The 288,358-nt window shown below is 41.9% G+C and overlaps 1 protein-coding gene and 1 long non-coding RNA gene across 6 annotated transcripts in view; both read right to left on the bottom strand.

Annotated features, from left to right (window-relative positions):
- The window catches only part of Mkln1 (muskelin 1), a 123,203-nt gene extending 19,031 nt beyond the window's left edge, over nucleotides 1-104,172 (bottom strand). Inside the window, exons 1-13 of one of the 2 annotated variants that reach the window (XM_041675437.1) lie at nucleotides 103,934-104,172; nucleotides 70,212-70,281; nucleotides 59,972-60,114; nucleotides 58,610-58,698; nucleotides 56,160-56,269; nucleotides 54,605-54,797; nucleotides 37,277-37,354; nucleotides 36,449-36,514; nucleotides 27,731-27,843; nucleotides 19,775-19,987; nucleotides 13,422-13,643; nucleotides 10,300-10,429; nucleotides 604-751 (exon numbers count right to left, since the gene is read on the bottom strand). In XM_041675437.1, coding sequence (XP_041531371.1) covers nucleotides 604-751; nucleotides 10,300-10,429; nucleotides 13,422-13,643; nucleotides 19,775-19,987; nucleotides 27,731-27,843; nucleotides 36,449-36,514; nucleotides 37,277-37,354; nucleotides 54,605-54,797; nucleotides 56,160-56,269; nucleotides 58,610-58,698; nucleotides 59,972-60,114; nucleotides 70,212-70,281; nucleotides 103,934-104,031 — 1,673 coding nt within the window. In that variant the 5' untranslated portion in view covers nucleotides 104,032-104,172. Of the gene's footprint in view, nucleotides 1-603; nucleotides 752-10,299; nucleotides 10,430-13,421; nucleotides 13,644-19,774; nucleotides 19,988-27,730; nucleotides 27,844-36,448; nucleotides 36,515-37,276; nucleotides 37,355-54,604; nucleotides 54,798-56,159; nucleotides 56,270-58,609; nucleotides 58,699-59,971; nucleotides 60,115-70,211; nucleotides 70,282-88,825; nucleotides 88,932-103,933 lie in introns of those variants that run through there. The other variant, XM_041675438.1, reaches the window with a different exon arrangement.
- A 10,568-nt stretch (nucleotides 104,173-114,740) lies between these two features.
- Nucleotides 114,741-286,988, bottom strand: LOC121463313. Of its 4 annotated transcripts, none has more exons than XR_005976425.1 (14): nucleotides 286,844-286,988; nucleotides 278,226-278,307; nucleotides 221,762-221,869; nucleotides 177,079-177,150; nucleotides 172,230-172,366; nucleotides 169,255-169,392; nucleotides 168,439-168,581; nucleotides 159,750-159,848; nucleotides 141,420-141,530; nucleotides 129,970-130,103; nucleotides 129,709-129,860; nucleotides 127,562-127,719; nucleotides 126,087-126,205; nucleotides 114,741-114,911 (listed from the first exon to the last, which is right to left on the bottom strand). It is a non-coding gene; the product is annotated as an uncharacterized LOC121463313 (long non-coding RNA). The 4 variants fall into 4 exon arrangements; XR_005976427.1 differs by lacking the exon at nucleotides 114,741-114,911 and adding an exon at nucleotides 127,339-127,428 and having other exon boundaries at nucleotides 126,118-126,205; XR_005976428.1 differs by lacking the exons at nucleotides 114,741-114,911; nucleotides 126,087-126,205; nucleotides 127,562-127,719; ... (6 more) ...; nucleotides 172,230-172,366; nucleotides 177,079-177,150 and adding exons at nucleotides 212,760-214,067; nucleotides 219,115-219,279.
- Between the last annotated feature and the right edge of the window lie 1,370 nt (nucleotides 286,989-288,358).

The raw sequence follows: 288,358 nt of genomic DNA, 5'->3' as shown, positions 1-288,358 counted from the left end.
ATATTGTCATAGAAAATGGAGCTGGTTCTTGGAAGTGTTTCTGTTGTCACTGAGTACGAGAGCTGGATCTTCTGCAACTGTTTCCCAAGCAGAACAGGCAGCATCTGCTCTGCCAGATGCTCTGAGACAAGCCTTGGCTTAGGAATACTAAGTCAAACCTACCCTTCAGCAGCACTAGCACATGGAGATGTTAGCAGAACATAAGTTTCAACTTTACCTAGCTACTTGGTGGTAACTTACAGCAAAATACAACTCTTTAAAGCCCCAGGACAGGAAGTATAAAGTGAACAACAGAGTAAATCCCACTCATTTAATGTTACTGTATACACAAGTACTGATCTTATCAACGACACTGATTTCTTTACATTACTGATATTTTAGGCCAGGTGGGGTGGCTCACAACTATAATCCCAAGCATAAGCAAGGAAACCATGTGTCCAAGGCCAGCTGAGACTATATAGTAAGTTTGTCTCAAAATATGTCACAAAACTTAATATTCTTTCAATATCATGAATTAATACATTGCTCCCATTCTGCTCATATTTAAATAAACCAACTTCATCTACATATTACTGGAATTTCAGCACAGACAGGAGTCCTTACCAGCTATTCCTCACAATGTCATAAATCCAGAATGAATTTCTGACATTCTCTTCCCTTTTTTCTTTGTCTTTGCTAAGTCCGGATAAGACATGTATTTCATTCAGTTCTGGATCAATAGTTGCTCTCTGTGTGAATCCTGTCATTGGTACTAAAAATGGAAGGAATACATAAATTTTTACAATATTTACAATAAACAGCAGATCTTCATTTTGTTCTATATACCCACTGCATTTATTTTTTAACATACCCCCACAGCCTTTTGTATTAAACAACATGTGTACAGCCTCCTTTCTGCTCTAGAATGTGAGTGACATAAAGGTAGAGGTTGCTTTGTTCAGTACTTGATTCTTGGTGTCTAAAGTAGAACATATATATAACACACACACAAATAGGAAGTGGTGGGGGGAGAAGGAATGAGGAGGGGGAGAGAGGGATGGAGAAAGAGAACATGCAAGTGTGAATATGTGCACAAGAGCAAGCACCAGAACGAGAGTTGCAAACAACTTTAAAAATAAAAAGACAACTTACATAGTGTGAGCAAAGAATTGTACGTCATACATCTAAAAGACTTGTGTACAAGGTAAATAATTTATAACTCTTTCTTAATTTTAAAACAGGTAAAACATTTCCAAGAATACACAGAATTGGTCAATAAGCACAGTAAATAGTACTCAATATCATTAGTCCTTAAGAAGTATAAATCGAAACCATGATACAACACATTTTATGCAGGCAAGGTAACATACACCCCTATAATCCTAGCACTCGGGAATTAAAGATCAAGACTAGGGTTGAGGCGAGGTAGAGGGCTGTTGCCAGGACTGGCTTTTAAAGTACTTAATACACTCACTACACACATTATTTCTCCTTGCAGAATCTTGCCCTCATTGATTACAAGGTCAACAAAATGTTTGTAGTCTCTCAGTTTTGCTGTGGTCATATTTGTGGTTATGTTATTTATCACCTCCCCTAATATTTACACTATCACTTTTCTTCTAAAGTTACATGTTTAAAGACAATAAAACAATTCCATGCATGTTTTCTAAAAGACCTATACAACATTTAATAGATGCTTCTGATTGTGCTCTTCATTTGGGAAAATTACTGAATGTGGAAGTTCTGACCATGTTTTCTTTAGACTCATGGTTCATATACTTTAGTTTTGATTACATATGTTGTGAATTTATTGATTTCTTTTGAGACAGCAATAGTCCTCTAGTGTCTATTCATGTTGGTCTGTGAGGAGATACTGTTTTTCAGAGAATGAGCAATATATTCTTTTGGATAAGATAAAGTCAGAGGCCATAACTGAACCAGTATCAGTGAGTTTATGGAAAACAAGAGAAGAGCCATAAAGGAGTGATGGTGTAGGAGGTTCTTCTGTTCATGTGTTGCTTTAATGAATAAAGAAACTGCTTTGGGCCTGATAGAGAAGACAGAACTGAATGCTGGTAAGAAGGGCAGAGTGAGAGACTCCATGGATTTTCTGTCTGAAAAGGACACTGGTTGGAATCTTTCCGGTAAGCCACAGCCATGTGGCAATACATAGATTAATAGAAATGAGTTAAATTAAGATGTAAGAGTTAGCCAATAAGAAGTTAGAGCTAATGGCCAAGCAGTGTTTTAATGAATACAGTTTCTGTGTGGTTATTTTGGGTGTAAGCTAACCGGGACAAACAAGGGGCCCAGCTCCATGTAACAGAGTGAAGTCTATCCACAAAAAAAACGTCAACCACTTCTGTGTACTAACAAATTCCTACATGAGGATTCAACATTTTTTCAACCTTTTGGGGGAATAAAACAGGAGCCAGTCACTGAAAGAGACAAAGTAGAAGAAATGACCCGCGTTCCTGCTGTGGTCATCTGAATGAGAATGCTTCATTCTAGTTGGTAGAATTTTTTGGGAAGGACTGGGAGGTGTGAACTTGTTGGAAGAAGAGTGTTTCTGGGGGTCACCCAGTATCTCTGTCCCTGCTTCCCGTTTATGGTCCAGATGTAAGCTCTCAGCTACTGCTCTAGTGCCATTCTTAGCTGCCTAATGCTAGGTTCCCTGCCATAATGGTCATGGGGTCTAATCTTCTGGAAATATGAATCCCAAATTAAACTCTTTTGTAAGTTGCCTTGGTCATGGTATCTTGCCAAGGCAACAGAACAGTAGCAAAGTCACCTGCACTGCACAATGATGCTCTTTGGATTCTGACAATGAATGGGCTACTGCTATGTGCTTCTATAAGGAGGGGACAAGAATTAATAATTCAAAGCAATTCGGAGAGAGATACTTTGGATCACTTAGACTACATTTTTAGACTCCACTTGCCTCTCCTGCGTTTTTACTCCTCGGTTGAATTTGGGTAAAGAAATTAGCAGATTATGCTAGCTACTCTGGCAATAATGCTTTGTACCAAAACATCCTACATTCTTTGAACCCTCCTTTATTAATTAATGCACCATTTTTATAACAATAAAACTAAAAACTGGACTGAATAAAAATCAAAACTCCAAAAGAACCAAAGGTTAAAAAAAAAGAGTATTTTATCCTAACATTCCATAACTATTAATCTGGTCTTCTGTATTATTTCTTCCCAAGAAGAAAACAAGGCTGTATTTTTACTTTAATAGTTTTTAAGAGGTGGCAGGGGCAGTGTGTGGGGGATATAAGAGATTTGTAATACATGTGATTGATTGATTGATTGATTGATTGATTTTTGGTTTTTCGAGACAGGGTTTCTCTGTGGTTTTGGAGCCTGTCCTGGAACTAGCTCTTGTAGACCAGGCTGGTCTCGAACTCACAGAGATCCGCCTGCCTCTGCCTCCCAAGTGCTGGGATTAAAGGCGTGCGCCACCACCGCCCGGCAATACATGTGATTTAAAATGCTCTTCATTTCAACTGCTTTTAAAAAGCTTGACCAAATGCCAGAAACTTTCACCAGTCTCTACACCCTGACTCACAGAAAGAAATGAATCAAGCAGATAAGTAAATGAGATCACAATACTGAATGCACGCTTGTCTGAGATCACAATACTGCACACATTCTGAATGTACACTTGCCTGAGATCACAAATTAATTCCACACACTTTCTGAACACACACTTGTCTGAAAACAGGAATTATACAGCAAATATGTGCCAGTCTGTTATTTTTGGTCTGTCTAAAAATTACAATAATGCTTCAAATTTCCTGCTGTGGGATAACGCTTTTGTACACTGTAAAGACTTGTCACTCGTATTGGCTTAATAAAACACTGATTGGCCAACAGCCAGGCAGGAAGTATAGATGGGACAATCAGACTAAGAGAATTCTGAGAAGAGGAAAGGCAGAGATAGTCACCAGCCAGATGCTGAGAAAGCAAAATGAAACTGCCTCATTGAAAGTAGGTACCAAGTCATGTGCTAAATGTGAACAAGAATTATGGGTTAAATTAGGTTGAAAGAGCTAATTAATAACAAGCCTGAGCTAATAGACCAAACAGTTTATAATTAATATAAGCTTCTGTGTGTTTCTTTGGGACTGAACAGCTGAAAGACCTGGCAGGACAGAAACTTCCGTCCATATTTTTCTTTTAATCCCAGCACTCGGGAGGCAGAGGCAGGCGGATCTCTGTGAGTTTGAGACCAGCCTGGTCTACAGAGCTAGTTCCAGGACAGGCTCCAAAGCCACAGAGAAACCCTGTCTCGAAAAATCAAAAAACAAACAAACAAGCATCTTTAAACTTAAAACAGGACTAATAAAAGAAGTCAAAAGTAGTGAGAGTCTGAATGTTATTTGTTTCTCCTTCCTTGGTTTGACCAGAAGATAAGCAGGGATGCCAGAATTTTCTACTTACAAGACAACAGGGGATGGGGGGAAGTGAAAGAAAATATTTTTGAAGTTCTTTCATTTTCTGAAGAAATTTATGCTATTAATTAATGAACTAGTATCACCTTTATTTTGCTTCATGGTCCAAAGAACATACTCATTACTAATTTCTTTAGCTAAAACATAGGCAAAGAACAATTTCACAACTGAAGAAACATGAAACAAGACAGCTCTCTATGGTTTCTCTGTTAGAAACCCAAGTAACCTGTGCCAACTCCAGGACTGTCCTAACACATCAACTAACTTATAATGTTAAATTCACACCTCTGCAATGTTCTTGGTCTGCCCATCTTTCCTCAAAGTTGCTAGCTCCAGCTCTAAGTGTCACATACTTACAAAGAGCATTTAAGAGATGGAGTGGACTCCTTCAGCACCTCTCTATTGTCATTAGAAAGGACATTTTCTAAATACCATACAACACTGCCATGGGTGGCTAGCCAGAACTGACACAGTAAAGTGACATAATCTGTGAAAGGCTAATGATGGCAGGTTGTGACTACGATTCATCCCTGGTACTGATACTGTGCCATTAAAGAAAACAATAAAAAGGAAAAGGGACAATGGCTTCTAAATAGGCAATAACAGTGTGAATTATTATTTTTTTCACAAAGACATTTTTATTTTATCTGTATGAGTGTTTTGCATGCATCTATGTTTGTATGTGTGCCATGTGGTCAATCCCCAGTACTCCATAAACTAGGTATTGTAGTGTAATTCTAACACTTGGGAGGTTAGGTAAAAGGATCAAAATTCTCCACTACATGGCCAGTTAGAGGCCAGTCTGGGCTACATAAGACCCTGTCTCAAAAATGGAACAAGAAAAATTATCATTCCAGCTTAGTAATTAATATTAAGAATAACAGGTCATTAGCTGGGAGTCTCTGTACTGCCAAACTTGGTCCTGCTGATTGGAATAATGTGAAAGGGGCAAATCCAAAGCACCTTCTTTCATCTTTTTACTTTCTTTAATGTCAATAAGCATAATAAACACAGTCCCATGGGGAAAATTAAAGGATAATTTTGCTTTTAAGGTTTCCATGAAAGTAAACTGATAGAAAACCAAGACATTGCAGACATTATTCATACCACCCTGGTATAATAGAAAAAAAGGGTGAAATCTAATACTTTCAGGGATGGATGAAACTCTGAGCTCAGGTGGGTCAACCCTCTCATTTTCAGATGGATAATAAGGTCCAGAGAAGTTATACAATTTTGCTAATGGTGAAGACCTAGATGAAGAGAGACCAAGTCTTTTGATTCAATTTACTGTATCAAATACATCAATTTGCTACAATAGCTAGAACACATGGAATAAAGAGTGGCAAGTATGGGAAGGCAGAAGAGACATAATTTAAAAACTAAAACAAGTAAACAGGAATCTACTACATTAGCGGGATGAGACCCTAGGAGCTCTGCATCAACAATGCATCTGCAACATCGGGAAGGCTTCACATACAATGCTGGCCTCAACCAAACAGAAGCGCTCTAACACAGATGCTCTACAGCAATTTATAAAGCTAAGCAGGTGACAAATTATCTTCTAAACATAATTCTCAAATGCTGGTAAACACAGAACTTACATGTGAGAAGTATGCTAAACTGCTTGTGCTCACAGCACTAATGCCAAAGGCAACATAGAAAGAGACCAACTTTTAGCATACTGAATTTTGATGTTAAAAACACAAAGCTAAAAAATCTCCTTCTTTCTAAGCAACTACCATCCGCTAATTTAAATTATAATTTTCTTCTAAGGGAAGAGCAAAACTGTTATACACAAGTTAGAAAATAAAAAACTGAGCCAAGTTAGAAAATAAAAAGATTTGTCTTTCTAGATGTTGATGTTAAATCTAAGATAATATATTTAAATAATTATAAAGAGCAATGGCTGGAGATCTTACAGTGCTTGACACATGAAAAACATCAACAGAAAGCAGCAATTTTGCTATAAGAGATAAACTATCTCTAAATGGGGATCTCAACTGATAAAAATTCTGCTCTGTGATTTCAAACAATATAATGTAAAACTCACATTGTAAATGTAGTCTTAATCAAATAACCCACATGAGTGAAATACAAACTTATAATTATATATTAAGTCTATTTCAAATTACAGTAATTAACTGAAATATAAAAACTTCAAAAAAAAAAACCCAGCTAATAAGCACTGGAATGGTTTAATACATTACCAAATATCTAAATAATGGGTATTTTCTAGGAACATTTAATAATGTGAGAAATTCAATAGTGTTCCACTTCATTACTAAAAAATTTTTAGTGCCTTAAAAGATAAGTAGTGCCCTAGTAAGATAAAATAAAATTTAAGTGTACACTGATTAAAGTAAGGTAAAAATAATTCTATGCAAACACAATACTTCCTGATGTGAGCTTTTCTGAATAACTTTGTGCAGGATATTTTAAAAGGAGATTTATGGATGTGTCCTTCCCCCAGAGTTTCGTAATACCTCTGAAATGCAGAGTCAAGATTGCATCTGTAATAGTGTTAGCAATTAAGGTCAGAACCACATGCTTTAGTCCCTAAACTATCTTGAGATGTTAGGAAAGAATTTCAAGAGACCAAAATCTACAAGGTAAAATATGAGAGGTGACCAAAATTAGATTTTAGAGGTAAGATAGAAAAACCGGGGAAATAGCATGGTAGAAGTTCAAACACAAGAAAACGCATGTTATCTCTAAAGGTACTACTTAGTCCTGATGAAACAAGCAGTACAGGGCTGCGGGGCCAAGCTTCAGCCCATCATGCAGGCAGGCTGTTTATAAAGATTCTTCTTATCAGAATTAGCTCTAATCAAAAAGTCAGATCAACTTACTTGTCTTTTCCATGAACAAAAAGGGCGTATAAAGACAAAGCCCATACTCATACTTGTATTCCTAGTGCCTAGTTTGTCGTTTGGTACCTGGTAAATGATAAAAAATCATCTACAAATTAAACGTTAGGCCTATGGTTCTGTCCTTCATGAGTCATGCAGTAGAGAATGGGCTGGGAAGAGGAAGGCAGATGGGGAGAAGAAGACAAAGGGCAAATGGGTGAGACATCTCAGATTAGTACAGAATAAAGTGACAACGGGCAGAGACATGCTACAAAACTGAGGTTACTGGTTGAATCAATGCCACCTGAGGGTGGTGAGGACACCTTCTGGAGAAAACTGAGATACTCAACAGTACCAGCCAAGTAGAGAGTCAGTCCGCCTCTACTCAGAGAGGCTGTGAGTAGGCCACCACTTTTCTTCAAATTAATCCTGGCAATTTACAAGTGTATATGCACAGTCTGAGGTACTAGGTAAGCCTACCTGATAAGAACTGAAATAGGACCTGAGCACTAGACTGAGGCTCTCAATCCCTGCCAGGTACTCAAACCCTCTAAGAGAGAAAGAGGGAAAGCAGAAAGGGAAAGAATGAGAAAGGGAACAGGAAGGAAGGAAAAGGAAAGGAGAGGTATAGATGAGGGCAGACAAAAAAAAAAAAGCAAAAACGTAATTTCAGTTGAACTCTGATAGGTCAATTGAGCCATTATATTCTTCAATTCAAGTATAACTCTGTAAGAGTTTTAGTAGCATTTTCCAGCTTGTACAAAGCAGATGTTCAACACTGCCAGAAAACTTCTCAGTAAACAATGTAAACATGTGCACACATTGGAGCTTTTTGAGCAATGAAACTCCTAGGATTACTGTAAAAATCAGCCACTTGGAAATATATTATTAAACAAGACTGATATCTTCAAAAGACATCAAATCTAGACCCAGAAAATAAACACTTCAATAACTTGATTTAGGGGGAAAACCTTTGTATGGGTGGTTCTTCCTAATTCTCTATCATCTCCAGTCCTTTGTATGGGTGGTTCTTCCTAACTCTCTATCATCTCCAGTCCCTCTGCAGAGATGGTTCCCAAACTCCTTTATCTAAATGACACTCTCATGCTTCTCATTACAACAGCCTCCAACTTCTCTCCGCAGTGCTCAGAATGCGACTGTAGGTCACCTTCACTGGAGTATGAGCTTTTTGAATTAGCTTAATCCCCAGAGTCTACATATGGATCCTTAGTGCCTAGAAAAATCCTTGGTAAATAGAAGACAAGAGAATATTTGAGGAGAGAGGGTCTATATACCTTAAATGCTAGTAAATAATCAATAAATATTATTAAATTAATCAATGGATTTGTTTGTTTTGTGTGGTTAATTCCCTATAAACCAATTATAAACTCAAACAATGCACAGCAGAACTGTAGCTCTGATTTTGGAAGAATTGGCTGGGGCAGTGACTAATGAATGAGGTAACTGGCCTTTCTGTTACTTTTAGTTCAGCAAGAAAACTATGATAAAGAAAAAAATACCACAAAAATGAAATATAAAATTTAAAATATCTGAAATAAAATTTGATACAAATACCCTCTTAAAGGAGTCTGAGATGCATCAAATGTCAATATTATCTCTGGATGATTAAGATTTTTTTGGTATCATTCTGGCTTGTTTTTGGTGTTGTTTTAGATTCTCTACCATAAGATCATTACTTTTCTAATTATGACAACAACAAAAAGAACTGCCACAACTTTGCCAGTCATAACTGTGACTAAGGATAACAAAGTTGTAAATAACTACTTTAATTAAAAGAAGAGGCTTACTCAAAATACTGCTTATAAATAAATGATACCTACAACATATGTATTTGTGGCTATATGTGTGTTGGGGGTGGTGAGTGGTGGACGTCTGTTTTAGTGCCCGTGGAGGCCAGAGCTCAACACTGTGCCTTTTCTTCTACTGTTCTCTAACTTACTAGTTTTCTGATGCAGCTGGACTGGCTGATCAGCAAGCCCCAATGACCTGCGTGTTCTATTCCCCAGCACTGGGCTTACAGACACACACAACCATGTCTGGCTTTTGAATGGGTGCTGGGGATCTGAACTGGGCTCCTCACGCTTGTGCAACAGCACTTTACTGACACAGTTACCTCCGCTGCTCTGACACAAGTATTTAAAAATGTATTTTGTAAAAGCACCATTGATAAAAGGATCTTTTTTATAAATGGCAGCTAAAATGAAAAGCAAGCTGATCTAATTTCTAACCCCAGTGCCAAACTGGGCCTTAATCAAATCGACTCTTCTATATAGTATTCACTGGTAAAGCAATTACTGTGTTGGCTCATTGAAAAGGATCAAAATAAGACTTTTAAAAACAGTAAGTACGGTGTCTTACTAGCCATGCCAGGGCAATGTGCATGAGCTTAGTAAAGAGCCACCTTAGTAGCAGGAGATCAGCTACTTAGATGACCATCTTGTAAGCTTGCAGGTATAATGGACTGCATGAAAACTCCCTCAGAACAGCAGACTCCACTATGCTGATGCTTCATCTATAGCTCGCTGCAGTGAAAACAAGTAGACAGCATCAGCAAACGCAGAATACTTCTTAAGATTGATCTCTCTCTCTCTTTCTGACTCTCTCTCTCTTTCACACACACACGCGTTAACTTCAGAAACTTGTATTTCTGCTTAAAAGAAATAGTAAATCCCATATTTTTAAACAAATGAAATTAGAGAGTTTTATTCCTCTTATTCAGAATTATTTCAATTAAAGAAGTAAAGAAAGTATGAAGGACGGTTAGAAAGAGAAGAAAATGGACATCACTTTTCTATAAAAAGTAGTTAGAGTACCAGGCAGTGGTGGCGCACGCCTTTAATTCCAACACTTGGGAAGCAGAGATCTCTGTAAGTTTGAGGCCAGCCTGGTCTATAGAGCTAGTTTCAGGACAGGCTCCAAAGCTACACAGAAACCCTGTTAAGAAAAAAAAAAAAGCATTTAGAGCACGAGAGAGATATTCTATATTCTTACCCATTCCAGAGTCTTTCTTGGTGCCGTCTGAAATTATGTCTACATGATCAGAGTCCACATCATAACTAAAGAAATCATTCAAATAGGTCTTAGATCGCTGGCCACCAAAGACATATAGGCAACGATTTTTCTACAAAAACAAAACAAAAAAAAAAAAAAAAAGGAAAAAGGGGAGTTGTCATTCCAATGAAGAATTCAGAATGATCTTTCCAACTTTCCAGCTCTCTTAACAGTAGTTCCTAAGAGATCCCACATAACCTTCCCTTGCTTGGATGAGGAGAGGCAGCTCTCTTCATGCCACAACTGGCACTGCAGAGGCCCTGCACACCACCTATTAGGACAGACAGCAAGTAGGACTGTCAGAGAGCAAAAGGGAGCATAAGCAAGCAAGCAAGAAATTTCATTGGATAAATCAAAACATAATGAAGGACAAGCCTTCTTGTGCTTGAAATAAAACACAGAGCTATCTATAAAAGTACCTTGACTTAGTTATATTTTATAACCATATATATTTTTTTAGAATACTGAATTTAAAAACAAGCAAAAATGAAAAAAACTATCTATATATAAAGCTATGACTTTATGTATAAACAGAATTCTCACCACAATCAGAAGTATAATACTAATTTTTAGTTCAGTTTTTTGATAATATATCCTTATAGCCTAAGTACTAAATTAAAAATTAAACTGAAAGCAATTTTAATTTTGCAAATACTAGTGATTTTGCTGTTAGCTTTGACAACCGAAAAACTTTCACAGATGAAACAAGTAATGTAATACAAATAAGACTTCGGCCTTAAAAGATAAACAAGTACAAAAACCAAAGTGAGTAAGAAAAAAAAAACAAACTTAATTTGAATTAGATTTACCAGTGAGAGCTCATGATTTGTCCTTTGTTTTAGCAAAAAACAAATGTGTGTGTGTGTGTGTGTGTGTGTGTGTGTGTGTGTGTAGAAGACCCTAAAAATGACAGCACGGAATTTAAAGTGTGATGTATATAAAAATTCATGAGCTCATAATTACAATGCTTTTTACTACCTCATTGGTTAACTTTGGAAACTGAATTCATTAACATGCAAATCAACAAAACAATCAGATATCTATTTGAGATAGAGTCTCACTACAAAGCTCTGGCTGACCTGGGTGGCCTCAAAATCACAGAGGTTACCACTGCCTCTGTTCATATTAAAGGCATGTACAACCACACCCAACAATTCATTTAGTTTTTTTAAGACAAGGTTTTTCTATGTGTTTCTGGCCTTGAACTTGCTGTGCATAGCCCAGGTTGATCTCAAACTCATGGTCTGCCTGTCTTAGTCTCCAAGGTGCTGGGATCACAAGTGTGCATCATTAGACCTGGCCCAAGAATCATATGGTTTCATTTTAGAATAACCAAACAAGTCATGACATAAAGAGGATGTTTTGTTGTTCTTTAAAAAAAAACAAAACAAAACACAAAAATAGCCACATACCTTTAAGCCCAGCACTGAGGAGGCAGAGGCAGGTAGATCTCTGTGAGTTCAAGGATAGCCTGGTCTACAAGAACTAGTTCTAGGAGAGCTAGGGCTGTCCACAGAGAAACCCTGTCTCAAAAAACCAAAAATCAAAATAATCAACCCCCCCCCCAAAATTACAGTTAAATCAGAAAAATCACCATTTTGCGATAACTAATGAAATCTAGACAATGAATACCCATTGAATATCAATAGGTAAAGGTTACAGGAAATTTCGTAATTGATCACTCAAACTAATAATTCCTAAACTCATTAATATATACAAGAAACATGACATCATTAGATGCCTCCTGACACCCTACGATCAGCCAGAGTAGTGGTAAAGTGTCTCTTCCTGGCTTCCCCGAAAGGATAGCGACTATAAATCAAGCCTCCATATAGAAATGACTAGTTTATAAAAAATATGATAGAGAACCACACCAAATAATGCAATCAGAGAAGTTAGAATAGAAAACATTGCAGATGTTTAAAAACTCAGAGTGAGGAGAGTGTGGAGCAAAGAAGGGCACACTGCAGTGTACAGGTGTACCCTGGTCTGGATCTGAACAAGCCAGTTCTGAAAAGGAGAACAATATGAATGCAGACCAGCATTATATAATATTAATAAACTGCTCGACTATGATGAGTATGATAATAGTAACACCATTTTTAAAAGTTTGTATCTGTCTGTCATACACTCTAGTATCATTTATAGGTGCAATTGTCCCTCAGTATCAGCACAGGTCCTCATACTGATTCACAAATTGGGTGACCCCAAAATCCCTTAGGATTTGTACATAACATATACATATCCTTTTAATGTACTTTAAATCATATCTACATTACTTTTAATACCTAGTATAGACTGTAGGACATGAGAGCAGTTTTTAGTAAATAAAGGGTTTTTTAAAAAGTCTATACACGTTCAGTGGAGACAAAAAAATTTAAAAAATATTTTTAGTTCATGGTTGCTTGAATATGTGGATGCATAGCTCAAAGATATGAAAGATCTGCTAAATAACGACATCTTAGCTGAGGTCTTCCTGCATAATAAAATGTAATAAGCTCTAAAAATAATAGGGAATATAATTAAAGGAGATATATTAAAAATACAGACAGTTTACTGATCAAACTGACAGATATGTACACTGAAATTCACTATTATCTCCTTTGTACTTCATATAAAGAACATTTTAAAACACGCAAGTTATATAACATGTGTTCTAATACTTTGTTCACAGAAAGAAGGATCACCTACTTCAAAAAGCTAAGGAAGATTTTTTTTTGTTTTTGTCAGTAAACTCTTGTTCTAATTCTATATAATCAGTATGTAATTAATTGAGAGTAGCAACAGAAAAAAGTAATTTCAAAATTATCTACCTAATTGCTAAGAAAAGTTTGCAAATGGTTAAGTCTTAAAAAAGAGAGCTAACTACCCAACAGCTAGGTAGCCAGTAAAGTAGGGAATAGAGTGTCTACCTTTATCTAAGGTCACAATCACTTAGGAGTTCCTAGGTTGATGGAAATGACTAGATGACAGCTCACTGCTAATGTTCATTTCTAGTGGAAAACTTTGCTTTCTTACTGATGTCTTCCTATAAAGGTACACAAGACACAGAATAGTCTTACTGAGTGGAAGAGCATGCAATGTCCAATTCGAGACTGGATGTCCTCAGGGCCAGCGTTACAGGAGTCCTCCCGAAGAAGTTTCCAGGTTTGACACTGGCAGCTGAACGCAAACAAACCACTGAATTGTGGTTCACTAGCTCTGCTGTCATCTACGCTGCCATTACATGTCAAAATTCTACCACCAAAGGTGTAGATCATATGTTTTTCTGAGTCCATGCACATCTATGAGAACAAAGCAACAGATTAAACAGTTTTAGTTTGTTCCTGTCATATGTGCCAAAATGAAATCAGTATGTATGTTTTCACATCCTCAAAGAAATCCTGAACTTTCCTCTTAATGATACTAAATACATCTCTTAATTATTATACACACATATTATGATATTGTTCAGAAACTGAGGATAGGTTTCTAAATACCTTTTCAATTTTCATTTATCCTAATAAAAATGAATATACTGAGTTAAGTAACTTTGTTTTCTTGATGCTATGGTACATGATTTTTACCACAGCCAACGATGAATCATGATATACTGAGTTTTACTAACAGTGCACACTGATTATAACTCTAATATAATATAAGGATAAACTGTCATCATACACTCCTCTCCATCTTCCTTAGAGGGAAGTATCTTACTTGTTACTTGTTTGGCAAGAGAGCAGATACCCAACCTGCAAACTAGAATGATTCAGCTAAACAAACCTCTACAATTATTTTATAAAACTCTTCATATTGTAAAATAATGCAACAAGCCGGGAAGTGGTGTCACACAACTTTAAGCCCAGCAAGTGGATCTCAGAATTCAAGGTCAGCCTTGTCTGCAGAATAAGTTCCAGGGCAGTCAGCTTTGTCTGCAGAATGAGTTCCAGAACAGCCAGAGAAAAACACAGAAACCCTGTCTCAAAACCAAAAAAACAAAAAACAAAAAAAAAACAAAACAACCCACAAAAACAAAAAGACATTTGCAAACTTGCCTCCAGACTGACTTCCATACCATAGGGTGAAGAACTGTCTCTTTTTACTCTATTAATTTAATTTTCACTGAATTAAGCTATGCAATGCAAGCCAACCTTGATTTTTACACTCCTTAAAGTAAAAATATAGCCTTCCACAAAACAACATATAAGGAAACAACTGTCAGAAAATAGTAACAATCAAATTCTATCTCAAAGTCAAGTTGGAGCTCAGATATCAAAGCAAGGAGTACTTAAAATTGAAGAATCTGGTAGGTACACAGAACAGCTGTGCTCTCGGTGAAGCACAGTACTAGCTGCTACAAGTCTGAGTCTCTTCTTCCACCAAACTGCTTTTGTCATAGAATCACTCTTTAATTTTTAAAAGCCAATTAAAAAAAAATAAAGCACTTCAAAAAATAAAAAAAAGAAAGAAAGATTCTAGCAAAGAGAGAGAGAGAATTTGAAACAGGTCTCTACATAGCCTGGTGTTGCTCTTTCCTTTTGGTGGTTTTTGGTGTGGCATTCATAACTGTCATCAGGGCTACATATAAACATTTTTTTTTATTTTGCTAATTCATAAAAAACAGGAGGAGCAGAGTATCAGCATGAAGATTCTTCTACACACTTCCAGCACACAGGACATGAAACAGAGATAACTTTATTTGTACTAAGGGACATAGTTTTTTATTTGTTTGTTTTTCCGAGACAGGATTTCTCTGAGTAGCAGTCTTGGCTATCCTGGAACTCATTTTGTAGACCAGGCTGGCCTTGAATTCACAGGTATCAGCCTGTCTCTGACTCCTGGGTGCTGAGATTAAAGGTGTGTGCCACCACCTCTTGGTCTGTTTATTTCTTAATAAGGGTAAATTATCAACAAATTTTAATCACTCTCGGCATCTTAATGCTGTTTACCCAGTTTAAAGTTCTTCATTTTTTATTTTTAATTTTTTATTCTATACTTTAAGCATTTACTTTATTTTAAATCATGCATATGTGTGCCTGTCTATGCATGCGCATCTGCACATGTACACAAGGTGCCCCAGCAGCTCAAAAGAAGGTGTCAGATCCCCTGGAGGTTATAGATAGTTGTGAGACATTGGGCATGGGGCTCGAAACTGAACGTGGATCCTCTGCAACAGTAGCACATGCTCTTAACTGTTCAGCCATTTCCAGGCTCTGTTTTATAGTTTTTAATGTCTAAAAAATGGTCATAAAAACTTTTGACAAATGGTGATTTTCATAAAAATTTGGACATCGATTTGAAAGACTAGTGGGTGTAATGGTACATGCCTTTAACGTCAGCACTCAGGAGGCTAAGACAAATGTCTTTGAGTTTGCTGGTCTTCACAGTGAGTTTCAGGACAGTTAGGGCTACAAAATGAGAACCTGTCTCAAAAAAACACAAATAAACAAACAAAAAACCCTAACTGATTTAAAAACTGGAAAACTATTTATCTACTCTACTCTTTCAGGTTACATAATTCCTAAAGACCAATAAACAGTAGATGGCCTAATTTTCTTTTTCTACATTTTACAAATTATACTTTATTGAACTAGAGGATCCCCTGTTACTTAGTACCTAATGCATAACTTAATATTTGTTCAGGGCATAAAGTCTTCTGGGCTTTTACATCTCAGGCTTTGCAATATTAAGCCAAATCCTGATTTCTCCTGGTGGGAGCTGATCCACCTTCAGGAAAGCAAATCTCCCTACACTGCTGCTGCTGCTCAGCACCGTGTCTAATGTGCTCTCCTCCCTGCAGATCCTTGTGAGGAGGTCACTGAAAGTATGTTTTTGCCCTGTCAATTATTTGGTCCAGGAGGCCAAGACACTGAGATCTTCAATTTTTTGTCTCGTTTTTCAAGACAGGGTTTCTCTGTGTAGCCCTGGCTGTCCTGGAACTCACTATTTGGACCAGGTTGGCCTTGAACTCACAGAGATCAGCCTGCCTCTGTCTCCTGAATACTGGGATTAAAGGCATGCGCCAGCAACTCCTGGCCCTAGTAATTTCTAAAAGAGTTTATATTTAAAGGGCAGTTTGGTCAGATCTTGAAAATCTGGTTCACACTATCTTTCCTTCAACATCTTTTAGCATGCTGCTCTCTTGTCTCCTGGCACTTGCTGCAGTCTCACAAAGGTGAATGTGGTCATAGGGTGGCACCATGGTGGCACTACTGACAGATGCTGGAGACTTTCAGCGGTGTGGCCTCTGGAAGATCATTAAACCATTAAGACTGTGAATGCAAAGACTGTGAGACTCAGCCTGCCCTTCTCTTCTGTGCACCTGTTCACATAAGTAGTCTGGTTCTGACACATGACTGTACTAATGTATGCCCTTACCATATTCCCAAAGCAATAGTGCCACCTGACCTTAGACTCTTTACAACTATGAACCAAAATACGATTTTCTTTTTCTTTATTTTTGTTTTGTTTTGTTTTTGTTGTGTGTGCTTATTTTTCGAGACAGGGTTTTTCTGTAGCTTTGGAGTCTATCCTGGAACTAGCTCCGGTAGACCAGGTTGACCTTGAACTCACAAAGATCCGCCTGAGTCTGCCTCCCAAGTGCTGGGATTAAAAAGACATACACCACCACCTCCCGGCTGGTCTTTTCTCTTTATAAGTGCCTCAGATATTTTATCACAGTGATAGAAAGCCAAAACAACAGCAAATGTAGATATACAAACAGTCTCCTTTTAGTTCTAAGTGGATTAATAACTCTGACTAAAAATAATGTTTTAAATTTAGTTTTATTCATATGCCTTAGAGGCAGCTGGCTGGCAAGCTTGAGCCACAAGCCCATTTACCCACTGAGCTATTTCATCAGCCCTCATTTCTTTCCTAAGTTAGTTTCTTTCACCTACTCTTACCATTTAGTGATCACGTCTGTATTGTTCAATTTATACTTTATAGTTCTCTTCAGTGTCAAGCTTCAGTATATCGTTAAACTGTTAGAATGCTGAAAAGCAATTCTTATCCACTTTTGTATGAAGGAAAATACTTTCCCCTCTACTATTTCCTTTAAAATAGTTTTCTAAAGATCTGGTGTTGGTTGGTTACTGTTTATAATTTTTCACATATGAGTGAGTTGGTTTTCCTTGAACCCAATAGTTTGCAGAGAGTTCTATGGAAGAGGAACAGTAGTGTTTAAGGGCCCTGGTGCAACTGAACAGAGGTGTGTTTCTGTAAAGCCATGTCTTGTCTAATTTTAAGATCTCATCTGGTTTAGCGAAGGTCTATCCCAAGGTGTCTTTTTAAAATTACAGTTGTCTATTTTGATTCTGTATGCACATGCTATATACCTGGATGTGGGCATGCATGTTCCAGTGTGCATATAGATGTCAGAGAATAACTTGCAGGAGTCAGTTTTTTCCTTTCATGCTGTGGATGCTAGAGACCAAACTTGACAACAAGCACCTTTACCCAACAAACTATCTCACTGACTGGTTCTCAAGATTTGAATTTCCCTAGCTCACTGACTACTGCAAAGGAAGCTAGTGTCCCCACCTATCAAAGTATGTTTTCTTTTTAGAACACACTGCTCTCTTAAACCTGTTGGGCTTTCTGACACTGCTACAGGTTAATGCTCTGCCTCCCCTGTTACTGCTCTGTTCTTGCCACTTAGGATTCTGCTGCACCACTGCAGGATTTCCCCCCCATATCTCAAGTGTCTTTACTACACAGTATGGGCTTTAGCACATGTACCAGGTTTTTCTGTTTTTTAAAATTAACTTAGGGGTATTACGACCTTTCTCTGGCTCCCAGTTTTTCTGGACATGTGATTTACATATGGCTTTTAAAAACCTTTCTGTTGGAATTCTTGCTGTTCTTGAAAACTAAGCAAAACAACAACATGGGAAGTCTGAGAGCTAACCTGCCATATGCTCAGGTCTTTTAATTTCAATTCCTTTAAGGTTAATATTCAAAATGGAAAAAATAATTTTTAAATGTGTCTTTATCTTGCCCTCATTCTTCTACATTTTGAATGTTAAGTATGAAACCCTAAAACATCATGGCACTACAAATAATGTTTGGAGTGTCATGAACATGAGTTAATAAGTTCTAACTTGCAGCTTTATTTACATGAAATCAAATGTACACTGGAGGCTTAGACAGGTGCTGCCTGCTCAGCATCATAAAAGTATAATTGTTTGGCTGACTTAGGACCAAATTCTGGTTTCTCCATCTCCCTGGTTCTCTTATACCAAGTGACCAGTTGAAAACTTAGCACTATTTATTTAATAGTAGCCAACATCCAAGGAGCATCCTGTTTTCGCAAACTCAAGACAAACAGATGCTATACACAACTGTAAGCTATGGCCAGACTATGCCATAGCTCTCCTATTTTCAAACCCATACAAGTAATTTTTTGCAAAATTCAGTATTTTTTGGTAAAATATTAACATTTTTGATCAAAAGAATAAACTGTTCCCTAACAATATCATGTGCTGGCATTCTGTTCTTAGATGATCAGAATCAGCCTAACTTCTTGAACTTCTTTTTCCCAGAACACAGGATGCCAGGAAGAATGGCTTTGGAAACTCAGCCATAAAGACCCTGTACAAGTTCCAAACTCAACCAGAGGATCCTAACATTTTTATTTTTCACCTACGGTACTTGATGGATATAGTTCATCATTCTTTTATACCAGTCATGTATTAACAAAAACATAAAAATAGGATCATTTCAAAGCAAAGCAAAACATTCTATAAAGAAACAATACGTAAAGGCCTGGGCCTCAGCTGCAATGTAAGACTTTAGGCCAAAGCTGGAAAGCAGCACAGCTCTATCACAATGCCAGCTGATAAAGTGAAACAGATCTTATCTCTCCCACAGGCTGAAAACTGTTGTAAACAGGTCAAATGAGTAAAACTTCCTACGTGAACAACAAAGCAGTTACTGTTGTCTTTGACTATGATAGGGATGATGAAGAAACAATTGTCTTGTCCATAACACCATTACATGCTGAGTTTCAACTTAATCTAGAATGTGTCAAATTTTACATAGCTTCGTATTAAATTTCTGATTACAAGTAAGACAAAGTATATTTTAGTCTAACTCTAGATTTTAAACTTATTAGCAAATGATTTTAAATTTCAGGGAAACAGAATAAAAAATATTAACAGGGTAAATTGTAACTGTTATAGTTTATATATATTTTAAACCTCTAAACTTGTTTTTCCTGACATTACTAAAGTTTTAAATAGGTTAACAATTCTATAAATATCCTATACCAAAAATAAAAAATGTAATAATAACCTTACACTTCCTGAAATAATTATCTTTTTACCGACCAATAGTGTCATCAGTTAGCTAACACCATAAAAACTCTAAAGTAGACCTCTAAGAGCAAAAATTACTCAGCACTAGTTAATTCTACTATCATTTAACTGCATCCAACCTGATGGTCAAACACCAGTTTTGGTCCACCATCAGCAGCAGTGTCTTCACTTAGCAACATCCAGGTATTGGTGTCAATGTCATAACGGTAGAAGTCACTTTTCAGAGACTTGCTGTTCCTCACAGAGGAATCCAAGTAACGGCCCAACGTGTAGATTTGCCTCCGTTGAATGTCAATGCACATTTTATGACACGACCTGGCACTGGGACCATTCTGGAGAAAGAAGGGTGGAAAGAAAAAGGAGTGTCAAAAGCAAAGAGCAGAAATGTTCTCTTCTGTTATATTTCATTAAAACTCATAAGCAATTGATACGGGTCTATCATTAAACTTATAATAAATCTCTAAAGAAAAGCAAAAGAAGCAGTAGGAGACACAAACTTTACCTAGACATGCTTTAAATCTGCCAGGAAAAAAATATGAACTATTTTATACTCTCTGGCACTTGTTATAACATCATATACATATCCTTGTATGGTCCACTGTATCATATACATGAACACAGTCCAATTCCCTATCAAAAATCTTCTTTAAGGCGTACTGGATCTTTAAAAGTATTGTGAACAAAAAAAAAAAAAGAAGTTTAAAAGATGTGCATGTATGGTCTATGTATGTATAAGGTGTGTGCATGTGCGTGTAGGCCTGAGGCTAACATCACCTGCCTTGGTTTGACTGTTATTCACCAAATGACTATAGCTTGTTTCAAGCTGATATAAAACTTGCCAGCACATTTTCTCAGTTAAGATCTCCTCTTGCCAGATGTCTACGTTTGTGTCAAGTTGACAAAAACCAACCTATACACTTGCTAAATCCTGTTTACATTACTGTGGATAGATGTGTTTCACTGAATCCTTACAAAAACTCTCTATATAAGGAACTCATTATCACTACTTCACAGTCTAAACTACTTGTCTAGAGTTAGAAAACGAAGAAGTGATAATGACAGCTAAGCCCCACTGTAACCAGATTTTAAAACACTATAAAAACCCTGTTCTTTTCACTTCAACAGGCAATTGGCTTTTTTCCTCAGAAGAGAGAAATAAGCAAAAATCTAACTGCTAATAAAATTTATATGCTCATGACTGAGATGACGAGAAATAGGAAGCCTGCTGAATGGCTACCAGGAGACTGGGTGTAATCTGCAGGAAATAAAAAAAAAAAAAACCCACTATAAGGTCCTGGAGCAAAACAGAACACAAAATAGCAATATCATACAGGGAGCAACATAATATAAATAATTTGATTAATTGTGGGAATATTACACAGGAAAAAGGCCTGACATTAGTAATAGCAATAAAGAAAATAAGCTGAGTGCAATCTGTGCTTTCATATTCACACAAATTATTCTAATACTTAAATTTTAAGGTTTTTTTATAAGATTTCATAGATAAGGTAGAAATATTATTTACGGAAAGGTTTATTCCATTATTAGGTAATCTCAAAAAAACGATGGAGTTATATACAGTAAGCCCATGCCATATTCCCATTAGTATGAAATTTAATTTTTAAATTAGAGACAGCACCTCTTGCTTCAGTCAAAGCACTAATACCATTAAAATGACAAGTAAATTATACCCTAGAGAGAACAAAAATTAAAAATGAAGATAACAGATAATAGAAAACGAGAACTAGAATATGTTAGTTTTTTTATAAAGGAAGAGAAAATTCGACGAACATCAGAAATAAACTCAGAGATATCACTGAAGAATAACAGGAATTACAAGGAAAATAATGTTTATTAAGAAAAACATGTATAATTTGACAACAGTTAAAAGTGTACGTAAAAATTTGGCAAATGAAATATGCAGATAAAATGGCCACAGTCTTTTAAGAAAATATAACCTATCAAATGTCATGAGACATGACACAAAAATGCAAAGTCCTTCCATCTAAAAAGTGAATTTATCATTCAAAATCTTCCTATAACAACAGACTCAGATATCTGCCCTGGTAAATTTTTATCAAGCATCCATATAAAAAATATTACTAATTTTAGACAAAAATTTCATAAGAAATTTCATAAGAACTCATAAAGAAAAACTCCAATTTGAACTCTGTTCTATTCCACTTCTAATAGCAATACAGAAGGAAGTTCTGACATGGTTCAATACATGTTCATGATAAAAAAAAAATCAAAGCAAAGCAGGAATAGAAAAAAATGCTTCAATCTGATAAAAGATGACAACAATACGAAGCTACATTAGTGAGATTCTGTCTCATAAAACAACAAATATCCAAATAGTACATTTATTCAATAGCAATATATAAATGTTCTACATCTAAGTTCTGAGTCAAGAATGTTTATTCTCACCAACTCTATTTACCAGTGCTCCACCAGGTCCACCTGGTGAAATGGAAAGACATTAGAAAACAACAGAGGTCATGAGGAAACGAAGAGAAAGAGTAAATGAGTTCTCTAGCCACACACATCCACTTCACCATAGTAAGTGGATTTAGTAAAATGGCATAGCACAAATGAATGCCTCTCTCTGGGGTACTTCAGACAGTCTATAAGGTCAAAGTTCTTTCCATGAAAATACTTAAACATTTCTCTCTTCATTCTCAAAGTTCCCAGGGGCCACATGACTTTCTGATACTAAAAGTCTGAACGCAGAACTAGATGTGACTCAACTATTCCCACTACTTTCTATTACATCAAACACCGTGACTTTAAAAGTATAAAACAAGGCCATTTTATGTAGAATGGTTGTCTCAAAAAGCATTGAGTGTAGTTTTTGGAGTTCCAAGTTCATACAGAGGTTTTTTTCTCATGGTCTATATTAGAACAATTATAACTAATCAAAGTATCTTATTCAGTTGGGCATAGTAGCATATGCCATTAATCCCAGCACTGGAGGAAGCAGATGCAAGCAGATTTCTTTGAGTTTGAGGCCAGATGGGTCTACATAGTGAGTTCCAGGACAGCCACAGCTACATTAGTGAGACCCTGTCTCAGAAAAGAACAACAAATATTCATTCAAATAGTATACTTATTCAGAAATTATGATTAAGAAAGACATTTTCTCAAAGTAAGAGAAGCATATGAAAACTGAAGTAAAATGGAATAAAAAAAATCTGTTGCCAATGATATAATACACCTTTTAAAGAAATAATCAGAATTGTGGAAAACTGCCATTGATCTTGACATCTTCTCAATGTTCAAAGACCTTTCTATGGAAACTGATCATGATATGAACAAATGTATTTTGGGATAGCATATAATAAAATATGCCAACATTTATTTAGAAGTGACTCAATATTTTTCAAATAACCAAAACGTAAGTGAAAAAGCATATACAGGCTTTAAAAAATCCATTCAATGAGCAAACAGGCCAATGAATTTTAGTACAGCAGGTACAAAGAACATGTAATATGGTCCACATGACAAGCTACCATAAAAAAACAAAAAAAAACATGGCTATTTGGGACATGAGCTCAAATAAAGCAATACGCAGTTGCCTGGAATTGGTGCTATCTATCCTCTTGCCCTAGGTACATCTATAAGTGGTCCAATTTTCTTCATTTTTTCATGTAAAACATGTCCTAAGAGAGTAAATATATAAATAAGAATCTAGCTGTCCGTGACTAACCCAGTCATTACATGTATCTCTAAAAATCTAAAAAAATGCTATTTTTAAAAAGTTATCTTAACAAAAATATGTACAACTGTTTTTGTAAATTAATTGATAGATATTAAAAAATATTTCTAAAGTGACTTTCAATAAGCATAACCCAAACAAATTAAGAAAACACTAGCAAGTTTTTTTTTTACATACACAAAGGAATCCTACTACTCTAAGATTTGAAAATCACTAATATAAGTAAAATCCAGTAAGAAGAGCCCTGCCTAATTTCTTATTGCTCAATAATCCTAGGAATGAAGTCAGAGACATTTACTAAAACAAAAGGCACAATTTAAATGTGTGTGTGTGTGTGTGTGTGTGTGTGTGAGAGAGAGAGAGAGAGAGAGAGAGAGAGAGAGAAAGAGACAGAGAGACAGACAGACAGAGAGAGAGAGAGAGAGAGAGAGAGAAAGAGAGAGGGGCAGAGACAGAGAGTCACTGAGACTGATTCTGGGCATAACAGGGGCTTTGAGGTTTCAAAGCCCACCTCCAGAGACACACTTCCTCCAACAAGGCCATGCCTCCTAATCCTTCTAATCCTTCCCAAATAGTGCTACACTCTGACGACTAAACATTTTTATTCAAACCACCACAGGCAGGAACAAACCATAATAAACCCGAGCTCCAGTACTGAAACATTTTATTACCTACAAAATAAGAGAAAAGTTATCAAAATAATCACTGTTCAACTTCATTTTTCATGTTACCGTGTGTGTGTGTGTGTGTGTGTGTGTGTGTGTGTATGTGTGTGTGGGTGGGTGTGGGTGTGGGTGTGTGTGTGTGTGTGTGTATAGTATAAAAATAATAAAATGAGCTGGGCACAATGACACATGCCTGTATTCCCAGCACAGAATATGTAAAGCCAGGAGGAGAAGAAGCTCAAGCACAGCCTTGAATTCGAGGCTAGTTTACCTTATCTAGTGAGACCATGTATGTGTCAAAAACACGTAACATCTGTACTACTCATAAAGCCTCACCCCAGGACACCCTATCCTGAATTTTACATTCATAATTCCTTTGCTTTACTCCAATACCTGCTTTTTATTTAATTGACATTATCTGATTATTTACAAAAGCATATCTATTATTTCTTTAATTTAATTTAATTTCTACATAATATGCTTTATGCCTATCAGGAATTCAGGTGGGAAAGCAAGAATACAAACCAGTTTCAGGTAAATGTGAGCGCACCAAAGGTGGTTTAAATTCTGCTTAGAGAGCTTCAAAACAGGCTATATTGAAGAAGGGAAGTCTAAATTGAGTGTTAAAGAGCATACAGGCTGGAGATGGGCGATCTCACTGAGAACACGGGGACAACGCTGGCAAATGAGACAAGTGAGGACATTGTAAAATGGCAGAAATGGTTTGTGCAGTCATCACACACAGTTAGGGTATATGGCTGGCAAGTTGGTGGAGGTCAAATCTGCATGAGAACTGGAAGCTGTCACTAAATTAAAGAAATTGGGATAGGTACAATGGTTTTTATTTTGGGGGTTTATTACCCCCCCATACTTTCTTGTACTTTTAACAACCCACTATACATGGACTTAGCTATCTGACTCTTTTTGACAAATGAGACAAAAGCAAACTTGGTTTTGGTGGAGTGTTCATGGCTATTTCATCCCCTGGCAGCCCTGCCTATAATTAAACTTTCCTTTGGGCCAGCAGCTCACAAATAATGACACAGAGACTTACTAATTATCAAAGCTCAGCCTTAGTTTAGGCTTGTCCACTAGCTATTTTTCTTCTATCTCTCCCTCCCTTTTCTTTCCTTTCCTTTCTCTTTTTTCTTTTTTTCTTTCTTTCTTTCTTTCTTTCTTTCTTGTTGTTTGTTTTGTTTTTGTTTTTCAATACAGGGTTTCTTTGTGTATCAGTCCTGGCTATCCTGGAACTATCTCTGCAGACCAGGCTGGCCTCGAACTCACAGAGATCAGCCTGCCTCTGCCTCCTGAGTGCTGGGATTAAAGGCATTAACACCACCACCCGGCTCCTACTAGCTCTTATAACCTAAATTAACCCCTATTTTTGTTAATCTACATTTTACCATGTGGCTTTTACCTCTCCCATTTTGTGTGTCACATTCTGTATCTTTCTTGATGGTGTCCTCAATACATCTCCTACTTCCTTTTTCTCTTTACCTCAAAGTCACCTCTATACCTCCTGCCTAGCTATTGACTGTTCAGTTCTTTATTAAACCAATCACAGCAAAGTATCTTCACAGTATACAAATATCCCACAACACCCGCCCTTGTCACAAGAACAAGTCCCAATTAGCCTACAAATAGGCAGATGATTAAGTAAACACAGTCATGTAGTCTCAGCTGAAGTAACCTTAGACTAGCCAACAGCTGTCTCCCAAATGAGGGCACCTACCAACAGAATGACCCAGATAACCCACTGCCTCAAAAGCAAATAAATGCTTACTACTATATGTCATTAGAGTTCTATGAATGACTGATGTTAAAGAAAACTCAACAAGGATCAAAACTAAGGTTTCTAAAAGATTATTCATTTACTAGTTTTGTTTCTTTAAAGGCAGGATCTGGGTGTGTGGCACAGGTTAACTTGGAACTTTCCTATGTAGACACAGCTGGACTCAAACTTAAGGCAACTCTTAAGATGGTCATGTATTCCTGTAATTCCGGGAAGAAGTATCACAAATCAAGGTCAGTCTAGGCAATTTCATAAGTTGGGTAGAGTAGTGAAGAGAAGAGAGGGAAAGTGAGAAGAACACAGACAAAGGACATTGAATGCAGCATTGACATCAGTGGACCTGTGGCATAAACTTGACACAATCAAATAGGGAAGATTTGAAGATGAGCTCTATGCTTACTGGAAGAATAGTTACAGATGTAATTAACTTAATCCAAAAAGGCTGAGAATAAATAAAGAGATTTTAGATATGTCTTTTATTTTTGCTGAGGACAGAAATAACCATTTCAAAACATGATGCTTCAACACTGAAAATGGAAGACCATTTTTATGTACCTGGGATTAGAAAAAGAAATCAGAATTTCAAGGTTTTATGGAAAAATAATTATTAGCCAAATGATTAATCCTTGGAACAGACTGAGTAAGAAAGAACTCCATTTTCAAAGACTGAAGGCACACCACCAGATCTTTTGAAATCAGTCTTCCTAAACAAAAATCAGTGGGTTTGACTTAGGTCTTTTTCTCCGTTGCTTTTTTTTCTTATAGTTTATTTTCCAGTCTACAATCTGAACTACCTTAGATGAAGATTACGGTAAAAGGTTTACAACAATTTTGGGGGAAAGATGAGTGATATTTGCTTTTCCCCTGCATATAATCATGTAAGTATTTAATTCAAAGCCATAAAACAAAGCTATTTTCATTAGAGAAATGTTTCATTTATACATACATAGACACAAAAACAAATACATGTATAGATACCATTTCAATTAAAATAAATATCACTTATAAAAACTGACAGGTATAGCTTAACGATGAGGATTAAACCTGAGAAATGCATTGTTAGGCAATTTCATCATGTGCCAATATTCTATACAACATCCATATAAACAAGTATGCCTGTGATAGCCTAAACAATATCTTATGATCCCACCACCATGTACATGGGCTATCAATGGCTAAATACTGTTATGTAGCACATGAATGTACAGTGAAATAGTGAATGGTCAAAGTAGAGACAAAATGGACAAAATGAGACAAGGGGCTGGAGAGACGCATAACAGTTAAGAATATTGGCTGCTCTTGCAGAGGACCTGGATTCATTTCCTAGAACTCACACGGTAACTCACAACCATTCATAACTCCAGTTTCTAGGGATCCAATGACCTCTGCAGGCCCCAGACATGCATGTGATGCACATATGTGCATGCTGGCAAAACAAACAAGCATATATTTCTAAAAAGCTAGACAGCGTAGAACTAAAATATCAATAGCACACTTCCCAGAGGAAATACAAACAAGATGGTAGGGCTAGACTACTCCAGTGATACTGCACTTTGAGGCTTAGGTTCCATCCTCACCAGTGCAATAAAAAAATTAAAAAAAAAAACAAGATGAATGTTGGAAACAAGAATAAAGTGCTAAGGCACGAAAAGAAATTATATGATTATATTTCTAAGGTAAAGTAGCTTAAAATTAAAAAAAAAACTATTGCTATTTAATGCTACAAAGTAGACTTGGCTACACCAGTAATTGGTGAACCAGGGATAGAAATTCAAATGCAAGATATCTTACATCCAATTTATTTTCTTCAAAATTCTTTTGCACTACCACTGCTGGGAAGCATCAGAGAAGAAAACAAGCATGCAGCAGTGTATACCCATGAATGAAAAGACTAGGAACTTGCCTCTTTCTCAGTGTCTCTAGAGATACATGTCCACTGGTTCTCCTTCACACTGTATGCCCAGAAGTCAGCAAGATCTTGTGTTCCATCCCAGCCACCAAACAAATAAACAGTCTCTATGAAAATCAAAAAGGTATGTATTAAAAAAAGCCACAGGGACAAGGGTTAAGGACCAGACTCACTCAATTGTTTCAAAGAATATTTAAGAAGGTACTTTTCATTGTTTTCACAGTATTATTGTTAAACTTGTAGCTTTCAAAATGTGCTCTAGCCGTTCTTAAACCTAAGTATATGGAAAGACTGCTGCAGAAACATGTTTTGCAAATTTATTTAAAAAATCAGATCACTAGGCCATGTCCCCTAAGATTCTGATTCCAAAGTTCTTTAGTGGCTAAAAAGTCTGAATTTTTAAAGTATCCCAGATGAATCTGGTACAGCCAGTTTAAGAACTGGTCTATTGAACCGTATACAATTTATATTTACCAGCTTCTTAACAATGCAGCCAAATTTTAGCTACTAAAGGCTGACAGAGTTACTCAAAACTGTAAAAGCCTCAAAATTTAAAGAAATGCAAAATTCAAGAGTAACACGAGGACACGTAGCTGTTACTGGGGGTGGGGGGTGGGAGGTATGAGAAAGGATCACATTAAAGGTGATGTCTCCCTAATGCCAAAGCAATGGTTAAAACTAGCTGGAAGTTAAAAATAAACTGATAGATAACAATGGTAAACCCATGAAAATTGGGCTAATATTTCCCCAAATATATTGTAGTAGTCTTCCTTTTCAAAGATTAATATTTTGAGAAATCAATTTCTTGTCACTCTGAAGTGTCTGTTGCACTTATAGACAAAATTTTTCTCAGTGAATCTTTACACCTGATACCATATCACAGATCCCTCCCTATACAATGCCTCTCTGTTTTTGTTAAATAATTCCCCCTCTGTAAAAATGTTATACCTTCACAGAGAAACCAAAAAAAAAAAATTAAAAATGTTATACCTACTGATTACAAACTGTCAAGCCACTGACCCTTTGAAGTGTGTGTTTTAAGACTATATATACTCACGGCAGCTATCATCTAACCATAAAGATAAACAATTCAAAACTACATGTGGACTCCACTTAGAGTTGGGTTGTCATCTAAGATTCTGTCATGTTTTCATATAACTTAAAAATTTAAGTAAATTTTCCAAGTGAAGCATTCACAAATGCTTCAGTGCTGTCAGTGTAAGAACAACCCTCTAGAGGAAGACTCAGTTCTAGTTGCTCACTGGACACTATGGTCTGAAAATGAAATGCCCCCCAAAGGCTATTCTTGAAGGTTTGGTCCTAGCTGGTGGTACTATTCTGGAGATTTCTGGAAATCTCAGAAGGAGGCCTTAGCTATAAGAGGCAGGTCACAAGGAGTGAGTCCTGTGAGACAATATGCTGTCCTGGCACTCTTGCCCTCTCTCTTTCCTGGCTACAATGCTATGCGTTCTCCTAAACTCTTCATAGACTGGTAGATAAAAATTCCCTAAAAACCGTAAGCCTAAACTGTTTGTCACAGTCACAAAAAGTTTTGATAATATAGAAATTTGATGCTAGAGAAGGAGGGTTGTTGCTGGTGAGTAACCAAGACCATATGGTTCTTTGGAATTGGTTTGCAGAAAGTTTGTAGACGATACTTAGGATGCTAGAGATAGAGCTTAGTCGGCAATTCCAGCAGAAGCTCAGAAGGTGAGAAGACATGGTCACTGCTAGCTGCTTTTAGTTTACAGAGAAAACTGAGAACAAAAGGCAGACAGAAAGATTTGAAAAACGTTGTTTAGAAAAACTGTATACACATTTGTAACTAAGAAGGACATGGTTTCTGAACTGTTTCGAATCATTAAAGAAGCTAGTTTCTTCTCAATGAGACAATAGGAAAGATGACATGGAAGCACCTTAGGAATTGGCCAGATGAACACCCATAGCAAAGAGTAAATAAATTAGAAGACTTTTCATTGAGAAATCAGTGCTTCTAGGGCACTCTGACCTCACCTATGAAGTTATTTCCGAAAGATTATTTAACTAACCATGCTAGCTAGGTTACCCAGGCATTGAGCCCACTTTAGCTAACAACAGACTTCAGTGTAGTTTACCTGATGTTGGTTTCACAGATATACAGAGTCATGAAGGTTTCTACTTAGATTTCCAAGTTAGACTGAGAAGTGAGACAATATGTGCATAGAGTTCCTGAAAGGGAAATGCATGAAGCTGCAAGAATGAAGACAAAGACACAAATGAACACCTAGGAAGTTAAGAGATTTCAGGAACACAGAACGTATACTGAGGAATGCTGCATGTCAAGAAAAGCTAGCCTTAAAGAGAGGCCATGAGGGTTGGAATCATCAAATGGTTAGAAGCAACCCCTTTTAGAGCTGGACTGTCAACGCTGTTTCTGAACTGCATGTCTTTTTCTCATTTCACACCATCACATACACCAGATGCTGGATATGAGCTACACATACATTTCTATGCCTCCATCTCTCCACTCCAGAATGGAAATGTCTATCCTGTCATTTTATGGTAGAACTATATCTAACTTATTTTAAAGAGGCTTACTTTTAAGAGCTTGTCTTGTGTCTTAGCAGAGATTTTGGATTTGAACTTCTGTCCCCTACAGGCTCATTATTAAAGGCTCAGTCACAGCCAGAAGCATTACTTTGGACCTTTTTTTCTTCTCTCTCTCTCTCTCTCTCTCTCTCTCTCTTTGTTTTGGTTTTGTTTTTTAGACAGGGTATCTCTGTGTAACCTCTGGTTGTCCTGGGACTCGTTTTGTTCTGCCTGCCTCTGCCTCTCAAGTGCTGGGATTGAAGGTGTGCACTGCCTGGCTAGAACAATGGGCAATATTTTCTCTTAGGTCCTTGACCTCCCTCCCTCTACCCCCCCTTTATTCCTTCCTTCCTTTCCTTTCTTCCTTCCTTCCTTCCTTCCTTCCTCCCTCCCTCCCTCCCTCGCTTCTTTTCTCTCTCTGTTTCCTAGCCACCATGATGCCTACAACAATGGACTAAAACCATGAACCAAAATACTTTCTTCCCCCAAGTTATTTTTCAGAGGTATCTAGTAACAGTGGCAAGAAATTAATACAGTGATCAAGCACAAGCCACTTTATCTTCCTCAGTCTTAAGTTTTTTTTTTATTTACAAAATTCTGTTCAGAGGTTCCTCAGATTTAAGTTATACAAGTTGTCAAAAATGAACATTTCTATTTAAAAAGAAGGAAAACACACAAACTTCCAGCTACCTTTCAGTCCTAACTACCCCCAGACACTGTAACAACAATATTACTGTACTAGATTTCAAACCAACCAAGACCTGGAATCCCTTTGGCACTGTAAAAATATGAAACAATGGTAATTATTTAAAATACTAGAAGTCTATCTTATTTGATAACTATAAAACAATCCATTATCATTAGTTAAAATAACACTGCTTCCCAGATGACATACAATAATGTCCAGACACATAATTTTACAGGAAAAAGAATAAAGAATTTTCATATGGCTTAAGAATATTTTCCAAGACCTCACTATAACAGCAGTTAACCCTGTTAATTTCTGAAGCTTGTAGAGGGAGGCCCATATAACTAAAATAGCAGTAGCAATCGACCTTTTGTTTTATAGTACTTCTGGGCACTCTCTGGATAAGGTTACCCTGGTTCATTAACTTTAATAACCCTTTCTCTTGGGCTCTGAGTTCTCAATGTTCTTTCTGAAAAGCAGGTCTCTTTGTACGCATAAACTCTCACAGCAAAGAAAACCCACATTTCCACAACAGCCTCATTGATAGCTGAGCAAAATAAAATCTGGCACAGGGCAAGCATCCCAAAAGAACTAGGCAAAGATGTTATCCCTGCTCATGGATGCTCCGTGGTCCGACTGGAGCAATAGTACAGCTAAGTGAATCTTGTAGAAACTTAGTATTTTGATTGACCTGAATAAAAAAGGTGCAACAAAAATTTTAATTAAATCACCTCATCACTTAAATCTCACAAAGATAAGCCATATAGAAATAAATACCAGAAGGTGTCATTACTCCACCAAAGACAAAAAGGATTAACCTCTACAACTGTCTAGAGAGAATTATGGTAAGAGGAAGGTGTAGAAAAGAAGAGGAAAAGCTGGAATCTTAGCAGGAAAGCTGGCTTACTGGAAACCCATGCCCTCCCACACAAGTCCTGTAAACATGTCATGATAGCCTAGGAACCTAATCTTCTTCACGCAGCAAACTTGTCTTTCCATTTCCATTTGCATTGTCCTAGCCCTTCAGCATATCTATTTGGTAAGTTTAAAGTACTGATTTGAACTCACAAACCACTGTAGGAAATGGAAAGAGATGGAATAGTCCCTTGTCCTTGAAGAACTTACCGTCTAGCCATAACTATAAGGGTACATAAACCACTACAACACAGAATAGAGCAAGTGCCACACGACGGCAAAAGCACAAGTGTTCTAAAGGGAAAGAGGACATGTGGCTGAGAACTCGGCAGATTTGTGGTAAGAGAAGTCTCTGTCCTGGAGTCAGAATGTGGCTTTGTCTTCTGGTCAGTAGAATGTGGGACAGAAGAAAAAGCCTTTTAAGCAAAGTAAAATAACAAAGAAACATAAACAGAACAACACAACAAAAATGTTTGAAAAGCCATAAACTCCAAAGTCAGACAGATTGTAGTCCCAATCTTGACTCTATAACTACAGCTGTATGACACTAAAATTCCCTAACCACTAGTTTCCTAATGTTTCAATTGTTTATCTTTTATAAAAATACAGTGAAAACTAAAATCATACAAAGCATGCAAAGAAGTTGTATGATGAATAACTAAATTACAGAAAATGTACAGAAAATCTGGACACAAAGGTAGTAGGCAGACAGGAAGTTTAAAAAGACAGTGACTAGATCATGGTCAAGATCCAATTATTATGGCCTAAACTTAATTTCATAGACACTGGAGGAACTAAAAACAATCTTAAGCAGAGCAGTTAGAGTCTGAACTTGCTGCAGAACGACTGAAAAGGAAGACACAGGAAACAAGAGAGAATGGTGGTAATATTGTTAGCAGTAGCCTATTTTCAAAATTTCAAGTCAATCTCATTTAAGAGACCACATCAGGTAATCATCAATCAATCCATCAATTATTATTCCATAAATCTTATAATTATTCTTTGGTACAAGAATATATCATTTGTTACCAGAACCTCATAAATCATGGCTCTACTTACTTCTGGTAGTACAATTTACATATTGTTCGTGAATAAAAAATAAGGAATGTTAACATAAAGTAAAGAATTTGGCCTTCTATACACCATTTGCACACCTTTTGTAAAATAAAATGGGCTATTTTTACTTCAAGTGCTCAACAGTAATATCTATCACTCTACTCTGAGTAAATCAGACTGCTGATTGTATAAACCTCCACAAGATGGCACACTATTCATGATTAAATGAGTTTGTCCATTTTGAAACTACAGACTAGATCAAATATGTGTTAACAGAGAAAGCCAAACGTCATACACAAATCAAGTGTCAACAAGGAGACAGTGAGATGGCTCAGTGGGTAATGCCTGAAGACCTGAGTTCACCTGACCACAGAGATGTCCCCTGACTTTCATATGCATATCTTGACACTCATACCCTAACAGGAATCATACACACAATAAAAAGAAGTACAAATATAACCACCTGAAAGTTTGATGATGATTAACAACCCCAAGTCCTCTTTACTCACTTCATTAAAAACTTCAAGAAAAATTGAGACATATGTCTTTTGTTTGCTTCAAAGCACTTTAATGTAAGTAGTTTAAGGTTCAGGAGGATAGAGGAGAGCTTCTAAATGACAAATCCCCAGTAACTTCTTCTGCAGGCATCAAATGATGGGTATGTGTTGTCTGAGCTTTTCCCCTAAATTCAGTAATAATTACATAGGAAGAATAACCTAACACAAGACAATCCATACTGAAACAAAATCTCTCCACACAAACTGTTTTACCTAGACCACAGATGAAACCCAAGACACAATTAAAGACTATTAAAAGGAGAGGTGTTAGATTCAGGGACTATAATCAATAAAACTGACATACATACAGTAGGCCAAAGTAGAATATCCATCCGCTACCATGGTAAGTACACCATATATACATGTATATGTACAAATATGAAGAAATAATGAAAAGAACCAGAGACATATATCCTAGATGAATACACATGTAAAAGCCCTTAATAGAAGTCTTGGAAACCAAGTTCATCAATACACTGAGAGACTATATTCTACAATCATGCCAGTTTCATTCCACGGATACAAGGATGTATCAACACATGCAAATTAGCAAATTTTTTATTTTATATTATTATTATATAATATTTATAAAATAAAAATATATTTTTTAATATTTATAAATAAATATATATTATTATTATATGTTTATAAATACTATCAAGGGGGCAAAAGTCACAGGATTATCCTAACAGAGACAGAGAAGGCATCTAAGAAAATTCAACAGACCTTCATGATAAAAGTCCCAAAGAAACCAGAAATACAAGAATCATACCTCAGAATAATAAAGTATGTGTATAACAAACTAATAGCAGATATCATGCTGAATGGGGAAAAACTGAAGGTGTCTCCTCTAAAATTGCCATTATTATTTAATGCAGAATTTTAAATTTTCACCAAGTAATGAGCAGGGAGGTTGAGATTGAGATGAAAGGGTTACAAGTACAGAAGCCACCATGAAGAAATTAAAAGCAGGGTCTGGGAGACGGCTCAGCCAGTAGAGTGCTTGTCACATAAACACAAGGACCTGAGTTTGATCCCAACACCCACTTAAATAAGCCAGATTATCTACATAGATTGTAATCCCAGCACAGGGGGAGAGAGATTGACAACATTCAATGTCAACTTGTCTCCACATACACATGCATAAATGTGCAAAAATTTATGTATGGGTGCACACACACAAACATGGGACACACAGGTGTGTGTGTGTGTGTGTAAAATATATGCACACAAAATTAAAATCACATGACTGTAATAGTGATTCCCACTATACTTTTTTGTTTGTTTTTTGTTTTGTTTTTGTTTTTTAAGACAGGGCTTCTCTGTGTAAGAGCCCTAGCTGTCCTGGAACTAGATCTTTAGATCAGGCTGGCCTCGAAATCACAGAGATCCACCTGCCTCTTCCTCCCGAGTGCTGGGATTAAAGGTGTCCACCATCACCACTTGGCTGTCCCACTATACTTCTTAAAACTACAATTTCTACTTTAGACAAACAGGAATGGCAATACGGCCATTGGCCTCTTAGAACCTGCTGAAATTCCGTCCCTACTGTATAAAACAGTGTAACAGATATCTATACCTTCATTGTTTGAGCTTCACAATAACTTCAATCTTCAGTCACATTGTTCATACTAAGTTCTTTCATGACATTTGTTTATCACTTGAATCTTTGTTTCCACCTTCAAATCCCATACATTATCTTTAAATTATCTTTTTTTCTCACATATGTTCTTTCCCTGTCATGTATGGTCTCTTTCCCACAGGTATCACAGTAATAAACTGTAATGGCATTTCAACTGTGTTTTAATAAATAGAAATTGCCTAAAGATCAGAAAGTAAAACAGACCCACTGGTCACCTTTAATCCCAGTAACCACACTAGTTGCCATAGAAACCAGGTGGTTGCATGTCTTTAATCCCAGTGATGCATGCCTTTAATCCCAGCCCTAGAGAGGATTACAGAAACAGCCTCATTCTGAGATTCCTGGAGGCAGGATCACCATTTTGGACTCAGATTGAGGTAAGAGCCAGTGGCTGGTTGTTTTGCTTTTCTGACCTTCAGGCTGAACCCCAATTTCTCTGAGTTTTTATTAATTGTTCTCCAATAAGCACCCTGAAACTCCTGCCTGTTGAAAGTGGGCTTTAAGTATCATGATCACCTCACTGTTGGATAAAGAGCATTTTGCTGAGAAAATTAAAGAGTCTTTTTCAGATAGTTTCCTTCAGTGTATTATTAGCAAGAATTTGCCTCTTTAATAAACAATAGGCACGTTTGTTGCTCTGACACTGAAAAACAAAAGCCTAAAAGGCTACATCATATTCAAGCCTACTTCTGTATGGTAGGCTAGTATCTGCAAGAAGGAGCACAGATTAGGAAACAAAATTCTATACTTTGAAAGAAAACTTTTCCAAAGAGACTCTAATAAGAGTCTCAAGTTCTAAAAGCCACTGTATGTATTTAATATGTAGTTTAAGGTGAAATCGTCAATCTTATTACTAACATTTTTGAAAATAGTCAAGATTTTGTATCCATACTGTATTTTTTCTAATCAGTCACAAAATAATCTCAATCTATAAAAGAAGTATTTTTATTCCCGAGGTACTGGTCAGCACACCAGAGTAACAAAATGGTATAAATACTCTTAGAAGAGTAAACTGCTTGAGTGAGTACTGGCTTTGTACTAAGTGGAGCTATGTGAAGGATGCATCTCTGTTAGGGTATTTAAGGTCAGCTGGGCAGCAGCCTCCTCTCTGTCAACTTTCAGACATGCATGCAATTAATGTTATTCCCTTCGCCATCTGGTTTAACGAGTAACATTTAACTTATTTCATAAATGGAAAGAGAAGTGTATCCACTCTCATAAAGCATCTGAAATGCAGACCAACCCATACTCTAGAACTCTGTTGGCACACTGCTAGTGTGACTCACCTGTCTGAACATCGATAACCATCTGATGGCCCCCTCTCATTCCTGGTCGGTTATCTTCTCCATCACCTGGAGAAGAAAAAGTATTTTCTATAAAGAAATAATAAAACTTTCAATTTTGGAGGAGTAACTTCACTTGTAAGTATATAAAGGGTAGTAACAAACACTTTGCATGTACTCCTTCAAAATAGTATAAATAAGTGAAAGGAAGAATAAAGGAAGAAATATCTTTGTTTCAACTATTCAAAAAGTTATAGGACTCTAGGAAATGGTGTATGTACACGTGTGTTGAGGATAAAACCCAGGTTCCCATAAAAGATAAGCAAGAATTCAAACACCAAATTATATTCTCAGCCCTAAGATAACAGGATTCTAATATCACATTTGATATAAACAAGGAAGTCTAAGGTTTTCATCATAAATCTCCCATCAGTTGAATTTATTAGTTTGGCAAATGAACTTCCCTGATTTTTGTATGTAAAATTGACATCATCTAACTCTGTACACAGGATTTTCACAGGAGTACTATAAAATAACTGAAATGTGTAAAAAGCACATTTTGTCATAGTGATAAAAAAAGATTTAAAAGATAATTTAAATACAATAAACTAGGGTTGGGACTATAGTTCACTGGTAAGAGTGCTTACCTAGCTTGTACAAGGCCCTTAGTTCAATCCATAGCTTCAGGAGAAAAAAACGATGTATAATAATCCACTCTGCCTCCTAGTTAAGAAACCCATGTTCTACAGAAAACACGTGCTCTTCATTAACAGAGTGGGAGAACTTTGGGGTAAACCAATAACAACGGCCAGGAAGGACAGTGCAGCTTACCTTTGGTGCTCTTAGGAATGATCTGACTCCACCGTGGCTTATATTCCTGCTGACTGATATACTGATTAAATAGGCCATCTGCAAGTATTAAAAATAAGAATTATAGCTCAGCTGATTCTCCAACCTCCCAATATACTACCAAATATAAACAGTAAATGATTAGTTGACACAACAGAAACAAATTGCATTAGCAGCAGCCCATATTAAATGTATGTTTCCACAATTACTATATTCATTGCTATAAAGTTACTGCTGCATTCATGAATAAGCATGTGACCTCCATAAAACCCTGAAAGAAGGAAAACACTAAGAGGAAAAAAGTCAAGATGACAATTTAAGGTTGAAAACCAGAAGCAACAGAAAATAGTTAATAAATAATCTGAATATATGTTTTATTTCAATGAAACACAGTCATATATACCTTAAAATCATTTTGGGCATCAAATACAAATGGGAAAAGAAAGAATAATCAAAGTCAGGAAGAATATTTGCATTCTGGTGATTTTCCACTACCATTCTTTATTTTATTTACTACTTTTAAAATCTTTACCCCTTATAATAAATGGACTCTTAAATTCCGATGTCTTCCCCATGAAAAGTACTTAAGAGTTCATAAATTTTGTTACCAGATTACAAAATAAAACAAAAAACAAAAACAAAAAGAAACCGAACAAGCCCTAAATAAGAAGATATAAATTCAACAGCTTTGGCGTAGGCACTTTATAGTACAACCTCAGAGAAAGAAAAAAACTCTTTAAAACACAAATTCTAGTTTTCTGTGGGTACAAAGTAACAGATTAAAGTACCACCAGCAGAAACTGTATTTATTGATGCTGCCAAATGTTAAAATCCATTTTGTCTTAGTTCATTTAATTCTAAAAACAACCCTAGAAGGATTTGCATCTCCTCTTCTAAGATGGGGAAGTACCTATTTAGAGAATTGAGGAACTTTATCAAACTCACACATATGCTAAGTAGTGGTGCTGGGACTCAGATTCCACTTTGTTTTTCTTCTCAATCTTTGCTCGGTAAACTTTTCATCTACTTCCTAGAGGAGTTATCACTATACTATAGTGATTATATATGATATTATATCTATATATAAGTATTATATATATTATATATTACATTTATCACTAGTTACTATGGAGAGTACCCTTCCCCAACTCACCTCTCTACTCCAAATAATTTTCATCCTACACCCATGTCTGTCACAAGTTCATAAATGATATATAAAATCAAATTCTAGATAACCATACAGGAGCAATCTTCTAAAGGACTTGTAAGCAATGTTTCATTGCTTCTAAACAGACATACTTGATCAAGAAAAAAGACTTTTGTTCTCTGGACACGCATACACACACATGCAATATATAATGCATGCAACTACTAAATTCTATTTGTAGAGCTAGGAAAAGAATCAATTCTATAGTAATGACAGAGCAGAGAAAGATAAAGACACTACTAGATCACTGAATCAACCAACCAGGAAAGCTACCTCCCGCTTTGGTCTTCCTGTTAAGTCATCCAGAGACTTTTCCGTACCAAGTTCGAGGTTTCTTTTACGCGTATCCAAAGAGATAACTAACAATGTGCTCATTCTCTCAACAATTCTATCCCTTGACCCTGATTTCTATCTAAATGAGGATTTCCTGTGTCATTGAAAACAAAAACTTGTTCAAAAAATGTCTCTTTTTCATAACTTGCCTACTTGGAATTTAAACAACCTCCCCAATCTCTTTCTTTTCTGGATTAAGAAGCTGTCATAAACAACCCTATATAATCATCTAATTTCTTTCTTCTTTGCCTTTGTAACCTTATCAAATCAACAGAAAAACTTTTTAAGTCAGTACAAGCTAGATGTGGTTATGCCTTAGTCCTTGTACTCTGGAGGCCAAAGCAGAAGTCTTAGGTGTGACTAGTATAGCCAGCTGGGGCTATCTAGTAAGTTCCAGGCCTTCCGGGGCTACAGTTCAAGAATCTGTCTCACTTCTAAGTTCTTACACACTTAGAAGGTGGCATTTACATTTTCATTATTATAGGAAGGAGAAGTATATGTAGTACAATTTAATTTAGTGAATGTGTCTATTACATAATTTCATAATTTTAGAACCTTGCTTTATTCAGCATTCCTGACTAAATCCTCCTTTATTATAGGATTTGGGAATCTTCCCCCTCCTGGAAGTGTAAGGTGAAATAAACCCTTTCCTGCTTGTGATGGCTTTCCTTGGTTGTCAACTACATATGCAATTAACTAAAACTCAAATGACTAGGCACACCTGTGAGGGATTTTTTTTTCTTAAGTAATTTGAAGTGGGAAGGCTCACTTCTAATCTGGGTCTTTCAGATGGGAAGATCCACCTTTAATCTAGGCCACACTTTCTGCGGGCAGCCTTCATAAAGGACATGGAAGAAAAAACTGTCTCTCTTTGCCTGCTTGCTCTTGCTAACAAGTCCATTCCTTCGCTGGCAGTAGAGCCTACTTCACTGGGATTCTGTTGTATACTGAAGGCAACTGAGACATCCAGCCTTGTGTACTAAACCACTGGATTCATTATTGGGTTAGCTGAACCACACAGCCTGTAAACCATTCTAATAGAGCCCATATATATATATATATATATATATATATATATATATATATATATGGAGAGAGAGATTCATTCTATAACTTCTGTTCCTCTAGAGAACCCAGACTAATATACTGCTTTTGGTTGTGGTGTTTTATCACAGCAATAGAAATTTTAAGACAGCAGAGGGTATGGAAACTGTAGGAAGTGAAGCCTTGTCAGAGGAAGTAGACCACCAGAAATGTGCCTCTGAAAGTTATATCTAGTTCCCTCCCTCCTTCCTGTCAAGCCATGAGGTAAGTAGCTTTAACCACATATTCCCATCACCATGATAGTCTGCATCACTATAGGCCCAGAGTCCACACAGTCAAGGGCTGTAAACTAAAATGTCTTGACACAGAGAGCCCAAGTAATTAATTCTACACTCTAAGTTATATTTTGGTAACAGAAATACATAAAGTAGCTATCTTACAGAAAGCTAACTAACTAGCACATTGTACTAGTTAAAATTTACAGCAGTAACGCACAACTATTAAAAGTATAGAGAATGGTATCAGACTATGGGAGCCCAAAAATTAGCTCTGTCACTGATTAGTTATGCTGTCATAGCAAATTAATCATTCTCCTTCATGTAACAGAGTCATCGATAACACTACACATACCCCCAGAAAGCAGTTATAACAATTACAAAGATCATAAAAGAACTTAAAAAAAAAAGGTTCATTGTAAAACTTCAAACACAAGTGATGGTGGTGGTGACAGCAACAACAACAACGGTGATGACGTAGTGTTTGGAATTATACTTGTTAGAAAACTATTCATCTTTTTTGTGCACCAAATGAGAAATACGGCACCCAATCAAACAGGAATTAGAGAGAAAGAATACCAGGTAAAGAATAAAAGAAGCTACCTGGAAAGAACTAGTCTTGGAGAATAAATTGGAAGTGGAAAATAAAAACAAAAGTAAACAGCAAAGAGAATACAACAGAAACAAAGGCATGAAGGCATAGTCAGAGAGAATTATGGGAAGAAGTTATGTTTCAGGAAGCAGACTGGTGGTTATGTGGGAAGAGAATGCAGCTTTGCATTACTGAGCACTGCTGAGAAAAAACAGAATTACAAGGGAAGACGAGTACAGAAACTTACTATTCAGAATAGCTCTACCTTCTGACTCATAAAATTAGCCAGGAGAAAGCTGCTCTAACACTAGTTTGCTTTGTTCTCTGCCTCCTGAGTGCTGGGATTAAAAGCAGGTGCCACCCACTGCACCTAGCACGTCTGAAGATTACTAAAAACCATCCAGATTACTAAGAACCAACATAGATTTACGCTAAGATATGGAAAAGGAAAGGGGGATGTCAGGAGCCATTTCAGGCTTCTCCTTTCTCACAGGGCCTTGAAGTAAAAACCTTGAGACAGAACAGTTAAAGTTAACCAAAACATTAAGTGCTAACCTTGGAGACTCAAGCTCTGGAAAGCACCACAGAGCGTCTTCAGAGCTTGCTGCTTATCACTAACAGCAGGTGTTCTAGCCACTGATCTTGCAACTGCCCCACTTAGCTGTTGAGCTGCCAAATCCCTTCCCCCTTCCCCAACAGTTCCCCCTGCCCGAGTTTCTCACTGAGGAGTATTTAAAACTAAAGCTTGCTTCAATAAACGGAGACCTTGACAAATTGAGAACAGAATCCTGTTTGGCTTGTTTGGTCTCCATTTCTCTCTCTGTCTCTCTCTCTCCCTCCCTCTCCCTCTCCCTCTCCCTCTCCCTCTCCCTCTCCCTCTCCCTCTCCCTCTTCTCTCTCTCTCTCTCTCTCTCTCTCTCTCTCTCTCTCTCTCTCGCCCATGTTCTTTCAGGTAGCGCCTCTTCAGACCCTGGAATAACTGGACCTGCTGGGTGGGTACAGGGGATGCAGCACAACAGATGAAGCAGCTAAACAAACCCATGAAAGTAAGAAAGTCTTGGTCTAAGACCTCAGTACCAAAGAGACATGAATGTTGAAAAGTAGTCTTGATAGCAGATGGAAACAGTACGACAGCCAAAGACATAAAACGCCAATTGTCAAAGCTGAGAGAGAGAGAGAGAGAGAGAGAGAGAGAGAGAGAGAGAGAGAGAGAGAGAAACAAAACAACAACAAAAAAGCCCTGAAGCATTACAGAAATAAAGATCAAAGTGTTAGGAGGAGACACTAGTGATGATAACTGAAATGAGATAAAGAATTCAAAGCATAAAATTAAACAAAAATGTCAAACTTAATAGTATAAGTAAAACACTGAGATAAATGAAACTAAGAGTAAAACCAATCACATAATTAACAGGCTGCCAAGTGCAGCACTGTAACTGAAGACAACTCTACAAAACAAGCTAAAGTGAAGATGGACTATTTAAACAAATTTAAAAAACAATAGATTTCTTTCAAAGAAACAAGTAGAAAAATAACAACAACAATCGGTGCCAGTTAACAGCAGAATAATAAATAAATATGCTTGAAAGTATTAATTGTGCGGTGGTGGATGTGGTGGCACACGCCTTTCATCAGCACTCACACTCCGGAGGCAGAGGCAGGTGGATCTGTTCAAGGCCAGCCTGGTCTCAGAGTCCAGGACAGCCAGGGCTATGCAGAAAAACCCATCTCAAAAAAGCAAAAGAAGAAAAATTGCTAGTCAAAAATTCTACATCCAACAAAAACCGCACATCTTTAGAAGACAAATGTTTCAGATGAACAAAAAGAATTACCCTTATTATTATAAGAATTTCTAAAGGCTGCTTTAAGGCAAGGGAAATAAAATCTTAGATGTAAGATCAAAAACATACACAGCAATAAAGAGAAAAGAAACCAGTAAAGATGAGTGGAAACTCATGAACTCTGTATAAAATGAAGCAAGATTATAGGGCCTCAACTATGCCATCATAAGTGACAATGAACGTATGAGTTGTAAATAAATTAAAATAGAAACTCCATTTATATATTAGAAAACAAAAAGCTACTGACAAATTTTGTTAACTGTATATTTGCTATAATTTTTATCCGAAATATAATGTGGAATGCATTAGAGCCAAGTAAACAAAGAGTAAACTGAAAATATTAAAGGCAAGAGATGACAAGCACGAAGAAGAAATAAAGAGCATAACAAACCATAAAAAGTAAAATGGTAAGCTGGGCCTGACTGAGTGCCTATAACCCCCACGGTAGGGGGAAGAGACAGGAAGAACTCAGGAGGGGACGGAGCAACTGGGCAGCCTAGTCGAAAAGTGAGCTTCAGGTACGGTGAGAGACTCTGTCTCAAGAACAAGGTAAGAGAACGACAGAGTAACACACTCATCATCATCCTCTGGTCTCTGCATGTGGACACACAGGTACACGCATCTGCACTCACATGTGTTCATACACCATACACACAAAAAATAATAACAAAAATAAATAACATTTATAAGAGTTACATCTTTAAAACAGGTTATAGAAAGGTTGAAATTAGGGCTGGAGAGATGGCTCAGAGGTTAAGAGCAGTGGCTGCTCTTCCAGAGGTCCTGAATTCAATTTCCAACATGGTGTCTCATAACCATCTGTAATGAGATCTGGTGCCCTCTTCTGGCATCCAAGCATACATGCAAGGCAGAACAGTGTACACATAATAAATAAATCTCTTTAAAAGGGGCTGAAACTAAAGACTGAAAAGAGCCTAAAGACTGTAGTTCAACAAATACTTGCATAACATGTACAAAGTTGTAGCTTCAACCTCCAGAACCACATAAAACTGAACAAGTTAGCAACTATCTGTAATCCTAACACTCGGAAGATGAGGCAAGATCAGAATTTCAAGTCAACCTCAACTATAAAGCAGCCTGGGCTACATGAGACCATGTTTAACAATAAATACTACTGGTTTTATTAAAATAATGGAATTAAAATAATTGAAAAGGTATGCCGTATAAACACTATATGAAAGTAGGTAAGCAACACAGAGTAAAATTTAATTAAAGTAAAAAAAAATTAAGAAGTGTAACTAAAAACATGGCAACAAAATAGAGGAAGAAAATCAGAACCTTTAGACAGAAGTTTCTGTCTTGTCTGGTCCTGTAGCTGTCAGTCCCCAAAAAAAACCACAAAGAGGCTTATATTAATAATAAACTTTTGGCCTATTAGCTCAGATTTATTATTAACTAGCTCTTACAATTTAATTTAACCCATAATTCATGTCTATGTTCAGCCATGTGGCTTGGTAACTTTTCTCAGTAAGGCATTCTCATCTTGCTTCCTCTGCATCTGGTTAGTGATTGATTTTCTGCCTTTCCTCTTCCCAGAATTCTCTTAGTCTGGTCACCTCACCTATACTTCCTGCCTGGCTACTAGTCAATCAGTGCTTTATTAAACTAATATGAGTGACAAATCTTTACAGTGTACAAGACACAGCAAAAACCATAAAGAGATATACAACCCAAACTTCCACGGAAGCATGTTAAGATACATTCTTCTCAGTAACTGAGTCAAAGAGAAATTACTGATAAAGATTTGTGCAATGTGATTAACAAACCTGAGCTACTAGATATATATATAGAACACTGCCCCCCAACACCTGCCAAACTCACAGGCAGCTCAAGTATGGATATTTCCAAAAGCTGATCAAATCTGGCCATATCTCAAGTATAAGTTTGAAAGGACTGGTAATACATGCACCTGACCACTATTCAATTCCATTAGAAGTCAGTAACAAAGACAATAACCAAAAAAAGGGATACATTTGGAAATTAAAAAATAATATCTATAAAATTATGACTCAGAAAAAAGCCATTTCATTACATAAAGAAAATAGTGAACCAGACAAAAATTTTAGTAAATATAATTTTATATCTTTAATAAATGTGAGAAAAATTTAAAATCTGATGATTAGCTAGGCATTCATCTAAAGATGTTATAAAAAAGATACAAAGAGTAAGCATGGTGGTACATGCCTTCAATCCCAGTACTCAGGAGATAGAGCAGCCTGGTCTACAGAGCTAGTTCCAGAACAGCCAAGGCTGTTAACACAAAGAAACCCTGTCGAGGATAAAAAAAAAAGAAGAAGAAGAAGAAGAAGAAGAAGAAGAAGAAGAAGAAGAAGAAGAAAGAAGAAAAAGGAGGAGGAAGAGGAAGAAGAAGAAGAAGAACAGAAAGAATAAAAAAAACCCCACAAGTTAGTTATCTCTAAATGACTTTTCTGATGACAGTGATGGGACTAAAAAAAGAACAATTTATTACTAATATAAATAACAAAAAGAAATATCCTAGGAAATCCTGCAAACATTACGTAGTTAATAAGATATTAAATAAACCTTTATCTCCTAATTTTTAAATTTAGCATGTTAATAGACAATTCCTAACAATAGTGTAACTGATTAAAGCTGAAGCAAAAACCCTGATGAGTCGTCCTTCACTGCGCATACAAACTGAACAGGTACGCAGAGTGCTGCCATCAGGCCATTTCATGAACAGATAGGCAGAGTGCTCCCACCTGGTCATTTCATTAACAGATAGGCAGAGTGCTCCCACCTAGCCATTTCATGAACACATAAGAGTGCTCCCACCTGGCCATTTCATTAACAAATAGGCAGAGTGCTCCCACCTGGCCATTTCATGGACAGGCAGAGTGCTCCCACCTGGCCATTTCATTAACAGATAGGCAGAGTGCTCCCACCTGGCCATTTCATGAACACATAAGAATGCTCCCACCTGGCCATTTCATGAAGAGACAGGCAGAGTGCTCCCACCTGGCCATTTTATTAACAGATAGGCAGAGTGCTCCCACCTGGCCATTTCATGAAGAGACAGGCAGAGTGCTCCCACCTGGCCATTTCATGAACAGATAAGAATGTTCCCACCTGGCCATTTCATGAACAGATAAGAATGCTCCCACCTGGCCATTTCAAGGCAGATTATATAACTCTAAGCTCTTCCATGTAAAAAAGTAAGAAAGAGTTCAAATTTTAACACAAAAGAGATTAACTTTTGAGTTCACTAGGTGAAATTAGAATCTAAATCTGAAAGAAATATAAAGAAAAAAACATTATTCAGTCTTCTTGCTATTAAAAACAACTGGAAGAAATCAATATAAACATTAACCAATCTAAATCTATGACAGACCCAAGAAATACATGATGACCAAGTTTAGTATATATGAGAAATAAAAAGTCATCTTAAAATTAGAAAAATCAGTAACTGATTTCCCACATTAATAAGTTAAGACAAGAAAAATTCATTATCACAAGTGGTAGAAAAAAATAACAAAATTCAGTATTTGTTAATATAAATTCTTAAGACATCTGGAAATCTGATGCAAGGCCCTCTAAAATGCCACATGAAATATAATGTGCAAGAACCATATGTATGATTTGATCATTAAATTTCAGTAGACATTTTTCAGACTGAGGGAATTTCTATCTCTAGTTTGCCATACTTGATCAAGAACAGATGTTGTATTCAGCAAAGTTTCTCCTGTGTTTTCTGAAGTGATGATAAACAGATTTGCTTTTGAAGATACGAACTACACCAGAATATATATGTTCCCATTACATCTTCAACTTTATTTTAGATACCTTAGCTCAAAAAATTGAATAAAAAGAGAAAAGGAAAGAGGCTAGAAAGAACCAAACCCCTTTATACCTAAGTATAAACTGAGCAAACATGAACATAGCATGGTGGAGGAAGATCCTCTTTCTATGTGTTGCTTTCATTGGTTGAATAAAGAAAACTGCCTTGGCCTTTTGATAGGGCAGCCCTTAGGTGGGTGTAGTAGACAGAATAGAATTCTGGGAGGAAGAAGGCAGTGTGGCAGATGCCATGGTTCTCCTCTCCGCACAGTCAAGTGGCGATACAGATTATTAGAAATGGGTTAACCAAGATGTGAGTTAGCCAAGAAGAGGCTAGATATAATGGGCCAGGCAGTGTTTAAATGAATACAGTTTCTGTGCTGTTTTTTGGGGGGTTAAGCTAGCCGGGTGGCGGGACACAACCCGCTGCTCCTCTTTACAACAACAGCATAACAACATGAGAGTTACAACTACACCAGCACTAAAAAGGGAAAATTTAACCAGTGGCTTCAACATTAATGATAAGAATCTAGAAAAAAGGGGGAGCTGGAGGTACAAAATTAGAATTTCAGTATTATGAAAGCAGAGGCAGGTGGATTGCCCCAAGTTCAAGGCCAGCCTAGACTATAAAACAAGTCATAGAAAGACCCTGTCTCAGGAAATGAAGAAAAATGGAGAAGAAAAACAATGAAGAGTAGGTCATGACATAAAGACTCAAAAATAAAAATGTAAAAACCTATGAATAACTTTATACTGATAAATTTAGCAACTTAAATGAGGTGTGCATATTCCTCAAAACCCATAAATTACCAAAATTCCCTCAAGAATACAGAATACAGGTAACAGTAATAACTGTGAAGTTTAAAAGTCTCCACAAAACTAACTTCAGGCCCACTTTCTACCATTCATCCTTTTTAAAGTCCACCATGGTACTATTAATTCTATATAAACATTTTCAGAAAATTAAAAAGAGACTAATTCTCACCTCATTCTTTCTGTGAAGGCCAAAAGTATCCACACACAAGAACAAGGTATATACTTAAAACAAAACTTCAAGTCAGTATCCAAACTGTGACTCAACTGTGTTTAAGAATACTCAATAAAATTTCATAAATCAAAAGTAACAAGATTTAAAATGAGTATTAAACAGGATTTTCATAGTATTGCAAAGCTGAATTTAAAAATGAAAACTAATATAACTTAAGATCTGAGCAGCTGAAAATAGCACATCCTTTCACCATCTCAAAGTCACAGGAAACATAGTTGATAAATTGCAGTATCTATTTCTGACAACAATATAACAACTAGATTTCCTCAATCTGATAAGATGCCTATAAAGTTATAACTAACATTTTGCTTAATGATTGCTTTACAAAGCAAAGATATCTACTGTCTCCACACAGCTTACTATTCTATGGAAAGTCTGAGTGACTACAGTAAGAAAAATCAAAAATACCAAGACTAGATAAAACATGAAAGATATTACTTATTTATTATGTATACAGTGTTCTGACTGTATGTCTGTCTGCATTCCAGAAGAGGGCACCAGACCTCACTATGGATGGTTGTGAGACATCACACAGTTGCCGGGAATTGAACTCAGGACCTCTGGAAGAGCAGCCAGTGTTCTTAACTGCTGAGTCATCTCTCCAGGCCAGAAAAGTCTTCTAAAAGTGATGACAAGACTAAAAACTCTACTGAATCTCTCAAGCAGCTACCAAGAGAAGTAAGTAAATTAAGCAAGGCTGCAGAGTAGAAAACCAACATAAAAACAACTAATTTATTCATATACACTAACAATTAACAATCAGAAGCTAAATTTTAAAAATATTATTTGTAATAGGAATATAAAACATACTATGGGACAGCCAACATATATCTAAGACCCAGCTACTAAAAATTAAAGACAATGAAATAAATGATAAAAGAACTGTAAAAACGAGCCGGGTGGTGGTGGCGCACGCCTTTAATCCCAGCACTCAGGAGGCAGAGGCAGGCGGATCTCTGTGAGTTCAAGGCCTGCCTGACCTACAAAGGGAGTTCCAGGACAGGCTCCAAAGCTACAGAGAAACCTTGTCTCGAAAAACCAAAAAAAAAAAAAAAAAAGTACTTGGGGCTGGAGAGATGGCTCAGAGGTTAAGAGCATTGCCTGCTCTTCCAAAGGTCCTGAGTTCAATTCCCAGCAACCACATGGTGGCTCACAACCATCTGTAATGGGGTCTGGTGCCCTCTTCTGGCCTGCAGGCATACACACAGACAGAATATTGTATACATAATAAATAAATAAAATAAACATTTAAAAAAAAAAGAACTGTAAAAACGAGAGTATACTCGTTTATTACCATGTTTGAAATAAACACTGAACATAAAGATTACAATTCTTGCCAAATTGACCAATACTATACTATAAACAAAACCATAGTAGACATTGTTTTTTAGACATGAACAAGCAGATTCTAAAATTCTCATGAGCAGTCAGACCACCCAGAATAGTCAAAATAGTCTCAAAATAGAACAACACTGGAAGACTTAAGACTACTTGATCTGAAGACTTACTATTAAGCTGAGTAATCAAGATGATGTGATACTGATTCCTATCTGGTACCATACATAAAAATTAATTCAAAATCAATCATAACAATAAATGTAAACCTTAACCATAACACTCTTGGAAGAAAACAAGGAGAAGGTCTGCCTTGCTTGAATTTAACGTCAAGCACATAGTAACAGTCAAGCAGACAGAAGGACTCTTACCACAAGTTAAAGCTTCTGATGGTCAAATACATAAGAAGATGAAAACCTAAGTCACAGACTACTGATTATATATATTTTTTTATTTTTCTGGTGCTGTTTATCTTTGCTTGTTTTGAGACAAAGTCTCATGTTTCTCAAACGGGCCTCTAACTTGCTCTATGTCTGTCCTGCCTCCATCCACTAAGAACAGAGATTACAGGCATAGTGTACCACCAGATACTGTGAAAATGTAGCTTCTTATTTTCTGTTTTTTTATTAGCATATATTATTGCACAAAATAGTGGGTTTCATTATGACTTTTTTTTTATCATACACCAGTAGAATCTTGTTTCCCCCATACTGAAACAATATATTTTCAAATCCTTTATGTATCTCCAATAAGGCTGGAGATATGACTCAGCTGTTAACAGCTACACTCAAAACCAAAAATCTCTCTCTAATAAACAACTTGTCTCCAGATCGAAAAAAATCCTCAAATGCAGACTTAGGAAAACAATTCACTACAAGAATGGGTAAAAGATACAAACAAATGCTTCAACAATGAAGATACAAAGATAAAAATGTCTATGAAAATATGCTAAGTATCATCAATTACTACAAAATACAAATTAAAAACAGAAAACATATACATACACACACATGTATATATGTATTTCAGAATAGTCAATATTCAATATTATTGACAGATGTTACAATATATGGGCAACTGGTCAATTGTGTTTTTTTATATTTATCATTTTATTTCATTTATTTTTAGAATCTCAATCATGAGTACTACACTGACATCATTTCCACCAACAACTTTTCCCCTCTAACTCTTTCCATGCTCTTCTTATTCGCTCTCAATTTCATGACCTCATCTTATTATTGTCACACAACTGGAATTTTTACACAACTACTGTGTGAATATAAAACAGCAATATTGAGGTAACCCAGACCCAAAAAGATGAACATGGGATGTACTCACTCATAATTGGTTTCTAGCCATAAATAAGCATCACGGAGTCTACAATTGGTGAACCTAAAGAAGCTAAATAAGAAGGTGAACCCAAGGAAAAACATATAGTTATCCTCTTGCCTATGGGAAGTAGACAAAATTGCCGGGGAGAAAAGTGGGATCTTGGGGGTGGGGTGGGTTGGGGGTAAGGGGAGATGGGGAGAGAAAAGTGAGAAGGGGAGGATGGGGGAACTTGGGGAAACAGGATAATTGGGATAAAGGAAGGCTGGATAGGGGAGCACGGAAGCACAATTCTTAGTTAAGGGAGCCACCTTAGGGCTGGCAAGAGACTTGACCCTAGAGTGGCTCCCAGGAGCCCAAGGCGATGTCCCCAGTTAGTTCCTTGGGCAGATGAGGATAGGGAACCTGAAACGACCCTATCCTATAGCAATACTGACGAATATCTTGCATATCACCATAGAACCTTCATCTGGTGATGGATGGAGATAGAGACAGAGACCCACACTGGAGCACCGGACTGAGCTCCCAAGGTCTCAATGAGGAGCGGAAGGAGGGAGAAGATGAGCAAGGAAGTCAGGACCACGAGGGGTGCACCCATCCACTGAGATGGGCTGATCTATTGGGAGCTCACCAAGGCCAGCTGGACTATGACTGAAAAAGCATGGGATAAAACCGGACTCTCTGAACATGGCGAACAATGAAGGCTGATGAGAAGCCAAGGACAATGGCACGGGGTTTTGATCCAAATTCATGTTCTGGCTTTGTGGGAGCCTAGCCAGTTTGGATGTTCATCTTCCTAGACATGGACGGAGGGGGTAGGACCTTGGACTTTCCACAGGGCAGGGAACCCTGACTGCTCTTTGGACTGGAGAGGGAGGGGGAGAGGAGTGGGGGGAGGGGGAGAAGGGTGGGAGGAGGAAGAGGGAAATGGGAGGCTGGGAGGAGGGGGAAACTTTTTTTTTCCTTTTCTCAAAAAAAAAAAAACCAGCAATATTGAGGAACTGAGATTTTAAAAAGTTAAAATACACATACACACATAACTTTTAAAAAGTTAGAATAACATGACACACGGTAATTCTATTCCTAAGCAGAAAAAAAATAAAGAAACCTTGAATTTTGCAGGCAAATGAATGGAGCTAGAGAACATCATTTTGAGTGAGGTAACCCAGACCCAGAAAGACAATTATTACATGTACTCACTCATAAGTGGTTTTTAAACATAAAGCAAAGAAAACCAGCCTACAAATCACAATCCTAGAGAACCTAGACAACAACGAGGACCCTAAGAGAGACATACATAGATATAATCTACACAGGAAGTAGAAAAAGACAAGATCTCCTGAGTAAATTAGGACCTTGGGAGAGGGTTGAAGAGGAGGGGAGAGGGAGGGAGCGGAGCAGAGAAAAATGCAGAGCTCAATAAAAATCAATAAAGATAAAAAAATTTTAAATAAAAAAACAAAACGTGAAAGTGTGTTTCCACACAAAGACTTACATACAAATGTTCATAGTAATGGTAACTTGCAACAGCCCACAAGTGCTGGTAATCCAAATATCCATCAACAGATGAATGTAGAAGAAAACTAATTTTTAATTAAAAATAAATAAATAAAAAAATTACAAATAAAAAGTTGATGTTTCACTACATATTTATATACATTTCTTTATATATTTCTTTATATATTATGGAATAAATATACAGAAGAACCATTTATTTTAATAAAAACATTTTTGGATGCTGGAAAAAAAAGAAAACTAATATATCTATATCATGTACTGCTTAGCAGTAAGAAAACAAATATAGATGGGTGTAACAATCTAGATGAAATTCCAAATAGTTAAGCCAACTAAAAGAAGTCCAAGAGTATAATCTGTTTACATAAAGTTATAGAAATGCAAACTCACTATAGTGACAGAAAGTAAATACGTAGTTGCCTAAGAATGGATGAAACAATTCAGGAAGGCTAGATTACAAAACAATATGAGAAAAATTTAGGGACTGTCCATGTTTGTTACTATAACAGTGGCGGTGGTCTCAGGCAGGTGAGCATATACACATCTACGTCAACACATATCAAAGTAACCATTCCAAGTATGTATACCTTATAATGTCGTGTGTGTGTGTGTGTGTGTGTGTGACAAAATAACCTTTCTGGTTTTTATAAAATTTAGTCTTATTAACGCATGAAAATTTTAGACAGGTGTTAGAAAAAAGGAAGAAGAAATATTCAAATGAAGATCACACTTGAGAACATATTAATGAGAACATTAAATGCCCTGAAAGAAGTTTCTATTTGCTCCATTGTAAGGAGCCTGATAAAAGATGCTTCAGTGTCCTACTTTCCTATTCAGTGAGCAAAAACTTCTTGGCCTCATCTATGTTTTCAGTGGAAGAGAAGCCAAAAAATTCTGCACTGTTCTTTTCCTTATTTGTTCAACAAATCATCATCAGTGAAGTCAGCAGCAAAGTGAACAACCCTGAAAGGAATAGTTACTAACCTAGTGTTCCAAAGCAAAGAAGATGATGTAGCTCTAAGTTTCAGTTACAACTGCTTTGCTAAACCAGGCTCCCTGTCTAGAGTCAGAAGCACAAGTAACTATAGTGAACAGATCTGCATGTGCTTTGAACAGCTTCTCCTAACCAACGGGGCACACAACTGAAGAGATAGTTGTAAATAGCAAATATCATTAGCCTAACAAGCAGTGAAATTACACATGGTGCTTGCTGTTACTTTATATCACCAACACAACAAAATTAGATGCCTTAGTGATAAAGATGTCAAACGAGCCAAAGCCAAAATCATAAAATTATCTATATGCTTCTCTAATACTGATTAGAAAAATATATAAACTAACTTTTAGAAATAGAGACAAACTTATGTATTTTCATTGGTAGCAATTTAGTTGTTTGATATGGAATTATTATAAGTGTTTTAAAGTATACTCCATTTCAAAGCTATCACTTCTTTATTTGTAAGCATAAATCATCATCAATTAAACAAATAACAACAATGTACAAGGCTTGGAGGTATCTTCGCTAACGTATCTTACAATTGAGCTGGAAGCAACTGATTTTAGGAGTTTTTTTTTTTGTTTTGTTTTGTTTTTTGTTTTTTTTGTTTTTCGAGACAGGGTTTCTCTGTAGCTTTGGTGCCTGTCCTGGAACTAGCTCTTGTAGACCAGGCTGGCCTCAAACTCCCAGAGATCCGCCTGCCTCTGCCTCCCGAGTGCTGGGATTAAAGCGCGTACGCCACCACCGCCCAGCAGGAGTTTATAAAATAAAGTAGCAAAGTATGACTTCTGATTTCCTTATTTATAAAATACCCAATACAATATCTGAATAATGCAAGCACCTAGTAAGAATGGATAATACAGCAGGAGAGTAAGATATATGAAAGGGTAGGATTAAAATACATAATTATTCCTTATTCTTTATATAAAAAATATGCTGAATTCAACTCTACAAATTTGTTTGTTGAGACAGAGTTTCACATAACTTAGGCTAGCCTGAAACTTGCTACGTAGCTGAAGATGACTCTCAACTACTGATCCTCCTGCCTCAACTCTCCCCGTTGATGGGTTACCAGGCCCAGTTTATGCAATGCTGAAGTTCCATGGTTCTGAGTATGCAATGCTAAGCAAGCATTCTACCAATGAGTCATACTCCAGTCCTCCACAAGCTTTATACTGAGGATCTATAATGTTCCTTGTTACTATGAAAATCACTGCGGAAGAACAAAAAGGAGAAAAAGATAAAAGAAAGCTCTCATTCACTAAGGGATAACAGAGTCCTCTTTTTACTTCAAATAACTATGAGACCTTAAATATTAAAATCTAAAGCATCTCATCATCATATTATATATATTTGTTGAAGCCAGATTATAGGCCACTTATGAAAGTCAGAAATTCTATGAGAAAATCAAAGATTATGTATGTATTCATAATATAAAGGAAAACATTTTAATGTAAATTTCCTTGCCTGTTACATTTACTAATACTTATTGAACATAAATACAAACCTGCAGAGGTAGGCAGATCTTGAGTTTGAGGTCAGCCTGGTCTACAAAATGAGTTTTAGAATAGTCAGGGCTACTCAGAAACCCTGTCTTGAAAAACAAAAATGAGAGAATATTGACCACTAAAAAAAATTACTTAAAGGAACAAATCATTGATAATAGAACACAACATCAAAAAAATTGTTTCTCACTTGATTTATTATTAGTTAAGTGCTTAGTTTCCCAGAAAGACAATTCAATATAGGTAAATGAGTTCAAATCTGTTTCTATTACTTTTTTAAACCCCTGTGATAGTATAAACTTATCTTACATAAAAGAATTGCCTACTCCAAGGAGCTAATGAACTTAACAGGATAAAAACGCAGGAAAAATAGAAAAGAGTAATAGCGGAGTAAGCAGCATACATCCTTTTTGAAAGTTTCCTGTAAATACTGAAATTATCCTAATAATCCAAGTTTCTAAGTTTCTTACCATTTACAGCTTTTTCAATCAACTCTTCGCAAGCATCAAAGTCACCCTTCAAGACCAATTTGTCGTGCATATCTGTCAACATTGGATGTTCCAGTGCAATCTTGGTTTTCTTTTGCAGGGATTCAAAAGCCTCTGTATAGTTGTGTTGTCTGAAGTGTTTTAAGCAAAGACGAATGGCTTCTTGTTCGCGGTACTACTAGAACACAAGAAAAGTAGGGAAGAAAGGAAATCTGCTTAGTTGCCACTGTAGGAAACAGTAACAATAAAAATAACTCAACTGAGCATTTACTATTTACCAAGAACTATATTTAATCTTTTCATTAGTTACCATTATTTTCACCGGTCAAGTAGTAAAACTGAAGCTTAATGATACTGTAACAATTTGCCCAAGATTATAAGTATGTTACTAAAGGAGATCAAACCAGACATAATCCAAAAGCCTAAAATTTTTTGGGGGGGTGGGGTGGTCAAAGACAACATATTCTACATTAAAAACCCTTAAGGCTATAAATTTTGCAATTCCCAGGACAGCAACTAATAGCATCACAATGCAGATGCTAAGAGAAGGACAACATGAATTTGAAAGTGAGTACTCAATTTACAAACCATTTTCTTTAATAGGGTTAATACCAGAAATAAAGATAAATTCAGAAAAATAATTTAAAAACAAACAGTAATTTTAAAAAGACCCAAAAATATGTGCTGGGATTACCTCAAATTTTCTAAGCATATTGCTTTATAATAAGAAGAAAACAAAATTATATAGAAACACTGTATGACAATTTAAAAAAATGAAAAACAATTATTTACCTATAAGTATTACCCTGGAATAAAAAAAAAATAAAATCCCAAAAGACTTGAAGAATAGCCAGTTCATAGTTACCTCACTTCTCAACTAATAAAAGGTTATCAAATCAAATCCCTATTGCTTATACAATATAATTATCAGTATGTAACCTCATCAAATAACCAGAGTGATTCTGTAACCCCACTAATTTCACCTGCCCTTCCCTCCTCTCCCGCTTTGGGCATCACAAACAGATTTAATATTAAATATCTATATAAGAGCAGTTCTATTAAAGAACAATATTTAGCTATCCTGCTGACTTTAGGCATTTCAATCATGTTCAAATATTAACGTTTGTATCAGGTTGTAAAAGTAACCCAGCAAAAATTGTATTCAAAATATTCGTATCATTTTATATCAAAAATCAAATTGAGGGCTAAATAAATATAATAAAATAACAGCAAACTGTAGAGCCCTGCTGCCTGAGTCCAAATTCTGGCTCAAGCACTTTCCAACTCTGTGAGCCTCTCTCTCTGCCCCATTTCCTCATCTATGAAATGATAAGGATTGATAATTACATCTCGTAAAATGATAACAATTTAAATGAGTTAGGAATGCTGAGCAGATGACAACTATAATGCTTTAAAATGTTAACTGATTAATCTTAATTTTTACTATTATTCCCAACATTTCATATTGGTCACAACAAAGAAATTGGCACATTTCTTCTTCACTAGGAATCAAAATCTAATTGTAAAGCAGTCCTACCTTGCTGTACCAGTTCAGACAGGGCTGCACTATATCGGGGTCATCAATGCCACTAAGCTCAACATACCAGATGCTAAAATTAAAGCTGGGCCCCCAGGAAAGAAGTGGAACTTTAGGAGGAAAAGCAAAAAGAGGGAAAAAATTAATATAATTCAAATAAAATTTCAAAGAAGTAAAATTACTAATGTTTAAGTCTATATGGATTTATTCATCAAAATCTCTGCACACACCCGCCATACCTGCATTTTCAGTCTTCAGGAGGCTATGGCAAGAGGAACAAGAGTTTCTAGCCTACACAGTGAAACTCTGACTCAAAAGAGCAACAACAAAAACATGCATTTAGAAACTAGTGTTTAATTTCTAAAAGATGGTTCATGATATTAAAAAACAAATCTGACTAAAGCTACATTTTTTAAGTTAACAAAAACTGTAATTAACTTCAAAGCCATCATACATCTACTCCTAAATAAATAAAATCCAAACTAGATAATATAACAGACGTTACTGATCCTACATGCAGCAGATAATACATATATTTTAAAAATTTTTGTGGTTTATTTAACTTTATTTTATGTGCAATCGTGTGAAGGTGTCAGATCCCCTGCAACTGGATCTTCAGACAGTTGTGAGCCACCATGTGGGTGCTGGAAATTGAACCCAGGTCCTCTGGAAGAGTAGTCAGTACTCTTAACCACTGAGCCATTTCTCCAGTCCCCAGCAGATAATATTTTAAAATTGTATCCCAGTATAGATTAAAGCTTCAACTATTTATCAATATATAATCCTAAAAACAAATCCAAAGAAAAAACACTCAATCTCAAATATGAAAAAGTCAATCTCAACTATTCTTAATACATAAATAATAGCAAAAAGAAGCAACAATAAAAAATATCTCGTAGATCTTCTTTATAAAAAAAAACTTCCTTCAAAGACTACAAGATGATCTGATAAAAAAAAGATATAGTGATGCAATTTACCACCTTAAGAAAAGCCAAAAGGAAAAAATATGTTAAATTACTTTTAAAAATCACCTTACGTCTTAAACATTAAACCTGAGAAAATATTAAATACTATTGTTCAAGTCAGAACAAGACAAGAAACCATTTACTCCGCTAATCAATACTACACTAGATGTCTTAACCCGAACAGTAGGGGTGGAGTTTGGGGTGGAAAATGATCCAGCAGTTAAGAACAGTTGCTGCTCTTCCAAAGGACCCAGGTTTAGTCCCCAGTACAAACATCCATAATTATAGTTCAAGAGGATCAGATGCCCTCTTCTGAGCTTCTCATGCACTAGACACATGGTACATGGTGCATATACATGAAGGCAAAACATATGCATAAAGTAAAAATGAAATCTAATTTAAAAAGCTGACAGTAAGAAAAAAATAGTCACTTGAGGATGGCATGGCTGTCTATCTGAAAGACTTGACTGGCTGTCCGATATTACTGTTCAACCAGGTATACAGAAGAAATTTAACTGTAACACAAGTACTTAAAAAGGACTTTAATAAATCAATGCTTTGTTGGGACTTGAATAAATACAGTAATTACTACCACAGTCTTGAGGGTCTCCATGATTCCCTTTGAGTCTACTCTTGAACACTATTATTACCAAAAAATTTTTTCAAAAATAAAAATGTGGGATTCTAGAATTAACCATTGTTCTTCAATAATAAATATGATTTCTTTGATTCCAATTTTAATTAAAAAAAACTTCTAAAGGCGTGAGGTAGAGATAGAAATCCAAAGGCTCAGTCCTTAACATCCCTGCCCTCTAAATACCAAATCTAGAGGAACACAGAATTTAACAAGCCTAGCCTTAAGGATGTATTGCAAGCCCTTTCATAAGCTTAAAACACTTGTTAATAAGCATATGCCTTAAGACAGTATTTCTGAACTGTAGTTTGCATATAATTGTTGAAACATGAGATTGACAAGTTTAACCAGAATGTCATGTAAAAGGTGAAATAGACAAGAACAAAGCAATGATCACACTACAGTACCTTGGAAAACTCATCAGTATTTGTGCTCAGCTGACAACTCTAGAATAAATGACAAACCTCCATGCATGATTAAAAGGCAATCAGATCACAACAATCCTATAAAATCTTGTAAGAACCCTTTCAAAAGAGAAAACACTTTGAAAAAACATCCTCACTATATTACTGTCATTTAATAATGGATTCATAAAGCAATGGTCAGCAAACATTTCTGTAAAGGGCCAACAGAAATCTTTTCAGTTTGGTAGGCTATGCGATTCTTTAAACTATCCACCTCTACCTTGGAGCACAAAAGCAGTCGAAACCAATGCACAAACTAACCAGTGCAGCAACACTCCAATTAAAGAAACTACAACAGACAGACCTAGAGAATCTGGTCCATACACTAGAATCTATGAACGAAAGGCACTAAAAAACTGTTTTAATTCCAAAACACTAAAACCTTACCAATTTTAATGAATCGACAAGGGAACATCTGTTCATCAATTTTATGTTTCAAGGTAAATGTCTCTTTGTTATAATCATTCTTCAAGCCACTGTTGGGTGGGGGAGGAAAAAAACTATATCAAATATGATTTCACAATTTAGTAAACACACTAAGACATTCTGCTCTTACACTGAGATGTTAAGCTTTAAATCAGTGTTCACACTGCATATACAATATGATATAAACAAATAACAGAACATGAAAACATAAGTCAAAATGTGTATATCAAAACTAACTGCATACTGTTGTGCTTTTCAAAACTATACAAAAGCTAATGAAAAAATGGTCTACATTAACTAAAGAATGGGGCTAGCTGCATGGAAATTTAGTGTATAATTAATTTAACCTGAAAAATTTTCAAGTAGTAGGAAAGGAATTAAAAACCATTCATATCTAACAAGTTCAACAAGGCCAAATATTAGAATTTATCAAATAATTTGTTTATTAATTATCTTTTTATCATTCACAAATTTTCAAAGGCAATCTTGGTCTGCTAAATTGATTTAATAGCATTTCCTTGAACCTAAGTAAACACTAACCCAGATCACCTCGTTTAACCAAGACTGATACAAGTGTTTACAGGAAAATCCCTTATCATCAGACTACCTTACTCCCTAAAATACTTCTATGACTTAAAATAGAGCACACAACCAGTATTTAGTTCAGTATTTTCTTAATGGGATTGCCATGTCACAAATACATTCTAATATTCACGGCTCTCTTTCCACTGCTGTCTGACTTCTCATCACGCTGGGATGTAGCTGCTTTAGAACTCCAATTTTCTGAGCTCTTCCCAAACGGCAAACAATGTGTTACAAGCTGCCACATTATGTTTTGCTTTCATTTACTGAAACTTCTCCTTTTTCATCTCAAACAGTAAAATCTTAGACTACTATTTTGGATTAGACAATTCTTATTTTGTGTAAGGTTTATATTTTCCAATAGTCATGGTTTTTATCCTTCCACCACAAATGGGTGGTTTGCTCTGGAAGTGATAAAGACTGAGCCCAGAGATTTTCATTAGAGTAGAAAGCATTTCTAAGATTATTGTGAGATCAAAATTATGAATAGGAAAAAAGAAAGAAACATTTGATTCTTTCTCCTTTAATAATTTTAGCTAGTATCTGGTAGTTTAAAAAAATGAAACAAATAACCTCCATCAATTTAGGTCACAGTGTTAACAAAGACACTAGGAATAAAGCCAGAGAAATGTTCTTTCTTTCCTTCCTTGGAAAGGGCACACAGGTTCAGCTATAAACAAAGTAGACTAAATCTGCAGTGTGCTTCAAAGACAGTCCTTTCTTCCCCACAACCAAGCCTACCTAGACAGCAGTTCTGTCATATTTTCTTCATTCATTCCACCAAAGACTTTGAATTTCTTCAAATTGCAGACATGGGTTTTCTCATACTTTCCAAATGTAATATTCTGAACTATAGCAGGCCTTTCAAGCTTCAGAATCAAGTACTGGGGAAGAAAAAAAGAAGAAACAACAAAACTATACCCTCTGATTAAAACATATACCAAACTTTAAATATTATAACTTTTGACAGTTAACAGAATAATAAGTTCCATCTTAGGATGAAAGGCGGGAAGATTTTATTTTGTTTTGTTTAAAAGCTAAAGAATAATTAATAACACCCTTATAATGATTGTTACCATTCTTCACTCAACAGAGGCCACCAGCTACATTCTTCTGAATGTTGAAAACAGACTGAAAGAAGCCAAAGTAATGTAAATTCTAATCAGTGAATGATAAATATAAAGACATAACCAGACTAGAAAAACCAAATAAATGAGATTACAATACAAAATTAGCAATCACCCACTCCCATGAAATGAAGTTGGCAGATCAAAATCTCATTATATACATTATATATATATATATATATATATTATACACTTAAAATTAATCAAAACTTATCAAAATTTATTTCTTAGAATAAAGTATTTAGCAGTCCTTTATATTAAAACTTTGAAGCACTCCACAAAAACCCGAGTAAATCTTTATGGCATTAGCTTTGGCTGGGTATTCTCAGGTGTATATACCATAAAGTTTCTCGTGCAGATAGCCAATTTCCTAACACCATTTGTTAGAGTCTATCTTTTCTCCAATGACTAGTTCTAACATTTTTGTCAAAAAACAGGTGGCTGTAGCTGCATGGATTTATAACTAGATGTTCTAGTCTGTTCCACTGATCTATATTTCTGATTGTGCTAATACCGTGCTTAGTTTTAGCTCTGTAATACCTTGAAACAAGGTGTGGTGATGTCTCTGCTTGTTTTCTTTCCCTTCCTCTGTCTCTCCTTCCTTCCTTTATTCCTTCCTTCCTCCCTCCCTCCCTCCCTCCCTTTCTTTCTTTATTGGGGGTGGGGAGGACAGAATTGATTTGGATATCTGAAGACCTTTTTTTGTTTCCAAATAAATTTTAAGATTGCTCTTTATATTTCCAAGAAGTATGGTGTTGGCCTCCTGATTAGGATTTCATTCAATCTTGTAGACTACTTTTGTTAAGACAGCCATTTGCACAATTCTTCCAGTTCATGAGCTCAGGTGTCTTTTCATCTTCTAGGTCTTTCACATCCTTGGTTAGATTTAGTTCAAGATCATGGGTGTGAATTGTAAATAGAACTGTTTCCTTAATGTCTTTCTCAATGTGTACTGGTCTAAAAGAAGACTACTGATTTTGCAGACTGCCACTTTGCTCAAAATGTTTGTCAGTACTAAGAGTTTTCTGGTACAGCCTATAGGATCTTATATATAGAATCTTTCATCTTCAAATCTTTCCTATTTGTATGCCTTTTGTTTCTCTTGTCTAGCTAAGAATTCCAATACTATATTGAGTAAGCAATGAAAATGGACACCCTTAGTTTGTTCTTTGATATTAGTGGAAATATTTTGAGTTCTGCCCCATTTAGTTTAATGTTGACTATAAGTTTGTTGTACAGCCTTTAAATACTGAGACATGTTCCTTCTGTTCCCAGTTTCTCTTTAACTGAAATTTCAGAAGGCTGTGAATTGCCACATGGATCTGGGAATTGAACCCAGATCCTCTGTAAGTGCAGTTAATACTCTTAATAGTAGATCCATCTATCTATCCAGCTCCCACTTCAGGATTTTTATCAGGAAAAGATAAGACGATCATATGAGTTTTGTCTTTGAGTCCATTCATGTAACATGCTACATGCACTGATCTCTGTATGTGGAACCCTCCCAGCATCTCTGGACTAAAGCCAACCTCATCATCATGATGGTCTTTCTTATGAGCATCTATACTCAGTGAGCACTTTACTAAGAAATTTTGCAGTGCTTTAAGGAAACTGATCTAATTATGTGTGTTTATATGATTTTGTTAGCAGTTATCAGAGTAATATAATACTGCCTTTAATAAAGAGTTTTGTAGTGTTTCTTCATTTCCTACTTTATGAAAGAGTTTCAGAAGAATTACTTTTAGTTTTTTGGAGGTCTGGTAAAACTCACCAGTGAATCCAACTTGGACTGCACTTTTCTAGTCAGATTTATTTTTATTACTACTTTAATCTCACTGCTTGTAACAGAAGTGGTTAAATTATTTCATCATAGTTCAGCTTTGGTAGCTCAATTTTGATGAACATAGAAATGTATCATTCTTTTTAGATTTTTCCAATTTAGTAGAACACACACGTACATACATATGTACGTTGGTTTTGAGATGGGATCTCACTATGTAGACCAGGCTGGCCTGCCTCTGCCTCCCTCACAGTGCTACAAGCGTGTGTCAACATAGCCAGTGAGCATACACTCCTAAAGCATTCCTTTCCCATCTCTAATTTTATTAAGTTGGGATACCTTTTTTGGTCATTTAATCTGAGTTTATAGATCTTGTTTATCCTTTCAAAGAACCAACTCTGTTTCAGTGATTTTTTTTGTACTATTTTTGGTTTTTTGTTTCTCATTAATCTCTGCCTTTAACTTTTTGCTTATTTTTATGTGTATGGGGAGGTGGTGTAGAGAGCCTAGAAGATGTCAGGTGACCTCCTCTATTAATTTCCACCTTACTCCTTTGAGGCAAGGCCAATCACTTCTTAAACCTGAAGCTCAATTTTTTTTCAACCAGGCTTAGCAGCCAACAAACCATAGTGGTCCTCTTGTCCATGGTCCCCCAGACCTGTAATTAATGTGCACATAGGAACGTAAGTGAGTGCAGAGATCCGAACTCCGGGCTTCATGCCTGCACAGCAAGAGCTCTTCGCTCCTAAGCCATGTCTCCATATTCTCAAGCATTTCTTTTTATCTACTGATTTTGGAGTTTTGTGTTTTTGGAGTTTTGATACAAGCTAGAGTTATTAGAGATGAAAAAGCCTTATTTGAGGAAATGCCTCAATGAGATCCAGCTAAGGCATTTTCTCAATTAGTGATGATCAATGTAGGAGAGCCCAGTCCACGGTGAGTGGTGCCATCCCTGGGAGGGCAGTCCCAGCCAGAAAGCAGAGTGGGCAAGCCATGGAGAGCAAGCCAGCCAGCAGCACAACTCTGCGGCTTCTGCATCAGGCCCCGCCTGAGTTGCTGCTCTGACTTCCTCCAATAATGGACTAGGATCTAGAAGTGTAAGGCTAATAAACCCTTTCCTCCCCAACTTGTTTTTTGGTCATGGTGTTTTGTCACAGCAGCAGAAATGCTAACTAAGATCGGGAGGGGGGGAGGGAGCAGTTAGTTTGTTCTTATTTCTCCAACCCTAAGATGTAGCATTAAATTATGAGGTCTTTCTAATTTCTTAATGTAGGCACTAAGAGTTCCAATATTCTTTCTTAGGACTACTTTCATTCTATTCCATAGACTTTGGTACATTGTGCTTCATTTTCACTTGATTTGTTTGTTTGTTTGTTTTGAAACAGGGTTTCTCTGTGTAGCTTTGGAGCATATCCTGGAACTCGCTCTGTAGACCAAGCTATCCTCAAACTCAAGAGATCTGCCTGCCTCTGGTTCCAGGGTGCTGGGATTAAAAGCATGTACCGCCACCACTCGGCTCACTCGATTTTTAAAATAGTTTTATTTCTTTTTGATAGCATGTTGTTAGACCTCATAAGTTTGTATATGTTCTACAGTCATTTTAACTGTTGTTTTGTAATTTTTCATTGTCATCAGATAGAATACAAAGAATTATTTCTATTCTCCATAACTGTTCAGATTTCTTCTATTTTCTAATATAAAATTTTGGACAAAGTTCAATGGACTGCTGAGAAGAATTTGTATTCTGCAGTTTTAAGAGAGAATGTTCTGTCAATATTTGTTAAGTCCTTTTAATCATGATCCAGATGCTTCAATTTACTTTTTGACATGAACTCAAAATTGACAGAGAGGCCAGGCAGTAGTGTCACACACTTTTAATCCCAGCACTCCGGAGGCAGAGACAGGCCAATCTCTGTTAGTTCAAGGCCAGCCTGGTCTACAGTGAGTTCCAGGACAACCAGAGCTCACAGAAAAAACCCTGTCTTGAAAAACAAAACAAACATGGAGTCAAACTGTGTCTTTGAACCTAGCAAAGTATGTCTTATGAAAACGAGTGCACTTGTACTCAGCACATGTATCAATGTTTAAAACTGCAATGTCTCCTTGTTGGATAAATCTCTCTTTTGTGTTTTCAGGTTTTCTCATTTTTATTAGTTTTCTGAGAATTTTGTACAATGCATTTTTATTATAGCTACATACCCCTACTTCTCCCAGATCCATCCTTACCCACCCAACTTGTATCCTCTTTTTCAAAATTCATCAAGTACAGTTTATGCTGCATATATACTCTAGGATGTGTGGCCTTTACTAGAGGATGGTCCACCTACCAAGGTCCATACCTTAAAGAAAAATAACTGTTCCTCTCCTAGCATCAGCTTTCAACTACCAACAGCTCCTTAGTCAGAGGTGGGACTTAATGCCCACCTCTCCTCTCCATGTTATAACTGGGCTTGCCTAGCCTACACAGGTCTTTTGAAGCTGTTCTAACCACTGTGAATTCACATGTGCAACTTCCCTGCTGTGTTCAGAAAATTCTGCTTCCATTTAGTCATCTACTGACTCTGGCTCTTACAATCTTCCTGTCCCCTCTTCCCAAATGATTCCTAAGCCTTGGGAGAAGGGGTTGCTATATGAATGTCTCAATCTCTTCTCTCTGCACCATGACCATTGTGGATCTCGGGTTTATCACTGTTGAGTACAAAAAGCATCTTCTCTGATAAGAGTTGACAGATGTACTAATTTATGGGTATAACAAGTCATCAGGAGTCAACTTAATACTATGTCCATTAGCAGAGTAGTAGTAATAGATTCTCTCCTAGGGTCTGTACCCTATCTAACCAAAGGTTCCTGTTCCTGATGATGATGCCATACCTGTGGAGCAGGCCTTAAATCCAATCAGGAATCTTTCTTTCTAAGGTTCACTTCATGACATTTCTGCGGCTACTGTACCAACAGGCATGTCTTGGCAGGTAGATCATCATTGTAGAACATGAAGTGAGCTTTATCTCTTCAGATTAGGCTATTCTTTCTCACTGGTGGCCATTACGCTGGGATTGTAACTTGGGAAGGTGCAAATTATATTGGTTTTTCATGTTACCTATTGTTTTTTAGTTGAAACTTAAATTAGAAACTTAGTTGTTCCTGCTGATTGAAGGTTACCTTTCATTTTTCAATGGTACTGTCTACAATTTAGGGGAAGGACTAGGCGGCAGCATGGTTGAGGTATCACTTTCCTTTGTTAAAAGACTGTTCAAGGTAGCCAGGCAGTAGTGGCGCACGCCTTTATTCCCAGCACCAGGGAGGCAGAGGCAGGTGGATCTCTGTGAGTTTCAGGCCAACCTGGTCTACAGAGTGAGTTCCAAGACAGCCAAGATTACAAAGAGAAACCCCATGTCGAAAAACAAAGATTTTTCAAGGCATCAAACTCTACAAACTACAAAAATAGACACTACCCAGGGGTAGACTTGCCCTGACTGTTGAGCTCATCAAGCATCTCCCACATTTCTTTTCTAGTTCCCAGAAGGCGGTCTTGTGCTAGCAGTTTATCTGAGTCTCCATCCTATGTGCTCTGTATCTGAGGACTCTAGATCAGTACCTGGGTCCGAATCTTGTTTTGGCTCTGACTCTGGCTTTGGTATGATATCCAGAAATCTCTGCAAGTGAGTGCCTAACTTTTGGAATGCGTTTCTAGCATTCCTACACTGAATAAATATTTGGTTTGCTGTTAGGTGTTCCCTGCCTTAGCTAGTCTTGGTTCAGTTAGGAGTATATAAATTTAGTCATGAAGATAATAAGTAGAGACAATTTATGGATGAAGTAGCTGAGTTAACCCGAATTCCAGTAGGTATCATACAGTTTCTGACCTGAGAGGTGTGTTTCCAAGATTAATCTTAAAATAATTATTTTGACAAATAAGTCAAACAAAAACACACATTATGTCATTTATATGACATTCTGGTATGTTGATTCATGTCTGTAATTCTAGCACTCAGGTGACTGAAGTAGCAGCATCACCATGAAGTTGTGGCCTAACAGCAAAGGTTTGATGGGCTCCAGTGGAGGCATCTGTATCCTGTGGCGGCTATATGGCTTCTCCCTGACTGTGCCTACTCTCTCTCTACATCTCTGTTCAGATTTTCCACCTGCCTTTTCTCTGTTAAGCCACTGGCCAAAAGCAGCTTTATTCATTAACAAATAAAAATAACACATATATAAGAGAACTTCCCACACCATTTCCCCTTTTCTGTTTAAATAAAAAGGAAGGTTTTAATTTTAATATAGTAAAATTGCATATAACAAAACAGGTATCAAGCAAGAATTATAGTTACAATATTTATATCTACTTTACCTTTTATCCTAACTAAAGAAAACTATAACTATAAATAGCTAGTCTTCAACTCCATCAAAGACCCCAGAAGGATATAATATTACCTAAGTTAACAGGAAGTGCATTGTAAGCAACTTGCAAAACTCTAGAATTGAAACATCTCGCTGCCTGGACAGTCACCCAAAGTTCTTCTACAACACTGGCGCATCCGATTTTCAGCCTACAGGCCCATAATATCCATCAGACTTTTCCATGAAGCAGGAAATTTCAGAGTCAGTTCCGCCTATATTGGCTGTTTGTCAGTCACTCTCTTCTTTGTCTTGAATGTCTGGCAGACTCTCTCATGAAGCCGGAACCCAAAGAACGATCTCACCTTTAGGTAAGTTCAGCAGTCATTTTTCTGTGGGTCCTGCATGTCCAGTTCATACACACAACATCAAGCAGTCCAAGCAAGAGCAGTTTCTTGCCCAAATGGCTAGCAAATCCCTAATGCCTATCTTTCTCTTGAACTAGATTTGTGCTGCAAGGAGCAGGTGTATCTCATTGTCATGAAAAGTCTTAAATTCTTAAAACATAAAATACCATATTCCATGGGTCTTTGAAAGGTTTGAAAATTATCTAACTAAAATATCTTTATATATCTAGAAAACCTAACTAATATTGACTACAAACTTGACTATTACAGATGACTATCTATTAACCTGTATTTATTAATTATACATTACATTTTTAAATGAGCTACACAAACATAATACCTTAATCAAGAACAGAAATATACATGTAACAAAAATGACCTTAAATTTGTATCAATAGACCAAGATCCATACCAAAGAAAAGTATTCATCTCTATAGCATATCCCCCTTTAAATGTAAAAAGAAAAAAATTATAAACAATATTTGAGAATTTGGGTGTAGTTCTCTCCAAACTGCTTCCTGTTTTTTGTTGGGCAAAGTAATTTCTGGGGGTGTTCATGGTGATCTTTCAAGGGTGGAGTCTTGCTCCATCAAAGCACAATAGTCTGGAAGGAATCCACAGGTTTTCATCTTCTGTGAAAACAAAAGTAGAACCTCCTTTTCCAAAGCAACATATCCTTAGAACCATATTTTGAAGTTAAGATACCTTTAAAATATATATGTTGGTTTACCGTAAAAGCCCATACAATGAAATGTCTCTGACTTAGCTCCTTCACAGTCAAAAAATTTAAAGAAAACATAATAGTTACACATAATCCAGACTCTGTGTATACGCCATCTGTACGTGGCTTACTTTTCTTAACTCGTTTAATCTAAGACTGCTTGTACTCTTTTATATTACTTTTACTGTCTCTTTTAATGACTTTACTTCTTTTTATATAACTGTCTATATTCTTTTCCTCTCTCTCCCAAGCCTACATACATTTTTAAACACATTCTATCTCGTTTAGAGGTCTTTTATGTCTGAATCTGTCCTATTGTGTATCTGAAATCCTTTTCTGACCAGGACCGCTTCTTAAACTGCTAAGCAGCATGCCTAGGACTAATGCTGCTTTGCCTTTTGGCTCTGTCCAGTCCAAAATAGCAGAGGTCTGTTTACTACCTCTGCAAGCCGCACACAGCACCCAGCTCCAGGGACTTGGTGGTTCTATGTTGCGCCACTAAACAATTTGTAACATGCTACTGACAGACCCCATTTAAGTGCAGGACCTCCCAAAAGAGCTAGAGTTCATTCTGCCAGCACAAACCAGGAAACCGTTTTTTAAAGAGGCTGTGCAGTGTTTGCTACTAAAGCTGAGTCAGGAAACCTTGTAAAATAGCCATGTCTCTGCTTGCCACCTGCAAACAGAGCCTATATGAAAAACAATGTGGCTAAACTTTGTTTTTTGTGTCTAGAATTCCTTTCCAAGTTCTCTCAGGTTTTATGTGGGTTTAGCTGGCACACGTTGGCATGCCAATCTGTAGACTCAAAAAAAGGGGGGGGGGGGATGGAAAGGAAAGGAAGGAAAGAAAACTGAGCAAGAACAGGATGAGAATTATCAAAACTAAAAATTGTAACAGACAGTAAAAGAGGACACCAATCAGTGGATACCTAGAAACAGACAAGGTTGATGGACTAGAAATGGTATAAGGAAAATTTCTAGAGGTAACAGCTATGTTTATATCTTAAGTATAGTAGTATTATACACCAGTAACTGTTAAAAAACAAATAAAAGACAATGTTAAGGAAATGAACTGTCAAGCTACACACAAAAAGAAACCCAAAAAAGGATTTATGCACAAGATATATAAGCAACCTCCAAAGCTCAATACTCAAAGAGAAGCAATGTTGTTTTTTTAAAAATGGGTAAAATAATTCATTAAAAAAATTAAACAAGGCTGAGGAGGGGTGTGACTCAGTGTTAGAAGACTTGCCTAGCATATGTGAGGCCCTCAATTCCGTCTCTAGGACCCTCCCTGACCATCCCCCAAAAAGTCTTAAATGAACAGCTAATAAGTGAGCAGAGGGGGAATGCTTAATATCATTAGTCACCCATGAATTATAAATTAAAAATACTTCATACTAACAATAATTAATAAATTTAAATGTGTGTCAGGACATTGTATAAGGCTGTAAAGCAACAACTTTTATAATTTCATATAAAGTATCCCTGACTTAAAGTACAACTATATATTTAAATATTTATCCAAAATAAATGAAAATATGAATTATCCTTTAATCTTAGAGGACTATTATATAAGATTTATTCATAATTACACAAACTGAAAAAGAAAAACCACATGTACATAAAAAGAATAAACAAATTGTTATATACACGTAACAATAAAGCAGCATCTCAAAATACAGAGAAATACTAAAGCACATGAAAACACAGAAAACTAGTAAAAACTTTCCAAGCATAAAGGTATATTAAGTACAGAAACTAGGCTCCTATGAATTCTACTGCATTGTTTACCCACCTACTTTATCACACCTTCAAGGACATAGACATTATAAATGTACCTATTACACCCTAAGCATATACACTGAAAGTGTATAATGAAAGAATGATCCTTTTTAATGATAGTAATACTTACCAATGAAAAAGAGTACTGCTCTGGCCATAACACCTTCTACATAGACTATTTTAACATAGCAAACCAAGCCAGCGCAGCTTAGCCAGTAAAGGCACTTGCAAAATTCAGGTGTTAGAAGGAGAGACCTGACTCCCATAATTCACCATCACATCTCCACATGCACACATGCACTCACATTCTACATTCACATTCCACACACACATACACAAACAAACAAGAAACATAATTTTTAAACGACTAAAAGGACAATACTGTAACAAACTATGTTGACTTTTCTCAAAGGGCCCTCAGTCAAAGTTCAACTTACTAATATTCCTAAATACTTTCAGAATGATTTGAGTATAACATAACTTTGGGTCAGACCAGGACAAGTACAAGCACTCCAGTCAGTTCTTGTCTAACATTTTCCTCATGAGTTTTTTTAAAGAACAAAACAAAACTTAATTTTGCATCCTTATTAATATATAAAAATAAATTAGAATTTAAATTTTCAATAGGAAGAAGTAAAAATGTCTCATCAAATCCCACATTGTTTTAATCTATAAAATAAAAATTTAATAGACCACAAAGAAAATGTAGCTCACAATCCCGAAGACAAAATCCTCAACGGGTTCTAGCTAGATAACTGATACCAACTGAGTAAGTGCCCATCTATTCTGACTTTTAAACAGTCTCAGATGCTACATGTAATCTTACCTGGGGAGGATAGTTGCTCTCTGAAGACCATCTGGAAGACTGGTCATTTGGTTTATCCACTAAAATGTTCCTGGAATAAAGAAAAGAAAAAGAAGCAATTAGTTAAAATAGTAAGTGAAAATCAATGGGCAAAAAAGGAATAACCCACTATTATCAAACTATTGAAACTAGCACAAAGTTATTCAGTGTTTGCAGTTTGAATGAGAACAGCATAGAAACCATAAAAAGAAACACAAATGGGCTGCAGAGATGGCTCATCTTAGGTTAAGAGCACTGGCTCCTCTTCCAAGGGTCCTGAGTCCAATTTCCAGCAATCACATGGTAAACCACAACCATCTATAGCGGAATCTGTTGCCTTCTTCTGGCATAAAGTTGACAGAGCACTCACATATATAAAATGAATAAATATTTTTTTTTAAAAAAGTAGTACACAAAGCCTCTAGTAAATTCAAGATTAAAAAAAAAAACAAAACAAAAAACAAAACAAAACAAAACCATTGAAAAGAATACTTGGCCAAGAAGGAGCCAACCAAGAAGTATGAAAGAAGCTAGAGGACTGGAGAGATGGCTCAGAGGTTAAGAGCACTGATTGCTCCTCCAGAGGTCCTGAGTTCAATTCCCAGCAACCACATGGTGGCTCACAACCATCTATAATGAGATCTGGTGCCCTCTTCTGGACTGCTGGCCAGAATGTTGTATATATAATAAATAAATAAATCTAAAAAATTTAAAAAAAAAGAAGGTTGAAAAGAATAGGAACAAAATAAAGGCGGTAGTATGCAGTTATAACAGAAGTATAAAATAATACCCAGAATCCATACCACTACAAATAACCCTAATATAACTATAAGAAAAACATCACACAAACTCAAACTGAAAAACTTTGAGTAAAATACATGACTAGGATTCTTCCAAACACTGTTAAGTGGGGGAAAAAAAAAAAAAGAAGGGATGGAGAGATGGCTCAGTGATTAAAAGAACTTGTTCTTGCAGAGGATTCAATTGTTTGTCAGCACTCACACACAGAGGATTACAACCATCTATGACCCCAGCTCAGGGGACCTCAGGTGCTCTTCTGACCTCCACAGGCACTGGACACACATGTAGTACATATATGTGACCAAAACACTCATATACATAAAATTTTTAAATACATATTTTTAAAAATTTAGAAAACAACAAACAAAATAACACCAACAAAAAAGGAAGACTGGAAACATTGTCATGTATCAAGAAGTGAAAGGAAACAAGGCAACCAAATGGCAATGCTGTGTCTTGAATGCGACCCTACATGAATAAGAAACATTTCTGGGGAAAGTAGTGAGATTGCCTGCATGTTTGCATGCACACAATGTGCATGTCTGGTGCTCACAGAGAACAGACCACAGAACTAGAGTTACAGATGGTTGTTAGTCATGATGTGGGTGCTAAGAACTGAACTCAGGTCCATCGTAAAATAAACAAGTGCTTTTTAACCACTGAGCCATTTCTCTAGCCCCATGTGAAGAAATTTTTAAAAGAAGACCATAAAAAAGAACTATTTTCATTTACATATTCCACAAAGATTAAGGCAAATATAGAATTCAAAATTAATTAAAAAGAAATCAATGAGAACAAACAAAATATAAAAATATAAAACAAAATACAAAAGGTAAATAAAAATCTAAACATTTAAATTACTTAAATCTAAAAAATCACATAATAACAGGCAAAATATCAAACACATAAAGCCAGTATTAATCCAAACACTGGGGATTCAAAACATACATCTGCCCTTAACAACTGGGGCCATATCATCAAAGACAAATATTTCTGAATTAAAACATCAACTGCTAGCTAAAGCTAGCAAACTGTTACTCTGTTTTGCTGGTAGGTATGTAAATTAATTTTCAGGAAACAATTCTAACATACTCTACAACAAAAACAATAAAAATATGCATAGTTGTAAAATGAAAATGATGAAAACAGCCATGATAATATGGGTCTAAAAATCTGGCTTGTATAAACTATCCTCTTTTAAAGTATATATTTAGAAACTGAACACAGAAAAAAGGATCTGCCTAAATATAGACACCTAAATAAGGATTTGAAGTCATGGAATCTAACTACTTCTTAGAACTTAACCTACAAAATTATCTAGAAGGTATTAATCATTCACAATAATCATAACACAATTTAAAGCAATTTGTAAGAAGCCTAACAATTGAGATTAGGTAAAATATGAAATGTTTATGTTACACAACACCAAGTAAAATTATATACAAAAAACTTATTTTAATTAATCATCGAAAAAGGTTCACTACATAGTAGTAAGTAAAGGGCAAACATTATTTATACATGTAAGAAATCAAGTATTATAAGAAAACAGCATTCATATATGAAGCTGTCACATCTTTCATTCAGGGTAGCATGCATCATCTTCATCCTATACAACAGCACACAGGAAACAAGTTAATCTCAAGAAAGAGGAAGACAGTAGTTACCAGGGCCTATGGGAACTGTGGAGAAAGGAAGGATGGAGAGAGCATAGTTAACAGGTACAGGGATGTAGTTTGTTAGGAAGAATACCTTCTAATGTTCAATAAAGCAGAGTAGAACAACTACCGATTACAACATTTAATATTGAAAGTCATTAGAAATTTGGATGTTTCCAACAACAAAAAAATGACAGCTGCCAGGCAAGGCAATTCCTATGATCTAAGCATTACACAGTGCATACTTGTACTGAAGCACACTGAGTTCCACAAATACGGACCGTGACTGTTAGTTGGCTGGTTTTGAGAGCAGAAAACTCAAGCTCTGTAGCCTAGGTTGAGCTTTAATTCCTAGGAATTTTTCTACATAAGCCTTCCAACTGCTACGATCACAGCCATGAGCCACTATGCCCCCAAAATATATTTTCAACACAAGCAGTGAAATAACCATACTCACAAAGACAGATATGCACATTTTCTCACATATGCAGAATTTAGAATTTTAAAAGGGATGATAGTAGAAAAGGATAATTTGGCGAGGACGAAAGGATGGACACAGTGTCCCCTTCTCATTCAAATGATAACAAGATATACAAGTAGGGCTCTAAATAAGATAATCGTACACTGCTGCAAGTTGTTGTGGAATAATCTCTTTGCATACCGTGAAGATATGTCTTTTCAAGGCACCCTCTGAGTGGTTTAATAAAAGTTAAAAGGCCATTAGCTAGGCAGGAGGTATAGGCAGGAGAGCCAGACAGGCGAACACTCTGGGAAGAAAAAAAGGGCAGATGAGACAGAACAGACATGCAAGAAGAAAAGTAAAACTCACAAGTCACGTGGCAACACATACATGATTAGAAATGGGTTCATTTAAGTTATAAGAGCTGGTTAGAAACAAGTCTAAGCCATCGGCAGAGCTTTCATAATTAATAAGAAGTCTCCGTGCATGTATTTGGGAGCAGGCTGGCGGGACAGAAATAACTGCCTGCAGCAAATGTTAAAAAAAATTAGAGTTCTCAAATGGAGTTTAAAACTTAACATACACACACTCCTCTGGAAAAATGCTAATTACATTAATTAGAAAAAGCTACTTATGTAAAAAGAAAAGAAAAGTCTATTCTTTACAAAGGAATGAATAAAATCAAATCCTGGCAACAGCAAACATGGGCTCCAAGATGTAGATAAACACAGGAAATTTCTAAGGGAACTGGACCATATTCACATGCTGATCCTGGGTGTCTAATAGTCTCTAACTCTGTGAAAGACAGACCCAGAAAAGGACATGCAGGGAACGGGGGAAAGGGGGCTCTGCAAAGCAAACAAAATGAGAACTCAGTGGGCAGAGGTCTGAGTGACACAGCCTTCAAATCACATAACTGTAGATACTAATAGAGTCCTCTTCAGAAAACACAGAAAGACAAAGAAAGGGGAAGGGGGAAAATGTTGTACTATCTCCATAAAAGTAAAAGTGATAGTCTGTAAAAATACCTTGTGTCTTAAAGGCGGGGCCTTGAATGCCAGAGCTCAAAGCTACACTTACCCATCCCTTCCTCCTCCAGTTCTTCCTTTTCTACCAGGAAAAAACAAAGAACGAAGGAAAGCCTACCAGAAAATACTGGAGGAAAAATAATATTCTAACATAATAAAAACTTCAGAGCAATCAAGCAAATCAAAGATGAAAAATGTTCCTCAGTATTTTGAAATAACCTAAAAGAAATTAAGAAAACGGCAGCAAACCTGGGGCTGGAGGGGTTGCTCAACCATCAACAGCAGGCTTCTCTCGAGGACCTGGGCCAATTCCACCCACATAAGCAGCTCATGACCATATCTAAACTCCAATCCTCTTCTAGCTTCCACAAGCACTACACAACAGTAGTGCACCAACATACATGCAGGCAAAACACCCATATACACAAAATAAAAAATAAATTTTAAAAAGGAAGTAAAAATTGGAACAAAAGGTATAGCTAGACATCAGAAACAGTCAGTAAAATAAGAGTCCCAAATAAGGGAGAAAACTTGTTTCTTGGTTTTATTTTTAGAAGAAAAAAAGCAAACAAAACTAAATTATAAAAATGTATCCCCAAAAGTATCCCTTCAGAAAAAAAAAAAAAAAGGCCCAGAAAAGTCAGGTGATGGTGGTGCATGCCTTTAATCCCAGCATTTAGGAAGCAGGGACAGAACAATCTCTGTGAGTTTCCAGTCAGTCTAGTTTACAAAGCAAGTTCCAGAGCTCTTACACAGCGAAACCCCGTCTCAAACAAACAAAACAAAAAGTCTAGAAAAAGCATGTTAGAAAGTAAATGAAAATGATCAAAGATATCCAAAAAAGCAAAGCAGTAAATAGGTCAAGTCATGCTTCAAGCAAATCTTTCTAAATTAATCTTCAATCCACAGTAAGAGAATAAACAACATGCTAGAGAAACATACCAAGAAACGCAGGTTTTTGGTTTATTTGTTTGTAGCTCTGGCTACATGAAAATCACAATGTAGACCAGGCTACCCTAAAAATAAGAAATCCACCTGCCTCTGCCTCCCAAGCCCAGGGAATAAAGGAATAAACGAATGCACAAACCATGCTCAGCTTGTCTTTGTTGTTTCTTTTAATGTCCTTGAGCATTCAAATAAAAATATCAAGACATTTATAAGAAACAGAACTAAACCAACCATGAGGATTTGGCATAACAGAATGCAAATGTACACTGCAAAAATGTAGACAGCACACCTTTAATCCCAGCACTAGGGAGGCAGGGGCAGGTGGATCTCTGTGAGCTCGAGGACAGCCTGGTCTACAAGAGCTAGTTCCAGGACAGACTCCAAAGCAACACAGAGAAACCCTATCTTGAAAAACAAAAGTAAACAAAAAAATTTAGACAGGATTGTATCTTGGTGTCACAGGCCTTTAATTCTACCTAGCACTTGGGAGGAAGAGGCAGGCCAACCTCTGTGAATTCTAGGCCAGCATGATCTACAAGTTCCAGGATAGCCAAAGCTACAAAGAGAGGAAATAGACTCTGTTTCAAAACAAACAAATGCAGGCAGCAGAGTTCTAGCTAAATTAAAAAAAAAATACAAAATGAAAAAAGAAAAGAAAAAAGGAAATGGGAGGTGGAAAGGAAAAGGTGGATGCTAGATATTCTTGTTGAGTATCTCAAATATTAGCTGGAAGTTAAGTTGATCACTTAAAATTAGCTATCAGGTGGGAAAAATTTGTAGAGGTTCTTTGTTAACTCCTTAGGACGGTCTGTTTTAGAAAAGGAACTGGACTGAACGTAACCAATGAACACACAATTAGAAAGCATGCTAGTACTGAACAGAGTACCAAACACACACCTGTACTCCTAATATTTAAGAAGAGGCCAACACTGGAAGATTACAAACTTGGGGCCAGCCTGGGCTGCACAAGGAGATCATGACTGGAAGGAGAGAAGATGAGAGGAGAGAAGAGAAGAGAGAAAAATAAGGGAGTAGAGGGGAGGAAGAGCCCTAAAAAAAACTTTTAAGTTTGAATACACAGCATATTAGAATCAGATTAAGGTAATACAGATTTTATAATTATCAGCTAAGAAATGTTTTTAAATAATTATAGTTATAGTTACTTAAGAGTTCTAAAGGAATAGGTAAATAATAAATAGGATAGGTGGGTAGCATTAAAGAAAGAATCTGAGCTTGAAAATCTCCTAATAAAAAACCCCAAACTGAAAAGAAGAAAAAGGAGTGAAGGTGTCCAAAGGTGGTAAGACGTCAAAGGGCTATGACTTATCAATAGCTGCAATAAAAGACAGGAACAGGAAGAGTAGAAATATTTAAGGCAATACAGTGACAGAGAAATTTCAGAAGTCATAACAGACATCAAACCACTAATCCAGGAAGATGAGACAAAACCAATGGAAAGAAAAAGAATCTAAATCTAGGCTATACTGGTTAGATTTTGTTAATGCTGTGATAAGCATCATAACTAAAAACAAATGGCGGGGGGAGGTGGACAGAAGGATGACATAGTTCAACTTTAAGAAAAGTCAGATCAAGGACTCAAGCAGGGACAGAGAGCAAGAACCACTGATGTGGGATGTTCCTCAGTATGTTGTGAATATGTTTTATTACCAATGATTTAAAAAGAAGTTGCTTTGGCCTATGGCAGGGCAGAAAATAGCTAAGCGGGAAATCTAAGCAGAGAGAGGAAGAAAAAAGGCAGAGTCTAAGAGACACCAGCAGCTGCTGGGGAAGCAAGATGTGAGGTAACCAGTCACCAACCTCGTGGTAAAATATAACCTAATTGAAACGGGTTAATTTCAGTTATAAAAGCTTGTTAATAATAAGCCTGAACTAATAAGCCAAACAGTTTGTAATTAATATTAATCCTCTTGAGTGATTATTCAGGAACTGGTGAATGGGAGAGAAACTTCCAGTTACAAACCATGGAGGATATCCACATACTGACTTGTTCTCCATCACTTGCAAAGCTACTTTGCTTTTTCATACAACCCAGGATCACTTGCCTGTTGTGGCAATTAATCATTTATCAAGAAAATACCTGATAGACATGTCCCTAGATCAATCAGATGGAAGCAATTTCTCAACTGGGGTTCCCTCTTCTCAGGGCGGGGGGGGGGGTGTCCTAGGTTTGTGCAAACTGATAAAAACTAGCACATATGCATATCATATTCCAATAGCAGAAAACCAAGAACACAGAGAAGTTATGAAAAAATGTCAGAGAATGGAGAGAACTCATCTACAGAGAAACAATAATAAAGCTACATTACACTTCTCATCAAAAACTCCACAGGCAAGTAAAGAAACTATGTCAATTATTAAATGGGGTGTAGTAATAGGAGCGGCGGGGCTGCGTCCCCAGCACCCCGGCCGCCTGGCTAGCTTATGCTCCCAAATAACAACACACAAACTGTATTCTTTTAAACACTGCTTGGCCCATTTCTATCTAGCCTCTTCTAGGCTAATTCTCGCACCTGGACTAGCCCATTTCTAATTATCTGTGTAGCCCACGAGGTGGCTTGCCAGGGAGATTCTAGCCTACGTCCATCCTGGGTCGGAGCTAAATCGCGTCTGCCTCAGAGAGCAGAGCTATGCGTCTGAGGCGTCTTACCTCACTTCCTCTTCCTCCCAGCATTCTGTTCTGTTTACTCCTCCCATCTATGTTCTAAGCTATGAGGCCAAGCAGTTTATTACTTAACCAATGAAATCAACAGATTGATATATGACACTCCCACATCAATGGGGAAAGAGGACCAATCTTTTGATAGGTTATTTGAAAGTAGAGTGAATAATCAAGAGTTAAAGGTCTAAGTGCAATGGACATAGTGGATGGATGAGGAAGAAACGGGCTTAACTAAAACTAAGGATGTATTAAATATCCTCCCCTTAAATTAACTATAAAGGGCCGGGCAGTGGTGGCGCACACCTTTAATCCCAGCACTCGGGAGGCAGAGGCAGGCGGATCTCTGTGAGTTCGAGACCAGCCTGGTCTACAGAGCTAGTTCCAGGACAGGTTCCAAAGCCACAGAGAAACCCTGTCTCGAAAAACCAAAAAAAAAAAAAAAAAATTAACTATAAAGGGATTTGAACACAGGTTCCCTGCATGGGTGGGTAATCTTTCCCCAGACAACAGTGTTATTAAATGAAAATCTTAGTGCCATGAGTGGGATAGTTCCTTATGAGTTATTCATAAAGGTCTTATAGGTGATACCTCCACCAACACAATACAGTCTACTGCCACTGCTCTTGACTGCCTACAAGAACTAGATTTTAAATACCCTTGTGCTGAAGACACAATACATTCTAATTGTAGGACATACAGAAATCAAACTGGAATTGACCTGAAAACTTCCTCACAGATGGCCTAATTTTCATAATACTGGAAGGTGCCATGCAGGCAGGTAGGAGAGTCAAGTCATCAATGATATTACACAACAGTGAATATCCTGCACGCTACAATACTGACTTACCAGGCAATAATGGCATGAAGATCATGGGGGTAACCAATCACTTTCTGGTTGGATCTAAGGCCTGTTCCATAGAAGGGAACCCATGTCTGGTCAAAAGTCTATAATTCTGGAAGTCATAGGCCCTGGGGTGCAACCCATTACTGTTGTTCTACTAATGGATAAGCAATGAAATTGCCTTCTAGATATTTGTTTATGCCCACAGATGAGTGCTGCTCTCAACCCTGATGAGAGAAGTTGCTTTTACAGTGAGCAGCAATTTAATGCAAAGACTCATAACTAGGTCAAAGTATTTTTTAAAAAGTGGCTATTAAGTACTCAACCCTAAATAGAACATCCATATCAATTTGGTTCTCCTAAGCTCCAGCAACACAGTGAAGAGATGATAGAAAGAAACATAATCTTCTGGGCATGACCAGCATGAGTGCTGCTCTCACTGTAATTATGATCAAATGCACAGGATCAAGCCAACAAAGTCAGTCTGTATTCTAGTAGGTAGCACTAACTAGACTCAGTGGGTTTAAACAAAAGGAGAAAGCATGAAGATGGGAAGGAAACATTGGGAGCATGTTGGCATGCTGAGGGGTTGGGAAGGATAAGATAAATGTATACATGTATGAAATTGTCAAAGAATAAAAAGATTTTTTTATTTTTTAAAAACGTCCAGAGATTGGTAGTCATAAAAACAGACACCTGACTTAATCTCATTGCACATTTTGTATATCAAGATTGGGCTCATTTAGAAAGGATAAAGTAGGGGGCTGGAGAGATGGCTCAGAGGTTAAGAGCACTGGCTGTTCTTCCAGAGGTCCTGAGTTCAATTCCCAGCAACCACATGGTGGCTCACAACCATCTGTACTGAGATCTGGCGCCCTCCTCTGGCGTGCGGGCATACATCGAGGCAGAATGTTGTATACATAATAAATAAATAAATCTTTAAAAAAAAAAGATAAAGTAGAGTGTCCTTTTGTTACCTGCCTCCCTCTCTCTGCCATGAGATGTTCAGACAGAAGACCTTTTGTCAGGTGGTGGCTACTGAATCTTAGATGGGTCAGCTTCTACAACTGTAAGCCAATAAATTTCTATCTATTACAAACCAGCCAATCTATGACACTCTGATATAATCATACAAGACAGAAATAAAATATATTCTGAAAATCAGCTATTTATACCACTCATAAGCAGTATTGTTTAAAGCTGGAGTTAGATTAGTCACAAACAAACTTTGCAAACTCTAGTATAAGCACTGTGATGGTCCCAGTTGCTGGGACTATTTGGGGAGGTTTAGGTGGTGTAGCCTTGCTGGAGGAGAGTAAGATGCTTTGCCTACTTCTAGTTGTTGCCTCGCATTCATGCTTACAGTTCAAGATGAGAACTTTCACCTTCCTGTTCCTGCCACCTATTTCCATGCTGTGCCAGCTGCTATGGACTCTAACCCTCTAGAACTGTAAGCCAAAATATACTCTTCTATTAACACAAGAACTAAAAATTTAAATGAATATAATTAATAGGCAAAAGAAAGTAAAGTCACATTGGAGGCTAATTTCAAATCAGAGACAGAGAAAGAAAAGATGCAAGAAACACATGCATGAATAGAAAAAAGTTGCAAATATGGTAGATATGAACCCAATTGTATCAGTAATCAATTTATATGTGAATGATTTAACTAAAACAACTAAAAGAGAATGCTGGAATGAGTGAGAAAAAAACTGTTCAAATACATCATTTATAAAAAAAAACCCACATAAATAACATGGATGAATATAATGAAACAGATAAAGGTGCATCATGTTTTAAGCAGAAGGTGAAATAGCCGTATCGATATCAGGCTTACTTAAGTAGAGGGGAAATCATCAGGGATAGAGGGGCATTAATGAAAATGTGTCAATTCTTCAAGAAGACACAAAAATCCTTAATGTGACTGCACCAAACAAAGTGTCAAAATACTCGAGGGAAAAACTGTCAGAACTGCAAGAAGCACTATTATAATTTGGAAGTATCAACCTCCTTCTTTTCAGCAATTGACAGATTCAGCAGGCAAAAATTCAGAATACCACTGAACTGAAAAGCAACATCAACCAACTGGATCTGACATCTCCAGAACACCTCACCACCAACAAAGTGCATTCTCCCCAAGCTCGCACAGGAACGCTCACTAAGGCGGGAAAATACATTTTAGTAACAAAAGAACAGAACCTTATACACAGCATGTTCACAGATCTCAGTGGAATTAAATTAGAATCATTCATAGAAGATAACTACAAAATCTTAAATTATTTGGCATAAACAACACAGTTCCGAATAATACGCAAATCAAAGAAATCTCGGGATAAACACAGAGATATTTTGAAATAGATAAAATGGGGAAAAAAACCTTACAAGTGTTAAATATACATTAGCAAATCAGAAAAATTTTTAAATGAATCACCTAAGCTTCTACCCTAAGAAACTAGGAGAGAAAAGAAATGAAAGCATGAATATGACAATAATAACAAGTAAAACAAAAATTACAGTAAAAATCAAACCGAAATTGAGAGAACTAGAGAAAAGAATGAAGCGGAGTCTGGCTACCTTATAAAAAGAAAAAAAGAAAAAAAACATAGACCTCTAGAGGCTTAGAGACTTTTTTTTTTGTGGCGGGGGAGTGGAGGGGATTAGAGTGTGCGTGTGTGTATGTGTGTGTGTGTGTGTGTGTGTAAGTGCCCAAGAGACCAAAGACATTAGATCCTCTGCAAATGGAGTTACAGGCAACTGTGCATCATCAGACATGAGTGTTGGAAATAGACACAGTCCTCTGAGAACAGCAAGTGCTCTTCTTAACCACTGCACTGAGCCATCTTTCCAGCTCCAGAGTTTCCATTTTTTCATTTAACATATAGTATTTATACTGACTTATGTGAGCACAACTTTATAAATCAAGTCCATATACAAATACAATGTATAACGATCACCAGAGTACTCAGCCCTTCTGTCCCCTCAAATACTATCATGCATATGATCCTGGGAACCCAATTCTTCCTCTCCAGTTATTTTGAAATATACAGTTAATTGCTTTGGGTTAGTTCCCCAATTTTGTAACAGAAGAGAACTACAGCAACTACTCCTGGGTACTGATTATCCTACCCTCTGTGTTTTCTTCCTAGCCTCTACTAATTGCTATACCATCATCTACTACTATGTGATTAATGTCTTTAGCTTCTGCAATATTTGTTTCTGTAACTAATTTATTTTACTTAACATAACACTCTCCGGTTTCAGTCATGCTGCTGCAATGATAGGATTTCATCCTTTTTATGGTTAAACAGTATTCTCCCCACCCCCACTCCACACACCTTAAAAAAAAAATCGGTGTGTACAGGTATATACAAATATATCTGTGTGTGAATGCCATTGTGTGGGCCAGAAGAGGGCACCAGAACCCCTGAGACTGAAGTTATAGATGATTGTGAGTCATGTGGGTGCTAGGAATAAAACTCTCTGCAAGAGTATCAAGTGTTCTTAACCAGTGAGCCATCTCAGTCCTCATATACCTCTTTTAAAAGTCCATTCATCCGCTGATGAACGTCTTGGCTAACTCTATAATTCTGGTTCCTGTGAATAGTGCTGTGATAAACACTTACGTGGCTATCTCTTTGATGTAATGACTTTTATATACCCAGGAATGGGGCTGCTGGGTTGTAAAGTTTTTTTGAGAGACCTCTGTACTGTTTTCCAAAACAGCTATACACTAATTATATTACTATCCACAATATACAATTCTCCTGTCTCTATATCCCAGTTAAGTTCTTACACATACACACATACACATAAAACCACAAATCTATAAAAGCAAAAATCAGGCCACAAAAAGATTAAAGTTTTGCTCTGAGAAGAACTGTGTTAAAAGGATAAAATGATAAATACAGTCTATATATTTTTTAAAAAGGACTTATATTTAGAACATACAAGTGATCACAACAATTTAAAAAAGAAGAGAAAGAAAGAAAACAATTCAATTAGAAAAAAGGCAAGACATGAATAACATTTAATTGGGTGCATACAGGAGACAGAAAAACACATGAAAACATGTGATCACCATTAGCCATTATAAACATCCACGTTCAGTTATCATTACTTGCCTATCAGAACAGCTAAAATTAAAAACCAGTGACAGCAGCAAAGTCCATTACAAATTCAGAGAAACAATGGATGGCTGACATGGCTCATGAATTCAATCCCCAAGACCCACATGGTAGGAGAGAACTGATTCTTGCATGTTGCCACATATACATATGTGTACACACACACACACTAACAATAATAAATAAAAAATACAACAAGAAAAAAAAAGAACTCAAGAGAAACTGGAACACCTGCACACTCATGTGAGTGTGGAATGGTCCAGTCATTCTAGGTGCCTACTACAGTTTCTTACAAAAGTACCTTTCATATAATTCAATAACTAGACTCTTGAAAACTGATGCAGTAGAAATAAAAATTTATTTCCAAATAAAATCTACATCAAGTATTCAAAGCAGCTTTACGTCTACTAATCCCACAATGGAAACAAGATGTCCTTCAGTTGATAAAGATCAAATACAGTACATTTAAATGAACAGATATATATGCAGTTGCTCATATCTGCATGAATCCAAAACTAATAAAAATGGCTATTCAAACTAGAATGAATAAAAAGTGCTGAAGGGACAGAAATGAAGACGTACAGTTTAAAATTTGAAACCATAGGGGATGGGCAGATGGCTTCTAGAATAAAAGTCCATATTGTTCTTGGAGAGGACCCAGGTTGGGTCCCCAAGCCCCAACGTGGTGTCTCAAAACAATCCCTAACTTCAATTCCAAGGGATCCAACACCCTCATCCCCTCTTCACAAGTAAGTGCATGGTATATACAAATACATACAGGCAAGATGCTCATATATGTAAAAATAAAATAGATCTAATTTTTTCTTAATTTGAAACCATGGAAATATTTTTTACATTTATAAACAAAGAAGAAAAAAACAAGAGAATCTCTAAAAACTGAAACTAAAACAACTATCTCCAAATGAAAAAAAACCTGACAACAAATAGAAATAAATTAATACAACTGGGTATCAAGTTAATGATATAACCATAAAATTTTTGTTTTCTGCCGGGCGGTGGTGGCGCACGCCTTTAATCCCAGCACTCGGGAGGCAGAGGCAGGTGGATCTCTGTGAGTTCGAGGCCAGCCTGGTCTACAGAGCTAGTTCCAGGACAGGAACCAAAAGCTACGGAGAAACCCTGTCTTGAAAAATCCAAAAAAAACAAAACAAAACAAAATTTTTGTTTTCTTTCTTTTTTTATTTTATTTTTTTATTTTTCAAGACAGTTTCTCTGTAGCTTTGGAGCCTGTCCTGGAACTAGCTCTTGTAGACCAGGCTGGTCTGGAACTCACAGGAGATCCACCTGCCTCTGCCTCCCAAGTGCTGAGATTAAAGGCGTGCGCCACTACTGCCCAGCATGAAATTATTAGTAAAAACATGTATTTAACTGACATTAGAAGCAATGCTTTTTAATCACCCTCAGTTGAATACTCTGGGAGGGGACTTGCAAAAAAATGTTAAACTTTACCTAATAATACTATTACTCTTTGGAAATTATATTTGAGGACACATTTGTGTGTACCAAACAGCGAAATGACTAAGTGGTAACTCTACTAATGCTATTAGGAAAATATTACCAACATTAAAAAGTAAAAACTGCCAGGCGGTGATGGCGCATGCCTTTAATCCCAGCACTCAGGTGGCAGAGGCAGGCGGATCTCTGAGTTCGAGGCCAACCTGGTTTACAGAGTGAGTGAGTTCCAGGACAGGCTCCAAAAGCTACAGAGAAACCTTGTCTCGAAAAACCAAAACAACAACAACAAAAACAAAAAAACAAAACCAAAAAAACTCAAAAAAAACGTAAAAACTGTGGAACCAGAGAGATAAGAGAGCTTTTTATTCTTTCAGAGGACCCAGGTTTGGTTCCCAGCACCACACAATGGCTAACAACCTATTCCAAGAGATCAATTACTCTTCTAACCTCTGTACCAGCATGAACTTGGTGCATAAAACCATACAGGCATACATACATGCACAAAAAAGTATTAAATTCTTTAAAATATTTTTAAAGTAGCAAATATAAAATGAAAGAAATTACAATCTGGCAAATCAAATCCAAAATTAAAATAGTCTAAGATGAGCATTATTTTCTCTTTAAAAGTTACTTCCTGGCTATATATCCTAGGGAGGTTTAAGAAAAAGACAATCTGGTAGCAACAAATTTTCCTAGTTTCCAATAATACATTCTAAATATCATCCTCTTACTAATGTATATAAAGGACAGACTCCCTATATAAAAAATATTTGAAATAATAATGGGGCCAAGTCAAGGAACATAGGAACAAGACTGGAGAGGCTCCTACTATTCAAAAATGCTAACAATCTGGTATCAAATGTAATGACTACTAAAGTTGTTTGAAATATAGTGGAGGGGCTGGAGAGACGGCTCAGTAGTTAAGAGCACTGGTTGCTCTTCCAGAGGACCTGGTTCTGGTTCCCAGTACCACATGGCAGCTCATAACTGCCTGCAACTGTAGTACCAGGGGACCTGACACCCGCTTCTGGTCTCCCCAAGCACTAGGTATGAATTTGGAGCATAGATATACTTGTAGGCAAAATATCCTTACACATAAAAATAATTTAAAAAAAATAAGATAAAAGGATACTGTAGAAATAGTCTAGTGAGCAAAGGTTTTCTTTAAAAACAAAATCAACTATATACCTAGAGAAATACCCAACTTAATTCATTATTCTGTAATTAGTCATTAAAAGGAAAGAATTAAACACTTATCTTACTTTCCAGTTGGCTGTATTTCAGTAACTAAAAGCTCTTATCATTGAGGGTAATTTCAATGCGTAAAAGTCAACTGGCATGCGTGGTGAAGGCCTGGGTTTGATGACCAGTAAATATGAGGGGAAGAGGAAATTGCAACAAACAAATCGAAAATAATATAAAAATTACATATAACCAATTTCCATGCCTTGTTAAACATTTTTTATTCTGACAATGATTATCACTAAATATTAATACCATTAATAAAAGGCTAATAGGAAATCTTACCAGAAATTACCACTAGACTATGCAGCCTGAAGTACTAACAATACAAAGTACATTATACCACCTAGAGAGTCTTTTAAAAAAAGATTCGAAATATAATTCCCAGTATTCTTTAGAACTAGAGGAAGTAATTTAATACTACTATGAAAAAGCATCTAGACTTAGTTAAATATGGAAGCTTATTCAGAGCAAATGACACAGTTTCCTCAAAAATATCAGTTGGTGAGCCGGGCGGTGGTGGCGCACGCCTTTAATCCCAGCACTCGGGAGGCGGAGGCAGGCGGATCTCTGTGAGTTCGAGGCCAGCCTGGTCTACAAGAGCTAGTTCCAGGACAGGAACCAAAAGCTACGAAGAAACCCTGTCTCGAAAAATCAAAAAAAAAAAAAAATATATCAGTTGGTAAAAATGGGGATAGCTCAAGTTGGCAAAGTGCTTGTCTAGCTAGCAGCACAAAGCCTCAAGTTCAATTCTTTTTTGTTCGTTTGTTTTTTGAGACAGAGTTTCTCTCTGTAGCTTTAGAGTCTGTCCTGGAACTCGCTCTTGTAGACCAGGCTAGCCTCGAACTCACGGAGATCTGCCTGCCTCCTCCCAAGTGCTGGGATTAAAGGTATGCACCACTACCACCCAGTCCAAGTTCAATTTTTAACACCCAATAAACCAGAAATGGTAGCATACACCTGTGTTCCCAGCATTATGAAGGTGAGAGCAAAAGAATCAGAAGTTCCAGGTCACCCTTGATAGATAATGAGTCTGGGACATCATTGGATACATGAGACCCTGTCTTAAAAATAAATTCTAAAAAAATCAGCGGGTTGAAGAAAAATGGCAAAAAGATGGGAAAACTCTTCTTGATAAAAGAATTTTAAAGGGACATAACAACAGAATGAGTATTTAGATTCTGATTCAAACAACAAAAACAGAAAGCTGTACATGGAAACATCAGTTGTTATTAAAACATCACTGTTAAATCTATTAAGTAACATCAAAGAAATTATAAGAAGTAAACATCTCTAGACCAGCAATTCAGAGAAGGCTCCAAAGGATTTCTACTTGTTGATAATCCTACCTTAATGTAATCGGTCTCTAGTGTAGGAATGGCCTAGCGACTTATTTCAAACCAACAGAACAGAGTAACAGTGATGTAGTGTCATTTCTAAACCTCAGATACATAAATGTGATTTAGATCTTACTAACAGGCTCTCTCTTGCTGGCTTTGGTGAAGCAGAACATGTTAGAGGGCTAGCTGGCAGCCTCTGCCCAACAATATTAACTATCATTTTTAAAAAGATTTGTTTGTTTGCTTGTTTACTATATTCAGTATGCCTGCATGCCAGAAGAGGTCACCAGATCTCATAATAGATGGTTGTAAGCCCCCATGTGGTTGCTGGGGCTTGAACTCAGAACCTTTGTAAGAGCAGCCAGTGCTCTTAACTATTGAACTATCTCTCCAACCCATTTATTGACTATTCTTATCTTAAAACCATTAAAATTTCAAAACCATATACTAAACCTTACCACCGGGGAGACAACCAACCATAAAATCTTTTTGTCTGAATTTTGTGATAGCTTTCAAGTAAAATTTCAAGAGCTAGATTTATCTGCTGTCTTGTAAAACATTTTTACTTATGTACATACATACATGCATAACTAACTGTAGATGGAGCAGTGGGCAGACCTGCTTTTCGTCCCGCTGGGCTCCCACACAGCTAGGTTAGCCCCAGAAATAAAAATACACAGATTGTATTCATTTAAATACTGCCTGGCCCATTAGTTTCAGCCTCTTATTGGCTAATTCTCACATCTTGATTAACCCATTTCTAATAATCTGTGTAGCACCACGAGGTGGTGGCTTACCGGGAAAGATTCAGCATGTCTGACCTGGTGGCTGGCTCCATTGCGTCTGACCCAGAGAGGAGAGGCATGGCAATTGCCTCACTTCCCTCTTCCTCCCAGCATTCTGTTCTGTCTACTCCACCAACCTAAGGGCTGCCTATCAAATGGTCAAGGCAGTTTCTTTATTAACCAATGAAATCAACACAAAACAGAAGACCATCCCACATCACATAACAGTGGGACATGAATGGGCTACATCCTGTGTGTGGAGGTAATAGGACAACTGTGGAGTCAGTTTTGTCCTTCATGGGTTCTCAAGCTATCAGGCTGGTACAGCAAGTGCCTTTGCCCACTGAGCCATCTGTGCCACCCACCCCTATCTCCAATAGCTTCATAGACTTTTCCTAAATGTGTCAATGAGTAATAGGCTCTTTTAAAAGCCATTCTACAGGTCTGCTCATATCAAATTAAATAGATCCATAACTAGATCACTGAAGACTGGGCAGAGCTTGTTAACTGTGTAGGAGCTGAGAAATGCCTGGGACTTTAACAGGCCGAAAAGCTAAAGAACATATCTCAGAGTCAAGATCCCTCTGACTTTGTTTTACCCTTCCCAGTACACAGAGAGGCTTTCTGCCACATCCACCAGCTTCCCAGCCTGACTGGATCTGCAAAAGGGAACACAACTGCCTTCAGTCTCTTACTGAAATCCCACTAATTAGGGGACACTAAATTCTTATCACAGAGACAAAGACTGAACTCTGTCCACATATCTAGGCATTCAAATACAACTTGTCCTGTATTTCAAGCCCATAAAGAATTATTTACAAACCTCTGTCTGTTCTGTAGGCCCTGCAAACTTTGTCACAGGACATAGTATGTTCTCCAGGTCCACTGAGTTCCATTAAAAATCATTAGCATTTTCCTAAAATGATTGACACTCCCCATTTCCTCCTTCTCTATAGAAAAGGAAGTACATATATTATGCTGGGGTAGTAAATAATCACAATGGTTTTCTCCAAGAGTTGACTTTTCCCTTTTGCATATTAATAAAATAGTAGGCCTTTTTCCTATTAGTTTATTGCAACAAGCCTTCAAAAAACAAGGGATTAATTTCCTAAGGCATATAAAATGTTCATGCTTTCTTCATCAACCACTTAGAGGGTCATATGGCAGGCACATCATGTTATAAATAGAGTATATAAATTCAGAGTGCTTTACTTACCTTCAAATTATATAGAAGTGAGCAATTCAGTGAGATAGATGACTTTGAAGTCAAGATTATTATAGGTGAATAACCAACATCCTTGCTCAACTTTTAGACAAGGGAGCCATCAATCTTTCCACCAGCAAATATAGTTTAAGGGCTAGAGAGATGAATCTGTGGTTAAAAAGTGCTTGCTGCTTTTCCAGAAGACCCAAGTTCGGTTTCCTGTACCCACGTCTGGTGACATACAACTGTTTTGTAACTCCAGCTCCAGATCTGAGGCCCTCTTCTGTTTTATAATAGCACTAGCACCAGCACAAGTGTGTCACACATTCACAAACACACAGACATAGATAAAAATAAATCTTTAAAATAAGACTAGTTCAAGGCATATGTGCTAGGATAGTCCTAACAAGCCAGCCAATATGTTGAGACAGACAAGTTTAAGGACAGCCCAGTGACCTAGAGCACCTCTAGGTCACAAAAAAAAAAAAATAGTTTTGTCTGCCCCTTTTCTATAAGGCAACACCCGGCACCGCCTCTCCAGTGGGTGATTTATGGTCAGGCACATCCTGGTAGAAAGAAATAAAAAGGTTAGCTTAGACTGGCACTGGTGCAAGTGCAGCCAACGCCATCCTGTACTTGTGATGACCTGTCAGGAAAAATTCTTGTTTACCATAAAGCATCCATAAGCTTAAAATCATGAGATATACAACACATTTACATGCAGATCTCCCAAACTTATACAGCAGCCCATTTATCAGTCATGGGTTCCCACTTCCCTCCACTAGATTCATAAAAAGGACTCAAACAAACAAACAAACAAACCACTCCAGGCATGTTTGAAAGAAAATTGACCCCCTGAACCCCCAAAGGGAATGGCACTATTAGGAGATGTGGCTTTGCAGGAGTGGTAAAGCATAAAATGATAGAAATTTGTTAATTTAAGATGTAAGAGTTAGTTAATAAGAAGCCTAAGCTAATAATAGACCAAACAGCATGTAATAAATATTAGGCACCAGAGTGGCTTCAATAACAGATGTGTGAAAAAAATCCAGTCCAGGGGGACCAGCAAGGATGGAGAACACTTCTAGCTACATCTGGCACCCAACATCTGGGGCTAACCTGTGTGGCCCGCCACCCACTTCAGGTCTGATGCTTGTATACCTGCCCACTCTGGGTTAGGAGGAAAGTAGCTAAGAGTGTGCCTGCAGCTCAGCACTCCCTGCCTAGGCAAGCGGGTGGATCAGGGCTGCTAGGCAGGCACAGACAGGAGAGCCCACCATCATACACAGAGACATTTCCAGGCTGCGTAGCACGCTGAGTGGCAGATTAGGGCTTGTGTGCTGCATGATGATTTTATTTTGAATTTTACCATGAGGCTCGTGGTTTGTTACCTCACATCTTGCTTTTTGGGTGGCTACAAGGCATCTGCCTGACTCCGCCTTCTTTGTCCCTATATTCAGTTTAGTTTTCCCACCCAGCTACATCCTGCCCTTCCATAAGTAAAAGCAGCTTTTTTATTAACTAATGGTAAGAAAACATTCACAGCACACAGAGGGAATCCCATATCAACCCTGTGTTCAAGGAGATAAATAAAGAAATCGAATAAAGGGAGTGGTGACCTCAGGGCAAGATCCCACCTGGCTAAACTTCTAACTTGTGGAAACAAACTAAAGAAAAGCTTAGAGCCAGTGTAAGGGGCGCCAATGTAGGGGGCACACCTTTAATCCCAGCACTGGGAGGCAGAGGCTGTCAGAGTTTGAGGCCAGCCTGTTCTACAGAACAAGTTTCAGGACAACCAACCTTAGGCTGTGAAGGACAGAAAGCTGGTGAAGATGTAACTGAATGATGGGGTCATGTTCCAGGCCCAGTAAGCCATGGAATTTGGCATCTTTGGCCAGGTTGTTCTGGCTTTAGAGTTAAGGATAGAAGAAAGGAGTTATAAAATAAAGCTGCTGAGGGCAGGCATGTGTCGGGGCGTCCCTGAAACGGATACCTAATAGAGAGGTCATTGCATGAAGCCATGAAGTTGAAGCCTGGATTGCCTTTAGAGAACCCAAGATGTTAGAGATACCAAAGGCGAGCTGCTAACAGAGAGTGGAACCAGTCCAAGAGAAAGAAGTATGTTACAGTCAAACCTGAACTGAGTTGGGGATCTGAAGAGTGTTCTGACATCAGACATGGAGATGCAAAGTTCAGAGTTTGCCCAGCTGGTTTTTGGTCTTCCTTTGGTCTAATATTTTCTCACTATGCTCCCTTCCCTATGTTTTGAAATGGTATCCTGTGCCATTGTATGTTGAAAATAAGTGATCTGCTTTTTGATTTTAATTTTACAGAAGGCTGCAGTTAAAAGATTGCTTAAGTCTCAGAAGACTTTGGACTTTACTAAGAGGGACTTTTGAAGTTGGACTGAATGCATTATTTTGCACTATGATATGGCTATAAGTCTTTGGGGGCCAGGGGGAATGTGGTAGTTCGAAAGGAAATGGCCCCCAAAGGGAGTGGGACTTGTTGGAGTAGTGTGGCCTTGTCAGAGGAAGTGTGTCATTGTGGGGTAGGCTTTGAGGATTCCTATGCTCAGGATAAGACCTAGTGTCTCAGTTGACTTACTGCTGCCTGCAAGATGTAGGACTCTTAGTTCCAGCACAACTTCTGCCTACACACACCCATGTTCCCAGGCATGATAATGGACTAAACCTCTGAAACTGTAAGCAAGCCATCCCAATTAAATGTCTTCATTATAAGAGTTGTTGTGGTCATGGTGTCTCTTCACAGCAATAAAAACTCTTAAGACATGGAGCGTGAGACACATGCTTGCTTGAGCCTGCTTCCATTCTATAGTGTGCACTCTATGCTTTTACTCTCACTTTTAATAAATTTATATTTTCATCTCTCCCTTGTACCCTGTTCAATTCTCTGTCCAAGATGTAAAGTCCTCAAAAACACCTAGTAACAATTTTATTTTCTACAGACTGCCTGCCATCTTTATAGTTCAGTGCTCATTTTTGCAATTTTACTTTATTTGTTATTTCACTCCCTGTATTATATAAGAATGTATGGAAAATATAATTATAAAAGCCTGCCAATATTAATCCAACTGAAACTCTAAACATAGCCTTTACTACTTTCAACTACGTCACTCTACTGAAAAACAATGGCTACAGCATAATCAGATATTCTTACCTCTTTAAGTATTACCCAGAAGTCAGTAAAGTACCCTATACTTTGTGGTAAAGATAGCCAAAAATCTCAAAAGCTCTAATTGTAACTCATAATATAGCAATAAAAATATTTTTCAAAATCTGTGTTTAATCTATCATCCAGAGTATCACAGCCTGCTGAAAATCAAGACTTCAACAAATGCCAAAGTCATAGATATATGAATTTTCAACTATCCAAAATTCTGAGCTGAGAGAAATTAGAAGTTATTTTCAGCACTTTAAAAATCTATGCTTCAGTTTATATGAGGAGAGTTAATAAACATGTTTCATACCTTTCAAAAATAGCTTATTCATATTTATATATAAATAATATAATTTTTGTTTGAGACAGGGTTTCTCTATGTAGCTTTGGTTGGCTACTATATAGACCTGAAAGTAATTATATAGAGCAAGCTGGCCTCAGACTCACACAGATCTATCTTTGGCTCACAAGTGCTGGGATTAAAGGTGTGTGTCACCATGCCCAGCCTTAAATAATATAATTCTAAAAGTCAATTTTCTAAGCACAAATCAAGTGTGTTATGTATATATGTGTACATGTAAAGTATGCACAATAATAGATAGGAGCAAATATATCGAAGGATGAAAGTACAGAGTAAATATGTAGACATATACATTCACAACAAAAATAAAGGAAGATAAAAGACTATCCTACCACAAAAATTAGTAAAACTGAGTTTAACAGCAAATTAATCTAAGCCCATGTGGTCATTTTCAATACAGGGTTTTCATTTATTGAGTTATTTTAATCGATTTAAATAAATTATTTTAAAATAACTAATAGTTTTTTAGGCACTTCTTCAATAAGAAAGGGGGAAGAAAAAGAACTGATAAAAAAATCTGACCATTCCCCAAATAGTTAACGCCAGAAATTCTACTCCTAGGCACATGTGGAAAAAATGAAAACATTAAGTTCATGTAAAAAATCTTCACATTAAACAATGTTTATTGAAACCTTGTTCATAATGTCTAAGAAGTATATATAATCCAAACACCCATCAAGTAATGAATGCACATTCATATTACTTTCACATCTTTACACATTCATATTAGCAGACAGGAAATAGATATGGCACAGACACATGATATAGTATGCATGAACTTTAAAAGCAGCACTGTAAGTAGAAGAAGCTAGTCACAAAAAAAAATGCATTTCATCATCCCATCTATATGAAAGACCTGGAATAAAAAAATCTGCAGGGACAAAGAGTACTTAGTACCTGCTTATGGACAGAAGGTCAGTGGAAGGGGACTATTCTTCATAGCAACTACAAAAACATGGTAAAATAACTACAATAATAGTTGCATTTATCTCTGAATATATTAAAACCCACTGATTTGGTTATTTTATGTAGCTAAAATATATTGTATATAAATTATACATTAACAACAATATTATATTAAAAAAACTAAAAATACTTATAATCAAGAAACTAGAAGAAACCATATCTTAAAATCAATCAAGGGGCTGGAGAGATGGCTCAGTGGTTAAGAGCATTGCCTGCTCTTCCAAAGGTCCTGAGTTCAATTCCCAGCAACCACATGGTGGCTCACAACCATCTGTAATAAGGTCTGGTGCCCTCTTCTGGCCTGCAGGCACACACACAGACAGAATATTGTATACATAATAAATAAATAAATATAAAAAAAAATCAATCAAAACATTGGTAGTATTCTTGAAACTATTATTAGGCAAATCAAATTTTTGCATTAAACTGAACTAAAATTTTAAGATCTTATTAGAAATATTGTCTTTAAAAATTTTAGTAACTTCATAATAAAAGTCTCAAAGACACAGATAAGAAACACTCCATTCCAAGTTCTTCCAATTAAATTCCTGACCATTTCATTTAAGATACTCTCAGACTTTGCTGAAAACCATTTAAGACATTTAAAATAAATTATTTTCTGTTTTGAACATGTCAACATGATGTTCCAGTGCCAAACCAAAATTACCCTTAGAAAGAAAAATGTAATTAAAAATGTCTTAATTCACTCATCTATTCGAATAGTAATAAACATTATGCTTAGATACAATGGTGGGGGAGCATACCTTACTCCCTATGAAGCTCACGGTCCAGTTGAAGGGGATAACTATTAAGCAAGTAACCAGACAAATAAGTACATGGCTGAAAAATATAATACATGATCTATCAAATAGGCACATATTGTTATCAAGTACTCAACCATAAAGGTGGGGGACAGCTACCAGAATTATAGAGAAGAGGGGGGTAGACAATGTCCTAGTAAAAAAAAGCATTTTAAGTGACATTTGAAGAATAGGAGTTAAGTCTTATGATTCTTCTGATGAAAGCTACGTAAATGAAAATGGCAAATGGGGGAAGTGGACAATGAAAAGTAAGGGTATCACACCTAAAGGTGTTAAAAAATATTCAGTTTTCTTTACATAAGTCCATTTCTTTTACAACAAACACAAGGTGATAATACTAAATGCCTGTCTTTGTTACTCTTCTGCTGTGAAGAGACACCATAACCAAGGCAACTTGTAGTACTCGGGGGTGAGAGCTGAGAGATCAGAAAAGCAAAGCAGCCAGCCATAGAGAGCTCTCACCTCTACCAATACTCAGACCGAAAGGATGATCCTATCCTCAGGCTGCCTCTGTCTCCAGCAAACCTCAGACCACGCTGAGCTCTTCTCTCCTCCTGCCTCATCTACTCAGCCCCATCACTTCTCTCTCCACTTCCCTAGTGCTGGGATTAAAGGGGCGGTATCTGAAGCGCAGGGATCACTTTTGTCTGCGCTCTGTTTCTCTTTCAGACAGATTTGGTCTTGTGAAGCCCAGGGTGGCCTTGAACTAACAGAGATCCCTTTGTCTCTGGACTACTGGGATTAAAGGTGTGTACCACCACCTATAGCACTCTGATCTTCAGGCAAGCTTTATTTGTTAAAATATAAATAAAATACCACTGCAACAACTTATAAAGGAAAGTATTTAACTGGGGAATGGCTTACACTTTCAGAGGAGTCCAAGACCATCATTAACAAGGAGCATGGCAGTGGGTAGGCAAGCATGGTGCTGGAACAGTAAAGTTGGAGGGAGGGAGGCAGAGAGAGAGGCCTGCCATGGAAGCTCCAGTGACACACTTCCTCCAACAAAGACACACCTCCCAATCGTTCCTAAACAGTTCACCAACTGGGAAACAAACATTCAACTATGTGAGCCTTGGAGGGTCATTCTCACCACCACAGTCACAACCTTAATAAGATATACTAGTCACAGTAAAGGAATGTAAGGATATTCTTAAAGTATTAAATACTAATAGTCATAAGCCAAAAGACTGACACTAAACCCAATTGTCTCCCCTCTAAACATGACTTAACATAGTTGCCACAAATGTTTAAATTAAATGTACAATTAACATGAAATCATGTTACAGGAATGGAAAAATAACACATATTTATAAAAAAGATTAAATTTCAATTCTAGACCTTACAAAAAACAAGTCTCAAAAAAGATTTATAGATCAACAAAACCAAAAGCAAAACACAACTAAGTAATTGTTAGTAAGCAGATGCTGAGACAATGCTAAGATGAGCACACAGACCTGCAATCACAGAAAGAGGCCTGAAACATAATATTCTCAATATGCAGGAGGAAAGAGAAATCTGAGCTAGCTCTAATTTAACAGTAAGATAAAATACTCAAATCTTGGGACAGTAAGATGGCTCGGTGGGTAAAGGTACTTGCCACCAAGACCGATGACTTGATTTTAATTCGTGAATCTACACAGTGGATGAAAAGAACCAACTCCTGAAATTTGTCCTCTGATGTCCACATATATGCCATGGTATGTGTACACAAATAAATACACTCACACTCTCTCATTCATTTAAATTCTCTTTCTAAATAAATGATGAACAATCTTAATTTTGAAAAATCTGTGTGTTGTTAAAAAGAAATAGACCTCAAATATGAAAACACAAAACATGCACAGTAAGAGGAGGGCTGGACAAGTAGCTATCTAGCACGCATGAAGTCTTGGGTTCCAATCACCGGCATCACCAAGGAAAACCTAAGTAAAGCTTACATCCAACAAACAGCAACCCAAATGATGCAGATGAAACCACACTAAGTAGATTTCAAAAGCAGGAAACACAAAGTATTATTAGGGATAAAAAGTGGCATGTTATACCCATTCAAAGGCCCAATATGCTAGAGAGATAAAGCTATGTTTGTATGCATCTAGTCACATGACTTCAAAACATACAGTACTTGAAGAAATAAAAGGAAAAATGCAGATTCATAATCACAGAATCACCCTGAGGTAATGAAAAGGAGAAAAAATTAAAAATCAGTAAAGCTGGAATGTAGTGTAGTGAAAGAGTATGTACCTAGCACACACGGGGCTTGGGTTCAATCACCTATGCTCTAAGGGGAAAAAGAAAAAAAAGAAAAAGAAGCAAGGCTGCAAAACGGCTAACATTTAAAGTCATCTACAGCTCCTGCCTAGTGACCCAAGATTGAGGTCAGAAACCCAGGTGAAGGTCAAGGAGGAAATAGACTCCACAGTTGTCCTCTGACCTCCCTGCAGGCCATGGCACACACATCATACAGACACACAAAATAATAAAACTTAATTTAAAAAAACACAATAGATTACAGAACATTTGAACAATAAAATCCACAAATTTGACTTTTGAAACATACAAGAAAGACAGTCTGTAACAGAATAAAGTCTTTTCAAGGGTACATAAATTTATCAAAATACTGAGCCATAAAACTAGTCTCAGCAAAGGTATGAGGTTATTTAGAGTATGTTCTTAGCAAAGCTAATAATTCAACGTAAAAAAGATAGCCACAGAGCCTGGTGTGGTGATGCACCTTTAATCCAGCACTCAGGAGCCAGAGGTAGGTGGATTTGAGTTCAAGGCCAGCCTGGTCTACATAATGCATTCCAGGTCAGCCAGCCAAAGCTAAAATAGTGAGACCTTGTCTCCAAAAAGAAAAAAAAGAAAAAAGAAAGATACGACAAGACAGACAGAAAACAAAATATTAAAAAGTAAATTCAATTTTAAACAAGAAAACCAGGCATAGTGGCACAAATAGGACACTGAGGCAGGGAACTTGCTTGAACACAGGTGTTGAAGAGAGACCAGCCTGGTCAATATAAACATAACCCATTAGGGGGAACAGAAAATGAAAAGACAAAATTCTAGCCAAAGGATAAATGAAAGTAAAATCTGGATAATGTTATGGTTAAATGGTTAAAAAAAATTAAACTTAAGGGGCTGCTAATCCATACAAACAGAAAATCCTAGTCTTCAACATATATATTAGAACTAAACAGCCTCATTTTCCAGTTCTCATTACCTGTCATCCAAAGTATATTAGGCTAGGGCATCTCACTTAGTTGCTACTTTGCAACTTTATAGGGGCAGATTTCAGGTCACTCAAATCAATTCCATATGAAGGTAAAAGTGACTTTCCTTCTGTATATCTTAAAAGATGGATAATTCTTAGTGGGTAACATTTATTTTATCATAAACAAAAGACTATTTAAATAAACTGCATTCTTTTTACCTGTAACACATATACACATGTATATGAATGTATATATACATATGCATATATAAACAACCACTATTTTTATTTGAAGGATTTTTGTAAGTCATGGGGCTTATAAACAAATGATCTTTCTGAGAAGTATTATCCTAAAGTCTGCTGATGAGAAAACTGCTTTCCCAAAGAATGCCAATGTTAAAGGCAAAACAAAAACTATTACATTCGTGGGCTACAATGCAATACCAAAGAAAGACATAAGTATGGGAAAGGGATTTGTTGGAGAAGGGTGATAAGAAAAAACAAAAATATCCTATGCATATGTGAAATTGCCAAAGAATTTCATAAAAAAATTTTAATTTTTTTCATTATGTCTATATATGTTTGTATGTATGTTATCTGAGAGTAAGTGACCACAGGTGCCAGAAGAAGATGTAGTATACAGGTGGTTATGAGCTATACGTGGGTATTGGGGATTGAACTTGGGTCCTCTGGAAGAACAATGAGTGGTTTTAACCACTGAGCCATCCCTCCAGCCCCTAATCAATTTTTTAAAAGAAAATAATTCTATTTATAATACCATTAAAAAGAAAATAACAATAAAACTGACAAAAGAAAACTTATAAAAACTCTAAAACATTCAAATAAAGAAAGCATAAATAAATGGCAAAACAAAGCAAAAAGGAACAGAAAACACCTACCACATTAAAAAATGGTAAGACGGCTCACTGGCAGACTGTTACTACACAGTGTGAGGAAGCTCTGAAGTTCAGATCCCCGCACATGCACACACATGGAAAGCAGAGGTGGCAGCGCTGAGGGGCAGAGAGGTAGATCCACCCCAGCAGTTCACTAGCCTAGCCTAAGAAGACAGACCCTGTCTCCAAAAAGACTGTGAAGGTGTGAGGGTAGAGTGCTCAGCAGGTCAAGGTGCTTGCCAACAAGCCTGACCATCTCAAGATCCACGGGGTATGCCCTCAAAGGTAATTCAGACAATATATCAATAGTCTATATTCAGCCTATAGAGATCAATCATTCTATAAATTTTCTTCTCTAAAATAATTTTACAGACTTTAATAGCTAGTATTATAAATAAGTAATAATCAGAGATCTTAACTGGTCATTTTTTTGAAACATTCTATAAATCTCTCATTTCTAAACCATCAGGATAGCTCAGCAGTAAAAGCCAGTGAACCTATGACCTGCCTTTAATCCCAAGACCCACATAAGACGGAAAGAACTAACTCCCAAATTGTCCTGATTGTCACAAGCACATTGTGACACACATGTGCACATGCACACACACAAACCATAAATAAAAATGTGACTTAAGTAAAATCAGAAAATCTCTCATTTCTAAAGGCAATTCCTGAATGACCGAAATGTAGCAGAATTGAATAGTTATAAAGCATTGAAATACATATTATCTGCATATGAAACATCAAGAACTTCCTGTATCATGCCCAAAAAGTTAATGCAAATATTAGAGCCATTTGTTTCTCTACATTTTTTTTCATAGACAGGATCTCATCTAGCTGGCTTCAGACTTACAGAGATCTACCTGCCCCTGCTTCCCAAGAGTTAAAGGCTAAGGCAAGAATGTTGGCTCAAATAGAAGGTCAGCCTGGATTATATAGTAAATTCTATGCCAGCCTGGGTTAGAGAGTGAGACCTTGTTTCAGAAAACAAATGAAGCTGGGCATGTTGATGTTCACCTTTAGTACTAACACTAGGGAGGAAGAGGCAGGACGATCTCTATGGGTTGGAGGCCAGCCTGGTCTACATAGTGAGTTCCACAACAGCCAGAGCTACATAGTGAGACCCTGCCTCAAAACAAAATAAAACAAAAACAAACAAAATTAAAAACAGAAACAATGTGATTCTAAATTGCCAAGAATGTTTATGACCTAGCCCAGGTACCCAGAATTCAACAGTCTACAGAGATCAGCAAATAGTCTTGCTTAAAGTGCCTTTAATCTAGCTGTTCAACACCTAGGAACTCAGAACTAAGGAGTTTCCTTTTTTTCTGCCTCATCAGTGCCAGGTGTGGTGGTGCATCTTGTAAGCCCAGCAACTGGGAGTAAAAGGCAGGAGGTTCAAAGACAAACAGTTACACAGCAAGTTCAAGGTTGACTGGGCTATGAAACAAGCTCAGCTAAAATGCAAGCTGAAAGACTGACTAAGCTACATAAGGCTCTATCTTTAAAAAAAATTATCAGACAAAGAATCTCACTATTCATAGTGACCAAAGAATAGCAAAAGCAAAAATAAAATAAAAGTAAAAAAAAGGTTAAATGCCCCAATAATAGGAAACCAATTAAATATCATTGTCTAGAATATAAATGTATCCATGCAAGTGAAAAAAAGAATATTCAATCTCATAGGAAAATGTCTGTTATATAAAATGAGCATCCCTTAACCAAAATGACTGGAACAGAATATCTCTCTCTGATTTTAGAGTTCTTTAAATTTTGGACTTTGATGACTAAGAATCTCTAATACAGAAATTAAAAATCCAAATTGTCCCCAAATCGATATGCTCTAAAATCCAAAATATAGATGCTCAAAAGTTTCAGATTTCAGGGTTTTCAATTAGAAATACTCAGCTATACTTACTTAAGTATACTAAAGAGCAAACAAAGGACATTAAATACTAAGCTGAAAAGATAAGCAGGCATGACAGACCTGGAATCATGTATCTGAAGGATGGGCAGGAATCTCTGCATGGGGGGGATTAGGGTAATTTACATTTGTTTCTGTGGATATTTAAAAACTATTCTAACTACAAACCTTTTCCATTTCTGCAATGAGAACAAAACACCTATTTATTTTTAAATGTGAAAATTTTTAATTAGTTGAGCTGAAATAAATTCGTCTATCCTAACCAAATGTTACTATTAAAATTATTTAATTCATTCAAATAAAATAAAATTGAGAATTATTCCCCATCAATGGAATTATCGAAGATGTAAAGTCAGCTTTAAAGACTCAGTTTTCATAGCAAAACCATAAATACCAATATAAAATACCCCTTGCTGTTCTAACGTAAGAGCAAGTTTTGTCTGCAGGCACAGAACAATCGCATTGCATACTGAAGCAGCTAAAGGAACTTGTTAGGGAAGTCGAGAGAGCCCAGGACAAGAGTCCTCCTCAGAGCTGAGCAGGGTAACCTCCATATCTCAGGTTCCCTAGCTGTAACACACGTATCACATTCATCTTGGTGTTTGGGTGGAGATTAAGTCTAGGAACTCATCTAACTGCTTGGGAGAGAACGGAAGACAATAACTGCTTGTTATTGGTAGAGCCAGTGAATAGTGGGCTTGAAGAAGAGCTTGCCAAGCCTCTGTAAAGCTGTATGGTGTGGGCTTACATACTGTCTCAGCTTTGTCATCTGCAAAACACAGGAAACTCGTTGCAGGTTTGTGCTTAAGATTAAACAAAACTATATGAAAAAAAGCATCTCAGGGACAGTGAGTAACTATAGCCAACATTATCACAACCTACAACAATAAACATATAAGAATAGGGATCACTATAAAATGTTTTTACATGTAGTATGTTCAATTCTACCAATGATCACTTACATGTACCTCCTTTAGTTCTCAAATTAGGTATAAATTTTAGAAACAGGTAAAATACAAGCAAATTAAACACACTGGAAAATAAAAGGCCAATATTAGTTTCCAAGTTTTTTTTTTAAAAAAAGTGCTATCTTTAACTAGACTTGTTTTAACATTTTAAGGTTCAAATCAACCTTAAGAGTTAAAGGAGAAATGGCTTTCTAGAAAGAAACCTGAGATTGGAATTCTTCCGTGACTTCACGGTGTGGGGGGTGGGGCAGTCCTATGCACGTGGTATATATGCACAGAAAAGTGTGTGTGCCAGAGAGGCCAGGTGGACATAAAGTACCCTACCCTATCACACTCCACCCTGTTCCTTAAAGTCAGAGTCTCTCACTGAACCTAGAACTAGAAGTAGGTTGGGACTCAGCCTCAGGGTTCTTCCAGTCTCTACCCTACCAAGAGCAATAGGGTGACAGACTTGCCATACGAATCTGTCCATGCTATGATTTGAACTTGGGTCCTCAAGCCTGTACAGAAAACACTCTCTAGACCTTTACATGTCTTTAAACAACTAACTAAAATACAAATGCCTTTACTTGAAGAATTCTTTCTATGATTCCTCATACAAACATCTGTATAAAAGCAGTAAAGAAGCAGTGGTTAGGGTCTAGCCTCACGTAGGTGAATGGCCTTTCCATGTCTATTTCCACATCTGGAAAATGGAGATCTGGGGGGGGCGGGGGGGGAGATAGGGACAACACAGGTCTCACACACAGACAGCCCAGGTTGACCTTAACTTTACTATGTAACTGAGGATGACGGTAAACTTCTGATTCTCCTGCTTCTGCTTCCTAAGAGCTTGCATTACAACCATCTCCTACACGGCTCAGCTTTTTGAGAGTCTTTAAAAAACTGTTAAGGATTAAATGAGTTTAAACACTTGAAGTATTCATAATACAGACTGGCATATGAAAGACATAAGATCTCACCACCCCCAAAATGCCTAGATTTCTGTCAATAAATATTTGCTGTTTTGCGAACAATTTCAACAAATGGTTGGCTACACTTAAAAAAAAAATTTGCACCTGCTTAAGACATCACGTAATACCTTTTACTGTCTCACCCCATTGGAGGTCATTTAGACCCCATCTCAAAAAAGTCAATTCCTTTCTTAAACTTCTCATCATACAAAGTTTTAACAGTCATGCTTACTAACATAAATTCAGAACCAATAATTTTATAATTAAAGTAGGCACACACCAACTAGCCTGACAAAATTCTCAATCTCAAGCCGCCTAACACTCAACCACTCTCCTTCAAAACAAAGTTTTCAGATTACTAAACTCTACGGTGCTTTAAAATAAGAAACTATACTACATTTTTAAAATGTCACTAAAATTAAACAAGATACACTAAACGAGAGTACAAGTTATATATGCATACTATTTTCCCAACGGCCTTAAGAAACCTATAGCGATGGATTTCTCCCAGTTACATTTTAACTGCAACAGCAGGTTCCGTCCACTCCAAATCAACATCTGATTAAAGTCACTATCCCACCAGATCAACTCTAAAGAAATGCTTTCTTCCTTAACGTGCCCATACGAAACACGTAACTCAAATGGGATTTGGGATTTCCAAGGCTCGTGCCTACACCAGAAGTTTAAAGGAAGGGCAGCCAACCAATCTGTAGGTAGTCTCCCTCAAGATCAGAAAAAGAAAAACGCCATTCGAGGTAGTGGAACGCCACCAACTCTTTAACCTAGACCCAGAAAAATGTGAAGTAGCTTCGGAGTCAAAGAAGACTTAGCCAAAACAAAAAGCAAACCAAAACAGAGGTTCTGGTACCTACGGCCACATGGCAACTTCAACTGAAGGTTAGTGTTGATCTAGCTCACCCTCAAATTAAAAGCTGGGTTCCAACATCAATCGGGGATGTGGCCATGTAGCAGGCATCACCAGGCCACAACCGGCCAGATGAGACCACAGGTCAGCAGCCTGCGCTGGGCCATGGCTACAATGTCTCATTGGCAACCCTTGACCTGGTGAGTAGGAGAGCAGGCTGGCAGTCTAGGAAGATTCTTCTACTGGCAGCTTCGCTTTGAGAGTTCTGCCTGAGACGCTACCTCTGGACAAATGTGAGGGATTGTAAAATATAAATGGGGGAGGGGGTCATTGTTCAGTGCACTCCCGAGATGCAGTCATTTTATTTGTACAGCAACAGAAAAATACATAGGTTCCCTGTTTTGCTCGTGAAGCCCTTTCTGCTGAGAGGGTAGTTCCCCAAGGCGAGCAGCACGCCCCCAGACCTGCCCTCCTTCCTTAGCTTCCCCCGAACTTCCAGCCCCCACAGCAAAGACACCCCTCTGCCAGCCCTCCAAGTTCCTGCCAGGATGCAGATGGACTCCCTAACTTCTCCCACCGCCCGGGCAGAGCTAAGCACTTTTAATGCGGGCTCCGGAACTCCGCGGCTGCACGGGCCGAGGCGCCCTGGAAGGGCCCGGCCCCCGACGCCCCGGCCACCTCTGACGGCGGGGGCGGCTCGCACGCCCGCACGCCCGCTGGATCCCGAGCCCCGCTCCATCTCAACTCCCTCGCCGCCGCCCCGAGCTCGCTCCCCGGGCCCTCATCCCAGCCTCGGCCCGCCAGGCCGGAGCTCTCGGCCGCCGCGCAGAGACGCTCTGCTCCGGAGGCCGCGCGTCCCCCTCACAGGCCCCGCCTGGGCCTCTGGGCTCCGCTGCCCTCCACCGCACGCTCGGCCCGACCGCGCTCCCGCCGAGCAGCGCCGACAGCTCGAGCGCGGGGCCCCGCACTTACTCGGGAAGGTAGGTGGAGGAGAAGGAGCTCCACTTGTGCAGCGCGTAGGGCAGAAGCCGGCACTCGGGCGCCGCAGGAACAGCTCCGCCAGCCGCCATCTTGTCAGCACCGTAGCGGCCGCCACCGACCGCCGGCCCCGCCAGGAGGAGGGCGGGGACGTGGCCTGCTCTTAAAGGGGCCGCACCGCTAACCCAAACGCGCTGGGCGGGGACTGGCTGGTCGGCGGCTGCTTCCTCCGGTTTCCCACGCTGTCCTTTCCTAGCTGACCCTCCCGAGAAAGCTTTCCCGCGAGGCTGGAAGAGGAGTGGCAATGAGGACTTTTCTTACAAGCCGCAGGTAAAGACAAAGACAAGAACATTTTTTTGGGGAAAAAAATCTTAGTTATAGAACAGGAAGGGAAAATGAGATCCGCTTTGGAAAGAGAATACCTTTCCTACTTTGGAAACCACTGCCCTAGCCTGATTATAAATCCTTTAAGGAAACAGTGGTGAAGAGAATTGAAATGCAATAATAATGTATCGTCTTTGTCTCTGGACTTGGCCTGAGGTTAAAAAAAAAAAAATGTCCTTGTCACCGTGTTCCAGGGTCAGATGGAAGCAAGAAAAGGAAAAGCTAGTGCGTTCTGCTTACAGTCTCTAACGCAATGTCTACATTGTAAACATTTCTTGTGAGCCCTCTCCTACTAATAACATTCTTGTGGCATCGTTTTTTGTTTTTCCAGAAACGACATTAAATCACATACCAGGAGAACGTTCTTAGAGTTGGAAAGCTGTGCATCATCAATTGTCTCAGTTGGTAGGTCTGCTTGCTTTTGATTTTAACATAAATTTAGCCCAAACATTTGGCAAGAGAGAAATGCTTGAGAAAAGACCGTTGTCCTCTTCAGAAGCAATAGTATGTACACTGCCGCCCCGGCTTCCCCCCAATACACACCCTGTCCAGAAAGCCAGAAGGGCATCATCCCAGCTTCTTATCACAAAAGGAACACCTGGTCTAAATATGTGGCAAAGATAGATAATGCTCCCATCTGGACCGCGAATTCTAATCAGTATTAATAATAAAAACCTAGAGTCAGATACCGGGGTTAATGCTGAAGATCGGAGAAGCAGAGCAATCAGTCACTAAAGAGTTCTTACCTCTACCAATGCTCAGACCCAATCGGTGATCCTGTCTCTGCTAACCCTCAGGCTGCATCCGTCTCTATGAATCCTCAGACTGCTCTGAGCTCCTGTCTCCTCCCGCCTTATAATCCTCTCTCTGCCCAGCCATATCCCTTCCTGTCTCCACCTCTCTAGTGCTGGGATTAAAGGCATGTGACACCCCCCTCCCCCCTTCCCCCGCCAAGTACTGGGATTAAAGGTATGAACCTCCACCACCCCACTCTTTCTCTTTTAGACTGGATCAATTTTGTGCAGCCCAGGCTGGGCCTTGAACTCACAGAGAATCCATCTGCCCCTGTTTCCCAGGTGCTGGGATTAAAGATGTGTCCACCTCTTTGGCTAACTAGTAATTTAGGTCTGCACTCTGATGTTCAGGTAAGCTTTATTTGTGAAATTACAAACAAAATATCACCACACTCATGTAGTAACTGTTTGTCAGGGTATAAATATTTATTTCCTTGCTTTAGCCATTGGCATTACCAAAAAAGTGTGTCACTCCTTGCCTAAGAGGTTGGACTCTGGAAAGCTTGGATGGTGTCATTATGTCAAGCTGAGAGGGAAAAAACTCAAGCAAAGAGTTTCTCAGTAAATGATCAAGTGAACCAATGCTCTCTTTGTTTATGATCGTTAGCCCACCCATGAGCCCTCTCCACTTCTTTGTTGGATTCATTTCACTTTTGTGGGGCAAAAGGGCCAGTTAAAGAAACCCACCCTGGCCCTGGAACCAGAGTCAGTGAAAGAAACCCACCCTGGCTCTGAGACCCAAGTCAGTGAAAGGAAAACTTTAGCCCTGAACCCAGAACCAAGGAAATGCACCCTGACTCTGAAACCAGAGCCAAAGAAACACACTTGGACCCTAGAATCAGAGCCAGTGAAAGAAATATGCCCTGACCCTGAAACACTCAGTATTCCTGGGCCCCTAATTTCCAGAATACTCTTCCATCTGAGCTGTAACATTTAGTATTCCTTGGTTCTCTACTGCCAGGGTCCATTTCCCGCTGAGCTGCAATGCTTACAATTTCTATAGTGGTCTTTACTGTTGAAATAAGAGTGGCGGGCTGGGCTGTGTCCCGCCACCCGGCTAGCTTTACCCGAAATAATTACACGGAAACTGTATTCTTTTAAACACTGCTTGGCCCCTTAGTTTCAGCCTCTTAACCCATTTCTATTAATCTATGTAGCACCACGAGGTGCGCTTACCAGGGAGATTCTAGCCTACGTCTGTCTGGAGTGGGAGAATCATGGCGACTAACTCACTCAGCTTCTTTCTCCCAGCCTTCTGTTCTGTTTACTCCTCCCACCTATGTTTTAACCTATGAGGGCTAAGCAGTTTGTTTATTGCTTAACCAATGAAATCAACAGATTGATATATGACACTCCCACATCACTTCCCCTTTTTCTGTTTAAACAAAAAAGAAAGGCTTTACTTTAACATAGTAAAATTACATATAGCAAAACAGTTATTAAGCAAGAATCACAGTTACAATATTTATATCTATTTTATCTTTTATCATAACTAAGGAAAACTATAACTATCTATTCTTCAACTCCATCAAAGACTCCAGAAGGATATAATAATACCTAAGTAAACAAGAAGTCCAAAACTCTAGAAATGACAGAGACATCTCGCTGCCTGGACAGTCACCCAAAGTTCCTCTGTACCATTGGGGCATCCATCTTCAGCCTTCAGGCCCATAGTATCCAGCAGACATTTTCATCAAGCAGGAAATTCCAAAGACAGTTCAGTCACTTTCTGCTGTGTCCTGCAGAATGCCTCACAGACTCTTTCATGAGTCAGGAACCCCGAAAGACCATCTCACCTTTAGGCAAGTTCAGCAGTCCTCTCTCTGCGGGTTCTTTGTGTCCAGTTTATGCAACAGTCCAGGCAAGAACAGTTTCTTGCCCAAATGGCTATCAAACTCCATAAGGAGCCTCTTCAATGCCCATCTTCCTCTCGAAGTAGATTGGTGCCGCCAGGAGCAGACATGTCTCATTGTCATGAAAAGCCCTAAGTTATTAAAATATTTTAAATGCCATATTCTGCAGCCTTTGAGAGATATGAAGAATGCCTATCTGAAATATATCTCTATATATCTAGAAAATCTAACTAACATGACTACAAGCTTTACTATTATAGATGATTATCCATTAACAACCTATATTTCTTAATTATACAGTACATTTTTAAATGAACTACACAATCACAATACCTTAATCAATATCAGAAATACATATACATATAACAAAATTGACCTTAAAATCCATACCAATGCAAATTATTCATACCTATATCACTTTACTAGGAAAGCATTAGAAATGTCAGCTAGGCCCCAAGTATAATCAGTCTTTAAGATTCCTGTGCTTTAAGGGTGAGACTTTGTTGGGAAAGGGTACAATCCCAGAGGTATTAGTTAGAGAAATGCCTGGGATGGAGGGAACCAGCTACAAAGAGATTATCATGATGGGAAAGGTTGTCTCTAAAAGGAAGATGAGATAGGGATTCACTCCAGTTATTTTGAGGCCCCACAGTTTGCTAATGCCTTTCCTTACCTCAATCTTAATAACTCCTTTCTTGTTTTTCCAGGCATAGAATTGTAAAGTTACTGATCAAACTTTATGAAAAAAACAGGTCTAAACCAATTCTTTTTTTTTAATCAAGATTGTAATTTAATTGTTTCTCCCTTCCCTTTCCTCCCTTCAAGCTTCCATTGGAACCATTTGCTCGCCTTCAAATCCATGGCCTCTCTTTTCATTACTTGTTATTACATGCATGTATGTACTTGTATATAAATATTTATTCCTAACTATAGCCTGTTGAGTCTATATAATCTTACCTGTATATATTATGTCCTCAGGGCTGACGATTTCTCACTGGACAACCAATTGGTGTGCTCTTCCCTAGGGAGGGCCACCTCTCCGGCTTCCAGCTTGACTTGGCTGCTCCTTGTTCTTCCTAAACTTTGAGGCCCCTTGGGCTTCCTTCCCCCCTTCCCCCACCCTCAGGCAGTTTTAAATCAATTCTTCTTAAGTGTTAAACTTTCCTGTAACTTGGGGGTGGGGAGGGGCATGAAGTGGAAGTTGTTACACTTGTTGCTTTCACAGCAGAATCTGACTACCTTGACCTGACCGGATTTGACTCTGCAGAGGATCTCTTGCCTCTGCTTCTCTTGAGGACTGAGATTGCCATGCCCAGCTCTTCTGTGACTTTGTTATCCCCTTCTGCTGTCAAGGGCTTAACAAGGGGCCCTTCATTATGCCTCCAGCATGTGCTCAGGCTCTCTCTTTTTCTGCTTTCCTTCACCCCCCTCCTCTGCACTCTATTACGGTCATACTAGTCAGGCATTCCAAATTGCTGCTTGCATGGCAGGCATCCTCTCTATCTCCAAGACGCAGTCTATTCCTGGCCTCCCCATCCCTTATATTTTATCTGGCTGACCCTGCTTGCTCTTCAGATCATTTGATCTTGGAAAATCTTTCCTCATTACCTATTTTAAGATTACTTGACATTTTCTACATTTCCCTTAACATCCTGAGTTCCCCCTCCTTAGCTTACCAATCATCACAATATGTTTCTGTTTCTTTTGTATTTCTCTGTCCTGTCGAAGATAACTCCCATTGCGGTAGGAGCCATAGATGCGGTAGCTATGAACTGTAGTCTCCATGTATTGTAGTCTCATAAATAGTAGATGCTCAGTAAGTGTTACTGGAGAATGAATCAATGGTGCTGAAAGAGAGTTTCGATCAGAGGCAAATGGAAGGCAAAGGAAACAGAGTGTCAAAACACTGCAAATATGTGTCCCTTAGCTAGGACTGCCAAGCACAGTATAAAGAACTAGGGGATAACAGATTTCACAAATGATGGAAAATTTAAAGGAGCCCTATGCTAATAGAAATACAAACAGATGTATTGACACAAAACTTGTAGAAATGTGAAAATTGGAGATGCCAGAAATTTCAGACTCTGCAGAGGATCCCTAGAAACTAGACTTCTAGGGGTTCATCTTTACCTCCTTTTGCCTCTGAGGCATGAGTTTAGGTGTGGGGGTTGTTTGCAGAGATGCACATGGAAGGCCTGGGTATTGACAGCAGCCAGCCAGTTACCCTGTCTCATTGTATCTTAGAGATGGGGCCTGTCACACCGTCATGGAGCATGAGGATCATCGGGTTTTGGAGGTCAGCAGTGCTATGGTAACACACAGTGTTAGTGTCCCAGTCTTCTTAGCCCCCAGAGGCCTCTGCAGTATGTTTCTCAAATCCCAAATCCTTCTTCCTGGGGGCAGCTGATTATGGTATTAAGATTTTGCCAGCCACTCTCTCTTTCTCTCTCACTGCAAGAAAGACTTATTGGGGGAAGCTATGATACCCTACATGGTGATCAGAGGAGCCAGACAAGGCCCGACTTCATGAAACTAGCATTCTCTGTGTTTGGCCAACACGTATACGTCATCTGGATAATTTTTAGTATCTGCTAAATACTTAAAAGAGAATAATCTGGAGAAATTATTAGATTGGCCAGATTCCCTAAGAAGATAATATTTGAGCTGATGTCTATATAATGAGGAAGAGCCAACCACTATAAAAGGCTGGATTGAACCAGGCAGTAGTGATATATGCCTTTAATACTAGCACTCAAGAGGCAGAGGCAGGTCAATCTCTGTGAATTCCAGGCCAACCTATGAATTGAGTTACAGGGCAGCCAGAGCTGTTATATAGAAATTCCCTGACATGAAAAACAAACAAAGTCCAGGCAAAGCATGGATCGGTGACTGCAGCAATGCTTTGTTCCAGGAGACCAGCTGCTCAGTGAAACATGCAGACCCTCTGTGGGTCAAAAGCCCATCCTGTTGACCATACCACAATTCTTCCCAAATGAGTTGATAATCGGGAATAATTTCAATAAACTATGAAGTACTTTCAAATATCAAATGTTGCCAAGTAGTAGTAATATAGGCCACAAGAGAGGCAAAGCAAACCAAACACGGCTGAACCTGTTTTCCTGCAAAGGAACATCCCACCTGGCTGAGGGAAAAGACATTTGCTTATAGTCCAGGATGGGATTTCACAGTTATGCTTGGTAAGTTATACACTGCCATGACAAAATACTTGAGATAGGGTAATTTAAAAAGGAAAGAAATTTATTGCTCATAGTTCCAGAGGCTGGCAGTTCAAGATCAAAAGGCCAACAGGTTCAGTGTCTGCTGAGGGCTGTCTTTCTGCTCCTAAGATGGCTTATGTCCTCGAGGGGAGATGTATTATGGCAGGACATACAGTGATAGACGAGAATTAAGGAGCCTATTTTTTTCTTTCTCACCTTTTTATAAGAGGACTGAGCCCTTTATTTTATTTTTTGAGACAAGGTTTCTCTGTAGCTTTGGAACCTGTCCCAGAACATGTGGCCTTACCTCTCTTCCATCTTTTTTTTTAATATTTATTTATTTATTTATTTACTTATTTACTTATTTATTTATTATGTATACAATGTTCTGTCTGTATGCCTGCAGGCCAGAAGAGGGCGCCAGACCTCATTACAGATGGTTGCTAGCCACCATGTGGTTGCCGGGAATTGAACTCAGGACCTTTGGAAGACCAGGCAATGCTCTTAACCACTGAGCCATCTCTCCAGCCCCCTCTCTTCCATCTTGCACCTCCATGTCTGGCTAGTGAGTCCATCTTTCTTTTTCTCAGAGTCCTCTCTGTTGCCAGAAGTCCCACCTAACCTCTTCCTACCTAGTTATTGGCCATTCAGCTCTTTATTAAACCAATTACCATGACACATCTCCACTCAATGTATAAATATCCTACAACACAATAATTCATTAGTTAAGGAAAACAATCTTGACAGAGGGGCCCATGAGGTTCTTGCTTTAGCTCACCAAGGACACTCGGAGTTCATGGTCTCTAACAGACTTTGATAATTAGAACAGGTGACACATGACAAATTATTCAATTTGCTGTCTTCTAAGCAAGCTCTGACGTAAATGGAGAATGTCCTTTTACAGTGGTATTCAACATATGAGAACACTAATCCCGAAGTATGTTAGCTGCTGTGGCACCTAAGACACTTATACAACTGAGCTGTGTGCAGATGTGCATCTAGAACCCAACCCCTGATTTTTCTTCTGCATTTCATGAGAAATGTGTGTCATATATACATGACATATATATATATATATATATACACACACACTTATCAATTTATGTTATTATTCTTCAAATTCTCTAGGATAGGCATATGCTAGATACTCAAGAAACATGTCTCAGTCAGGCAGTGGTGGCACACACCTTTAATCCCAGCACTCGGGAGTCAGAGGCAGGCCTGTGAGTTCGAGGCCAGCCTGGTCTACAAGAGCTAGTTCCAGGACAGGCTCCAAAGCTACAGAGAAACCCTGTCATGGAGAAAGAAAGAAAGAAAGAAAGAAAGAAAGAAAGAAAGAAAGAGGAGAAACATGTCTCTTGGTTCCTTCTGAATTTCTTCTTGACAATATACAATTATGTTTCCACAAACTTCAAAACTAGATAGAATTACAGGCATAAGGTCGTCAGTCCCCACTTGGCCGGATTCAGCATCACTGAGGAGTCAAGCCTCCAGGTGCACCCGTGAGCTATCATCTAGACTAAGGTTAGCTTCTAGGAATGTCTGAAAGAAATTATTTTGATTAGGCTGATTGATATGGGAAGACTATTCCCTAGGAGGGGGATTCTAAATTATAGAAAATGAATAGAGCAGGCGGAGTGCTCACATTCCTGGTTCTCTGCTTTCTAACTGGACGCAGTATGAGCAGCTACCTCAGGATCATGCTGTCTTCCATACCTATGATCTATGGGATAGAATAAGCCTTTCTCCTGAACTGCTTTTGTCAGTATGCTATTTTATCATAGCATCAGGAAAAGAAACTAAGATAGAAAATTGGTATCAGGAATGGGGTAATTGCTACGATAAACCTGACCACATGGCTCTTAAGCCTTTGGAATTGATTTACGGGAAGAATGTCGAAGAGTTTGGCACTCGGGACTAGAAAAGCCCTGGAAGGCTAGAAACAGAGCTTAAAGGGGTTTTGAAATACAAGAGTGTGGAAAAAATACAACAAGTGGAGACCCAGCTCGTGAGTTATCAGAGGGAAACAAAGACTACGCCAGGAATTGAGCTAAGGACCATTTGTGTGATATTTTGGCTAAGACTCTAGCTTTGTTTTGTCTTTATCCTGAGAACTTGAATGAAGTTGAATTTAAAGCTAATAGACTAATTGTTTAGCAGAGGAAACTTTAAGTTAGGAGAGCATTCAGGCTAGTGGTAAGGAAACTGCAGTTTATTAAGTAGAACAGCACCACCGAAGAGAGACCTCCTGCATTGCCTTGGGGGGATTGGAAAGGCACACCCAGAGCGAGATCCCGCCCATCAGTGGCTCCATAGCATGAGGGTCTAAATGTGTTTGAAAGGAGAGCCTAGACGTAAGTGTTCTCTGCTCAGACACAATCACCTAAGGACGTGTTCCATCAAGGTCAGCCCAGAAAGCATATGAACACTGCTATGGCTGCATCACGAGCTGGCAACAGAATCTGGCAGCATCATCCACATGGCACTGGTCTGGAAGTCATTAAAAACGAAAACTTAGAAGCAGCCATGGAGTCCTGACCTGGGGTATCAGAGAGCCACTGAGGCCAGGAAATATGTGGCAGAGTCACAGTCCCTACAAGGAGGCCATGAAAGGCCAGTGCGTGAAGCTGTAAAGGTGACACCCAGCTTGCTGGGGTGACTGGGGAGGGGAGCATTAGAGATGCGAGAACCATGGGGTGTTTGCCAAGAACTGACAGCTCAGTGGAGCCAGCCTAGGAGAGAGGCTATGTGTGCCACCGGCAGCAGAGCTGGAGCGGGGCCATCCGGGCCATTTGGAGCCCAGATGATTCTATTACCAGCCTCAGATGCTACACACAAAGATGTGGGATTTGGTGTTTGCCCTCCTGGATTTTGGTCTCACTTTGATCCAATCATTCCTATGCCCCTAATTGTCCTTTTTGGAATGGAAATGTTTACTCTGTGCCATTTTACATTGGAAGTATGTAACTTGTTTTTTATTTTATAGGAACTCAGTTAAGAGACTCGCAACTGTTATTGGCAGTTCTCAACCTGTGAGGGGGATCAAACAACTCTTTACCTAGCAGATATCCTGCATATCCGATATTTACATCATAATTCATAATAGTAGCAAAATTACAATTATGAAGTAGCAGTGGATTAATTTTATGAGAAACTATATTAAAGGGTTGCAGCTTTAGGAAGGTTGAGAACCACTGGGTTTTTGTTTTTATTTTTGTTTTTTTTGATGTTGAGATGCATGCACTTTGCTTTATAAGATGGTTATGAGGCTGTGGGGATAAGGGAGTCAGGTCCTACAGAACAGGGATTACAGATGATTGTAAGGCACTGTATGGATTCTGGGAACTGAATCTGGGTTCTCTGCAAAAGCGACAAGTGTTTTTATGAGCTATCTCTCTGGCTGCAGAAGACCCTTTTCAACTGTAAGCGAGACCATTCCCCGGGTAGGAATTCTGAAGTGGATAAAGTAGATAAAGTGAACTGAGAGCCAACATTCATCATCGTCTTTTGCTTTCTGACTCTGAGTCTAGTGTGTCCAGCTGCCTCAGATCCTCTGCCACGGATGGACCCTTTCAGTATGAGCTGAAATAAACCCCTTTTCTCTTGTGTTGCTTTTGTTATGGTTTTGTGTTTTGTTGTTGTTCTTTAGTTGGTTGGTTGGTTTTGTTTGTTTTTAACCACAGCAACAGTAAAAGTAACTAAGCTATTAAAGAAAGTCCCCAAGGAGACTGAAACCATGAACTCACCCCATTGAACATTTCTTGAATACTAGGAGCTTCTTTTACTATCACAGCTCTCACAACAGCCCAGCGAGTACTGAGATACTTGGATATCAAGAATCACCAAACTCAGCCGGGCGGTGGTGGCGCACGCCTTTAATCTCAGCACTCAGGAGGCAGAGGCAGGTGGATCTCTGTGAGTTTGAGGCCAGCCTGGTCTATAAGAGCTAGTTCCAGGACAGACTTCAAAGCTACAGAGAAGCCCTGTCTTGAAAAACAAATACAAAAAAAAAAAAAACAAACAAACAAAAAAAGGCACCAAGCTCCTATTATGTACCCTCTCTGTTGTAAAAAAAATCCCATGTGTATGCATCCTCACCATCGCTCCAGGATTCACAGAGCTAAGAGGAGGAATCTCTGATATATTCCTAAGACTAACAATTATGATGCCAGGCTGTGGTGGCTCATGCCTGTGATCCCAGCACTCTGAAGGCCGGGGCAGGTGTTCAAGGCCAGCCTGGTCTACAGTGTGAGTTCCAGGACAGCCAGAGCTGTTCACGGAGGAACCCTGTCTTGAACCACCACACACACACACACCCGCAAGAAAGAAAGAAACAAAAAAAAATCTAACAGTTATGAAGTCTTTATTTTTCTTTCCAGTGCTGGGGAGGGGCATACTAGACAAGCCTTTTCTACCACAGCTGCACTCCCTAGCCCTTAAATCATGTCTTTAAGCCAAATGCTGTCAAAAAAAAAAAAAAAAAAGAAAAAAGAACAAAAGAAATGCAAAAAAGACAAATGTGATTTTCTTGTTGTTGTTGAGTAAAGTGGGTAGTTAGTTTGGGGTTACTTGTTTCTCAAGTCAAAGGTATTTCAGTTCTTTGCCCAGCAGTGCCTTTGGCCAAGTCTCTAGTGAACCAAGTCGTGGGCTTCAGGTGTGAAGTTCAGGTCTGTCTTCTCCCAGGAGGTGGCAGCAGCAGCAGCCGCGGCCCCGGTAGTGTCAGCTGCTGGGGAGATAGGGCAGAATGCATCTGCTCTCCCATTGGCATTCAAGCCTAGAAACTCTTGGTTCCAGAGACCACTTTATCCCTTCCTTGGTTTGCTGAGTTTGTTTGGGGCCTGGCACTGGAAGTGCAGGAGCTGGCAGAGAGTCCTCTTTCTAAGTGCCTAGCTTTCTCTGTAAACATTTTGGTCTAGGCTGTGACCTTGAAGCATGTGGGAAGGAGGCTGAGAAAGTCTCTAGCCAACAGGAAAAGGGCTTCAAAAAGAAACAACCGGTAACTGAAACTCACAGCCCCGACAAGCATAACCCTGGAGGGCACCATCCAAAGAATAAAGTAGATTCCTGACCTGGGCTGGCAGCCACCAGCCTGCTGACCTTGACCTTGAACCTGCCGGAGCTGCTCTTCTTACCAACCCTTTGTGGACTACCGTGATCTTCTAGCTCCTGCTGATTTTGAACTGGCAGGGGGTGAGCCTGTGTGACTGTGCCCCTGTAGCTGACTGCTAGAGGCCCACCTCACACGTCGTTCACTCTGTGTCTTTGGACAGGTTCTCTCAGTGACATGGAGCTCACTGCAACCCATAGGGTCCTGCCTGTCCCCACCTTTCCAGTGCTTGGGTTGAAAGTGCACAGTGCCACTCTGGGCTTTTTTTCCATGGCCACTGGAATTGAATTCAGTTCCTCATGCTCCAGCAGCCAGCACTTCTACCCAACCAAGCCATAGCCTCGGTCCTCATTTTTAAATTTCACTTTTTTAGTATTTGGATGAAGTAGGACTGCCCTTCACCCTTGCAGCATTTAAACACATCTTAGACACAACAAAGCACTGCTTGGTTCCAAGTTAATCCCAGCTGAGCACATATCCTGGTTTGGCAGACAGTGCCAGCTGCATAGGAGGTGGGCAGAAGTCCCAGGAAATGTCTGGATACCACACAGCTATGGAGGGACTGTCAAGTGCTGGAGATTGCTTTGCAAATTACCACATCCAAATGAAGCCGACAAAACGATATTTCAAAAAAGCAATTAACGCTGATTCCTAGTGTATTTGGAACCAAATGGCCTCGGGGCCTGGGGGGCAGGGTGAGACTGCCTCAGAAAAACTGTAGCCCCAGCCTTCCTGGTTGACATGTCCAAGGGTAAGGAGCTTTGAAGTCAGACTTTTTCTGTGCTCTCCTCCCCCCACCCATACCTGGTTTGTGAAAATCAGGCATAACTAGTTCCTCTCATTTCCTCTCTTTCGTCCAGTTGACTCTAATTCCCTTGTTTTATTAAACTTCCATCTATTCATTGAAGTAAGCATTTACTCATCCTCTCCTGTGTACCAGGTACAGAGAGTATATCCGGCTTATAGAAGAGTCTGTTCAGAAATGGTTGGTATAAAAAAAATACAGTAGGAGTGGTAATATTGGAGATGGCAACCGTCTTGTTTCTGTAATGTCATAGACCAAATGTCATATTTCCTGATGATAGGTATCGACAGAATAGAGCAGAACCATCTAGAAATAAGCCCATAGTTCCATAGAAGTTGGCCCCAAGAGTCTGTCACGACAACTCTTTTTATACAAAAGGCGTCATATTGAAATCCCTTCTCCGTTTGGAGCATTGACTCCAGAAAGCCAGTGTCGGCGTCAGTGGGGACACATACGTGGAAACAGAAGCTGGGCGTGGCTGTGACAGGAACACTGCTTGTCACAATAACTGCAGACAGCTAGCTCTGTGTTAGAGAGGAGAACCCAGAGGGCAACTCAGAGGGCAAGGGGACCCAGAGATGTCCGGGACGACACAGAATGTCCTAGACAGTGGCACACAGCAAAGGGGAAGTAACCTGTGTCTCCTGGTTCTATGACATCCCAGATCAATTGGAATTAAATTGACATCCACGGTCAAAAAGTAGTAGATGTCCTTGGAATCAAGTTGAATCATCTCACGCCTTAGGGTAGCTTACGGGAGTTTGTTCTCTCCTACTCTGTGGGTCCTGAGGATTGAACACAGGTCACCAAGCTTGCCAGCAAGCACCTTCACTCAATGAGTCCTCTCGCCAGCCCTCAAATGCAAAGTTTTGTAGAAGACTTTATCGTGTTGATAATTTTTTAAATTATTATTTTGTGGGTTCATGTGTTCATGTGCTCTTGAGTGCTGAGGGGAGGGGATGGGGCAGTGCTTGTTGGTAAGTTCCTTTACCTGCTAAGCCATCTTGCTAGTCCCTGAAAATTATGATTCATATTCTTGCATATTTATGGATAATTCTCTAATCTTCTTCCTAGGTCTATAACCAACCTAAAGCAATGCCATATACTAAATATACAAGACAAAGGTTCAGAACCTCTACCTCTGGCTTCATTTTCTCCAACTTGAGTTGGGGTGTACTGACTTCTTAAGACACATGCTTTGCTTTGGTTTCTTTCTTTTTATTATTATTATTTACACAGAGTCTTACTATGTAGTTTTGGATGGTTTGGAACTTACTGACCAGGCAGCTCTGCCTGCCTCTGTCTCCAGAGTGCTGAGCTGAAAGCTTCTGCCCCCACGCCTTACCTGTCTATTTCTCTCACCGTTGCTGTGATAAAATATTCTGACCAAAGCAACTTGAGGAAAAAAGGGTTTATTTTAGCCCCCAGTTCAAGGCCCTGTCTCTCACATTAGGGAACTCACAGAAGCAGGAGCTGAAAGCAGCTGATCATGGGATATCCATAGTCAGGAGAGAGCAGCGAAGGCCTGCCTGCTAGTGTTCAGCTCCCCTAGTCCAGGATTCAGTTAGGGGACAGCACCACTCACAGTGAAGGGTCTTCCTACTGAATGACAGTCCCTGCCAGGCTTGCTCAGAGGCCATCTCCCAGGTGATTCTAGAGTTTTCTCAATTTAACGACACTAACCATCACATGCTTTAAAAAAAAAAAAATCAATCTAAGGCTTTTTGTAGGGAGATGGGTTTGAGGCAGGGTAGTAGTCTCTGTGTAGTCTTGGCTGTCCTGGAACTCACTTTGTAGACCAGACTGGCCTCGAACTCACAGAGATCCACCTGCCTCTCCCTCCTGAGTGCTGGGATGTGCGCTACCACCACCTAGCTCTAATCTAAATCTTGGGCTTTTGTCTGACTTCATTTGTTTAATTTCCCTGTTTACTGATTTATATATTTTCTTATTTTATTTTTGATAGTTGCTCACTATGTAGCGCAGAGAGGCCTGGAACTCAAGTTCTTCCTGCCTTAGCTTTGCAAGCACTAGGACAGGCATGCCCCACCAGGCCTGACCTTATTTCTTTGTCTCTGTATGTGCAAGCTGGAAAGGAGAGAGAGACAGATGCAGAGACAGAGAGAGACAAAGAGAACCTGTGTAGGCCAAGCTAGCTTCCAACTGTCAATCTTCCCTCAGTCTCCCCTGAACCTTTCCCTCTTTGTCCGGTATTCTCTTCCCTGTCTTCTCTCTTCCTGTCGGTTCTGTCCATCACTGCCATTCTGTCTTAACTTCTCTTACCCCTAATCTGTCCCTGATTACTGTCTGGTTCTCTAGCTTTTCTGCAGCTCCCATCTCCCGTCTCTGTCCTTTTCTCTGACCCACAGGACATACCTCTTTGCTCTGGTTCATCATCTTTCCACCCTGAAGCTCCTTAATTAGAAAATACAAAGGAATAAAGCAGTCAGACATTAATAATTTTATTATTCAACAAGATACTTTATTTTTAAGAGCAGATATGTACTAAAAATAGATTTTTTTTCCTCCAAAGACCCTAAAAAAAGAAGGGGGGAAAGAACCCTTGCTCACAGTTAGTGTGTTCCTTAAATACTAACTGTAATAATTATTATTTTAGTGATTTCCTGGATCAGCCACAGATGACTTTGTTCATGTAGCTCATTGACCCTTGGTTAGAAAGTCCTTCTCAATTCTTCATAATCCAAGACAGCAGCTGACATCAATGTAAAAAGAGAAAGAAGCTAAAAACAGTTGCGTGTGTACGCCCTGAATTGCATATTCAGTTGCAAAATCATCATCATTATTATTGTAATTACAGAGGGGAGGCATTTCAATAATTGTTCAAAGTGTCTTCTTGAGGAAATAAGTAAATCAGGGCCAGCTGTCACAAGCCAATCTACAATAATGATCCCCGTATGTGCGTCTTCGGGATTCATAACAATCTACAATAACAAATTTGTGCGTTCGTCTACTGTCCCTGAACAGCCTAAAAAAATAACAAGCCTATGATCCGCTCTGATGTCTCGCTTGGTAGTTCACTTGGATTTTTAAATAGCATCCTTGAATAACCTTAGAGTCAAAAACTGCCAAACAAAAATTGCATCACCAATTTAATAACAAACAACGGTGGGTAGCCTGGCATCCGTCCACCTGTGACAGGATGGCCACAGACCGAGGTTTCTGAGCCAAAGGGGAAGCCAGGTAGACAGATCTGCAGACAAAGGAGACTGTTTGGAAAGACGCATCCACCGAGGCAGATGAGCTCTTTTGGCTTGAAAATTACAAACAAACTGTGAAGGCCTTGTTTTCAGCCTACTTGTGAAATCGGCCCCAAGTATTTCAGACTTTGCTCTTCCCAAGATCCAGCTGTGAAATGACTAACAGAAATGAAGTGACAATGTACCAGGAACTGAATGTGCCACTTCACTGAAGGGAAAAGTTCCCGACAGAGGCCATCCGCGTAGATTTATACCTATGAGAGACGGCACAGAGAAAGTACTGGACTGCACCACCCCAAAGGCCGAAAGGCGGATTTATTGGGGATCAAGGCAGAGAGAAAAGCAAAATGGTGGGGAAACAAGCAGATTTTATATGACACTCAGTAGAGGGATCTGAGCTGACACAGACGGTTGGATTGACCCGGAACTAGATGCCCTTGCCTGACGTGGCTGGCATTTGGGGGAAGGGTAAGGGGGAAGATTCCTGGTAAACAGAAACCTCCAGAAGAGAGCTGCTTTTCTGGTGAACACAAACCTTCAGGCTTGCTCAAAATCCTTCTGTTTACCCAGCCAAAGTCCTCCTGTTTAGGGCAATGCCACCTGCGCTGCCATTTTGGAGGAAGGAGGGTTTTGGACCTGACAATACCCTGGATGCTCTAAAGAGGACCAGCCACGCACAAACACAGAGCAATTACAAAGAATGAGAATCATCTAAGAGCCTTCTCAAAATGTCCTCATATCTCGGTAGCTTTGAATTGTGGTTATATCTCCTAATTTCATATTCTCGAAGAACCTCCAGAGACAGGGAAAGAAAGAGGAGAAGGAAAATTGCTTATCACATTGCTTTTCTCTCGCTGGGCCACTTAGGCTTTTCCAACCAAGTTTTGCTGAAGGCTGGGCCTGAGCCAGGAGAGAAGGGTGAATGACCTCAAGCTGCTGTAGGAGCTTGCCAGCTGCTCTGCGGCAGCCTTCTTAGGTGCTAAGAATCATCTTCCTCATCACAATGCTCAGTACATTTCCATGTTTGCACTCCCAGCTAAAAGCAATGTAAGCAGCGTGCAACCTTATCTCGCTTCAGTGGTTCAGAGATTTCCTTCAAAAGCATCAGAAGGGGCATTGAGAGACATTTGGGAAGTGGTGTTGAGGCATATATATTTTTTATATATATATATTTTATATATATATATATATATTTTTTTTTTTTTTGTTTTGTTTTTCAAGACAGGGTTTCTCTGTAGCTTTGGTTCCTGTCCTGGCACTAGCTCTTGTAGACCAGGCTGGCCTCGAACTCACAGAGATCCGCCTGCCTCTGCCTCCCGAGTGCTGGGATTAAAGGCGAGCACCACCACCGCCCGGCTGAGGTATATTTTGCATATTTTTAATTGTAAAAGTAAGACGTGACAATGATGAAAATAAATGAAAACTTCAAAGTTGTTTTGTATAAAAAGACAAAGATGGCCTTGCTTTTATCACAAGTTAAAACTCTGAGAACTATTTCTCAGCCTATATTTTCCATATAAGGATATAGAATGCCTACAATATTTCTATGCAGAGTGATTATGTAAATATACAGTATCTTATATGCTGTATCTAATAATATGTCAGCACATGGAGATCGTGTAATATGTGCCATGAAGCCGACCACTGCCTAATTAATGGACATTTAAATTCTTTGCATTTTATACGATTATTATTACAAATAATGCTCTCGCGAATAACCTTATATTTAGAAACTTCTGTTGTGACTTTATCCGTAGAATAAATTACTTCAAAGAAATTTCTGGATCATAATATATGTACATTTAACATTTATACTCAATGATAACTCTTCCTGGCCCAGCATGTGCAAGGTCCTAGGTTCAAACACACACAATTAAATGCTTCCAAATTGCAACCTTCCCACATTGTCCTGATTCAGCTTCCATAGCAGGGTACATCCACTGAAATTTGCTAAAAACCACATTTTATTGAACTTAAACATCTGTCACTCAGAAGCATGGGTATGTTCTCACGGCTTGCATTTTTCTAAGCACTCGTGAAGCTGAGCATGTTTTCCAAGGGATTTTGACCACACCTACTTTTTTTCCTTTTCTTTTTTTTAAAGATTTATTTACTTTTTTTAATTATGCATACAATGTTCAGTTAACATGTACTCACCAGAAGAGGGCACCAGATCTCATTATTGATGGTTGTGAGCCACCATGTGGTTGCTGGGAATTGAACTCAAGACCTCTGGATGAGCTTCTGGTGCTCTTAACCTCTGAGCCATCTCTCCAGCCCCCCACACCTACTTTTTGTTTGTTTGCTGTTGTAAGACAAGTCCTCCTTCTGTAGCCCTGGCTAGCCTGGCACTCAGAGCGATCTGCAGCCTGCCTCAACTTCCCCTCAGGACTGGGATAGAAGGTATGTTCCAGCACATCGACACCATTCTTATTTTTAGGATGTGAAGTATTTGTTCACATTCTTTGCCCATTTCTCTGCTCATTTTGTTTTTTGGTGGAATTGTGAAACTAAGATCTCCTTGCATACTGCATAAGCACCTTTTGTCGGACCGCAGAGAACCTCTCCCCTCTCCATTTGTCTTTGGCTCTCTCTGTTTACAGTGTTTTTCTGCTGCTGCTCTTGTCATTATCCTCATTTTCATCTTGTTAAGGTTGTAAATGTTTGACATAAATTCATTTATCAGCACTTTTCTCTTTGGCTTCTGAATTTGCTTGTGTTTTATTGAACTTAAAACAAGTTGTCTTGCAGTTGGGCCTCTTTGTAGTATAGTTTGGTTAGAATTCTATTGTGTCACATGGTACAAACTAAGACATTCTTCTGGGTATAGTGGCATACATCACTGATTCCAGAATCTAGGAGGCAAAGGCAGGAGAACTGCTGTGAACTCAAGGCTAACGCAGGCTACGTAACAGGACCTAAGCTCCGTAAACATGGGGCTGGGGAGATGGCTCAGTTGGTAAAGTGCCTACCAAAAGCATGAGGACTGCAGTTTGGATCCCCAGAAGTCACATAAAAAGCTCGGAGAGGTTGTATACCTCTGTAACTTGAGCACTAGGAGGATGGAGACAGGGAGGTCCCTGTAGCTCTTAGCTAGCCAAGCTAGCCAGTGAGCACCAGGTTTGGTGAGAGACCCTGCCTCAAAAGTTAAGAGGAAGCCATCAAAGAAGACATCAACCTCTGGGCTCCCTGCTCACACATGCAATCTCTCTCTCTCTCTCTCTCTCTCTCTCTCTCTCTCTCTCGCACACGCACACACACGCACAAGAAATTAGGTTTTATTGTGGAAAGAAAAAAATTGACAAAGCCAGTATCATTAAAAGAAGATACAGAGACTCCATGGTTCATTGTTGCTTGGGTGTCCGGTCAGAGAATGGTTTATATCCCATTTAAAGGACCCCCATCTCTCTCTTTTATATGCATAGGAATGAGATCTACCTCCTTAGGGAAAGGGATAAGGGAAAGGGACTATGTTGGCCCTGGACAGCCTGAATTTTGGTGCCTGTTTACCAGAGTTGCCTGGAAAACCCACATACCTTGCCCAGTGTTGGATTCCAGAGGCAGCAGAGAGGCTGAAAGCAGGAAGAGACTAGGGTCTGACCTAAACAGATGAGGCAAGACTGTTTATTAACACGCATAGCAAGGGACAACCCCTCTCCCTTAGGAAATGGAAGGATCTGCCAAGAGAACCAACTGGCTGGGACTCTTTATAGAGGCTTGGGGATGAGGAAACAGTTGATGCCACCGTGGGGGCTCCAAGGCACTCTATCGCTGCACTTAGACTTTTGGTGGGATATTGATTACACAAGGAACAGGAAGCCAGTGACCTCCAGGCACATCCACCCATCCCCAGGCCCTGCCTCAGTCTAGTCCCATACACACGGTTTGAGCTAGCTCATTGCTCAGGTAACTCCAAAGGGGAACTCAGCTTCATTTAGGGCAGCCTGTTCCTTCTATTGTATCAGGTTAGTAAGGAGTCATGAAGTAGAGATGACTCCCCAACCCCAGCTTTTTATTTTGAAGACTCTGAACTCCACAAAGCTTGAAAAAATCCAACAAATGACTCCGTACCTTTCATCTCTGTTCAGCTACTGTTTATATTCTTTTCACCTTTGCATTATCTCTTCCTATGATTAGGCATGCTTGTCCATTTGAAAATAAGTTGAATATTGAAATTTTTAATTGACATCTCACTTAAAATAATCCAGCATACATCTTCAAAGACTAAGGGTATTCAATATAACTATAATACCATTTCAGACTTGGGAAAATTAGCAATGATTTAATAATATCTTTAAGTTCATATTAAAAGTCTACAATTGTCTAAATTCCTTATATAAACCTTTCCCCCTTTCCCTTTGTCTCAAAGACCAATCTTTGATGTAGGAGGGTCTTCTATCTATCTGTCATTTCATTGGTTAATTAATAAAGAAAACTGCTTGGCCTGATAGGTCAGAACATAGGTAGGCGGGGAAGACAGAACAGAATGCTGGGAGAAAGAAAGCAGAGTCAGGCATCCACTATGAAGCTCCAGCCTGAGATGGATCCACTGGGTTAGAATCTTCCCGGTAAGCCATGACCCCGTGGTGATACACAGATTACTAGATATGGGTTAAAGCAAGATATGAGAGTTAGCCAAGAAGAGGCTAGATATAATGGGCCAGGAAGTGTTTAAATGAATACAGTTTGTGTGTTGTTATTTCCGGGGCTAAGCTAGCCGTGAGTGAGCTGGGTGGGACGAAAAGCAGGCCTGTGATCCTTTCTTGCTTTTTCATGCTTGCTTGCTTTCTCTTTTTGACAAGGTCTCAAGTAGCCCAGGCCGACAGTGAGGCTCCCTCCACCCCCGCCGTGGATCCAAGGATGGCCTGGAACTCCTGGTCCTGCCACTTCCAGCCTCTGAGTGCTTTGCAGATGGGCACCACAAACCCCAGTTTATGTCCTGCTGAGGCCGGAAGCCAGAACTGTGTGCATGTCAGGCAAGCAGTCTACCAAATGAGCTAGAGCTCCAGCCGCTGGGCTAAGACCTTAACATTGCATTTGATTCTTTTTCTCTAGTCCCGTGTCTCGAGATGGACACTTAGCAATACCCACTGATATTTTTGATCATGGGGTGCTTCCAGCATTGTATTAATTCATTTTCTGTTGCAATAACAAGATACATAAGGTTGGATACTCTATAACGAGGTTTATTTGATTCATAGTTTTGGAGGCTGAAAGTCCAGGATTAATTAGATGATCATATCTGTTTGGTCAACTACTAAATAAGAATTTCAACTTGTTTAAAAGTTAGACGTTTAGACAGGATTACAACAACACACCCACCTCCGTAGAACCTATTTCTGTCACCCACTAAGTCAGGGCTCTTGTTTTTCTCCCTGGAGAGGTTTCATGATTGTTCCCCAAGGGAAAAGACTCATTATCATTCCTAAAGTGCAGCCGAAGTGAATGCTGTCATCTGCTGAGAATTCTGCTGTATATATATTTAATTGTCACAGCAACTCTGTACACAAGTAGTGTTGCTACATTATATGAAGGAGAAACCGGAGGCTTAGAAGGAGATTCTAGAAAAATCATAGCCTTCGGGAATGGATGGTTTGAAATCTGCATCCTCTATTTGATTCTGGATCTGGGGCCTCTATAGACTTCATTTACTTATCTGTACCATGCCGAAGATGAGCAACTGCCTCATAGGTTGAAATGTCTGCCTGCCTGACCTAGAGTAGATGTTATTAGCTCTGGATATATCCCGACGATAGGTGAGAACTCCTGCATCATGATAGATAAGCCATAGTACTACAGAGTCCATGAGTCCATGAATCAGGAGTTGATCAAAGTCATTAATTCAGATAATTTTACCTACACTTCAGTGGAAGTTTAACTTTAGAGGTATTTGGGGAAAGAGAGTTTGCTGGTCAATCCCTTAGGTAATATTGTGATTATGACCATTCAACTTCCGGAAAGAATTAGAGGAGGACCTTTAGCATGCCCACCAGGAAGCTCTTTGGAAATTAATCTCTAAGACACTCCAACTTTGTTTACCCCAAGACAGTGTGATCATCCCTTCCACAAATAACAAAGGGATGTGTTCTAAGAGAGCATAGAGGAAATCTCATCCTTATGAGACCATGGCTGAGTCTGCTTACACAAGCTCGGATGGCTGCCGTGTTACTACACCATATAATCTTGTGGGTCATTGTTACTTATGCACTCCGTTTCCAATATATTTTATTTTTAATTAATTGTGTGTGTGTGTGTGTGAGAAAGAGAGAGAAGAGAGAGAGAGAGAGAGAGAGAGAGAGAGAGAGAGAGAGAAAGGAGTATTTATGTCCAACGTGTGCAGGTGCCCATGGAGCCCAGAGAACATGAGATCTGGAGTTGGAGTTACAGGCAACTGTGAATTTGTGCTAGGAGCTGAGCGTAGGTCCTATGGAAGAGCATGCTCTTAACCACTAAGCCCTCTTGCCAGCACGCCATTCACTTAATTTTTAACCCAAATATTACTAGGAGGTACATGATTATGGTACTAAGGACCACTATGTTTCATGAAATGTTCTAGGCACCTAGGGTACATCAGAGACTAAAACAGCTATTCTTTGTTTTTATTTGGGATAGATGGGTGAAAAAGCAACAAATTTGTAAATTACATGCAAAAAAAAGAGTAAGTGCTAATGATAAAACCCTTTAAAGTTGGGATAGGTCATTCTAATTTTAAATTAGGACATGCAGTTATTTAAAAGGCAATACTGGGCATGGTGTGGTGGTACCTACCATCTTTAATCTCAGCACTTGGGAGTTCAATGTCAGCCTGGTCTACACAGCGATTTCCATGTCAGCCAGGGCTATACAGTGAGACCCTGTCTATAAAATCAGAGGGCGGGAGGGTGATCCTGGAACAACATTTGATGATGATTAATAATTAGCATCCATCCTCCCATCACTTTTTAAACTTTTAGGGCTGGCTCAGTGCTTAAGAACACATCCTGCTCTTGCAGAAGGTCCAGGTTGGGGCCCTACCACACATATCAAGGTTTTACAACTGCCTGTAACTCCAGACAACCAGACCCCCTCTCCTGGGCCTCTGTGGACACCTGCATGCCCATGTGTATATACATAGACACGCACACATGGACAGATATTAAGAAAGAACCTCTGCTGTCTTACAAGGATGATTTTATGCGGCCCCAGCTCCTCTGCATTTTCTGTGTCTTCTGAAAGCACCCAAGCACCGTCCCACTTTGAAGGTGGAAAGAGCAGGTGGCAGTTTTAGATACATCCTGTCTATATGCCAACGGAAAGGGGTTACCATGCTGCTTTCTTAGGGCCTCATGTGTCCCCCCTGAAGGGAGCAACCAGGAAGAGTGGGACTCCATGACCACGTGACCCCGAGGGAGGCACTCGCCCCTGAAAACAACTAAAGGACTCAGCTAGAAAACCTCATCATAATCAGTAGACACTTAGGAACAGCACAGGACAGTTTGTCTGGTGGGAGAATACTGGTGATGTCACACAACCGTCTCAGAGTAGGATGAAGGGACAGTGAAAGCTGTGGTTTATTTAGCATCTACTGATCGGAGACAAATGCTCTCCAACATGTACCGACTAAGGCGTAGCGAGGACGGGTAAACTGTCCACTGCACACACAGGGTGACTTAAGCACAGTACAGCCTGGCTCCAGAGCTCATGCTCCTACCTCATTAGTCAATGCTGTCTAGGAGTAATCAGATATGGATTATAAATTGCTATTGTTTCTGGAGCCCTCAAAAGACTGTCTCTCTGGAATTGTTCCAGTTCTGAGTTTCCAAGTGCCTGCTGGATAGAACTGTATTTTCTACTCCTATCTCTGGGTATCTCTCAGCATGCCTCCGGTGCTTGCCAGAGTCCCTTTCTACTACCTCCCAAACTTTCAGTTGCTTATTTTGTCCTACCTGGGACATACTCCGCTTGTAGCTCACATAGTCCTGCAACCAAGAGCTGCTGCCCCTCCCAACCCGCCCCTCTTACACAGACCAACCGGGCTCACCAGGTCCTGGTGCAGGTTTCTAGGTCTCGGTCCTCCTCAACCCAGGTTAAAAGCTGCACTGTAGAGGGCCAGCTGTAGTTCGCTAAGAAGCTGACAGAGGGAACAGGTAATGTGACCCAGCATTGAGAGAAGGGAGGTGGGATGGACTTTGATCACTGGGAACGAGGAGAGGAGAGGTCCCAAGAAGCTGGTTCTCTTGTCTTTTCCCCTCCTAAGTGCTTACCTGAGGCACGGTTTCATCCCCTAGCACCGTGATATTCTGCAAAGCCACAGGAGCAGGCATGCCATCTTTCTCTGGCTTCTGAAGCACCCTCGGGCAGAATTGCCATGTCTTCTTGCTTCCCCTTTCCTCTGACACTTGCTGCCCTGGGATTGCATCTCCTAAATAAAACATTGGCATTACGATTTAGTTTGAGTTCTATTTTTCTAGAAAACAGGAACTAAAGAAAATATTTAAGTTCAAGTTCTCTTCATAGGACCACTGCTTCTTACATTCTCTTGGGTGTGTTCCAAAATGTAACCGTTGATAATAATGTCTTTCATATACACACACAAAGATAAAAATAAATCTTTAAAAATCATTATCAGTACACCTAGTAGTATTTGAGTACTTCCCTTAAAAAATGTGCAGTGTGATTGAAAAGAAAACCATTGAAAGAGTCCTTGGTGCTAAAAACAAATTCAAAGCCAGGAACTCAGACTGACCTTGCTCCTGAGTGTCTCATAGGAACCTTCCCCTTGCCCAGGTTCAGACCCCATTATTCTCATTTAGACTATTATAATTGCTTTTAAATTTATCTTTGGTTTCACACTGACTATTGCCATCAAGTATGTAATCCCAAAGCCGATTTTATCTTGCTCTGCCTTGTTCAAAAACCTTTAGCAATGTCTCATGTTCAGAAAACGATGCCCAGGGATCCTTCTAAAAGCACTCTCTGGTAACTCATAACAGAAGCCTGGTGCTCGGAGACCTCTGTAAACTGTTGACCAAGCCAGGTAGACCCCTTTAAGGAAAGGATATGAATCATACTGGAGGGAGTCAGGTATTGTGGGCAGAAGCTAAACGGTACATGAAAAACAATACCTACAGTCAGGTGGCAACAGACATCATTGGGTAATAGAAGCAGAGGTAGAAAAAATATAATAGAAAGTACCGTGAAACAACATCACCGAGGCAGGAGTCGTGACAGCAAGACCTTAGCAGGCTACCGAAACAGCACTTCACTGTGGAACGACCCACAGGGGTGGCTGAGTTGTATGCTATATCCAGTGTCCAACTTAGTTTGTGGTAACCTGGGTTTAGCTCTGTTCTAGAAATGAAAACATTGCCTCTTGAGATTTCTGTCAACCCAGATCATGGCAGGAACCTGAAGACATAATCAACCGAGACTGAATATAAGGTGGAGAGGACATATTTCAACGACACAGGCAGAGTTATGGTGGAAGAAGCCAGGGCTGAAGAGAAGAGAGAGATGAAAACCCAGATGAGCAGGAACTATGGAGAAATACGGTTTCGTTGGGAGCACCAAAAGCACCCTGCTAAAGAAAGGAGAAACCTCAGCTCTTCCTCCTACTCCTTGATACTTGCTAATGTCTCTCATTGGACAGCCCGAGGGTTAGTCAGAGGGCAGTGGAACCCAGGTGACACAGCATGGGAGTATCAGGTTATCTGATACAGTCCAGGGCAGAGAATAGTACGGTGGTTCCCTGTTCTCCCCATAAATGTCCACAGCCTAGCTCCAGATCCCAAGGGTGCCTATTACATTCTGTGACAAAAGATGAGATTGCAATTGAGGGTCCTGAGAGAAGGCTAATCCCACATCTGGCTGGGTCCTCTGTGCAGACACACATTCTTACGAGGGAGTAGCGGGAATCCCACACAGTAGACGAGGAGGCAGTGTGACCACAGAAACAGACTGGACTGGAATGGCCACAAGCCAAAAGGAAGCCTGAGGCTATCGGTAACTGGAAGAAGCCAGGGACAGATTTTTCTCCCCACCCCCAAGCCTCAAGAGATGCCGACCCTGCCCAAACCTTCATTTCATTTGTGCCCTCTGGAACTGTGAGAAAATAAAATTCTGTTGTTTTAAGTCAACCAGTTTGTACTAATTTGTTACAGCAGTCGCAAAAAAACCAACAGAGGCCAAAGGGACAATAAACAGCCCAGCCTCTATTCATCTCATAGCATGCTGATGTCCACAGTCCTGTTGGCCGGACACTCTTTCACTTACTGTATGTATTCCATGTGGAGTTTCTGCTAGGACCCTTCCCACCTATCACAGGCTCCCAAAGCACAGTGGCTTTCACGGGCCAACGTCTTTTCATTCAAGTAAAAGTATGACTTTGAGAGCAAGAACCAGTCTCTCATACCTTGGGAGCACATCAAACTCCTCACGCATTTCTTTGAGCGGAGAAATTGGTGAATGAGAGAGAAAGCTTCTGTTTGTAAATGGAAAATAACAGCCACGAACTTTGCCTCTCAGAGGTAATGACGGCAGTGTTTCCCGAAAACAGTTCTGTACCTGTAACAGAGATGATACATCTGAAGTTCTCGTTCCTACTAGAACAATTCCTTAGGAAAAAGAAATTACCTTTCATTTTAGTGAGCCCTCTATTCCACACTGAACTAACTTGCCAGTAGTCCACCCAAGGAAGACGAGGCCAGGAATTAAAACACAGAAGCGGGCTGGAGGAGGTATGGTGCGATGGTAGAATATTTGCCTAGTGTGTTTGAGGCCCTGGGGAATTCTACCTGCCCCTTAGCACTGAAAAAAATAAATAAATAAATAAAATCAGCAAACAAAAAGAAAAACTTGAGACTGAAATACAAGCGCCAAGGAACCATGACTCATATAATAAACGTTTATTAGAAAACTATGATGCCAAAATACAGTCTATAGATGCTGAGGAAATGCAATAAGGCACAATTGCAAGGAAGCAATTATCACAACATAAGATGAATGCGTGTGTGTGTCTGTATGTGTACTTCCATGTATGCAGAAGGATGTCAAGAGTTGTCCTCAATCGCTTTTCCACCTTTTTTTGGTGTGAGTGTGTGTGTGTGTGTGTGTGTGTGTGTGTGTGTGAGAGAGAGAGAGACAGAGAGAGAGAGACAGAGACAGAGACAGAGACACAGAGAGAAGGTCTCATGAGAGAGAGAGAGAGAGAGAGAGAGAGAGTGTCTCACTGGTCCCAGAGCTAGACTAGCAGACTAGGAAGCCCCAGGGATCTTCCTGTCTCCCCTTCTACAGTGCTGGGATTATAGGTGCATACTATCAGGCCCAGCTTTCTACATGGGCTGCTGGAGATCCGAACTCAGGTCCTCAGACTTGTGCAGCAAGCCTTTCACTGAGCCACCCCCGCCCCCATGAATGCTTTTTATAAGAGCAAAATGCTAGGGGCTCAGAAAGAAGGGAATGGATAACTCTAAAGACGGGAGTCTCGCTCCCAAGGAGCTGCTTTCAAACGGGTTAGGATTTCATCAGGCAGAGGCAAAGTCTGGCGCATTCCAAGACCAAAAGCAACAACTGCCTGTGCCTTTGCCAAGCAAACCACACCCTGTTCAGTCCTATTGTGTCCGCAGAGGCCTATTTTTATGCATTGTTTTCATAGCCACTTTTTTAAGACAAAAAGAGAATGTGAGCTAAGTCCCTTCTTTGAAATCGGGTGTTTTATAAGTCGAAGAAAGGAGACTCTGAGGAGGGGGCTGTAGAGGTTGACTTCCGGTGAGTCCAGAATCCATCCAAGGAGTAGAAATGGAAACTCTTCCCTTCCTGTTTCTTAAAAACTGAGCTGAGGCTGCCCCAGTGTGTTGCAGCAGGTCCTTCTCAGCTCAGAAGAAAGCAGGAGGGAATGAGAACACCCCAACCACAGGCACTGCTTTGTGTCTTGACCAGGACTGAGGGTTCTACTTCCTCCTCTCTATTGCCCTTCAGATCCCTCTGGGAGAGCAGGCACCACCCAGCCTCCCTCACAGACAAGCCCGGCTAGGCCTCTGAGACCAGCACTAGCTGCTTGTGAGTGAGAGGGAAAAAAAAAAAAACAAACCTCTAGGGAAAGCAGCCAGGACAGAGGAAGGTCAACAGACATTTACCGAGGGGCACGGGGGTCCCCATCCTCACCGTGGAGCATCCACTGGGGAGCAGTGATGTGGGAAACTAGCATCCCACTCAGCTTCCCTCATCCTTGTTTTCCCAGGACGGCTCTACCTTGCAGACCCTGCCAGAAGGCCCGCGGCATTTTCGCGAAGCAGTAACAACAAGGACAGAGCGTTCTAGCCTGCCAGAGCCTGCTGGCTGGTCACTCTTTCCACTGCCTTTTGTTTCCGTGCATCATTCCTCTCAGTTGCGTCTCGGATTCCTCCAGGCTTTGAAAAAGCCACCGCAACACCACCCAGTGGGCTGGCAGGCATCTCCGACATGCACCCTGCCCTAAGCATTGGTGGTGCATATAAAGGGCTTCTAGAAAGGGGCCACCTCCTATCAGCGTAGCTGGCAAAGGTAGGGCTGTAAGTACTACGCTGCGGACTGGCAAATCACATCCTATTGTCTTATTCAAATGCATCTACAGTGCCAGGCGTGGTAGTGCACGTCCGTAATTCTAGCTCTTGAACAGCTGAGGCAGGAGGATGGCAATTTCTACACCACCTGTCTCAAATTTAAAAAAAAGAAAAAAGAAAATTGAAAAGGGAAAAACAAAGAAAAATATATCTGCAAGGTTTGTTGCGCACACTTTCTTTCTTAAATGATGCAAGCACAGCCAACACGGATGTGTCTAACCAAACAGAGAAGTTTCACTGTGACAGTTTCGATGTGAAATGTCTTCCACGGTTCCTGTGTTAACTCTTGGTGCCAGCTGGTGGCGCTGTTTCGTGAGATTGTCAGGCTGGCAGAGGTGAGTCATTGAGGGCGGGGTTCTGAAGGTTACTGCGTAGCCTGGTTTCCTATTGAGCTCTCCACTTCCTGGTCAGTCACAAAGTGAATCATCTTCACAAAGACCAACCAGCCGCAATGCCATGGCCTCCCCTCCATAGGTCACCCTATTGCCCGAAGCCATGAACCAACATACAACTCTCCTCCTAAGCTTAAGAGCTGGTCCCGGTGACACTTGTCAATGTGGACGCCTGCCTATTCGGAGCAGAGAGGCTCTCAGCTCCTCAAAATCGTCTGAAGCCTGTTTGCAGTCATATTCTTAAGCTACCCTACAGGAATCTGAGAGGGTGACCCAGGAAGATGCTTACTTCCCAATTCTTTAAAAATATTTTACATGTTTTTATAAAGTGTGGAGGTCAGAGGACAACTCGGGGAAGTCGGTCCTCTCTTCTTACCTCATGGGTCTGGGGCATCAAACTCACATCATTAGGATGGGTGGCACTTGCTCCGGCTGGGCAGTGGTGGCGCAGGCCTTTAATCCCAGCACTCGGGAGGCAGAGGCAGGTGGATCTCTGTGAGTTCGAGGCCAGTCTGGTCTACAAGAGCTAGTGCCAGGACAGGCTCCAAAGCTACAGAGAAACCCTGTCTCGGTAAAACTAAAAAAAAAAACAAAAAAACAAAAAAACAAAAACAAAAAAACTTGATGGTATTTGTTTTCAATGTGGAGCAAGACACATTCTTTTTTTTTTTTTTTTGCTGTTTTTTGTTTGTTTGTTTGTTTTTTGAGACAGGATTTCTCTGTGGTTTTGGAGCCTGTCCTGGAACTAGCTCTTGTAGACCAGGCTGGTCTCGAACTCACAGAGATCCACCTGCCTCTGCCTCCTGAGAAGACACATTCTCATAAGTCATTGATGAGAGGAAAAAATTGGATAAGTTAATGTTCAGGGTAACCTCCAATGACATCTGGTAAAGTCAAAAGTGCATATCCATTTCCTGGTAATGTCCACCCTAACTTATACCCCAGATCCCTACCTGGGGCTCAGGAGACAGACACAAGAATGTGGGTGATAGGAAAACCTGAGATCCCCACGCAAACAAACAAAAAACAAAACCAAAACAACAACAAAACCAAAACAACAACAAAACTATTGACATAATGAATTTCTACTTCTGGGAGACAAGAGTCTAAAATAGTTAGACAACGGGATAATAGTATTTCAGTACTCCGTAGTATAATAACATGAGAAAAGGACTGTGGGAAAGTATGTATAGTGTTTATATACATACTTGACACTCTAAACTAATACTTTGTATAGTTAATAGTATCTTTAAGAAGTTGGTTACTTCTGGGAAAGTTGAGATGAAAAACTTTGAAAACTAGATATTTTATTTAAAAATATTAAAAGGACACTAGGGAGGCAAAGGCAGGTGGATCTCTGCATTCAAGACCAAACCTGGTCTACAGAGGGGTTCCAGACCAGTCAGAGAGTTACATGATAATCCATGTCTTTAAAAAATATACATAAATAAAAATTTTTAAAAATTTCTGGATAACAGATTATATGTCCTACAAGTAACACCGAGGAGCCTGGACAGCATAGCAAAAGGTTCTCCTGAGGTCCTTGGGATTCTTACTTATGAAAAGTAAGCATTTGTTTTATATAATGAGTTATCTCCATAAACATACTGATAAAGGCACCGATACACGCTCTTAGATGTGGCTCTCGTTAGTGGAGAAGCCAGACAGGTTCACTTACCCAGATACCCTTGTGACCTGCACTCCAGAGAGTCCTGGAAAACACTGGAGATACAGTAGACGGAGAGAGATACTAGACCATGTGTGAATATAATTATAACCATACCCAGAAATTCCCAACATTGGCAGAAAATTAGATAAAAATGTTTAGCGCGGTTGTCCATGCCTCCTCATCTGAGAGCATGACAGAGCAGCCCTGGACCGGGGAGCCTGGGATCTGTACTTTAAAAGGCTTTCCAAGAAATTCTGATGATCGGCCAGGCTTGAGAAACAGCAGCCACCTCTGGGTATGTTCTACCAGTGTTTCCAGAGAAAGTGGGCTGGAGAAAATAAAGCAAAAAAAAAAAAAAAAAAAAAGGAAGGAGAAAGGGGAGGTGGAAGGAAGGCATGGCCAACCTTTAACCCTCCTTCCCTTCCTTCCTACTCAGTCTCTTCCAGGCTGCTCCAGCTCTGAATTGTCTTTTCAGAAGTCTAACTTTCTCTAATACTCATTTGGCAATTCCATACGTCCCTGTTTGTTCCAGGCGTGGCCACTGTTGAATCCAGTAAGCTTTACCTATGTTATAAGCATCTTAGGCCATCTCTGGATGTCCTATAGTGTCTAACACGGTGCCTCAGTGAGTAAGCAGTAACGAATTATATTTAAAAGTACATCAAGTTCAGAAATGCGTTAGGAGATGAAATAAATGTGCAAAATCAATTGTACTTTTATAAGCTAGTAATGATATCCATTGCAATTCCTATCAAAATTTCAACATCTTTTCTTTTGCAGACACTGACAGGCTGGATAAAAGTCATATGGAAGAATAGCTGAGAATAGGCACAGTAGCCTTGAAAAAAGAACAAAGATGGAAGATGAGTATTTCAAAGCCTATATAATGTGATATAAGGTATGAGGGTACCTACAGAAACCAGCAAAAATTGATGGTATCGAGATAAATCCACATTATGGTCAGTTTTAGACAAGGTGCCAAAGCGACTTAATAGGGGAAATATGTTGGGTTTTGCTTGTTTATTGGGCTTTGGCCCTGGGTCTGAGCCTCCTCTGTGCAAGGTAAGCGCTCTACCTCTGAGCTATACCCTTGTTCTTCGGTTTCACCATTTATTTGGACATGGAATGCCACTAAATTATCTGCTGGCTTCGAACTCCTTCTGTATCCTGGGCTGGTCTTGAGCTTGCAATATTTCTGCCTCAGGAGCAGCTAGGATTACAGGTCACGTGGTGTGGGCCCAGTTAAAACTATTTTTTCAAAAAAATGGTGCTGGGACAGCTGATTATCTACATGCAAGAGTAAAGTGGGACTCTCTGCATTACACTCTTCCCCCCAATGCTATTTAAAGTACAGAATGTATGCGTGAAAATGTCACAATGAAACCCATTGATTTGGACTCTAATTGAAAAATTAATAAAGTACTATTTCACCGTGAATCGTTGACCTAAATGTAAGAATTAAAATGATACTTTTCTTTCTATGTTTTTTTTCTATGGTGTCTTACTATGTAGCCTGGCTGGCTTGGAACTTGCTATGTGGAAGAGATTGGCTCTGAAATGCGATGATCTCCTGTCCCTGTCTTCTGAGTGCTGAGATTACAGGTGTGTCCTACTGTGCTTGGCATAAAACTAAAATTTCTTCCTAGGATAGAGATACAGCTCAGTGATAAAACATGTGTCTAGCATGTGGGAGGCCCTGGGCTCAATCCACAGCCAAATAAATAAATATCTCCGAGACGAAGCAAAGGTGCAAGGGAATCTTGTAAAAATCTTTGCAAAACCTTGCAAAAAGGGAATTTAAAACCAAAGTGTCAAGAATTTAAAAAATGGACTAATTGGATTTTAAAAGTAAAAAATTTTCTGCTTCATGGGCCAGTGAGATAGTTCAAGGGGAAAAATAAACAGACTTGGTGTGTAAGCCTAATAACCTCCCTTCAATCCTCAGAGCCCACAGTGGACAAAGAGAACTAATTCCCAGAGGTTGTCTTCTGACCCCCATGCATGTACCATGGTGTGCTCCCACATAGATAAACACAAAGAACTGGTGAGGGAGGTCCTTCTGTATATGTGTTGCTTTTATTGGTTAATGAATAAAGAAGCTGCTGTCAGCCAAAGGCTTAACAGAATATAGTCAGGCTGGAAAAGATATACAGAGAGGGTAGGCAGAGCCATGTAGCCACCACCGTAGACAGATGTGCCGAACCTTGCCTGTAAGCCACAGCCATGTGGTGATACACAGATTAATAGAAATGGGTTAATTTTTTTTCTGTTCCAAGACCCAGCTCTTTGTTTTATTGATTTTTTTAAATTATTATTTAATTTATTTATTTATTAAAGATTTCTGTCTCTTCCCCGCCACCGCCTCCCATTTCCCTCCCCCTCCCCCAAACAAGTCCCCGTCCCTCGTCAGCCCAAAGAGCAATCAGATTTCCCTGCCCTGTGGAAAGTCCAAGGACCACCCACCTCCATTCAGGTCTAGTAAGGTGAGCATCCAAACTGCCTAGGCTCCCACAAAGCCAGTACGTGCAGTAGGATCAAAAATCCATTGCCATTGTTCTTGAGTTCTCAGTAGTCCTTATTGTCCGCTATGTTCAGCGAGTCTGGTTTTATCCCAGGCTTTTTCAGACCCAGGCCAGCTGGCCTTGGTGAGTTCCTGATAGAACATCCCCATTGTCTCAGTGTGTGGGTGTACCCCTCGTGGTCCTGAGTTCCTTGCTCGTGCTCTCTCTCCTTCTGCTTCTGATTTGGACCTTAAGAATTCTGTCCGGTGCTTCAATGTGGGTCTCTGTCTCTGTCTCCTTTCATCACCTGATGAAGGTTAATATTCAGGAGGATGCCTATATGTTTTTCTTTGGGTTCTCCTTCTTATTTAGCTTCTCTAGGATCATGAATTATAGGCTCAATGTCCTTTATTTATGGCTAGAAACCAATTATGAGTGAGTACATCCCATGTTCCTCTTTTTGGGTCTGGCTTACCTCACTCAGGATAGTGTTTTCTATTTCCATCCATTTGCATGCAAAATTCAAGAAGTCCTTGTTTTTTACTGCTGAGTAGTACTCTAATATGTATATATTCCATACTTTCTTCATCCATTCTTCCATTGAAGGGCATCTAGGTTGTTTCCAGGTTCTGGCTATTACAAACAATGCTGCTATGAACATAGTAGAGCATATACTTTTGTTGTATGATAAGGCCTCTCTTGGGTATATTCCCAAGAGTGGTATTGCTGGGTCCAGGGGTAGGTTGATCCCGAATTTCCTGAGAAACCGCCACACTGCTTTCCAAAGTGGTTGCACAAGTTTGCATTCCCACCAGCAATGGATGAGTGTACCCCTTTCTCCACAACCTCTGCAGCAAAGGCTATCATTGGTGTTTTTTATTTTAGCCATTCTGACAGGTGTAAGATTAGGTATCTTAAAGTTGTCTTGATTTGCATTTCCCTGATCGCTAAGGAAGTTGAACATGACCTTAAGTGTCTTTTGGCCATTTGAACTTCTTCTGTTGAGAATTCTCTGCTCAGTGCCCCATTTTATAATTGGGTTGATTAGCCTTTTACGGTCTAGTTTCTTGAGTTCTTTATATATTTTGGAGATCAGACCTTTGTCAGTTGCGGGGTTGGTGAAGATCTTCTCCCAGTCAGTGGGTTGCCTTTCTGTCTTAGTGACAGTGTCCTTTGCTTTACAGAAGCTTCTCAGTCTCAGGAGGTCCCAAGAAATGGGTTAATTTAAGATGTAAAAAAAGAGCTTGCTAGGAATATGCTAGAGGCTTTGGCCAAGCAGTATTGTAATTAATACAGTTTCTGTGTGAATATTTCAGGTCAGGGCATCTGAGAACAAACAAACAGCCTCTGACAACAGAGAATAATTTAAAAAAACACTGTTGTGTTTCAAAGAACACGATCAAGAAAATAAAAGGGCAAATTACAGAATTACAGATAAGCCTTTGCAGATATATGGCAAGGACCTTATATCCAGAGTATAGAAAACCTGTCAAAACTTTATCATAAAAGAATAACCCAATGACCCAGGCAGTAGCGATGCACACCTTTAACCTCAGCACTCAGGAGGCAGAGACAGGTGGATTCTCTGTGAGTTTGAGGCCAGCCTGGTCTACAGAACGAGTTCCAGGACAGCCAGGACTGTTATGTAGAGAAACTTTGTCTCAGAAAAAAAAATAATAACCCAATGAAAAACATCAGCAAGAAATCTGAATAAACATTTATCATTTATCAGAAAAATTGATACAATTGGCCCATGCAGACATGGCTTTTATTAGGAAAGCACAAGTCAAAACCCCAAACATAATCTTCACACCCACAAGAATGTCCCTTGTTAGTGAGACTATAAAGAAACTGAAATCTTTATATAATGCTGAGTCCTGAGTCCTGAAAAGGCTGAACTACATAGCTACTTGGAAATTCTTTCCTAGATGTACGTGTGTGTGTGTGTGTGTGTGTGTGTGTAGATATATATACACCAAGAGAAATAAAAATGTGTACATTTGTATTATGTACAAATATTTGTATGTAAATGTTCATAACAGCATTATGTATAATAGACATAAAGAAAAAGCAATCCATGTTTATAAATTGATGAATGGATAATCAAAATCTGCTATAACCGTATAAAAACAGACATACTGGTAAGTACTACAAATGGGGGAAACTATGAAAACACTATGCTAAATGAAGGAAATTGGTCATGGAAGATGACACGTTAGGAACTAGCCATGCCATAGCTTCGCAATGTGCAAATCCAGAGAGGCAGACAGTAGTAGATTAGTGGCTCCCCAAGGGTAGGGACTGGTGTGAGTCATGACATCTGTGAATACAAGGCTTCTTCACAGGTCTGGAAATTGTCTTGGATTGGGTAGTTGAGATAGACGTACCAGTCTGAAAATACCTTTAAAACAATGAGCTGTACATTTAAATAGGCAGCTCTTATAGTATGTCAAATATTACCTCAATAGCTATAAAAAAAGTCAAAACTAGATAACCCAGTTGTGCGTTGAAGGTCAATTACTGTTCCTGCCCCTTACATTTGTAGCCTCATTGAGTATTTGTATTGTCATGGTCTTAGCTACTTTTCTATTGCTGTGATAAAACACCATGACCAAGGCAACTTCCAGAAGAGAGTTTGTTTGGGCTTACAGTTCCAAAGTGATAAGAATCTCATGAGGCTTCTCATCAGCCTTCATTGTCCACCATGTTCAGAGAGTCCGGACTCATCCCATGCTTGATGAGAAGCCAAGGACAATGGCACTAGGTTTCGATCCTAATGCATGAACTGGCTTTGTGGTAGCCTAGCCTGTTTGGACGCTCACCTTCCTGGACCTGGATAGAAGTGGGAGGACCTTGGACTTTCCACAGGGCAGGGAATCTGGACTGCTCTTCAGTCTTGAGAGGGAGGGGGAATGGAGTGGGGGGAGGGGGAGAGAAGTAGGGAGAGGGGGAGGGGAGTTGGGAGTTGGGGGAGGGGACGATGTGTGGGAGGAGGGGGAGGGAAATGGGAAACTGGGAGGAGGCAGAAATTTTTTTCAACAACTAAAAAAAAAAATAAACAACAACAAAAGAATGCACATATGAAAGAAAAAAAAAGAATCTCATGAGGGAATCATAGCCATAGATGACAAACATGGATGGAGCAAGAGCCGAGAACTCATATCTCTAACCATAAGCAGGAAGCATTCATAAACTGGGAATGGCTTGTGGCTTTAAAATCTCACCCCCACCCACCCACCCAGTGACATACTTCCTCCAGCAAGGCCACACCTCCTAAACCTACCTAAACAATGCCACCAACTTAGCAGACACGTATTCGAATATCTGAGCCTCTACGGACATTCTCATTCAAACCGTGACAATCAACTTCTCATCATTTAGGTCTCCTTCATTCTCTGTCCATTGGGTGGTTGTCCCCTTCCTGATCATCACTATGGTGGTGGCTTGAATGAGCTGTCCCCCATAAATCTTGGGTACTCAAATATTTGGTTCTTAGTTGGTGGCTGTTTGGGGAGGATTAGGAGGTGTGGCCTTGTTGAAGGAATTATATCAGGGGGGCAGGCATTGAGGTTTCAAAAGACTTGTGCCATTCCCAGTGAGTTCTCTGCCTCCTGCTTGCAGACTAAGATGTGAGCTCTGAGCAAGCTATACCTGCAGCCAAGTCTTTGTTGTACCATTGATCCTCTGAAACCATGCAGCCCAGTTACATGCTTTCTTTTGTAGGTTGCCTTGGTCATGGTATTTGTCGTAGCAACAGAACAGTAACTAATACAACTAGCAGTAACCCTGTCTTGTTTTTCCTGTAGCATGAGTCACTATCTGAAATGATACTGTCTTTGAGTTTGCTGTTCCCTTGTTTGTCTCTCACAAGAGTACAGGCTCCATGAGAACAGAAACCTTACCTGAGTTAGCTATGGCTGCCACTTACATCGGTGACAGTGCCTGACATGCAGTAAGCATGCAATAATGTTTGTTGTATGTTGCACGAATGGAAGGTGGCTAGTCACCAAGCTTCCCTTAATCTCTCTAAATCTTCATTTTCTAGTGACAAAACGACCTAATAATAATTGTACCTAGCCCATAAATAATCATGCATGCAAAACACAGCTCGTTACAGATATTCAATGGACACGAATTCCACACCACCATTAACCTATACTTAAGGTGGCCCACCTGAGGATAACAATCACCCGAAATGAGCTATTTTCCCTGGAAAATGAATGATTGAGTCCCTTCTTGGAGGGTGAACAAGCTTGGCATTCTAAGCCCCCAGGATTTGGTTCCTCTTTAAATAAAGTCAGTAAGTAGTAGCTATAGTTGTTACATTTTTTTTCCTTTCTTTTAGAGAGCTTGGGGGTCTGGAAATTGAATGTATGGTAGAGCATACCTGAAAATTGTCTCTCTCATTGACTTACATCCCAGACCAGGAGCTATAATTATTACTGAGATTATCTCAGTTATAAAGAAAACAATGAAGGAAAAAGAGAAAGAAAAATACTAAATAACAGTCCTCCTCAAGTAAGAGAAAGAACGGGCAGATCTATCATCCGTTGATAATAATGTAGTAACTTTCTCCCCCATGTTCAGTAGTGCACGAGAACGTAGTTAATGAATGCCCGTTGAGTACAAACACAATAGCCACTTGGTGTCTGACCTTCCTTGTTGGCTTAAAGAGCCAGGGTACGAAGCCAGGGCAGCAGGACTGTGAAGCAAGTGAGGAAAGCGGCAGGGTGCGGAAGCGGGTCATGCAGATGGCAAGTGACTTCACCTACTGTCAGCACCCACCCTGACGCTTGTGCTTGTACGTCTACAGCGGTTCTCATTAAAAGTCAGGCAGAGCCTCGGAAGGTGACGGGTTACTGACGTTTGTGAAAGAAATGATATGCTAGAGTGGCAAAGCCATCAGGGGAATTATGGGTACGCTCCAGGAAGAAGTGACCCTGAAAATCGCAGTGACTTACAAAGCCGAGGAGCCATTCGTGCCTCTTGTCCATCAGAAGTCTTCCGCGGCAGCGGTGGCGCTGCTCCCATGGTCTCCACTCTGAGGCCGGCACTGAGGAAGCAGCTGTAACCTAAAACACGAAGTGGGAAGGGGAAGACGGTGAATGGAACTGCCCCGCGCGGATGCAGCTCGCCTCTGCCGCCTGCATTTCAGTGGCTGAGCCTGCAGCCTAAGTGAGGAAGAAACTCCAACGTTTTTAGAAATTGATGGTGGAGAATGTCTCATGGGGTCTCACTTTTACATTTCAGAATGCCCTTTTTGGTACGGAGGGGGAAAAAAGTACCTTTGAGGCCCAACTACAAATACTCCATAGTAAATTACCACATATAAAAAAAATGTCGAACACTAGCGCCTAGATATAGAAAAACACACACAAAAATACAAATAAAGGCACCCTTTGAGAAGTGTGGATTCCAGAGTACGTGGCTTAGATGCCTGTTCCCTCAGACCTCCACAGATCAGACCTTGCCCTCCTGGGCCCCAGTTCTAGAGTGGTTCCATGAATTTTCCTGAGTATTGAGGCCTCCTGTCTGTCAGGAAATTGGTGCCTGCGCTGCTGGTGGCCTGATGGACGCTGGGAAAGCGCATATTCCTGACAGTGGGGATGTACAGTAATGGCACTGTTTTCTGGGAGGTGAGGGTTTGTTTACCATCACATATCCCGGCTGTGTTCTCTTAACCTAGAGCCCCCAAGTACTCCTCTGTGGCTGGAGACCCGCGGTGATTAAGGATTGATTTGTGCACTCCCAAGCCAATGCATGTTGAAGCCCTAACCCCCAGTACCTCAGAAAACAATGCTATTTGCAGATAAGCATTTTTAAGAGATAGTTAAGCTAAAACGAGGCCTTTAGTGTGGGGTCTTATCCAACACAAGGATGTTCAGGGCCAGGGTTGAGTTTGACAGTAGAGCACTTGCCTTGCCTGTGTAGGGACCTGGGTTAGACTCCCAGCACCCCCAAATAAACAAATTAGGAGAGACCATATGGGGATTTAGCAAGAAATGTGCAGCTTAAAAAAGAAAATCACAATCAGAAACCAAGCTTGCTGACACTTTGGTCTTGTACTGGCAGCTTCTAGAACCATGAAGGATTTCTGCTATTTAAACTACCCAGTCTATGGAGTCTTGTTATGGCAGCCCTCTGGCTAACATAGTGGTTCTTTCGAGTATCGAACAGTGACAAGGTGGACAGGAAGGCATATCATTCTCCCACCAGTGCTGGAGGGGAACACAGGGGCTTCACACATGCATGGGCTCAGGCTGGTTTTGCTTTTCACCGCAAAGGTGCTGTGCACCAGCCACTGCTCCGCCCTGATATCAGCGGCTGGAAATGTGAGACATCTTTGGGAGAAGTCCTTCACAGTGGTTAGCATGCACAGGCCCCCTGAAAAGCCCTCACCTCTGGGAATATCCTATTCACCAATCCCCACAAAGGTCTCTCTAGGGATTTTCATTAATTGGTAGAAATTGGTCCAGATGTGCTTAAAACCAGGGGAAAATGTCATTTTAAATGATGCTTAATTACAGAGAACTCTTAATAACATGGGGGAAATGATTATATTATCATTTAAGTATAAAAAAAAATCAGCATGCGAAATTAAAGCATATAGACAGAGCCACCTTATCTATGTAATCATATGCATAAGAGAAAGACTGGCTAGAAATATAGTCAGCGTTAGCATTAGCTTTCCCGTGTGATGAGATTATAGGTTATTTTTGTTTTCTTCTTTCTTCTTTCCTCTGCATTTCTGAATTTTTCATGTTGAGCATGTGAGAGCTTTATAATCACAAAATAGGCTTATGTTTTAAAGATTGGAGGTTGGAGCAGAGTGTATATAACCCGGTGTCACGAAGGAGAACCATCTCCAGGAGATACAGGCTCCAGAGCACCTGAGTCAGATCCAAATCCACCCGAAATCTGTGGCCCACTCTCCCTGCCTCCACGACCGACTGGGAATTCCAGCTCCTCTTTAGAACAGGTCTCTGCGAGCTCCTCCTCCCTTGAGACCTCTGAGCTCTGCTTCTGAACTCAGACTCTTCTATCCCGACTCAAGCTGTCTACACTTCTCTGAGCCAACGACTCAGACGACATTTTCACCCTTTCTATATACTTTGCTCCCAAACCTTTTGTGCTCTGAGGCTGCCCTGGCACCTGTGGCTTCCATGAGCAGAGTTTCTGCAAAGTAATTAGCAGGAAATAAAAGGGTCAGGGGAGAAATGCCTCTGGAATTTTCTTCTCTGTGGCGTGACTCTCCTGGCTCCTTCTACCTTCCTTCTTGTTCCTCCTCTTGTAGATGAGTAGCTACATCAGACTGACGCCCCGGCGAAGAACAGACAGCCATGCTTGGCCAACCTCCACCTCCCCCGCTCACTGTATCTGTCTGTTCACAGTAAGACTATCGCCTTGCTCTTCTGCACAGCCCTCTCCCTAACCCTGCTTCCCACCTCAGCTTGCACGAGCCTGCCTTGATCAAATGTTGCTTGTGATGGAGCCTGTCTACCTAGCCATGAAATATGGCATTCCTATTAGAGCTCACGATTGCTTTCTATCAATAATCAAGGTTGGTATGGGCTGAATAACACCTCCCTCCCTAATCTATGTGTTGATATGCTACCCTCACCCCACCCCTGCTTCCCCCAGCCAAGTGATAACGTGCCGGTTACTTTCTGTCGCTATGACAAAATGTCATGACTAAAAGAAACTTAAAGAAGACTTTCTTTTGGCCTTTGTTCTAGGGAGATGAAGAGTGCATTACGGTTGGGAAGGCATGGCATGGACATAAGAGCAGGAGCTGGCTGACCACGTTTCATCCACATACAGGAAAAAGGGGGAGGGAATAGTAAAGGGGGTGAGGCTATAAACACCGAAGTCCACCCCCAATGATGTACATCTTCCATCTCCTAAAGACTCTGTCACCTCTCCGATCAGCACCACCAACTTGGGGCCAAGTGTTCGACTATGGGAGCCTGTAGGAGACATTCTCCTTCAAACCACCAGAGATGGTATTAAGAGACTGGATCTGTGGGAACCGGATAAGTCATTGAGAGTGGAGTCCCTCATGAGAAGGATTTAGGCTCTACAGGAAGCTTTCTCGCTCTTTCCAGCCCATGAAAAGACATCACGGGAAGCCAGCACTCAGTGTCCAGGGAGATCCTGGAAGGATTCTCGCCAGAACCTGACTGTACTAGCACCCTGATCTCGACTTCCAGCGCTTGCAATCTTGAGAGACAAGAACATATTTATCACACGCCTGGTCTTTGACATGTTCTCAGAGCAACTGGAACTGATGAAGAGAGAAGTGGTGTTTTGGTCTCCATCAGTCCTTGTTTGGGGCTCAGGGAAGAGATGCTACGGATGAGATCTTCTCAGTATCTCTAAAGGAACTGACTTCGGAGCCTCCTCTGTCCCACTGAGATGGGGCTGCACATGTGCTGTGGCATTTGTTATCTTTGAGCTAGCATTTTCCTCACTGTGACACAGCACCCACGAAACCACTTGGGAAAACAATGCCACATTCCAGTTTCAGAGATCTCAGCCCATGCTTGACTAACGGCTTTGTTTCTGGGCCCTGGAGAGTGAGGCAGAACATCACAGAGGAAGAAAGTGGAGAAGAAAACCTTGTTATAGCCAGGAAGCAGAGAGGAATAACAGGAGGAGGCTAGGACCAAGACACACCCTTCAAAGGCACATCCACAGCAAGCAATTTCTCCCAACAAAGGGGCCACCTCCATGGTCTCCACCACTGGATAATCTGTTCAGAATGGAAGCCCGCAGTGGGTGAAACCATTAGGTTCAGTCGGCACCCTCCTCATCTAAACTGCCTCGGGAAACTCCCTCACCAACACCCCCAGGAGCTCGCTTTACTCATCGTCTGGGCATCTCTCAGTCCAGTCAAGCTGCCAGTCAAGATGAACCCTCTCACACCACAGCCACATGTGCTATTTTCCCCTCTTACAAATAAGGAAATGAAGGCTCAGAGAAATGAAGAAATGAGCCTAAGGTTTCATAGTCAGCGAGGGGCAAACATCTGTCTAATCTGAACGCCCCAACACTTTCTAGTGCTTAAGATCTTGTCCTTGGCCACTGATGTATTCTCGGGGATTGAGGCAACAACCCTATTGTAGGAGGAGGGCCCACTTGTTCATCCCAGACACCCAGCTTGCTTAGCCCCCCCCCCCCAAAATCACACAGAAACTGCATTAATTAAATTACTGCTTGGTCCATTAGCTCTAGTTTCTTATTGGCTAATTCTTACATCTTAATTTAACCCATTTCTGTTAATCTGTGTATCGCCACGTGGCAGTGGCTTACCGGATAAGATTCACCATGTCTGACTCTGGTGGCTCCATGGTGGTTCTCTCCCTCCACTTTCTTCCTCCCAGAATTCAGTCCTGTCTTCTCTGCCTACCTAAGTTCTGCCTCTACCAGGCCAAGGCAGTTTCTTTATTCATTAACCAATACAAGCAACACATAGAAAGAAGGACCTCCTACACCACCCTATGTTCCTTAAGACCTCATCATGCCACAGCTTCATTGCTAACCATCTAAGCTTTCAACCGAGCAGCATGCCAGGGAGGCAAAGTCAATGTGACAGAAGGACAAGAAGACAATGGTTATCCAACTATAGATCAGAAAACACTAAATACTAAGAAATATATTTTCCCCCATTACCTCAGAGACGTTTTTCTCCCCCTGAGACAGAATTTTACTCTGTAGCCTAGGCTGGCCTGGATCTTGCTTTGTAGCTCAGGCTAGATTCTAACTCACGGTGATCTTCCACCTCCCGCGTACTGGGATTAGGAGTGTGACACCACTCTTGTCTGTCTGAGACTTTGACCAGTTACCTCACCTCCTCTATTCTCCTGTGCTCTGGATCCCCAGCTGAAACAGTGCAGTACTAACCAGTCTTACTACATCAAACCACGTGGCATATTTCTCTGAGGCTGGCATCAGGACAGCGGTCCCTTAACTCCTGTTAAGAAAACAAATACATGTCCTACTGCATATGGATTGAAATAACTTAAACAAATAATGGATTAATCTAACCATACATAAAAGTCATGGATAGTGAGCTGATGAACAGAAAATGATAGTGAAATTTAGCTGGCTGACCTTTGAAACAGAAGAGCGAAGAGGACTCTGACCCCTAAAGACAGTCAGCTGGCCAGCTGAACCACAGCCCTTTCCAGTGAGCCAGCACATACCCAGCTGCCAAGGGACCAGGCAGTGTTTACAGAATCTCAAACCACTGCTACTTTCTTCTCATCTTCCCAGCGAAAACTCACAAAGTACAAGGGCACCCCGCAGGCCACTAAGCACATCCCCGAATGACCCCCAGGGAAATATGATGTTGAAAAAAATGGCACTTTTCCAAAATAGTGGTTCAAGCCAGATGAGGAATTACAGAAAAGATGGCCTTCCATGGAAAATACCCTGCCTCCAAATCCCCAACGTCTTCATTAGGGAACTGAAAACGCAGGCACAGCAGCTGGTCTCCACTGTGTTGAAGTGCTGTGCACAGCGGAGGAGCAGTGTACAGGGCTGGTGTGTAAGTGCTGTGCACAGAGGAAGGAGCAGTGTGCAGGGCTGGTGTGTAAGTGCTGTGCACAGAGGAAGGAGCAGTGTGCAGGGCTGGTGTGTAAGTGCTGTGCACAGAGGAAGGAGCAGTGTGCAGGGCTGGTGTGTAAGTGCTGTGCACAGAGGAAGGAGCAGTGTACAGGGCTGGTGTGTAAGTGCTGTGCACAGAGGAGCAGTGTACAGGGCTGGTGTGTAAGTGCTGTGCACAGAGGAAGGAGCAGTGTGCAGGACTGGTGTGTGCTGTGTGCATAGGTTTAAAGTTGCAGGCAATGTGGGTGCAGAGAAAGCATTGTTTAATTGGTACCGCTGAAAAGAAACCTTGTGCTCTGCACTATGACAATAAAAATCGTGTTCTGAGGACCAAGTCCCACTTATAGGAGGTTCCAATTTGTGAAAATGCAAACTAATTTTAATGGAGAGCCTGAACTAAGAATACCAGTAAAGGAGTCTCTGCCGGAAACAACTCCAAGGGAAGTGTTTTCTCTGGTCCAGCCACCAAGGCATGAAGAAGCACTGCACACGTGATCATGGGTAGCCAGACTTTATCTCAAGTTTCTGGGCTATGCACATGGTTTAGGTTCCACACATGCAAAATATAAAAGCTACAGGGCCATGGAAGCTTGCACCAAGGTTCCAGAAAGCCACTGAGGTCAATGTGTAGTAGCGTTAGAGTCCCTGCAAGGAGGTTGTGCAAGGTCATCTCATGAAGGTGAAGAAGCCCAAGTTGCAGTGGAGACCTCAGGATGTTGGAGATGCTAAGACCATGGGACAGCCACCATAGAAATGGAGCCAGCCAAAAGAGAGGTCACGTGTGCTTTCTGCAGAGAGGCTGTTCAAGGCCCTTGGAGCACAGAAGATTTTGTCAGAAACCCACAATGTCAGACATGGAGTTTCAGGTTTGATGTTTGCCCTGCTAAGTACCAATATTACTTGGGTCCAGTCTTTCCTTGCTGTGACCCTATGCTTCACTTTCAGAATGGGAACATTTACTCTGCAATTTTGTAACAGAAGTATGTCATTTGATTTTGTTTTGTGGTGCTCACAGTTAAAACATTTGCCTCCAATCTTAGAAAGGTCTTTGGATTTTGGACTTTTAAACAGCGTTTGGACTATTGAAGATGGGGGAGTTCTAGAGATAGACTAAATGACTTTCGCATTATGAGATGAAAATGAGATTTCAGAACCAGAGATAGAATATTGAGACAAATTGATATTTGAGGGTATCAAGGAAACATGGGAGAGACTGATTATGTTTAACCTTCATTATCAAGCTGACTGAGTTTATGATTACCTAGAAGACAAATATCTGGGTGTGTCTTCCAGAAAAGTTTCTTTGGAGTGGGAAAACTTACCCTAAATGTGAATGGTACCATATCACGAGCTGGAATCTTGGACTGCATAAAAAGGGGAAAGTGGGCAGAGCATTGCAATTCCCCTTTCTCTGCTTCCTGACTGTGAATGATGTGGCCAGCCACTTCATGCTCACCCTCATTTTGAGTCAACAAAACCTTCCTTCTTTAAATTGCTTCCATTGTATATGTCCCAATAGAAGTTTCATAACAAATACAGCATGCAATCAAACACACTGTGACTCTCGAAGATAGGAATCTTGTCATTTCATGTTTGTACTCTGAAAGCTTAGCAAGGATCCTGATAAGTAGTTTAATATTGATTGATTGAATCAATGAATGGTTTCAACGACTAGAAGCAGCAATGAATAATCATACTACGGAAAAAAAGCTAGTTTTTATGGAACAGACTCACTTGAAAGAAAATAATTATTCAATATTAAACAAGTTTAGGAAGAAAATGTTTGCCATACCAGCATAACAATTACAGTTAATATTTAGCATTATTTATTTATTTAGAATATGTTTTTCTCATAAGCTCCATGGGGCAAAGACCTTACACCTATTATTCTTTGTCCTGTCTCCAGTACCTAACACACTGTCTACAAAAGGTAATCAATAAATATTTTGGTATGGCTAAATGCATAAAGAAATGAATGTATAGATTCACAAAGATTATACTCTTAACCCCATGAGCCACATAAAGGCCTAACTCGATCAGAAAAGCCAAGTCTAGACTAACCAGCAAAAGTCTCCAACACTAGAAAAACAGCTCATAGTTGTACAGCCAGACCTGTGAGTGTCGGCTCTCACAGTCTATGGCATGACCTCCTTTCTGTAAGAAACGAACAAGCATTGCTTGAGGACCTGGAAACCTCAGTGCGAGTAAGCAAGGATGAACAGATGTCTCCACAATGGCGGCGCGATGAACCGGCCTTTGTAACCCAGCTAATGAGAGGAACAGGAAGAAAGGTTGCAGATGATGATGGAACCGTGACAACTACAGAAAGTATGTCGATTGATTAAAAAACAAAACCTTTTCTTTTTTGAGACAGGGTATGGCTTCTGGAGCCCAGACTAGCCTCAAACTCACAATCTTCCTATCAGAGCTTTCAAAACACTGTTAAAATATTTTTTTTTGAAGAGGTGTTGCAATGGCCTGAAGGTTATATCTCTCTCAAATTCATACATCAAAATCTGATCCTTACAATGATTTAGAAATGGGACTTGGGGAAGTGATTAGCAAACAGGTCCAGAGCCCCTAAGAATGGTCCCAAAGGGACCCTCTTACCTCTTGGGCCACATGTGGACCCAGTGAGAGGGTCCGGTCCATGAAACAGAAAGCAGCCCTCAGCAGACACCAAAGCTGCTAGTTTTTCTGCTTCCAAAATGGTGAGACACAAGTGTCTGTTGTGTTTCAACTACTCACCCACAGCTGCTGTTACGGCAGCACCAATGGGCTAACACTGGTAGCAAAGCCTTTCTTTAAATGCTCATAACACATTTATAATCTCAGAGGTCTCATGTGATCATTTAGTTAGATAATCCATGTGGCTTCACGCAGAGCTCAAGCCAGCGTTACCATGGGAACCATCAGGCAAGGCAGGCAAGGAGCAAGCGCCAGGACAGTGTACAGTCCACACCTCTGTATCATCGTCATCAGGGTATCTGGAAACTCTAGAGAGACGTATGTAAAAACAAACAAGCTCCCGCGTGAACTGACTCACGGGGATCGTGAGATAGATACTGATGTGAAAAGATGGATTTTTTTTCCCCTAAATTAGCCGAGAGACAAGTGGAAGGTCTGGGCATGAAGGAATCGAATAGGGAAGCACGCTACTCTGTACACGTTTGGTGACGTAAGGCAAGACTGCGCTTGCTTGCGGGAGCCTCTGCGGCAGAAACCCTTGAGCTGGGCACACAGCTCTAGCCCATCCTTCCCAGCCTCTGGAGGCTGAGCACCATGGGCCACCTTTTCGTGACTAAACAGTAATGGGTGCCAATCTCCTTGCCTTGTCATTATAAAGGTTGCCTGTGCAGCCTTCCTCTTGGTCACAGAGGAAGAGAGGTAAATAATCTCTGGAGTCCCAGGTGAGGAAGACAGATGAAGATCTCAGGGGTCTGGAGATGCCTCTAGTTAAGAGCACTTGCCGCTCTTGCAGAGGACCTGGGTGTTCCCAGCACCCACAAGGCAATGTACTATCCTATATGACTCCCTTTCCAGGGAATCTGCGCACCTTCTGGCCTCCATGGGTACCAGGTATGCACACAGTGCACTTACAAACACGCAGGCAAAACACCATACACATAAAATAAATCTCCTTTTTTTCTAAAAGAGGGTATTCAGCACCAACCTCAACATTAAAGATACTTTCTAGCAGATTCAGTAAATTGTAATAGAAAAATTGGAAGCCATGGATGTTCCTATGGGACCACACAGACTACCTGTGTTTCTCCACCCAACCCACGGACTGCCCCTCTGGACACACGCTCTTGGGAACAGGGAGAAGCTGCCTCTGAACAGCTGTCATGTGAATCCCCAACACAGCCTATGCGAGCTCATCTCTTTAGAGTTCAAATGATGCCGTATTTAAACCTACTTGTCTCTGCCTTTGTTTTTTATTTTGTCTGCACAGGGTGATTAAGAAGAACAAATAAATTGTGAAGCAACGTTATGTCTAAGAGTTTCTTTTTTTGGTGATTATAAAATGTGGTTAGGCACAATCCTAAAGGACAATTAGGGGGACCCAAACATCATGTTGAAAATGAGACCTTTGGGTGCTTGCCTGAAGATGTTATTAGGAAACATTTGTTTACTTGCCAACGTTGAAATTTAAGACTGTCTTCGAGGAGCCCCAAGGTATTACGAACAATAAATAATAATGTGCTGACGGGAAAACATTAAAAAAAACCAAACTTGTTAGAGTCTTTCAAATAATAAAGGATAAATTCGGCTTACATCAGAATACAGGCTCCAAATCCATTCGGCCTGCACCGTCAAACACTAAGCTGAAAACCGGACTCTAGGAGCCATCTCTGTAATGATGCTCTAGCGAACGTTTAGCAGGGGGCAGTCACTAGGCTTCCAGAGACTACTAGAGAGCTCCTGGTTCTTCATTGCTAACCTGGGCCACTGACAGGAAGGTGGTAACCGGCCTTTATCTCTCTAGTGAGTCTAGAGAGAGGAAAAAACTTGGAGATAGCTGTGGCGGGGTGGGGGTGGGGGGCGGTGAAGAGGCGGGAGATGAGGTAAGAGATGCAGCAGCAAACACTTTGAAGAGTCCCTTGAGACAGAAGGGGACAATGGGAAACAGGTCTGTGGCTTCATGTCCCGAGGCTAAAAACTTAGGCTCCAGCGTTCCTCTCTTGTGACATGGACTTCATCTCCATCCTCTTTTCTTTTAGTTTTGTTTTTCGAGACAGGGTTTCTCTGGGTAACAGCCCTAGCTGTCCTGGAACTCACTCTGTAGACCAGGCTGGCCTCAAACTCACAGAGAACTACCTGCTTCTGCCTCCCAAGTGCTGGGATTAAAAGTGACCATCACCACTGCCCAGCCTCCATTCTGTTTTCTTTCCACTCCAAATCCCAAGTCTCTATCCATACCCAGGCAGAGCTCATCACTAGGGCTGGGTCAACATCACACAGAGAGCCCGAGGCTCACGCTTATCATTCCAGCACTTGACAGGCTGGCACGGGAGGAATGAATGTCGGAATGAATGTCTTGAGTTCAAGGCCGGCCTAGGCAATAAAAGCTTGTCTTAAATCAGGGGTAGTGTGTGTGTGTGTGGGGGGGGGGGGGACAGTGAGGCGGTAACAAGATGCTTCAGTGGATTAAAGCATTTTCTACACAAGCCTCCCCAATCTGATTTGGGTCCCCAGAACCCATGTAAAGTTAGAAGGGAAAAATCAACTCCACAAAGTTGTCCTGATTTCCTCATCTACACCACAGCATGTACCCTTATGTCACACACACTCACACACAATAATAAATAAATGTTACAATACCAAAAAGCTCACAAAGGGATCAAGTCACGGAACAGGTGAGTGTCAGCAAAGGCAATGTGATCAGTAGAACTGTCTTCCCCAGCATAAGGTCCTTCTGTCAAAAAAGAGGGTGCGGGGCTTCCTAACTGGAGCCCTGGGTCTACACATGAAATTTAAAAAGAATCTTTTTTGGATTCAGAGTTTTGTTATGTACTTCGTGCTGGCCTTGAACTGGGGGTATCTTGCCTCAACCTCCTCAGTGTTAAGATCACTGATAAGTATCACTACACCTGACTTGACAAAGGAAATCAGTATGGCCATGTATAGCCTATGTCTTTTTCAACTTCTGTTTTCAATGATCAGATTCATCACTCACACACACACACACACACACACACACACACACTCAAGAGGTTAAAGTATAGATTTTTATCTATAAATAAATTACATTTATAAAAAATTATTATTGTAGGCATTGAATTAATGAATAATGTACATTGGTTGAAATCATCACAAAATAGAAAGTATTTGCCTTACTTTATAGATGAATAAACTGAGGTTCAGAGATGTTAGGTAAATTGCCCACATCTGCTTACTGAAAACTAAATTCTAGTTGGCCTTCCTTCTACATCTATAATCTTTCTTTTATATTCCCTTCATTTATTATTACTATTCTTAATTATTTATTTTTATTTTTGGGCATTGGTGTTTTGTTTGTATGCATGTCTGTATGAGGGTGTCGGCTCCCCTGGAATTAGAGTTACAGACAGTTGTGAGCTGCTATGTGGGTGCTGAGAATTGAACCCTGGTCCTCTGGACGAGCAGCCAGCGCTCTTATCCACTGAGCAATCTCTCCAGTCACTACTACTACTACTACTCTTACTGGTGGTGTGATGTGGAGGTGATCTATGCTGTGAATATGTTTTATTTGATTGGTTAATAAAAAAGATGCTTTCAGCCAATGGCTTAACAGAGTAAAGCCAGACTGGAAATCTGGACAGAAATGTAGAGAGAGAATAGGTGGAGTCAAAGAGAAGCCATGGAGGTGCTGCAGGAGACAGATGCAAGAGACAGACTCCAGATGGATGAAACCTTACCAGTAGGCCACAACCACATGGCAATACACAGAATAATAGAAATGGGTTAATTTAAGATATAAGAGCTAGCTAGTAATACACTTACACTATTGGCCAAACAGTATTACAAATAATATAGTTTCTGTGTGATTATTTTGGGTCTGGGCAACCAGAAACAAACAAGTGGCCTCTGACAACAGATTGGCACACTAATGTGGTCTGAAACTTTTGGGACTGATGCCCTCTACTCACTTAGGGTCTGGATGTTTTTGTGCCCACTCAGGGTCTGGATGTTTTTGTGCCCACTCAGGGTCTGGAGAAAGTAGCTGGGACCATGCCTGAGGCTCAGTGTTCCCTGCCTAGGCAGGCAGCTGGATGGGGTCGGCTAGCAGTGCACAAGCAGGAGAGCATGGTGGATTCCTACCATCATATACAGAGATATTTCCAAGCCACGCAGTGTACTGCATGGAAAATTTAACTTTTACTCAGATAAAAATGGATTATATGCTGCATGATGCTACCCAGAGTTGAGGTGGTGAGTATAGCTCCCACCCAGCAGTCCCAGAACCAGTGATGAGCTACCTCCACCATAATAAAAGCCTGAGAGAGGTGGAGCCAGCATCAAGGGCCACTGAGACTAAGCTGCTTACCATTTTAAAAGTGCTTCTGGTCAGACAATTATTACAGATATGCAATAAAGACAAATTAAGATGGAAAATACCTCTAAATGGGCCACAGTGTTGGACAAATGTACGTAGGCTTGGGAGAGAGAAGAAATATTTATTTTAAAAAAAGTAAATGGTTTTAAAAAAATAAAACAAAGTCTTTAAGAGACAGAGTAAAGACAGTCATAATTAAAATGAGTAAAGAAAAATAAGCCATGCAAAAATGGAATATATATATAGAGAGAGTCTGGATTATGTATATTTTTTAATTTTTTTTTTTTACTGTGAATGAGCTAAGTACAGAGAGACATTTCATTGTATGGGCTGCTAATCTAAACCAACATATATATTTTAATGGTATCTTGACTTCAAAATTTGGGTCTAAGGATATGTTGCTTTGGAAAAAAGGTTCTTCTTTTGTTTCTACAGAAGATGACAGCCTGTGGATTCCTTCCAGGCTAATGTGGTTTGACAGATCAAGACCCCTGAAAGTTCACCACAAATACCCCCAAAAGTTACTTTGTCCAACAAAAAGCAGGAAGCAGTTTGGAAAGAACTATGCCCAAATTCCTCAAATATTGCTTCTAAGTGCTTGCTTACATTTTAAGGGGGATATGCTATAGAGATTTGCATTAGTATGGATCTTGGTTTATTGATATAAATTTAAGGTCAATTTTGTTATATGTGTATTTCTTCTCTTGATTTACAGTATTGTGTTTGTGTAGCTCCTTTAAAAATGTAATGTATAATTAAGAAGTACAGGTTAATAGATAGTCATCTGTAATAGTCAAGCTTATAGTCATGTTATCTAGGTTTTCTAGATGTACAGAGATATATTTCAGATAGATAGGTAGTCTTCAAACCTTTCAAAGATTTCAGAATATGGCATTTAAAAATTCTTTAAGAATTTAGGACTTTTCATGACAGTGAGACACATCTGCTCCTAGCAGCACCAATTAAAGAGGATAATGGGCATTGAAGAGGATCTTTATGGAGTTTGCTGGCCATTTGAGCAAGAAACTACTCCTGCCTGGACTGTTTAATATTATGCTCTATGAACTGGACATGCAGGACCCACAGAAAAATTACTGCTGAACTTGCCTAAAGGTGAGACAGTTCTTCAGGGTTCCTGCTTCATGAAAGAGCCTGCCAGACATTTTCCAGGACACAGAAGAAAGCAATTGATGAACTTTGCCAGTACATGGCATAAGAGATCTTCAAATTTCCTGCTTCATGGAAAGGTCTGCCAGATATTATGAACCTCTAGGCTGAAGATAGGTACCCCAATGTTACAGAAGAACTTTGGGTGACTGTACAGGCAGCGAGATGTCTCTATCAATTAGAGTTTTAGAAGTTGTTTACAATGTACTTCTTGTTTACTTAGGTAATATCCTTCTAGGTTCTTTGATGTAGTTGAAGAATAGATAGTTATATTTTTCCTTAGTTATGATAAAAGATAAAGTAGACATAAATATTGTAACTAAAATTCTTGCTTGATAACTTTTTTTTTTTTTTTTGATTTTCGAGACAGGGTTTCTCCGTAGCTTTTGGTTCCTGTCCTGGAACTAGCTCTTGTAGACCAGGCTGGCCTCGAACTCACAGAGATCCACCTGCCTCTGCTTCCCGAGTGCTGGGATTAAAGGCGTGTGCCACCACCGCCCAGCTTGATAACTTTTTTTTATATCTAATTTTATTATGCTAAAGTTAAAACCTTCCTTTTTATTTAGACAGAAAAGGGGAGGTAATGTGGGAGGTGATCTATGCTGTGAAAATGTTTTATTGCCATTGGTTAATAAAGAAGCTGCTTTCGGCCAATGGCTTAACAGAGTAAATCCAGGTAGGAAATCTGATCAGAGATGTAGAGAGAGAGTAGGCAGAGTCAAAGAGAAGCTATGGAGCCACAACTAGACAGACGCCTGATGGACGGAACCCTACCAGTAGGCTACATCCTCACGACAATACACAGATTAATAGAAATGGGTTAATTTAAGATATAAGAGCTAGCTAGCCATATGCTTAAGCTATTGGCAAAACAGTATTACAAAATAATATTGTTTCTGTGTGATTATTTTGGGTCTGGGTGACTGGGAAAAAATGAGTGGCTTCTGACAACAGTGGTGATTTTCTTTTCCTTTCTTTCTTTCTTTGTTTCTTTTTTTCTTTCTTTTTTTTGAGGCAGTGTCATGCAACTTGGGGTAGCCTTGAACTTGCTGTGTAGCTAAGGATGAACTTGAGCTTCTAATCCTCCTGCTGCCAGCTTTCAAGTGCTGGGATTACCAGCATGTGCCACTATGCCAAGTATGCAATGTTGGCAACAGAACCCAGGGCTTCTAGGGGCAAGTGCTCTACTAACTGAGCTACAACCTCTACCCTATTTGTTTTGTTTTTTTTTTTTTCAGAACAGGGTCTCACTAAATAGCTTCAATCTGGCCTTGAATTCAAGGTCCTCCCAATTCAGCCTTCCTGGTACTGGTGTAGGCCTGTGGTACCAATCCTAGCCCTGTATTTTCTCTCCCCATCAGATGACACAACAAGGTTTCTTCACATGGGCTATGGTTTTTACCCAATGTATTCTCCCCACAACTTCCCGACTTGTACCTACCCCTCCCCACCAAAGGATGACACTTTTCATTATTCTAATCAGTCTCTTCAGGTTTGGAGTGGGTAATACATAAAATTTCCCAGGCATTTTAAAGTACTGGATCTAGTTAAACTGCTTCTGATATAATCCTCATAGAACTCTGAGAGTCCTGAGAACCTGGCCTAGAAACTGCAGCTGGCAGTTCCAAACGGATGGAAGTTGGCCAGCAGGGAGTTCAGCACCTAGACCCAGGCACAGCCTGTCCTCCCCTGGGATTCTTCCATTCCTTTGATTCCACTGAGTGTCATAACCACAGGCTGATGTGAAGCAGAAGGATCCATCTACAAAACAGAGTTGCTAGTGGAAATGGGGAGGCTCAGAGAAGTGTGCCAGCCCACGCTACCTACCAATGGAAAGGGAGAAGGACAGGAGGAAGAAAAAGAAAAGGAGCAAGCAAAGGAAGCGGGCAGAGTTTAGAAACGGAAAGACGGTATATGACTTAATTCTAGCTGCAAAAAAAAAAAAAAAAAAAAAAAAAAAAACACAAGCCTAACATCATCCTAAGGTTGAACTCTGTTTCTCTGTGCAGAGAATTCACAACAACTTCCTAGATGAGAAACAACATAATTGAAACAAAAATCAATATAAAAACAGATAGACAACAGAAACCAAAAAGCCCTCTGGGGACCCAGAAATCCAGGGCAACCTTGGGCAGAGACCAGCTGGCACAAGGATTTAACTGCTCTAAAACAAAGTATTTATTTGGAGATTAAAATTAACTTATTTTTTTAGAGGTTCAAATTCTTAGTTTAAAAGTAACAATGAAGTTCTTTAACTTAATTTTGTGAGTCTTCACTGAGTTGGCTCTTCAGTTTACAGCAGCCGAAAGTCAAAAGATAAGAACAAGAGGGATAGACTCTCCCCCATTCTAAAATGGGAGGTACACAGCAAACAACTAAAGATCATGCTTTCCAAATAAATGTTATTCCTTAACTTTTAAACTTTGGAACATAAAGTGATTTGTCAAGATGGACACGCGCGCGCACACACACACACACACACACACACACACACACACACCACTTAGTTTAGAACATTGTAAAAACAATTCTCTAATATCTGAGTTTCCAAAGTGTTCTGTCATTAGATAAAAGTCAGAAAAAAATTGTCTATGGCTAAATTCTGGTTAATGACCAGGTTTGAAGACCCTCCTGGGGCCCAAAGAACACATAGTCTCTTTCAGACCTCATATTTCCTATTCTGTGCTGATTAGCAAGCTACCCATCGGGATAAACTAGAGCTTCAGGACGGCATCCACACCATAAAGAGGCTAGTCTCTCTACATCTCTGTCTCTGTGTCTCTCCCTCTCTCCTTCCATATAGATATTTCCATATATATATATATATATATATATATGTCTCAGTCTCCAACTTTTTCTCTCCCCCTTCTCTGCCTTTTGTGATTGTTTGTTTTTGGACAGGTTCTTCCATAGCTTGGGCTGTTTCCTTGGACTCCCAATCCTCCTACTTCGACATCTCAAATGCTGAGACATCAGGTGCATATCCCCACATCCAGCTTCTCCACCTACGTTCTCTAAGACAAAGACTATGTGCCAGGCAACATGACATGAGTCTTTAACACAGGGGTAATTCTTTCTAAAAGTTTAATAACCAAGTCTCATCTTTCAAAACTTATTTAATAGGAGACTGTCCCTTTGACCCCTGACTCCCTATTAGCCTCATCAAATGGTGGGACAACCAGACATTACTTCTGACCTAAAATGATGTAGCAAGCACACAGATTTATCCACGAGGACTTTACCCAAGTGTACGCCTGATTCATATCGTCTTTGAATCTATCTAACCTCCAGTTTACAAGAAACGCAGAGAAGAACATGTTAAATAGCAGCATAAAGAAGCAATCGGATAATAGAGAACACAGGATATTCCATGCGACAATCAGATGGGACTCAACAGAGGCTGACATCATGAGAATGCAATGCATGTGGCTATGGAGCGAGGAGGCAACGCGAGACAGAAAGAATCTTCATAAATAGGATGCCTGAATGAAGTACGAGTTCTTGTTTGAATTAAACAGAATCACAAGATATTTGGAGGGGGAGGGAAAAACAGGAATTACTCTTCGTGGATAGAGTCATTGTTTGGAAATAGTGGTGAGGGTAGCACAATGTTGTCGCTATGTTTAGTGTCACTGAATTGTATGGTTAAGCTAGAAAACGTTACATTATGTACAGTTCACCACAGTTTTGAAGCAATATTTCATGAAACAAGCAAGGAAATTAAAAATGTAGATAAATGATTAATAATGTTAAAAATTATGTGGCTTTTCTGAGGCATGATAGCGGAACTGTGTGTCCCTCACAAAAATGTGCTTATTCTTCAGAGGTGAATGTTGAAATGTTCAGACGACCTATAAATCTTATTTAAACAATGAATAAGCTTATCTTCCTCCAGAAAAGAGGAAAATAAAGACTACATTGCAAACGCTTTGCAATCATTTGATCTCCATGATAGACATTGTGTGTTCGTGTTGTGATTCTGTCTCTAACTACACTAGAACCGTGTGCATGGGGAAAGGGGTGAAGGACAGAGTCCTCTCTTGTGAGCATCCTGGTGTAAGTCTACACAAGATTTACATCCGTTTAAAAGTCAAAGAGGGAAGTTAAAGAGTAGACGGAACGTTAGCCTGTGTACTGAGTCTGTAAGTAGAGTTGCTGCCCTTGGCTGGAACCACTAGCTCTTTATCTACCCCCAGCTTCCTTCAAGGGTTGAGCAAGCCTATCCTATTGAAAGATCAGACAGTTGCATTTCTGGGAACTAACAGAGAGGGATCACGACTGTTTCATCCAAGGCACCCTGCAGATCAATTCATTTTCCTTTTAAGAGTCAACATGCTACAAGCAAGTCACTAGGTCTCATCTCTTCCAGGTCGTCATGCAGTTCACATCCATCCTTAGGCTCTTTCATGGATAGAGCCATACTGTACCCTGGCTAGCTGTGATCTCAGAACAGAAGGGAAGGAGAGGAAAAACTCACCACACATATTGCCGTTAGAGTACGTCTCTGGGAATTGTAACTGATGGCTTTCTCTGTCCCACGCTGATCAGTTTTTTTTGAGGCAGTGATAGATTCGCCCTAGAAGAAGAATCGGCATTTTTTTTTTTTTTGTTTTTTGAAACTGGGTCTCACTATGTAGTTTTGGCTGAAACTCCCTCTGTACACCAGGCTGGCCTTGAACTCAGAGACTTCTCTGCCTCCTGAGTGCTGGGATTAATGGCATGTGCCACAGTGCCTAGCAATTCAGCGGATCTGAAGATAGAGATTTTTTTGATGTCAAGATCAGAGGGAAAATATGAAGAAAGATGGAAAAGAGTCTCAGACGAATGTGGAATTGCTTAGGAAACAGAAAGCCCGGATGGAGTGTGCGATCTTGTTCTGGTGTCACGGAATCACAAGAATGTTTGAATGGGAGGGGAAAACAGGAATTAGAATTACTCTGTGTGGGTAGCGTTAGTGTCTGGAAATAGTGGGAATGGTTGCACAATTTTGTCAGTGTGCTTAATGCCACTGAACTGTATGATTAAAATGGGAAACTACATTATGTACAATTTACCAAATTTAATTTAATTTTTTTTTTTTTTTTTTTTTTTTTTTTTTTTTTTTGGTTTTTCAAGACAGGGTTTCTCTGTAGCTTTGGAGTCTGTCCTGGAACTTGCTCTATAGACCAGGCTGGTCTTGAGCTCACAGAGATCCACTACCTCCTGAGTGCTGGGATTTTAAATTTTAGTGTATATATCAACATATGCATACTGGGGGAAAGGATTTGGTGAGATAATGGGCAAAACCCCTGAAATTTTTATGAAATATATCCATCTAGTCATCTAAGAACAGCTTCTACGCCTAGATACACTGAAGTAAAAATACAGACAGAGGAAGAAGAGAATTGTGGCAGTGACTTGATCAAGCAATAGCAAAGGCAAAACAAACAGTTAAGGATCTGTCGCAGTGACAGAGCATTTACTTAGCATGGGTGAGGCCCACACCACAAACAAACAACCACAAGAAAAACACAGGCAAAACATGTACAAAAGAACCCAAATAAGATAAACATCTGACTTCTCCACATAAACAGTAGTTGCCAGGAGACAGTGGGGGATATTTTCACAACGCTGAAAGAGACAAAAAGGGCACCAACTAAGAATCTTCTCTCTAGTAGAACGGCCGCTCAGAACTGATGTAGAAGAGGAGGGCTTCAGGCAGAGCTGTGAGGTTGGAGGTGGAGGACAAGGTCAAGCAGCCTCAGCAGATGCCTTGGTGAGTAAGACTGCCGCCCCTTTTTTGCCAGTCAGTGATCCACTGCAGTGTCCAGCCTTTTGACACTGTGACATGACGCTGCCATCTATAAATGTGTCGGGCTGCTTTCATAGCTATCCAGGGATGCATGAGGACATGCTTGTGCTAGAGGAATCTGCACATTTCAAGATTTCAAGTAGGATTTTCTTTTTTTTTTTTTTTTTTTTGGTTTTTCTAGACAGGGTTTCTCTGTGGCTTTGGAGCCTGTCCTGGAACTAGCTCTGTAGACCAGGCTGGTCTCGAACTCACAGAGATCCGCCTGCCTCTGCCTCCCGAGTGCTGGGATTAAAGGCGTGCACCACCATCGCCCGGCTTTCAAGTAGGATTTTCAACCCAGAAAGAAATTGTGTAATTATTAAAGCGAGTTGTGCTTTATATCAAAGCCAGTGTTACTTTTAGAGCACGCACAGTTACTCCAGGATGGCGGTGCTTTCAGGAAACCTGACTGTGTCTGTCTGTCCCTCCCTCCCTCTCCTTCAAGTTTTCAGCCTCTAGTGATATGATCCCTAAGATGCAGACTCTACTCCTTGCCATCTAATTGCTCTGTTTCCCCCCCAATGCTCTGGGTCATAGATTTCTCCACACTGATCCAATTACACAGCAGCCTCTTCGCGGTGGCTTTTGAGGTCAGTTTTCAAGATTTGTCCGAAGCCCAGAAGGCTCTCCTTGGCTCTTTCTTTCCCTAATATTCTCTAGCAAACCAACCAACCTAAAGCTTATCTAGTTCTCTCGCGGAGCCAACAGCTTCCTCTTCATTGCTTAGTACCCAAGTCTCAACTGTTCTTAACTGACTTCAGTGGGAACTTTGCCACGCCCTCTTCCAAACACAGCCTCTCCTCATCAGCACTCTGTGTTCTTACAGCTGGCCCCTTTCCTTCCAGAGTCTCTAGGACTCTCCTCTTGAATATGGGCACTTGGCTCAGCCTGATGGCCCTGCTTTACAGAAAGAGCACTGAGTGGGAGCAGTGACCTCTTGTTTTGCTTTTCATTTCCCTTTGTGGAGACTGCGTCACACACCAAATAGCGTGGATGCAATTGATCCCTACTTTTATGTGTCTGCCATATCTAAGTGGAGGCTTGGACAGGAATAAAGTCCTCCACCTTTGGGCTACACTTTTGGGGGGGGGATGGAATTTAGCGCCTACAACATAGATGTGGCAAGGAGACACTGTTGGCCTTGACTGACAAGAGCCCTGCCTTCCTGGGCAGGCTGGAGCTTCTGTCACAACAATCTAGGTTAGATGGAGTAGGAGGGAGCATGGTTTAGATGCCATAAGTTCTCTCTCTTATTGAGATTAGTAGATTTTCTTAAATAAACGAGTACCTGCTGTATACCCTTAGGAAGCTTTCTGGAGACTTTGAATGATTGTTTTTACAATATGAATGTTTTGTTGACAGGGACTGTAGGGCTCTTCCCAGCGCCATTCTGGAAATCGCCTTCTAATAGGATCTTAATGACTACAAACACTGTCTTGACTGCTAATAATGTTTTTCTGAGCTTCCCTCCGGGGTTCGGGCTCTGATAAATGGAGGTGAATGTGGAGATAAAGAACTGCTTGATCATCCCGGACCGAATGAAAACGCTATGGCCATGCTCTGAGAACTGCACAGAATACAGTGGCCAAAACAAAGCAGAAGACCTACAAATCCCTAGATTTCTCCCTGGTGTTTGGAGTGATGACACAGAAAGCGGCCTGGCTCCTCTGAGTCGAGTTCCCAGGAATGGTTTACTAAAGCATTTCTCGCTAAGTTTCCCAAAACATGGCATGAGAGTTAGATTGGATTTACAGTAGAAAGAAATTTCATCAAATCAATCCTGCTCTGCTCCCTCCTTCTCCTTTGTTCTGAGCATGTATGTATCCTTGTGGTGGCTGCTTTGAGCTTTGGGGCCCACTGAGCTTAGACCTAGAGGATGAGCCCAGATGACGGCGACTGTTAGTACAACTGTCAGCTTGTTGGGGTTCAGAATCCCCTGGAACACGATCTCTGGGCATGCTGCTGGGGGACACTGTTGACTAGACCAAGTGAGCTGGGGAGACCTGACCACTGTGGACGGTACTGTGCCCTGGGCTGAGACCTGGGATGAATGGAAGGAGGAAATAGAGCTGAGGACATGCATTCCCCAATGTCTGCTTCTAATTGTTAATACGCTATGACCAGCTGCGCTGGGCTCCTGCTGCTCTGACTCGCCTCCACGAAGGACTGTACCCTTGAACACTGAGCCAAAATAAGTCTCCTTGCCCTTAAGTGGCTCTTGTCAGGGTCCTTTATCACAGCAACAGGAAGAGCTAATAAGACAATATTCTAAACACATTGACCTGCGGTTGGAGACATAAGCCAAGTCACAAAGTTGTGAAGTTCTAATTATGGAAGAAGATTACACCAAATGGGTTCAGTAAGCTTCATATATTTGTGTCTCTGTATTGTGCATATGCAATATATATACATATATATGTATATATATACATATATATGTGTGTGCATATATCTATGTAACAGTGATAAAGAAGAATAGGTCATGAATTTGGAAGGGAGTGGGGGGCATGGAAGGCATTGGAGGTGAGAGAGGGAGGGGTGGACACAACGCAGACTCAACTCTCATCTATGATATCAAAAATTAAGATAAAATACATTTAGTATTTAAATGAATAATTACAAATATTTATTATGTAGAGTATAATTTTTGTAATATATACACATTGAAAAGTAGCCAAATTGAACTGGTAAATATGAATTATTTAATGCTACTGTCAATTTTTTCCCTAAGATGAGATGTACAGTCTGCTATTTTTGACCTCAAAAATATATGTATAGGCCAACAGTAATTGAACTCAATTGAAAATAAGAGCTGCAGAGTAGTGGTGCACACCTTTAAACCAAGCACTTGGGAGGCAGAGGCAGGTGGATCTCTGTGAGTTCGAGGCCTGCCTGGTCTACAGAGCAAGTTCCAGGACACAGCCAGAGTTGTTACATAGAGAAACCTGTCTTGAAAAAGAAAAGAAAAAAAAAAAGAAAGAAAGAAAAGAGGGACTTGTTGAGGAGTCCCAAGGGGATCTGGAGTGGGGTATGGGATAGATACACTCAAAATGCATAATATACCTGTATGAAATTTTCAAAGAATAAATTTAAAATATTATAAAAATAATGTCTCATCTCTCTCAAGCACTAACTTTTTTTTTTCACTTAAATTGAAGCTGGTTCCTAAATAGTTCCTCCCACACTATGTCCCACTAATTTGGAAACAAGGTTTTCCTCTAACAAGATCACTGTAAAGGCCCCGGCCCTGACATAAATTCTTAGTACTGCTCGACCATTTGAATAATTGCAGATCAAGAAGAGTCAGTTCTATCAGATCAAGAAGTTAAAATCAATCCCTTTCCAGAGAGCAGGTTTGACAAGTTCACCCACACCATGAGGACCTTTATGCCACCATCCCCCATGTCTACAATGAAGGTAACTGACCAAAACAGGCTTTACCCAGTTTTTCCTCTGACTGAGGCATTAGTCACCTCATTACCCTGGCCTAGCATCTGACAAAAGCAAAGGGAGGGAGGGAGAGAGGGAGGAAGGGAGAGAGGGAGGGAGGGAGGGAGGGGAAAAGGAGGGAGGGGGAAAGGAGGGAGGGAGGAAGGGAAGGAGTGAGGAAGGGGGAAAGGAGGGAGGGAGGAAGGGAAGGAGGGAGGGAGGAAGGGAAGGAGGGGGAAGGAGGGAGGGAGAAAGGAGGGAGGGGGAAAGGAGGGAGGGAGGAAGGGAAGGAGTGAGGAAGGGGGAAAGGAGGGAGGGAGGAAGGGAAGGAGTGAAGAAGGGGGAAAGGAGGGAGGGAGGAAGGGAAGGAGGGAGGGAGGGAGGGAGGGAGGAAGGGGGAAAGGAGGGAGGGAGGAAGGGAAGGAGGGGGGAGGGAAGGAAGGAAGTGAGGGAGGGAGGGGGAAAACAGGGAGTGAGGAAGGGGGAAAGGAGGGAGGGAGGAAGGGAAGGATGGAGGGAGGAAGGGAAGGAGGGAGGGAGGGAAGGGAGGGAGGGAGGGAGGGAAGGAAGGAAGGGGGAGGGAGAGAGGAAAGGAAGGAAAGGAGGAAGGGAGGAAGAAAGAGCTTATTTTTGCTTACAGTTCCAAAGGATACAGTCCAGGATGATGGCGAGGCATGGCAGTAGGTGCTTAAGGTGGCTGAACACACTGTATCAAACACTGAGGGAGATGGGTGCTTGGGTTCAGTTTGCTTACTCTTTTTTGCTCAGTCTCCAATGATCCCAGCCCGTGGAATGGCATCACCCACCTTTACGGTGGGTCTGCCCTTCTCAGTAAAGTTGGTCGAGATAATCTCTCACAGATACACCTTGGTGATTTTAAATTCCATCAAGCTGACAACTGAGATAAGCCATCGCCCTAACTATCACTCCACCGGCAGAAACACCACAGCACGACCGCAGTGTTTAACATCTTTAAGGCATGCTATAAAGTTTGTCCCCGAGAAGGTCACTCATAGACTGGAGCCTAGGTCCCCAATGTTGTAGTGACGAGGTAGTAGGGCCTGGGGTAAACCAATCAGGATGTGTAGACTCTGTCCATACAAGCAGGTTGATGCTGGTCTAATGAATTCCATCTTGCCATGTGACCTCCTCCACACGCATACCCACCCTTGTGGAACCATCTACCACGAGGTCTTCAACAGACCATGCAGATGCCAGCATCATGCTCTTGAATCCCGAGACTCCTGATAAATAAACCTTTCTTCTTTACAGAGTATCCTGCCTTTGGTATTTTGTTACATACAGTAATATAAAATTAACTAGAGCAAAGTGTAAATTTGGAAGTGGATAGTGATAATGGATGCAGAAGATTGTAAGCATACTTCAAAAACAAAAAAAAAGAAAGTGCTATTTGGAACCCACGGCGAGTGTATTCTAAGCACATGCTGTACCAATGACCTACATCTCCAGTCCAAGATCATGCATGTCCTTTATGCCACCGAATTGTACACTTCAAAATGTCCAATGGTAAACCGCATGTTATGGCCATTTTACGACATACATGCAGACACGCTACATACTTGGGGCTTCATTGCTGCCGGCTTTCTATTTGCTAGTTTTTGTTTTGAGATAGGGTTTCGCGTTGCTGCAGCAGGCGTTGAATCACTAATCACCTGGCCTGCATCTTCTGAGCGCTGTGAGCTGCTGGCTCTCTGTGCACAGTCGTTCTCAAAATGCTTCCCAACATCCAGCTTGGAGCTTTGCCAGAATCTGAGGGTTTTTTTTTTTTCTCAAGAGCCAGGCTTAGGCTTCCTGCATATTTTTTGCCATTCATATGACAAATGAAAAGGAGATTAAGTCTCCCGGTCGCTGCCTGTGTCTCAGAGGGTTGGAAGAGAGATGTAGCTACTTAAGAACTCAAGGATACAGAATGGGCCTGGGATGGGTGTCTGCGCATTTGGGGTTAGCCTGAACTGAATTGGTGTCTGCTTCCTTGTGCTTTCGCTAAGTGGCAGCTAGCAGGATCCCGATTTGTTAGCCTTAATCTAGAATTATGACAACACAGCCTCAATTAGCTGCCAATAGTTTTGAACATCCTTTCCTGATCGATCAAGCCTTTTTCCTGTTAGCCCGCTACAGCCTTGTGACCCAAGGCTCTGGAATGGATCAACCCGCCTACGCCTGCACACAGCACTGTGTCTCCATGGAAACAGCTCATCAGGCCCTGCTTGGCTGCAGGTACCGAAGACCTCTCATTTGCAGCCTGGGTTCCACAAAGACTCAATCTTAGCAACCAGGCGGGTGTTAGGAGCCCCATCCTTTCTAGCCTCCAGGGTCTGGCCTCTCATGAAGCTTTCTTTGCATTGCACGGGGAAAGTCCCCAGCTCCACTGACATCCACATGGTCCTCAAGGCACTGAAAGGGTTTCTGCCCCAGGAGCCTCCCAATAGGTCTTCTTTTCTTACTGTTGCCTCCACCCACCAAAGCCTAGAGCCATTAGAATGCCTGCTGCCCCACCTGGAACAACAGTTCTATACCCCTGGGACCCTCCTGTCTGCATTCTTATTGCCCTGGTATAGCTTGGGTCTGCATCATTTCCTTGTCTCTGGCCCTAAAACTACCGTACATTTAGTCTTCATCTTACAATTGCGTTCTAAAAACATAACCCAATACCATGTCATAAAAAGAGACTTGGCAGGGTAGGAGATGTGGGACAGAGGAAGACTCGACACGCACCGATGAAAGGAATGGTAGCACAATGGGTGACTGTCGTCTACAGAATATTACTCCACTATCAAGAGCTAGAAGACAGAGGCGTTTGCAGGGTCTGAACACAGGACGTGACAGATGTCCAGTAAGATGGAAAGGCCCATCCTGCTGATCTGATCAATGCACATTGCATATATGAATTGAATCATCGCTCTCTACCCCATAGATATAAGCAATTATTACATGCCAATTAAAATCAGTTAAAAATAAGATATTGGAACCAAAATGTCAGAATTTGATTATTACCATAGCTTTTTTTCTCCTGTGTATGTTAATTCCCATATAAATTCTATGCAAAAAAGACTCAGCTTGAATAATCTGTGAACTATGAGCTGGGTACTGTATGTTAGGTATTATAGAAATAAAATTGAACAGGGTCCTAACTTTAAATTAGCTTATAATTTCCTTAATTCTGATTAAGTCTAGTAGGAAAGTCAGAGACAGGATGAAGCCTATTTATCAAAGTATTCGCTTCTTTTTAAAAATTATTAAATAAGAAAATCCAAAATATTATTAATGGGAAATAATAAGAATAATTCATACTTTTCCCAATAAACATCTGTATAAACTTTGATTGACTGAAAGCAAGATATAGGGCTGGGGATGAAGTTGTATGGTACATGTGATAGGCTCAGTCCATAGAGTATGCACACACACACACACACACACACACACACACACACAAACACACACACACACCCCTATCCTGGGCTAAGAGAACAAACCTATTTTAATGTCCTTCCCTCATCCTAGGACAGTTAGTGGTTCCCAGTTCCCTCAGATTGACTTCAGACTCTACACCAGACAAGCAAGATCACACTGTTATTGATTAGCCTGACTTACCTCCCAGACACATCCTCTCTCCTTCTCCCCAATTGGCCAACCTGATTGTGTTAGTTACTTTTCTGTTGCCATGATAAAAATACCATGATTGAGGCTAGAGGGATGGTTCAGTGGTTAAGAGCACTGACTGCTCTTCCAGATGACCTAGGTTCAATTCCAGACGCACATGGCATCTCACAACTGTCTGTAACTCCAAATCCAAGGGATTCGACACCCTCACAGACATACAGGCAGACAAAATAACAATGCACATAAAATAGAGATAAATTATTTTTTAAAAAGTTAAAAAACCCACCATGATCAAGGTGGCTTATAAAAGATTTTACTGGCTTATGGGATAAGAGACCATCGTGGCAGGGAATCTTGGCAACAGGTGGCAGACATGGCGGCAGGAACAGCTCCCATCTCAATCGGCAAGCGGCAAGCAGAGAGAAGGACCTGGAAATGACAAGAGTAAATTATGCTCTCAAAGCCTACCTCAGGACATAGAATCCACATCTCCTAAACCTCCCAAACAGCACCACCAAGTGGAGAGCAAGCGTCCAAACATCTGAGCCTATGGGGGATATCCCCATTCAAACCACCACCCTGATCTAGGAAATCCCTCATCAAGACTCCATTCCCAGCTGGCTGTGCACTGTGTCAGGTTGTTCAAGGTAACCATCATACCACCCTTTTGTACGACTTCTCACACAACTTTGGAGGGCTATGCTCTCAATCCTACAGTTGTGAGTTTCTTTAAGTTTTAAGTATCTTTCCCACATTCTTCTACTCATCTTTCTGCGGTGGAGGGCAAGCTGTGTGCCCACCTCCAGCTCAGTGCCCACCACGGTTACTCAGATGTCTGCTGCACAAAGGGAAGAAGAACAGAAGCCTCTGGAATAACAATGTCACCCCACGCTGATGGTAAACAGGTCCTATTGATGGCTCAGTACCTCTACTCCACCAGCCTAGGCCAGCTGTAACTCAGTCACACACCACGGCATTGTAGCACAGGCTGCTGGCCACTGGATATTGGGATGCATCTGTAAATGGGTCACTGCCTCTGCTCGGCTCTGGCTACCACTGGTTGCCTCCTTTTTTGTAAGACACCTGGGAAGCCTGCACCAACCTTAGGGCTGGGCCCATATGGCTCTGTCAGCAGCTGGAGAGCCATTCCTAAGAGTTGAGATAAGGAGGCAGGCTTTCTCCTGGAGTCCCGGAAGATTCCTTTCTTGCTGGTGGTGCAACTTCACCCAGCAATGCTTTCCTAGGGGAATTTAAGATCAGAATCACAGTGAGAGGAGAAAACAGCCAGACGTCTCAAGACCTGTCCATTGTCTCCAGAAGACAGGGTTGTTTTGTCTTGTCTTATTTTGTTTCATCAGGGGAGGCTTGGGGTTAGTGACAGTGGTAAGTAACATATGTCATATCAATCAAAGGGAGGGGTGAATGGATGGGGGCCCTGGTTCCCCAGAGCATGACGGCTGGTCTAGGAAAGAAGCCAGAGGTAGGTGCCCACAACACGATGTGGCGTGATGCAGCAGGTTGCCTTCAGCCCCCATCTTTCTCCTAAATCAACACATCTTTCATTTTCTAGAAATGAGAAACCAACTTTTGGCCATAGACCTGGATGAGAGGAGAAAGAATGGATTTTGTTTCAGTGTGAGCGGAAGGCTAGCGCAGACAGAAAGGGGGAGGAGAAACCAAAGGCCCCGTTCCACTTTTTCCATTGCAGTAAGTAGGCAAAGGAGCCATTAAATGAGAAAATGTATGTGAAGGCACTTAGCACGGTGTTTGGCAAATGCATGGGATTCGATAATATTGACTTGTTCGTTTTACATTCACTCACTGGCAGGACCATAAGGCAGATTTGTGTGCAGAAAGAATAACAGGGTACAGTAAGGCGGGGGTGCATTCTCTACCTGGATAGTTGATCAATTTTGCCATTAGACGTTTCTGTCTTTGACTCTATCAAAACCTCCCAATCCATCAGAGGCAAAAAAAAAATTATCTTCACATATTTTCATTTTACTATTAAAGCTGATTATATATTCTCCAGCCCCCAGTCCCACCCCTGACTATAGTGGGGATAACGTAAATGCATTAAACACCATAGATGGGGGTAGTGGTACAAAATTTCTAGGAAAGCTGAAGCAAAAACTGGTCAGTATAAATGATAATACAACTATGCACATAACTTATACTATAAAACAGAGCCAAGCCTGACAACAAGCCTGTAATTGCAGCTACTTGGGAGGCTGAAGCAAGTTTAAAATCAGCCTTGGCTATAAAGTGGGCTGAAAGCAACTTTGGAAACTTAAGGGGGCTGTTTAAAATAAAAAGCAAAATGGGTGATGATGGTTCCATGGCTAGTGATGCCTCCTTACCAGGAGAATCTGAGTTAAGTGCCCTAAAACCAACAGAAAAAGCGGCTTCAGAGATGTGTGCCTATAACTCCAACACTGGGGTTGCTCAGGCAGGGGGATCCCTGGCTTTTGCTGTCCGGACAGTCTAGTCAAATTGGTGAGCTCCAGATTCAGCGAAAGAATTACGTGGGGAGCAAGAGAAGAAGATATGTGCCGTTACCTCTGCATGCACACATACCCACACCTACATGTTCATACATAGACATACACACACACAAAATAAAAAAGTGAAAAAGAGCGCTGGAGATGTGGTCAGTGGTAGAGAGTTTACCTAACAGGCACGAGGCCCCAGGTTCAATCTCCAATACTGAAAAGGGAGTTTCGTATGTGTGAACTATAAGAAGCCTAGCTTCCCGATAGAGATGAAAGCAAGCGAAGAGGACAAGGAGACACCCAGCCATCTCACCTTGATGCTACGGAGATGCCATACTTAGATGGCTAGGGGTGGGAGAATGGGAGAAGAATACATCTGTTGATGGCTTACTGAGTGGTAGGGGAGGAGGCCAAAGGCTGGCGCAAATCATGGGCTCGGATACATAGAGAACACTCTTAATGGACAGCCTCTAACTTCCCCTTCTGGTTCTCAGAACAACCAGAACCGAGGACACTACAGACAGTCCTTGCAAGGGCCTAACAAATGTTTGTTTAACCCAAACCAAACTAAACACAGAACAAAACGAAACTGGAATTTGTCAACATCGATCACCGAAGCTCCACACACTGAGGCTCGAGAAAGCCACTGGATTCATTTCAGCTCTGACAGTGTATTTGTGCTTGCTCGTGTCCTGCGTGTACCTTCTCTTCATGCTCAGCAGTTCCCCGAGACACGTAGTCCTCTTTAATACTTCGTTTACAGAGATGGAAAGCTACTGCAGTAGAGTCTTGCTCAGATTGGCAAGAAGAAGAAACTGCTTTTTGAGACAGGGGCTCACTTTGTAGTCCAGGCAGGCCTAGGAATCATTATATAGCCCAGGCTAGCCTCACACTGCCATCATTCTTCTGCCTCAGCTTCATGAATGCTGCAGCTATGGATGTGTGTCACCATGCCTGACTAAATTAACAAGAAAATGAATACAAACTCCAAATTTAATTATATGTACACACATGTATATGTCTATATATATATATATAGAGAGAGAGAGAGAGAGAGAGAGACTTCATTCCTTTTATTATTATAACAAAGAGCTATCCTAAGTCAATAATTAAAAGCCAAAAGCCCCAGTTAAAAAAAAAATCAGCAAAAGATTGGCCTATCAAATAAGTGGTGATCCCTGTAACAATCAAAGAAACAGGTTATTGGTTTCAGGTTCTCCCTAAATGTGAGTTCTAAGCCTCCTGGTAATTTGAGCTGGATGAGACCTCACAGTCAGGGCTGAAAACCCATGAGGCCCTTTTCCTGTACTAATACCAAACCTAAATCTTACAATGTTAAGGAACACCCTTCACTGGAGTGAGGTTAGGAAAGAGACGGCGGCGTCTGGAGGAACAGTCCAGTACTGTCTGGGCTTTGCAGGCAAATGTCACCAGTTGAGGCGGAGGGATGCAGAGAGCGGTGTCCCTAAGCTGCAGGTTGTTTCCTGGAGACAGAGGAAGTCTTTTACTCCTCTTCTCCAGAGACCCTGGAGCCTTGCCGCTCCACCTGTGGTTCCTGAGCTAGTGGGACCTTCAGGGAACTTACAGATGTGCAGAAGACAGCCTTCCACCCGGGCTGCTGAACTGGAAGCTGCATCTCAGCCAGCCTCCGAGGTGATGCAGGCACAGGGCAGACACAGGGGCTCCGTCCTCCTTGCAGGTGCGCAGGTGCTTCGTCACCACCTGTAGGATGGAAAGTGTGGGTGGTCTCTTGGGAGCCCTTCAGAACTAAATTGTTGAGTTTAGTGATAACTGTCACACTCAGCCAAGTCGAATGGTCCCCACTTCACGAAAGGCTTTATGATTAATGAATTAATAATAGGGCCACGGAGCTGCTGTTCCTACAAGTGAATTTAGAGTTCTTATTAGCATCCTTTCACTGGGCGTCTTGATAGACCCAGAAGGCATCAACAGAGATAACTCCATCTCTCATCCTGCTTTGCCTGCCCACCTCCCACAAGAGGGAAAGCACAGGGGATGTAAAATCAAGAGAACTGATATGGAAAGACAGACCTGAAAGGACGGGATAAAAGAGTCTCATGACCTAAGGACACTGATTGTTCTTTTGCTGTCTGTCCCCCAAACAGTCCATAAACTTTCTCCTGATATCATCCAAGAGAGTGTGTATAGAAGGGAAGGTGGGAGAAGAGGAAGAAAAGACTAGAAAGAGAACAGAAAGGTAGCTGAGCGTGGTTGTGTTGTCCCTATGAATCAGTACTTGGGAGGCAGAGACAAGCAAATCTCTGTGAGTTTGAGACCAGTCTGGTCTATAAAGCAAGTTCCGAAGCAGCAAGGGCTACACAATGACACCCTGTCTAAAACAGAAATAACGGGGAGTGCACCAATATTCAGGGACCTTTGTGCTGCCCTCTAAACGGACAGAGGCGTGGAGCCTAAGCCTGGTCCCTGAAATCCCTCCAAGGCCACAGTGCACACACCACCGTCTCCATCTAAATTCTACTCGGTGTCTGCCAGTCTCCTTAACAAGCAGACCATCTTGGGAGCAACCCACCCTCCAGCTTCAAAGTTGTCTCTGGCTTTGGGGGCTGCCAAGAAAGCTGCTAGATACAAGGAAACAAAAGAGATCCGGGGATGGAGAGGCGTTCTGGGTTCGGCTAATGAGTGAGGTGACTCACAGGCTGACTCAGAAGCCTTCCAGAGGGAAGCAGTGGGGGGCAGACCTCAAAGGAGCCCTGCAAACCAGAGCTAGGAGGCCAGGGACAGGGTGGGTTGTCGTTGTTTTGTTTGTTTGTTTTACAGGATTACTTGGAGCTCTAGATGGGGGAACAAATCCTCAAACAGAGGGACATGAGGGTTGTTTTCCCTTTTCTCTTGCCCAGAAGCTGGGTTGTGAATCCTTCTGGGCTTGGAGAGCGGTAGAGCATCCTCCAGCTAAGCTGACCTGAGCTCGGGCAAATCTCAGGGCAGAAACTCCATAGGAATAATTGTCCTCAGGTCCCCAGGCAGTGAGCTGAATCAGGTACCACCCTCCAGCTTTCTAATACTCTCCATGAGGGGGGCGAAATGGCCTCTTTTGATTTTTTTAAAAAGTATTTTACATTTGAGAACACTGTGATCCAACCTGTGCTTATAAATACATTACAAATTGTTCTAAACATATGACTAAGGCATCTTCTCTTTTGTGAATGGCTAATTGAGGTTCTTAGATGAAAGAGCCCAAGGTCATTGTTACAAAGGTTGGTACTTGCACTGCCCTCGGAGGGTTGTACCAGAAATGAAATGACTGCCCCCTACACAGTACAGCTAGATCTCCCGAAGATCACACATTTATGACATGCTCGATTGAAGGGACAGGCTACCTAGGTGACAAATTTTCTTCATGCGTTAAATAAGCCACGTGGGTTCAAACCCGCAGCCTCAGCCCGCTCAGTCAATGTAAACCCACTGAGCTAGCTAAAAATAACTCCAGTTGATTACATATTTATATGTAATTTGATGGTTGATGTCTCAAATGTACTTCGGCAGAGCATTCTGAGCAAAGGCAGAAGGAGTTCTTGGCAGCTTGGCAACCTGTCACCTTTCACAAAAATGAAAAAAAAAAGTCATAGACTTTCCGCTTCCCCGGCCTCCAGCAGACAGCAGCAACGTTGGCTGTTGTTGATTTCAGCCCTGGCTAACGACATTTTGTCGCCATCGTGTTGCCTGTATTTAGTGCTGGGTGTTTTGTAACATTCGAACCCCATCTGTCTGATAATTACAAAAGTGCGGGAGAGTATTGGATGTGCTGATAAGAAGAGGCTTATTCTGGTGAAAATAAAGAGATCGAAGCACCCGGTGTAGTGAGAAGAGTCCTCGAAGCTGCATGTGGGTAAGGAGAAACGGGCCATCCATCTGCACCGGTGATTGAACCCAGGGTTCTACCATGGAACGCTGGGAGTGGTAGGCTCATCCAGAAAGACAGAGAGACTGAAGAAACGTGGGAAATGCGGGTGGGCTATGCGATGACCAGCGGTCTGCAAACATGAGGGAATGTCATCTAAGCACGCTGGCATGGGAAATGAGTCACAACACCGAATACCTAAAATCTAAGCACGAATTCAGGTGAGGGCTGAAGTTCCATGCAAGCTTTTGGAAGGCAGATGTGTTTAAAGATCCTTTGGAAACATTTGCTGAACACCAGGGCGGCTCTGTCGGTGTTCAAGGCCACTTTGAGCCACAGCCTCACCATTCTCCTGCAGCCTAGACATAAAACTTTGAAGGAACCGACATGGCTTCCGGAACTTAAATCGCTCTTGACAGCTGACATATTAACAGTCGTTGAGAACTCACCGTTTTATAAAGCACAGACACATCCCTGCGCAGTTTACTAACTAACTTTTTGTTATCTATCTGCACGTACAGAAGAGGGCATCAGATCGCACTATAGATGGTTGTGAGTCACCATGTGGTTGCTGGGAATTGAACTCAGGACCTCTGAAAGAGCAGCCAGTGCTCTTAACAGCCGAGCCATCTAACTTTTTTTTTTTTTTGCATAGTTCTTTGACATGATTCTGTATGCATGTGTGTGCACGGGCATGTAGAGGTCAGAGGTCAGCCAGGGTGCAGTTCCTCAGGAGTTGGCCACTGTGATATTTTGAGATACAGTCCCTCACTGGGACCTGGGGTTTGCCAATTAGGTTAAGATGGCTATGTCAGGAGTTGATGGCACACACCTTTAATCCCAGCACTCGGGAGGCAGAGGCAGGTGGATCTCTGTGAGTTCAAGGCCAACCTGGTCTACAAGATCTAGTTCCAAGACAGGCTTTAAAGCTACAGAGAAACCCTATCTCAAAAAAAAAAAAAAAAAAAAAGGCTAGACAGCAAGCCCCAGTGTCCTCCAGACTCTGCCTCCCCCATCACAGGGTTTACATATCTGGCTTTTTCCAAATAAATGTTAAACAGCAGAGGATTCTCAAGTTTAGACAGAAGTGCCATACAGAATAAGCTGTCTCCCCAACAACTCGCCTTTTGTTGTTTTGTTTTGTTTGTCTTGTTTTTCAAGACAGGGTTTCCCTGTGTAGCCTTGACTGTTCTGGAACTCACTCTGTAGTCCAGGCTAGCCTTGAACTCAGAGATCCACCTGCCCTTGCCTCCTGAGTGCGGGGATTAAAGACATAGACCTCCACCACTCGGCTTCCTTTTTTTTTTTTTAAGCAATAGTTTGGCATCCTATTTCCTTGCTATGCCATCTGACCCACTTGTCATAAATCACTATACATTTCTGTCAGAATAATTAGCAGAGGTTACAGGTTATGCTTAACCCCTTAATATGTTTCTTATTTACCTTGAGATTGGGCTGACTAACATCTCTCCTAGAAACACATCGATGCTCCATTCAATCAACCCATAGACCTTTGTCAATTAACTAAGGATGGTTTATCCTTTATCACTACGGTATTTTTGTATGATCACACACACACACACACACACACACACACACACACCCTTGCTGAAATATCTGTCTTTCTGTCTTTCAACTAGTGATGGATAACAGTGTTTTCTTGATCAAAAGCCCTACTTTCCCCAGTTTTCATGGATCTTGTTACTTTGTTTATAGTGGCCGCCATTGTGTTTCATCTCCAAAGCTGAGATAATACCAGTCCCGATTAATGTGTACGGCTGATGGAAAGATTTACTGAGAAAATCTGGGGGGGGGGGGGGAATGCTATGAAGCACCAAGCATTTTTATCCCATTCTTCCAATGATGAGACGACCCTGAAAGCAAAAGTACTGGCTGATAAGCCTAGCAGGAATTTGTAGACAAGCTTATACCCTGGTCTTAAAAATACCTTACCAAACAAGAAATTAATTTTAGTTTTAACACCTACAGTAGGGATTGCTATAGTTCACACACTGACTGACTTCCAAATGTCTAAATGTTAAGACTGGTCCCAAGGCAGTGCTAGAGCAAAGTGGTAAAATCCTTGCCAGGCAGGGTCTAGTGGAAGGTCCTTGCATCCCTGAGGGCATGCCTTCAGAAGGGACTGTGGGGCCTTCACTCCTCTTTCTATTTGCTTCCAGGACATACGGTGGACATTTTGCCCTGTCACTCTCTCCTATCACGGAGTCTGTCTCACCTCAGACAGGGGGCCAGCTGGAACCTCTACAATGACAAGCCAAAATCAACCTTCTCTCTTTCTAAGTTAATTATCTTAGGTATTTTGTTACAGTGGAGGAAAGCTAAGACAGGAATGTTATGGAGATCAACAAAGGTTTTCCACAGAAAAGCACCCAGGAACTTTTAGATGATCCCACAAAAAGCCAGGTCGCCGCTCTAACACTCTTTTGCTTTTCGTTGAAAGCTCTAATTAGCCAAAGACAGACTTGTTGTAACAAGAAAGGCTCCACATTCCACATGGTTTTTACCCAAGCCTCCAGAGTTCTGTGCAGCGCACCTTCCCAAGCAGTCCTATTCTTGGCTCCTCTTCATTTGAAAACAAAAAGAGGTCAGTCAGTGGAACACTCTTCTGCAACAGAATAAGATATTTTTAATTATGCAGTTTTATAAATAGATAAGAAGAAAATATTTAAATGAATACACGAGTCTTCGTTCCCAGCGATGCTACCATCCTCCCTCTGCCCTCATCCCGGTCTCCATGGTTTCCTGCATATCTTTCCCATGTTTCGTATATGCAAACAAATCCAAACAGAGAGCATTTCCCTGTTCATACATGAAGTCAGCTTCATTTTCTACCTCGCTATTTCAATGTAATGATGTATCTTGAGGGCTGAGGCTGACGCTTCATGATAGAGCACTTTTTAGTTTGTGGCCAGACCCCATATTCAATCCACACCAGCACAAATCAAAGTAAAACACAAGTCCTTGAATACATCTTGAGTAGAATACCTCCCTTGGGAAGACACAATATAAACATGAGACATGATGATATAGCCTTTAAATATGAAAATTTAAAAAATGTCTCAGCCAGGTGGTAGTGGCACCCACCTTTAATGCCAGCTCTTGGGAGGCAGAGGCAGGTGGATCTCTGTGAGTTCAAGGTCAGCCTGGTCAACAGAATGAGTTCCAGGACAGGCTCCATCGCTACAGAGAAACCCTGTCTCAAAAAGAAAAAAAAACCACAACAAATAAATAAATAAATAAATAAATAGATAAATAAATATCTCACCACTGAAAAAATATAATTATATGAGGGAATGCATATTAACTAGCCTGTATATATTTATCAAAATTTGTGTATACTATAAATTATTAAGACTTGCATTAGTCAACCAACAAATTAACTAAGCATAATATAAAGAAAATAAACAAATAAAATAGAGAAGCCAGCCCTCTCCCCCCAGTCTTGTCTTGGCTCTGTCATCAGAGTCAGAGAATCTTGGGATTGGCTACCGTAAAGATTTTGTCGCTCAGGCATCAAAGCCTGCTTCCCTCTTCGGCTGTTGAGAGTACTGCGTGTACCCCCAGCTCTGGCTGTCCTCTGTATGTGTGTGTTGTTGTTGTCCCTGCTGCTGCTGCTGCTGCTGCTGCTGCTGCTGCTGCTGCTGGGGACTGATCTCAGAGCCTGGAGCTTGCACGGCACACACTCAATCACCGAGCTACACCCAAAGCCAAGGCTGTATTTGAACTCTTCTCTTGGCTGGGTGTGGACACAGGACAAATTCCAGCAGATTAATGTGAGCAGAGTACATGAGCACCACTTCCAGGTCCAGCCAAACCCACAGCCCCAATACTCCACATTCTCCCCACTTGCTAGCAAGATGCTAACACCTAGAGTGATTCCATAGGCTACACAGTAAAGATGACAGAAAGCCCCGGTCTTGGGACTGTTGCTAGAAAGAGTCCTACACATCTTGGATGTTATATGGTAGGAGAACCTTCCTGTGTGGTTGAGCCATGAGATCGGTTTTTAGGTATACTGCAGCAGCTAGTACTGCTAACACCACACTAATACCACAGCCAAACAAAGCACCTCTGTCTGTGAGTCTCTTCCCAGCATCCTACATCTTTGGGGTCCCCAGCAAACGGCTATGACCTCGGCACAAGAAGTAGGTACCACTCATGCTCACGTCCTTAGTGCTTAGAACAACACATACAGCAGGTGTTCAGCAAATCCTCCAAATCCTCTGGAGGAGTGAATGCATATTGGAACTCCTGCAGGGACAATGGATTAATTCATTACCATATCACTTAGTCTGATATTATCCCATGGCTTTTTCCTTTGATCAAGCATACTTTGTCAGCTTGAGATATCAGAAAATTAATAATATGAAAATAAACTCCTAAACTTCACCACCCTTGAAATTTTTGTTTGTTTGTTTTCAAGACAGGATTTCTCTGTGTCACAATCCTAGCGGCCCTGGAACTCACTCTGTAGATCAGGCTGGCTTTGAACTCACAGAGATCTGCTTGCCCTCTGCCCCCTGAGTGCTGGAATTAAAGGCGTATGCCACTGCCACCCAGTCACCACCCTCTAACTCATACCACTTCCTTATTGTCTTTCTCAGGTGCAGAGAATAAATCCAAACTGTCTTCAAGACAGCCGTTCACCTGCTTGACAGTACCCCCTCCTTCCTCTCCTATAACAAATCCTCTAGGATACAGGCTAAAAAGTTTCACATCCTTCATCTCGTCTAAGACTGTAGCGACCAGAACTCTTAACACTGATTTGCCCTCCGCTAGATACACTCAGGGCCATCACTGTTCCCTGTTCAGCTAGTACTCTGGGTGTAGCATCATACTCTTGGCATGCCCTGCCCAGCCCGTGGTAGACCAGTTGTCCCTTCTAACTAGGTAGGGCTTCTTACATTAATCAAAGTAGTTTGTTTATTTTAACAGTCTCAGAGGCAGCTATGTTTCCTGGAGATCCATCTGAGCCTTCCATTAAACTTGCTATCTCTTCTCCCCACCGCAGGAAGAAGTCCCCTGCCACCAACCTACACCTACACACCACCTCACCATGCAATCTTAGACAGGTCTTGTATGAAAAATGAGGTGGCTGGGCCACATGATTATGGAGCTTTGCTTCCCACTCAGAAATCCTTTGTGTGTAGAACAGTAAATTCTGGCAGGATGCATGAACTCTGACGTAGGATCTCTCACCCACAAAGCAACGGGAGTGTAAATCTGTCCAGAAACAAAAAGTTTACCAAACAACATGAGGCTATACAGGTCGGTTTTCTCAGCCACATTAAACTGATACCCACTGGTGTCTGAACACTGTGACCAACCAGAAGTAAATACTAGAGACAACGGCTCACTGGTATAAAAAGTCAAGAAAAACACAGCATCAGCTAGCAGTGACAAAGCATAGGGAAAATAAACGTGTGACTCCTGAGAAGACAGTGCTGGGGAATAAACTATAATGACCATACTGTGGGATGTCAAACTTCAGAAAGCCTGGCCGGGTGCACTGCCAATTTCCTCTTCTCTTTTCACACACAGAATAAGCATACCCACCTCCAAAGACCCTCAGCTACTGGGCCAAAAGCGCTGTTTGCTGGCGGCATGAGATCATGTCTGTACATCTCTTGCCCTTGGTCAGGTTCTTCTAAAGCAGACATCTTGCTTGTTTTTAGCTGATTAATTTCTCTTGCTGTTTCTGCGGGATAGCCGCCCCCCCCCCCACCCCCCTGATCCACACTTCTGAGGCTGGATCCACTTCCCACCTCAGACCAAAATTCTGTGTATTATTATTTGACCTCTTTTGAAAAGCTCATTGCCAGTTTTCTAACCTGATCTGGGCACACTCCCCATCGGGGCCTGCATTTCCTGTGGATGATGAGTTGGTTTCCTAGGTGACAGAGGGAAGGAATAGACCTGTTAGCTTGTGGCTTCTGACTCACTCTCTGCCATGGACGTCACAGCATCCTGGCTGGGTAAGTGGATGCTGATAATAAGCTTGCGCGGAAGGTAGCAGCAGGGCCCTAATGGCTAAGACAGCCGAGCTGTACCAGCTCGCCCTCCCACGAGGCAAGCCAACAGACCCCATAAATTCTGGATCTGAAGAAACAAACAACAAATCCCAAGCCTCTGAACCCAGACCTTTATAAACGCACAGTGGAGCCCTGTTCGGCAACCATCTTGGCACAATTTGCTTTTCCGGAACATGAAGGAAACAGGGTTCTCTAATGAAACGGCCCATGAAGCCTGAAAGGAGAGGTGGCAGCAGACCAAATGCTCGAATTCGGTTTACTGAGATGGCAGCTGTCTTTAAACTATCGTAGTTGTTCCCAAAGGGAGTAAATACACTCACAGTGACCTAATCAGTCATCAGAGACCACAATAAAAAATGACAGATTAATCTTCAGAAAAGTTAGATTTCATGAAACTTGGAGTGCGTGCGCGCGCGCGCACACACACACACACACACACACACTTTTCAACTCCCTCCCTCTTTTTCTGTCAACTCATCCCAGGCCTGTACAAGTCAATGAAAGCTGCCTGGAACCAAACCCCCCCGAAGAGTTCCTTTGTTCATCGTGTCCTAATCAGAGAAGGCTGAACAGATTCTTAAGATGCCTAAATTCCTTAAATGACCAGCAAAGCTACAGTTCCTTCCAGGAGATAAAGCATCTTGTTTTTCTCAGGGGCCTTGAGGGGACTTTAAATAGCACCAGCAAGCCTCCGAATGAATTAGACAGCAAATGTAGGTTAGCTTTATTTAGACAGATGAAGAAGTAGAGAAAGTTGTCTGGTTCAAGGGCAGTGCAGCCTGACATGACAGCATTTCTCAGAGGAGGGGAAATGGCTCTGGGAAAGAGAGGTATTTTGGGCAAAGAGCAAAGTTCCTTTGTCTCTCCAGGGACAGGGATGCTATGTTCTTCAGCCCAGACAAGCACAATTTAAGAATGGCCAGCAAGTCATTGAAGGAAAGAGTTCTAGAATTGCAATGTAAAATGGAGCTTAGTATCTCTGTGTTCACCTTTTTTTCTTAAGAACGGCAGCAGAAAAAGATGAGCTTCTTGGAACATAAGCTGGGTCAGGGAGTTCCTGCAGCTTCTCAGAGCAAGGCTCAGATTTATAGCAATGACCCTAGTATCCACAGGAGCTAGTTCTGGGATCTCCCTGGGAGACCAAAGCATGAGCATGCTCAAGTCCCTTCTACAGAATGGCATGCTGTGTGCACACATCCTATGCTCGTTTTTCCTGCATAGTTTAAGTCCTATTTAGATACTTTGTAATACCTCACACCATATACACGCTGTGAAACTGTTGTTATGCAAGACCGGCCAGTCCAGGAATAATAAGAAAAAAAATATAAGAATGTTCAGGATATGTGCACCCCGCCTCCCAATATCTTCAACACTGTTGGCTGACTCTGAGGATGCAGGATCCATTGATACAGAGGGCCAGCTAGACTTCCAGATGGAGGGCCCCTGGAGATACAGAAGCCCAGAAAGTAGGAAAACAGGCAAATGTTGTGGTGACATTTATGCATTCGCAAAAATGTAAGGGCTTGAGAAAAAAAGTCAATAAATAAGTTTGGGGTTTTCTTCCTCTTTTTTCTCTGCACCTTTCTCCCTGGAATTATTTTCTGGAGATGTTGTTCCTTCTTACATGTTTTCTGGAAGTAAGTGATGTGTGGAAGGTCATAGATCTAGGAAAGAAAGATAACATCTAGTCATGTGTGTCTTGGCCATGTTTACAGTATCTTCCCTAAGTCTTTGCTGGTTTCTTCTTGGTACAAAAAAGTCAAATGTTATCTTGTGTTTTAAAGTTCAGCAACTATTCCCCAGGTGCAATTTTAAAATGAAAAAGACATTAGATTTATTCACTTGAATAAATTATGATTCTGAATAATAATTTTGAGCAAACCAATTTTTTCCTAATGCATAATTTTGTGCTCTTAAAGTAACACCGAATTTACACTCATAAAAAAAATCTAAGAAACAAACAAACAAAATCCAAACCAAATCTTGAGCAACTTAGTTTTTTTTTTTTAATTTATTATTTTACTTTAAATTATGCATACCTGTGGGGCAAGAGCACTGCACTCTTGAGTACAAGGGCCAAGGAGGCCAGAGGTGGTAGATCTCCTGGCGCTGGAGCGTCAGGCGGTTGTGAGGCTTCATGCGGGTGCCTGGACCTGGACCGTCCTCTGCGAAAGCAGGGCTCACTAGGAAACACTGTTACACCGCCGCCATTTCTCCAGCTCAGTTCTGTTGCTGTTGTTTCCTGCTCTTTAGAGGAAATGTAGTTCTGGAAACAGAACCTATCTTTTGGCTTATAACAGCTTGTAGCTCCAATTCCACAGATCCAACACTTTTCTGGTTTCAGAGGGCACCAGGCACACATGGTGTACACACACACACACACACACACACACACACACACACACACACACACGGGCAAAGTGCTTATATACACAAAATAAAAGTAAATACATTTTACACTTAACACTTCTTAAAACTAGACATATTTATAGACTGCCAAAGCAGCGTCATAGTGACAATGACATAACCCCGTTGTGAAGCCAGACCTAGGCTCTGAGCTTGATATTCATACATAATTTCTCCTCTACCCAATCCGTTTTCTTCCTTTCGTAATTATCAACAGAATAATTTGGGCCACATGCAGAGAGAGCAAAGGTCCCTTAGTGTCCGCCTTCTTCCTCACTGCTCTTCTCTGCTTGACCACTCTATCCACCCAAGCTCCTCTCCAGTTACTCTTGTTGGTCACTGGAGCGTTCGCTGAAAGCGTACCCAGCGGGGAAGCACTGTTTGTGCTGGAGCCAAAGTACACATAACTTGCCTCACTCGCTGCCAGAATCTCAACATACTTTTAACTCTTTGTGACACTGGAAAATGACGAGTCATCTGAAGCCATTCCAACTCTGGAAAGGTGGCAGAATGCCAAAAGGCATGACGGCATTTGTAAAGTAACATATTCAAAATGTCAAGTATATTCAAATGCTACCTCAACCTTTTACCGCCTTTTCATGTGTGCAGTTACGAGAATCTAATCTGTCTCAACCCCTGTGGGGGGTTGAACTACACTTTCACAGGGGTCACATATCAGATATCCTGCATATCAGACATTTATGATTCATAACAGTATCAAAATTGCAGTTAAGAAGTAGCAACGAAAACTTTTTTGTTGTTGTGGTTTTTCAAGACAGGGTTTCTTTGTAGCTTTGGAGCCCGTCCAGGCTGGCCTCAACCTCACAGAGATCTGCCTGCCTCTGCCTCCCGAGTGCTGGAATTAGAAAGGCCTAAGCCACTACCGCCCAGCAACAAAAATATTTTTATGGTTGGGAGTCACCACAACATGAGAAACTGTATTAAAGGGTTTCAGCTTTAGGAAGGTTGAGAACCATTGATCTAATCAAAAGGAAAATTACTTATTTCTTTTTTAGTAAAGAGACTAATATTTTCTGCATGAACCAAAATGAAAAGTGAAGTAATACCCATGGGATCTCTCTTTCTTGCTCTGATGTCTTCAATCACATCACTGTCGTTAAAACATATTTGTTAGAATTTCTCAGCGTGTGCTAATCATTCATCCTGTTAAATGTTCTTCACTGACACAGTTTCATAGCCTGTAAAAGTTCTTGAGAATAAAACGTTTACACGAAGGGACAGAGCTAAGTTGTCCTCAGTTGCTGATACAAATAAACAAAACACGGTGCACGTAACTGTAAAAGTAACAACACTCTCCCATCTCTGTATTTCAGTGTTCTTCATGTTTGCTTTGCCAGATATGATTCCAATGATCACACGTCACGGTAAAGAAGAAAGCATGGTGACAGTGTGTGCCCGGGGAAAGCAAGACTCGCACATTTTATTTTTGTGACATTTGCGTCTCTTCAACATGACACTGGCAGTCTTCTCTGATGATGCAACTTCCTGCTCTGTTTTTGTTTCGGCCGGGGATTGTTTCAGGCTCCCCTTGTCTGCACAGTTTGCCTGGGAGGGACTTAGCTGCCGCTTCGTTCTCTGTAGCTGTGCTTCTGCTGTCCGTGGCAGAAACTTCTAGAAACAGCTACACACAAACATCTAGTACCTCATCCAAATGGACACCCACCCAGAAGCTCTCAAACTCTGTCTCTCTCTGTCTCTCTGTCTCTGTCTCTGTCTCTGTCTCTCTCTCTCTCTCTCTCACTCACACACACACACACACACACACACCTTGACTCTTCCACACTCCCACTGGGGGAGCTCACACTACTCCAGCTATTAGCTGGCCCTGTGGATGAAAGCAGTGAACACGTACGCATCTTGGCCACACAGGTTAAAGACGACAGAGGTGAAGGCTTCAAGCTGTCTGTCCTGGTAAGAGCAGAAGAAAGAGCAGTTGGGTTCCTTTACCTGGAAAGTGCTGACTACTGACAGCCATGCACTGGTTCCTCAAGGCTTAACTGGGGTCACCACTCTGGAGCTTTACCAGAGACACCACTGCCTCTGCCTGTGCCTCCTGCAATCCTAGTTTAGATTTTTCTCTTCCTTGTGGCAGCAAACCCTTAGATTGAGACTTTCAGAAGCACAGGCACTGGCTGTTTCAGCTTTACTCTTAGTAATTGCTACACATGGTAGTAACATGTACTCAAAGAATAATTGGAAGCCATGCTCCCCTCTCATGGGAGACTCTGATGGAAGGAGAGACGAGGCTCCAAGGCTCTGCATTGGCATCCCTCCTAAGACCCGCAGAGAAGAGTGGACCTCATACTGGGAGCTAAAGGTAGGAGTAGCTCAGCAACACATAGCGCTGCCTGGTATCTCAGCATTCTCACCCACATGTCTTCTAGCGACTAATAAGTAGGTCCAGCGCTCCCCACAAGAGGAGTCAGGCAGGAAGGCACACACCTTTCATCCCAGCACACTGGAAACAAGGGCAGGCTGTGAGTTCCCTGTGAGTTCAAGGTCAGCTTGGACTACAGAGCACGTTCCAGACCAGCTGAAGCTACACGGTAAAATCCTGTCTCAAAAATAAATAAGTGGAACAAATAAATAATAAAAAGAGTGTCTCAAAACCCTGCAAGAGCAGTTACACAGAGGACGATTATGCTGGCAAATGGGAAAATGCATCATACAACCTTGACGGATAAGGTCCGTATCTTAGAGTAAAATGGTTCAATATTGAAGAGGTCTGAGTATAAAGAGGAGATAAAGGTGGGTGGAACTGTGCCCTCCTCCTCTTCTTTATCATTAAAACCCTAGCACGCTTACTACAGAGGTGAACCTTGGTCCTTGTGGTGGGTGTATGGATAGAATTTCTGGTAGCAAGCGCAGACACCAGGGCCTAAGGACTGGGTTCCCACTGAACAAGGTCAACTACGGCAGGGTCCTGTCATGCTGGATGGAGATGTCTTTGATCTCCTTCTTCCAAAACCTTGCCCATCTGTTTCTGGTAATGGGCCACTAGGGTTTTGGAGACGGGCTGTGTGAGACAGCACAAATCCGGGTCAGCTGACCACCACCCTTCACACAGACTGGGGTGTCCGCGCCAGCAGACTGCTTTCCACAGGACTGGGTGCCTGCTCACTACGGCCAGACCACTTGCCCGTTTGCAGCACACTGTGACTAACTGTAGCTGTCTACTGCAGCGGTTGCAACAGGACCTCAAGCCTGGGTGCCAGCTCCACCGTGAGGAGGCAGTGCCCCTGAGAACGGCTCAAGGCTTTACTTGAAAGATCTCAGTCTCATTTGCCCCAAACCAGAAGTGGTTGTCTTCCTTTTCCAAAGTCACAATTAGGAAGCAGCCCCACACTCGGAGGAGTGACGACTTGAACCCTGTCTCTTTGTTACTCCCAAGAGCTATTTTCTGTGAGCTTGTTTGTTTGGCTGTGGGCTTGGATTTTTGTTTGTTTGTTACAAGCAAGTATCACCAAGCCCAACTCCAAGAGCTAACAGAGCTAATTTGAAGAGTCAGACAGCTTTTCAGAGGGGCTGGAAAACAAAGCCTCAGTGTTGGGCTAGGGGTGCAGCTCCGTGGTCCTGTGCTAAATCTCGGAGGAACTCCAGCCCCACAAAGATTGAATATTTTACTGGACACTGCGGGTCACATCTGACTCTGGACATTGTGGGAGGGATGGAAAAATGATCTTCCACTCAGGGGAGTAAGTATCAAGGCTGAGAAGTTGACACACAGCTGCTGGCTGACTGATAAAATGAAACAGGGTTTGGGGTAAGGGATTGCCAAGGCTTGCAAGAGAGCTGGAGGAAGTATCCACTCAGATTGCGGGGAATCGGGGAAGCTCCACAGAACACCGGGAGGCAGCTCTGAGCTGTGCTGGGAGCAAGCCTGGGCGCTAGACCACTGCAGCCAAGGGAACGGATTATGCGCAGGGTGGAAGAGTTCAAGCCAGCCAGTTCAGCTGAGTTCAGCTTGGGCCTGGGATAGTTGAAGGTGAAGGGGGTGGAGGGGCGGAGCCAGACCACAGAAGCTTCCGCATAGGAGTCTGAACTAGAAATGGGGACTGACTGAAGGTTTCCGAGTAGAGAAGGCAATGATCCAATTAAGTCCTTGATTAAAGGACCCGAGGTATTGCTGAATCCATTCCGACTCCAGTATACAAACTCACAAAGCAGAGAAATATAAAAAGTCAGTATTCTTAAGACAAAACCACCAGGATGAACAAAATCTTGACAGAAACACAAAGGCCTGCTTACTTCTAAGAAAAAACAGCCAAATCGAGCCATCTTCCTCAGCCAAGAATGGCCCCATTTTCCTGACTGGAGGTCCTCCCCATCCACCAAAACCCCCAAGGCAACAAATTTAACCCCTCCTCCCCTCAGAGAAAAAAAATCCAGCTGGGAAATGACAGTCCCTTCCTTTCCTTCCTGTTGGGCGGTCAGCCTAAGGGAGATTGCTACCCTGTTCTCACCTCAGCCTCCCAGATCCACTAGCCAGAGTGGGAACAGGATCCTGATGGCTTAATTGAGTTAAAAGGGAAAAGTGCGGGTCCTCTAAAAGCCTCTCATGGCTTCAATGGCTTCAGAGAGGCACTCAGGGCTCTGAAAACCCTGTGGTAGCAGTGGTGAAGGCTCAGTCCCAGGGCTGGGGAAAAGCAAAGTGAATTTCCCATCGTGCAGAATTCAGGAGCACTGAAAGCCAGCTGCCCGAGCCGGCACCAACGGCTTGTTTACATTTTTCTCTTGGGCTGAAACCCATCTATTTAAACTTTAACCAGAGGCAATTATAAACCCAGGAAAGCCAGACATGGCAGCCTGCACAGGACGCGAGTCAGATGCCAGCAGTCTGGCACCGAGGGAGGAAAGAAGGAGAGGAGTATTTTGAGAAAGGGGTCGAGGAAGAACCACAGAGGTCTGGGAGTAAAAGGTGTCCATTGGAGGCTAGTCCCCAGAAGTCGCACAGAGAAGACTGGGTAAGAGCAAAAGGGCTGGCTGGTGACGGTGCCTTCTGAAACCTGCCAGGATTCCAAGAGCCTACCCCACAGCCACAGCGCTGAGCCTGCCACCTTAGCCTAGGCTAAGAACAATCCCTTTCTCCTGATTCCAGGGGCCATTCCATCTTCCCAAATCCCAAGGTGCTCTGGTTTTTTCTCTGGTACACAGGCAGCCATTTCCTTACTGAGCTCTGGTTTGGTGAAAGTGGCTGCAGCAACTCTTAGGGCTTTCTCTTTGCAAGGACACTAACCTCACTCATGAGGGCGCAGGCCTCAAGACCTAATAAACACCTTGGTTTCCTTCCTGGGTCAAAAGTGCATTTCACTGAAGAGTCCACGGCTATAGGAGAGACTCCCCTCCCCAAAGGGCAAGCAGGGTTTTCTGGGAGTCCCGACGAGCAGCCTAGTGGCCTAGGGTGTACTTGACAAGTGTCAAAAGACAACTCCTCAGCAGGCTTGACCTGGGCGAATCCTACCAGCCAGGGCTCAGATGTGAAGCCAAGGCATTTCAGTTGAAGTTTTATTCTGAATTCCAGGTCTTTGGTGGGCCTGGTCAGTCAGGTCCGATTGGAGATATAAGAACTTGAGGAGGAAGGCATGGTGGCCCATACCTTTAAGCCCCACCTGGGAGGCAGAGGCAGGTAGGTCTCTAGGAGTTCGAGGCCAGTCTGGTTCACATATTGAGTTCCAGGCCAACCAAGGGGATATAGCAAGGTCTTGTCCCAAAAAACCAGAAAAGCAAACCAAACCAAAAAGCATGTAAGGAGGGTTATGGGATACCAGCTGCTATGAAGATGCAACCCTTCCTCCTCCAGCTCAAGTGCTGGAAAATCTTACTACCAAAGTAGAGGCGCTAGCAGTTGGGCCTCTAGGTGGTAATATTATCATGTTATGAGGCCAGAGCTCTCATGAAAGGGGTTAGGGCCTTTAATAAAAAAAAAGGGGGGGAGGGTTAGTGCCTAGTCAGGCCCCAGAGTGCTGCCTTCTCTCCCCACTATGTGAGGACTGTCTAAACCAGAAAGCTGGGCCTCACCATATATGAAACCTGCCAGCGCCTTGATATTAAACTCCAGCCTCCAGAACCATGAGGTATAAATTTTGTAGATTTTAAGTCATCCAGTCTACGGTGTTCTGTTACAGAAGCCCCAAAGCCCCAAGGCCCCAGCTAGATCTCTCCATAGTGAGGAGCCTGATGCTACTGCTTGATGCCATGCCTCTTGTAGTTAAGCGTCTTGGTTGTGCTGTCTCTGTAAAGCTCCTCATGCATCATGCAGAAGACAAGCCTTAACTCGGATGTGATCAGCTGATTTGTTAGCAGGATTCACTTTCGGCTCGTCCTAGCCAGGCTGACACCAGAGCCCTGTGGGAAGAAGGTCTGGGTGGGCGGAGGCCCCGGGAACTACTAGTGGGAAGCAGACGTGGAGGAAAGGAGCTAAATGTTTGTGTGCCAATGAGATGCCAGCCTGAGCGCCGACAGCGGCAGCCCAAGGTCTCCCTGACTTTCTGTGAGTCCTCCTCTCTCCCTCTTCTTGCCAGGGAAAGCCATTTGGGGCCCAGCCAGGGGAACACAGGTAGAGTCTGAGGATTAGCCAGCACCTCGTGATGTCCAAGGCCCTGGTTATGGTTTCCTAGGGTAAACAGGCGAAGGTCATGGGCTTCTTTCCAGACCAGTTTGCTCCCATCACCGGAAGGTCTGTCCTGCAGCTCCGAAGCAGTCTCTTGACTCCAGCCAACCACCTAAAAAATTCATGACCCTGTTCCCAAGAGCCTGGATGGCTCCTCACGAACTCATCCTGGCTGGTGACGGACCTCAGGGGACTGTCTCTGCTTACGTGGGGGTAGGGCACTTCGTGCAAGGGTGATAACACCATGGCTGAAATTTCAGTTCTTCAAGTTTGTATGTTAAAAACTGTTTCCTCATCCTCTGGTTCCTAAAAAGAAAGGTCAGATTCTAAGTCTGCTGCAGGGTGGAGCCTTGTGGATCTGATTGCTAGCGAAAGTGCCAGGAGCTGCCCGAAAGGGTCAGAGAGAGATACTTGTTGCCCAACATGCGATATTAGACATTGGTGCAGACATTTCATGAAGCCAGATATAAACCCCAAAGGAAATCTAGGGAACTATAAAGCAGAAGCACCAAAGAATGGTGGTTAAAAATGTGGATCTCAGAACTGTGGAATGGAGCCCCCTTCCCCAGGTGTCAGCTTCTCACCCACAAAATCCAGACAAGAGTCGTTCCCCAATTCCCGGGGTTGTTGTATGGGAGGCCTGAATTACTATGTAAAGAATTAAATGTGTTAGTAATGTTTTTAAAATGCATAGAGCAGTGCCTGCTACGTTGCTGTGGATGGTGTGATGGCTAACTTTGTCAACTTGATGCAACCTAAAATCACCTGGAAAAGAATCTCAGTGAAGGCCTGGCTATATTGGGTTGGCCTATGGGCAAATCTATGGCAATGGTCTTAACTAAACTAATCGATGCGGGAAGTACCAGTCCACTGTGGGCAGCACAATTCCCTAGGCAGGAGGTCTTGAGTTGCATAAGAGTGGAGAAGCTGAGCGGATCACCAGGATGCATGCATTCATTTTTCTCTACTTTTGACTGTGGATGTGAAATGACTAGCTGGTTTAAGCTCCGGCTAGTCCGACTTCCCTGCTATGATGTATTATAACCTGGCGCCGTGAGCAAAAAATAACCCTTTCTCCCCTAAAGGTCAGATTTTTGTCAGATTATTTATCCCAGCAACCAAAGTGAAACTAGAAAGGGATGGGGAGTGTGACCTCTGAAAAGTCATGTGACCACGTGACCACATTGCCCGGCATTGGACACTGGATTGGTTCTATGGTGGTCAGGGTCTTCAGTTGGTCCCCACAACAGCATGAAGAGACAAAGCTCTCTGATACTTTTTGCCACCAGAGAGGTTCCATTCTAAATTCTAACCACAGAGTCACGCAAGACCCAGAACAAGCAGAGCCGACAAGAAAACCCGCCCTATGGCTGCTCTGGAAAACAGTCATCCTTCCATTGGAATACCCCTCAGCTCAGGGACCCGACGTACATCGCTAAATGCTGCCCCTCCTGGACACACTGCACCAAGCCAGGGTTCCAAAACAGATACTGAGAAAGGGGTGGGGCTGCGAGAGCTAGGAGGTGGTAAGAAAAAGCAAGGGCCAGTGCAAGAGGAAACCAAAAACACCAGGCAAAAAAATAGAAAAGCCAAAGAAAGTACAAGGAAACTTTTTTGCGTCTCTCTATTTTTGGCCAAGTGGGGGAAAAATAAGCACAAGAGAAAGAGACAGGCAGTGAGGGGACAAAGCCGAGCACAGAGCGGCAGATACACGCTAATTACCTCACCCTCCTCCTGTGTGGGGCTGCAGAGCACCCAGGAGCCTAATCACAATTTTATCTCGCAGCCTTTCTTCCACTTTTTTATTTTCTTACAAAGTCCATTGCAATTCTATTTTGCTTTAGGAAGTAGAAACAGGATCTATCTTTAGGACGCTGAAATGCCAACTGAGCTCGGAGGAGCATAACTGGGGAGGAAAGAAGAGTTGCTCTGACCAGGACAAATATCAAATCACAAATATTTGAAATTCTTCCCCTCTGTGCCCTGAGAGAAGAGCCTTTGTTTGCTGAACTGGCTCCCAGAACCACTTGGCCCTTGTCCTGCTGCATGGGATGTTGAGTGGGGGAGGAGAAGCCAAAGACAGGCAAAATATTAGTCAAGTACCTACTATGTATCAAGCCCTCTCTCTGTTAGATACTAGAAACCTGACTGTGAGCACCACAGACCCCTGCCTGCAGGAAGCCTACACTCTGTATTTTTTTAAGCTAAAATCTTCTGGCCAAACATTATTCATCACCGTTACACAGCCGATCTCGATGAATTTCCCTCTTGCAAAACTGAAACTCTATACACCCATTAAATTACACCATCTCTCTCATCCCCAAGGTTTTGGCAACTAAGATTCACTTCCCAGCTCTATGAATCTATTTTAGGCACTCCTATAAGGGAGAGTGTACAGTAACTTCTCTTTCCTGTGATTAGCTTCTTTCACTCAGCACAGTGTTCTCAAGGTTTATCCGTATCCAAATTGTCAAAATTCCCCTCATTTATCAAAGTTGAATGATATCACATCCTATGCACACTTCGCTTACTTCTCTATTCTTCCATTGGTGGACACAGGGAGCTCCCACCTCTTGGCCATTGTGCATAATGCTGCTAAGAACACAGGCACACAACAACTCTTGAAATTTACCCCCTTCTCTTCTTCTGTTTCCTCTCCCTCCTGATCAGCTCTTACTATGTAGCCTAGGCTGGCCTTGGACTCAATCTTCTTGCTTCAACATGAATTCATATTTCTATCTATCTATCTCCCTACCTATCTATTTATAGTTGGTTTTCTGTGACAAGATTTCTCTATATAACAATCCTGGCTGTCCTGGAACTTGCTCTGTAGACCAGGCTGGCCTTGAACTAACAGAGATCCTCCTGCTTCTACCTCCCAAGTGTAGTGGGGGCTGCGGGCTGCGTTCCTGCCACCAGGCTCCAGGCCGCCTGGCTAGCTTATGCCCCAAAATAACAACACACAAATTGTATTCTTTTAAACACTGCTTGGCCCATTAGTTCTAGCCTCTTAATGGCTAATTCTCACATCTTGCCTAACACATATTTAGTAATCTGTGTAGCACCAATCTTACCGGGAAAGATTCAGCATGTCTGACCTGGCGGCTTGCTCCATCACATCTGCCCCAGAGAGGAGAGGCATGGCGTCTGAACTCACTTCCTCTTCCTCCCAGCATTCTGTTCTGTTTACTCCACCCACCTATGTTCTAACCTATCAGGCCAAGCAGTTTCTTTATTAATTAACCAATGAAATCAACAGGTTGATATGACACTCCCACATCACCCAAGTGCTGGGATTAAAGGCTTGTGCCACTACAAGCTGGCACAAATTTATATTTCTGGTCAAGGTATTGTTCAAATGCTTAGAAATGTTTGTTCTAAACTAAAAGCAAAGGCTGTTGTAGTAGTCTGTTTTGCATTGCTTTAACAAAATCTATAAACTAACTGGGTACCTTTATGAAGAAAAGAGATTCATTTGACTTATAGTTCTGGGAGTCAAAGATGCTGCATCCGATGATAACCTTCCTGCTGCCGCAGATGCAAAATGTCACAGAACATCACACTGCTTGGACCATTAGTTCTAGCCTCTTAATGGCTAATTCTCACATCTTGCCTAACACATATTTAGTAATCTGTGTAGCAACAGTCTTACCGGGAAAGATTCAGCAAGGAGACAAGGTATTCATGTGTTTTCTGGTCTTTCTCTTCTTACAAAGCCACCTTCCCAGCCCATCCCCTCCACCCCCGGTTTAATCACCAGGGCCCCACACTGGTAAGTCTACTCTTGATCACCCACCAAAAGGCCTCATCTCAAAGCACTATCTATGGTCATGGCCATATCACCTAACACGCCCAGCTATGCTAACGGCAATTTTGAAAAAGATTTTATTTGAGTTTTTATTGTGTGAGTACACACATGGAGGATATATACACACGGAGGATATATGCACACGGAGAATATATACACATGGAGGATATATGCACACGGAGGATATATGCACACGGAGGATATATGCACATGAGTACAGAACCCACGTCAGTCAGGAGAGAGCTGGAATTTTAGGTTTTCTTTTGTTTTGTTATTTTTTGAGGAAAGGTAACAGTCCTGGCTGTCCTGGAACTCACTTTTGCAGCCCATGCTGATCTCAAACTCACAGAGATCTGCATACCTCTGCCTCTGAGAGCGGGAATTAAAAGCTTGTGCCGCTACTGCCCAGCCAAGAGATGAAATTTTAAGCAGTTGTGAAAATCTAGATCTGGGTGCTCGTAAGTGAATTCAGGATCGCTGCAAGAGCAGTGCCTGCTCTTAGCAATTGTACCATCCCCCAGCCCCTAAATCAACACTCTTTTAATATATCCTATTATATTTGTTTTATATTACCCATAGGTCCGATAGGTCAATTTTATTACTATTATTTCATGTGTGTGGGTGTTTAGCCTACAAGTATGTTTGTATATCATATATGTGCCTAGTGTGGACATCAAATTCTCTGTAACTGGAGTTACAGGAGGTTGTGAACAGCCATGTGGGGCCTGGGAATTGAACCCAGGTCCTTTGGAAGAGCGTGCAGTGCTCTAACTGCTGAGCCATCTTCCCAGCCCACCAATTCAATTTTTAATTATACAGAGATCTGTGTCGTCTATCTTTGTAGGCCTACTTCTTGTACCATGTGAGCACATGGTAGGAGTTCAAAAAATGTCTATTAAACAAAATGTTCTTATGCTTCTTAGTTACCACTGTTGCAGCTGTCTGCTTTACATATTTTAATAAATAAGTTTTGCAATGTTAATGACTGCTATTTTGATTATATTTACATACTAAGTCTATATAAGGGGAGCAGCACAAAAAAATACCTAGACCTCAATCAAAATTCGCTTTCCAGATGAAATACCGCTGAGAGTTCCTTCTTGCCCACTTTGCTGAGAGTCGGCACCTGTTCCTTGGGTGGTGATACTGCACAGACCTGGAGGACACTCACCAGGGGTCTCCGTGGCCCATGGGACCTTGTCTGAAGGAAACCAGGCATGGGCTTGAGATGGGGTTGGCTGGCTCAGCTTAAACACTCCCACAGAGCGTTGTTTTTCTCAAGGCACAGGATACGCGAGGCCAAGCCTCAGGTCTGGAAGAAATCACAGAACTCTCCCTCTGCCGGGTCATTCCCCACTACGATTAAGCAAGAGGTCTTAGTTTTCTCAGGTGTAGAAAACAGCATGTACAACCGTTCCCTGCTAGCCAGATGACAAACGCAACGCAACTCCAGTGTTCAGGAAGCACCAGGGCCTGAAGGACACTGGGAAAACTCTGAGAAGCTCCTTTAGGCACTGCTCTGTTGCTGTGATAAAGGACCATGGCTATAAGGAAGAATTTGTTTTGGCTATAGGGTCCAGAGGGGTAGGAGTCCATCTATCATGGCCATCAGGCATGGCAGCAGAAGCTGGAAACTGATACAACCACAAACACAAAGAAGACAGAGGGAGGGAGAGTGAGCACACACACAGACACACACACACACACACACACACACACACACACACACACACACACGCATGCCACCTTCCCAAAACAGTGCCACCAAATGGGAACCAAATGTTTAAGTGCATGGGTCTGTGGAGGACACTCTTGTTCAAACCACCATAGCCACGCTGTCTTTGGTGATAATTACAGCAGTAAGTATCAGCAGTGGCTGAAGTCACGTTTGTATTTCTTTTAAAAATGCATGATAGAATTCAGAATTTTGTTCAAGATAGCACTTCTGTACCTAAGCCTTGGAGGCATTTGCTCAATTCCAAAACAAAGCAGTGGTTCTTGTGTTTGCCTTACTATAGAAAAGAATGTGTAAGGCTCAATCGCTTTAGAAAGAATAAAAGTTCAGCCGGGTGATGGTGGTGCCAGTCTTTAATCCCAGCACTCAGGAGACAGAGGCAGGCGGATCTCTGTGAGTTTGAGGCCAGCCTGGTCTACAGAGTGAGTTCTAGAACAGCCAGGACTGTCAAAAAGAGAAACCTTGTCTGGAAAAAGGTTGAAGAGCGTGCATGTGATCTTAACCTATCAGACTCTCAGAGTAGCACAGGATGTCATATGGTGTGTCTGTCTGTCTGTCCTGGTTTTTCTCCCCCTTATACAGACACCAGCATTAGTCAGGACTTCACACTGATGACCTTGTCTAATCCCAGCCAAAAGCTCCACTTCTAAGCCTTGCAGTTAGATTAAATTCCTACTCTGTTAATATCTCAAAATGAGGGTTGAATTTCAACACGCAAACCCCTGCATATATATATATATATCCACAGCCTAACAGTTATTAAAATACAAAAGGAAAATATTGGTCCAATAAGTAAAATTTTTCTACGGGCTGGAAATGTAAAGCAAAGAATGGGGGTGAAGACAGGGCCCTGAGTGGCCTGTGGGTCTGAAAGCTGGTGGAGGACAGTCGAGGAGAGTGGGGGAGAGTGGTGTAAGCCAGATCCAACACTTAACAACACGGGCTAGACCGAGAACCCCACCCATACAGGCTTGTTAAGGAGCCCAGAAGGTTGCCTGAGGTCTGCTGGTGAGCCTCCACTAGGGAATACACAAGACAGAAAATGACAGTCAACACATCTCCGTGACGGCCTCTATCCACTATCCCCGCACGGTAAGGGAGATATTAATTCTCCTTATTTGGGTATTCTAACTGTCTATCAAGAAAATCAGAGCGGAAGCTGGAACACCTGCAATCCTAACAGTCGGGAGACTGAGAGAGAAGAGGCTACGGCACGAGATCCAATCTCAGTGACACCTTCTCGATTCTACAGAAACATTAGACATTAAATATTAAAGATGTTCATGAATTAGGACATTCATTATCATGAGGAGTTAGATCTCCTCAAGCTAACATTTACATTCAGCCCACACTGGAAAAAAAAACCAATCTGATTGGAAACATGGAACAATGATCACAAAATTCACATCGAAAACAAAAGTTCAGGGTGGGTAAAATGGCCCAGTGTGCTAAGTCCACTTGTCACACAGCCTAACAAATTGAGTGCAATCTCTGGGACCCACGTGGTAGAAGAAGAGAAACATCTCCCAGAAATAGTCCTCTGACCTACACACACATACACAATAAATAAATATAATTTAAAAATACAAGATCAAACTGTTGCTGCAAATAATAGGGACATACAACATAAAGTGTCTTCGGTGGTAAGAAATTTATTATTTCAGCTCGCAGGAGACCCAATATTGGTTACTGCAGCCGCACGATGACATCATAAAGAACTGGGACCTTTCCATCTTTCTGTACAGGCAGTCTCAGTGAGCCAGCTTCCAGCGTGTCTCCTGCGGGGGGAACGATGCTGCCAGAGTAGCAGGCTTTGTATTTTCCTCCAATTTTACAGAAAGAAAAGAAGGGCAAGTCTCCTTCATACGGACTCTTTAGAATAAAAGGGACCTTACCTATCCCCTCCACTTTGACTTTAACATTATTCCACCTACTTCTCATTGGAAAGATACTGGACCCACTCTAAGGGCTGGATCTAGACTACACAGCACGGGGCCAGGGTCCACAGATGCCTGAGAACAATGGGGATTCCCAATTAGAAAGGAGAAAGACCTCCATCTGTCGGGCAGATGGTCTACCATGAGAGTGAAGAAACTGAAGGGAAATACAAGTCTGGACATGGTTCTACCAAATATCAAAATTTTAAATCAGAGATGGCACAAGGAAACAGATATGAAAAAAACCAAACTACTAACTAGGTGTGTGTTGGGATAATTGTATATGCATATACTGTTTTACCCCACAATGGCTTAACTTGATTGAAAGACTTAAATGTGAACTTTATATATTCCTCAGAAAAAATACAGATTATCTTTACACAGTTGGGATGGAAAAGAAATCAAATAAAACACAACAGTATAAAACATGAAAGACAGTAAGTACAACTGTATTTCAGCAATTCAGAATATAAGGATGCCATTGACAAGGTAAGTAGGATAAACTTAGATGTTTCCCAAATGTAAAATCATCAAAGTGCTGGTATTGAAAATTATAATGATCTCTTAGAGAACAATGAAAAAAAAACTAGAAAGAAAATTGTCAAAAGATTTGAATAAGCCATGTCCCAGAAGGAGAAACCTAAAGATCAAACACACAAGGAAATGTTCACTATCTGTAGAAACTATGGTAAAACAAAACTTTAAATGTCACCATTTTATATCTATAAATTGCCAACAAAAATTTTAACTCTGAAAATATCTGATATTTAAAAGATAAAGATAAACAGAAGTCTTGGGAAACCAAAATCAAAACTTACATGGCAATCAATGCTGAGAGCCAGTAGCCCCAGCTCTTGGGTCCCCCACCTGTATTAGTGAATCCAATCAGCAAAATCAGCCAAGGTGGTGCTGGCCCTGAGGAAACACCTGCCAGTGTCTGAAGGCAACTTTTGTTATCACACATAGGAAGCAGTGATGCTCCAGGAATCTGGGGGTGGAGGGGTGCTGATTGACAGACTACTCCCCAACGAAGAGCTCCCTACCCCCCACGCCAGCAACAGCAGAGAGCTCTGGCCTGGAAACCCCTGGCATCACATGCCCCGGAAACTGGTATGCAAATGTTAATTGCAGCATTGTTTGCTAGAGCAAATAGCAAACTAAAAATAACCCAGGAGTTCTTAAAGTAAGGGACGAGAGGAACTTGCAGAGAGTGAAAGGAGGCACGGATCTACAGCAGTTGTAAGAAAAGAGTTTATTCTTTGGGTTGCAATATGAAATCTAAAAACTGATGATGGATAAAAACCATATGGTGATGCCATGCTTTATATCTTATACTCTAAAAACTAAGCAATACTATACATATTGCTTATTAATGCAGCCATAAAATGAGGGTATATAGATAATGGGAATGATTTATGACTTATAACAACTTAAAGATAACCATTACTATTATTATTATTATTATTATTTTGATTTTTCAAGACAGGGTCTCTCTGTATAGCTTTGTTGCCTGTCCTGGAACTAGCTCTTATAGACCAGGCTGGCCTTGAACTCACAGAGATCCTCCTGCCTCTGCTTCAAGAAGACTAGGATTAAAGCCATGCAGCACCACCGCCCAGCAACAGTTACTTTTGGGAAGGGAGGGAGAAAAAGTTTGGGGTAGAAGAAACTGCAACGTTACTTGAAGACTTCTTATAACAGATGCACAAATAATTCAAATACTAAGATCTGTACAGGTGGGTGTTTCAAGTGCAGATGTCTGATAAAGCGTTTTCTGTTTGTTTGAGATGTTTCATAATGAAGATATATTTAAACATCTTAAGAGCAACATTTGCAAAAATGAGTGTGTGCGCGCGCACGCGTGTGTGTGTGTGTGTGTGTGTGTGTGTGTAAGGAGTCCTGGCTTCTGAAAGAATCTCATCCCAAAGGAAAAGAGAAAGAGAAGTGGCCCTTCCAGAAAGCTGAGCAAGCTTGTGCAAAGACCCTCTTCCAGGCTTTCTTGGCTTAAGGAAAACCAACTTTCCTGACTTTCCTGCGTTCTGGGGCCGGGTAGCCGGACCACTGTCCATGGTCCTATTCTGCCCTTGCAGAATTCAGAGGCAAGCTCAACTCTGCTTGGCAGGAAGAAGTGCAAACGTTGTAGACAGAGCCTGGGAGCAGAGAGAAGGGAAATGTGGACACAGCTGACTTGAGTATTTGGACAGAAGCTCCTCCCACCTGCAGCATATGCCACTAAGCAGAAAGAGCTCTGTCTGGAAGACCATTCTCTGTAGTTAAAGAGCGGCTTCGCACGGTGAGGCACGGAGGCCTACCTCGTGAGACAGGGTTGTCATCTCCCCAGCACCTCACATTTACAGCCATGAGCTTTCCTGTCCCAAAGCTTTTATCATCTCTTCCCTGGAAGACCAGTCAATATTCACCTCTGCTTCTGCAGAAATACACAGACCAGCAAGTCCTCTCTCAGGCTCAGGGTCTATGAGCCAACGTTTTATCCTAAGTCAAGGGGGCTAAAAGAAAGGTGAGGGGAACTCAAAGAGGGGAACTCAACCGGGAAGATCTCTTACGGGCATCCTAGAATAATTGCCCATCTCCTTTTATAAAAAGGAACAGCATTTCCTGGGATCCCAGGAGGTGTCTGGCGTCACAAAGTGATCTGAGCATGAGAGTGCAGAATACAGTGTTTGGGAACACTGTGCTCCTCGGGGACTTCAAATTAATGCAGATCCAAAACAGCGCTTAACAAGTACAAGAGCTGGTCGGAATAAAGAGGGAAAAGACAAAGTGAAAGGCGTCGGGCCCCACCCCTCACCCCAGCGGTAAGCCGGGAGAATGAGAAAGCAGAACAGGTCAAGCCAGTGGACCCGAGGAGAACATAAGTTCAAGAGGATGGGAGAGCACAAGGATATTTACCCTGCAAAGCCATCATTTTAGAATTGGTTACTTACACACACACACACACACACACACACACACATCAATAGCTATTTCTGAGAAGACTTCCCACCAAACAAAACCCCTCCACAGCCCCTCCACTTGTTATTTTCTGTAGATGGAGTCAAAGCCATCTGGAAACAGAGAAACTGTACAGGGGGGAGAAAGCACTAGGGTCAGCAGCCATAATGACTCAAACAGGGATTGCAGCACAGGGTAAGAGCTCTAATGGAGATGCCGCGATTGGGTTGCAGACAGTGATTTTTATCAACAAGAAGAAACCGTGCTAACAGCTCAATTTGGCATACTTTAGGTTCCTTGGTAAGTTAGTGAGGGATTTTCACAGGCTGTTTGTTATGTAATGGGGGAGATGCAGCAACACACGGATTGTGTGCTACGTAGGTAAGAAAGCATCCTAACGGAAATAAGTTCTCTGAAGCGGCGCTGCTGCCCCGCCCAGGCGACAGAAGGCCGCTGGAAATGCAGGAGCCTTCCTGGTCCTCAGAGTCAGCTCTCTCCCTCACTGGAGCCTGTGCTTTCTGCTATAACTTCAATCTTGCTAACCTAACCAGAGGAGGTGGTGTTTAGGGGATTCAGTTTTTAAGTATCTTTATTTTTTAAATTATGTGTGTGTGTGTGTGTGTCTTTGTGTGTGCATCTATGTAGGTATGCACAGATGAATACAGGCACCTAGGGAAAACAGAGGTGTTGGATTCTTTCTAGCTGGAGTTACAGGTGGTTGTGAGCCGACTCACTCAGTTTGGAACTGAACTTGGGTCCTCTGCGAGAGCAGTTTGTGTTCTTCACCATGGAGCCATCTCTCCATCCTGAGTCAGTCGTATACACTAATGTCCAGCTTCTAATTTGGGGTCTCTAAAGCCACTACAATTTGCTCACCTTGACACTTGGATGCTCATGCTAGTATTATAGTCACAGGCTACACGCCTCTAGAGGTAGATTTCAAGGGTCTAGAACTTTTATTCCACTGTGGAAGTTAACTCACCAGACGGTTACTTCCACACAGGTATCTAAAGGGCATTTCAAAACTGGCATGATCAAAGGATGATTCTTGTTTGTTTCCTTAAACTTCTTGTATCAGATAAAATAATGGGTCGAAAGGGAAGTTAACTTTTTAATTATTTTTAAGGAACAAGATGTGTGGCTGGGATGTAGCTCAGTGGAGAGAGTGCTGCTGGTCTAGCATGCACAAGGCCCTGGGTTCAGTCCCCAGCATTGCATATGACCAGGAAAATGCCCAGCACTCGGGAGGCAGAGGCAGGCGGATCTCTGTGAGTTCGAGGCCAGCCTGGTCTACAAGAGCTAGTTCCAGGACAAGAACCAAAAGCTACAGAGAAACCCTGTCTCGAAAAATCCAAAAAAAAAAAAACAAAAAAAGCAAAAACAAAAAAAACAAAACAAAACAAAAAAAACTTAGAAATGACCAGGAAAATGGCAGCGCATAATCTTAGCACTACCGAGGTAAAGGCGGCAGGGTCCGAAGCTATCACTCACCCTCCCTCTTCAAGTACAGAATGAGTTCAAGGCCGGCCTGGGGTTATATAAGACTACAGATCAATGGATGATTAATGACGTTGCTTCAGCCACTCAACGATACTACTTAGGACCCAGGCACGCTTTCTACCTTGTCATCTTAAACATGTCGAGCTTTAATTTTCACGCCTTTTTCTTAAAATCAGGATGGCCTACCAAGGTTCCGACAATTGTGATGGAACTCCAGACAGCTACATAGCCCCAAAGGCTTTCACTCAAATCTCATTAGCCAAACAAGACTCTCTTAGAAGACGGGAAATTGAGTATCTATGGAAAGAGAATGGGATTCTTATGACCGACTCACGCCACTGTGATTCAACACTTGGTGCTGGATGCATTAGAGGGCTCCATCAGCAAGGAGGGCGAGAGGAGCAGCTACTGGGGAGGAATAACAGGGCTATTCCTTACTCTGCCCCTTACTCCCAGAGGAGGGCTTCAGCTTCCCTGGAGCTGGAGTTACAGGTGAACTGCCAGATCTGGGTACTGGGACCGAAACTCAGGTCCTCTGGACTGAGCAGGCGCTGAGTCATTCTCTCCCTGCCCAAGGATGTGTTTTCTCTCACTCCTTGACTGTCGATGTGACTAATTGCTTGAGTTCCTGTCTTGACTGCCCCAAAATAATGGACTTGGGATTGTCAGATAAACTCTTTCCTCCTTTAGGCTGCTTGTTATCAGGTTAACTGTCACAGCAACAGAAATGAACGTCGAACACGTCTTCTCACGTCGCCTGGAATGAACATGCCTAATCACGTAGCCTGCAAGGAGAAGCAAGGGTGCCTGTTCTAACCCCTCATCTTAGTACATTAGCTTCCGGTGAGCGGGGTTGTCACCTGTTGCTGTCACTGCTGTGTCCCTGCTTCCCAAGTGATGACACATGTTGAGGTCTCACAGATGTTTCTGAATGAATGCATGCATGCGTGAAGGGTGAGATTTTTAAAACACGAACCTTGGGGGTAAAAACAACATCTGTAACATATTACCGGCCTCCCTGGAATGATCCATTGTGGAGAAAGATCACTAAATTAAAAGACACAGAATGCATATTGCTTCAGGATACCACAGTAAACATCACTGGCTGCAACAGCGATACCCCAACCGTGCCTCTTTGCCTGCGCCCTCTCTTCCAACGTCGCACGTGTCATTTGGACTCTAGTTCTGTTACTCAATGCCATCGTTAAATGTCTTCTACAGCAGCTGAACTTTCTCTCTGCGACAGCATGACGGCCTCTTCTCGCCATTTTCTGAACGTCTGGGAGAACTAGAAAGAAACATCTGGGAAATGTCCTCCCTCCCTGCAGTTTTGGCCACGGTTTCAAAAATGGGGAAAGCCTAAATGTTCTTGAGAAAAGATGGGAATATTTAGCCTCTGAAATGCTTTCCCTTTTTCTTACATTTTCATATTTTTACATATGCTCCTTCCAAAGGCCAAAGCTATCTCCTCCTCCATAACCAAAATATAAGTTTTCATTGAATAGTTCACCCAGTAAAAATAATGACAAGATCAACAAAATGAATATGGCGTCTTTTTTCTTCTCTCTTTCTATGATCTTCCTCGCCTTTTCCTGGCCTTCTCAGTACTAAGATGGCAGGCTGTGGGCTCAGATTTTGAGATCAGCAGTTAGTGGGGTCCACACAGCTAGCCTACACTGCAGATCTCCAGTATACCTACAGGTCATACAGCACATGGAACTTAAAATGGGGGGGGCGTTCATATCTACAGTAGGGACACAACATCTTAGTAAAGCTTATTCGCATATCCAAAACGCACCTATATTGAGAAAAGTCAAGTATCCCTCAAAAATCACACGCATGTGCTCACACACACACAATCACTTCATGTTTGAACTTCTAGGATTGTTCATCGAATCTAGTAAAAGGGCTGGAGCTGGAGTCTAGTGACAGGACACTTGCCGAGCAGGTACAAGGCTCTGGGTTCAATTCCTAGTACTGTAAAACAAACAAACAACAAACAAAAACACATGAAAATAACAAAAGGCTTACTATCCTCAAAGATCTTCAGCGACTACACTAAAAACAGGAACAAACTATGTTCTGGGTTCATCAAAATCTTAGCCTCTGTCCCTTCTTTACACACAACTGTCCTTCTCCAGCACAATGGTGTCCTCTATACGCAAGATGCCCTGCTTCAACCCTAACCCTAGTCTCTACCTTTTAAAAATCCACAAGCCCTTGAAGCACAATGTGTTTCAAAACAGGCCCACCAACAGGTTTTTTTTTTAAAACCATGTATTGTTGAAAAGTATCAGGGTGCAGACCCCCAAATACATATGCATTTAAAAATAAGATCTACATGTATGTTTAAAAACTCAACAATGAGCTGGGCGATGGTGGCACATGCCTTTAATCCCAGCACTCGGGAGGCAGAGGCAGGCAGATCTCTGTAAGTTCGAGACCAGCCTGGTCTACAGAGCTAGTTCCAGGACAGGCTCCAAAGCCACAGGGAAACCCTGTCTCGAAAAACCAATAAATAAATAAATAAATAAATAAACTCTTTGATATAGCCCTATCAGGAGCTCGTTTCCAGACTGTATCTCAAGTTTACTGAATGATTATTTTACTACAGTAGGAGAAACTGTGACAGTGGTTGCTCCAGACTGGTTACCCAGGGAAGGAAAGACTGATCTAGGGACTGCTGTTGAGGGATTTTAGTCCCCAGTAAGTTGACCTGAATAAATGGAGACTACTCAGGTAGCCTGGGCTAGTCAAGTAAGTACTTTAAAGGAACCATTTTCCTCAGCTGGTAGAAAAGGAAGCTGAGATTCCAGATGGGGGAAAGATGTCAGGGTGCTCGCTGACTGTGGGGATGGAAACCTCGGGGAAGAAGGCACAGCCAAGTCGCTAGGAGCAACTGACATTGCAAGCCGTTTTTTCTTCCCCAGGGCACCCAGAGGAAAGGTGAGTCTAAACTGACGTCTCGCTTTCTAGCTTCAGAACCTTAAACAGAAAACCCAGCCAAGGCCACCTGGACTCCTAGAATGCCTGGAATAGTGAGATCCACTAAAGACCTGGGGTGGTGCTCCAATCTCTCAAATCTGTGGTCATTTGTCCCATGGCAGCAGAAAACAAATACATCCCCTCAGCTTCCCCTATCTTGAAATAAAGTCAACAGCACCTGGCTATTCCTAAGAAACATTGCAAAAGCAATGTGAAGCGTCAATAAGCATGTTGCAAATTTGGCTGGAAAGAAACATAGAAAGTTACAGCTGCCTACTGAGATGCTCCTCTTAATTACAATGCCCACTGAAGTTCAATCAGGAACAAGGAGACGCTTTGACCCCGGCTACGTTGGCTCTGGCATACTTCTTGCCGACGCAGGACAGAGCTAACTTTAGAAGCCACATCATAGGGGCCGAGAGCATGGAACTGTCCCTTCAGGGAGGACGTGACTTTAAGCTGCCACTTTTCCAGTTCACAAAATGGTCTGCAGAGTTTATCTTGCCTCTACATTTCAAATTCAGATTTTTTTTTTTAATGTTCAAGCTTTATTTCTGTAGGAGTCAGGCATGGTAAGCTAAGTAGAAACAGACCACCCAAAGGAAGTTCTTTACTTCCAACTATTATCACCTGCCAGTGTAGGACTCAGCCATGGATAAGTTTAATGGAGGCCTAGTTTCAGTAGTTTACCCTGAAGCAATACCTGATTGCAGGAAGGACCACAAACTGAGATTACCCGAGCACCACCCAAGAACAGACCATCCAAAGGAAATGCCTAACGTTCCAACCACTGTAGATAGGATCACCTTTCAGCCCACACTCATCAAAACACCCCTTGACAAATGTCAGCCAGTCAGGGGTCCTGAACCTCAGAAACCCCTCTCCCCCACCTTTACTACTATAAAAATCCAATCCAATTCTAACTGTGCTCTCAGGGCTCTCCGATTATTTCAATACGCTGGACATGCTGAGAGACCGAGTTGGAAAACTTGTATAAAATAAAGGCTCTTTGCTTTTACATACCGGACTCGATCCTTGTTGGTTTTGGGGATTTAGCAGATCCTGGCATAACAATTTCCCTTCCTGAAAAACAACCTTCTCCTTGGAAAATTCTGTTGAAATTTGGCAGGCTATTTCTGATCTTGAAAAAAAAATCACGAGAGAAGAGACAAGGAGGATCATACACAACTGATCACTGAGATGAGAGAAAGGCTCAAAACAGGTCACAGACATTCTGAGCACATACTCCTCTCTAGATAGGGAAGGGAGTGCCACTGAACCTGCTAGCTCCGATTTCTCCTCCAGAAAGTGAGAGGTAACCATGGACACTCTGATGAGAGCAATTCAAGAGCAGATGTAGTTTAAACAAAGCTACGCAGGGAAGAGAAGGGGTGGGGAGTTAAAGAACAAGAGGTTGTATCCAGAGTGAGAGCACTCCAATTCTGGAGTCAGCTTTCCACAGAGGAAGAACTGGCTGCAAGGTTGGGGAGGAAAACAGCATGGTCCTAGGCAAGGGACTGCAAGTGATACCAAGGCCCCAGGTTGTGGTTTACCTGGGCCAAAGTGGTAAGTTTTCAATGTTCTCAGCACAAGGCCTGGACGGTGGAACACTCAATTAATGATGGCTGCCCTGTGAGCAGGCAAGCTCCTTCCCTATGCTTGCCCCAGAGTTCCTATCATCATCTCTATTCGAACATATACAATCCTACTCGCTAGATCCAAGCAACACCTTCAAAACTAAAGACAAGAAGTCATTATCCAGCCCGGAAGCCCACAGCAAGGACAGGAGTACTTACTAGACTCATAGGAGGAAGGACTTACAGGCAACCATCCACAAATAAAGATTTCATTCTAAAACAATCCTATTTTCTGGCCTCATCAGTTGACAATGACTTGGCCATTGAAGAAGATATTTTTCCAACAAGGTCCATTTTCTTGGCTCTCCGAAGCCATTAATTACGACCATGTTTTCCCAAATGTGGAAATTCCCCTTGCTCAGATACAACCACTTGCTGGCCAACCCTCCTTTCCTGAGAAACCTCCACAGCACAAAAATATTTTTGTTTTCCCCAACTGCCCACAGGGAAAATTTCCTCACTCTTTTTTCCCCCTCTTCCTTTAAAGCCTTCTGGCAATTTCCAGGAATACAAAGTAAGGCATCACTACTTGCATAGATTACTGGAGAGCCGCTGAGACATCCTGCATCTCACACGACAAGAAGGGATAGGAGCTTCGGATTTCACATTAAGAAAACCACGTCTATGAGTTTCTCTTAATCAAGGGAGGCAATCTGACTAAAATCAAAACGCCTCCCACTCCTCCCCAAGAATATGTTTCTAGGACCATGATAAATACTGGTGGCAAGGGTGTAGCGTGTCCCCTCTAGATAAAGTAGCATCACACAAAATGTGATTAAAACATAGGCAAGCCTTTTATGAACACAGGCACTAAAGCAGATCTACGATATAGACAGATCAGTCTCAAACAGTAAAAATCTTAGAAAGGAGGCAGGATATATCTCGTGTGATAAAGTGTCACCTTTTAAAGCACTATGATCCACAGAACTCAAGTTATAGGAGGCTGGTGGGTGTGATGGCGTGTGAGTCCACGGAGCTGGGCATGGTTGCGTGTGACTCCACAGAGCTAGGCGTGGTGGCGTGTAACTCCACGGAGCTGGGCGTGGTGGCGTGTGACTCCACAGAGCTGGGCGTGATGGCGTGTAACTCCATGGAGCTGGGCGTGATGGCGTGTGAGTCCATGGAGCTAGGTGTGATGGCGTGTGAGTCCATGGAGCTAGGTGTGATGTAACTCCATGGAGCTGGGCGTGATGGCGTATAACTCCATGGAGCTAGGTGTGATGGCGTGTGAGTCCATGGAGCTAGGTGTGATGGCGTGTGAGTCCATGGAGCTAGGTGTGATGGCGTGTGAGTTCACGGAGCTGGGCGTGGTGGCGTGTGAGTCCACGGAGCTAGGTGTGATAGCGTGTAACTCCATGGAGCTAGGTGTGATAGTGTGTGACTCCACGGAGCTGGGCGTGATGGCGTGTGAGTCCATGGAGCTAGGTGTGATGGCGTGTGACTCCACAGAGCTAGGTGTGATGGCGTGTGAGTCCATGGAGCTAGGTGTGATGGCGTGTGAGTCCACGGAGCTGGGCGTGGTGGCGTGTGAGTCCATGGAGCTGGGCGTGGTGGCGTGTGACTCCACGGAGCTAGGTGTGATAGCGTGTGACTCCATGAGTTCACTGGCCAGCCAGTTTACTGTACTTGGTGAGTTTCAGTCTAGTAAGACACCGTATGTCAAAAAAACAAAAACCAAAACCCCAATTTTTAAAAGGGATAAATAATTAAGGAAACAAATAACTCGGGGGGTGGGGGGGGGGCAGAGCCTGAAGACTAAGACCTGATGCGGTTTCGGCTCCTGCATGCATGTGCAGCGTGCACGTGTTCCTTGTGCGCAAACAAACACACAGAATGTTAGATGAGTCATCCAGGTTGCCTTATTCCTGTTCCGAGCTTGTGGAGCAAGGCTGACGACAGCAGAGGAACCCTGGAGATATTTTGTTCTTTTCAGAACATTCAAGAAGCATTTCTGTGCCAGAAACTAAATTTAGTTGGTAGAGAAGGGGTGATAGAGCGATGAATCAGACTGGGTCTGTGCCCCCCCCCCCCCAGTCTTCACAACCTAGTCAAAAAGGCAAGATGTACACCCCAGTTTTCGGGTTGAGGGAGCTGCCAATCCTCCCTTCCCTTGGAGAACTCTGGCAACAGCTGGAGACATTTTTGATTATCAGAACTGGAGGGGGACGTGCCATTGGCACCTAGAGGATACAGCTAGCCATCCGATAATGCAAACACAGACTTCCAATGACAGAGAATTATCCAGCCCCAAAGTCAATAGTGCCAAGACCAAGAAGCCTTATCCTAGCTGTATTAGCTAAAATAGAGGACTTATTGTCGGCCTGCTCAGTGAATTGATTGATTGGTGGTGGGCTACATGGTAAATGACTTCCACCCTAAGGCCCCAGTCACTCTGCATTTACTGTCACCCACAATATCTGCCAAGGTTCTTTTGAACACACGCACATTTAGATGGGTGCCCAAGAAAGCGTGAGCTCAGGAGACACCGGGCAACCTGAGTGGCAATTTATGGTGAAATGTCAAAAAGATGACATTTGGGATAGACAGGCTTAAGGGTAGCACATTCACCCAGCATGCTTTAGGTTCAGTACCCAGCATGGGAGGGGTTGGGTTCCGAGGAACAAAGTTTTTCTAGATGATGTCAGGGCACTAAATGTTCAGTGAAAGTGAACCGAGCATAGCAGCTATGCTTAGCAACACTTGTTTATCTGAACGAAGTCGATTCTTACAAAAACAATCCCGGTGCCGGTGTCTTGGAAATTCCTCATTATAGGCTGGGATTACATACAATACCATGAAGAGGGTTTGAGATCGGCATTCAGAATGTTCCAGACTTCAAATTAGTCTGTTCTTTAAAGCATCGGAGTAGTGATTTTGAACAAAGTTTGAAATTTCAACTATTAAAAAACTGAGATTATCACTTGACGAATTTAGGAGAAAGAGGGAGTGGGATTTTAAAGCAGACCCTGAACATTTTATATATGATGCGGCTCCTGCTCCTTCTATGCAGTAACAGGCAAAACAGAGCTTCAGTTGTGAGCATGTACCACGTACTTTTGTTATATCTGCATAGCTTCACAGAATCTGACAGAGACTACCTAAAGGAGCACAGACACATCCCTTTGTTTCTTCCTCCCGTCTCTCCCTCCTTTCCTTTTCAATTTTTTTCTAGTTTTATACATTTATTTGTTTGTTTGTTTTACATGTATGGGGGTTTTTCATGCCTTGTCTCCCTCAGAGGCCAGAAGAAGGGGTCAGATGCCTTGGGAAAAGAGAGAGATACAGGTTGCTTTGAGCCACCGTATTCCTCCTGAGAATCGAGCCTAGGTCCTGTGGAAAGGCAGCCAGTGTTCTTAACTGCTTAGTCATCTCCCTGGCCTCGCCTTTTTAAATAAAATTAAATCATTTTGAAGTTTTAGAGAGAGTCCCATACTGTAGCCCAGTTTTGTCCAGAACTATGTAGCCCAGGCAGGCACGAAACATGCGGCAACTTCCTGCCTCAACCTCCCAAGTGCTGGATTGCTGGCTTGTGTATGACATACTGTGTCTGGCAGAGAGGGATTTGTTTTGGCTCATGGATTTGGAGGGTTTCAGCCTATTGTGGAGGGAGGGTATAGTGGAGGAGTTGGGATTGTGGGAGCAGGAGCCAGGCAGCAAAGACTATGCTAAAACCAGGGGGCCAGGCTACAACTTTCAAAGGCCCACCCCTAGAGACCCACTTCCAGGAGCTAGGATAGGCTGCACTTCCCAGGGTTCTACCACTTCCCTTAATGGTGCCACCAGCTGAGAGACAAACAGTCAAAACAGGAGCCTGGGGGAGGGGGGAGTGAGGGGTGTTTCAGATGCAAACTACAGCACAAGTCACTATTAGAGAAGTTTGGGATTAATTAAAAATGAAACTATATTATCAAAGCTAAACACGTCAGTAAAAAGACATAATCTACTTTACTAAAACTATTAATACCTCTTTTTCAGGAAAAATGGTGAGGTAGTCTAATATTCTAATGCCAGTGAAATAAACAGCCATTGTTACCGAGAAATCTGTAATTTCGATGAAGCAATTACCTTCGCTGTGCTCTGTGGGTTACCCAGGAGACAGTGGCTTTCTTCTTTGGCCTATCTGACCTGTATGTAAGTTGGTGAGCAAGTCAGGAAATGGCCTGTAATTGTGTATTAGTACTCATCAAATACAAACGGGAAGGGGGAACTACCGCACAGATCTCAAAGACAAATACCTAGAATAATCTGTCATTTGGATTAGCATTGCTGTTCTCTGAATGTAGCACACATTACAGAGACCACAGGGTGCTTGGTGTTCGCAACACAAAGGAGCAGAGCTTTGGAATTTTCCAGTCAAATTTTTTGCCTAATGCGAATTTAGTAAAGCGTGCTTAGGAGCAAAGACGGACTGTTCTCTTTGCTCCTCATAGAGGAATAAATAAAGAAAATCATTTCAGCTCTACATAACAAAGGCGATCTCATGGAGGATAGGGGCCCTAAGTAAATAAATGGGATTTTAAAATGATGCACATTTTTAATACCAAAAATTCAAAATTTAAAGGAATAAGATTTGGACCGAGGCAGCTTGCCAAGGTAGCTTGCCTATCATCAATGAGGTCCTGGGTTCAGAGCAACCCTTGCAAAGAACTGTCTTGGGAAAACATCTCATATTTTCAGAAAAAGTGCTGGAACTGGGGGCCCAGGAGGTGTTTCAGCTGGTAAAATCATGATTGGAGTTCAGTTTCCCAGCACCCACATACAGTTGGGTGTGGCAGTCAGTGCCTGTAATCCCAGCATTGGGGAGATGGAGACAGGAGGCCCCCTGAAGATTCAGGCCAGCCTGTGTAACTGGATCGGGGAGTTCCAGGTTCAGTGAGAGAGTATGTTCCAAAAGTTAAAGCAGAGAGGAACTGAGGAAGACACCAAAAAAAGCCTCTGACTTACCCCTCACATTCATCCACACATACAATACAAACCTTCACACACACAAAAGTGTTGTAATTTGTTAAAGTGCCATCATTGTTGCCTCCTTTTGGATTTTTTTCTACTTCCTAGTCTAGGGATAATGTCTGGGGTGTTTAATAACTCATACAGCGAGGCACTGACCAGTCAAAAGGAATGCCCAAGTAACCAGAGTGGCTCAACTAATATGCACAATCTAGACAGCAGCTTGCATTATTTAATATCGTCCAGAGTTTATTTCTAAACTGAAGACATTAAAAAATATACATCCTTTACTGCAATATGGTTCAGAACAGAGGGGCTGAACTGAGGATTAGAATATGTGTATACAGAAGAAAATTCAAATATTCTCAAGGCTTATCCAAGTCAGTGTTATAATTGCTTATCAACTGAGAATTCTAATTAATTGCCTTCCTATCATAGCTTTCAGGTGGGCTTTTTAAAAATTAAAAATACGAGTTTGGGTTTCCTTATTGGACTTATAAAGCCAAACATTACAGCTAAACTACCCTAGCACTTAGAAGGTTTGAACGTGAATCTCATATTCAAGGCCAACCTGACTACTTAGTGAATTTTAGGCTAGCTCTGGCTATTTAGCAAGACCCTGTGTCAACAAACAAACAAATTAGTAAATAAATGGGCTGATAAAGTGGTTTAGTGAGTAAAAGTGCTTGCTGCACAAGCCTGAAGACCTCAGTTCAGTCCCTCAAACTAACAAGGTAGAAGGAGGGAACTGGCTCCCAAAGACTGAACTCTGATCTGCTGTGGGATAATGCTCTTGTACACCGTGAAGATTTGTCACTTGTATTGGTTTAATAAAATGCTGATTGACCAGTAGCCAGGCAGGAAGTATAGGTGGGGTGACCAGAATAGGATTCTGGGAAGAAGAAAGGCAGAGAGTCAGTCACCAGCCAGAGTCAGATAAAGCAAGATTGGAATGGCTTACTGATATAAAAGATACCAAGACAACATGGATAAACATAGACAAAAATTGTGGGTTACTTTAACAAGAATTATGGGGGGCTGGAGAGATGGCTCAGTGGTTAAGAGCATTGCCTGCTCTTCCAGAGGTCCTGAGTTCAATTCCCGGCAACCACATGGTGGCTCACAACCATCTGTAATGAGGTCTGGTGCCCTCTTCTGGCCTGCAGACATATACACAGACAGAATATTGCATGCATAATAAATAAATAAATAAATAAATAAATAAATATTTAAAAAACCAAGAATTATGGGTTACTTTAAGTTGTAAGAGCTAGTTAATAATAAGCCTGAGCTAATAGGCCATATAGTTTATAACTAGTATAAGCCTCTATGTGTTTCTTTGGGACTGAACGGCTGCAGAACTGGGTGGGACAGAAACTTCCGTACACACTGATCTCTATTCTAGCACTGTCACATTGTGTCCTGCGCACGCACACACACACACACACACACACACACATACACACACACACACACATACACACACACACATACACATACACACACACATACACATACACACACACACACATACACATACACACACACACATACACACACACATACACATACACACACACATACACACACACACATACACACACACACACACCACATTCTCACATGTACACCCACACAATAAAAAACCAAATCAATAAGCTTTTATTTCTACATCTGAATTTCTACAATGTTCTTCTAGCATTCACAAAAAAAAAAAGTTATCTTTAGGTGATGGAATACAACATAGTTTCGCATTCTCTCTGTGAAATTCAGCATATGAATGTCTTTACAAGTCATTAAATAACAATCATCTAAAAATCCTCTCAATTCTACTTATTTAGCCAACATCTCAGTTCAAGCTTCTTGCCTCTCCTAACTCATCGCCCAAATTTGCTTCTCAAAAACTCATCGCCACTTCCACTGCCGTGAGTCATCTGACAGGAATCTCTCATGTATCCACAGGGAAAGGACTGGCTAGCTGGCTGCTTTCTCCTGGCCCTTGACCTCTGCGGAGCTTCTCCTCTGCTAGCTGCATTCCTGGTGTTGTCGTCACTAGTCGGTTCAAAACACTGCTGCACTCTCCACAGCCTTCTAAAAGGAGGCGCACAATACAGAGTATTTAGAAACTTGGGGACTCAGGGCTCAGCTTAAGTAGTACTTGCAAACCTTGGACTGTCACTCAAGTCAGGGTCCCTGCGTGAAATAATCTCATAATTTCTTGTGTTGCAAGGTGTGTTAGCGGGTAAGATAAGAAGACATTCGGATGATGCTCAGACACTCAGGCTTCTGGGAACATCTCACTGTTTTGCCCACACGGTGTGGTAAGTAGGCAACTTGAACCAATCAAATCTAAGTATCCTTTAGCCATATGACTCAGCTTCCCTGCTCTCCCCAGGGACCCTAAGGGGTATACTTCCTTGAGACTATGTAGTAGCAGGATCCTCTTCCTCTTCCTCCTCCTGCTTTTCTCACTGTATTTATAATGCCATGTGTGCTCTAGTGGTCCACCTAAATAAAGTGAGGGTAAGAAATAGGATGAGTTTTTGCCATGGGAAAAGTCTCAGAGTCAGGCCGCATGACTTCCAGGTATGGCTCTGAAGGGCACATGCCCATGAAAAAGGACTTGAGTTGATGGACCTCTCGTCTTCATCTTCAGATTCTGTGCTCTGAACTCTGCTCGTCCTTCTTACGATCCATCATCCTGGGAGGGTGACAGTCTCTACTGGCCGCCATCCTCACTTGGTGTGGAATGAGAGGCCTCTCTCTGTGAGAGCACCAGCTCTGAGAGCTAAACAGAGGGGGAGAGGTGGGCGGACAAGCACTTGTGGGGATGTGGAGCTGTCCAGCAGAGAAGGAGCTGCAACAGTGAGGTCCCAGAGAATCGCACTCAGGGTAGCAGCTGGCAGCAGGGATTCCGGGAGAGCATTCCTAACCGGAAGAATGCGTGGATGCCTGCAGGGAGACAACCGTTTTTCTTTTACCTTAGGTTGCAGCTACTCACATAATCCTTGGTCTTAAAGTAGGAAATGGACAGTTCAGAAATGAAAAAGTTGTTAAGTTTGAAATCGTACCATTCTGAGAAGCATGATGCAAGCTCAGGTCATGCCCTCCTGAGATAGGTATTATCCCCTTGCCCAGGGTGTCCACATTGTAAGTGGCACGTGAGCCACTTAGCAGCCACCTTGGCTAGCATGTTAACTGCCATGAGGTCAAAGGGATTCCTTGAAGTAACCTTAGTGGACTTACTAATGGCTTGAAGGCACAATGGTGCAGACAACAAAGAAATCATAAAGAATTTCCTTTAAGTGAAAAGGTGAACTCTGTTAGCTTGCTAAGGAAAGGAAGAAGTAGATGCGGAGGTTTTGGAGACATACAGGAAAAACAAATCTATCTGTAAAAGGGTAGAAAACAAACAAGGAAGCCTGTGTGTGCTAGCTTTACTATCAATTCCAAACTGCGAAAGTTATGGTTATCACATTCAGTAAGTGCTTGGTTATGATGGAAAAGGAGTTAAATACGGGCCTTGGTTCTATGGTTTCAGGTATCTCCCGACTATCCGAGCATATCCTGTGTATGAGGGGGACTACTATACCCAATCTCCGTATGTGTTCACCCACCCACCCACCCTGAGGGGAGGTGAAGAGAGAGAGAGGAGCAGAAGTGTGCAGGGGAAGGAAAAAGGGAGACCTGAGGAGGAACGGAGGCAAAGGCAGGGTTACCATAGACACAAACAGTCTCTCAGCTTGTTACGTTGATCCACTTCCTATCTGCATGTGTGGGTGTGCACAAGTGCAGGCTCACACACACACACATACTACACACACATGCATGACCAATAAACATGCCCTGTGAGTGTGTTGCAGCTTTGGTATTTATGCTCTACAATCAAAAAATAGTCATTTTAAGCACCTTTTTTTTGGGGGGGGGGAAGTAGCTAGTCAAAGGTTTTCTTCCAACAGTGAGTGTATAACTTAAAATTTAAATACCAAGTACACGTGTCCTATAAAAGCCTCTTAGTTTTGTCCCCTTTCTAAGTGGCAGGTGCATCCCTTCAGTGTACGCTCACTTGCTTGATAAAATACAATAATCTATTGCCCAATTATTTTTTTATCAATCAACTTGATACCTAGACATATTTGTTTCTCCTTTTCCAAAGGAAAAACCAACATGACCACAAATACCCTAGAGCTGGGAAAAGGGCCAGAATTGGAAGCATTTCTTGTCCAGATTTCATATCCCAGGCAATTAAATATCATCCCAATTTTCTAGGGACATTCAATTGATGATAGAAAAGCAAGGTATTCCTTTGTCATTTTAAAATACTTAAAAAACTATAAGCTAATAAATAATATTTTTATTTCAAAACTGAAAATCCATTAGAGAAAATGTGGGAAATACAAAAATATGTATACCTCAAAATAAAAACTTTGAAGTCTTATTTCAAGATCACTGTTTTCTGAATGAAAAAAAAAAGAGCAAAGTAAAAATAATGTTTGGTCCAAACTAAAAATCATTGCCTACAACAACCTACTCTTTGAGTCCGGGGAGCCAGGGTCTGGGTACGCAGCCATGCTACTGTGCTACCTCCCCAGCCTGTTGACATATCTGAACCAGCTCCTTTAGCATCCTCTCTTCTTGGAGACCAGTGGACAGGAAGTTATCGATGGAGTGCTAGATCCAGCAGGAAGGTTGTGGGCAACTCATCATCTTTATCTTCATAACCAGAGACCCAAGAAACCCTAAAAAGGAACATGGTATCCCAGGACAGCCTTCTTTCTGTGAACCAATACCGAGGGTTCCCCACTTCGGACAGCTGTCATCAGCCACGTGCTTCTCCGAGCAAAGAGCCCCACAGAGGAAGAAGGTAGCTCTAGCCTTGAAAAAGTCTTTTATCCTTCGTGATTTTGATGCCTTTAAATTTGTCACCTGAATGCGATATTAACATAATCGTCTGCGTTTTCTGCTAATGAATGCACCTGCTTCTAAGACTTTATTTTAGCAGTTTTAATGAGCTCTTCAAAAGAGTTTGCCTGGACTCGCTGCACGGCTAGAGAGAAAGCAGCTGTAAGCAACTAACACTGCATTCAGAATTCGAGGGAAGGCTCTGTGAAGTTGTTAAACTTGAGACGCAGTATCTACCCATCTGTCTGCAAGGAGATGGAGCTGAGCTGTAGCTACAGCAACTGGGAAAAGCGCTAGCGAAAGTGGGCCTGGCCAGAGAAGCCTCTTTGCGGCTTGGCCAAAAGGAATGGGCCTCAGGCAAGTCTCTGAATCTCCATTTTCTCATCTGTATAATATGGTGTCTACTTGTTCGTGATGGTTTCATGCCTCATGTGATAAACACTCGATAAAGTAGCATTTCCTTATACCCACAGTGTTCATTCTGAAGGAAATGCGATTTAATGAAGGGCCACCTATGGCTGGGATTCATGTATGTGAACGATCCATCCCTGGGAACCATGGAGACAGAAAGGAAACGGGTGGTGGCCAGGTTCCAGAAGGAGGGAGCGAGCACCAGGCCGAAGCTGCTTAATGGATACGAGGCTTCCCTTTGGGGGTGATAAAAATGTCTGGGAACTGGATACAAGGGGAAGTTGTGCAATGTCACAAAGATGCTAAAGGCCTCTGTGCTGCTGCCTTTAAACTGGGGAACGTTGTGATGTGAGTCTCACCTAAGCAGGAAACAAAACCACTCCCCTCAATACAGAAGGGGACGACAAAAGGATCAAGCACACGTCTTAGGACTGCAGGTCCTAAGAGGGCTCTAAGGTGAATAGTGACTCATCAAGCCTCCTACGAAGGAAACCAATCTGGTCTCCTCTACCGAAGCCATCAGGATGCCCTTTCAATGCTGAGTCACACCTTGCTTCAGGGTGAAAGCATCCCAAGGAAGAGTCATCAACCAATCCGCAGATGTTCAAATCCCTACGCCATCCAGAAAGACTCGGAGGATTTCACAACACTCAGTGGGAGCTAGCATAGTAGGACAGACACGTGATGCTATTTGCATGCTGTCGTCTGGGACCTCCACCTTCCCTTCCACACGGTTCTCTGTGGAACTTTCATTGCAAAAGTTTGAAGTCAGAACCAATAAACTGCCCCAACCCCAACTCCATGGGAGGTGAAAGCTAGGACAAGTGCTGCCTTAAAAAACAAACAAACAAACAAACAAACAAACAAAAAAACATGTACAGAGCAGACCTCGAGATCACAAGGCAGGAGCACCCTAGATTAATGGTGCCCCCTTCCCTCTCCCCCCTCACAGGTGAGATAGCTGCTAAGAAAATCTCCGATTCCCTTTGAACTTTTATTTCAGTAATTGTGAACAAGAGCAGCAGCAAGGCCTCTCTGGAAGCCTCTCCTAACAGGACGCTAGGTAAGAGTCTTCCCTAGGAGTTGGGGACTGGCTCATCAGCCATTCACCCACACTCCTCAATGCTGCAGCAACATGCACAAAATAGGCCCAGTTTAGGAATCATCACCAGCTGAACATGGGTTTCTCTGGAAAGGTCCTGATTTCTAGAATTCTCCAAGCCAAAGCTTCTGGCAACTCCGCGCACCCGTACATTCTAATAGAGCCCCTCGATCCAGACTGAGGTGAAACATCTCTCCAGAGGACTTTGCAGTTCTGTTCTGAGACCTCCGCTGTGTAACCTGAGCTCACCTCCAGCCACCCTCTGGCACTGTTCAGCCACCAGGGCACCGGCTACATGCTGACGAAGGTCTCGCTATACAGCACACTGTGGGCCTCAGAAAGGCAGCATCAGCATCACCTGGAGAGCATCCTCAGTTGGCAGTGCAGGCCAGGTCCCACCCTCAACCTACTGCATCAGAGCCTACAGCTCAGATCGAGGTTCAGGATCTATCTGCTGGAGGTTGCTTCGGCTGGCAAGGTGACTCACCGTGTCGGGTTCCCAAGTTGTATGGTGCACTTTGCACTTCAAGGTTCTAACATAGATCTCCCTGCAGTGCTCCTGGGCAGGCTAGCTCTGCTCTGGAGGAGTTCCCACCCAGTATGCCTCTTGGTGATCTCTGTGCTCCTGTGTGCTGAGTGGTCACACAATTATACAGCACAGCCTCCTGTTAAGCGAGCTACGCCCACCCCCTGGGTCATCGTGCCCTCCTGTTCCCGCAGCTCTAGTGGTACCATGTTCATAAATTGTCGTTAAAGAAGGAAATCACCAGAAGGGGGAAAAATAATGTCTATAAACCTGCATAGTTTAGAGCTAAAGAATATGTTAAAATTTTCCATTGTGGAAATTTCCCAGCTACTGGGCTCTTTAGATTTTTTTTTTTTTTTCAGAGCCGCAAGCAAAGAATGGAAATTTCCAAAGGCAGCATCAAGAGCTGCTGTTCTGCTGACTGTCTCGCTCAGCCAGGGTCATCTGCTTCTCTAAGACATCAAGGAATGCCAAGGTAGGTCTGAGAGAACACACAGGCTTCCTCCAAAGGCAGGAAGGAGAGCTGGGAGGAGGGGAGGGGCGGCAGAGGTGACAGCCCCTGCTCCCTCCCCCTGAACAGGAAGTTTATCCTACTTGAGGTCTTTCCAGGGGCAGCTGGCTGGCAGGATTTTTTTTTTTTTAAACATTCCTAAGGTGGAGATACACAAACATGAAAGAAATAAATATTTGTTGGGGTCTAATCTTGAAAGCACTACCTGGTAGGTTTATCATTCCATCTTTACGTGACTTGCCCAAATAAACGGTTTTGTTTGTTTGTGACTGTGTCTCACCTAGGCAGGCTGGCCTTGAACTCCTGACCCTCCTTCCTCCACCTGCCAAGTGCTGGGATTACAGGCACGTGTGCCAGTTCGTCCAGAGTTAAATTCTGAGTTTAGAGTCTTCAGCTGTACCTCCCAAGACAACCGATCTTCCTGTCCGCCCCCCCTCAAACCAAATCATCCACAAATATCCCAGCAGGTTCTGTCCCCACCTTGGCACTAACATCAACAGCCCTGTTCCTTTCCACTGTAGCTACGTAAAAATACGTTCCAACTCACAGCTGGTCCTGCTGCCTGAGTCAACAGGCATCGAATAGTTCTCTGAGATCTGGCATGTTCCTTCCACCCACGGACGCTGCTCCTACAGAAGGCTGATGGCAACAACTCCATGGAAGTTGGTGTCAAGGCGTCGGGATCCTGCAGATGCCCAAGGACCCCAAGCAGCTTGGGAACAGAAAGAATATTTTCAGACCGAAGCCATGTGGTTTCTGTCTGAATTGTTTGGAAGTTTTGTTTTTGTTTTTTACTTTTCAGAACATTCTTAAGAAACAGATGCTACCTGTGAGTTCTGTCTTCTGACATGCCCTGGTCCCAGGGAAAGGATGGCTATGGGAGGTTTTCAACATTATTGTTACTTATATTACACATTACTTACTGAGACAAATTTGCTAACAGTTAAAATTTTCTGGCAATAAGCTTTGAAAGAAACCACACGGCAGCTCCTGCCTATAATCCTAACACCTGGGAGGTTGCAGTGGGGGACTCCACAAGTTTGAGGCTAACCAGGGCTACATGGTGATCCGAGGAGGAAAGGGGGTTAGGAAGGTAGCTCAGCTGGTAAGATGCCTGCTGTGTGAGCATCAGGACCTGGGATTGGATGCTCAGTACCCTGTTAAAGTCAGGCATGATGGCATGTATCCCTAACCCCAGTGGTGGGGCGGCAGACACAGGAGGCTTCCTGGAGCTCACTTGCCTGTCCATCTAGCCAAACCGGTGAGTTCCAGATTCAGAGACACCTTGTCTCAAAAAGTAACGGGAGTGGGGAGTAATTGTGGAAGACATTCATTGTCTACCTCTGAGCTCCTCATACATGTCCATGTTCCCTACAAATACGTACATATACCAAGGGGGGGGGGAGGAAGGGGAAGAGAGAGAGACCTAAATGGAATTGGGAAAGCCATCAAATGGTTAATGATGGCTGTCACTTCAGTCCCATCTATATGTAGCAGCAACAGTGCCAATTCCAACAGCACCTGTAACAGTAGTGAGGCATAGAATGACGGCAAGAACATCCAGTGTAGGTCTGCTTAGACATTAGCCCCCACAGCTGTTCAGTGTCCATCACTGGAGGCGTCTGTGATAATGATTTGCTTTATACCTTTAATGGGTTAAAATCAAGCCTGGTTCCCCGGTGAAATTCATCAGGTGGTACTTGAATGGGGGTCTGGGTCTCATCCGACAAGCCTCATTTTACCCCTCCTCTGTATCTGTCATGTACTAGAGGATAATGGTCGCCTCAGTAGAAGACACCGATGATTCATAGCTGTGGGTGGGGCTGAGCAGACATGTATGATGAATACATCTTTCCACTTGAGACCACAGAGATGACATTTTTTTAAAAAAAAAAATCCGTGCTTGGAATGCATGCTGCTTTGGATTATGATTGCTTGTGATTTCAAACACGGCCCTGGTTCTGTCCCTCCAGTCCCCCTGCTGTTTGCAGTGTCACTAAGCGGCCGGCTCTAATCAAGAACCGGAGCCCATTTCCAGACCCTTCCAGTCCACGCTGGCCTCTTGCCTCTCTCTCTCTCTCTCTCTCTCTCTGGCTACCAGAAAGGAACAGAAGTAACTGTGCTGAATCCAAGCTGAGCCTCAAGTGTGTACTTCCACTTTCTCTCTTGAACCTGCCACTGCTGGCTGAGCGTCGGCCAACCCGTGGGAGGATGAGTGATTGCATACAGCGGGGGTGAAATGTCCCAACCGGTGGTATCCTAGGTCACCCAGCCCCAGGTAGATCTGGCCCCGAGACCAGGTTTTGCTGACCTTTTATCTAAAGAAATGCATTACCCACAAAGGCGTTAGTACCCACTCTGGGATGCCAGTAGCTTCATGGCAGCTCATCTCCATCACTCCGGGGAGTGGGGAAGGGAGAAAACTAGCTTACTCATAACAGGAGATAAGAAGGGGCTGGGGATAGGGCTCAGTGGATACAGTGGATAGAATGTTTGCCTAGCAAGCCCAAATTTGGAACGTCATCACCAAATAAAACTGGGCATGGCTAGCACATGCCTGGAATCTCAGCACTTGAGATGTAGAGGCAGGAAGACGAGAAGTCAAGGTTATCTTTGGTTACATAGGAAATTTGAGACCAGCTTGGGCTACATGAAACCCTACTTTAATTTAAAAAAAAAAAAAAACGGAAAGAAAGAAAAAAGGGGAATTGACACAGTACCGAGATTGCACTGGGCAAGAACCACACGGAACAATAAAAAAATTAAAAGCTGCTTCAACCCCAATGGTTGTTTGGTTAATGCTACAGGCCAGAATGATCAAGCAATGTTTCATTTCCCAGCCTCTAACTTCTAATACTCATTTAACAAACGCACACTGCATGTCTCAGTGAGGATGGGGCGCCACTCGTTCCTTGCCTGCTTGGAGTTCCCCGAGTGTATTGTGCTGTTTCACGCCTCCCTAACTCTGCACACAATGTTCCTTCTGCCTGGAACACTCTTAGCCCTCTTCTCTCACTGGCGAACGCCTACTCACTGAGCAGAGCAGAGCTCAAGGATACTGCCTCTTGGAAGACTTCCCCAGGAGCACCTCCACCTCCTCGCCCTCAACCTCCGGCCACACGCGCGGTCTCAGCATTCACTCTGCCAGCCTAACAATTAAAGCAGAAAATGCCTCTGTGGCACTGGGCACTCACTGTGTGCCGACGCTGTTCCACGGCATCATTTGATTGAAATTTTCCATATCCTCGCGTCTTTCCCCAAGGCGGGCGTATGTTCCGTGCTTCGTGCTGGGTTCTTCCCACCTGTTGGGCAAACAAGTTATGTAGTAATGTGTCACATAAACTGTGCACCCACTGAGGGCACCTATGGCATTGTCTCACGAGTGCAGTCTCCAGAGCAGACTCTCAGGGGGCAGCGGATGAGCGACTGAAAAGAACAAACACTTAAACAGCCCAGAACACATCTCGGCCGTCTTTTCAGCTCTCCACCGGGACAATCACGTCCAGGAACTTTTTAGAGGATGCTGTTATGATTATCATGGTGCCACATATCAGGGATGGAAGGTATCAAGAACTCTCTGATAACTTTCCAAGGCTGCACAGCTCGTGTGTGAGAGAACCGCTCCCAGGGGCTATGCTCACAACCACAGGAGGGAAGGGAAGCTGGGCTGACTCAGCATGAATCCATGTCTGTCCCCAAAGGGTGAAACTTTGAGGATATGAATGGTGTGGTGGGCATGACCGGACGCTCGGGCTTGATCGCCCATAGGCTTGCACTCACGTGGGCACTTGGTGCTCAGTGTGAAGAGGTGGAGGTAACTGATGGTACTTCCAAAGGGTTTCCTGTTGTCATGTGTGCTCAGCACGGTGCCTAACAGCCCACATATGCTGTTTAAGGCCTCCCTGACAGCAGGCCGAGTCTTGCGGCATAACCCCTATGCTGGTCCAAGGCCATTTTACAAATGAGCATCTGGAAGACAATTACTTGGAATTGTCTATGAGGCTGCTGAACCTGGCGAGGCACTGGCACTTTCTGTAAAAACACAATGGCCAGCTGCTCACGGAAGCTTTGGTAGTCCCCAGGGGGCCTCCCAGGCAGAGTGCCTCTCAGCGACACAGATAAAGGCAGGGACACACAGTGACCGGACCACAGCTGTCTCGGTACAGACCGGCTCTGCTGAAAAGACAAAGAATAGATACTTGGAATTTTGTTTCTGAGACAAATATGACCTTGGAAAATGTTAGGTCTGAGCACTGGGACATTAGAAAACGGAAATGACCAGTTTCTGCAGCCCCTTCATGTCCACAGTCCCTTTAAATTCAGACAAGTCCATTTTCTGCTTCTCAGTCGTGTCCATCCTGTGTTCTATAGGCCTTGTGAAACCAAGATAGCCATGGATGTGGCCTACAATATTTGTGGATGACACCATCATGTTGCAAGGTCAAGAGATTGGACGCCCCTGCAGATAGCCCTCGCCCTAAAACTGGGTCCTCTCTAATGGTTTAAAGGGCCAAACAGTGGCCAGAATGACCTCCCACAGGTTCCGAGTACTTAGCACAAACACAACAGAGGGAATAAGAACTCCAGGACCCCAAATATCCACCTGCCCTATGAGCCTGGACAAGACTGTGCCCACTGGCTTTCCTCTTGGTGAGGAGCTTCTCCCAAAGACACTGATGGCCTGGCTGGAAAATGCTAGAAAATCCATTTGATTTGTATTCATTTTCAGGGCACCGGGTAGAACTGATAGCACCTTGCTTCCCAATTAAAATAATAACCCAACTGTTGTGCTTACCACCTCCAGATTAACAACTAAAAGTCTTTTGTTTGGTTCACTGGCAAACTTTTACTTTCCCAACTGACCATACACTCCCTGAGAGTCAGGATTGTAATCTTACTCCTTTGGACTCCTTCATGCAGACAATATGTCACAGTCCTTGGTGGAGGTCAGAGGGACAGAGGACAGAGTGTTTGGAGACACCCACCAGCCCGCCCGTGCTCGCACACCCAACTCTGGCTCGGTGGAGGTCTTGAGGAGCACTTAAGTCTGAGATGCAATTTCCTCATCTTTAGATCCCTCTCTGGCCTTCTGCCTGTTGGGAAGATCAAATAAGATAATGCATGAGAAAGTATTGTGTAATCCAAGAACTGCCAATGACTGAAATGTAAGGAACCCTTGGAGAGGCACTTAGTAAATATCTGATTGATTTTTAATGATAAGGTATTGTCTCTCCTCTTCTCTACAATCAGTCCCTTTAAGGATTTTATTTCCTAGAATTTAATTTTATTTGAGTAGCAAAGCCACTTCCCATTTTCCTAATAGTGCGTACTTGCCCCCATAGTCACCTTAAAATCTGATTGTAATCTAAGCAAACCAACCCCAAAGAAGTCACAAAGCACACTACTGTCATGTCATTCACCCGGGATTCATGGGAACAAACACATTCAGACCCCACTTCAATTTCAGGACCTTTCTCGTGCTGCTTTCAGACCATGACAAGTGTACCCGAAGGAAGGATTATGCATCTTTGTGTTGTAGCACACTCAATGGACACAGTTCCAAGCGTGTATCATCACTAAGTCAGGGCCAGCAGGTAAGGAGAAATGGCATGCCTCGTGTGAGAAATTTCACAGCGGTGATACTAGAATATGGTCTCTTAGAACAAACCATTTATTTGTAGTCTTCGTTCTGAATTTGTTCTTAGCAAAGACAGCACTCCTGCTTATCAGAGAATCCTAGATCATACATTAGAAGTCTTCCAAACACGGACCTTGCTTAAGGGGCTTTGAGAAAACATTCAGTGTAGTTTCTGGGTTTCTCCTCTCTTAGCTAATAAAAGAACCAAGAAACAAAAACAAGAGACACAAGGAAATAAATAAGTTGTATATTCCAGGGATGAGTTTACATCTGATTTCCCATCTAGTTCTCTGGGACCAAATGCCAGGAAAGTAAAAATACCTAGATTTTATAAAATGGACAAAAAACCAAATAGCTAAAGAACCACTGGCTCAGCTTAAGTACTAGCATCTCTCACTGAATAGTTCAATGTCCATTTTAAAACGCTACTTATGAAACTGCATGAGCCTACGTCCCTTCCAAGTTCAACCAAAGTGTGAATCATTGGATTTGTGTGCGGGCTTGAAATGTGTCGTTAATGTTATTGGACTTGGGCCAGTTTTGAACAATACTATTGATTTATGAAGCCCCCTTTAGGGGGCTGCCTTCCAGAGGAGCTAATCACTCTAAAGCGCTTGTCTGTTGTGTGGTATTTTGTGTTCTGACAAATAAAGCTTGTTTGAAGTCAAAGGGTGGAGCTAGCCACTAGTTAACCATAGAGGTCTGGAGGTCTGTACAGAGAGGAGACAGGAAGTGATAAAGCGGGGCTGAGACAGGATCTTGGCCTTTTTGGACAGAGGAACAGAAGAGATAGGAAGGGATTGTGGTTCTCTCTGCTTCTCTGATCTTTCAAGTTTTTGCCTCAGTATCTGACTCCTGTGGGTTCTTTTCTTTTTTTGATAAAGATTAATTAGATTTACACTTCAGTTGTTTGTGTTAAATACACCAAAGATAAAAAGAATAGTAAACAAACTGACAGACAAAAACCCCAAACTCATCATCAAACATTTGACAACTGTAGATATAAAGCCAATCTTGAGAGCCTTAGTTTGTCTTTGAGATGGTCTTACTAGGTAGCTCTAGCTGGCCTGGAACTCCCACTGTAGACCAGCCTGGTCTTAAACCTGCGTTGACCCACCTCTCCTAGGCCTCTACAGTGCTGGGATTACAGGCAAACACCACCACATCTGGACTCTGTGTTTAGTACCCGAGAGGAAGGCTAGGACCTTGCACATGCTAAACACATTCTCAGCTCCTGAAGCTTTAGTTTTTAGCAGATATTAGTAGTAGCCATATGAGATATCGAAATACACCTTAATGTTCAAACCTGATAGCAAGCTTATCCATCTTTATTTTCCTCTAATTAATTCTATTTTCAGCAGACACTTTCTTTCTTACTCCCAAAGCTTTTCCACTTCTCCTGAGGCTGGTAGGAAGCCAAGTTCCCTTCACAGTCAGACCAGAGAGAAAATACTTAAAGGGAGACGTGGTAGCTCGAAATTTTTACTCATTTATTAACTATTCTCTTCTGAGACATGGCCTCTCTGTCTGAATTGTTGAGGAAGTCGGTGGTGTTGGGAAGGCAGTCATTCCCAGCCGTGGAACTGGTTCTCAGACCCTCTTTCCTGGTGACACAGGGGCTCTGGGGAGTGGCAGACACTATGGGATTGGGGTAGGACTGTCCTACTGCAACTGTTATACTGACTGTTATACAGGGGCAGATATCATAACTTGTGAATTTCAGAGCGGACGGCTTCTCGTACATGCAGGTTATTTACGTATTTCATATATATTACTAAATGTTTTCTCAGAGTGCAGTTTGCTATATGGAATCATCATTCTAAGACTTACCAAAGTCTACATCCATTTACAGTCAAACCATACTCATACGCAATCTAAAATACCTTAAGAAAAACAAATGAGAAGAGAGAAGTTGAGTAAAAGCTGTATGGCTTTAATAAAAGTTGAATTTCTCCTTTTATACTGTTCCTGTGGTAAAAAAAAAAAAAAAAAAAAGCCAGCAGCTTTCCTATCTAACTGGTAACACTGAAGCATTTGGTTAATTTTAGGATCCTTGATTGCTATTGGGAACAAGCATACTGCTGAGGCATGAAGTGGAAGGTGTAATTGGGAACCAGACAAGAGACAAAAGGCTTCCTTCACAAGCATTACACTCAAAAAATATAGAAAGCAAAGAAAAGAGATCGGCGATTTCACTGAGTAACATAAAGCTACATTTCCCATGCAAGTAAGTTCCTGAAAGAGCCAAACCCGACAGTTACACAGACCTTCCATGGAAAGTTTTCAACCCCTTAGAGATCAAATGCAGAAACAGCAAGATGACTCATCAGGTAAAGGTGTTTGCTGCCAAGCCTGATGCCCATCCCTGGGACTCAGATGGCAAAAGGAAAGAACTGACCTGATTCTCACAAATCGTCTTCTGATCGCCACTCAGCCATACACATTCGGGCATGTCTATTATTAAATGCAACATTAAAAATACAACAAGAAGGACAAAAACAGTCAAGTGATGGTGGTGCACTCCTTTAATCCCAGCACTTAGGAGGGAGAGGTAGGTGGATCTATCTCTGTGAGTTTGAGGCTAGCCTGGTCTACATAGTGCGTTCCAGATCAGTCAGGGCTACATTGTGAGACCTCTCTCTCTCTCTCTCTTACACACACACACACACACACACACACACACACACACCCCAGAACAACAAACAAAAGCAAAAGTAATAAGGGTACTGTAAAGTTTTGAATGTGAAAAATGCCCGACAAGGTCACATGTTTAACACCTCTGCCCTAGCTGGTCATGGTGTTTAGGGACGTTGTGGACTTTTTAGGTGGTGGAGCCTAGAGAGAGAATATAAACAACTAGGAATGGGCCTCTGAGGGACCCAGCCCTTCTCCAGCTCCTTGTTGGTCCGCCTCTCTTCTGCTGCCATTGTGACCAGCCTGCAGCCACTCCTGCCACCAGAAACCCTTCTGTGCTTTCCTTACCGTGACAGACTGGAACGTGAAGCCACCCTAAAGCTCTCCTCAATCAGAAAAGCCAACACAGACAGCAAGCCAAGAGATGTCCTACCCATAGTCTCACTGTCCCTGACCATCGGTTTGCGTTCAGTAGAGAAAGCCGAGCACAAGGATAAACACAACTTCTCATTCCTGCTCACGGAGATGCTTCGTTTCGGTTTGTTTTGAGACAAGGCAGCCCGAACTGGCCTTGCATTCATCAGTTCTTACCTTAGCATCCAGAGTTCTGGGATTAGAAGCATGGTTCCCTGTGGCCTTTGGAAATCTGGGATAAAAACTTAACTTCTTCCTCTATTAGGAAGACCTGGAAAGGAGTCTAAGAATTAAGGGTAGTTCTTCTTGGCTGGGTCAGACAGGGGTCATATCTAGCTCCCTCTAAGAGTGTGGGTGAGGTGGGGGATCCATAGCTGTCTGGGAATGACATCAAAAGGAATGAGGAAATGAACTTCCTTAATTACCAAATACCTCCAGTGACCTTATGTGTCATGGCTGAAAAATTAAATTACCATTGTTCCTTGGCATATTGATGGAGGATCTGAGTCAAGAGTGCATGGTTAGATTTGCTTATTTTCAAGAAAAAGAAAGAAAAAGAAAAGAAAATTCTCTGATGGGTAACATAGAAAAAATACCTGGGGAAATGATCATGTGAGTAAACATAAAGAAGGAAAAAGAAAAACAATGAGATCTAAAAACCAACGAACATATAAAGGAACAGGAGTAAAAATACATTGGAATGAGTTTCTCTTTCAAAAGACCTGCGGGACTGAGCTAAAAAAAATTAAGATATGTACAAGGAAGTTATTTCAAAAAAGTGACAAGAAGAGTTATAAAGTAAGTGTCTGGGGGATCTATGCCAGGCCACTCCAAGGTGGAGGCGGTGGTACTGATGAAATTCAGGGCCACGCGCACTTAATAGGAACAAACGACGGAGGTTCAAGGCAAAGCCCCATGGATGCCCCCTTGAACACAGTTGTGTTGGTTTAATCTGAGGTGTCGGTGTGTTTGGAATAACAGTTCCTCCACTCCCCTTCCCTGTTCTTCTTTGTGGTGCTGAGGACTGAACCGAGGGCCTTGTGGGTGGCCCGCAAACACTGCACCCTGAGTCACAACCCAGCCCTACAGTCTTTTGCTATAGGTTGAGGTTAGGAATGTAGTGGGCAGGGCCTGCTGAGGCAGAACTGATCTGGGAACTTCTCCAACGAATAGTCCTCTTTTTTTCTCTTCCTGTCTGGAATGCACACGAGAGAGCGGGAGCCGTATGTGCCGTCTTACAACTGTGACTTGGAGAATGACTGCCAGATATTAAAGGTGGCAGAAGAGGAAGACAGGAAGCAGCACCGCAGACGATCAAGGGGCCACTAAGCCAGTCCTGGACTTCCCATGTTTGAGGAAAATGCATTTCTATTTATTAAGGCCCCACTCTTTGATTATTTTGTATAGGTATGGGAGTCTAATTCCGCTGGAATAGATAAAAAGACGAAAAGGTGCTAAAAATTGTAAGCTTTTTGCACTAAAAACAAGGCACAAAATTAAAAAGGGAAATCAAAGACAAGGAGTACGTGATGACTCAGACAATCATAACGGTAGGCTGTGATGTACCCTTTCAGAACTGTCTAGAACACAGCATGAAAAACACGTAAGGATAGCCAGGACTACAGACTCCAAAACACTGTCTGCATAGAGACATGAATATATGTTTCTGATTAGCAAAACAATATAAAAACCATATTTTTATATACAAAAAGGGAATATACAACCTTTTATGGGATGTTTACCAAATCAATCAATATACTTGGCCAGAAAAAAGGAATGGATACTGTGTTCCAGCAGCAGAAGAAGGAGGAAAGTTGATCAATCTTCCGGTGCCTCATTTCTTAAGTTACTGAGGGTGATTACTAATATAATAGTCATTACCCTTATCTCTTATCATTTTGATTGCTCCAGCCTAGCGTTGTCCAGCCTGATGCTGGCGTGGCAGGTCACTAGCTCTGGGCCGAAGAGCCAGGCCATCAGATGGCTGTCCCTGCTTCACACTGATAGGGCCAGCAGCAGGCAGGAAGGTCGGCGTTTCTCGGACTGGCCCCAACTGAGCAGGGAACACAGGCCCTACCACAGAGTTCAAGAGCACCGAAAGAATGTTAAATGGATGGATTGTTGCTCACAGGAAAAGAAACAGGCACCATGCTTCCAGTCATTCTTCACTGCAGACAACTAGCTGTTTCTGCTGGCTGGCACGGCCGCTGGAAGGGGACACCACTGAAGAACCCTGATGAGGACGGATGAATGTGACCAGTGAAGTTTCTGACACAGCCCCAGCTATATTTTTGCTTATTGCTGGCAAGCGAACATGAGGGAAACAATCGACAAAACACGTTGTGAAGAAGGCCGGAAGGACAAGAAGTCTTTATAGCCCTTCGCAAAGAGAAACTTCTTATACCATGGGGGATCATCTAGGGCATGGGACAGGGCTTCACAGTCGAGCTGTTGGTTCAAAGGTGAAAAACTAACCAAATTCTTCCAAGAGAAGGACATACAACATTTCTACTACGAAATTTAAATATTGAAGTATTTAAGACACTTAAAAATTGATCAATCGAGCTGAGTACGCCGGTGTGTACCTACAGTTCCAGCTGGTTGGGAGGCTAAGGCAAGAGGATCGCTGGAGTCCAGGAGTTCAAGGTCAGACTGGGCCATACAGTGAGATCCTGCCTCAAAACTCACCACCGGGACCACCAATAATTATAGGGAAAGATGAGGTACTAGTGACATAAATAAATCCTCCATTTCATGATAATGGAAGTCTATTAAGAATCCTATATTCACCCTATCTCTTAATCATTTGTTTCATATAATTAAATTACAAACATATATATGTTATAATATGTATTTAGTTCCTTGGTTAAATTAAATATAATAAAAATATCAACTATATTAAAAAATCAGTTTTGCTGCTGAACTCAGAGGACAAGCAAAAGTGACCTGAAGACAGTAAGTTCCCCAACTCATTTTAGGTCACTGACCAGGCAGAAACTGGCTGGTGTCATCTGGGGATGAATGGGGTGTTTGTTCCATTGCTTCTGGGAACCTAGAGCTTGAGCAGCCCCCTCACAGGAGGCCTGTGCTTTGAATATAGTTATATCTTAAACATGTGGATATATAAGTAGGTGAGCTAAAGGTACAGGGGTTTTTGTTTGTTTCTTTGATTGTTTTGCGGTGAGTGTGGGTGTCCAAAATGACTCCTACCTAGCTGTTCTTAACTTTTTTTTGCATTATCTTAAGGCATCTTGTTTAATTTTTTTAAAAATGGGATTGCAAGCTCAGCTCCCTAATCAGCAAACACTAATTTCTGCACATACAACGATCTCTCCCCAAGTAACACCTGTAATTCAGAAGTAGGTGGCTGAGGCAGGAGAAAGTTCAAAGCCAGTCAGGGCTACATAGCAAGATTCTGTCTCAGTAATAATAATAATATCAATTAAAAAGAAGGAAGAACAAAGGAGAGAGGTGGGGACAGGGGAAGAGGAAAGAAAGAAGGGTAAAGAAAAAAAATCCCCCCCCCTAGTGTTTGATAAAGCTGGTATCATTTAAGGAAAAGTTCACCTAACAGGAGAGTATCAGACTGAGGATAAAACTTTCTTCCAGTCTTTCGCTCTCTCTCTCTCTCTCTCTCTCTCTCTCTCTCTCTCTTTCTCTCTCTATCTATTTCTTTCTTGGTTTTTCGAGACAGGGTTTTTCTGTAGCTTTGGAGCCTGTCCTGGAACTAGCTCTTTTAGACCAGGCTGACCTTGATCTCACAAAAATCCTCCTGCCTCTGCCTCCCGAGTGCTGGGATTAAAGGCATGTGCCACCACCGCCCGGCTCCAGTTTCTCTCTTACACACAGGCAGGACACACACCCGCTCCTGCATTCCCACACCCACATGGGCACATGCACACATGTGCAAACCCCGCCCCAACACACACATAGGCAAGCACAGCAGAGATGTCAGTGTACTCCCTTTAGAATTACATAGTGTCTACTTCCCGGGGAGCGAAGAGAGACACAGAAGTAAGGAGTGAGAAGAGCGATGGAGACGAGGCTCTCCTGGGATGAATTATTCTGGAAGCCTAGACTGTTCTTCTACAGCCCCATTGATGAGCGCTGTCTGATCTACTCAGCTTGGCTTGTCGTAGTAAGTGTTTGCTGCACTGAATTCTCAATCCTTAAGACCATGCTGAGAAGTACTTGAAAATGGAGTCTCACTTTGGCTTTGAACTCCAAACCCTCCTGGAGCTACCTCTCGGGTGCCAGCATTCCAGGCGTGTTCCACCCTACCTCTTTATCTCGTTTTTGAGTGTGTGTGTGTGTGTGTGATTATACACATATGTACATCTACATGTGGAAGCCCAAGGCTGGCACTGATGCTGGGAGCCATGGCTGTCTTCTACGTATTCCCTGAGGCAGGGTCTCTCTGTTAAACTCAGAGCTCATCGATATGTCTTGTCTAGCTAGCCAGCTTGTTCTGCGAATCCCGTTTCTCTGCCTTCCTGGGATCTGGGATTAGAGGTGGGCTACTACGCCCTCCCCGCACTTAGCACAGGTGCTGGGAATGTGACCTCCAGTCTTCATGCTTGCTTGTCATGGGTTTCACCTGCTGAGCCACCTCTCCAGCCCCATACCTCGCCGTCTGTTTATCTGGGGGTATTGGAATCTACGCCAAGCCCTCTTGGCAGACAAAATTTCTACCTCTAAATTAGCCCTCAGCCCGCAAATTTCATGAAAATTCTTAGAAAACCAACCAAGGATCATTATCTATGGTGAAGGATGTCTTCACAAGACAGGCCTGCTTGTGTCAAATCAGGTAGGGCACTGAGTCACCTTCCATCCTCGCCTCCTCCCATCACACAGGGGCTACATAGCTCCTGTTGTCCTTGTTCTGTGATGAGAAGAGATGTTCTGAAGACCTTTTAACTAGTGGAAAAGAATAGAGAAGAAAGGAACACACAGTCTATGGGATCAGGGCTCTCTTCCCACGTGGTTACTTGGGAATTCTATTTTTTTTTTTCTTGTCCCTATTTGTTTTCCTGTCACCAAGCAAGGAAACTCTGTAGCTTTGGAGCCTGTCCTGGAACTAGCTCTTGTAGACCAGGCTGGCCTTGATCTCACAAAGATCCTCCTGCCTCTGCCTCCTGAGTGCTGGGAACTCATCTCTGTCCATTAAGAATTTCATCCACCAGCTGAACATGGCGGTGGATCTCTTTAACCCCAGCACTCAAGGGGCAGAGGCAGGCAGATTTCTGTGAATTCAATGCCAACTTGATCTACATAGAAAGTTCCAGGCCAATCAGGAATACATAGTGAGACCCTTATTCAGTTATTCAGACCTTTTTTTTTTTTCATCTGCCTCTCTGCAAGAATAGAGACAGCTAGGGACGGTGTGGCAGGAAGAGTGGAAACTGAGGGTTCAAAGTTCTTAAGGCGGCCAAAGAAGGAAGGAAGTGAAAACCAACAAGTAATTCCCACTCCTGGTTTCGACTTCAAGTAGCATTTCCGGTTACAGGACCACACAGTCTGTGTTTTCTAGACCTCGCTCACCCTCAGAACTCTCTGAGGTGCCCTTCTATGTTCATTAGTCAAGAAGGAAGCTACCTCACCCAGAATTCAGCCACCGAGACTGAGTCACGATGAACGAGTCAAGGGTCAACCAGATACAGGACTGTACTCTGCTCTGCCAGGTACTTCCCACCTCCAGGGAGCTACAGGTTTTTGTTCCATTGTCTGTGTGGTACAAATATCTCTGTGTGTGTATATAAAATGCAATGTAGAAGGCTGGTTGTGCTGCAGCCCTTGGGAGGCAGAGGCAGGTGGATCTCTGAGTTCAAGGCCAGCCTGGTCTACAAAGCGAGTTCCAGGCCAGCCAGAGCTGTTACACAGAGAAACCCTGTCTTGAAAAACCACCAAAAAGGGGGCTGGAGAGATGGCTCAGAGGTTCAGAGCATTGCCTGCTCTTCCAAAGGTCCTGAGTTTAATTCCCAGCAACCACATGGTGGCTCATAACCATCTGTAATGACGTCTGGTGCCCTCCTCTGGCCTGCACGACAGACAGAATATTGCATACATAATAAATAAATAAATATTTTTTAAAAAAAGAAAAGAAAAACCACCAAAAAAATGCAATGTATATGCATATAGTGTTTGTAGCATGTTATACTTATAATCACAAGTTTAATAAAGTGCTGATTTGTCAGTCCACCCAAGGACAAGTGACACATTATGGATTATCAATTTTGAAATCAAATCATCATCATTCAACTTTACAAACTTGGCTCACTCTTTTCTCATATACTGGAGATCAAATGCTCTAATCTTACATTTCAACCGTTCATCAGGGATGTCAAATAACACATAAAGATTTACAGTGAGATTAATATTAAAGATGAAGTACAAGTGACTATTCCGCACTGTATCTGACAGCATCTCTGCTTTTCAGTTTGCTGACAAGCCCAGTAATGGGTTTCACTCTGCAATTCTCTGTAGGGGACATGGGCCTTCCATATGGTACAAGGTGAGAACATTTGCTTCTTATTAGCTCATGTTCTGGGACTTCAGCTTTCCTGCTAATAAATTAATACTTGTTGCAGCCAGATAATCAACCTCGACAAACCTTCCAGGGCCCAGCATCACTCGTGGTCAGAAACAAAAGACGCAGGCTCAGCTGAGCGGGGGTGGCATATGCCTTTAATGCCAGCACTTGGGAGGCAGAGGCAGGCGGATCTTTGGGAGTTCGAGGCCAGCCTTGTCAGCAGAGTTTCAGGATAGCCAGGACTACATAGAGAAACCCTGTCTCAAAAACAACAGACAAAAAAAAAAAAAACCACTAAAGAAATAAAAAATATAAATAAATATAAATAAGACTCAGGCTCCTGTGTCTTCTACTCAATTTCTCTCTGGTGCCAAGCTACCAACTGCTATGATGTTATGTTTCTTTTTGTTGAACCCTTTTTTTCTGTTGCTCACTACCCCACAAACATACCCTGGGCACCAGCTGTTCTACTCTGATATAACCCCCTTCCTTCACAACTTTAAACCCAAGTCTTATTTATTTTTTTAAATTAGCTTTTTAAAAAAAATATACTAAATTAGGAATTAATGCATCCTCTCTGGAAAAAGAATTCGAACAACATAGAAACGTATGTACAGTAACAATGGAAAGCTAAAACAAAAGAAAAACCCCTGAAAGTCACTATGAATTCTAGTCTTTCCTTCTTCTCTACCATCAACTACCAACTGCACACCACACACACACACACACACACACACACACACACACACACACACCTGCCATGGTTTCAGTGTTTCTACCACAAGTTCACAGATTTGAATCATAAGCCCAGGGCGCAGTGTTGGGAGGGAAACTTAGAGGAAGAGATTTAGGTCCTAACTTGACTGGGTCAGCATCCTTCTCTCAGGAACCAGTGAATTCTCAGGGCTCACCAGGTTCACTTCCACCACAGTGGGCTGTCAGAAAATCAAATCTGGCTTTCTTGGCTCTCTTGTTCCCATCCTCGTGCCCTTTCAGCCACTATAGGAGGCCCCACAAGGCCTTCTGCTCTTGGGATCCCCAACTATGAGCCCAACTTTCAGTTGTTGCTATCCATAGATTTCTGTGTTGTTTGAATCTTTTCTTCTTAAACCACCTAGGCTGTGGTGTTCAGTTATAGCAATAGAAAAGCCAGGAAGACAGTCCTCCTCACTAATTGCTATGCGACCCTCAAGCTCTTTTTCTTTAATATACAATATATTCCATGAAGTCATATCCATGTGATATCTAAAGCCATAAACATATATCATATAAAGGCATGCACATGTATAATATAAGGGCATGTTCATGTATTATTTAAGGTTATATACATGCATTGTATAAAGTCATAAACATTTGTTATGTAAAGTTATATACATGTATTGAACAAAGTCATATACCTGGTAATTTTATTTTGTTTTTAGGCAACAGGACTGTATATATGCAGTACTCTAGACAGCTTCCTTTTCTTCAGGGCCTGTTTCAAATTTTCTCTCTGCCCTGAAGCCGCCTTCATTCCTCGTCAACTTGCCTTCTATCTCAAACACTTGGCATCTATGACTCTCTATTGCTTTCTGATTTGTCTCTGACGCTTGGGCTGATTCATTTTTTATTTAATGTGGGGGTGTCTTATTACCAGAATGCAAAATCTTTGAGGGCCAAGATGTTATCTTGATCTTTTGTGGTATTTAGAATTGTATTATGCATAAAATAAGTATTTGATATGATTTTACTGAACAACTGAAGTTCGGGTTCCGGTTTCCTGATCTGAGGCAGGAAAACCCTGCTCAAATGTGGGTAGAAGTTCAAATGAACAGAGGTAAAATGCATGAGGCTTCCTGGGCTCGCCCTTGAACTCCAGTCCGTTCCCCATGGTGGGCAGGGGAACAGTCTGGGAGACTGGACAAGCGCAGCAGCCCCAGGGAAGTCAGACCCTAGGTGCAATGCTTCCCCTGACCCTCAGACCAAGGACAGCTCCACTGGCGGAGCTCTGGGGGGGGCGGAGGGGGGTGGCACCCTGGAGGGTTCACAGGCTGGGTGAGAAAGAAGACTGTGAAGGAAGTCAGACTATCCAGGAAAACACTGTCTCAGACCATTCAGGTTTCTTTTTTTTTTTCAACATTTATTTATTTAATAATCTGTGTGTATGTCTGCAGGCCAGAAGAAGGCACCAGACCTCATTACAGATGGTTGTGAGCCACCATGTGGTTGCCAGGAATTGAACTCAGGACCTTTGGAAGAGCAGGCAGTGCTCTTAACCACTGAGCCATCTCTCCAGCCCCCCGTTCAGGTTTCTAAAAGTTCGCCTGTCACAGAACCAGTTCTCTGGTGGACTTAATCACTGGCACCAAGAGTTGATCTTGCAGCTTCTGCACAAAATGTCACTCTCCCGCATGACAGGAAAATAGAAACGGATAGTGAAACAGACTTGGTGTTTTCTTTACTGGTGTTTCCTGACCAGCTTCCTACTCTGTGTGCCTGTTGCTTTCCCTTTCCTCTGCATATGTGTGTTCACGCTCATGTGTGTGCCCGTGTATGGAGGCCAGAGGCCAACCTCAGCTGTCGTTTCCCAGTCACAATCGGCTTTCTTACTTGAGACAGGGTCTCCCACTGGGCCAGGCCTCACCAAGTAGACTAAGCTGACTTGCTTGCCCATGAGCCCAGAGCTCCTCTTCTCTCCACCTCCCCAGTGCTGGGACTACAACTGCACACCACCACAATTGGCTTTGTCCTGTGGGTTCCTGGGATCAAACTCAGAGCAAGGCAAGTGCCCACCTCCTTAACCCTATGGCTCAGTCTCGTAGCCTAGACAGAGTTTTTAGCACAATTTACTTGTGTCTGAGCATACACAGAGTACAGAAAAATCTGGAACACAGAAAGTTGTCAAAAACGCTTGTGAAGGAGGAAGGTCCAGTTGTGACTACTCATACCTGGGCCAGGAGCGAAAATAGCTTTCTGCCTGGCCTTTTAGCCACAAGAAGCACACAAGAACCCTGGTGAGCTGTTGGAATGGTGGGCATTATGAGCAGTATTTTCTGAGAAATTTTATTCAATTCCCGTTACAACAGATTTATTTCAAATTTTTATTAAACTTTGTTTCTTGAAATAAATGGCTTGTTATATGGAAAATCTCTTTTTGTTCGAGATTTCCTCTGAAAGAATATTAGTCATAACTTGTGGGAACATTCCTTTTGATAACGTACATGTCTCCTATTAATAGACTCAATTCTTAAAGTCCAAATAACCATTTTTAAAGACCTGACTTAATACTTAACAACCAAGACTTTTACTTCATAAAAAAAGAGTTGATTTTTGTCCCAGAGGAGAACTTATAAATCTTTCAAAAAAAAAAAAAAAAGGCGATGAAAGCAGTTGAAATTAATTCTAGTTGGGAAGCTAGTGCTTGGGATAGTATAGATAACCAAAATTATTAAACTACTTAGAGTTGTTCATTGAGCCAGTCAGAAGGTTCAGTCTGCAAAAGAGCTTTGTGTACATGCCTGAGACCCAAGTCCTGTCCCTGAAAGCCATAAGAAAAAGCTGTGTGTGACGGTGCCCATCTGAGACCCCAGCAGTCCTACGCTGGGGGGAAGGCAGTGATAGGGAAATTATCAAAAGCTCTTAAGGGTGAGACAACTTGGGGAACACAGTCAGCAGAGAGGTGACAAACCAACAAGGTGAAAGGCAAGAATCAACTTGTCCTCATATCCCCATTCACGGACCACGGGATGCACGTGCCCACACTCTCAGGCATACACAAACGAAAAGGTCTCAAGTGCTTTGGAAAAAGAACCCTGCTCATTCTATAGTTTGTCTAGTTGTTGAGACCCTGGTTAGCAACCAAGAAAATCTGAAGCAATGAGAAGTGATACATGGACACTTACACTTGGCATTAATTGATAGTGAGTTTTAGGTTAACATATCTTTGATCATAGTGGCTAGGTCTATAAAATAAGTTCATACAGCCTATTTTAATAGTTGATGAATGTACATCAAGGTTAGCAGCTAAGAGTATAGGTCTGGAGGTCAGTAAACATGGGGGTTTAAATTTCACCTTGATAACTTTCTGTGTAAGTGAATTTAGGCAAATTATTTAACCTCTCTAATCCTCCCAATGTGTGACACTTATTTCTCTGGTAAGGATAAGAAGACATAATACAGGTTAAGAGTTTACCAAGTGCTCAGTGGGTAACCACTGGATCTTTTTCTTTTTTCTTTTTCTTTTTTTTAAAGATTTATTTATTATGTATACAGTGTTCTGTTTGCATGTATACCTGTAAGCCAGAAGAGGGCACCAGGTCTCATTATAGATGGTTGTGACCCACCATGTGGTTGCTGGGAATTGAACTCAGGACCTCTGGAAAAGCAGCCAGTGCTTTTAACCTCTGAGCCATCTCTCCAGCCCTGGATCTTTTTCTTTTAAGAATCACTTTAGGCGGGAAACAGCAATCTTGTGACCGTCCAGCTCGAAGCCCTGTGCAGTGTACTCAATAAACTGTTTTGTTCTTAATAAAGTAAAAAACAGGCCTGGGAATAAGCTCAGTTGGTAGAGTGCTTGCTTGGCATGCACAAAGCTTTGGTTCCACCCCCAGCACTGTGTAAGTCTGGTAAGATGGTGCGTGCTTCAGTCCCAACATTCGGGAGGAAGAAACAGGAAGTTCAGAAGTTCAAGGTCATCCTCAGCTGTGAAGCAAGTGCAAGGATATCCTGGGCTACATGAGAGATCCGCATCTTCCCAAATCAAATCAGATCACCACAGTTCTCTAGTCATGCTAAAAACACATAATATATTATCTAACAACCCGTACTGTGAAAACAGTCAAGTGGGAACATTGAATTGGAGGTAGGAGTAGCTAAGATGAGAACAAATTCAATGAGGCATTAAAGTCATTAAAGAGGCTTAGTTTGTAAGTGTCAAGGTGCAGTATAAGTTGTTTGCCTTTTGCCTTTATTACCCAGTGCTGTTGACCTCCAGGGTAAGAAGGACACAGCCAACAGCACGAGGAAGAGACAAGCGAAGCAGCCAGGAATGGAGGGATACTGAGTCTCGGGGGTACTGATAGGCTGTAGGGCCAGCTATACTGCTGACCCTTGATCTACAGAGAGGTTCCAGAAAAGGCGTGGAATTCACCTGTTATGGAGACTCAGTTATGCAATGTCAGTGAGTTGTATAGCACTTCAGATCATAATACTTTTTAAACGACTTACTTTTAAAAAAATCTAATAACTTTCTGTATTTAGGATATAACTAAAATACAGAAAATCCAAAAGACTTAGGAAAGACTAAAATCCAATTAACCATGCATTTATTATCAGCATTTAGGTTGATAGGTCATATGTCTTAGTTACATCACATTGCCACTGTGATGATAAGACACCATGATCAAGGTAACTGATTAAAGAAAATGCTTTGGGACTTAACAGTTTCAGAGGGTTAGTTTACTCCATGGCCAACATGGTGGCGAGCATAGCAGCAGGCAGGCAGGCATGGCACTGGAGCAGGAGGAGAGAGCTCACATCCTGAGACAATTAGAGAGGGCTAACTGGTCAACCTCAAAGCCCAGTGATGCAACTCCTGCAAAAAGGTCATATCTCCTAATCCTTCCTAAACAGGATATATCTGAAATATAGGTATTAGAAAGTAGAAATACTTCCTAAACAGGAAGGATAGTACCAGGAATCAAGCATTCTATATATGAGCCTATGGGGACCATTCTCATTCAAACCTCCACAGTGTGTGTGTGTGTGTGTGTGTGTGTGTGTGTGTGTGTGTGTGTGTACGCACATATGGAGGCCAGAGGACAACCTCTGGTCCAGTTCTTCAGGCATAAACAACCTTTTGCTTTTGAGACAGAACCTCTCACTGGCTTAGAGTTCGCCAATATGCTTGACGGGCTGACCAACAAGCTCTAGTGATCTCTGTGTCCCCAACACTGAAGCTGCGAACACAGACTACCACATGGCACTTTATGTGAATTCTGGGGGTCAGACCCTGATTCCCCATGCTTGAAAGGCAAACACTTTACAGACTAAGCAATCTTTCTTCGTCTCTTTTGTGTGCATATTTAAGGACAGCTAAACCATAGCTATGCAACTGTGGATCTTGTTTTTTAATATAGCATTGTTAGGAAAGCATTTTCCTAGCTCCTTATCAGCCTTCATAACCATCTTTTCAACAGGCGAATAATATATCATTAAGTAAAGGCAGAGTAATTTATTTTGTTTAACTGTCTCCTGTTTTTTGATGTCTTGAACCTCTCCAACTTCATGACATTATAAACATCACTCTTTCCTTCCCAGATCCGAGACTATCTTCTTAGAACTGATTTTTTTTCCTTAAAAATAAAGTTGTAGGACATGAACATATTACAACTCTTCATCCTTGCTGCCAAATTGCTTTTCAAATTGTTTATCATGCCCAGTCCCAAGACTGGTGGACTGGTGCGTGAGAGGGGCAACCCCTGCTGCACTCTGAAAACACTGGATTATATAAATACATACCACAGCTTCAGTTCCCAAACTATGATGGTAAACATTGAGTGTGTCAGAGGGTAGGCGAGTGAGGGAGGCAAAAGCAGCAAGAGAGAGCCAGTGTCACTATTACAGAAGATGATCGGGAGGGGCTTTCTGAAAGGGGGGCAGTTAGCTTTGAAGTGTGGCACACACCTGTAATTTCAGCTATGAGGAATGGCGAGGCAGGAGGATCCTAAGTTCAATAATAGCCTGGGAAATTCAGTGAGAACTTGTCTGAAAATTAAAAAAATAAAGAGATAAATAAAAAGTAAAATACTAGGTGTATAGCTTAGTGGAAAAATTCTTGACTACCATAGACAAGACCGTGGGTTCAATCCCCCAAATTGCATAATAATAATAATAATAATAATAATAATAATAATAATCTGTCTTAGTTAAGGTTTTATTGCTATGAAGAGACACCATGACCACAGCAACTCTTATAAAGGAAAACATTTAACTGGGTGGCTTGCAGTTTCAGAGGTTTACTCCATTATCATCATGGGGGGACATGGTGGCATGCAGGCAGACATGGTGCTGGAGAAAGAGCTGAGAGTAGAGAAGGAATTACATCTTGATTTCACTGGCAACAGGAAATGGTCTGAGACACTGGGCGTGGCGTGAGCATATGTAAGAACTCAGAGCCCACACTCACAGGGACACACTCCCTTTAACAAAGTCATCCTACTCCAACAAGCCACACCTCCTAACAGTACCACTCCCAGTGAGCTTATGGGGGCCAGTTACATTCAAACTACCACAAAAGGCATTTAAATGAGAGCTGACGGAAGGAAAGGGTAAGGTACTGAGGACTGAAGAAAGATGGTTTCAGGTAAGGCCAGTGTGAGGACAGAGGGAAAAGGGCAGCTAGGACAGGGAAGGCTCGATGAAATATTGTAACTTTTCTGCTCTGAGCTGAGTAAAATGAGAAGCCACAGTTGAGCTCCTGTAAGAGACACAAGTAGGGCTAAGTCTGAACTGGCTCGTGTTTTATATGGCTCTGTTATCCAGCATATTCAGAACAGACTCACCATGTTCGTTCAAACCAAACTCAGTATCTTCCCTGGCAAGCCTCCTACATTCTCAGCATCCCTGTCCTCTGACTCAGTGGCGCTCAGAACTTTCTACAGTCTCAAACCAGTGGTTGTCAATACCCTGCCAGGGCGTCCTCCACCCGTTTCTTTCGGACTCTTTCTCCGTCATTCCTATAACTCCAACTCTTTCGCAACACATTCATGAGCCACCTCCATTTGTCTTTCCCCTTCCAACCAGAGCACCTGGGACTGTTGTAGCAATTAACTATGTAAAGATGTGTTTATGCTGTGGATTATCACTTTAACCGTGTAAAGATGTGTTACATGTGTTTATGCCGCATTTGTTTAAGGATGTAAAGATGTGTTGTGTTTGTTTCACCTTGCCCGCCCAAGGCACCTGATTGGTCTAATAGCTGAATGGCCAATAGAAGAATAGGCAGGCTTGGCGAGCTGAGAGAATAAGGAGAAGAGAAGAAAATGAGAGAGAAGAATGAAGAGAACTAGGGAGGAAAAAAGGGAGATGCCCAGCATCAGAAGCCAGGCAGCCATTAGCAAGACATAAGAAGTAGTGAAAGCAGGACAGAAAGAAAGAAAGAAAGAAAGAAAGAAAGAAAGAAAGGAAGGAAAAAAGCCCTGAGGCAAAAAACACGAAGAGAAACAGATTAAAATAAGAGCTAAATCAGGTGGTAGTGGTGCGCGCCTTTAATCCCAGCACTCAGGAGGCAGAGAGTCTCCACGAGTTCAAGGCCAGTCCGGTCTCCTAGAGCTAGTTTCACGCCAGCTACTTTTATACAGAGAAACCCTGTCTAGAAAAACCAAAACCAAAACAAACAAATAAATAAGAGCTAAGCTAAGGCCTAACATTCAAAACTAAAAATAAGTCTCTGTGTCACGATTTGGGGGCTAATTGGTGGCCCAAAAGAAAGTCTGTTACAGGCTGGTCCCTCTTGGAGCATGTCTTAGTTTATTTTCTATTGCAGTAATAAAATGTTGACCAAAACCAACTAGGAGCAGAAAGGGTTTGTTTTAGCTTAAGCTCACAGCTCATCGTCAAGAGAAGAGTGGGAGCTCAGGGCAGGAACCTGAAAGCAGGAGCTGAAGCAGAGGTCATGGAGGAACGGTCTGCTGCTGGTTTGCACTCCATGGCTTGCTTGGTCAGCTGGTTTCTCATACACTCCAGAACGACCTGCCCAGGCTGGCACCACCCACAGTGGCCTGGGCCCTCCCAGATCAATCACTGATCAAGAAAACGCCTCCACCAACTTGCCTACAGGACAATCAGAGCGAGGCATTTTCTCAGTTCAGGTTCCCTCTTTCCAGACAACTCTAGCTTGTGCCAAGCTGACAAAAACCAGGGCTGAATCTCTGCCATTTCCCTGTTCTCCAACACCAGGATCCAGATTCTTCAGAATGAAATCTGAGCCTAACCACAATTCTGATCTGCTGGTCAAAACTTGCTATTATCCAGAAGCATGCTGCCTTCCGGTCTAACAAGTTTTCCAAACCAGCTCTGCACTCTCCTACCCTGCACCTTTGCTTACCTTGTCTCCCCCTTCTCAAACCTTCCAATTCAAGTCATTGCGGTCCCACCCACAAAGTCTATCCATGCTTCTAGAACCATCCCAAGTAGCTCCTTCTCAAAGCCAGCTCCAGCCCCCGGCTAGAACTATGCTGATTTACTACCGTCCTCTCTAGTTCCTTTATTACCAACATATCTGGTGCCATACTAAGCCACGGCTCAGTAAATATACTTCCTCCTCATGACACTAAAGCAGGAAAATTCTTCTAGAAAAATTCTATGCTTCAAGCAAAGACACAGGGAGAAAGATGCTCCCCAGAGGCAGACATCCTGGCCTTTGTTTCATGCTTTGTATAAACTGTGATATGGCTGTGAACAAGACCTTAGGCAGTCTGAGAAGGCCTCTCTTTCCAGCTATGACCAACCCTGGACCTAAGTTCAGTTTTCTATTTATCTGTATTGTTTTCTTCTTAATGCAAGTGGGCGTTCAGCCTCAGCCGATGTGGCGGTGGTGGGGCTCAGTGTGAGTCCTTAGAAGAGCTAGGGATTTTGTTGTTGTTGTTTTATCTTTCTAGCTTTCACAGCACCCATTTCCAATCCGGTGAACGCAGCGGGTGTCTAGTCAGTGTTCGTGGAACTCAGGTTCCCCAGGGCTTTGTTCCTAACTAAGTCATTAGCGGTTGAACCCACTGCCATCTGACTGCGGGCTCTCCACACCTTTCCTGACAGCCCTTCCTCTCTCTGACTTCTATGGTCGACTGGCATCTCAGCTGAGCTGCATCCGAAACAGCTGCGGGATTGTAAGTCAGAATGACTAGGCAAAAAGGAAAACTGAAATGAACCAAAGGCTGGAATTTATTTTCCATGTAGCTATTAAAGCCAGTGTGAACATCTGACTTAGAATTCGAATTAGAAAGTAAACAGTGAAAAACAGCGACAAAGGTCAGTAGCACTCAAGAAACATTTTAGCTTGGAGAGTCTGATGTCTGAGTTGCACGTTATAGCCATTAAGTCGCCATGTTTCGTGGTATAAACTTGGGGTCCAAGGAAATAAAGGAAAGAGGAAAAAAGAAGTATGTTTTGAGTTTTCCTTCCTTCTTGAATAGCTCCCAGTAAGGCTTCTAGTCCCTAAGAATGTGACTTGGGGATGAGGCTCTGAGGCCAAGTCTCATTCCCAATGACCCTAGTCATCCCCTGACTTCCAAACTAGGAAAACACAGCTAACGGGCCAGTGGGTGCTAGGCTGGGCTTCCTCTTTGAAATCTAAAATTAAAGAAGTAAATTACAAGCACAAAACATGTCATATGCCGGTACATGCTTAATGAGAATAAAATTAAGTTGTAGATGTGAAATCTAGTAAGTGCTAGCATTAATGAAGCAGACAGGAGACTTCAGAAGGGACACTTGAGATGTCCTTGGGAAGAGGAAGGTTTGGCTGACATTGAACCTGTACTCTAAGGACTTGCTGAAGGTCGTAGGGTCAGGGGGTGGGGGTCACGACAGGAAAGGTTGTTCCTCCCCTCACAGTCTCCAAGTGTGAGCACAGCAAGTGAGAAGAGAGCAGGATTACAATGAAGAGAGTCCCACCGAGGTGTTCATGAATTTAAATAAAAGCCTTAGCTGGTCCTACAAGAGGCAGGGGGAGGGGGAGGATGAAGTGGGAGCAGGGATTCTCCTCACTTCCATACATCTCCCTGAGAGCCAATGGGATTCCTGTCAGGCAGAGGCACGCGACAGGAATGGGACATAAAGAAAGTCATTTCATAACCCTCCTCTCCTGGATGGCGGACCGCAAACTTCACAGTTTGTATCTGAGAAACTTCCCTCTAAAAATTCCTCAGTTCTCCCCTGCAGAACCAAACCTTCCCTATAACCCCCTCCCTGTTCTCCAAAGAGACATAGAAACAGCTTTTTGCCATAGTTAAGGCTCATAACTGCTTCTGTAGGACAGGCTTGTGTTTCTATACTATAAAGGGTATAGAATAATGGGTAAGACTTGAGGCTCGGAGACAGATTTGCACTTAAGCCACAGCTGTGTGATCGTAGGCAATTTACTTAAGCCTTCTAAGCCTCAATTTCCTCACCGATAATGGAGAAATGATAATACCATCCAGCTGATCAAATTACTGTGTGGAACAATCTAGAACAAGGGCCGTCCAATACAAATAGAACATAAGCCACAATGAGCGCCACACGTATGATTTTTTTTTTGAGTATCTGATTAAGAAAAGTAGAAAATAAACAGGTAGATTTAATTTTCATACTATAGTTTACTTAACATGTACAGAATATTGTGGTATACTCTGGGTCTTTGAAGATGACCTCACACTCCTGATCCTCCCTCCTCCAAATACCAGGATCACAGGCATGTGCCACTATGCCTGTTACATGTGGTGCTGAGGACTGACCCCAAGGCTTCGTGCATGCTAGACACGCATTCTACCAACGGAGCCTTATTCCGGTCCTGAGCAGCATCTTTCCATTCTTTTTTTTTTATTATTTTTTATTTATTATTATTATTTATTTATTTTTTTGGTTTTTTTTGAGCCAGGATTTCTCCGTAGCTTTTTTTTTTTTTTTTTTTTTGGTTCCTGTCCTGGAACTAGCTCTTCTAGACCAGGCTGGCCTTGAACTCACAGAGATCTGCCTGCCTCCCGAGTGCTGGGATTAAAGGTGTGTGCCACCACCAACCGGCCACATCTTTCCATTCTTGTACCCCATTTCAAGCCCTTGATGATCAGATACAACTAATGGAGAGTTGGTCTAGGGAAATGCTGTGAGGCATTTGGCTTTGTTCTAGGCACACAATGCTACAAACAAGCATAATATTAGTCTCAGGAGGCTCCCATAATCTCAGAGCTTCTGCAGACTGTCCATGATGCTCTGGGAAATGCCTGGAAAAACTGGCTGCTCACCTTTGAGCCCTCACTTACCTTAGAGGCAACTTCCTCATGGCTACAGCCATCTGTTATATGGAAAAGATGTGTAAAATGTGGCCTTGGAAAGATGTATGGAGAGTAGATCCCGCAAACGCCGATGGCTTTCGGGGTCCTGACTCATGAAGCCCGAAGAATGAGGCACCTCTACTGTGGAGCTCTGCATCCAACAGGATGCTTCTGGTCATTTGGTCTTGCATTGTCCAGTTTCCAAATAACGAGAAACTAAAGTCATACACTGTGATCAAAGTTGACTCGTTAAGCTAATGTTTGCAATCCCAATACTCAGGGGATAGAGGAAGGAGCACTAGATGGTCAAAGCCAGCTTTGGCTATATATAACAAGTTCAAGGTCAACCTCAGCTACATGACACACTGGGGGGAAAAAACACAAGTTAAACATAGAGTTACAATACCAGGCAGTTTCACTAGGGATATCCTCAAGAGAATTGTAAAATATGTTAACACACACACACACACACACACACACACACACACACACGTACATAGCACCGTTTTTCATAATAGACAAGAAATTAGCTGGGTGATGGTAGCGCATGCCTTTAATCCCAGCACTCGGGAGGCAGAGGCAGGCGGATCTCTGTGAATTCGAGGCCATCCTGGTCTACAAGATCTAGTCCCAAGACAGGCTCCAAAGCTACAAAGAAACCCTGTCTTGAAAAGCCACACACACACAAAAAGGAGCCATAATAGACAAGAAATTGAACCAACAGATCAGCTGAGGAACGTGTATAGTCAAAAGCGGTAGGCTCATACCATGGAAGACTATTCAGGTATAAATGGGAATGAAGGGTGGATGTGTGCAACCTGAATGGGTCTTAGGCAGCATGCAAAATGAACGAGGACCGTCACAGAGGCCGAACCATGGAACTGCACTGCACGAGATGAACACACACACGGAGATAAAGTTCTCCCGGGGGGGGGGGGGTTCTCTGGTGGCAGAAATGTTCTAGAATTAGACCCTGGCGGTGCTGGCTCTACGTTGTGAATAAACTAAAAGCCAATGACTCGCTCAACCCAAAGGTTGACTTGTTGCTCACAGGAAGCAGAATCACACATTCAAGCACTGTCAGAGCCCCAGAATAGACAAGGATTTGTGAGACTTTAAAAATAGAAGAGGTTACTCATGACCAAAACATTATTTGATAAGATAGCATCTTGAACTACAGCATATTTTATACTGAACCTGCCCTTCTTTCCGATACATGAGAACTGTTTCAAAGTTGAGAATCAAGCATAGCTACTACTAAGCAGGCACAAACCTAAGGACACAGACACAGAGATGCACAGATATCTATGTATGGGATTGGACAGGTATCTCTGAACAAAGGTGCCTGCCGGTCCTCTGCTCACGATTCTGCTGTAGCTCCATCACACCCTGGGAAGTAGACCCACTTGTCTGCATGCCTGCTGTCCTCCTATGGAGCAGTGGGCTAGACTACAGGGCCAGGCAGACAGCTTAGAGTCCAGATTTTACTACTCTCTAGCTTCGAGACTCCTGGCATCTTCTCTCTCTCTTCTATGCCTCAGTTTCCCTTTACAAAAAGAATTTGATCCCAGTACTCAGGAGGCAGAGGCGAGCAGATCTCTGAGTTCGAGGCCAGCCTAGTCTACAGAGTGAGTTCCAGGGCAGCCAAGGCTACACAGAAAAACCCTGTCTAGGGATGGGGAGGGTCTGGGCTTGTGATGATTGTGTTGGGGGGTGGGAGAGAGAGGGTTAGAATGTTAATCCTCTCGGATGAGTGCCTGGCCATGACAAGCACTTTCTCAGTGTTTTATAAAGAAGGATAAATGAACATGTAAATTAGGCTCCCACACCGTGGAGGTACGTTCTCTGGAACTACTTTCCACACAACAGCTCTTCCCCAATCTTCCTGTTCTTCCCTCCATACTCCAGGTGTCATTTGGTGACCCAGGCTTTCCTTCTTCCTGCTTGTAGAACTTATCACTTTTCAGAATTCTCTGTGGCCACCTGCTCAGCTCCCTTATCTGTGGCCATCAACTTTCCCAGAAGACACAAGTCTGACTGTCCTGTTTGCCTTTGCATCGAAAGAACCTAGGATGGTGGCCAAGAAGGAAGAGGAAGCCCTTGCTGTTTTCTGAGTGGATGGGAGAGGCTGTGGGGAGCAGAGAGACTGACAGGGGATGAAGAGCACCCAGAGTGAGGGGAGAGCTGGCCTTCGTGTCAGTGACTGGCAAGGACTCTGGAGGAGAGTGGAGGCTGCCACTGCCGGCCACTGGGCAGAGGGAAAGGACGAGTCAGAAATGGCTCCTGGACACAGGCTGAAGGCAGAGTGTGTGCAGGTCAACAAGAACTAGTTTTCATGTTTTCTTCCAGTGCTAGAGGATGAACCCATGCTCCGAGACCTGCTAGGTTAATACTCTACTCCTGAGCTACATCCCCGGCCGGGACGAGAAATTTTAATAAGATCTTTCATGTTGCGCAATATGTATCCGGAGCCTACGGGTACAGCGAGGTACTTTTCCATGGCATAAGGCCTGTTTCCAGGCACAGTAAACAGAAGGTTGTCACTTGCTTGTACGACTGCAGTCCGGATAAGCAGGTGGCCACAGGGCCTGGGAGTCCTTGGACGGGACACAAAGCCCACAGATAATGGCTTTTCTTATTCTCTCATTTTCTGTCCAGCCCTCCCTCAAGAATCCTAATAAAGTCCCATATACCAGCACACTGACTCCAAAGACCCATTCTATAAACGTACCCTGCCTGGTCTAGAAGCCGGGTGTTGGGGAGGGGTCCTAATTGTCTTCGGGGCCTGCTAACTGCCCCCCGCCCCCCAATCTGCATCTCCCACTTCGTCCTCGTAATAGGCTTCTGTTTAATATTGTCCGGAGAAAAACAACCGGTGACTCACCAGCCCCTTGGGAAATGTGTCACCCTTCCAGGAGTTTTGCATTAAGAAAAAAGAGGTCAAAATGGAGGAAAAGAAAGACAAACGGCGACAAGGCGACGAGGACATTAACAACCCTGCCGATGACAGTGGCCCCGTAGGTGACAGTTACAGAATATTTACTATGTGTCGGATGCTCTGCTAACAACCAACACCATTATCCTGCGTGCCTGTAACTCCAACCACCCTTCGAGGTAGATAGTATCTCATCCATGTTTCAGATGAAGAAACGCTAAAATCACACGCCCCGAGTGGCAGACAAAGGGCTGAAAACTATCTGTGTTCCATCATGGTACTCTAAGGAACACATTTTAAAAATCTTTGCACGTAGGTGTATACGCGCGCGCATGCGTGTGTAGCTATGTGGATGATGGGGGGTGCCATGACATCTGTGTGGAGCACTGACGACAACCTCGGGTGTTAGCCCTTGCCTTCCACCATGTTTCTGGAAAGGTCTCTTACTGTTGGCTTCTGCATTTGTCAATCCAACTGGCCAACAAGCTCCTGGGGATTCTCCTGTCTCTACCAGCCATGTCACCAGAGGACTGCTGGGAGAACAGAGGCATGTGACCACATCCAGCTTTGACAGGAGTTCTGGGGATTCAAATTCAGGTCCTCATCCTTGGGTGGTAAGGGCTCATTGCCCTGGTCCAAGTGAAGAGATTGTGAGGGAGTTTTGGTTCTGTAGGGAAAGGGGGGCAGAGAGCAGACAATCACAGCAGCCCCATGTTTCTGTGATAGCCGGGTTCAGATCCTCCTGTGAAGGTTCCCTGGGCAAGGCACAGACTCTCCTCATGCTGGGAATTTGGGTTCTAGCTCAGCGAGACAAAGCCATGACAACAGCCACAGGGCCAAGCACAAGGCCCTGGAGGCTGCATGGTTAGATCGTAGACTCCAGTATTAGAAGCCCTGTTCTTAAGCTCTAGCTTTCCAAATAACAGAAGTGTTCTTTTACCTGGGTTTCTACTGTGGTTACTGGCCCACTTTCTTCAAATTTTTAATGAAAAAATGACCCCCTGGAATTTTGAAAGGAGACACCCTGAATTCGAGTTCCCTAACACTGATTTCCTTTGGACTTTTGCTCACTCTGGGAAGCTATGTGGAAAGGACACCGTGCTGAATCAGGCTTGGGCTTTTGTCTCCAAGAAGCTGTCCGACTTTAATAAAGTTACATAACTGCCCTTTGCCTTAGTTTTCCCAAGTATAAAATGGAGGGGTGAGGCCAGATGAACTTTAAAATCTCTCAACTCCAACAGGAGGTGATTCTGCCTCTCAGCTCCTTCTCTGGGCTTTTACAGTCCTCACAGGGAGATGAACGTATAAAGTGATGGTGACAGAGTTTGTTAACTTCTCAAACTACATCTGGGGAAAACATTTCACATACAATGAGTCTGTAAGGGAAAGGTGATAATTAAAAACTCAGGAAGCCTCAAAGGTAGCTACCAAATGCTACACAAATTAATACCTTAATGCCTGCATGATGGCTACGCATACACGTGACATATTAATCATTTGAAACCTTAACTATAAGTAATATATTAAATTTGATACGGCCCTTCTAATCTCTGTTGAAACACAATTCACACGGTAAACATGAGAATGTTCCATCAATGGAAATTTTCCAGACAGTATTTGTAATTCTGTTAATGTTTCTCTGTAAGAAAATGGAAAAGGACAACCGAAGAAAGAGAGGGATAGTTCTAACTAATATATCAGATGAGCAGACGCAGGTTAGTGTGCAAGTCTGAAAAGAATCCACCACTATGAGCACAGTGAGTTCTGCTTCCCTCCCACTCTGCCTCATGCTGTGTAACATGGTATGACCTTTCTGAAGGGCTATTTGACTATACTAACCAGGAGTTTTAAAATGTCCCTTCCATTGAGCTAGTCCATTACATGTAAAGAATATGTACTAAGCTCACAGACAGGGCTAGAAATGTAGCTCAGTTGGTAGAATACTTGCCAAACATGCACAAGGCCCTGGCTTCAATCCCCAGCATTGCCTAACAGAAGTGGTGGCACATACCTATAATTCTAGCGCTGTAGAAGTGGGGGCAGGAGAAACACAAGTTCAATCATCATTGGCTCTACAGAGAGTTCAAGGCCAGCCTGGGATACGTAAGATGTTGTCTATAAAGATGATGATGGTGGTGATACTTTGAGACAGTATTATATATGACTGTAAAGAGCTGGAGCTGTATACGGTGGCACATGCCTTTAATCCCAGGACTCGTGAGGCGGAGGGATCTCTGTGAGTTAAGAGTCAGTCTGGCCTACGTAGTATGTTTCAGGTTAGCCAGGAGGACCTAGTGAGACCCTGTCTCAAAAAGAATTAGAAACGGAAGCTGGCTCAGTTGGTAAAGTGCTTGTCATGTAAGCATGAGAACCTGAGTTTGAATTCCCAGCACCCACATAAAAACCCTGGCACAGTAGGGTGTGCCTATGATCTCAGCCCTGGGGGGGGTGGTGGAGACAGGAGCATCACTGGGACTTGCTAAACAGCCAGTTTAGGTAAATCAGAGCATTTCAGATCCAGGAAGAAACCTTGTCTTAAATAGCAAGGTAGAGGACTGAAGAGATGGCTCAGCAGTTAAGAGCATTGCTGCTCTTGCAGATGATGGAGAAAGGTCATTGGTTAAAAAATAAAGAAACTGCTTGGCCCTCATAGGTTAGAACATAGGTGGGTGGAGTAAACAGAACAGAATGCTGGGAGGAAGAGGAAGTGAGGTAAGATGCCTCAGACAGACGCCATGCTCCCCTCTCCCGGGCAGACACGATGAAGCTCCGACCCAGTATGGACGTAGGCTAGAATCTTCCCAGTAAGCACACCTTGGGGTGCTACACACATTATTAGAAATGGGCTAGTCCAGGTGCGAAAGTTAGCAGAGAATAGGCTAGATATAATGGGCCAAGCAGTGTTTAAAAGAATACAGTTTGTGTGTTGTTATTTCGGGGTATAAGCTAGCCAGGCAGCCAGAGCCAGGCTGTGGGAAGAGGCCTGCAGCTCCCTCAACATGCAGAGGATGGGAGTTCAGTTCCCAGCACTCAGCTATAACTCCAGCTCCAAGGGATCTGATACTGTCTTTTGGTCTCCAAGGGAATCTGCATGTGTGTGTATATATATACATAAAATAAAAAATAAGGAAGACACCTGACAAGAATTTCCATCTCCACATACACACATTCATGTGCACAGACACATGAACATACACGCTACACACATGAAAAAGAAGTCATATAAATCATCAGAAATAAAAGAATAGTTAAAGTCATTGATGTTAAACATATACTAAATACATGTATATATAGATATATTCAAAACATTTATATTTAATGAATACTCAGACAGTTTTCCTGCCTCAGCTAGATCACAGTATAGACAGCAGAGGTGCTTGTTGGAACTGGCTTAGCATCTGGGGCTTGCCAGGAAACAGAGAATCCTGGGATAGAAGTCTCTGTAGACAGAAGTACCATCAGTTTATCTCAGCAGCATCAGTTCAAATCAGGATTGTGGAATTTCACCTAACTTCTTCTGTGGTACATCTGTATTATCTTCCCATGTATTAGTCAAGGTCCTTTAGAGGAATAGAGCTTGTAGAATCAATACACACACACACACACACACACACACACACACAAACAAAGGAGATTTATGAGAATGGCTTAAAGACTATGGTCCAGCTAGTTCAACAGTGGCTATCTACCAACCAAAGGTCCAAAAATTCAGTAGTTGTTCAGTCTCTGGGGCTGAACGTCTCAGCTGGCCTTCAGTATACACCGGAATCCCACAGAAGTAGGCTCTAACGCCAGTGAAGGAATGGACTGGCCAGTGAGATGAGAGCAACCAGGCAAAGAGAATGCAAGCTTCCTTCTATCATGTCCTTTGTACAGGCTACCAGCAGACGGTGTGATCCGGAGTCAAGGTGGATCTTCCCAGCTCAAAAGATGTGGTTTAAAGATGGGTCTTCTCCAATGGGGATGTTCTACTGGGAACTCACCAAGACCAGCTGGCCTGGGTCTGGAAAAGCCTGGGATAAAACCGGACTCTCTGAACATAGCGGACAATGAGGACTACTGAGAACTCAAGAACAATGGCACTGGGTTTCTGATCCTACTGCACGTACTGGCTTTGTGGGAGCCTAGGCAGTTTGGATGCTCAACTTACTAGACCTGGATGGAGGTGGGGGGTTCCTTGGACTTCCCACAGGACAGGGAACCCTGATTGCTTTTCGGGCTGGGGGGGGGGACTTAATTGGGGGAGGGGGAGGGAAATGGGAGGCGGTGGCTGGGAAGAGACAGAAATCTTTAATAAATAAATAAATTAAAAAAAAAGATGGGTCTTCTCACTTCAAATGATTTAATTAAGAAAAAATTCCCTCAGAGAGGCACCCAGCTCTTAATTAATTCCAGATGTAGTCAAGTTGACACACAAGAATGGTCATCACGTCCCTCATAGTGAGAGTCCTGTCTCAAGGAAAACCACGCAGGACAGAACTGGAATATTTATCTCTAACCACTTAGCGGCAGAGCCCACTCAGCTGGCCTATCTCGCATGACCACACTAGCAACATTAGCAGCTGCCACCAACAACACGATGATCAAGCACTATCAGAAACTGTTTTCCGGTCAGTTAGGATAGACCATCAAATTATTGTTGTTCTGAGACATAATCTCATTGAGTTGTTGAAGCTGGTCTCCAGCTGCAGAGCTCAAGGAAATTTGCCTACCCTCGCTTCGTGAGTAACTACACACCTGTACCTCCGTGCCTGGCATCTCTCTCTTGCTGTGTTACAGCCTCAGTGAACTCCATGTATGTGGGTAGACACAGCCTGCCACCAGTCTCACAAATGAGCCGTCCTCAACCTGTGAGCCTTACTTGGGTCCTGCTTCAAGTTCAAACATTACTGAGACAACTGAAAATTAGGATGCTGAATATTTAATACTTTTAAAGAATTGCTCTTGAAAGTTCAAAAATAATTATGTTTTATAAATCTCTTTTTAAAGATCCATATTGAAATATTTAAAGATAAAAGGATACATCTGGAATTTGTTTCAAAATATCATGAGTAGGGCTGGGACTTTGGGTTAGAGACAGAATGCTTGGCAAACATGACTGAAGCTTTGGTTTTGACCCCCAGCTCTGCAAAGATAAAAAATAAACAGGCCATTGGTGGTACATGCCTTTAATCCCAGCACTTGGGAGGCGGAGGCAGGCTCATCTCTGTGAGTTCGAGGCCAGCCTGGTCTACAGAATTGAGTTCTAGGACAGCCAGGACTACACAGAAAAACCCAGTCTCAAAAGACCAATAAAATAAAAATAAATAAATAAAAATGAACAGGGAATGCAAGGTTTCCGACAGCTAGCCAAGGGCTAATAGGCACAGTGGTTTGTTATGCTCCATACCAACTATGGTTTATGTTTTAAATGTTCTATGATAAAAATGTGAGCACACATTTATGTGTAGTGAAAAATTTGGAATAAGTGCTTGATGTGTGTGCATGTGTCTGTTGGTGTGTATGTATAAATACCCATTAAAAGAAAACAAAACCTTGAGCATGGTGGCTCACACCTGTAACTATATTACTCAGGAGGCTGAGGCAGGAGGATTCCAGTGAGGTCCAGGCCATCCTAGATTACAGAATGATAACTTAAAAAAAAACTTTTCAAGACAGGGTTTCTCCGTACAGCCCTGGCTGTCCTGGAACTCACAGGACACCAAGCTGGCCTTGAACTCACAGAGACTTGACTGCCTCTGCCTCCCAGTACTACGGTAAAAGCATGAGCCACCACTATCTAGCCTCGAGAACTTTTTTTGTTTTGTTTTGTTTTGTTTTGTTTTTTTGAGACAGCGTTTCTCTGTGTGTAGCCCTGGCTGTCCTGGGATTCTTTGTAGACCAGGCTGGTCTGAAACTCACTGAGATCTGCCTGCCTCTGCTTCCCAAATTAAAGGATTAAAGATGTGTGTCACCACCATTGCCTGGAAACCCTGTACTTTTTAAATATAACAGGACACAGCGTATCCCGCAGTATTTAGTCAGATTTAATTTTCAGATGTACAGATGAAAATTTATGAAAATACAGTTCTTGAGTAAAGTCCAGGGCTTAGAGACTGCCATTTGGTACAATGGGATCATCTCAGATTAGCCATCTGAGAGTAAACAGTTAACTTCTCTTCTTCTTACATAACACAAAAAAACAACAGATCCATTTGGCACCACGTTTCTCCTCCAAAGTCACCTCTGCACAGAAATCCCACGCCTCAGATTTCAATCAGATATCTTGCAGATGGCGGAAGGCTTCTGAGCAAGACTTCCTGCATTTTACCACCTTGTTGGCTGCGGACAGCTTGAGAGAATCCTTCCTTCGGACCTCAGCGGGAATGCCTCTCTTTCCTCTTAACCATCTGATACCCAGGGAGGGCAAGGAGTTATCAAGTTGGATCACATTCAGACAAAAAGGCAAGGACAGGAGAGGCAATGAAAGAAGGGAGTTATAGTGTAGTGCCCGTCAATAGTAGACCACAGTGCTAGTCACTTGATGAGACCATTAAGATCAAGTCTTCTAAGACCAATAAAAAATGCAAAACCAAGGAGCCTCACAAAATAAACATATTTAATAATTATACGTACCAAATGTTTTTATACTTAGATAACTGGATAACTATTTTGAAATTATTTTGAAATAAAGATATCTTATTCATCTCATTTTCCCTCTGCTTTTTGCTAAAAATCATTATATGAAATATGGTATGAACTATATAGACAGTTGGCTATAAGAATATTGTTTGCATGTGGACTTGAAAAAGAAGCCAGAGGCAGATGTAGCCATGCACCTGAAAGTGAAACTTCCTGGCTAACAGGTATCTAGGGACAGATAATGTTGGTGAGGCTGTTCCTCCTGTCTGAGTCTCCATGGCTTATTCTATTCCTCACATAAATTCCATCTACACTTAGATCGATATAATCGCAACCATCTAATAACAAACACAATAACCCCATGAAATCATTGTTTTAGACAAAATTTAGACTTGGTCATTAAGAGCAAGTACTGTTTTTTCAGATGACCAGAGTTCAGTTCCCAGCACCCACATCAGGCGGCTCACCACCACTTGTAATTCCAGCTCCAGGAGGTCCAGCTCCCTCCTCTGGCCAGCTTGGGCAAATGCACTAACCTGGACAAACCCATGCATATACATGGAACTAAAAATATTTTTTTTTTTTTTTACAATTAGAAAACAGGCTAAGGGACTGGAAATCCAGGTCAGAGATGAGATACTTGCTTACCACACGCTTGCCCAACATCAAAACAATAAAAAAAAAAGATTAAATTCTTGTTGAGTGTCTCCTAATAATCTAGTTATTCTAAGTGTGACACGATCAGTTCCAAGCTATGAGCAATGATAACTGACAAGGTCTGCCATTGTTCTTAGTGTCTAGGACCCAGCCTAAGCTGGACAGTCTATCAAGTCTGTTGTATGACTGATCTCTACCTGGGGCTCCCCCACCCCTCCGAGGATGGACACCATGTTGACTGGTGTGGAGATGGGAGTCTGCAGACAGACCCCAGCATCAGCATCACTGAGGAGACAACTGCTCCCCTTCAGCCTGGACCTTAATAAAATTAAAGGAAGCCCAGGCATCTTTAAGTCTGGGAGAAGACAACATTTTTGAGTTGGTGACAAACTATAAGTCAACCCAAGAAAGTTGAATTTTGACATCTTCCCAGCAAGGGTTACTTGTTCCAACTCAGTGGGCTCAACATTTGGAATTAAAAACCTCAACTTCAGCTAAGTACAGGTTCGGAATACTGGGAACTCTAATTAGACATGCATCCCAAACTGCCAGGAGAGCCCAGTCTATTCATTTACTCTTGCCTTTATGAAAAACTATTTGCTTGGAATGCAGTCTCTTTAAAGCAATTTACTTTCATGTTTAAAGAATGGAATATGCTAGAAAATAATTTTCTAAGTTTTACTGATGGAGTGATAAAATGGAAAAAAATGTGTTTATAAGAACACAGCTCCTTTGCAATTAAAAATAATGTATTTAAATACTAAACGCAATGGAATATTTAAGCCTAATTTCCCAAATGGACCCCCGTTCCTGGCTACTAACATCACAGTGGTATCCTATGGAGCACCTACTGTGCATCCCATAGCCAAGCAACGCTGTGAGGTTACAGGAGAATTCTAACAGGAGGATCTGTGCAGAAACAAAGACAGATCAAGTGCCACTTCGAAAGCAGACTTAAATGGGAGGGTATTACAAAGTAACAGGAATAACCAAAATAAAGCATGAGAAAACTCTCTCGCCACCAGCCGAACCAATGTTTCCAGGAACTGGAAGCCAAGAAGACAGATATCCACTAAAGGCTAAGACACTGTTTGAATCTACGAGGTCGCCACACTTGACAACAGGAGACAAGTGGACCCCAAGCCCCGTCCCCGAAGGAAAGAATGCAGACCTCTTCAGCAGCTCCACCGCCCACCGTGGACCGCCAACCGCAGCCTGCAGCCCATTTCAAAATTACCAAATCTCCAAAAATTACAGGAGCTGGGTAGCTTACAATCACAATTGCTTTGATCACATAGGTCAAGCCTGCATTAGCATAAGTGGTAATTATCGGGGGAGGGGTCATCTACTTCATTCATTTAATAGCCCATTCTCTCTCAGTCAGCTCTGCCGCAGAGCCAGCCCAACTCAATTAGGAGGCCCAAGAATATTGGATTGAACTATTTTTCAGTGTAAGAAGGTTGGGATAATTTAAGCAATTATGTGCTCTATTCCTCCTCTGCTAATTTACAAGGTATTCAATGTAACTAGTTTTATTCAAACCTTTACACTTTATCCTCTTCTTTCTAGAAAGAATTTAAGTTGTATCTCAGAAGGCTTCAAGGGAAGAAGGCTTGGTGTCCGGTTTCTAGCATTTGCAGTCCGTATCTCCCGCTGCCCAGACCGCAACCCCATAGACCAGGCAAGAGGCTGACCTCTCACTGCTGTTAAATGTTCAGGACACTTAAACTAGAGAAGAAGGTCTGCACCAGTTTGGTGGATGTGTTAAAGCACAGCCTAGATGTCACCATGATGTTCTCAAACACCACAGATACAAGATCTCTATTACCCTGTTTGTACCTGCGTGACCCTTTCTCCGCATTTGGATCTAACATCTGCCAAGGAACAAGGTCATGTGAAAAAAATACTAAACTTGGACTCAGATTCCAATTTTGCGGGCTCCAGTTCTTGACGGTGTGTGTGTGTGTGTGTGTGTGTGTGTGTGTGTGTGCACATGAGCGCACATGCACTGCTGAAGACAACTTAGTGCAGCAGGCAAGTGTGTCTGCTAATGTCCACTGCACAGACATGAGCAGGTTATCCACCTGGAAGCTTTGTTACTCTAGGAAAGTTATTTCAGGCTCATGCCCCAGTCTTCTCGTCGGGGAAAAGTCACAGCACTTGTAACGTTGTATCATGAAGATGGACTTACCTGTCAACCTCTACACCACCCCACCTCCACACTATTAACAGCTTCCCCTCCAAACCCCCTCTGTCTCCCCAAACACACGGGATGCGCCTGGCCCAGGACAGATACTCAACAAACACTTATTTAAACGCCTAAAATAATTGAGCAAGGGATCATCACATCTGCCTCCTGCCATCAGAAGACTACCTGGATAGTTTGTTTCCCTTCCTGTGAAACACACTGATAAACCGTTTCAGATGCTTGCTTTCCTTTCTTCTTTTCTGATAATAAAGAACAATTAAAAAAGAAAGAACAATAAAGAATAATGATTTCATGGAGTGCCTACCAAAGCCAGGGAATCTGTGGTTGTTCACTGCATGACTCAGCAGATCTAACTCCTGATCAATCCCTAAGGTGCTGAGATGCACATGCTTATAACTTCTTCACTGGCACTCAATCTGACATTAAGATTGCCCAGAAGAAATTTAATCTCTTCAGCCTAGGACGCCCTCTCAAAGTTCAGAATCTAGAAGATGGTCGTATGTGCTGCCCATTACACCCACCCACGTGCTCCCGCGTGATCTTGGATTCTTTCTGTATTTCTGAATAACGCTGTTGACCAGAACCTTTATTATCCTTTTGTTTTCTTCTCAGATGATCTTCTCTGTCTGTCAATATCTCTGTCTGAGCCCAGAATTCATCAAACAGAGCCAATGTGGTCTGATCCCCAGTGAGCACTCGAGAGCCAGCTCCGCTCTCAAAGGCTCGATTGCTATTTAATACAGGAGATTGGTTTTTTTCCGAAAGGGACATCACACGGTGTTGACTCACCATCTACAATCAACAGGAGGCTCTAAATCTTCCTGACGTGTGTGCCGGCAAGTCATCGCGCGCCCACTCTGTACCTGTTTAATTGGATTCCGGGATCTTTGAGGACTTGTTATTTGTACCCATTAAGTTCATATTGCCAGATGATTCACTCCTGCAATCCATCAGCACTGGGGTAGGGGGGATCCTGACTGTGTCCATTGTTACTAACCCTCTCCATCTGTCAAGTTGCTTAGCATGCCATCAACGTTATCATCTTAGTCATCGGTAAAAAAAAAATGTCAAGGGGACAGGGATTTATACCAGGCCTGTATTAGATCTCCCAGAAACCTCTGCACATATCGGTACCTTAAAAACAAAACAAAGCAAAAAAAATAATAATAAGGAAACAAGAAACAAGAATCTTTAAAGATATCATTCAATCAGTAGTTCGTGGCAAGTGTCTTCCATATACTGCTTCAAGCACCAAGCAAGCAGTACTAAACAAGACAAACCCTCTACCCCCCTGAAGCGTACATTCTAGAGGTTCGTGTGGCAGTTAATCTTCAGTCACCTTGACTGGATTTAGAATCACCATGGAAACACACCTCTGGGTGCATCTTATGATGGTGTATCCAGAGAGGTTAGCTGAGCCGGGAAGAGGTACTCTGATTTGAGATGGCACCATTCCATGGGATGGGATCCTGAACTGAATAAAAAGGAGAAATGCCTGAGCACCAGCCTTCATCCCTGTCCCGTGACTGGGGACATAATGTGACCAGTTAATTCCCTCACAGTCCCACCGCCTTGCCGTCCCTGCTGTGATGGGCTGTGTCCCTTCTGGTCACAGCAAAGAGAAAATTACTCTAGACAGATTGGCAATTTTTTAAAAAGGAAGACAGGTAAATAACACTAAATGTTAAACAAATGCAAGTAAGAGACCAGGAAAGCTTGGAATTGAGGACAGAGGAGAGGGCTGGGTATGGAAGCCATATGTCTTGTGCACGGTTGTCCGGGACACTCTTCTCCTGTCCCAAATTTTTAGCACACATTTGACCCAAAGGTGCTCCACCATGGGCAGCAAGTCTTTCTGATTCCTCAAAATTCCTTTTTTTTTTAAAGAGGAATGATATATATAGATATAGATATATAAATTAAAAAGTCAGTACCATTAAGAGAGCATCAACCAGATTGGTCAGGGGTGAGGCTGGCATAGCAATGAGAAACGACACAAGGCGTATTCTAGGATACACAGAATCTACTGAAGAGTGTGGCAAATAATATGTTGGCATTTCATAGAGGCAGCTGTCAAGACCGGGATATACACAGGGTGAATTATGATGTCACTCATTAAGACAACAAAAATATGAAGACAAAATAGAGAAGCTGCAGGGGAGGCAGAGACACAAGCCTTGGCCATGTCTGTGATGCCTGGGGATATTCACAGAGCAGAGATAGGCGGCTGGATCTAGAAGTTGAATGAAATAGGGTTAGAAATCATCAACCCAACTTTGCTGGTTAATATCATCAACTTGACACAAACCTAGACATACTCTTAGAACAGGGAATCTCAATTGAAGAACTGCTTCCATCAGATTGGGCATTGGATGCGTCTTTAGGTCAGTTTCTTGATTGCTAATTGATGTCGCAGGGCCCAGTCCACTACGGGCAGTGCCTTCCCTAGTCAGGTGGGCCTGGGCTGGATACAAAAGGCAGCTGAGCAAGACAGAGAAGGATGGGACTGGTAAACTGAAACAAACCCTTTCCTCCTCAGGCTGCTCTTCATCAGGGTTTTATCACAGCAACGGAGCAGACTAATACAACACAGGACAAGCGGATCCACAGGAGTGAATGAGCCAGCCGGGGAGGAGGATGTGTTGGGAAAAAGAAAAAGGCCAAGTAAAGACTCCAGAGGAATGGCAAAGCTGAAAGCCTGGCTCGAGAAAGGGTTTCCCCAAAACAGGAAGAAGGCACACCCACCGAATCAGGGAGATGGACATCAAGGGTAAGACATTTCAGCAAGTAGGCTGGGGAAGCACTGCTTTGAGATCAAAGATGAAAGACCAAGCATCACACAGATGCACCAGGAATTCAGGACCAGTTTGGCTAAAACCAGCTCCCTGTAAACAGAGATGGGGTTGGCAGCAAAGCACATAGCCAACCATTTCGGAAGTTTGTTCTGAAGGTGGAAGAAGCCACACCTATTCTTAGACTTCCTCCCCCAAAGTGGGGAACCAGGCCCTCATGAAGGACATTTAAAAGGGATCCATCCCTACCTCCTTGACCTTAGCAACAGCTGATTCACAGCAGGGCATCAGGGAGACAAAGCTAACCCGTCAAAGAGTAATACGGACTAATGTTGGACTTGGTTAAGGCTGTAGAGCAAACCAAATCTGCCACATGTATTTTTCCTGGTCCACACAGGCTTCCTGGACCAAGGCCCACTGTGGTGGAGGAAGGCTCATCTGAGTTCTCGGGCAGCCCGTGACAGAAATGACCTCGCCTGGGACAGATCTGCTTCTCATACTCACTTCCTCTCCCCTATTGTCACTGATCTCGTTGAAGCAGTCAAGAAGAAGGGGAGGAGCTTGGTCACCTTGGAATCTGGAACAGGCAGCTGGCCCCACAGCTGGCCAAGCAGCTAGGCAAGCGGGGAGCCTCTCTGAAAGCAAAATCCAGCAGCCAAAATGAACGGGTCAGGTGGAAAATAGATGACCACGATGGCAAGCACGCCTGAAGGTTGGTCCTGGGGAGTGAAGGTGAGCCAGGTTCTGGGGGACAGACACAATAAAGGGTTTGGCAAGGGGAAGGGATGGGAAGCATTGGAAGAGGAGGGACCAAAGAAGCATAGCAATACTGTCTCTGTCTGTGTGTGTGTGTGTGTCTCTCTCTCTTTGTCTCTCTCTCTCTCTACACACACACACACACACACACACACACACACACACACACACCAAAGCAGGTACACCTGTGCTGCACAGATGTGCACTTCACCATCAGCTCAGTTACTCTGCATCCTCTCTGGCTCTGTTTGTGTTCTCGGGCTTCCAAGATATGAGGTCAGTTTTCTAATTCCTTCTTAGCATGGGTCCCAGGAACCAAACTCAGGCCAATAGGCTTGCACGGCAGGGTGCCTTTACTCACCAGCCCACCTTCAACAATAGGAAGCAGAGTTTACATCTGCACCCCACAAGCAGGATTTCTGTAACCCCTTCTCCTGCTACCACGATCCTGAATTCCAAGAGCACAGGAAAGCTGTGGCCTGGAGCTGCTCGGCCACGCACCCAGGCACCAATCAAGGATAACTAGTTAGAGACCTCTGCACGGATCAGCTAGCCCGAAGGGGAAACAGAGCTTGGTAGTTCACTTAGGCCCAAAGTCCACAAGAAAACCAGCTGAGTGACTTCCCCGGTGGGAAGGCTATTTCCAAAGCATCACCCTTCCAGGTGATCCTGGGTTCTCTGAAACACACGCAAGACCTAAACCAAAAGGCTTATCTCTTTTCAGCTCCTGACTGGAGCGCAGAGGGGAGAACCAGTGTAAACAGCACACGGTCACAGACAGGCTGAGTTACAGTTACAGCCAAATTTCTTCTTAATCGCATTTTACCCAAGTCAATAATCATTTAGCTGCTGGCTATTGCTTAAAGCAGACTTTTCATCTAATTCTCATTTAATAGGCCCAACAAGGAAAAACTAAATAATCATACCTCATTCGTGTATAATGCTTATCTTACAAGAAGACACCATAACCATCTGGATGCTCTAAAGTACCCTGACAATGCTTTTATAATGTAAACATTAAAAAGGGCTTTTAGTATTTCACAGACTGGGCATAAAAGAAACCCAAGGGGATTGGAGGGACAGGGTTGGTTCAATGGAACTTCACTTTGAAGGGGTCCTGGATGGTTTACTCTTCATGTTTTTATTGCCTTAAATCGACATGTTTAGAGATGTTCACTGCATTCTTAAATATTAAAGTTGAAAATACCTTGCTTAAATAAATATGGACCAAAACCCTTCCGGGTTCCTCAGATCTTGCACAAACCCAGTTCTAAATGCTTCCGTTTCTTCACCACCCAGCTCTGCTCTTCAAGAGCCCAGGCTCCCCCTGACTCCACACTGTGTGATCTGTGTCACACCCCCACACCCACACAGAGGTATGTGTCCTATGCCAGTGATCACGTCATCTTAACTGAATTTTGGAAATACCATTGTATTATTCAAATTTTGTAGAAATGTAAAATTATCAATTTTCTTCTTTTTTTTTTTTTTCAGATGAACTCTCAAGTAGAGGAGGCAAGTCTTAAACTTAGTATGGGACAAAAGGACCTTCTTGAACTCCCGATCCTGGGGTTACAGGCATACATCACCCCGACTGGTGTTACCTCATCTTATTAGTTCCCATTTGGGAGGTACTAATTTCCCAACCTTACGTGTATTAATTCTTTCACTCACTTACTCAGTCACACTGAACGAACTTGGTTGCTCAGAACACAGAAACACTACTCTAAATGCAAAGGACAAAAACAGGTATAAGATCATAGACTCCAAGAAACGCCCAAGCCAAGGCGAGTGTGGGAAGATTCCACAACGGCTGTGTACCGCAGTGGGGGTGGAACTGGAGCTGTAGTTTCAGGAGCACAGAGTGGGGATCTGGCTGGCAGAGTGGGTGAAGACGGCCTCCTCCCGGAGCCGATCATTCCAGGAAGAGGCTACGGTTGTTCCTGGTACAGGGAACATGATGTGCAAAGGCAGAGACAAGTAAGGCAGAGACAATGAACGCAGCCAGCAAATACGGAGACTGTGGATCAGGAGATTCTGTAGCCAGTCACTGCACAGGCCCTAGATGAATACATCAATGACTCTATAAAAGGAAATGTCTAATTCATAGCCATCTACGTAGAACGCATTCTGTGTATTCTATATCTGTACCCATAGTCCCCCAGGGAGCTTAGACTCCAGATGGGCTATCACACAAAGAGGGGCAGAAAATCAGCACCAACCCGAGGTCTTCTCCCAATTTCACAATGGCTAAAGTCTAGGGAATAACAACTAAGCCCAGATATTCATCAAATCTAGGTGGTTGCTTAACCATTATTGAATTAATACTCTTATATTGCAATATTTCCAAGTATAGCACATTCAAATACATTCAGTTGGGTAGAACAGGCTTTCCTGCCCGCTGCTTCAGCAATGCTCAAGCTAGCACCGCCCCATCCTGAAAACAACGAGGGCCAGTCTGGTAGGCCTTGGCAGCAACCCCACATACTAGCAAGGAGTGTTAGCAGTAGTTTCTGAAAATCTTACCCTATATACCTGCTGCTACAATGACGCTTCCCCATGCAGGCCGGAGTGAACCTGGCAGGGGAGAAAAAGGTCTACTCAGCAAAGAAGTCATACAGGGGTTTCCGGGACTGAAGCTCTGAACTCCACCTCTGAGTGCCACTATCATTCAAGGAAAGGCTTGCATGTTGAGTCACTTCCTTGTCCCAAAGAACCTCACAGACCTATCAGCTCCGGACCAGTTTACAAAGCCACGTTTTCCTTTGTCCAACTGCCACTCATCTTTGGCAAGCATCTGTCTTCTCTCTTCCAGCTAACTGAATGCCGTCCGTCCTGATTGCACCACTGAAGACACACCACCGGGACCACAGAGCATCTCAGCTGGGAAGTCAAAGTCCAAGGTCAACTCTCGGTCATCCCACCTTCCGAGCAGACTCTTGGAAGAGGGAAGATCAAGGGACCTATGGTCACGTGCTCTTACGGAAACACACTCTACACTTGCCTGCCTTCCACACAGCCCTGCACTCCTTCCCACCTCAATCTCTGTGCTGGAAGTCACTTTGGACTTGTCCCTGTATGACGGCCACAAGGCCGACTGCTTGGTTGCTTCTTTTCTTTCTTTCCTTCTTCTCCTCTCTCTTAGTTATTTTTTTTTCTTTCTGAGACAAGATCTCACTGTGGTTCCTTCCTTTCTTGTCTCCCTCCCTCCTTTCCCCCCTCCCTCCCTCCTTCTCTCTCTCTCTCCAAAGTCTCACTCTGATCTACCTCTGTCCTCCTCCTTTCCTCTTCCTCCCCCCCCCCCCCCACCTCCACACACTGTACATCTTCGTTTCCTTTCCTGAGAAAGACATCACTCTGCCGTCAAAGCTAGCCTGTAACTCACTAAGTAGCCCTGGCTAGCCTCACACTTAAGGCAATTCTCCTGTATTAGCCTCCTGAAATTACATTCACGAGCCACCATACCTCGTGTCACTGCTTTAGATATCATATATCAGGGGTTGGAAACATTGCCTAGGTGGTAGAACTCTTACCTAGTATCCCATCTATGAAAAATATGTAATTAGGGCTGGAGAGATGGCTCAGTGGTTAAGAGCATTGTCTGCTCTTCCAAAGGTCCTGAGTTCAATTCCCAGCAACCACATGATGGCTCACAACCATCTGTAATGAGGTCTGGTGCCGTCTTCTGACCTGCAGACATACACACAGAATATTGTATCCATAATGAATAAATAAATATTAAAAAAAGAAAAATATGTAATTAAAGAAACTAATAGCTGCCATTATAACTTAAAACGTGACATCTCCTGAACTCACTGCCTAGAAGCCAAGGAAGGCTTTTTCTCCTGGCGAGCCAAAGTTTGGGAGGGGGAGAACACTAAGGAATAGTTGAGTTGTCCAAAACAGTATTTTTGTTTGTTTGTTTGGTTGGTTAGTTTTTTTTTTCTTTTGGTCAGGGGAACAAGATGAAAAAAAGCACTTAAAGGTGTATGAAAAAGAGGGGATTTTACTGAAGAGAATGGAGTCTGGTGTGGTCTAGTGCGGATAGTGAGGTAGATGGTCCTTACACTGGGAGGAAGTCTGATTTGCAGCCAGCTAAGAAGCTGCGGTTTACACTGAGGACAGTCAGTAAATGTCATGAGTTCCTGAAGAGAGAAGAGCAGTGATCATTCATGTTGACAAAAAAATAAAAGGTGAAAGCTTGTGAGCTGATGAAGAATGAGCCAGAGTAAGGAGAAAACAGGACCAGGAAAGTCAACTCTAAGAGTCTCAAACCGGATCTATGGTCTGAATCGCATAGCAGCAGAGGGATGCCAGATCCAGAGGAGATTTTGAGGCGGCACTGATCAGGTTTGAGAGTGGAGGAGGCCATGGTGGCAGTCAACATTAACAAAAGTTAAACTTGGGAAGGGGAGCAAGTGTGGAGGGGACTACTAGTAACATAACAAGCTTGGAGTGACTGCAGGATGCCCTGTAGGAATGAGCAAGTCTGCAAAGACAGAGTACTGCAAGGAAGGGTTAAGATAAGTCACCATAATCCACGAGACAGCTGGGATGGCACACAGTGAGCCAGAACCCTGAAGAAAAGAATGCAGATAGTGGCCGGTGGTCCAGCACTCGGGAGGCAGAGGCAGATCTCTGTGAGTTCGAAGCCAGCCTGGTCTACAAGAGCTAGTTCCAGGACAGGCTCCAAAGCTACAGGGAAACCCTGTCTTGCAGGAAAAAAAAAAATGCAGATAGTGGATAAAGAAAGAGCCAAGGGAGGAATGTGGACAGGAGCTCTTGGAGAGATGGATGGAAAAGGGACCAAGAGGGATCTCCAAAAGAGACATAGGTGACCTTTCATGAAAAAAAAAAAAAAAAAGATCAACAGCTCTGGGGTGGGAGGGTGGGGGAGGATGAAGGCTATAATAGGCTTTGTAATTAGAACACAGGATGCAGGGCTGGATTTATCTAGCTCAGTTGGGAGAGTGCTTGCCTAGCATGCATAAAACTAGGTGTCACAGTGATACTTGCCTGTTCTCCCAGAATTTGGAGGTTTCAGAACCCTGAGAACCAGGAGCTGGGCCAGGTGGAAAGAGGGGAGTCTTGAGTATACCAGGTGGTTGTCTCGCCTCTGGCCACAAGACAACCTTGAGTTTTTTGCAAGTCCAGTTGAGCTCAGTGTATATTTCTTGAATGCCTGCTGCGTTTAAAGTATTTGGCTCAGCACTTACATCTCCCAAGCAATACACAAGGTGTGATCATATTTTGGCTTTTCACTTGCTGTCCCACATCTGCCTCCTTCCAGCCACAGCTGTCTCTCCTCACGACCCTTGCACAATATATATATATATATATATATATATATATATATATATATATACACTTCATATAGCACCGTTCTTACTAGCTGAAGGTTTTCAACGGGCACACAGGTTTTCTCACTCCACATTTATGAAATAACCCCGTTAAAGGTTTATGCTCGCCAGCTGACTTGCTTCCTCTAGATATCCGTAACCTTACATGTCAAAGTGGTTTTGAAAGCTTGGCACTCCAGTGCAACTGTCCCCAGCTGGTGTAAGCAGTGTCCAAACCCGAGCGGGCATCTCCCCTATCCAGAACATAGTTCCTCCTGTCACACTCACTGAAGATCACAGGGATGTTCTGACAGCGCTGCTGGCTTGAGGACGCTACCTCCGCAATTCAGATCTGAGGTTCGGTTTATGTTTGAGCCAAAATCTCACCCTGTCTCCCAGGCTGACCTGCAACTCACTATATCGGCCTCCCCCCCCCCGCCCCCCACTAGTCTCCATTGCAGTCTTCCTGCCTCAGCACACACTGTCAGACCCAGCAACAGATCTATCTGCACTTTAAATATTGAAAAAGAACATAAGACTTACATTTTATAATTTAACATTTTAAAAGCCAATTGCAACATTTATTCCCCACCCCCTGTATACTGTATTGTCACATTTATTCAGTTAGTTAGTAGCAAAAGTAGCCAGGGTTTGGGAGTCCAGCAGATCTGTATTTGAATCCTGGCTTTGTTAAGCAGCCCAGTGTTTTTGGACTGAATCACCTGAGAGCGGGAGACGGGGTAGGGCAGGCAGGAGGGATGGGGGAGGGGGAGATACTCCTAACCTGTTTATGCTGTGGAGTGATTCTGAGGAGCTAACCGGAACAGGGTGGTTCTGTGTGTAAGTGCTCAGTGGCCTGGGTTTCTTGCTTTCCTTCTCTTCCAGCCATTTGTGTCATTTTGAGTTGTTACTCAGCTAAATAAACCTTTCTTTTAGTAAAAGAAATGAATGGAGCCATTACTGGAGCCAGGGAGCAAATGAAGACACAATGATGTATCATCAATTGTGGGTTCCAAGCTCAGACTTTCTGTGACTCGGTCTTGACTCGGTCTTAGCTCCCAGGCCTACGAATACACAATCAGGAGAGTGTACATGTGACACTCTTGAGTTGTGGTGTGTCACCTGGGAGACGGGGATAACACCTGCAGGATAATGGATAGAAAGCATCTCAGCATAGACTTTCATACACAGTAAGCACAATTGTTATTATAGCCACTTTGAAACCTCTCGGTCAACCAGGTTTTATTAATTCACAACTTTTGTGTATGATCACTTCATCTAATGCTATGGTACAGTCGTGTCCCTTGATGTTTCAGACTGTCCCTCCGGGTCCCATGGAAATCTCTCTGCAATGCCAGGTATGATAAATATGCCTGCAATCTCCCCATCTTGTCAGCTACTAGGAGGGAGGGAGGAGATCATGTGCCAAGCACTTGACATCCAGGGCCTGCAGCTTCTGCCTCAAAGGGATAATGACCTACCTTCCTTGGAGGTCTGGAATGAGGATTTTGAGGTTTGAGGTTTAAGGCCTTCGGGGATTAGGAAATCGCAGTACTTCACAGTACTTAACTTCAATGAACCCCCTGCTGCCTCATGTAGACACTAACTTTCTTTTCCTAAGTGGTTAGTTTATCAGCCAGTAGGGTCTGGAATTCTTCTTTTTTTAATTATTGGCAAAGTTAGCAGGACCTGATGGAACAGGTATGTAAATTCAGCACTTGAGAAAGTGGGAGACAGAAGAAGTATCTTAAGTTTGAGGCTAGCCCGGGCTATATAGCATGACCCTGACTAAAAACAAAATGAAAAGAAAACAACAACAAAAAACCCAGATTTTTTTTTTTTTAAGCAAAGTTGCATAATCCCAGGATGTGGTACTTCCCTCAGCAATTCCTCACAACGCACTCATCATCGCTGGAAATTCTTTTTGTAGCATATATGGAACAGAAGCTTTGGTTTCATTTAAATTTGAATGTTTCATTTAAATTGAAATTTAAATCTCATTTAAATTTACCCTTCCTTCATTCATCATGGGCTCTCGTTTCATAGTAAGTTTCTCCTTGGTGAATCTTTTCTTTCTCTGATTGTAAGAGCTTGCGGGAAGATTTAAAATACTAAGGCAGTTTAGAATATACAGAAATCATGAAGAAAATTAACTGATTTTGCTACCAAGGTATTACCACTGTACTGTAACTTTCCAGTCTGATCCTCCCCACCCCTAAGAAAAAACATTTAAATAAACAACCAAGCCAGGCTAGGCTGATGGTACACACTTTTACCCCACTCAGGGGGCAGAGGCGAGTAGATCGCTGTGAATTTGTGACCAGCCTGGTCTACATAGCAAGTTCCAGGACAGCCAGAGCTTAAATAGAGAGACCATGCCTCAAAAAAAAAAAAAAAAAAAGAAAAAGAAAAAAAAACATACATGTGTACATACATACATAACATGTAACCAAATAACATTTTGAGATGTCATGACACCTTCCAAAACCTGCTTTTTACCATGTGCCTACACTCATAAGAGTATATTACAATTCACACAGTGATATCTATTAGACTCTTAGGTCATCTCCAAACATTATTACCAAAAATGCCTCGTTACACATTAAATTTTGTGAGCATGTCTGATTATATTCTTTGGAGAAAGTCTTGAAGAACGAAAATCCTATGTTAAATATTAAATGGTTCATATATATTATGAGGGTTTTCATTGTTCTTGGTATTAGGTCTTCCTCCTTTTTCTTGTCCAGGTAGGATTTAACTGTAAAACTTGGGCTGGCCTTGACCTTGGGATCTTCTGGTCTCAGCCTCTCAGGAGCTTGCATTACAGGTTTGGGCCGCCAGGACTTACTGTATGCACTAAGGTTTTAAACACACAGTGCCCAGTCGCTCCCGAGGACACTCATTTATACTCACAAGAGGGGAGAAGTATAGTTACTGCCCCGGGACTCTAACCACACACTTACACAGCCTTTGAAGCGCTTGCCGATGTGTTAGGAGGCGCAAGGGCTCTGACCATGACAAGCACCGTGGGGCGAACCCACTGTCTTACACCTGCAAACCCCTCACTCTGCCAGGGAAGGCGTCTACAGGACCCCACAGCTCCTTTGTCCTTTGGGCCCAGGTGTTCCGTTCGGGACAGTCTCTCCCTCCTGGTCCCACTACAGCGCCCTCAACCTCTTCAGAGTTGCGCACTTCTGTTTTCAGATTCAGGACAGCATCTCAGCTCTGCGGTCTCAGCAAAAGTCCTGACCTCTTGGGTGGGAGGAGCCTAGGTCACATGCCCATACCCAAATCAGTTACTAAGGAATGCCCTTTACTGATTGGCTTAGCTTGGGTCACGTGATTTTCCTCTGGGTGAGAAAGAGGAATCAGAACTCTACAGGGGCTACAAGGAAGGGGCAGCTCAGGTGGGGGTCTGGCGTACTTAGAGGATGACTAAGGCTGCATGTATCCTTATTTCTGGGTCATTCTTGCAATAGAAACTGAAGCGTTCTCCCATTCAGAGATTCATGTTTCACAGCCATTAATACTGCAGACCCTAGAGCTAAAGACGTGGTCCTCCCCCTGGAAGGCCATGTCGCCTATGAATCGCGTGGATACATCATGGTTTCTAAAGGTCTGATAATTTGCAGCAGGATCAATTCCTTCCACGATCAAGGTCAAAATGTTTGTATTCCTCACCTAGCCTAGGTTCCAAAGATGGACTAGACAGCCAATGGTTCCAAACTCTTTATTCTTTATTCTGATGTCTCTGTCCCCTGCCTGCCTTCTTCTCCTTTTAGACCATCTTTGAGTAATTTGGACCCTGGAACAGCAGGGCTCTAAGTCAGCCACCCAATTGATTCTGTTTATAGCGGGCACAACATACTCCAATGTGCTAGACGTGGTTTAAAGTGTCCCGCTGAGGGCAAGCCATTGTCTGACCCCATCTGCGGTAATGCCCCTTCGTGCACCATGCCTGGCCTTTCCAGCACTCTTCTCTGTGGCACACACAGACCGTGACATGGCTTGCAATGGTCCCTTTTTACTGTCTTGGGATTTTTTTTTTTTTTTAAAAAAAGACATGGAGGTCTTGGGAATTGTAGTGCAATTTCTAATTGGTCTTAATAATAAAAACCCAGAGTCAGATATTAGGGGGTGAAAGTTGAAAGATCGAAGAAGCAGGGCAGCCAGCCACTAGTTCTTATCTCTACAAAATCCTCAGCCTGAATGGGGTATCCTGTCTCTACAAGACAGTCCTCAAACTGAACGCCGTCTCTACAAAACCTCAGACTGAATCCTGAGCTCCTGTCTCCTCCCGCCTTCTATTCCCTTCCCGTCTTCACCTCCTTACTATGGGGATTAAAGGCCTGTGATCCCAAGTGCTGGGATCAAAGGTGTGAGCTCTGTTTCTCTTTTAGATTGATTCAATCTCAGTGTAGCCCAGGGTGGCCTTGAACTCACAGAGGTCCAACTGCCTCTAACCCCAGAGTGCTGGGATTAAAGGTGTGTGCCACCACTGCCTGGCCTCCATGACTCACGAGTGTGGCTAGCCCGGCCCTCTGATCTTCAGGCAAGCTTTATTGGTTACAGCACAAACAGAATCTCGTCACCACAGGGAACTTTGGACTGGAGTCTGCTTTCTGGCATCGGTCATGTCTCTACCCTTTGCTCCTTTTTAAAATGGCTCAGGCGTGCTCATCTGATTGCCTCTTCATCCTTCACAGGACGGCTTACTTCCCAACGTGGACTCCAAACTCCTGTCGGATTCTTTCTGACATTCTGAGGGCCGCTGGTGGAGCTACCGCTTTCAGGACACAAAGTGGGCCCCTTATCTGCCTGGAGCTTTTGATCCTGACAGACTTAGATGGTAAGTAAGACTTCAAACCTCCTCTCTTCTACAGCCAGTCTGCAGGAGGGTGCAAGGCAATTAACGATATTAGCCCCTCTAGAAAAGACTTCCGCATGAAGCACCCCTCGTCAAACTATAAACCGCATTTAGGAACGTAGGGGGCTGGGAGGTGGTTCACTTGGTAAGGTGCTTGCCAACTAGCATGAAGAGCTAGATTTGATCCCCAAAATCGACATCTTTAAAAAGCCAGATATATGCTTGTAATTCCAGAACTGGGGACGTAGAGACAGGTGGGTCGCTGGTACTATTTGCTGGCCAGCCAACCTCACCTAATAGCTGAACCCTAGGTAACAAAGACACAAGGTCTCAAAAGTAAGGTGGATGCCACTCAAGGCTGACATCTGTCCTCCATACAAACACATGTGCCCATGCACACATGATATCACACACACACACACACACACACACACACACACACACAGACAGACATATTTTTAAAGCGGCCTGGGGCATAAATAGGTCAGTGGCAAAGAACACGATTACCATGAATAAGAGTTCGAGTCTAATCCCCAGTACCAAGTGGCAGGCTGGCGGAAGGACGGCTTTGAATTTGAGGCTCAAAACTCCAACCTGAGAACCTGACCAACCCAAATGGTGGAGCCATATGTCTAGCTACAGGGTTCACTCCTACAATCCTAACAACTGGGGGTGCTGCCATGGAAACATACGTTCACCGTCAGCCTCAGCTTCATAGCACAAGACCCTGGGTAGAAGAAGAAAGAGTTGGGGGTTGAGCTTGCGAAAGAGAATGTATCAGGAAAAGGATCTAGAAAGAGCTAGAGCTGAATGAGCCAGTTTTCACTCAATGACGCCAGTCTGCCCCATTCAGCAGCATGGCTCCTCCGCCATCGTCCTTTACTACGAACATAAACAACACTGAACGGCCAGAGGACGCACGCCTCTCGGGGTCAGAACTCTCGCTAGTGTGCATGAGACACTGGGTCTGACTCCAGCGTGCGAACAAGAAAGCCGTTCATTGTCCTCAATCCTTTCCCCAGACTCCAGCTGCCTGTGGACCTTCCCTTGCACATCATTGTTCTCACAGGTCCAAGCCCTGCATTTGGAGATGGCCCATTTATACACTGGCTCCATTCATCTGATTTTCCCCTGTGATCTCAGTTATGTTTCCAACTGTTAGCCCAAAAATGTCAAATAGAACAGTCCGAAAATAGGCAATGTATATGTTTTAAATAAAATCTTGTCTAATATATTGCTATGTCAGCTAATGTCCCTAATTTATAAGTTAAACTTATCATAGATATGCATAAGAAATAACCACAGTACACACAAGGTTTCTGAATCTCCACAGTTTCAGGCATCGACTGAGCGGATTGGGATTATTTGGAGGTTCTTCCTTTACAGGGTCACATGTATCTCAGTCTGGTCTTAAACTTCTGATCCTCCCTATCTGCACCCCCCAGAGAGCTGGGGTGACAGACATGCATCACCAGACTCGGTGTGAACCCGGGTCTCGTGCTGGCTAGGCAAACACCCTGCCGACTGAGCTGTGTCCCTCACACCCATCTGAGGTCGTAGGATGCAGGCTGTTTCACACAAAGCAAACTTGTCACTTATCCCCTTTCCTGCCTTTCGCACACACCCTTTAAAACTAGGGGCTGATCAGGACTGCTACTTGAACAAGCAACGACCCTGATCTTTTTTTCTTTTAACTATTCCATTTTCATTAACCTGAAATTATTAGTTGTATGGAAATGCACTTCTCCAGACATTTTGCTCCTCTAGAACGTTCTTTCCTAGTTCTTGGCTGGCCAGGGGTTCTCCTGCACATGCTCTCTTAATCTTGTCCCGGCCAGTTGCGTGAGGGCAGAGCTGCCTTCTCTGGTCTTTTCCACTTCAGGAGTGCAGCACTAGCAGTTTGTCGCTTCTGCTTCATTCACCAACACATTTGTCTTGTCCGGTTAGACTTAAGCATAGAATAGCACCTCTTCAATAAGGAATTAGTTTCAACCCAAGTTGTGCCAACTTTATTTAATGCCTGCTTTTCAGCAGAATGATGATATTGTCAGTTGATTCTAAATAAATTGAAGTTTGCTCTTACCCCGATGTTGTGCCCCTGTGCCACTAATTGGGTCATCTGTATTGGGAAAACTTTATTGATGTTGCTACCAAATGCTCACAAGTCATGCTAGAAATTGCTGATAATACACAGCCAGTGGAGAAAGGACAGGAACCAACCCTGGCATGGGGGTACTCCCTCCATATGGCATGGGTTGCAAATACAGAGGCCTGGAATAGGAAAGCCAGGCTGGGAAAGTCCTGTTGTCCCTCATCAAGGTAAAACTCAGGAAGCTGTTACTAAGAAGCAGATCAGCCTTATTCTAGTGGGTTGCCTGGGAGGGTGTGACACCTGCGATGGATCCCAGGGAAGAACACAGTAGGGTGCGAGCAGTAGGATACAGATGCCTACGGAAGGCCAACAAGGCATCTGAGCCATGTGAACAGGCTAGAGCTCAGGGAAGCATAGCATCAGGGGAACACTGGCATTCAACACCCAGTGACCAGAGGACGAAGGGGCAGAGCTTAAGGTAGAAGTCCAGAATTAGTGGGGGCATAATAGGGGGAACGTTTAGGTGTCTGGGCTTCAGATGCCCTGGCTGGAAGGAAGCAGCACGGGTTTTTTTTACCCAGTTACAATTGACATTTAAGTGCCTGGAGTGTGGACGCTGGGGAGCTAGGCCTGTAGGTAGGTGGAGCTTCAGAGGCAACCCAGCAGCTGTTGCTAGGGACAACAGCTGGCCAGCTGCCTTACTGTATGCTCCTGTGACACTATCACTTCTGCTTTTATGCTCACCCAAACGCTCCTTATCAGGTTTGTGGGTTTCTAGATGTGTCTGTGACTCTGTGGCTTCCAGGTTAGTCTTCCCTGCCTGTTTGTGCTTCTTGTGAAAAAGCTGTACACACTGCTCCTCTGCAACAAGGGCTGCAATTTATCAGTTGCTTACTGCATCCCAGGGAGAAGCAGATTTATGCAGACTAACTTACTTGATCCCCAACCTCCTTCGTAGGTAGTTCTTGTTATATCCCCAGTCTGAAATGAGGAAACTGAAATTCGTATGGTTTATATAATCAGCCCAAGGCCGTACAGCTGGGATGCAAAAGAGCTCACACCTCAACCTTGCCCCTCCCCTGGCTGCCTTCAGTTGCTCCTAAAGACACACTTTATGCATTTATACAGCCACAAACCCAGGCAGTTCTCACTGAATTTTTTTTTTTTTTTTTTTTTTTGGTCACTAGATTTTCTAAGTAGCTACTTCTCTACCTATCAATGTTCTGTCCTCTTCTGTCTCCATCATAACCAGCATAGCATCATGTAAAGCAGACTACCAACATCTGATGAATTATGATGATCAAAAATTATGATTAGTGAGCCAGGTGTGGTGCTGCATGCCCTTAATCTCAATGCTTGAGAGACAGGGACAAACAGATCTCTATGAGTGCTAGGTCAGCCTGGTCCAGCCAGATTGACACAGTGAGACTCTATCCCAAAAAACAAACAAACAAAAACCCAATGACCATACAATATGATTAGTGGGAGCTGGGGACATAGTTTAGTTGGTAGAATGTCTGGCATACAAGTATGAGGATCTGAGTGTGATTCCTAACACCCATATACAGATCTGTGTGTAGTGATGCAAGTTTGTTACCCCATCACTGGGAAGGGGAGAAAGATGGATCTGTAGAGCTGGCTGGTGAGCCCAAGGTACCAGTGAGAGACCTGGTCTCAAAATAAACCACAACCTGCTGGGAGGTGGTGGTGCACGTCTTTAATCCCAGCGCTCAAGGAGGCAAAGGCAGGCGGATCTCTGTGAGTTCAAGGTCAGCCTGGTCTGCAGAGGAAGTTTGAGGAGGGCTCCAAAGCTACAGGGAAACCCTGTCTTAAAAACAAACAAACAAAAAAACCAAGCTGGAAATGCAACAACAAAACCAAAAATACTCATGTTAGATGGCCCCTGAGGAACAACACCACCTGAGGTTGACCTCTGGCCTCTACAAGCATGTGCAATCATATGTACATACCTCCAGATGCATTCGGGAACAATCTCACACATCTGCATACACTTACAAACACTCTGTGGTGGTTTGGATGAGAATGGCTCATATATTTGAATACTTGGTTCCCAGTTGGTAGAACTGTTTTGGAAGAATCAAGACTTGTGGTCTTGTTGGAGGATGTGTGTCACTGGGGGCAGACCTTAAGGTTTCAAAAGACTTGAGCCATTCCCAGTGGTGTTTCTCTGCCTGCTGCAAGATGTAACATCTCAGCTCCTGCTCTAGTGCCATGCCTGCCTGCCTGATGCCATGCTCTCAGACATGATGGTTTTGGATTGTCTGAAATTGTAAGCCCCAGTAAACTATTTCTTCTGTAAGTTGTCTTGGTCATGGTGTCTCATCATAGCAATAGAAAAGTAACTAAGCCACACACACACACACACACACACACACACACGACTGATTAGAGCTGTTGTTTTTAATCTTGGCTTTATGTATTTATAAAGTTAATTAGGAATAATACATAATCACATAAAATACAATCAAGAGTCATTTAATGATGGAGACGCAATCCAAGAAATGTTCTTGAGTGGTTTGCTTATTTGTTAAACAGAAAGCAATCACAAACACCTATATTGTATAAACTACTGTTTATTGGGCTACATGATATATATATATATGTGTCTGTGTGTTAGGTATGTATATATATATATAATAGGCATAACATACACACATACACATGTATATTATATTATGCCTTATATATACACATATATAACACACATATATTGTGGAATATTATTTTGAGATTTGTTACATTCATTTATGCTGTGGAACATTTGTTTAATGGTGCAAAGATGTGTTGCATTCTTTCATGCTGTATTTGTTTAACTGTAAAGCTGTGCTACCCTGCCTATCTAAAATACCTGATTGGCCTAATAAAGAGATGAACGGCCAATAGCAAGGCAAGAGAAAGGATAGGTGGGGCTGAGAAATCTGAAAAAGGAGATCAAGCCACCAGATCTAGGAGAGAGAGAAAGAGGGCTCCAGGGTCCAGTGATGCAGCTACATAACCGGACATAGAATAAGAAGGAAAGAAAAGATACATAGAAACAAAGAAAGGTAAAAGCCCAGAGGCAAAAGGTAGACAGGATAAGTTAAGAAAGGCTAGCTAGAAATTAGCCAAGCTAAGGCTGGGCATTTATAAGAAAGAATAAACCTCCGTGTGTATTTATTTGGGAGCTGTGTGGTGCCCCCGCCCTGAGTAAAAAAAAAAACACTATAATTATAAAAATTTTTATTGCTCACAGGGCCACGATAAATGAAAAGTGATATTAAATCAAACATAAAAAAGATATGAGATTGACTCTGGAATAAATGACATAGTATCTTAAAGTAATCATATTTATTGGTAGGAGTATGCTCTTAACATGGTCCTTTATAGTAACCATCAAGTGTTATGCACTGTGCAGCTGTACTTTTATGTGACCAGGCGTGTAGGACTTACTGGCACCAGCATCACCCTACCCATGTCGATCATGCCTCCTGCTCCAGCGTTCTGAAAGTTGTGCTATCACTAAGCAACAAGAAGTTTTCAACCCCATCATAGTATCATGGGACCATGATCACACATGGGTCCACTGCTGGCTCAAATGCCCCAACAGTCACTGACGTGCACACACTACGCGGAAGACGGGAGCATGCAAAGACTACCGCTCCTGGGGGACATTTCTGTTCCGGAGAAACTCAGATCAACAGCTCAACACGTATGTCCATGCAAACTTGAGAAGTGAAAAATGAAGGTTAAGAGATATAGAAATGAAGCAAACTGTTGTTTTTGGAAGCCCAAATCTGGACAGCTTTTTCATAACAAGATGTTCACACTTATCTAAACCAGAGGTTGCAAAACTACTCCCCATGCCGCCCATATGCAGCCCACACCCTGTTTCTGTGTGGCCCATAAATGGAGAATTGTTTTCATATTTTTAAAAAAATGGTTGGAAAAATATTAAAAGAGGACTGGAACCTCATGACATGGGAAAACTGTATGAAATCCAAATTTTGTCACCCATAAATAGCTTCACTGAAACATCGCCATGCTTATTCAACAGCCCCTCCCTCCCTCCCTCCTTCCCTCCCTCTCTCTCTTCAGTCTTTCCTTCTTCGGCCATCCTGCCATATGACCTAGGTCGGTCCTGATCTTGAGACGTTCTGCCTTACTCACCTCCGGAATGTCGAGTGCTGGGACTGCAGGCGTGCACGCCGAACTCAGCTTCAGTCATGCGTCTGTGACAGCTGCTTTCTCACTGCAATGACAGCATTAAGTATTTGGAACGGAGAAAGAGAAGCCTGAAATATTTTCTATCTCATCCTTTGTAGAGAAAGTTTGCTAATCACCCATCACAGTAACGTTAGGATGCCACAAGCCTTTTAACATTGAAGTTACTTCTATTATTTTAGTTTCTAACGTTTTGTCTTTTTTAAAGATTTGTTTCATTTTTATTAATGTGTACAGGTGCTCTTATAGGCTAGAAGAGGGTGCCAGACACCCTGGTGATGAAGTTATAGGTGGCTGTGAAGTGCCAGTGTAGGCAGTGATCCAAAATCAGGTTTTTAGGCTTGGCATTGAGAAGAAAGAGGAACCCCCTCAATCAATCAATCAATCAATCTCTCTCTCTCTCTCTCTCTCTCTCTCTCTCTCTCCTCCCCCCAGACAGCTTCTCACATAGCCTCAGTTGACCGAGAGCTCCCTGAACATCTGACTGTACTGTCTCCGTATCTCAAGAGCTGGTATTACAGTAGGTGCTCTGCTCCAGTTTGTTCTGGTTTTGTGTGATGTTAAGGTTTGAACCCAGTGCTTCGTGCAAGCTAAACAAATACTCTTCCAACTGAGTACACCCCTGTGCCAAGAACATTCTTCCGTCAACAAGTCCCACATTTTCAGAGTGAAGCCGCCCCTCTTCTCTGTTGATTTCTCTACAGTCTTTTTCTGGTAGCAGGCACATGAAATGGTGGCAGACCGAGATGCCTGTGGTATGTCTAGGAGGATGACAGTCTTCCTGCCTAGGGTCCTCTTTCTCTTTGATAGGAAACCGATACTGCGCATCTAAGGGCGCCTACGGTGCTGTCTGGAACTGTAGCGACCCCATAATGGATTTGCCAAATTAGATCCACTGATTATGGATGGAATAAAACAAACTGTTCTTTTTATTGTCTAGGACCTAAAGAAATACAAAAGCAACTTAGGTGTCCTGGACACAGGAGTGACTTATCAGTGTTCTGAGAGGACACTTAATATAAAGGCGTATGGTCCCACAAGTAATTAATCTGCCCATTAGGTTGCAAGTAAAACGAAGTGCACAGGATTATCTGTTCCCTACAATTCCTTGAGGTGAACCTCAACTGAATCTTATTTGTTTATTTACTTACTAATTTATTTTGTGGTGCTGAGAGGCAAAGTCAGGGCTTTCTACATGGTAGGTAAATTCTACTCCTGAGCTCCATCCTCTGCCTGATTTATCTTCTGAGATCCAAACATAAATTTGACAGTCTGTGTCTGTCTGTCTGGGTATCCCTGTCTTTCTCCCACTTAACAGAAGTTTACTAGCTGTTTATCATATGTAAGGTACTCGGCATACAAAAATGTATAAAAATCCTAACTTCTTGAAGACCTTAGGGATCAGGAGGAAGACTACTAATCTATGCTAACCTTTCTAGACCTTTGGTGGTCCTGAGAGTTAATCCATGACACAGTGTCCTTTTGGTACCTTTGGCCCTATGGCCTCTTTGTTCTACTTCTCTGGGTTCTGATTGTCTCCATTGTCAATTTCCTTTTTTATTCAATCTCTCCATTAAATGCATTTTTGTTTTATCTTGCTTTTGCCCACCCTAGGCGATCTCCTGAATTCATAAATCTAGTTCCTGTAGCACTTCTGAGCTTCAGACTCCCATCTCCAGGTCTTCACTGAGGCACCTTCTAACTTCTAGTCATCTCAACCTTGTGGCTGTTGTAGGAGTCCTCATTTCAGCCAGTGATGCCTCTGCCCACACATCTGATCTTGGAAGAATTCTCAAGTCCACTGTGACAGTGGCAGTGTCTCCTTTTGTGTTACTCCCCATGTCCTGTCTATCACTAAATTATGTAACATAGCTCTGGGGGCTTTGGGTATTTCTGGCCCCATTCATGCTACCCTCTTCGCTTGGCAGCCATATTTCCTCGCCCATCTCTGAGATATCCTTCAGAATAGTCTACAGCAATACAGCCCCACATATGTTCTTGGCCTGTTTACCTTCATCTTCCTCTTGATAAATGTGTTCCAGACTGGAAAAATGTAGATCTCACTTCACAGGGGAAAAAAAAGGCAGCAAAATATACATGTTGTTCTTCATAAAATATGTACTAATGCATGGTAAAGCTTGGTTCCTATTGATGTGTCTGGAAGTGTCCCACGGCTGTCTACCTTTCCTTCCGTCTACACACTGTTCTGTATTTACCCACTTCTCTATTTGGTGGCTTTTCAGTCTTTAATGACTATAAATAATGCTTTGGTGAAGGTCCTGGAAGAGTCATCCTTCAGTCCATATGTGAATCTATCTATTGGGTAGAGACCTAAAAGTAGGCTTGTGAGGTCAAAAGGCTTTGCATGTTTGAAAAGTGATCAACACCGCCAGGATGCCCTCTACAGAGGTCACAGCAACTTCCTCATCCACTTACTAAGAACAGGTCTGCTTCCCCTATCTGCCTAGACAACCAGATACTTGAAAATTTATCTCATTGCCTTTGCAATGGGCATGCTTCTGTGTTGAGAAAGCAAGTAAGTATTTTAACACATTTTAACTCTCTTTTGTATTTCTTTGGTTTCAATCTGTGTGCTATATACTTTGCCCAACTTTTCAGAATTTTGGGTTGGTTGTTGATTTCATCTGAAATAATTCTAAGTTCTAGGTTCAGTCAGAAATCCTAGTGTTTTTATTACCATTCAAAAGCTGGGAGTGCTCAGGGCTGTATTGCTGTAGACTATTTTTTAAGTCACAATCTTGTCATGCTTTTACTAGGTTTAATCTGTATGTTCATGGGGAGGGGACCATGCTTGTCCTATGGCATGTGTATGGAGGTCAGGGGACGACTTAGAAGAGTTAGTTGGTTCTCTCCTGCTGTGTGGGTACCAGGGATCAAACTTAGGTCATAAGGTTTGGAAGCAAAGGACTTTAATCATTGAGCTGTCTCAAAGGCCTCTCAAATTTTTACTCTAATAATAAGTACCAAGAGTTATATGACAGGGGACCTCACATTTGGAGGTTATGAATTGACCCTCAGAATTCCTGACTGCCTGAAACAACTTGACAAGATCACTTCATCCTCTACCTAAACCATCGCATTCATTTCCCTAAAAGCCCAATGAAACACAGAATACTTATTAACTATAGAGTGAGCTTCAGAGAATGCCAATGACCTGGGTAACACAGCTAGGAACTCTTCTTCTGCTGAAACCCTAAAAGCCTAATGCTCCATCATCAACCGCCATTCTGTCTTTTTTTCAACACACCAGATGCCAATCCCCCCCCCCCACTTTTTGAGATAAGAGTCTCACTATACAGCCCAGATTGGCCTTGAACTCACAATCCTCCTGCTTCAACTTTCTGAACTGTAGTATCAGAAACAGTAACAGATATAGTATAGTAACATATATATATATAATTTATAATATATATAGTAACTATATATAGTATAGTAACAGGTATAATATTGTAACATATATATATATATACAGTAACTATATATAGTATAGTAACAGAGTAACAGGTTTGTGCCACTATACCTGCTTCTAGAAGGTGGTTCTTCATGTTTCTAATTTCTACCAATTAGATCACTCCCTTCTTTCCTAAAACACCCAATGGTCAGTGTTAAGCTCCAACTATGTGCAAGAATCTTCACTGGATTTACATTTTAGAAGCCCTCAACTATATGCAATAAAGGGAACGGTAATGTGGCTTTGGTAATTAAATTATGTTACTGTGAAAAGATGCCCAGGGAGGTTAGAAAGGGGATAGAAAAGGACACTTCAGGTGGAGAAAGGGCTCTTGGAGGAGGTGATATTCTAAGAAAAGCCAGAAGGATGAAAAAATATCCCTGAAAAGAAAATACTTGAGGCATAGTGAGGCTGGAACCCGAGAATGACTGGAGAACGAGCCGGAGAGCTGATCTCCACACAAGGCATGGAAGGCCAGGGAAGGAGTCTAGCCTGCATTCCAAGTACAAGCAGACGACATGGAAGGATTCTAAAAGGAGAAGCCACATGGTAAGCTATGGTTTATATCTTATGACACCTGGCTTGAATCAGGGGTCTAACTGTGCTGGAGAGAACAAGAACAATCACTCATTACAGCCTTGAAGGGTGGCACACACTTGTAATCACAACACTTAAGAGTCTGAGGCAGGAGGATAGCTACTTTGAGGCCAGCTCAGGCTACATAGTTAGTGAGACTCTTGTCTTTAACTTTTTTCCTTCCTCCTTTTTTTTTTTTTTTTTAAAAAGGCCATATTATGAGAATAGAGAGAGGATGCTGATTTGGACTAAGATGGTAGCAAAGGAGGTAGGAAGATTAAGTTTGGGAAATGTTTTAGAGGCAGAAGTTCAAGTCCTCATAAATTGGACGTGCAAATTGGAGAAACAGAAGAACCAAGAAGGTCTACACATGCTTTCAGCTCAGGGAACTGGCGGACTGTGATGCTCGCCAACCGGAAGATGCCCAGGAGCACCCAGAGTTCTCTCATGTCCGTTTCTCCTTTTCCAACGTCCACCCATAGCTTTACAGACCATGAGTTCACTCTCTTCCTAGTACCTTTGTTCTTGACGTGCCCTTGAGTCCTTCCAACCCGAGAGCTTCCTCCAGCTCCTACCTCTGTTCTCTGTCCCCTTTACCAATGTACTTTTGGCCAAATAGACAGATGACCTTTGTTGCTAAATCCAATGGCTTTTCAGCCTTCATTTATCTTAAACTCTCCGGTGTTTAATGCTATTTTCTGTCCTCACAAAGCATCTAAAGCTTATTGTGCCTTCTCCTTCCACCTCTCCAGTTAGCTCCCTAGTACCCTCCCTTCCTCACCTTTTTAAGTGGCATTTCCATGGTGCTGAAGCCAGGCCCCCTTCTCGTTTGGGGATTTCATTTGTAACCATGAACTCCCAATTATTCTAATGACTCTGACACAGATGCCTCTAGAGTTTTGGCTTCCTCTGGCAAGTAGTACACAGCTCACTTTGATATCCTATGGATACTTCAAACTCAGTAGGCTTAAAATTAAACTAATTCCTTCTTGCTGTGACCTGCTTTTCTTCCCAAGGCCCCTGTCTTGGTGACTGATACCGCTATCATCCTGTTTACCTAAGCCATAGTTCTCCCACTATGTCTCAACCATGTGGATAAAATCAATAACCATACTCGCTTGTCTTGGTATTGAACCCTTTCTTTTTCTAGAGTCCCCTTCTTGCTGTCTTAATTTAAGAGTTCCTGTCCCTGCCCCCCTTTTTTTTCCTTAGGATGCTGAACTTCCTTCCGATTAATCTCCTGGCTTACAGCATCACTGACAGATCTCCAAACAGCAGTGATCTTTTAAAAGTGGCCATTAAGCAATTTGATAGGTCGAGGAGTGGGTTCAGCAGTTAAGAGCACTTACTGCTCTTGCAGAAGACCCAGGTTTGGTTCCCAGTACCCACATGGTGGCTCACAACTGCCTGTTACTCCAGTTCCATGGATATCTGACATCCTCTCCTGACCTCCTATGGCTCCTATATGCATGTGGTATGCATGCAAAGACACATTAAATAAATAAATATTGAAAAATAATCAACAGTTTTCCATTGGCCTTAGAGTAAGTCCAAACTTGGAAGATCAAGCCTCTCACGCTACAGGGAACCCCATCATTTTTCAGGACTTCTGCCATGCACTTGGGCAGTGTAAACATCTGCGAAGCATCTTCTACTTGGGGGGCACCATCCTCTTGGCTCAGCTCTTTGGGTGTGCCTTTTGGTCTGGAATTGGCCTGCCTTCATTTTCCTCACCACTCCTGTAGCTCAGCACCCTCCTGTGAGCTTTCCTGTAGACAGCATCTCATTATTATGTGACCAACTGTGTCTTCCTTCGTCTCCTCTTTGTACCATAGGATCCTGCAGGCCACGGACTGTGCTTAGCTTTGTATTTCTAGGGCCACAGCAAGCACTCAATAATGGATTGAGCAGCAGAGTTGAGTTTCAAAGTCAGGACTTCTCTTTCCAGCACAAATCTCACATTTCTTCACACTATTTTTTTTTTTTACTATCTTGAGTCTGAGGGATTCGAAATTACAACAGGGTATGTTTATATCTGTTGCTAATTAAAATACAGGCAAACAGATGTTTGGCTCCATCAGAATCCAACTGATAACTGGTTTTGGATAGCCCTTCCTCCATCATTCCACCCCTGGCTCATTGAGGCATTTGGGTTGACCGCATCTGGAACAACTGGAAGGCCTATGCCTCGTCTCAGAAACAGTTGCACTTTTTGGCCTGTTGCTTCTCTACCACAACAAGACAAAGAGAGACGAAACGCAGAAGGAAACCAGGCAATCTTCTGCATGTGGCAAGTCACATCAAAACTCCCTGTACCACCACCAAGTCACCTTTCCCATGAACTCACCCCAGTCTCTACAGCTAGGGGCTAACGGGTGGATGCAGACAAAAAAAAAAAAAAAAAAAAAAAAAAAAAAAAAAAAATCTAACAGCTAGAAATTGGAATTAAATGCAAGGAAGCATCAAGATCTTTTAGTAAGCTTCCATAAAACCACCAGCAGCATGCAAAGACCCACAATGGCTGCCTAGGCCCATCCAGTACACAGACGTGGAGACCCATCTTTCTTCAAAGCCGCGTGTGCTCTATTTTTCATCCAACAAATTATTTCCATCAGAACCCACCTATTTACAGTCTTATCTCTCTGCTATTGCCTTGGCGGTAGTCTTGTTATAAAGAGGAAGGAACTGGAAGCAAAAATATAAAAAGCAAGGCTTGCCTTATCAGGGACATAGGGGAATCAGTGAGAGAGACATTTAGTTCACAAGGTGAAAGGGTTTCTGGTATGTAAAGCCGCCCTGCCATCACACTTGGGGCCACAGTGTCAACCCATACTTGTTTGTCCTTCCTGGGCCTGGACTGCATTCAATTCTATGCCTTATTTAGTTGAAATGATTCCTTCAGCTTCAATGTGTACTTTTCAATGCTTCATTTTGGAAATATCACACTTAAATATTTTCTCTTCTTGAGCTTTAGTTCCAAAGCTGAGGAATGAAGATTTTTTTTGGGGGGGGTGAGGAGTGGGGAATGGATTTTTCTTTGCTTTACATGTCAAGAATGGCTTTCTCAAATCACTAATAAAGTAGCCTGGCAGGGCCTTAAGCCTCCTACGATGACGTTTTCCATGAGAATTAGCATTTAATTGGGATAATTTGTTTTCAACGGAAAGCAGAAATTCTTTTCCAAGAGGATCAGCGTGATAATGTCTTACCAGCTAGTGCAGCGAGACCAAATATAAACCAGTTCTGAGAAACAGGAAGTGAACCTGACTGGTCTAGTCTGAGTGTCCCTGGCAGTGACGCAAATACAGAAATCAAATTAGGAAAACAAGATATGTGGGTGTGAGGCAATCGATAATAGACCAGGATGCTACAACATAAGCAAAGAAGCCTTTAACCAAATGCCATTCATTTTAATAACACCCTGAGCAGTTTGATTTTCCTGTACCACACTGGTGATTAGCGAGCGGGGCGAGCTTGAGTTCCCTAGCAACCGGATGAGCTTTTGAGACAGTCATTAGCCTTTCCGTTAATCCCCTCAACCCCTTCCTTCGAAATGGATGGCTGACATGAAAATGTTGCAGAAAGTGCTTCTAGAGACTTCCAGAAGGGACATGGAAAGGAATAATAATGATCATTAATAATGATGATGAAATAATAATAACTGTCCTGAAAATTGTAGGCAGGTGAAAAGAGAAACGTTCCTAGGTGCCCACCCTGTCTCTACAGTTCACTGCTCTCAAGTCTAGGTTTCTGATTCCCCTGGGGGAAAAGGGCAATGGAGCTGAAATTGTCGGGAGTTTAAGGTGGTCTCCTCTTGGAACTTGGGGCAGTATTGTTTTGTCTCTCAGAAGCATCCCTCTGAAGGGAGGGTGAACCCTGGAACAGGTGGCCGTTTGTGTAGTGGCAGGCTGACTGATGGCTTGGGCAGGGCAAAATATACCACATTTTCTTTCTCCTTTAAGCCCTATGAATTACCTTGGTCGAAGGTGCTTGGGGTTGGGGGAGGGGGAGGGACGGAATGAAGCTTTTTCCTATTGATTGTTTAATTGCACCAGAGGCTGCTTGTCCAAGGCTCTGGCCAAGAGCGTTTTTCCCCCCCGTGTGTTCAGTGAGGCTGGACCATTTTCCCACCCTTTCCCCTAGATTTGAAGAAGACAACCCAGAAAGTCCAGAAAGGCTAGAGGAACCTGGGGTGTGTTGGCCTTTTGCTATTCAAGGGTGTCCTGCAGCGCCAGGGCTGCTGGGATGAAGTTCATGCAACCCTGAATCATTGCCTCTAGCTGAGTCCTGAGTTCGGGATCTACAACTCCACCCACCGTGTGACCTGGGGCGACTGTCGGGCATTAGTCAAATAATTACTCTTACTGCTACTGGCTGGCCATCTTTTCTATGTCCTGGGTCTCTGTTAGCTGGGCATTTGACTCTTGGGGCCCGATGGCTCCTAGTGCTACCGCCATCCCACCTAACCCCCTGCGCGCCCCCTTCCCAAGGCGACCACCTGCGCCGCCCAACTTACCCTCTGCCCCGCAGGGAGGGCCCCTCGGGGTAGCAGAGCCCTCCCCGCTCCCGGGCGGCTCAGGGGGAGCTCGGTGTTTGCCTCCAGCCCTTTGCTACCGAGGATCAGGTTCCTCCCCTCCTCCCCCTCCAGCTCCGGCCGCCGCCGCCGCCGCCTCCTTCTTGCATGACACAGCACAACCGCAGCTGCCGCAGCAAGTCCAAACCATCCGCCCAGGAAGCGCCGCAACCAGGGCTCGGGAGGGGCGGAGGGGGCAAGGCAGGGGTCTTGTCCGGGGGTAGTCTTGGCCCCACTTTGCACCACACACTCCCTTCTTGCCCAGGGCAAGCCAACAAAATGAGATTCAAGATGACCAGGCCGAGCCGTGGAGGAATGCTGGGGCTTGCCCGCAGAAGGGATGGGGCCAGAGAGGCGTGGGTAAAAGCAGACCCCAAGAAAGGGCAGGACATTTCAGGTGAAGAAAGGTAAGCCAAGTCCGTGAAGTCAAGGGCCAGGCTGTGGAGATTAAAGGAGGTCAAAGAGAGGTAAGGAGGTAGAGTTGCTGAGAAGAGAACCAGCTGCTGCTGGTGGGGGCGGGGGCGGGGGGGGGGTTTAAGAATTTGGGAAGGCCTGACCTGGGCACGTTAAGTAAAGGGCCGGAATTGGGAGAGTCAGGGGAAATATGGGTAAAGGATGAAACGTGAGGTTGGAAGGCCAAAAGGATGGAGGTTAATAGAATTCGAAAGGATGTAAGTGCAATCGTTTATCATAACTGATGAGGTAGGAAGACGTACACCCAAGGCCAGGCCGGGAGGCCATCACCCATCTCACTCTTCAGGTTACTGAGTTGTTGTTGCTTTTTTCTTTTCCACAATTTCGCCCATCTAGTTTTCCTTACAAGAAATGGGAAAGAACATGGGCCAACAGAGAAATAGCCGTTTATTTTAGATTTATAGGATAATATTTCCATTATCCATAAAAAGTTTGAGACAGAGAATTGCAATTCAAAGTAGAATCCCCCTCCCGAGACTGCAAGTCAGTAAGACTAAGTACTTCAAACTGTTACTTCCCATACATCATTGGACTCGAATAAGCCTTTAATGGCGAATGTTGAAGTTAAATGCTAGCAGTGGGGACAGAATTAGTGGTTTCTAATACATGAAAATGCACATGCTTGCTTCCTATCCACACACATGCATATATGTATACATAATTTCTAGTGTGTAACATGTACAGTATGATTAAGGGATAAGCATGTTTTCCTGATCATCTTATTTCCAACCAAACACGCATTTTATAGCCGTCATCTTGTCACCACTTGAAAGAACGTGGTCAGAAAAGAAGTACCCAAACTGCCACTTTGGTTTTGTCTGTACCTTACAGGTCATAGCTTCATACCTCACTTCCTGACACAAACAAGTTTTTACTGTTGTCAGCAACGAAGCCCTAATATAGCTGCGGAAGAGAAAAAACTGCGTTGCATTTTGCCTCTTGAGAGCATCATCAACAGTTACCGGAGGAATGTAATTCCAGAAA

This window comes from Microtus oregoni, unplaced genomic scaffold, assembly GCF_018167655.1.
Source record: "Microtus oregoni isolate MIOR12 unplaced genomic scaffold, Mior012 000026F_ref0000081, whole genome shotgun sequence".
Classification (NCBI taxonomy): domain Eukaryota; kingdom Metazoa; phylum Chordata; class Mammalia; order Rodentia; family Cricetidae; genus Microtus; species Microtus oregoni.
The sequence above is the reverse complement of the archived record's forward strand: the minus strand, read 5'-3'. Positions and strand labels throughout refer to the sequence as shown.